Source organism: Triturus cristatus, chromosome 7 (assembly GCF_964204655.1).
Source record: "Triturus cristatus chromosome 7, aTriCri1.1, whole genome shotgun sequence".
Lineage (NCBI taxonomy): Eukaryota > Metazoa > Chordata > Amphibia > Caudata > Salamandridae > Triturus > Triturus cristatus.
In genome coordinates, this window is record NC_140590.1 from 1025704324 (window position 1) to 1025992681 (window position 288358).

The following is a 288358-nucleotide window of genomic DNA, read 5'->3' on the forward strand; positions in this document are numbered from 1 at the left end:
AGAGGCATTATGGATTCTTTGCAGTCTGTTGATGAGCTTGGTCGGGACTCCGGCATAGAGGGTGTTTCCGTAGTCAAGTCTGCTGCTGACTAGGGCCTTGTGTCTGTCGGGATCCATCAGTAGATCTTGCGAAGCATACAGAGGGTGTTGAAGCAGGTGGAGGAGACAGCGTTGACTTGTTTGGTCATGGTGAGTTTCGGGTCGAGGATGACTCCCAGGTTGCATGCGTGGTTGGTGGGTGCGGGGGTCTGTCCCCAGTGAAGCGGGCAACCAGGAGTCATCCCATGCTGAGGGGTTGGGCCTGAGGATGAGGATCTCCATCTTGTCTGTTTTCAGCTTAAGGCGGCTATCCTCCATCCAGTTGGCGACGGCCTTCATTCCCTGGTGGAGGTTGGATTTGGCGGTGAGGGGGTCTTTGGTGAGGGAGAGGATCAGTTGCGTGTCGTCGGCGTAGGAGATTATGTTGAGGTCGTGATATCAGGCGATGTGTGCGAGAGGCGCCATGTAGACGTTGAACAGCGTCGGGCTGAGGGAGGATACCTGTGGGACGCCGCAGATGATCTCGGAGGATTCGGATCGGAATGGGGGGAGGTGGACTCTCTGGTTTCTGCCGGAGAGGAAGGAGGAGGCCCAGTCCAAGGCCTTGTCTCGGATCCCTGCGTCGTGGAGTCGTGTGCGTAGTGTGCGGTGGCAGATGGTGTCGAAGGCGGCGGAGAGGTCCAGAAGGATGAGAGCCGCCATCTCGTCATTGTCCAATAGGATCCTGATGTCTTCTGTGGCAGCGATGAGGGCGGTCTCGGTGCTGTGGTTGCTGCGGAATCCTGACTGGGAGGGGTCCAGGATGCTGTTGTCTTCGAGGTAGCGGGTGAGCTGGATGTTGACTATCTTCTCGATGACCTTAGCTGGGAACGGACATAGGGAGATGGGCCGGAACTTTTTCAGTTCGCTCGGGTCCGCCTTGGGTTTCTTCAGTAGGGCGTTGATCTCGGCGTGTTTCCAGCTTTCAGGGAAGGTTGCGGTCTCGAAGGAGAGGTTGATGATGTTGCGTAGGTGGGGTGCGATGGAGCTGCCGGCTTTGTTGAAAATGTGGTGTGGAAAAGGGTCAGACGGCGAGCCGGAGTGGATTGTGCCATGTCATGGGACGACTGATGCTAAATTTGGCGCAGCACAATTTTTTGTCCTTCACACATTGTAGCACAGCAATGTTTTGAGCAGCGCACCACAGGGTGAAGGATAGTAAATCTGGGATGCTGTGTTCTGCAAGTCTATCCCTGTAGTAGTTTGTCACCATCCAGCAGGGTTTGCTTCACAGAGATCAATATACCTTTTTTCTCTTTTCAAAATGCAAACAATAATATTATGAGCTAAGAATGACTTGTAGACTTGTAATCAAGTTTTATTTGTCTTTTGTTAGTTATTCTTTTACTTCATTATTGTTTACCAAAACTGGGCGGGTGGCAGGATGGAATATTAACTTATGCACAGGAATTGACAATTGAGCACGCATAAGGCAGGCAATGGACTACCACTCAGGAATATTTTGTAGATTGCAAAATCAATTTGGCACTTGCAAATAAAGTGTCTTTACATACTGAGAACCCTTTGGTCCTCATTTACAATATTTTGATGCACGGCAGCACAGCAAGCCTTCCTGCACCTCTGCCGTGCATCAAAAGTAAAAAAAAGGAATGCACCGTATCTCCAAGATGCAGCCATTTCCTGTCCTTTTCCCCTGCAAAGGTGCACAATGGGCTGCCATGCACCAACGCAGGCACCTTTGCGCCATGGTGCAAGGATGTCTGCGCTATAAGGGAGATTGTTTCTGTGCAGGAAGGGACACCTTCCTGTACAAAAACAATCAAGAGAGGTGTTTTTCTCTTTCTATGTGTGCTGCATTCTGCAGCACACATAGAAAGAGGAAAAACGAGAAGAAATAAAGGTATTTCTTTTCGTTGTACCTCACTTATACCTCCTGTGGGGAGGCATAGGACTCTGACGCAATCCCAGGTTTAAAAAACCTTGCAAATCTGGGAATGCGCCAGGTTCCATGGATGTTGCGTGGGAACAACCACAGCAACACCCATGGAACGCCACTTTCACGCAGAGTGGTGAGGGAAAGGAGGCCATATTTACAAGGCCATAAAAAGCCACACAGGGTGGCCTTGTAAATATGAGCAGACACAATGCGGCACCAGTACGTCAAAAAAAGTGACACACCGGTTGGCACAATCAGCTTGTAAATAAGCCCCAAAATGTGCAACCAGCTTTGTGAATCTGGCCCATGGTATCCTAGGCTCACATGACCAGTGTGTCATAAGTCAAAATAGAGCAGATGTCTCAGGGCACTAAAAGCAGGGGGCAGTAAAATGCACCACAGTGGAGCTGGTAGCTTCAAATAGGGTACTTTTTTTAGGGGAGGCAAGAGGCACCATAGACAAAAAACTTTTTGGGCTATGACACAGATAAGGCTTACCCCGTCCCAGACCTTCAAAGTGGCAACCCTAGGTGTGCGTAACAGGATAAATTCAGTTGGCCTGCCTAAAGCCAACAGCATGAAGAAAGTCCTGTTCCTGGGAAGAGATGCCAGGGTATATTTACAATGAAATGACATAGTGTGGCGCTGCAAGCAAATCTGCTGCTCTGAACGGTGCCATTTTAAAAATACAGGGATACGCTGTATTAACAAGGATCCCTGTGCTCACCTCTGCACCAGCGCTAAAAATGCAGTTTGGCAGGCACCAGCGCAGGCACCCTTCCATCCTGCACATAAACAATCATTAATGGCAAGTTGCTCCATCTATGTGTGCTGCAGAATGCTTAGCGCTGCATTGTAAATATAGAGTAAGGCATTGTGGCACCAGCGCATCATGAAAAGTGACGCTCCAGTGGCACCTTGTAAACATGCCCGCAGTTTCTTAAGAGCACAGGTAAAGAAGTACATTTATGGGCACTGTAAAACCCCAGCATGCGCTGATGTAATGGCCAGTGATCCATTTTTTGATGCAGTTTAAATTTATCACCTGATTGCTAGAAAATTACCACACACAGAGCACTTTCACCATTTCCCGTGTAATTTGCACTAAAGGGAATCTGTGTAGAAAACATTTTGTGCATAGGATTACTGTTTGTGCACCTACAAATTAAGAAATGTATCTGCCGGTTATACAGAGTGGTGATTTTACTGTCACTTCAACACAACTTCAAGATGGAGTATCAATTTAACAAGGGATGTTAGACACACCTGCTAAACTACCACATACCATGAGAAATCACATGCTTGTACAGCGCACCGTCACCCCTTCGAGGGTCCTCTTGACACTATTGACAAATTCCAGATGTTTATTGATACCATCTGATATTCATTTCAGCCAATGGAGGTCACTTGGTACCCAGCAGTAGACATTTTATTAATCCCACAAGGATGAAAGGCTGAGACATCCTACCAGGATTTAAATTTCTGACCATGGGTTGAAGTACAGGTGCTTGCCTCAGATGCATTAGTCCACTGCAATACTAGACCCAGCTGATGTTGGTTAGCCTTTAGTCAACAGCACTTGGAATGCAGTGATTTCTAAGGTGTTAAAGGTAAAAGAGCACATTTCAGAGAGTAACATGGAGAGCTGCCGACTTTGGACCTCGGGAACCAGGTGTGAGTCCTGGTGTCCGCTCAATATCCTGCGATTCTGGGCAAATCATTTAATCCACCCATTCCCAAATAAATAATAAATAAATAAAGCTGACCTTGTGTAATATAAATCTGGGGCGTGTGTAAAACAGTGCAACATCCTTGGGCCGAGTGCACTCCATATAAAACAAAGTGCCATTCAGTAAAAAAGAATCAGGACTAGCTGAGGGTGCAGAGACATGGGGCCCCATGGCAGCTGAAAACAAACTTCATCCTAACCCACAGGTGACCTCACAGCTCTCAAATTATCATGACTTTCTATTGAGAGGTTACCATCACAGCCAAGAGCAAGGATCTTGTCTATCTCCCAGTACTGCACCAGCCAAAAAACCAGACCCCACATCTGAACAGGAATTGAATGACAGAGGAGATCTGTCACATACTACTGGACAATTGGAAGACTCGAATCCAGTTCACAGCTGTAGACCACAACTAGCTACAGACTATGATCACATTTTCACTTCTCGCAATGACATTGGGATACTGAATAATAGTAACAAAGCTCATCCCCGCAGATCTTTCCACTACTACTCTCTCCAACCGTGCCTGCTCAAGACCAAAAACGGTGTGCAAAATATGGGCTTGAGTAACCCACTATGTAATCTGTGATCAGAAGAAAGACCATAAAGGGACCTGCAGAACTGCTCAGACCTGCCAGCAAACCGGAAATCATAAACTGCAGGTCTGTCTCCCTCACCTCTTCAGCCACCACACTGCTAAGCACTGCCTCCCATAACACAATAACCCGGCCTGCGGTGATCATGCGACGTGGAGACACTTCCCACATTGGACAGGACCAAAAATAAAGAATCAATGCCCCACACCCACATAACGTTGTATAAATGCTTCAGCACAATCCAATACAATTCTCCACACGTCCTGTCTTGGAAGTCGGTCTCGAAACAGTCTAATATTATTTACAAAAACATTGGCAGATAGCCAACGTCATTTCTGCATGGCGTTCAACAACACACCGCTAGGTGGCACACTACCCAACCCTTGAACACAATAACATGGAAAATTCACGGATTAGTTAAAGGAGTAAGATTTCGTAACCTCGCACATTCGTAAGGGCGTCGATAGGACAACATGGAAAAAACCCGTGTTTTGCAGAGGTCAGAACGAGACGTCCTCCTCCAAACGCCTCTGTGGACCGACTATTTTGAGCACGAATCTCTATTTTTAATGGCACGAAAGGAGACATTCCCCTAATCCCCCGGAACAGCAACCAAAAGCTTTACATAATGTCATGAACTAAATGCACTGTCCCTTCAAATGTTAAATCGTGGCACATATTTTGTCTGCAATCTGTAAAACGAAGTTGTTTACTCGTGTTTCATTTCCGCATTCGTTTTAAGGTCACCCCGTTAGCACACGGGCGTGGCTGCTTCTGTTTTGAAGCAGTTGACTGGCATTATGCAGCAAGATGTCTAGTATTTCTTCCTTTCTCTCTCCCCTGCCTCCTCAGTGCCGGATTCACAGGGCTAGTATAATCCTAGTCATACTGATTCTTCAAGCAGGGGTGTATCCATCAGTGGTGCAGCATGTGCAGTGCACCGGGGCACAGAGCCCTGATGATTACGGTATTTTACTACCTCACCAATAGTGAAATAGGCCATTTTCCATGCTTGTACTGGGGCCTGTGGCATCACTGCTACGGTACTGGCTTCAAGGACGCTGCTGGATGGCCTGCTCCCTCCATCACTGTGTCTTGTGAGGTTTTTGCAGAGCCTGAAAATGTGCATGGTGCTAATTGTGCACATATACACACACACACACACATATATATATATTTTAGCCATTCAGATTCCTCCTTCGGGTTCAGCGATGCTGCTGGTGCCACCAGAGAGGACCGCGCATCGTCGGTGCCAAAATGTTCAATCGACGAATAGGCTTCCATTTTCAGCCTAGTAGTGTACTCAGTGAGTTGTAGTTTTGGCTCATTTCTATTAAACTATGGGGCAGATTTATGACGTCTGGCGCATCTCTGCTAATCAGCAGAGTTGCGCCAGAAGAGTTGCGACGCATCTGCCCACCCGTGCGCCACCATTGATGCGCCGCATTTACAATGCGGCGCACCGTGGCACTCGGACGGGCAGATGCGCGACGCATCTCCTGTCGGAAAGGCGGCGCATTGCTGGAGTTGCGTCGCAAGCGCGACGCAGCTCCAGCAAGGCTCGGGGGTGCCCTATCATTACAATGCTGTGTCAATACTTACACCTGCTTCAAGCAGGCGCAGGGTTTTGACACAGCATGGGCTCAAAAGTGACTGAGTGAAATCTTGTAGATTTCACTCAGCCACTTTTAGGAGGCGTTCCTGCGACGGAACGCCCCCCCTGCACAGGTACGCCTACTGCTGGCGCAGGGCTTTACAACGTAACATATCTCCCAGATGCGTCACGTTGTAAATACCCCGCATCATGGCGCAGGATTTGCGCCGCCGCTGCGTCACAAAAGTGACGCAACGGCGGCGTAAATGAGGCGGAAGGGGCTCACAAATCTGCCCCTATGTGTCTTCAAGTGCCAGATGAGAGCAGATCACAAACCAAAAACACAGTAAAGGAGCTTTGTGTCCCCAGTGGCATGGAGCCACCTGGTAACCCTAGAAACTGCACTCTAATTTCTTTATTATTATGCCTGGTTTTTAACAGCACAGCTGTCAATCAAGTCTGTTGCTCGCAATATGCATAGAGTGGTATTGGGGCCGTCCCTTTCAATCAATGGCTTTCCTCCACCACCTTATTTCAGCCATTGGTTGATTCTGTGTCCATTAAGTCTTAGCTCTGTCCGGCAGAGTATTTATCTCCCATGTAATGCTAATCGCTGATCGGGTGTATCCTTCGGCCTCCCTCTGAGTGCTTTAATTGAACTGCATGAGGGACTACTTTTCTACTATAATTCTGTTTATTTGAAATAGAACCAAAAACTGGACTGCTCAAAGGCAAGGTAGCCTTTAAATTCAATTAACCTTTAGTTTACTGTCGGACTATGGTATGATTGCACTGTATCAGTGCTTAATTTGAGCTGGTGGTTCCAGTTGGGGTCCACCAGCACTCATTTTTCGGGCCTGGCACTTATTTGACTTTAACCCCGAGCTATAGAGGTAAAAACACCATGAGGGAGGGATGAGGAAAAGAAAGATGGAAAAAAAGTGATAACAGAAATTTTCAAGAGTGAGATAAAGGGAAGTGTCTGATGCTGGATTAAAGAGGCTTGAGGTGGAATCAAGTCTACGCAGCCTGGTGTTTGGCAAACCGAAATTCAATAGCGCTGGCCAAGGCTTATGAACAAAACATCGGGCCCTGGCACTTATTCTTTTACAAATTAAGCACTGCACTGTATGCATGAGCACATTAAACCCAGACCTATTGGCTTTGTCAATGCTTGTTAGAATAATCATTCTATCTGGACGCTCAGAGAGGAAAGTTATAGCACTGCGTGAAACAAAAAGATTACTACCGTATAGGCAAACTAAACGAGGCTGTTGGCTGCAACAAAGAGATTCAGAGACGCCCTGTTGTGACCCGAAGTCAGTCTCTTAAATGTAATACTTAATCAAAGAGCAGATACATTTACCCAGCTGGGTTGTTATCTAAGCTGGCATGAGCAGGCAGAGGCCAATACAGCTGCACCCGTTCCAAAGGTTCCCAGAGGTCCCTGAACCCTGGCCCATACAGTCTTTCATTTAGGACCAGAGTAGTGTAGGCAGTACTTCATTAAGCTGGTGACTGGAGGGGTGGCCACTGGCATTCATTTTAGGGACCTCAATTATATTTTATCATCAGAATTTGACCCAGGAAATAGGAGAGAACAGGAGGAAAAGGGGACAGAAGAAGGAAGAGAACAATGGGAAAACAGGGACTAAGGGAGATAGCAGTGAAGAAAAAGACCCTGCAGGATGAAGATAAAGGGGCTGGTGGTGTATGGTGGTGGATGAGAGAGGCATGACGTGTAATCAAGACTATACAGTCTTGGTATTCGGCACTCCCAGCATTCGGTAGCATCAGCTGTGGGCTTTAAGTAGAACTTTAGGGCCGGCACTCACTCTTTTACAAATATAGCACTGGGCATTGGCCAACCATTTGGGGCATTCCAGAGTCCAGCCTGGCCTGATCTAGGATATTAATGAATATTTTTATTTTGCAGACCACAAACCAAATCATTTCTTGACACTTTTCCATTGTACTTGATTATTTTGACTTTTGAAGCATGTAAGGCTATATCAGCCCTGTTTGAATTTGAATATGTAGCCAACATGTCTATGGAAAGGGGCTCAGCACTTTGAGATATATTGCCTGGTTGGAAGAAGAGTTGGAGTGGGTGAAAAAATGAAGGCGGTATGTTAGAAAGAAAGAAGGTTGGGGAAATAGTATGGGAGGAAATACGCAAGGAAGAGGAAAGGCATCAAATAAGAAAAATACAAGAAAACATGCCAGAGAGTTATTTATGTCTGCATGATGAGAAATGGCCAAGCTGGTTACATTGCTAAGGAGAGATAGAAGGAGGCTGGCTGACAGGTTTATTAGGAAATCAGGTGTATTAATAGGTTGGTGCCTCTGAAGTACCAGAGGGACTGGGGTGAGCCAGTGACAAATCAGGTTAGCTGATAAACAGATTGTAACCATAGGGGATAATGGCTTCATTAGGAGTGTGGCAGATAGGAACATATTTGAGCTGGAATTAAAGATTCTGACTGGGATCTCTCTCTGTCAAAATCCAGCCATTTCAAATATTTGTCCTTGGAATGGGGAATACGCATGCAAAGCCAGGAATATCTGTTTCCAATTGACACCCCCAATCTGCTGATATTGACGACTTACTGTGAGCAGGTGTCAGCGGGGTGGCCATAGGGGGTCGATGGTCATGAGGGCAGTGGGAGTGAGGGCAGGGCAGGGTATGGACTAGCTGGAGAAAGTGTTGCATGATTCCAATTGCTGTGACAGTGGGTGGGTGGTGGCCAAGACGAGGCGAAGACGAGGCTCCACTACCTGTCTCAGCATCCTGGTCCTGGTCATTTTTAAAAGGCATCTTGTAGCCTGGAGGGTGGTATTTCGCGGGGATACCATCTTGCATGGCTCATATTGAGTCCTTTAGTAGGACCTGTAGAGACAATGAAGTTGTAGGAAAGGACAAACCAGATGCCACTAAGGCTCCAAATACAAGTGGTCCAATAATTCCAATGGACCTGGTACAAGTACAAGTTGTTGTTATACGGGGAAATATCCATGCAAAGACGGAAAATACATGCAGGAACCAACGTAAAGACATCAATTCTTGTATGTTTCCTCAAATCTTTTCATTCATGTCATTTACCTACCCACAGAATTATCAATCAATCAGGGGATTGTAAGCGCGCTACTCACCCGTGAGGGTCTCAAGGTGCTCGTGTCCCCTCTATCAGTAACGTTTGAGCAGAAAATGAGGATAATTCTGGGGTTCTATAATCAAGGCCCAAACATCATGCTTGTGTGCCTCTCTTACTAATGCAGACCCAACATTTTCTGGAAACACTTACCGTGCATTAAATTATCCGAATGCGAGACTGACTCAAGCCATCCCAACTGGACCAAAAGGCAATGTAATGTTTAGAAAAAATTAGAAACTTACTGATTTCCCTACCCTAAAGTATATCTCTTCCACCTTACCCCCAACACTTACCTTATCCTACTGCCCCCACACAAAAGAAATAAATAATAAACACAACCATAGGGTACGTGGAGCGGCACCTGTGATTCACTGGTGGAGATAGAATGGTAGAGATGGAATATTGACTGGTTGCATGCTGATGGAGGATTCTAGTCCAGACAGTTAACAGATGAAGAGTGGATGAGAAGGCAAAGAGGGAGCGTTGGTGTGCTCTATTCAATCATAGAAGAAAACTGGAATCTCTACCAAGACTACCTTGTGCTATTGCCTTCATCACAAATTGGTGTTGAGGAGACCACAGCACACCACATGGAGCCAGCTATGGGACCTAACAGAAAAGATCATATCACCGACTGAGATAAGGAAAGCACTTTATTATATTTCTACGAGTAGCAGTTGGGTGCTTAAACTTTACGGGGAGGGAAGTGTGGCATTATGTCGGGGGTTTTGCAGTGGTTATGGGTTTGGAACACACTTGCAACTGTTAAGCTTTACTGAGGACGAGGTGCGGCAGGACATTTCTTTAGTTTGTGCTCAGTACCCCTGCTGGCATCTATCATTGGCCGAATGTTGAAAGTATGCTTGTGCAGCATGAGTAGCATGAAGGTGCAGGCAAGCTTTGTTTTCGCTCAAGCCCTATAATCATGCCACTATCGACTGTGGGCCGACCTCAATACTCATTCTCAAAGGAGCTTGCGGAGCTTGAGACACTTGCCTATGACACAAGTTGAACGTGTGTCACTTGAGAGCACCTCACACAATAACTAGCCTAGTCAAGACACCTACACATCCTTCAGGTTCAACAGCATGGCAGGGATTTATTATCTGCATCCACTTCTGAACCAAGCTCAGCACAAGTCTTCTACTCTCTCAACTGTGAAGTGTATTGTTGGTGGCTCTCACTTATTGGCCTCTAGTTACAAAAGAAGGTCACTGGATTTGTCGATATAAACTGCTTCGTCATTGTGTAAACACATAGACGAACACTACAGGATTGGCTATTTGTGGTAATTGTTTCTATCTCTCTGCAACATTTTACTGTTTTATGCTCTGCTAATTGGATGTTACAATAGGACAATTGCAGCAATTTCTGGGTGTTATTTTTGTTCTTGTGCCAAGTACTTTTTCTTGGTACAATTACCTAATCTGAATTATTCAAATAATCTCTGCTAAAACATTACTTATATTGTTCATTCTAAGCACATTTTACATTCAAAACACAAACTGCAAATTTACCAATGTTCTTTCTGCCTGAACCAGGTACACCCAGACTTAAATGGAACCAATGGTTTATAAGTTATTTACTAGCTGTTAATGGTGTGGAGTTTTCTGTGATTAGAAAGAAGGCCATTCCATACCACTGCTTAGGATCTGAAGACCAAACATTTTTTGATCATCATCCTCAATTAAGGCCCTACCCTCACCAGAATGGGGTGCTTATATGGAAGATGTAAAAAGACTTGAAAACGATTTTAAAGATGATTTAAGCATCATAGTGGAAATATATAGGCTTTTTGCACATAAACAACATCTACAGGAATCCATAGACTAATTTTTGGCAGAACTGAGGGTGCTAGTTTAAATTTGTGAGTTTTAGGGTCTCGAGACAAGTATCTGAGAGACCAGTTAGTAGTCAATTGTTTTAAAAATCAGATACAAGAGAGAATTTTATGCTGCTAGAATCCATCTCTCAAGGAATCTTTTGATATTGAAAGAGGAATAAAGAGATCTGTATTCATCCAGCCAGTGGTGAAACTTGTCTTAAATGCAAAAAATCTGGGCACTTTGCCAGAGTGTGCCAGAACTCACAGTAATTAGCATTTGTGGGGGAATATGCAGAATCCCTTCCTCTGTGTGAGCAGGGTAACACCAATTCAGACAGGAAAAGTTGCAAATTTGGTTCAAATGGCAAATAGTGGTGAGGGCAATGAGAAAAAGGGGGATCCCAAGTTTGAGATATTCATTGAGAAGGTACCATCAGTAGTGATGGTGGACTCAGGATCTCCCATCACTATCATAGCAGATAAATTGTTTAAACAAGAATGGGTACAGGTAACATTGTATGGTCCAGACATTCACACAATTACATTTGATGGCCAAGAGAGTGATATGGTGGGATATTTCAAGGAAAGCGTCAAGTTCCAAGACAGAGAGATTCCCACTAGTGTACATGGCCAAGAAGGGGATATAACATGTTAGGATGGCAAGATCGAGGGTTGTTTGGGATGGTGCTAAGACCAGGCACTAAGCATCACATCTCTTTGGAAGGTTCCATCGCTGTGATGAGTCAAATGGAAGTACAAGAGTCATCCCTGAATAAAATTTTGAACTAACATAAGGCATTGTTTCTAGAGAAGTTAGGTCTGGTAAAAGGGTTTAAAATCACTTTGTTCTCAAGCCAGCTGCTTTTTCTGTATTGCACAAAATAAAGAGCGTACCTTTAAGTATAAGGAGAAGATTGTAGGAGCCCTTGAAAAGAATTTGTGCAGACAAAGTTATTGAGCCATAGAATCTTCACAATGGATCTCTCCAATTATAGTAGCCTCAAAAAAATCAGGAGGGTTGCAACTTTGTGTGGACCTTCAGTCATTAAACAGGAACCTTTTGGTTGATTGTTTTACCCTCCCAAAAAACAAGTGTTAGCTTAGTTGGGGGAAACTGAGATATTCTCTACTCCAGACATAAGAGCATCTTATCACCAGGTGAAGCTTTTACATGATTACTGCCTCTCAGTCCTTTCTACACTCCATTTGGGGCATATTATCAAGGAAACGCAATAAACATCGCATTTCCCGCTTTGCGTGAATCTGTGTAACGCCACGTATCGCAGGATTTAATCGCCGAGATATCGCGTTATTATAAACGCATATCTCCACGGCGATAATAAGCCCTGCAATAGCGGCAAATTCCACGGACATTGCTGGAAATCCAGCGTGAAAACAAAAGGGATAAGCCCATCCTTGGTAATAGGTAGATCTTGCCTCAGCCGTACAATCCACTTCCCATTATAAGTATGGCTAAGTCAGTCTCAAACCAGGCGTTACAAACCTGCTATAAGTGTGGTTAACGTGGTTTGTTTTATCGCATCGCGGGTTTGCTCGAGGCTTACTAATATTGCGCTGCCGTGTCAGTGTGGAATTCCATGGAGAAATGGAAAGGAACGCCTACTTTGCATGTCATTAGTGAAATTCATCAATGACATGCAAAGTGGAGTTCAAAGGGCTGTTTACTCAAGGAAACATGCATTAGCGTGTCCTTGATAATTGGGCGTAAAAAATATTGCCGCTTTTCGGACGAAAATGGCCGATAAAGCGTCGAAAAGCAGCGGAATTCAGCTTGATAATATGCCCCACAGGTTATTGTGAATGCCGTTTGGGCTGGCCTGAGCCACATAGATGTCCCAGAAACTTGTGTACCATATACTGGGAGGCCTGGAGGGAATATTGGCCTATCAGGAGGACATCTTGATATTCACAGACTCTGTTCAGTCCCATTTTGAATAATTAGATAAGGTGCTAGGAGTGTTGCATAGTTATGGCTTCACTGTGAAAAAAGAAAAATGCAAGTTCATGGTTGACAATGTACAATGCTTGGGGCACCACTTGTCAGCGACAGGGATCTCACCTAAGGAAGATCCATTTCCTTTCAACAAAGATCAACTAAGGTCTTTCTTTTGGTTATGTGAGAACTATTCAAGATTTGTGCAGAATTTTGTGTTCCAGACAGAACCCCTTAAATAATTATAAGGTCAGGAGCAACATTTTTATGGGAACAAGAACAATCAGATATGTTCAATCACTTGAAGGACATGATCATCTTGGTGCCCACTCTTCCAGCAAAGAGAGACAATCTTAGCTCAGTGGTTACTGTTGATGTGAGTGGTATGGGTCTGGGGGTGATGTTAAGCCAGATAGTGGAAGGGAAGGAAAACACAATTGCTTTTGCCTCCAGGAGGTTGTCATCTGCTGAGAAGAATTACAGAACGATTGAAAGGGATGCACTTGCATGTGTCTGGGTGGCTCAGTCTTTTGCAATTTATTTGTGGGTAAAAGAATTCATGATGGTCACAAGCCATCGGAGGCGTTGTTAAATACCATGGATTGGGGAATACCAGTTCCAGGTTGCTAAGGTGTTGTTCAAAATGTACAAGCACAATTTTAAGGTCTAGCACATACCTAGAGCGAAAAACTGCAGGGCAGGTTTCTTATCTAGATGTCCAACAGATGCTAACAAGTTTGAGATTTCGAGTTTGGAAGAAGAACTCATGGTACGTTTTATTGGTTGGTGTGGCAGCCATAGATAAGGTTATTTCATTAGTAGAATGGAAGTCGAGTTGTATTAAGTTGTATTAAGGATGACAGTTTAAAAAATATTACCCAGGGGTGGTCCAGAGAGGGTTCAGTTCCAACAGAATTAAGGGGGTTCAGAAAAGTGAGAGATGAATTAAGTGTGGGAGGAGGATTAGTTGTGAGGGAAAACTGCTCATTCCCCCAGGAGAGTTGAGGAGCAAACTTATTGGATTGGCACATCAGGGACATACTGGTGAAACAGGGACAAGAAGGAGACTTAAACTGTTTTATTGGTGGCCAGGTATAGAAGCAGATGTGGAGATGTTGCTTTGTAGGTGTTCGGAGTGTTCTTTAGCACACAAATCACTGAATACTTACAATAATCCCAAGTGTCCTGTTGAATTTCCTAACTTACCATGGGAAAAGTTGGGAATGGACTTCATTCGACTTATCAGTATCTTAGGTGAAAACTTGAAATGTGCGTTCTTTGCTGTGGATTACCATTCTGAATGGGTTGCTTACAAATTTCTAAGAGAGCCGAATATGATATGAGTAGTGTTATCCGGTTTTTAAAGAATTTGTTTCACTGTGAGGGTGTCCCTTCAGTGTTGGTTACAGACAATGGTGTACTATTCAAATCTAGGCAATTGCAAGATTTCTTGGTGTCTCACGTGATCACATATATCACTATGGCCCTGTATAGTCCCCAAGGGAATGGAGAAGAGTGTCAACCACATGCTAAAGGACATCATTCAGTTGGCACTTTCCTCTGGGTTGTACATGGAGGAGACAGTGGCAAAGAGGACTTGGAGTTAACACAACACTCCAAACTCTACCACTGGAGTTCTACCTTTTGTACTGTTGAGGGGGAGAGGTTCCTTCAATAAGCTATTGCCAGAGTAAAATGTTATTATGCACTCTTATTTCTCTTTATTCAAGCTTGAGTATCTTTCTGCATTGTTATTTTTCTTTATGTTAACTGCATTCTTTTCACTATTTATGGCATCGTTGTAGAGCATATTAATTCATTTTATTAAATGCATATTCAATGTGTATTCTTTTTGTGGAAATTTCGGGGCAAATTACGAGTCCCGTGGACTACCAGACCCATGGTGGTATGGCTGTGGCTGTCCAGCCATCGCCGCACTGGTGGTCCGACCACCCCATTACAACTTGGGTAGTCGGACCGCCCTGGGACCACCACCGCCAATAGGGAACCACCATTCCCTGGTGTTGATGCGGCGGTCAGAGGCTGTAATGTGCTTGGTGGACCACCATGGTCCTCCTAAGCAAATTGTGAATTTCCTCTCCAGCAGAGTTTTCATGGCGGTTCCACCACCATGAAAACCCTGGGGGAGAGGAAACAAAGGGGACCCTACAGGGTCCCTGTGTCTTCTCTGCCTGTGTATGCACACAGGGGGTACATAACATGTGCCCCCCTCTGTGCAAGCACAAAAGTTGCTGCATGGCATGGACTTTTCAGTCCATGCCGTGCAGGACCTTGTGAGGTGTTCCCATTGTGGTCCCTCAGCCTTTGAAGGAGGCACTGCCCTGGGACCGCCACTCCACCTGCCAGACTACAAATAACTTGTATTCTGATGGGCGGACGGTGGCGATTCTCAGCAATGCAGGAGCGTGGCGGTGGCGTACCGCCCGCCCCTGCACCACCAAAAATCATAATCGGGCCCTTTGTGTACATCTTAGTTTGCTGTAAGTTTCTGCATTCTCTTATTAAGAAATGTTTTATTATTGTTTTACTAGTTTTTATGTTATAAAAAGGGAGGTGTGCTATACGCAGTAGGAATTGAATGATGGGGATAGAATGTGGGCAGATTGGTTGCTTGGTGCTGGAAGATTCTAGCCTAGGCAGTGGATGAAAAGGCAGAGAGGGAGAATTGGTTTGCTGTATTCAATCATAGAATAAAACTGGAAACTCTACAAAGACTACCTTATGTTATTGCCTTCATCACATTAACACTATTTTGTGGCGGTGGCAGACAGTGCTTATTTTAGGTTGCAGCTCGGTTTCCCAGATCAGAAGGAAAGTCCAGGCTATGCCAGTCCCCAAAGCCTTGCATCAGTTTCCACGGCAACAGAAATGTTATTTAAGATTCTAGGCATGGTACAGAAAACTTCCCATTGCATCTCTTCTAGTTTTCCGAAATGCTTTATCTCCTTGCATGCCTCTCAGTGACGTAGGTTGTTTCTGCGGGAGCTGTCATTTTACATTAACAACCTGTGTCCTGATTCCTCTTTAGGGTTTTCAGTACCATGAACCATACACACTTTCAATGAGGCACCATCATTTGCGAAAGCCAGAGACTAAACCTCTGTTAGCTTCTACTTTCCGTCTCTTTGTTCATATTTCACTTGTTTTTTCCGTCTCCTTCCTCCTTGGTTTGCTTCTTTCGTTTTTCCCTCCTCCCATTCCTAACTTCCTTCCCTCCCGTATTTCTTCCTATTATTTCTACTTTCTTGCCCTTTTCTCTCTGGTTCATTGCATATCTCTTTCTAAACACCTCCTCGTTATACTTTCATTTAGAGGTCTTGCCAAGCTGTCTATTATTAAACACCTATTGTTTACAGTAAAATACTTAGGGTTCGCCTATTGCCAGGGCCGGCTTTAGGGCGGTGCAACCGGTGCCACCGCACCGGGTGCTGGCTTCCTGGAGGCGCCCTGTTTGAAAGTTTATTATGCTTTTGAAGCACCTGCTGCAGCGTTTCTTTCCCCCGGCAATTACCAGGCCTCACAAGATAACTCGTGTGATTAATTATCTTCCTGGAGAGAGATCAGCATTTTGTATTATTGAGGTTTTGACTTAGGTGAAGTTAGTGCAGAGGGTTAATATACCTGCTGCAAAGAACGTGTACCAAGTAGATTACAGAGTGTGTATGATGTAAACAGATCAGCAGGTTACTGCTTTCAAAAGACACAACTTTTTTTGTTACTTGCAATTTATAACTTAAAGTTCTAATATAGAAAAGTGAGCTATTAACTTTCATCGTAGAACTGCATACACACTGCAAAGTATACATTATTAGAACATTGATTACTGTTGCAAAAAGGGTTAATTTGGCTAGAAATCGATTCTGATTATTAAAGAAAACTCCCAACCATGCCGTTTCTTTTTCGACTCCGAGTTTGTGCTTCTCCACACCAAGCACTCTTAAACTATACTGCCTAACAGTATGGATGACATGTGACTGCTACACTTTCAGTCCTTTGGCTTATGTAACATTTCCTATACACTGATTTACACACGTATGATTGTCTCTGTGTAATGTGTGTGTGATGCAAAGTGCTCGGACACCCTACACTGGTATGAGTGGCACTATATAACTAATTCAATACATCTGAGAGAGTGTGGTTATGGAGACTTGGTCACTGTTAAAGGTTGCTAGTGAGAGAATCCGTGGCAGAGGTGCTCATTGGGGGGTGGGGGAGGCGCCAACAAACATTGTCGCACAGGGCGCCACCAGCACTAAAGCCGGCCCTGTCTATTGCTTATCATTGGTTAGCTTTATTTTCATTTTCATTCTCTTCCTGCTTATTCAGTGACTTTCCTAACACTTCTTGCATTTGTCCTTAACTTGGAACACATCTGTTGTACAGTGTTTTTCATTGGATGAGTTGTTTCTGCCACTGCTTACAATCAGGGAACTACATTTTAGGTGTTACCTACCAGACAGCACAAGCTGCCTGGTTGCGAAAGGCCTATTTTAAACTATCCAAGAACTTACAGTGGGCTTATAGCCCGCTTACTGTTTAACATTGGTTGACTTAATTGTCACTCTCATTTGCTTGCTTTTTATTCAATGACTTGCTTTCCTCTTCTTGTGCTTGTGTCTCTCCTCTTTAACATCCTGTTGATTGACTCACTTGTATACTTCTACTGCTCACTTTTAAGGAACTGCTTTTTTCTTTTTAGTTTTTTAGTTGAGCACTCTATGAAAGGGCATGTTTTTTCCAGCTCTGTCCCTTGAGTGCTTCTCCCTCCCAACACATATCAGCCCCTGTGCCCCATGTTGGTCTCGCTTCATGTGCTGCTCGCTCTCTCTCTCATGCTTTTCCCATGCCAAACCCTCTTGACCTCTGTGTTGATCCTTCCCTTCAGGGGCATAACACAGGCCCCCGCAGCCCCCGCGGTATAGAGGGCCCTTGAGCTGCAGGGGGCCCTCTCAGAACGATAATCAGGCCCAAGAACTCCGGATAAAACCCGGAGTGGGGGCCCTTCCGTGTACGTGGCAGGGGGGCCCCCTCAATTTTCGTTACGCCACTGCCTCCCTTATCCGCTTCTCCCAAGCCCCAGCATTGTTCTCCCCACACAACTGCTTTTTCCTCCTCCCCCTATCAGTTTTATTTATATTTTATCCTCTTTGTCCATCCCATTGCTCTCCCACACACACCTGCAATCCTTTGGTTGTGAAAAACATATTGTGGCTTTGCCAAGATTTTATAGTGGGCTTACATTTTGGCCATTGCTTACTACTGATTGGCTTTAATGTCACTCTTGCTTACTTACGTCTTATTCAATGGCTTGCCTTCCTCTTCTTGTGTTTTTCCCTCTTCTCTTTAACATCCCCTTGATTGGCTGACTTGTATCCTTCCGCTGCTTACTTTTAGGGAAAGACTTTTATTTTTTACTAAGAACGGCTTGGGAATGCATGTGTTTTCCTGCTCCCTCCCTTGTGTGCTTCTCCCCCTGCCAAATACCATGCCCTACGTTCTGTGTTGCTTTCCCATTCATGTGCTGCTTGCAATCACACTTGTATGTTTCTTCCCAAAAGTCTCCGACTCCACACTCCATGCTGCTCTCACCCTTATGTGCTTCTCCCCTGTCCCCATATTCTTGCTGTCTCTATTGCATGCTTCTTCGTCACCATATAACCCTACCTGACATCCTGTGTTGACCTATCTGTTGCGTGCTTCTCCTCTGCCACTGTGTTGCTTTCTACCTCGTGTGCTGCTTTTTCTCCACCATCCCACCACTGACTTCCCAATACTAGCTCCTCTGTTGTCCCTACCCCAACGGTTCTTTTTTATGTTTATTTTGCTCTTCCGCACTAAAAATATTTATTTATTTACTGATCCAAGTGGCATCTATCATCTTGGATCGATAAATTTAAAAAAGACAAATTGCACTCACATGATTCTGTTAGAGCATTCGTGACAAGGCATGTTTGGGACCACTGCCTGCCCTTAAAAAATGAAACTGAAAAGTTTCATTTTTCTTTTTTTTTAATGCATCCTGTTTTCCTTTAAGGAAAACGGGCTGCATTTAAAAAAAAATTGCTTTATTTAAAAGCAGTCACAGACATGGTGGTCTGCCGATCCAAGCAGGCCACCATCCCTGTGAGTGCTGGCCATTCCCAATGGGGTCGCAAATTGACACTGTTTTACATCCCAATTTCCGAGTCTCAAATTGCGAGTCGCAAATGCCACGCAATTTGCGAGTCACAAATTGGTGGGTCGCACATCTGGCCCCTCATTGTTTGGGGTCAGGGACACCCATCAACTTGCCTCCAGATCCTCTGCCTCAAAAAATCACTCTCAAGCTAGTTACATTTCAGTTTTTCTATTTACCGATCCATCTTGGAATGGTAAAGAAAAGAAAATTGCCCGCACGTCATTTCAGCGATGTTGCACAGCATTGGTAAAGAGATTTAGCCAAGACAGTAGCTTCAAAAGGCAAGTGCTATTGGCTTTGCCAAAGGTGGTTTCTTTTTCTTCCACCCCATGGGATCACATATAATGTTATAATCAATGGTATTTAAATCTTTATTGCTTTATACATAAAACCATATTAACCAGAGTAAAAGCATAACAGGATTTCGGTTATAACATTACAATACTAAGTTTAAGTAATCACATTTATCACAATTGCATATTCATCAATAATTTCACGATCTTAAACAAAGAAAAAAACACTTTTAAAATAAAATCGCACTTGCTAAAACATTTTAGTAGCCTAGATGGAATATTTTGCAGCACAACTTAATAAGTTACCATTAGAAGATTTGAAACGTAACCAGACCTCTGCTTTACAAGACGCAATACTGGTGGCTAAAAAGTGCCTGTGGAGTAAATATCTACGCTTTGTTGGTAACACTGGGCAACAACATTCAAGGCCTGATTCAGAAAGGTAAACTTACACTTTTGTGTTCATTTACTATTTTTGTTGGTATTCAAAAACTACAACTTTAATTTTACTAATATTAATTTTACGACTGCAGAGTCTCCACACTCATGGCAGAGACTCCACACATAATAAGATAAGCCTGTCCTCCACAGTCATAAAATTACTATTAGTAAAATTAAACTCGCAGTTTGTGAATACCAAACAAATAGTAAACGTACACAAAAGTGTAAGATTACATTTGTGAATCAGCCCATAGTGTTTTCCAATGATATTCTCCTATATTGGCATAATCTCCTTTCAAATCAATCAACGTGACAGTGACGCTCAAATGATATTATGCCTTTTTATTATAAAGATCCAGTTTGCCCAGCAATCTTGAGCCACTAAGGACGAGATGGACGCGTCCTCAGCACAGCCAGCTCCCATGGTGCTGCGTACGGGGACATCTCGTCCTTAGCCCTCCAAGCATTAAATGCATACCTGTTCTATCAAATAATCTGCATATTAAATTTGAATAAGCTGCTGACCAGTTAGGGGTATAAAAAATCCAAAAGTCTGCAGTGTTTTATTCAAGTCTCCTGTATTGAAAGCAGGGGTTTTCATGTGCGGCCCTACTTCATACCTCTACTAATAATAAGTGACCATTTCCTCAGAAACTCTGTATCCATTTTCCACCTTCATTCTCTATTGTTTGCCAGGATAAAGGAAAACAATGGCACATAAGATCTTTCCTGGACAACCCAGCTCACTAAGAATAAAGAACTATTATCAATGTAGCTTACGTAAAGATTGTCGCTCACTATGTGCTTAGCTTGATTGGCTAAAAATGATAAAGCAGTAGCATTATCTATTGTACTACACTGAGGGGGGAACCTGTTTGGGGGACCAGTGATAGTTGCAGTGTGCATGGCCAGTCTTCTAGGTCCCGGATATCAAGTCTCGTATACGCGTTAGCCTCTGTGTCAATGAGGACGATCAATCAATATTTTGTTGGATGAGACCTGTCCCCCTTATACTGAGGATGTAAAATAGACCCTCTGCAGGAGACTGCGACTTGCGTATTTTGTAGACCTTTTAAATATTGGATTGAAGCAAGTTGCCCAGTATCTAGTGGCCACCTTGAAAACTGAGCAAGGAAGTCCATTTGGACCCAGGGCACCTGTTTTTTTACAGCTTTGAAACACTGCAAGTACTCTTTTAATTGTAAAAACTGGAAGATTAACCGATTCACTATCACTTATCAACACACCCGATTCCTCGCAATGGCAATACTGAGTATTTGTATCTCCAGGATATCCAATTAATTGTATGCAGGCGAGAAATGGGAGTAGCCCAAACCAGGAGGCACAGGTTGTTTCCCCGACAGTGCGAATCCACCCCATCCATTTTGTTAGCGTGCGCTAAAAGTGTATTGCCATTGTGTAGCCATGTGGGCTTGTTTTTCCTCAAAAGAAATTTTTTAGTAGATTTTGTCCAACTCCCAAGTTAGCCAAAATGTTTGATTTTCCTTTTTTAATTTGTTGCCTACGCTGTAAGATCCTCAGATCACACTACATACTATTTAAAGCAGTGGAAAAAAATATTCTTATCAGTTATTTGTGTAAGTGCTTCACATTTTTAATTTGCAAACGTATGGGTGACAAATGGTTAACTAAGAAGAACATGAGGTGACCCAAATAACTAGCTAACCTGATAGTTCCTGGTCAGCCATCTGTTTTGAATTGGGAACTAATTGCCTTGCTTTAGGTTCTTCTTATCACACTCCAATGAACTCTCTTGTCCTGGATGATGCCCTCCATTCTTCCACAAGCATCAAATCCATCAGCCAGGGGAGCATCACAAGAAAATAGCGAAATCAGAAGAAAAGAATCAATTTCCAGTCTTCAAAATTACAATTAAATCCTTTCAGAACTTAAGCAACTGACATTTTACACGTACTAGAGTCTAGAATGCATTCTTTTTTTATCTCATTAGGTTTAAATGAAAATCACAGGTGATTATAATCGCTTTACATGTATGCATATGCACCAATGGTTCTAAATCTGGCCAAAAGGCTTCTATAGCTTTAGCTCTACCCGATCCATGAATATTCAAATTGGCACTTTCAAACAAGGCAGGGCCCCACATAACCATTTTCTGCAATCAAAGCATGAAAAGTAGATGTAGGCCAGCAGCGGCCAATCCCCTGCCAAAGTGGCGGCACAAGCCGAAGCAGGGAGCTGGGGGAGTCGGGGGAGTTCGGGGAAAAAAAATAAATAAATAAACTTACCTGATCGCCGCCGCCTGCTCCATCTCCCAGACTGCACTGCAGCCAATCATGATGCTGCAGGAAAGCAGCATCAGGATTGGCCTGAGTGCTGTAACTTTGCGCTCCCAGGCAGACCGAGAGCCTGTGCGTGCTTTCTCCAGCCCCAGCAGCGTAGCTGGAGCTGGAGAGAGCTTCACTGAGCAAGAGATGTTTGGCCGCCCTGAAACAGCCGGCCAAACACCTCATGTGCAGTGAAGGGACAAGGGAGTGCCCGACCACTCCTCCACCACAGTGTCATCCCCCTGGACCCACTCCCAAGACTCATCAGAGTCCAGGTGGATTAAAATAAAATGATAATAAAACGGGCTAAAAACCAGTTTTATTATCATTTTATTTTGCGGGCGGTGGTGCCGGGGGCAGCGCTCTTCCACCCTAATGGATGATGTAAGTAACTCGTGACATGGCTACATTCAAAGAGTTTTTCCCAAAAATGGTCAAATCACCTAAAGGTCTACATCGAAGTGTACTTTATGAGATAGTACAAAACACTCAGAATAGACACGGAGTGCTATCAATGGCTCAAGCCAAATCTCTTGAAGACGGCAGATGTTCCACATAGTTAGGAAAGTAGCTGTGCAGCATTTTGAGTTAATTTAGCAAAGTCAGCTGCATTTCAAGATAGCAAAGAGCTCTTCTTCATGGTCTGGTGTATAACACACACCTTACCACAAAGGCTGGTGATGAATCTAGGAGTAAGAATCTTGCATAGTCACCAAGTCATAAGCTAACCAACCCCAATCCTGTTTTAGATTGAATAGCTAATGTTGTAGCAGAGCATTCCCTTCCAAGCGTTGATTCAAAAGAAATTCAAAGTTTATTGCCTGAATTATAATCTCACGTACAACTTCCTATTGCTGCTTTTAAAACCGATGGTTTCATCAATTGTGGCTGGTCCGGGCCTCCGTTTGATAAGTGACACAATGACCACAAATCTCAAGTACATTAGATAATCTCGTCTCCACCCATCTTTCAACATGTCTCGAATGAACAACTGTCCTTCTCGATTTATAGACCAAATCAGATGTTTCCCTAGCAGCCCATGCAACAATAGTTTATTTCTGTGATGGATCCTCGCCATTGGAATGAATTGAATCGAGGTCATGCCCTTTGATTTTAAAATGTTTCATTCCAGAAGTCATACCATGAACCGGAGGATCTTACCACAATTTCCTATGCCTTAACCATCAAGGGAAACATGCTCAGGGTTCGCAGTAATGTTGTTGCCTACCCCCAGGACTGTGTAGTTTGAAGATACCCGGGGAGTGTTCTGTATCACTCGTGTACTTTATAGAATTCCTCTCTGTATCTGAAACCAGATTACCTGAACCATCCGAGGGAAATTCTTAGTCTTGAAGGCTGTTTCGCATTCTGACTCAGAAACCGTGAAAACAGTAAATGAAATCCTGGGTTCTCAGGGGAAATGGTTGTGGTGTGTACTTACTGTGAGCAGGTGTCAGCAGGGTGGCCATAGGGGGCCAATGGGCAGTGAGAACGGGGGTGAGAGAAGGGTATGGTCTAGCTGGAAGTAGTGTGGAAGGCTTCCTCTTGCTGTGGCAGTGTGTGTGCATGGACAAAGACGAGGCCCCACTCCCTGCCTCAGCATCCTGGTCCTGGTCATTTTAAAAGGCATCTTGTAGTCTGGAGGGGTGGTATTCCCCAGGGGCTACCACCCTTCCTGACTCATAATGAGGCCTTTAGTAGGACCTGTAGTGACAATGAAAGTTAGAGGAAAGGCCAAACCAGATGCCACCACGGCTTCAAACACAAGTGCTCCAATAATTCCAATGGACCTGGTACAAATACAAGTTGTTGTGTGTCACCCGGGGACATCTCCGTGCAAAGACTGGAGTAAAGCATACAGGAGTGGGCGCAAACATTCCGATTCATACATGTTCTTCCTCAAATTCGTGTCATTCCAATTATGCCCTCTGAACAGAAACTTCGGGCAGGAAAGCAAGAAAAGTTCTGGAGCACTGGAATCAACGTGATGTTTGCATGCCTCTCTTACTAATGCAGACCCAACATCTTCTGGAAACACATAACGTGCACCAAATTATGATAATGCGAAACTGACTTATACCAACCCTACTATACACTATAGAGCACTTTACGTTGTAGAAAAAGTTGGAACATACTGACCTCTCTACAGTCCATCTCTTCCCCTCAGAGCCACAACTTACCACATGTTACTGCCACTCAAGGAAAGGAAGATAATGCGTACAGCCATGGGGTATCTGCAGTGGCACCTGTGATTAACACTATTTTCTAGTGGTGGCAGACAGTGCTTGTTTCAGTTTGCAGCTTGGTTCCTCAGATCAGAAGGAAAGTCCAGGCTATGCCAGTCCCCAAAGCCTCTCGTCAGTTTCCACGGCAACAGAAATGGTATTTAGTATTCTAGGTGTGGCACAGAAATCGTCCTTTTGCATCTCTTCTAGATTTCTAAAATGCTTCGTCGCCTTGCCTGTCCCTCAGGGACGCAGGTTGTTGCTGTGCGAGCTGTCATTTTACATTAGCACCCCGTCCCCTCTTCTCGGTAGGGTTTTAAATACCATGAACCGTACACTTACAAGAGGCAGATGGTCTCTCAAAAATACATTTTTCAGCGTCAGTCATAAGCAGCAGGGCTTTCAATGCGGCACCATCATTAGGCGAGAGCCAGACACTACATTTTAGTTCGCTTCTACTTGCCTTTCCTTTTTTATCTCTCACTTGTTTTGGATTTCCCCTTCCTTTTTTGCTTTCTATTTTTTCCTCCTCCCATTCTATAGTTCCTTCCCTCCTGCTTTTCTTCCTACTTGTAATACTTTCTTTGTCCTTCTGTCTCTACTTCATTGCATCTTCCTCTCTAAACACATTATCATCATACTTTCATTCACAGGTCTTGCCAAGCTTGACTGTTGTTAAAAAACAATTGCGTACAAGAAAAAACCTGGAGTGGGCCCATTGCTTATCATTGGTCAGCTTTCTTTTCATCCTCATTTCCTTCTTTCTTATTCAATGTCGTTCCTTTCTTTACTTGCATTTGTCCCAAGCCTGGAGAACAGCTTTTGTACAGTGTTTCTCACTGGATCAGTTGTATTCTTCCACTGCTTACAATAAGGGAACTACTTTCAAGGCCTCACTTACCAGACAGGCGTTTCAGAACCTGTTTGGTTCTAAAAGGCCTATTTTGGGCTGACCAAAGAACTTACAGCAGATTTACAGCCCGTCTGGTGCTTACCATTATTTGACTTTATTTTTAGTCTAATGTGCTCGCTTCTTATTCAATGACTTACCGTCCTCTACATATGTTTGTCCCTCCAATTTCCCCTGTGCCATCCTGTTAATTGGCTGACTTGTATCCTTCCACTGCTCACTTTTAGGGAACTCTTTTTTTGGGGGGGATTAAGCACTCTATGAGAGGGCATGTTTTTTCCAGCTCTCTCCATGGTGTGGTTCTTCCTCCCACCAAATAGCCCCTGTGCTCCGTGTTGCTCTCTCATGAGCTGCTAGCTCTTTCCCTTGTGCTTCTCCTGTGTCAAACTCCCACCCGTCTGTGTTGCTCCCTCCATCATGCTCTCTCACATGTTCTGCTTTTCCCTCCTCCCCACGAAACATTATTTTTATTTTATCTCCTCGTCCACTTCGTTGATCTTCCTCCACAAACTTGTGAAAAAGCTATTGCAGGCCTACCAGGAACTTAGAGTGGACTTACAGCCCACCCATTGCTTACCATTGATTGTCTTCACTGTCACTCTCGTGCTTACTTCTTATTCAATGGCTTGCCTCCCTCTTCTTGTGATTGTCCCTCCTGTGAAGCATCACCTCTTTACCATCCTTTTGATCAGCTGACTTGTATCCTTCCACTGGTCACTTTTAGGGAATTATTGTATTTTACTAATCAGTCAATGAGAGCACTTGCATTTCCAGCTCTCTCCACTTGTGTGCTCCCCCCCCCTGCAAAATACTAGCCACTGTGATCTGTGTAGCCTTCTCCGTTATGTTCTGCTTGCACTCTCTTTTGTGTGTTTCTTCCCCAAAGTCTCTTACCCCCACACTCCATGTTCCTTTCACCGTTATGTGCTTCTCACCTATCCCCATGTGGCTCTCCCCCTCGGCTGCTGCTCGCTGTCTCGTGAGTGCTTTTGCAGCACCAAACAACCCCACACTGACACTCTGTGTTGTTCTAGCTGTCATGTGTGTCTCCTCTGCCACTGTGTTGCTCTAAGCCTCACGTGCTGCTTTTCCACCACCTTGCCCCACTGACGCCCCAATTCCCCCTCCTCTGTGGCTCCTACCCCACAGTTCTTTTTTATTTTTATTGTGCACTTTCACACTAAAAATATAAATTATTTATTTAGCAATCCCAGTGGCATCTGCCACCTTGGATCGGTAAATAAAAAATAGAGAAATGGCACCCTCAACATTCTGTAGGTGTGTGCATTTGTGGTGACGCTCCTACAGAATGAACTCACCGGCAACACCGATCTTGTCATCATGCTTTTATTTCTTATTTTTTTCTTATGTCACACAGCATTGGCAAAAACTACTTTGCTGCACAGCATCAGCCTATAATTATTGGCAATGGAATAGGTCCAAAAGATTGGGCCAATTGGCTTCGCCAATGCTTGCTTTGGACAGGCAGAAATTTGCTACCTACCCCTCCACCTTAAAAAGGTACTTTCAAGCTAGTTAAATTTCTTTATTTTCCAATCATCTTGGAACAGGAAAAAAAAAAATGGCACCCATTTATTTTACCGATGCTGCACATCATCGGCAAAGAGCATCGGCAGAGACAATACGTTCAAAAGGTGAGACTTTTTGGCTTTGCCAATGGTGGTTCCTTTATCTTCCAGCACTCCGTGGGAGTGCATAGACTGTATAACAGCATTTCAATCATAACATTACAACATTGAGTTTAAGTGATCACATTTATCATGTTTCCCTATTCACCAAAAATTATTTAAACACATTCATCCCACGTGCTTAAATAAAAGAAAAAAAACTGCTTTAAAATAACATCAGCCCATACTAAAAACATTTTCAGTAGCCTTGCTGAAATATTTTACAGCGCAACTTAATACTTGAACATAAGAAGTGTTGAAAGAGTATCGCTGCTTTACCAGATGCAATTCTGGTCTCTAAATAGTGCCTGTGGAGTTAATATCTGCGTCCTCTCAGTAGGGCTGGGCAACAACATACAGTGGCTGATTCACAAAAGTGAACTTACACTTTTATGTAAGTTTAGTGTTTTTTGGGGATTTACAAACTACCATTTTAATTTTACTAACAGTAATTTTACAACTGTTGAGTTTCCTCACATTACTGGAGGATACACTGCACTTAGTAAGATAGGCCTGTTGTATCTTTCTATGTGTGGAGTTCTCCACCCCGACTGTGGAGAAGATGTAATATAATACAAATAAATAGTCTAGAATGGACATTCTCCTGTTTAACAGACGTGTAAAATTACATGGTATATATGTATCCAATCTGCCATTTAATGATCTCGAGTAAAGAAAATGTAACAAGTTAATTTTAGCAGCCCCTTCCAGATGTTATCTCTGAGCTACTGAGTGCAATGGGCCAATGCCACAAATTAAATGTATGTAGCTGACTTAACTCCTCACGTGAATTGGAAATCATTTGGTTACAATTCAAATCACTTGTAATTATAATCCCCTCGCTTTTATATATATACACCAGTGGTTCTAAAGCTGAACAAATGTTTCAATAACTTTAGCTATACCCAATCCATGAATATTCAAATAAACATTTACTAACAACACAGGGCCCCCCTGACCATTTTCTACAATCAAAGCATGAAAAGTAGCCTAAAGGTCTACATTGGAGTGTATTTTATGAGGTAGCACAAAATACTCAGAATAGACACGGAGTGCTATCAATGGTTCATGCCAAATCTCTTGAAGACGGCAGATGTTCCACATAGTTAGGAAAGTTGCCCTTTCAACTTTTTGCATTGATTTAGCGCTGCCTGCTATGTTTCAAGATATTGCTCCAGTGTGGAAGGGTAAATTTACATATCTTCCCTGCGTCACAGACCCGTCATCACGCTAACTCATTCATACACGCATTCATTGGTGGGGCCCATAACACCAACACTCATACATTTCTCTCACGAGTCTGCACACAGGAGGAATGAAAAAGACGAAGAAGAAAAAGCGCTGAACATGTGGGGGTATCTTATTACCTATAGAAATAAATATTTACATTAAATACATTTTGTACACCTACTTCTGTGGAATCATAACTTTAACATCAAGGCACTCCACCACTTGGTCGATGGACCAATTAGTTGGACTGGTTGATGGTGATTTAGAACCAGCTAAAACACATTTAAAGTCTTAGAACCTTAATTAATAATCTTCAAAAATCACAAACTCAATTCTGTTAATAAATGTTTAGTTTATCTAATTAAATTCACTGGCATAATCATTATCATAATAAAATCAAAAATTTTGATCACATTAGCGTGGTTCAATATGACATTTATATTTACCTAATCTTGGATTCTAGTGATCATTTTCCGCAACTTATTAGCCCTGCATAAATCAAGCTTTTCCAATATAGCCCTCCAAACGAATGCAGGCTACGACCCAATCAGTCCGGAGACAAAGTTCTTTCGCCCTGCACGATACGGTCCCAAAGATCTCCGAGGACCTGATAATGGTGCAAGCAAATCGATCACGCAAGTTCGGAACACCCTTCTGGAACGCACTAGTCTACACCCTCTTCTAAAGTTCCCCTTTTATAATAAATTTCAACGTAATCGGCAACAATTTCTAAAACTCAAACACTCTGATTGCTCAAAGACTCTGATTGGCTAAGTCTTCCAAATTGTAATATGGTCCACAGTTCTCACATCCCTGGGTTCTCAGGCAAATGGCTTATGTCATTCTTTTAGTTCATAAAGTTTCTTATGCGAAAAGGTCCGAAGTAACAACACGTCGATTTCATGAATATAGGTGGTTATTGTTCCCTTTGTCATTTCACCCTTCTTGAACTTTGGCAGTTCTCCACGTTCCTATCCTTGACAAGGAACACTGGAGATCTTCAGAGCCATCCAAGTAGACATCGCGCTCACACGACGGTTGCCACTTCCGAATTCCATTTTGAATCTTGAGGCCTAGTAGGCCCGAATGCTAACTTAAGCGAAACAAACATAAAAGAATAATTAATATACGCAAACGAAGAGTCTGATGTTAAACCCACACTAATCCCTTTGTATATTAGTATTTTCCTAGCTTATAGCAACATTTAAAGCAATATTACTCACGATTTCGTCCTAGCAGGAACGCAAAACATCACAGAAGCAATATAACCATGCAATTTTCTATATCAACAAAATCTACCGTTAATATGCATACCACAGTTATTCATTAGGGTTATTTGCCATGCAATTTGCATTTAGGCCCGCGTGTATTTCGTGTTTATTAAAGGTACGGTTGGTTAGTACCAAATTTCCACACAGTTAGTACGAGTTAATAATTAGAATGATTAGGTAATTAGTATTTTCATGCAAAATAGAGAAGGTATACAAAATGTTGTTTTACCTGCTCCACCAATATCAAAGAGCTCGTCATCACGCCCTGGTGTACAACACACATCTTACCACAAAGGCTGGTGATCGATCTAGGAGTATGAATCATGCATAGTAATTAAGGGCCTGATCACAAGTTTGGCGAATGGGTTACTCCATCACAAACATGACGGATATCCCGTCTGCCATATTACGAGGTCCATTATATTCCATTGGATATACTGATAATAATTAGGGCCGCACTCATGCCAGTTGGGTGGAATGCTGAGGTTGGGGAGGCATAGTGGAAGTGAAGCATGCATATTGTGTGGACAGTGAGTTGTGCAATTATTTTGAGGGTTTCACTCCATTCCTCCTTCTTCATTAAACCACTAGTCACTGGAAGAGTTATAGATTTGACAATACTGTGTTATTCTATATCTGAGTTATGAGCCCTCTACCGCACCCTGGGGTAAGCTTTCTCTGCTTGCTATCTATACTTTGGTGATTCAAGTATTCAAAGGAAGTAACTTGATTATTTAAGTGTAATGAAATAGAATCTTAGACCTCACTATCTCCGTATGCCTTTAGTCTCATCAGTAAACATTAGGAGTACTTACACACAAGCTCAGTTAAGGTAGAAAGTGCTATAAAAATTAATTGATGAAGGTCCCCCAACAACGTGTGCAATTCACTGAGGTGGACAGACTTAAACACCAAACCTCCACCACAAGACATGGGACAGTGGGGAATTTTTAGCTATGGCACCAGAGACTTGATACTAACAAATTGGGGGTGTTAATTAACACAGGAAAATTGGGGCTCGCCAGGTATCATGATGTAAACAAATATATAGTTCTTGCGGTGCCACAGGTGAGGGAAAACCCCTAAACCCTCAGATTTGGGACCCAAGGGTCGGAAATGGACAATGTCAGTTCCTGTTTACAAGCATATGAGTAATACAAACTCAAGAGCCAGGAGTCAATACTTGAGACTGTACAACTGAAACACTGAATTGCACACAGTGTACTATTTTTTATCTATTGCGCAACTCTCATGTTTTTCTCTTCTCCTATTTCTTTCCCCTCATACCCTCTACTTTATACTCTATATGTGTGTCACATTGGTTCGCATTCTCGGTAGTGTGTGGACTTCAAAGTGCACTCGTTTAAGACTGTTTAGCAGCTCACATCGGCCTCCTTTTAATTTCCTGCTGTACACACTACGGCACTACATTGACTAGCGCTTACGATTCACTGATGCCTTGACTTAAAGACTTACCGCAAATTATAATTGGATTGGACACATTGGACCATTTATGACCAGCCGGGTCGGAATTATCACCGGTTTTTAGGTCTGTGACATCATATTCATTTTGTTACAGCCCTGAAGAAGTCGAGGGTTAACACCCTAACGACGAAACACATGTTGGCTGGACCTTGTGTTATCATTTGAATAAAGACAAAGAGAACACTTCAAGAGACATTACTTGCCTCCGTCTTTTCACCTACAATCTTTGAACTTTCTTATTACTTGTATGCGTGTGCATAGGAACTGACATCACCAGAGACTTGATGTTTAATCCTGGCTTTACCACTTTGACAATATATGTTGATTGTGAACTCTAGGCCAGACTGCACTTTGTAGCAGGTTTTGTAGTAGTACTACATTAGTACTCTAAAACATACTACAAAGTGCTAGTCACAAACTGCACTTTAGTAGTAGCTTACACTTTTGAGTAAACTTACTACTTTTGGGTACTTACAAATTGCACTTTTGTAGTAAGTCCTTACCGCCATTATTTTCTACTAGAGGGTGTAGCAGTAACAGTGGTTAACCATGTGTATTGCTGGACTAATGACAAAAGTGTAAGATTACTAAAAAAGTGTACGTTACTACAAAAGTGCAATTTGTTAATCAGGCCTCCAGTCTTGTAGTCCACTCAGTAAAATATAAGGTATTTAGAAAGCTATGATTCTTGTAACAAGGAGCACTGTACATTGCACCAAATTGATTTGGAAAAAAGGGGGTGGTGATGGACAGAGTTTCTGAATGATGCAGAATACTCTTACCAAGTCAAGAGATCATGGTTTTAATCCATCACCGTTTTTTAGCTCACTGCACCATCCCAGCTCAGAACCTGGCTACATGCAAATTAGTCTGCACCAAATTGTTCATAAAAGCCTAACTTTTTATGTGATGGACGTGGTTGAACCACTGAAGGTTCAAGCCAAGCTCAAGCAAAAGGTCTGGCTCTACCTCAGGTCAAGGTTCTCATGTATCCTTGAGCCAAAATGAACCAAGCCTTCCTGTGGCTCCTGTCTGCCACCCGTGCTCTGACCTCATGTGTTAGGAATTAAGGACAAATCATTAAGTTTCAATGTAAAACAAGAGTAGAAAAGTTATACATATCTAGTGGCTGAATTGCACAGTGTGAAACCAGAAAACCTAGGATCCCAGCTTCCCAACTTGGCCAAACTGTGTGATCCTGGGTAATAGTTACATTTTGCTTTACCTCCTCTTTCTTCATTATCACATGTGAGAACACCTTGGAGCTCAGGATGTTGGCAATACAAAACCACCTTTTGAGTTTGATTTCATAAACTATAATGTTGCTCCATGTATAATAAGAACTTAGGCCACCCGAGGGTGCACATGACAACTGACTTGCCTCTTGGTTCACTAATGGCATTGTAGTGAGGATGAGAGATAGGCATGAATGTTTCTAAGTTCATGTTTGAAAACAATCATGTTTAACAAATGGCTCTCAATGCAGTGATAAAATCTGGTGTACTAAAATGAAACACTTTTACAAATTAATGAAATGCACTTTTTTGAATTTTGAAGATACTTATTTGTTGCACAATGTCTTTAAAATTTAAGGTGTTCCTAAAGATAAGTGATGCAAGTCACCTTCTTTGCTTCTTTTTCTAAATAAATGCTTGTCCATTTAGCAGTTTTCTGAGTGTTAGTGTTAAGTTAATTAAACATCAGCCCCCGGCCTTACTTTAAGTATCCCTGGTCTAGAAGGTGATGTGTTCTTCTTAGGTAAAATATCTTGGGATATAAAATTATTAGGGTAATTAACAACAGCATTGGATACAAAAATAACAGGAGTATAGATAAGTAACAGGGGTTACTGCAACAGTAAAGGTGAAAATATATTCAATGTATCGGTTACGTTTAAAAGGATACCAGTGTAGGAGGGATAAAAGGGGTCTTCCCTCAATAATTAAAATAATTTCAAGATGCATGGGTAACGAAAAAAGTTACTTAAAATAAATGGAGTTGGAAACACGGTCTTGTTAATGTTAATGTTACATTGCATCTTAGCTGACCAGAAGTATGCCTTTCACCTTTCACCTTATAGACAAACTGGTTATCCTCTCAAGAGCCAGGAGTCAATGCCTGAGACTGTCCAACTGAAACACTGCATTGCACACAGTGTAGTATTTGTTATCTATTGTGCAGCTCTCATGTTCTTCCCTTCTCCTATTTCCTTCCCCTCATACCCTCTACTTTAGTCTCTATATGTGTGTCACATTTGAGGACATCTCTTGAGATTCACTACCGCATACATTATTTTTAAATGGGTTTAAACATACTCTGAGTAGGTCAGATTTTGCACGGTTCCTTTACAGTTTCAGGCAGTCTAATCCTTCAGCGCAGTTCCTTTATTAGCCACAGCTGCAAGCCCCCGCGGGCCTTATGGCACATGTGCACCTCATTACTGGTTTTATACTGCCTTCTCAATTCGTTAAAATTGTCAGATGTATAGTTATAATATAAATCAATTATATGAAATATATGTCAACAGCATTGCTATCAAATAAAACATATATGAAGAGAACCCAGCATGATTCAAATTTCATCAAGGTCTCTTGCTAGCATTGGAGTTTTAATTTAATGGTTATTCTGACCCCTCAAAAGTTCAGCATTTTCCCCACTGTTGCTTATGCTGGAATAAGAATAGTAAATCTGGCTCCTCCAGAGTCCAACACTTTCCCTACTGTTGGTCAGGTGGGAGTACTGAATTTGACCCTTCCAAGTCAAATTTTTATCTGATTTCTTTCGTTTTAATGTCTATGTTTTGTTTTCATTTTAAAAGGTAGCTTAATGTAAATTATTTTTATTATATGTTTGTACTAATAGTTGTGTTAATTTATGTTTATTTCAATGTGTTATTGTATATATTTTTAATAACTAGTGTAATCATAATTATTTTTCATTCGTTTTTTATTTGTGTTTACATTATATTTTTATTTGTCAACTATTATGCTTATTATTGTTTTGCAATTATTGTAAGTATATATTTTATTTTATGTTTGGAAACTATACTTTTTATATTTTGGATTTTAAAATAATGTTTTATTTAATTTTACATTCAAACCTAATATGTATTTTAAATGTAACTAATGTAGAATTGTTAAACTTTTATATAATTTCCTATCTTCTGATGATATTGTGCTCTATATTTTTGTTCTTGATGTTTGAGTCTCAATACTTTTGCCGATATTTTTGTCACTAATATTTTGTCAAAGAACCATTATCCAGTATCCAATCTATTCCTAACTATTCCTCTTTCAACCACCATCATACACTCCCTGGCCCTTCATTTAACTTGTTCTTTTTCCTCCCCGCTTTCCCCCTTTGTCACTGGTTTTCCATCTCTCTATTCCTCCTCCTTCTCCCTTTCATGTATTTATCTCACTTGCTGTTGGTCAAAGTCTGAATTTGAAAAATGAATGTTGGTCCATAAAAAAAATAGTGTTGGTGTGCTTCATCTCCACCCTCCAGCTCAAATTAAGCAATGCCTGCAACATAACAAAATCTACTGTACTCTACCTCACCTATTGATCCCACAAATAATCTACATGAACTCACATGCCACCTCTCACTAATGATCACACCTAACTCATATTAATTTAATCCACTACAAAAAAACTGGACTAAATGTATGGAATGGATTTCTTGAAAACACAAGGCTAATTCGAAATAATCACTGCGTTAATAAATCTCTTTGAGTTGCAGAACAGTAAGCTGCCTGGCATAAAGCACTTCTACTCCTTGTCAGGGGCTGTAAGCGATATATAAATGCAATTACAACACAATACAGTGAAATTATGCACACCTTCAAGTATTGGAGATGCAGAAAATAGCAAGGAAAGTACCCGATGAATACCTATAATGTTCAACTATTGGAAACGATCTAGCAACATCCTTCCCTTTTAAACCTATCACCACGCCGGTCTAACAGAGGTGGCCATACTAATGGGCTCCAATATTTCATCTTCATGTTTGTGAGGTTGGATCTGGTAATTTATACATTCAGTGTTAAGTGTATGTGCCACTTCCACAGACTGTAATGTTTTTCCGGCATTCAATGATAATCTAGGAGTTGCTAAATACTATGTCGAATAGACGGTTGTTGTTTTTTAGTCTTCCTGGGAAAACATCAAAGATCCATATTTTTAATGGTCTGGATATGGTGACAAAGTGAGCAGGGGTCCACTTAAATTCACTTGAAATTATATGGAAATAGCAGTGGCATCACACAAAATTATGGGATCCCATACAGAATGTTATGAGGGGCCCCAGAGTCGCCAATATCCCACTTATATTTATTGGTCATAGGAACAAACTGGGCTCCCTAAAGGGTCCCCTATGGTGCAGGAGATGCAGGGGCCTGCATTGTGCCCCTAGAAAATAAGAGCAGTGTGGAGAATCATAATACATCCTTTTGTACAATGTGCATGTATCAAGGCTGTGCAGTGTGTGTGTGTATGTGTATTATGTGTGTATGTTAAGTGTGTGCATTTGTGTGTGTGTGTTCGCGCGTGTGTGTGTACGTTATGTGTTTATGGAGATAAAGGTGTAATGGTGCATTTAGCTACACAGTATGCATGCAACTTAGTGCAGTTTCTGTGTCCATGCATGCAATGTTGCATACCAATGATCTGCCTACACCTCTAAAGCTGGTCAAAGTATTTTGCCGTTCCATTGTGTGTCAGGCTTTTTAAAATATATTTTAATTAATGTTGTAAATGTAAAACAATTTTGTGACGGTGCTTGTAAGAAATGTGTTACTGGTTGTGGGGGATGAAATCCAAGGCAAATCTAAGGATCTCTATGGCAGAAGCATCAAGCAATCAAGTGAAAACTCAGTCCAAAGAAGAAACCAACTTCACACTTCAACCCACACCGATGGCCAAAGTAAACCAACATCAGCCGGCAACACAAACATCAAGTACCAGGCAGCAAGAAATAGAGGCTCTGGTATTCTACGCCCTATACACTTCCAAGGGCCATCAGGATACGCTAAACCAAGGTAACATTTTAAGATTAATGAAGGCAATTCCAAATCTTGCCAGTATTAGGTCAGAGGATCTACTCTCCATAGAGTTCATACACACCGCCAATCCTCAAAGACCAGAGGCCACAAAGACAACGTGGATCACAAGCACAATTGCAGAGTCAATCCTAGCAAATCAGGACACATTCCACAACTGGGGCATTGATATCGCCTCCTACCAAAAACCAGCCTAAGCACTTCCACTATTAAGCAACGCAAGCCCTGGACCTACAATACACCACGCACACTCAAGCAGTTTACTTAGAGGTTCTCGGGCAGATCTCGACAACAGAGTGTTAGCAGTCAGTGGAATCAACAAGAAAAACCACGGAGGGTAGCCGCCTCCACAAGCCAAGGTTTTAATAGGGAAGCAATATTTCGCACTATAACCAATCGCACAGAGGATGACTGACGCTACTCACAGGACGAAGTCCACAGCAGGGCACAGGGGACCCCTCTTAGTCTATGCTCGTGGAATATCAATGGCTTAGCAACAAAAATAGATGACCCAGATTTCCTGAGTTATGTTAGAACTTTCGACATAATCTTGCTGCTCACGGATGCTCAGCACATTCAGGGCTACATGTGCTTTGCCACACCAGCAACAAGGACTGGTAGATTTGGACATCCCTCTGTGGGGCTGGCCACCTACGTTTCCACAACGAGCATACCTTCAGGAACCCCTATGGGCTCGATGTCAACTGCAACAATAGCAGTCACAATTATTATCAACTCGTTCGTTCATCCCAAATGTAAAGTAAAAGACTCAAAAAACTCACTGATCAAGTGACAACGTACGCTATAGAGATGGGAAAACCGATGTTGATCCTGGCAGGGGACCTAAACCAATATTTTATTGGATCAGCTGAAGGTGAGGAGGTATCTATTCATAACGGCATCTACAATATCCCCACACAATGCGCCCCATTGCATTGAAGGAAGAAATGCTGCAAAAGCCGCCTTCTCGATGACCTAGAGCATCTAAACCTTCGAGCAGTAAACGGAAGATTTACGGATGACTCACCTCCAGTCGATTCATTTTACTCTGCAACAACAAGCTCTATACTGGACTACACCTTTGCAAGCCTCTCTCTGTTCCCATACATTCTTGGGTTCAGAATGGGGGACAAGGGCGACAGTTACCATTGCCCTCAGGAACTTCAGCTAACAGCCACTGCACCTAGATCTATTAAACCAGATTTAACCTTGGGGCCTATTTTCACATCCAACCTAAGAAGGATCAAATGTACAACAAACAACATAATTTCTCAGGCCGAAGCTGCAATCCAACTTTATAAATCTCAAGCATTCCGTCAAGAAGACCAAATTGCCCATTGGGAACAGTTCACCACTACACTATTAGAACAACACGCAGTTACTTTCAACACAAAAGAAAACTTCTAGAAATCATGTAAAAAAATTGAATCCCGAAAGACCAAAGAACACAGCTTAAGTCCCTCGAAAAAAATCAATAAATACAACTCTGCGTATGCTGAGAAGACTCCCAGGAAATGACAGCGCACGGTCTTTCTTGAAGGACCAAAGGGTAGCATTGAAAAGACTGAAATGGAACATTAGCAGAGACCAAGAGAACGCAACCTGGGCAAAACTGCTACATGATACAAATTGCAACGACAGCGCCCACTTCTGGAAAACCGTGAACAGGATAATCAAACCTCATCAAGAGGGCATCGCGTCACACATCTCGGAAAGTAAAATTCCTTAATACTCACTTTAACAACCAAATGGGAAGTTCTGGAGCACAAACTCTTAACAGCTGGACATCAGAAGAACAAGCTGGAGCATGTGCAACTGAGACAAGGGAGCAGAAGCTACCAGCCACAGGAAACACATCATCATGCGCAGCTAGCAGCCCCCTGCCACTCCTAATTAAAAAGCAGATTGCCAAAGGGAGGAAAGAAGAGGCACCGGGACCGAATGGAATTCCACCTGCAATGTTCAAAGCAAAGTCGGATGACTGGGCTGATATCCTACAACCTCTCTTTTTGGAAGTCAGGCTGCTAAACAGAATACCGGAATCTTGGAAGGGCCCGACAATTGTGCCAATCTACAAAAAAGGAGATAAGGCAGAGCCTAATAATTACCGCCTAGTAGCTCTGAAAGATAATGAAGCAAAATACTTTGCGGGCACCATACTAGAGGAGCTCACATCCTGGGCTAAGGCGAATAATATAATACCGCTAAACCAGACCGGTTTTCGCAAAATGGCCAGCACATCAACAAATATCCTCACAATCTCTCTACTGATCGACGCAGCAAAAACCTCTAAATTACCTTTACATCTATGTTATATTGACTTCAGTGCTGCATTCGACAACGTAGAGAGGGGCAGACTGTGGGGTAAACTGGCGCAATGGGGCACACCACAGCCCATCTTAAACATTCTGTTGCTTCTACATACAGATACTGGGTGCAGGTGAAACTAGGTGGTGGCACCCACCTCTCCTTGAAAGTTCCCACAACAAAAGGACTGAAACAGGACTGTGTGCTCGCACCAACCCTGTTCAATTTATTCATGGCTGATCTTATGAAGGCGCTCGATGCCTGCAACTCCCATTCACCCAAAATAGGAGGGAAAACATTAACCAATCTTATGTATGCAGGCAACGTAGTTCTGCTTAGTCACACTTACGTTGGTCTCCAGCATCTATTGACGGAAATGCAGAATTACGCTACAGAAAACAACTTAAAAATAAATCTGAGCAAGACTCGGACAATGTCAATAAACAACAAAAAAAAGACCTGCAGAGGAACTGGTTCCTGGGCGGCACTAAACTTGAGCCAGCTCATGAGCACAAGTATTTAGGAGTCACAATCGACAAGGAAGGGTCGTTTAAGCGCCAGAAAGAGGAAATAGGAAAGGAAAGGACTGATGATAGCCCTATCGATGAAAAACCTTGCAAATAAACTGATGGGGCCGACTTTTACCCCGCTGCTGAAGGTACTCCAGGCCAAACTTCTCCCCTCGATCACCTACGGCAGCAAGGCAAAGCTGGGAGGAGATGCTAAGGATCTGGACAACACACAGGTCAAAGAATACAGAACTATGTTTGCCTCCCGCCCTATACATCACCTGCTCAAATAAGGTTGGAGTTCGGTCTACTACACCAAGTCTTAGCCAGGTACAGCTCTTACATTATTTGATGGCATAAGATAAGAAGCGCCACTACAAACACGCTAAATCACCTGCTGTGGCATGACATACAGCACAGTGAGCACTACCAAGCTAGAAATTACCTCCAGCTAGCCCTGGAAACTACCAAAGTCATGGGACTTGTGGACACGCAACTCGGCAATTTAACCTATAAAAGACTAGTCTGGAAGTGCATAAAACAAATTTCTTTGGTGGAGGACAAGGCTAGCTTCTCAACGAAATCTCATGCCTGGATGACCTTGAACTCCTACAAATCACTTGCCTCACAATCATTCTTCAACCAGGGATATCCTAAAGCCATAAAAATGAACTTTCTAAGGCACAGACTGGGTATTTTTCAGTGTGCTCAGCATCTTCCACCATGGCTGAGGACAACAGTACAAGATATGTGTAGGCTGTGCAACATCAAGCAAGGAGACATTTTAAATCTAATCTGCTCATGTAAGGAAATGCACCAAGAACAGCAACAGCTCCTAAAAGTACCTCTCAAGTAGAAAGGCACCCGCACCAGGAGACAAGCAGTGCTAGCCTGTTTAAACCTGGAAAACACACAATTGAATTGTAGATTTGTAAAATGTCTTATACTGGAGAACAAAAAATGTCCAAAATACCGAAAACTTGAAATACCAATCACAACACTATGACGCTGCAGGTCGTCCTAAAGACGGGTAGAGGCCTTTGTAAGACTACACTAAGGACAGACCACCTGCACTATAATGGAAACTTTGCGAGAAGTTCAGATAACCGGAACAGCATACATAACACGATTTTGGTTAATGGGCAGACAGGGCTGGATCAAATAATCTGCGACTGTAATACCCAGCAAACTAAGGACATTTATTAATCTCACTAATATTAATTCTGATTTTAGATTGCAAGGAACCTTCCCTACCCCTGGTAGCACCCAGCGAACTAACGACATATATTAATACCACTATTATTAATTCTGATCTTAGATTGTAAGGAACCTCCCTACCTCTGGGTTTTTACTGGTTTTACTAGAAGATGTTCGTTTTATAATTACAGTGCTTCTAAAGGTAGCAAAGGTGGATTAAATTACATTGAATGTTCGACTACATTTTTTTATTCTTTTAAGTGTTAATATTGCAATGGTTTTGGTTAACTATGCAAAAGTAAAGAAAGAAAGACAATCCTTGTTAGAGGGATCACAAGCAAAACCCCAAATTAACCAGTGCTCAACCCTCTGGTAGCTTGGCACAGAGCAGCCAGGTTTAACCTATAGGCAATGTGTAAAGTATTTATTCAGCACTTCAAACTGTAACAAAAAGAAAACACAACACAATAAGGCTCCCACATCAAATTAGAAAAATAGAGTACGTTTTACTTAATAAATCAAGATCAAATGGACAAATATTCAATTAGTTGAACTGGGGATATGAAAGTTTGAAGATTTCACAGAAAATAGCGTCAAGAAGCACAAAGCACCAACTGTAGATATCGGGTCGCTCTGGACCAGGACAAATTCAGCAGTTCAGGCCGACTGCAATGGAGCGCAGGACAGCTACAGGGACCCACTTAAGCTCGCTAAACATAGTACCATAATCATGATTGCGAAGAGACGGGGAGTCCAGTGTTGAAGATGCTTCGCACAGCAGAGCAATGCGATGTCCATCCGAGGAGAAGCATCGCACAGCAGTGCTTCTGGGGAGCTTTGAAGGGCAATGTGATTTCCTTGCATGGAGATGCATTGCGTAGTGGTGGTTCTGATGGGCTTCATTAGATGGGCAATATCCTTGCATGGAGATTCGTTGTGCAGTGGCGGTTCCATTAATTGTGTCAGGCGAGGCGATGTCCTTGCTTGGAGATGCATCACACAGAGGTGGTTCCAATGGCTGCAAGATGAAGTGATGTTCCGGTTCTGAGTGAGATGCACTGCGCCTCGGAGGAGATGTGTTGGTTCTGCTGAATCTACAGATGGGTGGGCAGAGCACCTTCCGGTACCCTTCCAAGGGTCCTGCACTCCGGTGGCACCATTTGTGAGGGAAAGACTCGCAGATGGAGGAGTCTAGGTGCTGGATTCAAGGTTGTTGAAAGCCTGATCAGTCCCTGAAGCTTCTGATCAGGAGGCCAGCCATTTAGCCCTTTGGGGTCCTGGGTTTAGTGATGCAGGTTCAGTCCTTTTTACCCAGGCAGGAGGGCAGCAGGGTATCAGGTCATCACAGCAGGGATCCTTCTGGTCAGCAGTCCAGCACAGTGGCAGCTCTTTCAGCAGCACAGCAGTTCTTCTTCCTGGCAGAGTCCACAGGTCCAGAAGTGTACTGAAGAATTGGGGGTCTAAGGTCCAATATTTATACCTGGTGACCACTTTAAAGTGGGAGAAACATCTTGAGCCCTCCCCCCGACTCTTCATCCAAAAAAGTGCTTGAAATTTCCTGCCCTGGCCCCAGCTGGTCACAAAAGACCAGTGTCAAACCATTTGTGAGAGTGCTCAGGGATAGCCCTTCTGAAGCTCAAGTGTTAACTCAGAGTCAGGGGCCTATCCTGCTAACACCTAGCTTCCCTTTGCCTCACTGTCTGGGAGCAATACACAAAGAGCAACTGCCAGCTGCACCCAGTCATGTGACCCAGTGATAGGTTGCAGACATCAAATGGTTATGACAAGAAAATGCCAACTTTCTAAAAGTAGCATTTTCTGAATTGTGACCAAAAATCCGATTTTACCATTAGAGGGCTTTTAATTACAATTGTTTTAGACAACAAACTCGATATTCCTCCTGCTACCAATTGAAAGTTATCACTTAATAAATATAATAAGGTAATCCAGTGTTATCCTGTGGGAGAGGTAGGCCTCACAGTAGTGAAAAACGAGTTTAAGAGTTTATCACTACCAGTGCATTTGAAACTTATAAGTTAATGTCCAACTTTTTAAACACACAGTACCCTTCCCTCTGGGCTGTGCAGGGCCTACCCTAAGGGTGACTTATATGTATTAAAAAGGAAGACTTGGAAGTGGCAAAATGTTTATTTTGCCAGGTCGACATGGCAGTTAAAAAACTGCACAAACAGGCTGCAATGGCAGGCCTGAGACATGTTTAAAGGGCTACTTCAGTGAGTGGCACAATCAGAACTGCAGGCCCACTAGTAGCATTTAATTTACAGGCCCTGGTTGGTACATGTAGTACCACTTTACTAGGGACTTACAAATAAATTAAATATGACAGATGGGTGTAAGCCAATTTTACCATGTTTGAAGGAGAGAGCACAAACATGTTAGCACTAGTTAGCAGTGCTAAAGCACACAGAGTCCTAAAGGCCAACAAAAATGGGTTCAGAATACAAGAGAGCGAAGGCAAAAGGTTTGGGGATGACCTTGTAGAGAGGGTCAAGTCCAACAGCGCTCGAGTCCCTCAATGCAATGCAAAATGTAGGGGCAGATTTATTAAAACTTTGAACAGCCACATAGTCATGTAAAGTTTTGAATAAGTATTTACTTTCCAGCGCAACACTTTTTTTGCGCTGGAAAGTTGCCCTTCAAGTAGCACAAATAGTGGTTTGTGCTGCTTTGCGCTACTTTGCATTGAGTGGGGCATTCCATATCCATGGGTTTTACTTCTGCATTCCAATCCTACCATCTCAATCAAATGAGGGAAGGAGGAGCGAAATATTTAATGGAGGTCCTACGCCCTGGCTCCTTCTTCCCTTGCAATGGCACAATTCTTATAAAAAATGGGGTAGTTCCTCTTCTGTGCACAGCTCGAGACCCCTATAAACCGGGGTTGATCAAGTTAAGTCATTAAATGTTCATAAATTGTAAGAAAATAAGATGCAGCGAAGCTTTAGTCAGGTCTTTCAATTGATGTTTAGTAAATCATATCAAATGAATATTCATCCGTTTTACATCCAAACGTTAAACATTTCGGAAAATAGCCCAATGCATTTCGGTCCCGGACGGACCTTCGTCAGGGGACTTATCTATGAATAATAACAAAACACTAGAGTCAGGAAGTCATTGAAAACGAAAATAGCTCACATTGTACAAAAACGATAAAGGTGTTCAAATGCGTGAAGCTTAATAAAGTTGGTAGGAACATGCATCGTAAAAAATGACAGTGCGTCGGTGAATCACAAAGATGTAAAGCTGTCACTCGGAAGCTGTACGGATTTAGAAACGAAATATAAAAAGGTGCTCTTGTTGAAAAATGCTCTGAAATGTGATAGCGATCGTGAACAAAGTACGAGGTTGATGAAAACATAAAACAGCGAAAAATTGAAATTCAGTGCAGATAAACTGTGCCGGTTTGAGTGTGCTAAAACGAAGGGAAAAGCTCAAACTGTGCCAGTGTAGCGAGCAGCGTGAAATTAAATGTAACACGTAGAAACAAAAAAGTGAAACAAACTTACGAAACGCGAAGTGCTTTCTTAGTGCTCTGAATGTCTCATGGTTGACATGGACGTGAACGCAGAAGTGCGCTTCTAAGGTGTTTTAAATAACGCGCTTCATAGGTATAGAAAGAGGACTGTAAAATCGAGCAAGTGCGAGCGCCATATTGCAGTGACAAGTGGTATAGGAATTGACAAACAGTAACTGTTGTGTGTGTTGTATTGAACATGGTTGTCAAAAGGTAAATAATAATAATAAAAAAAAAAAATAATAAAAAAATGTAAACGAAATTGACAAACAAGTGTGATACCATAAGAAACAGTAGCGTTTACAAGTAACACAAAAATTCCATGCGATCATTGAGTCCGTTTGGCTTCATTGAGTTCAACAATTTGATCCAGTGATTTTCCCTGCGGAGAAGCAGATTGTGAATGTCTCTTCCTTCTTTGACTTCTACAGTTTCAAGTACCATGAATTTGAGCTGACTGATGTTGTGATGAAATTCAGAGAAGTGTACTGCTATGGTAGATTTAATGTTCTTGGTTCGGATATTGCTCTTGTGTTCAAGAATCCTGGTCTTTATTTTTCTTTCGGTTTTGCCAACGTACACAAATCCACAGGGACATTTGAGGAGGTAGATAACGTTCATGGTGTTGCACGTGGCGTTCACTTTAAGGTTGATTTTATGACCTTTCATTGGATGATTGATGAAGGGACCAGTAATCACATTGTTGCAATTACTGCAATTGTAACAAGGTCTCGTTCCTTTGTAAGTCGTGCAAGAAGTATCGGTTGGTTTGGTGAGTATTTCTTTGAGATTTTTGCCTCTTTTGAATGCAAAAATAGGTTTGTCTTTAAATAGCCCTCTGAAATCTGGTTCAATGGACAATATTGGCCAATGTCTCAATATTAGCTTTTTGTAGTGGTTGCTCATAGTTGAAAATTTAGAAACTACAACTGCTCGTCGATTGGTGGGTTTATCAGATTTTCTCAACAATTGGTTTCGGGAGGTAGTGGAGCAACGTTGTGCTGCTTGCGTGAGGATTTGTTGTGGGTATCCTCTCTGGGAAAATTTGTTGAGCATCTTTTCCATTTCTTGAGTGCAAATATCCGTTTGAGAAACAATCCGTTTTACACGTAGTAGTTGAGAATATGGTAGGTGATTTTTGAGTGCTGGTTGATGAAAGCTGGTGAAATGTAACAGGTTGTTACGGTCCGTTTTTTTTCGATGTATGGTGGTCTCGAGCTTGTTGTGAATCCGACTGATTTTAACATCCAGAAATGTAGCAGAATCTTCTTGCATTTCAAAGGTGAATTGAATTCTTTCATCAATGGTATTCAAAGAATTAAGTGCTGTCATAAGTTCAGAATGTGCTCCTTGCCAAATAAAGAATATGTCATCAATATATCTTAGAAAAATGGTGACGTGATTCTGCCAATTGGTGTTATTCAAAATGTTCTCAGTTTCAAATTTTTCCATGAAGATATTGGCATATGCCGGAGCGGCACAATTGCCCATCGATGTACCTGTGAGCTGTAAGTACCATTGATCTTGCCATTTAAAATAACTGTGATACAGGGTGAAGTACAATAGTTCTAGTAGGAATAGTTGTAGTTGAGGATTCAAGTTGGAATTGACCAAAGTATGTTCAATGGCAGAGATGCCTACGTCATGTGGAATGGAAGTGTACAAGGATGTCACGTCCACTGTACATAACCAATATTCATTGTTATCATCCAGAGTGATGCTGTTTATTTTGTTAATGAAATCGGTGGTGTCTCGTACATAGCTACTCATGTTTAACACAAACGGTTGTAGATATCTATCCAACAGTTTTCCAATGGGTTCGTGTAAACTGCCTCTGGTGGAAACAATAGGTCGAAAAGGAGGTTTTTCGATGTTCTTATGTACCTTGGGTAACATATATAAAGAAGGTGACCGTGGGTAGCTTTTCAACAGAAATTTGTACGCCTTTTCTTGGATCACGCCATCATTGAGAGCTTTCTGTAAAATTGCTTGAAGAATGGATGTGAATTCTTCTGTGGGATTCTGGGTCAACTTCATGTAGGTGTCAGTGTTGGATACATGATTATGTACTTGTTGGATGTAATACTCTGTGTCCATAATGACTAGTGCTCCTCCCTTGTCTGCATTTTGACAAGTTATGTTGGTGTTGTTAGCTAGTTTCAAGAGGATGTTGTGCTCCTTAACCGAAAGATTTCGGTGTTTGGATTTTTTAGTGAAAGGTAACATTTGTAAATCCTTTTTTACCAGTGTCTCAAAGGTGTCCAAGCTTTTATGGCTCACAGGAGCCATGTAGGTGCTGGGGGATTTGAGGCCTTTTAGAAAGTCACTTCTCTGGGTGTCATCAATTTGAGTTATGTTTTCAAAGAAGTTTTGTAAACGTAGGTTGCGCATGAGTTTAAAAAAACTAATTTCCAATTCCAGAGAGGTGGTGTGACATGTGGGTACGAAAGATGTGCCTTTCTGTAGAGTCTTCAGTTCCATCGGATTCAAAGAATAAGAGGAAATGTTGATAACTAAATTGTTGTCGTCTAGGGTTTCCTGCTCCCTTTCTGACGTTTGCTGGTGGCCGGAATGGTCTTCGGTTCGGATGTTTCCTTGTCTTTTTCTTTTACTCCTCCTGGGTCGTCTTTGTCCCTGGTTTCCTCTAAAAAAGAAGCCGAAGTGCTAGGAGTTGGTGCATCCGAATGTGTTGTAGTTGGAGGCGGTCGCATGGGTGGTTGATTCGACGACCTGGTTCTGGTTTCACTTCCAGATGAAGAGGTATCTGTATCAGTTTTATCGGATGGACGATTCTGTCTACGTCTTGCATATACTTCGGCCCATGTGTAGACCTCTCCCAATTTATAATCGATAGTATCGCGTTTATATTTGCGAATTTTCCTCTCATTAATTTCCACGGAATATTTGTCAAGTTGTGTGTTTATGTCTTCCAACATTTTAGTGAAATCGTTGGGATCCATCATGTTGGTGAGTTCAGATTTGATGGTTGAAATATCTTTGGATAAGTCTTCCAACACCTTCGAGAGTTCTTCGATAATCAACAAAATCAGATCGAGGGAGCCCTTATTAAGGATGGCATACCACTTTTCTACGAATTTTGGACTGTGTCTGCAAAGAAGAGGTTTCAAGGCAATCCGTAATCCTCGGGGAATTCTCTGTGCGCGATGGTATTTAATGAGGGTAGATGCATGTAGTCTTTGGTTAATTTCTCGCCTTGATAGGTATAGTAATTGTCGGATGTTGCTATCTTTGTTTTTGATGTTTAGAGAGGGTGTGATTTCTTCCTGAATCAGTGCATAAATTTTGGAAACGTCATCTTCAACAAAAGCAAATGTGTCTGCACGTAATTCAGTCATGTTCGAAATATCATCGAAAGCCATATTCAAAGGTGGATAGCGTGCCGCTTATCGGAACAGAATGAGAGACAATACAAATGAAGATATGGATAAGCGCACAACTGGAATTGTAGCAGTTTGTGAAGCTGTGGCGTGCTACTGGGGTATCACTCTCTGATCCGGAGTGTTGAAACGTATGAACCAAATGAAGCGTATCCTAGAGTTAGGAGACGTCCCCCTGTGCACAGCTCGAGACCCCTATAAACCGGGGTTGATCAAGTTAAGTCATTAAATGTTCATAAATTGTAAGAAAATAAGATGCAGCGAAGCTTTAGTCAGGTCTTTCAATTGATGTTTAGTAAATCATATCAAATGAATATTCATCCGTTTTACATCCAAACGTTAAACATTTCGGAAAATAGCCCAATGCATTTCGGTCCCGGACGGACCTTCGTCAGGGGACTTATCTATGAATAATAACAAAACACTAGAGTCAGGAAGTCATTGAAAACGAAAATAGCTCACATTGTACAAAAACGATAAAGGTGTTCAAATGCGTGAAGCTTAATAAAGTTGGTAGGAACATGCATCGTAAAAAATGACAGTGCGTCGGTGAATCACAAAGATGTAAAGCTGTCACTCGGAAGCTGTACGGATTTAGAAACGAAATATAAAAGGGTGCTCTTGTTGAAAAATGCTCTGAAATGTGATAGCGATCGTGAACAAAGTACGAGGTTGATGAAAACATAAAACAGCGAAAAATTGAAATTCAGTGCAGATAAACTGTGCCGGTTTGAGTGTGCTAAAACGAAGGGAAAAGCTCAAACTGTGCCAGTGTAGCGAGCAGCGTGAAATTAAATGTAACACGTAGAAACAAAAAAGTGAAACAAACTTACGAAACGCGAAGTGCTTTCTTAGTGCTCTGAATGTCTCATGGTTGACATGGACGTGAACGCAGAAGTGCGCTTCTAAGGTGTTTTAAATAACGCGCTTCATAGGTATAGAAAGAGGACTGTAAAATCGAGCAAGTGCGAGCGCCATATTGCAGTGACAAGTGGTATAGGAATTGACAAACAGTAACTGTTGTGTGTGTTGTATAGGGGTCTCGAGCTGTGCACAGGGGGACGTCTCCTAACTCTAGGATACGCTTCATTTGGTTCATACGTTTCAACACTCCGGATCAGAGAGTGATACCCCAGTAGCACGCCACAGCTTCACAAACTGCTACAATTCCAGTTGTGCGCTTATCCATATCTTCATTTGTATTGTCTCTCATTCTGTTCCGATAAGCGGCACGCTATCCACCTTTGAATATGGCTTTCGATGATATTTCGAACATGACTGAATTACGTGCAGACACATTTGCTTTTGTTGAAGATGACGTTTCCAAAATTTATGCACTGATTCAGGAAGAAATCACACCCTCTCTAAACATCAAAAACAAAGATAGCAACATCCGACAATTACTATACCTATCAAGGCGAGAAATTAACCAAAGACTACATGCATCTACCCTCATTAAATACCATCGCGCACAGAGAATTCCCCGAGGATTACGGATTGCCTTGAAACCTCTTCTTTGCAGACACAGTCCAAAATTCGTAGAAAAGTGGTATGCCATCCTTAATAAGTGCTCCCTCGATCTGATTTTGTTGATTATCGAAGAACTCTCGAAGGTGTTGGAAGACTTATCCAAAGATATTTCAACCATCAAATCTGAACTCACCAACATGATGGATCCCAACGATTTCACTAAAATGTTGGAAGACATAAACACACAACTTGACAAATATTCCGTGGAAATTAATGAGAGGAAAATTCGCAAATATAAACGCGATACTATCGATTATAAATTGGGAGAGGTCTACACATGGGCCGAAGTATATGCAAGACGTAGACAGAATCGTCCATCCGATAAAACTGATACAGATACCTCTTCATCTGGAAGTGAAACCAGAACCAGGTCGTCGAATCAACCACCCATGCGACCGCCTCCAACTACAACACATTCGGATGCACCAACTCCTAGCACTTCGGCTTCTTTTTTAGAGGAAACCGGGGACAAAGACGACCCAGGAGGAGTAAAAGAAAAAGACAAGGAAACATCCGAACCGAAGACCATTCCGGCCACCAGCAAACGTCAGAAAGGGAGCAGGAAACCCTAGACGACAACAATTTAGTTATCAACATTTCCTCTTATTCTTTGAATCCGATGGAACTGAAGACTCTACAGAAAGGCACATCTTTCGTACCCACATGTCACACCACCTCTCTGGAATTGGAAATTAGTTTTTTTAAACTCATGCGCAACCTACGTTTACAAAACTTCTTTGAAAACATAACTCAAATTGATGACACCCAGAGAAGTGACTTTCTAAAAGGCCTCAAATCCCCCAGCACCTACATGGCTCCTGTGAGCCATAAAAGCTTGGACACCTTTGAGACACTGGTAAAAAAGGATTTACAAATGTTACCTTTCACTAAAAAATCCAAACACCGAAATCTTTCGGTTAAGGAGCACAACATCCTCTTGAAACTAGCTAACAACACCAACATAACTTGTCAAAATGCAGACAAGGGAGGAGCACTAGTCATTATGGACACAGAGTATTACATCCAACAAGTACATAATCATGTATCCAACACTGACACCTACATGAAGTTGACCCAGAATCCCACAGAAGAATTCACATCCATTCTTCAAGCAATTTTACAGAAAGCTCTCAATGATGGCGTGATCCAAGAAAAGGCGTACAAATTTCTGTTGAAAAGCTACCCACGGTCACCTTCTTTATATATGTTACCCAAGGTACATAAGAACATCGAAAAACCTCCTTTTCGACCTATTGTTTCCACCAGAGGCAGTTTACACGAACCCATTGGAAAACTGTTGGATAGATATCTACAACCGTTTGTGTTAAACATGAGTAGCTATGTACGAGACACCACCGATTTCATTAACAAAATAAACAGCATCACTCTGGATGATAACAATGAATATTGGTTATGTACAGTGGACGTGACATCCTTGTACACTTCCATTCCACATGACGTAGGCATCTCTGCCATTGAACATACTTTGGTCAATTCCAACTTGAATCCTCAACTACAACTATTCCTACTAGAACTATTGTACTTCACCCTGTATCACAGTTATTTTAAATGGCAAGATCAATGGTACTTACAGCTCACAGGTACATCGATGGGCAATTGTGCCGCTCCGGCATATGCCAATATCTTCATGGAAAAATTTGAAACTGAGAACATTTTGAATAACACCAATTGGCAGAATCACGTCACCATTTTTCTAAGATATATTGATGACATATTCTTTATTTGGCAAGGAGCACATTCTGAACTTATGACAGCACTTAATTCTTTGAATACCATTGATGAAAGAATTCAATTCACCTTTGAAATGCAAGAAGATTCTGCTACATTTCTGGATGTTAAAATCAGTCGGATTCACAACAAGCTCGAGACCACCATACATCGAAAAAAAACGGACCGTAACAACCTGTTACATTTCACCAGCTTTCATCAACCAGCACTCAAAAATCACCTACCATATTCTCAACTACTACGTGTAAAACGGATTGTTTCTCAAACGGATATTTGCACTCAAGAAATGGAAAAGATGCTCAACAAATTTTCCCAGAGAGGATACCCACAACAAATCCTCACGCAAGCAGCACAACGTTGCTCCACTACCTCCCGAAACCAATTGTTGAGAAAATCTGATAAACCCACCAATCGACGAGCAGTTGTAGTTTCTAAATTTTCAACTATGAGCAACCACTACAAAAAGCTAATATTGAGACATTGGCCAATATTGTCCATTGAACCAGATTTCAGAGGGCTATTTAAAGACAAACCTATTTTTGCATTCAAAAGAGGCAAAAATCTCAAAGAAATACTCACCAAACCAACCGATACTTCTTGCACGACTTACAAAGGAACGAGACCTTGTTACAATTGCAGTAATTGCAACAATGTGATTACTGGTCCCTTCATCAATCATCCAATGAAAGGTCATAAAATCAACCTTAAAGTGAACGCCACGTGCAACACCATGAACGTTATCTACCTCCTCAAATGTCCCTGTGGATTTGTGTACGTTGGCAAAACCGAAAGAAAAATAAAGACCAGGATTCTTGAACACAAGAGCAATATCCGAACCAAGAACATTAAATCTACCATAGCAGTACACTTCTCTGAATTTCATCACAACATCAGTCAGCTCAAATTCATGGTACTTGAAACTGTAGAAGTCAAAGAAGGAAGAGACATTCACAATCTGCTTCTCCGCAGGGAAAATCACTGGATCAAATTGTTGAACTCAATGAAGCCAAACGGACTCAATGATCGCATGGAATTTTTGTGTTACTTGTAAACGCTACTGTTTCTTATGGTATCACACTTGTTTGTCAATTTCGTTTACATTTTTTTATTATTTATTTTTTTTATTATTATTATTTACCTTTTGACAACCATGTTCAATACAACACACACAACAGTTACTGTTTGTCAATTCCTATACCACTTGTCACTGCAATATGGCGCTCGCACTTGCTCGATTTTACAGTCCTCTTTCTATACCTATGAAGCGCGTTATTTAAAACACCTTAGAAGCGCACTTCTGCGTTCACGTCCATGTCAACCATGAGACATTCATAGCACTAAGAAAGCACTTCGCGTTTCGTAAGTTTGTTTCACTTTTTTGTTTCTACGTGTTACATTTAATTTCACGCTGCTCGCTACACTGGCACAGTTTGAGCTTTTCCCTTCGTTTTAGCACACTCAAACCGGCACAGTTTATCTGCACTGAATTTCAATTTTTCGCTGTTTTATGTTTTCATCAACCTCGTACTTTGTTCACGATCGCTATCACATTTCAGAGCATTTTTCAACAAGAGCACCCTTTTATATTTCGTTTCTAAATCCGTACAGCTTCCGAGTGACAAGATCAATGGTACTTACAGCTCACAGGTACATCGATGGGCAATTGTGCCGCTCCGGCATATGCCAATATCTTCATGGAAAAATTTGAAACTGAGAACATTTTGAATAACACCAATTGGCAGAATCACGTCACCATTTTTCTAAGATATATTGATGACATATTCTTTATTTGGCAAGGAGCACATTCTGAACTTATGACAGCACTTAATTCTTTGAATACCATTGATGAAAGAATTCAATTCACCTTTGAAATGCAAGAAGATTCTGCTACATTTCTGGATGTTAAAATCAGTCGGATTCACAACAAGCTCGAGACCACCATACATCGAAAAAAAACGGACCGTAACAACCTGTTACATTTCACCAGCTTTCATCAACCAGCACTCAAAAATCACCTACCATATTCTCAACTACTACGTGTAAAACGGATTGTTTCTCAAACGGATATTTGCACTCAAGAAATGGAAAAGATGCTCAACAAATTTTCCCAGAGAGGATACCCACAACAAATCCTCACGCAAGCAGCACAACGTTGCTCCACTACCTCCCGAAACCAATTGTTGAGAAAATCTGATAAACCCACCAATCGACGAGCAGTTGTAGTTTCTAAATTTTCAACTATGAGCAACCACTACAAAAAGCTAATATTGAGACATTGGCCAATATTGTCCATTGAACCAGATTTCAGAGGGCTATTTAAAGACAAACCTATTTTTGCATTCAAAAGAGGCAAAAATCTCAAAGAAATACTCACCAAACCAACCGATACTTCTTGCACGACTTACAAAGGAACGAGACCTTGTTACAATTGCAGTAATTGCAACAATGTGATTACTGGTCCCTTCATCAATCATCCAATGAAAGGTCATAAAATCAACCTTAAAGTGAACGCCACGTGCAACACCATGAACGTTATCTACCTCCTCAAATGTCCCTGTGGATTTGTGTACGTTGGCAAAACCGAAAGAAAAATAAAGACCAGGATTCTTGAACACAAGAGCAATATCCGAACCAAGAACATTAAATCTACCATAGCAGTACACTTCTCTGAATTTCATCACAACATCAGTCAGCTCAAATTCATGGTACTTGAAACTGTAGAAGTCAAAGAAGGAAGAGACATTCACAATCTGCTTCTCCGCAGGGAAAATCACTGGATCAAATTGTTGAACTCAATGAAGCCAAACGGACTCAATGATCGCATGGAATTTTTGTGTTACTTGTAAACGCTACTGTTTCTTATGGTATCACACTTGTTTGTCAATTTCGTTTACATTTTTTTATTATTTATTTTTTTTATTATTATTATTTACCTTTTGACAACCATGTTCAATACAACACACACAACAGTTACTGTTTGTCAATTCCTATACCACTTGTCACTGCAATATGGCGCTCGCACTTGCTCGATTTTACAGTCCTCTTTCTATACCTATGAAGCGCGTTATTTAAAACACCTTAGAAGCGCACTTCTGCGTTCACGTCCATGTCAACCATGAGACATTCAGAGCACTAAGAAAGCACTTCGCGTTTCGTAAGTTTGTTTCACTTTTTTGTTTCTACGTGTTACATTTAATTTCACGCTGCTCGCTACACTGGCACAGTTTGAGCTTTTCCCTTCGTTTTAGCACACTCAAACCGGCACAGTTTATCTGCACTGAATTTCAATTTTTCGCTGTTTTATGTTTTCATCAACCTCGTACTTTGTTCACGATCGCTATCACATTTCAGAGCATTTTTCAACAAGAGCACCCTTTTATATTTCGTTTCTAAATCCGTACAGCTTCCGAGTGACAGCTTTACATCTTTGTGATTCACCGACGCACTGTCATTTTTTACGATGCATGTTCCTACCAACTTTATTAAGCTTCACGCATTTGAACACCTTTATCGTTTTTGTACAATGTGAGCTATTTTCGTTTTCAATGACTTCCTGACTCTAGTGTTTTGTTATTATTCATAGATAAGTCCCCTGACGAAGGTCCGTCCGGGACCGAAATGCATTGGGCTATTTTCCGAAATGTTTAACGTTTGGATGTAAAACGGATGAATATTCATTTGATATGATTTACTAAACATCAATTGAAAGACCTGACTAAAGCTTCGCTGCATCTTATTTTCTTACAATTTATGAACATTTAATGACTTAACTTGATCAACCCCGGTTTATAGGGGTCTCGAGCTGTGCACAGGGGGACGTCTCCTAACTCTAGGATACGCTTCATTTGGTTCATACGTTTCAACACTCCGGATCAGAGAGTGATACCCCAGTAGCACGCCATAGCTTCACAAACTGCTACAATTCCAGTTGTGCGCTTATCCATATCTTCATTTGTAGTTCCTCTTCTGCCACGTGGACATAAACAGTAGAGTCAAGTGGCTATAATGTGTGTCGCTGGAAGATCTGAAAATCAGATCTTAGGGCCCTTGCACACCTGTTAGGGTGTCATGCTTCATCACTGGGCGCTCCTCGTCTGGCCAGCGCTGTAATGCCTGACGGGCCTGGGGGCTTCTTTATCGGAGATCTTTTGATCTGGAGATGCCGTATAGATGAAGGCAGGACAGGGGGTCAAGTGAGTGAGGGAGAAGTGGCTAAAATAGACTCTGGTAACCTCAAAAAAGGTTTTTAATATAGGAACAAGGTACCAGGACTCAGTAAAAACAGTGGTGCTGTCTTGTGGTCTTCAGGTACCTGGATAGCTACTAGTCCAAATGGGTCACTAGTGTGGTGTGTAAGGGCACTGAGATCTGATTTTCAGATCTACCAGCTACACACATTATAGCCACTTGACTCTACTGTGTATGTCCACATGGCAGAAGAGGAACTACCCTGTTTTTGATAATAATTGTTCCAATGCTACCACCCATGGATTTTGATGCAAAGCCATATCTACAAAGTGTGTTATGTCTGGCCTTGCATCAAAAAAATAAGGACTCCTTGAGATATGCATCAAGTAGAAAAATGAATTAATTTTTTCCTAACATGTCACTGCACTTTACAGCACGCACCCTATGTATGTAATGTTTTAAAGTATGGCTAAGCACAGGATTTTATACTGGATGTGTATCTTTCCAGCACAAAGTCTGTGCTAGACATCACACACTCAGCTGTACACTATTGTCAAAGGATGCATGTTTGGTGCTAGGCAGCCAGTTTGTGCACAAGACCTGGGGCAGAGATAAGCAACAAGGCATATTTAATAAATATGGCTCTGCACTGCTTTTTCTGCATAGCATAAAGCAGCTCAGCAACTTGGGTTGCTGCACTGTGTTGCTCCATTTAAAAAAAAAAAAAAGTATCCTGTTTGTATTTACTATGCATTAAAATGGCCTGCAGGCACAGGACAACATTGTGTTGCAGCGCGCAAGCATTTGGACAAATGGTCAAAAATGCACTCCATCATCTTTGCCCTCCAGAATTACACGCCTCTCTTTAAACACTATGGGCCGGGTTTTGAGTTTGGCAGATGGGGTACTCCATCGCAAGGGTGACGAAGGACCGTCTCCGCCAAACTGAAGCTCCACCCCCCTCATTTAGGGTCAGGTGAACCTTCAGTATGTCGATGTTGAAGACAACCCCATTCACATCCGAACACCCAAAGGAGTAATGGCTGTCCGAGGATTTGCCATTTGACCGCCCGCCCTATTTAGAGTGGACGGACAAATGGCAAGTTAAGCCTTCACTGTCCGTCTCTGCTTTGGAATTTTGTTAATGAAAATAAAAACAATCGAAGTTTCATGTACGTCTCCGTCATTGAACAGAGCCATCGGCAAAACTAGGAATGAATTTACAGGAACCGCCATGGCGGGAGTAAAGTTCTCCGTCACGGCGACGGTACTTGATCCTTCTGCCAAAGTCAAAATCAAGCCCAGTTTTTGGTGGTCTCAAAATCTTCAAAACCTGGCAGACACTGGTGGACTGAATGTGTAAATGGAGCACGCAAGTTTGGAAGACGTGTGATAGAGAATATGAGTGAAGTGTGAGAGAGAGAGAGAGAGAGTGAGAGAGATGCCCTAGTTTTGTGGCTGTCCATACTTCCACCAATTGCAGGGGATTCTACGCTGCGAGGGCTGCTCATCCTGTAATGCTGTATCTTTTGAATTCCGTTTTCGAAGGGAAACGGCCCTTAAAGCTCAGTTACTATGGAAACGCCGATCGACAAAGCAGTATTGGCTCTGTAATTATTTTTTCCCGCTTGTAATATCTCTATCTCTGCTCGCTCTGGCTGTATCCGGATGTGAAAATCCCCATCCATACGCGTGTCTGGCACACTGCAGCAGAGCGCCTGCAAGGACCGAGCAGCAGCACGGCCGGCCTCGGAAACACTGTGAAATGCAGCACTGCACCCCCATGCAATCATCTCAGGCCGCCTGGCATGTTCTCTGCCTCTTTGCTACTGATCTATCGCTTTACAGACACATTCCCTGAGATGTAGTGTACGCGACATCATACTGATTCGAATGAAAATTAAAAATGCATTATTCGGCCTTTATCTGTAAAGAAGCGCGTGGACAAGCCGTGGCGTGGCGGTGACGCAGAAAGAATTCACCGATATTAGGTTTAATCTTTTTGGCTTTGGCATACAATGAATTCACAATTCATCACAGAGCTCTCTCTTGCCGACCAAGAGTTATTGAGATAAATACTTGCTAAAAAGAGAATCAAACACATGAAAATGGGCAAATACAATTGAACAAGGTTCATTAATGCCCATGCAGAGGTTGACTAAGAGTGGAATGGTGGAGCCTAGAACGTTCCAGTGTGAGCTAGAATGACCTGATGTGAATTTGTGGGATCATTCTCAAGAGTCATGCAGAAATCTCGAATGTTGTCGAATTGCCAGCTGGTCATTGCTTGGCAGAGCTCAATGGTGCTCAGTTGTGGTGTACGTGACAGTGTGGGTCTGAAAAATGTCTAAAATGCCCCATGCAGGTCTAGAGAAATCTGAGAATTTGAGGAGGGATCTACCTTGTTCATGTGTTTTGGGTTGAGCTGAAATTTGTCTAATGCATTGTTAACTGTCATGTCTATGTGTAATAGGGCCATGCAGGGTTTAATAAACAATGACAGTTTGAGGCAGTGGGCTAGAATATTAAAGTATTCTAGAACAATCAAAATACGTTGCCAAGTGTGAAGGATGGGTGTGGCAGAGTTTTAGGTGGCGTTGCACAATTTGAAAAAGTGATGTCATTTTTGTGTAAATGGCATAAGATCACAAAACGCAATCGATCGTGAAACAAAATATGCCACATTCATTTGAAAATACTTTTCATGTACTGTAAGTGATACCTGCAATCAGCCACTAGCGCTACTGCTGACTAACCTGCTGAAAATTGTAGTGGAAGAAGCGCTAGACATTGAGTGACCTGATAGGTAACACAGTTGAAGACAACACTATCTCCTTCCAGGCTTCTCAAGGTAAAATGGCCGCCTGGGTTCACCATCGACATCAATCTTAGATGTAGTGAGCATGGCAAGTACTTTCTCCTGTGCCATCCACACACTGATAATACAGGATACTCAAGGGCACAACTTAGATGGAACACTTCGCACATATTCAGAGCAATATAGATATGCCTTATAGTTGAATATCGCAGTTCTTACATTACTTCCCACAATGTTGCGTCACACATTAACATACAACTTAATACAATAGAGTCAACCCTAACCTAAATGCAACACAGCCCAGATAATCTAGAAGCTGCTCGGTACAGTACACAGCAACAACTGCTACCAACACATGTCTTTCGCACTTATTCATGTGCCAGCAGTAGGGTCATCTACTCATATAGGACATTGAGGAGGGGTTCCCAATTCTCCTCATCACCTTCTCTATCGGTACATCACATCCCTGACAACCCAGAACCAGGCACTGTCGACAAACACAGAAGCCAGGCAATGTTGGAAAGCCTGGATTGCATGAAACCCCACATCTGCAGAACAACCAGATCTTCCAGAAGCTGGAACTACGGATTTCAAAACAAGTGAGGCAGACCCCAATGAACACTGAACAAAAACAAAGGGAACCTGAGGGAATAGAAGGAAGGAGTAATAAAGATGCTAAAAATGTTTTCATTTCACCTCTTTTTCCAACTTGGCACGTGTGCTGCACTGTACAGCACACATACAAAGTGGAAAAAGCCCTAAAGCATAGATATTGGTATGGAAGTGGCCCTTTTCAATACAAAATGTATGCTTCAGAGATTTCAAACACCCTTGCACTATGGCGCAAGGGTGTGTGCATTGGTGCATGGATGCCAAAAGTGCACCACCGCACAGTGACTGAAAAAATGCACCACACTCACTTTAATTCGCGCACACACACATACATAAACAGACACATGCTCACACATACACATGCTCTCTCTCACGTAAACACATCCCCAAGGACACAAACGACATACATTTAAAACCAATTTTACCTACCACACCTGTCACTAAATGACCCTCTCCAGCTAAGTGTGCTCCATTTGTTTACTACACAAATAGTGAATAATAAAATGTTATTTACTATTAGTATAATTAAAAACAAACAGAAAAATAAGGAATGCAGAGCTGCCCCTGTGTTCCTGGCACTGACATTTCCAACTCTCAGGCCAAGAGTTGCGATGTAAGTGCCAGTGGTCACAAGGGACAAACCATAGGTTGCAGCTGCGATCTCTCGTGACACCTAATTGACGTCCATGTCTACCTACCTACCTTCCCAGCTCGCTCTGCGACAGGAACCCCAACTCTAAACCAGCAAGCAGAGCAATAGGAGACTGCAGATCCCATGAGCACTATAATTACGTTTGGAGAAAACCCAAATATATTTCTTGGATTTGCATTTAAAAAGAAAACTTATTGATAATAAAAGTGCACACAATAATGTATTTAAAAGTATATCAGCGTAATGAGTTAAAAAGAGTGACGGATTTGCTGCCTAGACAGATATTTATTACCATAACAGTTCTTGTTGAAGACACATATACAGACACAAACCATTTGTACGTGCACAAAAAGCGCACTCCATATACAACACCCACATGCCCATAACCAGGTATAAAGTGGCATAGTAGAGCAATGCAAGGGAGGGAAACTGAGCATGCTGTCCATAGGTAGGGTAGAACATCTATAACTGGGGATCACGGGGCCTCTCACACCTCTAGGGCCTATTTTTTTTAGTTGCGTATTTACATAGCGCGAACTTGACCCAAAGGTATTGAGCGCTTTACACGAGCACCGTATTTACATTACACATTCAGGCACGGTGAGATTAGGTAATTTGCCCAGAATAACAGGATGTGGACGCGACCTCGAGGATCGAACCCTTGTTTCCAGCACCAAAGTCGTCAGTCTCGCCGACGGACCACATCCTTTCCCAAGTCCTCTCCTCAGCCTAGTTAATACTGCACCTTCTGCACAATGATAGCTGCACCCCTGCAGGCACCACCATCTCACGCGCAGATACAACCACATATGTTCACATACGCTACATGCACTTTAAAAGACTCGCACACACAGACACACATGCACACACTTTGAGAAAAACAGTCTATTGTACTGAATGCTCATTTGTCACCATGGTCAGGTTCCTTTTGTCCTGGATTGCGCTTAGCTGCTTGCTTCTGATAACAGCATCCGCCATTGCAGGCCCTAATCGTAGTTCTCTGGTTGCCAGGCAGCAGGATGATGTCCTCGGAGCCCACGGGGAGAGCCCATCACTCATGTTATCCTCCAAGCCCACATGGATCAAACTCTATGTGGGTGGATGATATGTATAGCCAGAGTTGCAAATGAGCTGCTTTGATTAGCTGCTGTGACTCCACATTACGCTTCTTCTGCGAGACAGAAACTGTGAACAGGGTGCCCACGTAGACGTGTTAGTCAGTGCTGAAATGCAATGGTCGATGATCTAACAGTCGAAGCTACCCCATCTGTCGTGCTTCTCAGCAATAGCCATATTTCTGGAGGAGAAGCATAGCTTTACATTAAAATATTTGAAGCCGGGATGATTCACTGTTCTAACTCCAGCCCTAGAAAATGGGGGGAGTGCTTGTGCAGGAACCTTGCGATACTTTTGGCAAGTGGAAAGTGCAAACATATGGGCTCTATGTATGTGTGCGATGCATTCCCGCGTGCACCAAAGTCTGTGGGAGTTTGACAAATAAGAAGCTTAAACTGGTGGAACGCAAGTGCACCCATAAGGTGATATGCAATGGTGTACAGCCATCAACAGAGGGCAGCAAAGAGACCCTTAGTACAGCCCCATTGAGAGCTTTTGATGTATGGGAAGTTAAGAGGGAAAAAAGCATTGGCAACACCAATAGTTCCTTCTTTCGAAAGGCATGACCTAACTTTTTGCCTTTCCCAATGCTTGTTGCCAATGCTACAGCTTAGTCCTCAGTCTGATGGTGCCCTGGCTACATATGTGCTGGCTGAGGGCCACCAGAGATGGTCAGCATGTCCGTAAGGTACGTTGCAGAGCTGACCAAAAATTATTATGGCTTTTTAAATGATGCAGCTGGTTTTGTTGATGCTGGCCAGCAAAGAACGGCAATGGATTTCCATCAGGATGGGGGTGATGTCATCATATTTCTTCTGTCCCTGGATAAGATGTGCTGCGTGGCATGTAGGATACCCTTAAAGGCTGCCAGAGTTGAGTTTGGGATGCCATGGAGAATAGCATTACCACACTCCAGATGCAAGAGTATGAGTGCTTGAAGACAGTTCTGAAGTTACTTTCTAGAAGAAATGCTTTTACGTTCATTAGAAGAATGAGTTTGTAGCCAACTTAGTAGTTTTTTTGGCAATGTGTTCCTTGAGTCTGAGGTTGGTGTCCAGGGTGAATCCAAGAGGCTTTGCATTTGGGGAAAGTTGGGGTTCAAAGCCATAAAGGTTTGTATTATTTCTGGTTTGCTTTTTTAGCAAATAACTGGAATTCTGTCTTGATTGGGTGTTATCCTTCCAAGTAGGCGGGCACCGAATTTGGAGTGTTATATTTTAGGAAAAAAAATCAAATTGCGGAGAATGCTAAAAAGGAAAAAGTGTCAGAAAGGGGTGTGGAAGCAGCAGTGGATATGAAGAGTAAATGCCAAAGAGCAACGGGGGAGCAACAGAGGAGTCAATGCCCTCAAGCGACTGGGAGCAGTGGAAGAACTGGTGATGAAAAAAAGCTAAGCTGGATGGGGCAGTGGTGAAAGCAATAAATAAGGATGTGAGAGGTTAGCAGCACACAGAGAAGAGAGCAAAAAAGCATATATGTTCTCTTGTAGTGCTGGATCTAATAGTAAAAGAAGGTAACCTGTTGACAGGCGTGGAAAGATACAAGTCATCCAGTCAAAAGGAGAGTAAAGAAGCTACGCTCCAGAGAAGGGTCAAAAACAGGAAGAGGAAGAAAATCCATCAAATAAGAAGCAAACAATTAAGATTGACAAAAAAGTCATGATGATAAGCAATGGGCTGACACAAAGCACACTCTAAATATTAGTGTTGTCCACAATAGGTCTTTCAGCAGCAGACATCTAAAAGCTAACTGTAGGAAAGTCCAAGAAAGATGGGAACATAAATAGCAATACCAGGTCACAAATATCCACAACATATGTATACTGTCACTTAATGCTTCTTCCCAAACTCTTACTGACCCCAGCCCAGCCGAGCATTTTGAAACAGCCCCTGGTCAGCCTCAGCACTCTATAAATAGACTACCCACTGGAACCAGAACACGCACAGAAGTCTAGCTAAGCTTTACCATCAAGAGAAATATGAATGAATGAAAACAAAGCAAAGTCTGTCAAATTAAAAGCGCACAACGAAATCCAAGACACAATCCTATAAACAGAACTAAGCAGCATAAAAGAAGGCATATTAAGCGAAATACAAGCAAAGGGAGAGAACAACATTAAGCATAGAAAGACAAGAAGCAAATAAAACAAAGGCTACAAGGGTTAGAAAAAAATGCTACAAGAGAAAACTAAACCAAGTGCACCAAAACCACATTGGGTACCTCAAGAGAAAACCACAAGCAATACAAAAATTCTTCTGGACACAACAAAGAAAAAAACACACCTACACAGAAAACAATTAATCTGGACCAATGTAGAAGGCCCATGCACAGGATGGCAATTACAAACGAGGGATACTGCAACAGAAAGGACTCAGACTGAGAACTAAAAGACAGTTAAAAAGCAGAGTAAGTAAAAAGGAACATCATACAGAGCAAAGCTACAGTCCTTGTATACCAAATCACCACATGTAAAATTGAATCTACAAACCACGAGGGCCTAAGACTGCTAATTGTATTGAGTTAGTGTAGCACATTCCAACACACTGTGAAGCCTAATGATTTAATTTGAGAATACCAATATGAGAATATTGATTTGAGGAAATAAGGTGCAGCAGATATAATAACCGGATTTTGAAGCATAATAAAAACATATTCAGTCTCTGGGCCTGATTTGGCAGAGACGGTACTCCATCGCAACTGTGACAGAATTCCCTCTCGGCCAATATAGTGGTCTGTCCGCCAAATTCAATGGAGGTCGGGCCTTAAATTTGGCCACAGCGGAGACTACTCTGTCTCCGCTGTGGCCAAACTTCACTGATGGCCCTTGGGAGTAAGGGCCGTTGGAGAAATGGTAACATGTTCACCCACCCTATTTAGATGGACGGACATGTAGTCCTTTTTCACTGTTCCTTACTGCCAGGTAAAACCTGGCGATAAGAAACAGCAAAACCATTCTAATGCTCCCCTCACCATGGGAGAAGCCTCCCAAGGCAAGGGGAGCATTACTTCTTTTATTTTTTTAAAGAAAAACAGAATACTGTTTGCTGCAGGGCTGCGTCCTTCCGACGCAGTCCTGCAGCAAACAGTAAAATAAATTGACAGCAACCGCCGTAATAGCGGTTCCTGCCAACCAATGCCTTTATAAATGACCGCCTGCTTGGAGGTCATTTATAAATCTAGCGGGCAGAGTATTCTCAGCCTGGTGGGCATAAAGTCCTCTGCCAGGCCAGGGAGAATACTCTGTCGGCCAGAATATAAATTTGCCCTCTGTCTCAGCGACTAAAAGAGCTTATCATTTGTTCAGGAAAAAATGCCCCAGAGAGTCTCAAAGCTATATCAAAGAGGCCACAACGTTGTTTGCAAAGAACAAACAACAAATTCCCAGTAGCACAAACATTCTTCTCCACACTTTGAAATGGATATAAAGCGAGAAGTAAGTGACAACAAAAGCGAGCAGTGGCAAAGCCAATAAATCTGGCGTTGGTTGCAGCCTTTTACCTTTGTCAGTGGTTGCTTTTTTTTTTTTTGAAACCGTTTATTACAGGTCTTAAAAGTATACAAGTATGGGCCCACAACCTTCCGGCCGGCCGCTAGCAATGATAGGAACATACGACATACATTTATGGAACACGTGGTATTACAGGAGGAGCATTTCTCAGTAGGTAACAATGTCAAAAGCCACAGCATCCAGGCCCCATTATGCGGTTTCATTTTAAATTAAAAACAACAAAAATTAAAACCACACCCACAAGGCAACCCACAATCAAAAATAGCAGCACGTGCTCCCCAAGAGGGGGGATCCCAACTATACACAGAAGTGTGAAGAGGGGGAAGAGAGCAAAGCGAGGACTGGGGGAACCCAATGCCCGGCAGCGGGAACGAGTCGGCTAAGGGGATGGGGCTGGCGAGGGATCAGGCAGCAGCGGTGGCGCGCAGATACCCCCTCGGTAGGCGTTCCAGGGGCCCCATACTTTCACCCATGTCCCAGGCTTACCCCTCGCCACATACACCACTTTTTTGCGAAACATGCACCAGTCCATGTGTTCTTTCCAGGCCGAGACCGTCGGGGGCCTCTGGGATCCCCACAGTTGAGCAATATCACGCTTGGCTATCATATATCCCAGAGTCACCCACCACGTCTGCGGCGCTGAGTAATCAGTCGGTTCCCACACATTCAGCAGGCATCTCCTCGCTTCAGGCAACAGCGCCACATGCGTAACCAGTCGCAGCACCTCATGTACACCACGCCAGAACCCCTCTACCTCCGGGCACTCCCACAAAATATGCATAAAGGAGTGGTTGCTTTTTTATGGTTTTTGTAAACTTCATTGTAGGGGAAGCTGTGAAGCCTTCATCAATCTACAAAAAAATGTGGCTAAAAGCAAAACTACTTTTTTGGTATTCAAAAAGCACGCGTTACCATAGCAGTTGCTGATATTTAAAGAACTTCTTTCTGTGCTGATGTGCTCCTTGTGAAAAGGCAGAATGCAATCACTCACGGTGAAGTTAGCCAGTGGCTGAACTGGGCTGATTTACGGCCCCATGCTGTATGGTGTAGTGGGCAGTGACGGCCCGTGTAGGGCGTTTTACCGGGGCGGTGACGTGGCGCAGAGGAGGGGCAGGGTGGGGGGTTGCAAAATGCGGCAAACGGCCGATTTCAGGTAAGTTACGAAAAAAATTAATAAAACGAATTTCGTTGCGCGCGCTGCATCGCATTTGCCCCTCCTCTGCGCCACGTCACCGCCCCGGTAAAACGCCCTACACGGGCCGTCACTGGTAGTGGGTAAAAGAAAAATGTGAATGACACGACAACAGACCTATGGATGAAGAGAGCTGGCTGAAAGCACCTGTAAGTAAGTGTATCATATACATAATTTTAGTAAAATCGAAAGGTCTTAGTTAATGCCAGCCCTAATAGAGGTACAGCTGAGGATTTCTACTTTAGTCTGCAAGTAAAAATACTGTGGTACCACAAATGAGTACACAATATGAAGTGCAGAACCCAACCATCATCAACAGAAGTAGGCAGAACTGCCTCAAAATACATTTACCTTTATTGTTTTTATAGGTAAAATTCAGGCAGGGGGCGGGAGGACATGCAAATCTCATAAGTAGTCCTTTGTGCAAACACACCCAACATGGTGTAACCTTCAGATAAAAGGCAATAATATTAAATTCATCAGATCCCAAGCTAGTGCTTTTGTATGATAGGACATGGTATGCTTTGTATGTAGTGCTTACTACCCCTGATGAGTTATTGAAGCCCTAGGGGTACAGGTAAAATGCTACTGAGTAGGACCCCGCACTTGGTAGTTCAGTCAAGAACATGGCTGGAATAGGCATGGTTCGATTTAGTGTCCTCTGATTAATATATTTCGCATGCTGCTTCTCTGCTTTTGATCATGTTTCCATTTTAAACTTTAATGAAGTGTGAAGGAGGAAGTAACAGTAACCAGCAAGTTAGGTTTGGTCATTAGTTCAGTAGTTGATTTAAATATTTTGCTATGCGGTGTGATTGCAGGTGTCGAAATAAATAGTCATTTGTGTGTATTGTAAAGCTCATGCTTATGTACTGTTATGCGGGGATTCTTTCTCCCCCTCGCAGCCTTAAAATTCTCTCCACGGGCAAACCTCTCATGCGTCCCTAGTGCTACTAGCAATTCAAAGGCCTTTGCCTGTATGGGAAAGCATAGTTTATTTGCCAGGGCCTCCTTCTCTGTGACAGATGCCCCCATCTCCACTGAGTCTACTGTAGATAACACTTAGGCCTTTGAGGCCTTGAGCAAATTCTAATTGTGGAGCTGCTGAGATCCCTCATTTGTACTCCCACCCCACCGTGGGCAGTGAGCTGGTTCTGCCTCTGTACCACACATCTGCAGGTGAGTACATTTCGAAGGCGCATCTGGGGTCAGTGTTACTAACCAGGGCCTGGATACCCTTATGGTTGACAAGAAGGGCTTACAAATCTACTTACTGACCGATTGAATAATTTTGTTGGACAGTGGGCCTTTACTTCACAGGTGCATGACAAGTAACTCACAATTGACTTGACTGCGGGCTCAAAGATCAAAAACAATGGCTTGGAAGCTCACAACACGCCAGTTTTAGAAGACATGAATTAAAAAATCCATTCCATTATTCACTTTCTAATGTGCCAATAAGTTTTACTTGCACAGTGCGGAAGCTGGTGACTTTTGGAAGTGGTGGGACGTAAACGTTGGTGACGAGTGTGACATAGCAGCGGACCAAGCCCTACTGACCTAAAAAGGGAGTCAGATAGAGTTCCTCTATGAAAAAAGAGGGGGGCAAAATGGTGAACTGTAAGTTTTTTTTAATGGTTTGAATTGATCTTAGAGTGCTGTATGCACTACATGTGAAACCCAAGATCTGCCGCATCCTAGAAACTGACAGCTAGCCAACCTGCATGCAGCTCTATTCCTAAAGGTTGCTGGCTGTTAAGTGTAGTGTCATGTGTTTTATTTATTAAGCCGATTTTCAGTGGTGATTCTTTAACAGCTAGCACATTTTGGGCCATATGTACTTATATATGGTCACAAAATCTAGGGTGAGATATATTGCCCATGTCCTGCACAGTTCCTAATGGCAGAACTTGCTGAGAGATTAGGGGTGCTGTTGGGTACTGTTTCACAAGCATCAGAGGCTTTGTATGTTCACTCAGGGAATGGTGGGGGCTATTTTTCACCTTTCCTTTATGGCAGGAACCTCGGGCACCAACAGCTTCTACTCATCTGTGCAGTGAACCCCTGACATCCATTTAAGACCAGTTGGTCCACCATGCTGCTGAAGAAACACACCCAAAAAAGGTTACTAGCTTTTTCCCTTCCCTCCCGCACAAACTGGGGAACCCAGGTCTTTGGCAGACTCAACGCCTAGACCATCAGGAGTGGTATCACCAAACACAATGTAAAACAAGACAAAAATGACAAAATCCAACATACACAAAGCAAAATACGAAGCTATTCAAGATCAGATGTAGTTCTAGCACTTAGAAACACAATAGCTCTGGCCGGAGCTATAACTTGACGAACCAGTTTCCCAAAGTTCAGGGCTGACTGCAATGGAGCACGGGCCGGCTACGTTACAATACCCTGGAAAAAGTTGACAAAACAAAGACGCTGTGAGGCGCCGTGGAGGTGAGGTGTTGCTGATGCCTGTGTGGCGTCGGTTCCTTACTGTTGGTGCAGGTCGTTGGCACATTGGTGATGCCCAGAACGTTGCAAGGCACAGGGGAGGAGATGCGGCATTCGCAACAGAAAGCAAGCTCAACTCAAACCCTTGAGAACCTTAAAAAGCAGGATGCAGAGAGCAAAGTCCAGTCTTCTCACTCCCAAGACAGAAGCAGCAGGCAGCAGGCCACACAGGAAAGCAAGCAGCAAAGTGGCCGTCTCTCCTGTCAGCACAACAGCTCTTCTTCTTGGTGGAATATCCTCGGTCCAGAGTGTTCCGAGTCAATGGTGTAAGAGGTCCAGTACCTATACCCATTTTAGCCTTTGAAGTTGGGAGACTTCAAAGGAAGGTCTTTTTATAGTGCACAAGACCATGCCCTTCCTGGCTCCAGACATACAACAGTCGGGGTAGGCAGCTCTCTGTGAGGGGACAGGCACCGCCTAATTCAGGTGCAAGTGTCAGCTCCTTCCACCACTCCAGCTCAGGAAGACCCATCAGCCTGATGATGGGTCATCAGGATATGCAAAACAAACCTCAGCTCCCCTCAAGTGTGGCTGTCTAGAGTGAATTTACAAAGCACAGCTGTCATCCAACCCAGACGTGCATTCTAAGGAGAGACAGAGAATGATTAAGTAAGAAAATGGCAACTTTCTAAAAGTGCAAATAGAACAATTGATGGACGGAATGCTGAACAATGTCAAACATTCAACCCCAGTATAGAGATCTGGGCCTAAATCCATTGTTTTTTTGCTCACCATGCCATTCCGGTTTAGACCCAGCCATATGCAAATCAGTCTAGACCCTACTCGCCATGGGAACAGTTCAGCCCGAACTGCGAGGTTAGGTCCTGCCTGCACTAGAAACAAGCATCCTGGGACAGGTTTGGGGTATCACCCCTCATCAGCGAGGCTAGCTTGACTCCAGTGGCATGAAGAGCACGGGACCCACATCTGGCCATACCCATCCCACTCGAGGCGACAATTGCAAAAAGAACAATTGATGGACGAACACTGAACAATGTCAAACATTCACCCCTAGTTCAGAGATCTGGTGCTAAATCCATCATTCTTTTGACCGTCATGCCATTCCAATTTAGACCCAGGAATAATCAAATCAGTCTTGACCCTGCTCCCCATCGGAACAGTCCAGCACAAACTGTCAGGCCAGGTCCAACCTGTATCCAAAAGAAGCATCCTTGGACCTGTTGTGGGGCATCACCCCTCATCAGCCAGGCTAGCCTGTTTCCAGTGGCATGGAGAGCACGGGACCCACGTCTGGGCATATCCATCCCACTCGGGGTGACAAATGCAAAAAGAACAATTGATGGATGTAACACTGATCAATGTCAAACATTTATAGATATGTGCTTTGCAGCAGCACACATGACCTGGTTTTGTGAGTAAAACTACTGGCGAATTTTGAAAACATCCATGGTGGTATGCTGCCACACAGAATTTCCAAAAGAAGTGGAGGTCTATTGTTGTTTAATTAATCTACCTCTACCTCCCACTTCCAACACAACTGGTAAAAATAATAAAAGATAGTGAACAAGAGCTCCCTGCCCTACATATATTACGGTTCTGCAAGGCATACCGACAAGGAAAAAACAAGTATTACCATTACCTTCAGAGTATACAGTAGTATAAACAGTGGTGGCTCCTCTGCTAAGGTGCAGGAGCATCACACCAGTGCTTTTTGTAGTGAAAAAAAAGGAAAAATATAATGATAATAACTTGACGTTATTATCATTTTATTTGTTCCTATTGCGGCAACTTGGCGGGGTGGATCTGCTCTGCTCTCAGAGCAGGGGGTGGAGTGGGCTGCCAAACATTCATTCACTCTTTGCATGTTCTCCACACAGGCTGCATTACAGCCGGGGTGGAAACATGCCAGGTTCGCATTCCCTGGCTGAGCGCCGAACCACAGCGCTCAGACCAATCACAACACTGTATTGTGATTGCCTATGGGGAGCCTGGGAGACCTGGTGCTTCCTGCTTCCTATTTTCACAAAAGAAGCCAGGAAGAGGACAGAGAAGACGGATGAGATGCGGAGGCCGGCCGGCTGGTAAGTGATTTTTTTAACCCTTCCTCCAATTTTCCCCCCTCCCCGCCCCCATTGAAGCTTCCCGGGAGCAGCCGCCACTGCCAATAACTCACACAGCAGGATAAGATGCAAAGCCTAAACAGAAATTTTTCCTCTGGGGAGAGTGGTGACAACATTGCCTCCCCAAGGTCATACAGTAGCACAAGTAATGAACCTTAAGTGAGAGTGCTTTCTGACCTACAGAATGTTCAGTTAGGAAAAACCATACAGTTATGGGCTGAGATTTTCTTCGATTCTCTGCAAAATTTATATTAACTCAATGTTATAGGCCCAGAGAGCGAGAGGAGGGCTTCTGACCCGAGGCTAATAGTTACATTTCCAACTCCCAGCATAGTGTACAGTAACACAGAGGATACAGGAACAAAGGGTAAGTGAGAGCTTCCTACAGGGTGTACAGTAACATTAGGGACACAAGTACAAGGTGAGCTTCCTGCAATGGTTCCAGTTAGACAATAAATAAATGCACAGCTAAACTGATACTGCCTGTGATAGTGGGTTTACCCAGCACCACAAGTCGTATATGCAATATAGGTAAGCTTTGTTGTGCAACTGACGTAACCCCAAATGGTACAGCCTAGAATGAAAGATACAGCCTTATGCCCTACAAGTGTAACAATACCACAGGCAATACGTGTTATTGAGAGAGACCCCTTGCAGGATGTACATGAGCATGAATGAATGAATAAACGATTTATAGAGCGCGCAGCTTTTCCAGAAAGTGTCCCAGCACTAATGGTCCTAGCCCTGGTACGGGCCCCCAGCAGAGATCTTCTCCCGTATGTAGAAAAAACAGGTCTTAAGTGTTTTTCAGAATATGGTCTCGGAGGGGATCAGGCGAAGTTCAAAAGAGAATTCATTCCATGCCTTGGCAGCAAGAAAGGAACACGCTTTGCCTCCCATTCGGGCAAGCTTGAAGTGCGGGATGGATAGAAATGAGTCAGAAGCACAGCGCAACGCTCTGGAAGGAAGGTACTGGATGAATCTCTTCGCCAAGTATCCAGGGCTAGAGAGATATACTACCCTGTGGACCAAGGTCAAAGCTTTGAACAAAATCAGTTTCTTAATGGGCAACCAACGCAGAGCTTTCAGTGCCGGCGAAGTAGGAGAACACCTGGGTAGACACAAAAGAAGCCTCGCAGCAATATGTTGAACCACCTGCAGTTGAATTATCAGCGCTTCTGCTACTCCAAGACAAAGAGTGTCAGCGTAATCCAGACGCGAGGTGATCAAGGCATGGATCACCACTCTTCTCACCTCTGGAGGGGGAGGAATTACTTGAGAGTACGGAGCAATGCAAAGCACTGGTCCACCACTGCAAAGATCTGTGGCCTCATGGAGAGAGGAGTCAGCTTCACCACAAATTTTTTAACCACCAGGGACGGAGATGGCGGGGCAGGGAACGCAGAGGGAGAAATATCTTCCCACCATTTGGACTCGTAAGAGCCAAATGGAATAATTTCGGTCTTCTCTGCGTTGCATTTAAGTTAACTACTATGTATCCAGCAAAGAACAGCACTTATGCAGCCTGTGAAAGACGCTGCAATGGAACCCTCAAAGAAAAAGAGCAGAATTTATCACGTTGAACATGTTGATAAACTGTGACTTTAAAATCCCTATGGATTATTTATGCCCTTATGACATCAGTGTTAGAATTACTCACACACCCGCACTCACACAACAGCAGTTTCACAGCGCCTACACTGGTGTGCCTATAAATTGTTTAAATGATATGTGTAGTGTTATTCACTTTGTGCATAGCCTTACCTTCAATATTTAAGTACTACAGCTGAAACTTGGGGTGCTAAGGGAATGGGACACTATCCTGCTTCAGATGAACACTAACTCTGGTGATAATCCGCCCTGAACAGTACCGTGCAATTAATCATAATAAGTATTCTCTGAGCTATATGATCACAGCCTATTACATATTCCCCACTTTTAATCTATGACGCTAGCTGATAAAGACTGTCGGCCATAGCTGCTAGTATTAACGCTTTGTAGTGCTGTCCAGTAACAGATGTGCATCATTTATATATTGTGTTTAATGGTCTGTTCATCGAAATGTTCTCTCAAATCTCTCTTCAATATGCCACGGCCTGTGCATGCGTATATTGCCATTTCTTCAAGGAACGAGTAAAAACAAATTTAAAAAAAAGGGAAGTTATAGTTTCGTTGATTCATAACACCTCAAAATGTATTGTTAAAATGCCTCCGACAATCCATTAAAGCACAGTGAAAGTATTATGATTAGGAAATACAACCTTAAACCCCAAAAATATTATGGTTACACAAACCATAACTCGCGGCCCAATCATGAAAGCCATAACTTTCTGACCAAATACAACAGAAATAAATATATATACATCTATATTACACAATGGATGTAGCCACTGTATAGTTATAGGCTGTAGACACCGCGTAGTTCTAGGTAAGTCAGAGTTTCCATAGCAAGAGTGTTTTTTTGTTTTAATGGTATTAACTTTGGTGCCATTTGATGAGTCTCCATGAAACATTTCCCCCCCCCCCAAAAAAAAAAAATCTACTTCAGCTCCTTCCTGGAAAGGTTCTGGGTGATCCGTCAAGCGGTGCAGAGAAGAAGGGGGCTGAACAGAATTTCAACAAATTTTACAGAAAGTTAGATCTTTACTCACAAAGCGTGCTTTTTCTGATTCAGCATAAATCTGTTCGATAGTTCTGCGAAATTAAGGGTCAAACTATATAGATATATTGACAGCTGGTTCCGTGGGACTCCCGCGTGAACAATGATACATAAGGCATGAGCAAGGAAGAGCGGGGTATGTAACATAAGCGGACTGACGCTCAAGGAGGGGTAAGTAGCCAGGAGGGCTAAACATGGTGACACGCTGGCCAGTTTGGAGAGGAAGAGAGTAGTGAGGATGCCAACTAGCCGGCCCCAGCGCGTGCTTGTTCTAGGTGATAATAAAAGCCAGCGGAAAGCCTCCAAGAGCACATCTCTCAACTTGTATCCTCTTGGCCCTTCCTGCCAAATTAGAGTCCACTGGGGATGAAATCGAAAACTAGGACCTCTTAAGTATCCTGTGCCAAAGTCTAACAAGACAGGTCATGTAACTGGGGTCATGGGGTCGGGAGGGGGTTCCTGCAGGAAATGGTTCATCTTAGCAATTTCTATGTGGCTGTGGCCGCGTGGGCCCCACGCTTCCTTCCTTTGGGAGAGCAGTCTGTCACGAGGACACGCAGAGGGAACCGAGGTGTGCTGTGCTCGGGCCCTTTCAGACAATAACAGCCAGACGTGCCGGCACTTTGGACTTTCTCCCCCTGGAACATGCTGTTCGAGGGGACGTACGTGTGCGTGAGTGGGTGCTCCGCTGAGGACAAGGTCCTGCATCCACCCTAGACAGGGACTATCTGTGTTTGAACCCATGAAACTCGCTGGAGCTCGACGTGCGAGGCATTAGCTGATGGAACTCGAGTCAATTATCTCCTTTTCTTTAATCTCGCTGCACCCGTGACATTTCCGCGGCCTTTCTCGGGCTCTAATCCAAGTAACTACCTTTAATTACATTCGAAAACGTCATAACCTCTGGGCAACTTGTTATATTCTTCAAACCAGGACTTTTTGTTTTTTAGTAGCCCAGAACTGTAACTATAAATCTTCGTCCAGGAAAGTGGGCCTGCCGGTTCTTCCTCTACTGAGGCAGTACGACTGATTTTTTAAAAAAAATAAAAAGCCGTGAAGCAACATTGTAATTTTTATCAGAGACACAGAAGATACATTTTTCATTTTACTTTTCACAGTAGCTCTCAGAAGCAAAGAAGCTGCAGCAGGCATACAGAGGTTACAAAAAATATAACAACCACCATCAATCACCAAACACCATAGACCAGGGGTCTCCAACCTTTTCTAGAACTAGAGCTACTTATGTTCAGCGTAAGTGTTTCCGAGCTACTAATATTGTTAGTGTTGTAATAGCGACCAGGCAAGTTAAGAATACTCTAGTGGCCACCCCAGGCAAGATTACCAGCAATGATCACCTCAGTGCATCCTGCCAGCACTATTGTAAAAAGATTTTTTCAATTTGGAATATTTCTGCATGGGTAATACTTGGCAGTAATAGGTGCAATGCCCCAGTCACCAGGTTAATATTAGTAATATTTCATTATTTATTACTAAAATATATGCTTTAAATATATTTTGGAAGTCCATTTTCTCCAAACGTCAGCTTATGAGTTTTAAAAAAACCCACACATTTTCATTCCAAAGGCACACTTTTCAATTGTGGGATGCATATATTAATTTGACCAAACAAAAGTTTCTAATGTAGCATACTCTGCTGCACACAAGAGAGCTACTTGCCGGTAGCTGTAGAGCTACCAGTAGCTCACAAGCTGCTTGTTGGAGAAGCCTGCGAGACAGTAACGTCCATCATGCCTTAACCTCCACTGCTTCTCTAAACTCAGAGAACTTCCATTTTTCTGTTGTCCCAAAGAAAGTGGAGGCAATCTTGATGAGGAGGGAGTAGCAATTCTAGAAAAGAGAGTTGTTCAAAGCTGCTAACTTACTGTAAACCGGTGGAGGATGTAGTGTCCAGCTGGTCATGGTCTTGTGTTTCTACCAGCCACTCCTCGAGGGCTGGCTTCCACCCTCACCCCTCACCCCACACCCAACCATCACAGGTGTCACCGGTCAGGTGACCCTGTTAATAAAAGGGGCCACCAAGAGCATGGAACAGAGCCAAGAGGGTGGCAGCGCCAACATGAAAACGGGCCAGACCCCCCCTAAAAGTAGTGAATGGCCAGTGAATGTTAATTAGTGAATGGCCAGTGAATGTTTTGGCCTGGAGTGAGTGACTGTTGCCGGGAGTGAGTGACTACCATCGGGAAAAGAGGAGATGTCCGACAGCATCCCAGCTGCTTGAAAGCCTGAAGGAATGAAGCCGCTCCCGGCCTTGAGTAAAGAGCTGCGGTGTCCACCGGCAATTGGCCAGTACCACATGAACTTACCTGGGGGAAGGGGCCATGCTCTCTTTGTGTTGCATGCAGGGAAGAAGTGACTATCCTGCGCTGCAGGAGCTGTAAGGTCTGAAGGGTCAGGAGAGGCTGCCGTGGCATGAAGAAAGTAGCCGCAGCGTCACTATGACGTCATTTGCTGCATCGCACTGAGGCCCAGGAAGATTAGCAAGGATGGCCTGAGTGGCAGTCTTTGGAGACTGTGCCCCGCCTGTGGGTGAAACGAGTGCGGCGCGGCCCACAGCATTGAGGAGGCTGCAGTGGGGCTTCTTTGTCAATGGTGGAGGCACCCGTTTATGAGGGGGTAAATGTTGTTTTTGGCTCTGCTTCAATGTCCCGGTCCTGTGGTGCAACCAGGCAGCAGCATGGCTGATTCAGTGGGGAATAGCACAACCAGAGAGAGAGAGAGAGAGCACCAAGCTACGTGGAATACTGCAGCGTCTTCTAGCGGTAGCTCATTGCACCGCCCTAGGGACCCACAAGTGACTCCAAAGGAAAGCCACCCCTACGGCGTTAAATGCCTCTGAAAACAAAGAAACGTTCACCCTACCACTCCTGCGATGTGCAAACCCTGAGACTGAAGGGAAGTAAAGTCAGAGCCTGCATAAGCTGACAGGCCCGCAACATCAGGCAAGTAAAGCCCTGAGGAAAAGTGTGGATGGCATGAGCGCCTCACACTGGGCCAAGTGAGGGAAAGTGTGGCCTGCAATGCTACAGCATGAACTGCTCTAGGTAAAGGGGAGAGACTGGGTACCCTCGTAAAGAGGCCCTAGAGCACCAAGCTGGCCACAGATGCTCCAGCCCCCAAAAAAGTTTTGCCAAACGAAGGCCAATGACTATGGGCCGCCCCACAGTAAAGCGGCTGTGGCCCGGTGAACAGAGAGACTGGCCAGCAGAGAATGTCACACATCCCCGGTGACGGCATGTCACACACATAGCACCATGAAGCCCAAAGCAGTAGTAGCCCAGCAAGGTACAGCCAAAATAGTGAAGCCAAGTGCCAAAGAAGGAGACAAGGAGGAAAGCAGCAAGTCTGCCAGAGACGGCACAAGAAGCATCTGCCTGAGTGAAAGTGGCTATCTGCAGTGAGAGGCTGTTTGGCAGCCCATGTAATGGAAGAGCTTTCAGGGGAGGAGAAGAAAGGGAAAGGAAGAGGCCCAACCAGTCGGCCACCCCCAAAACAGCATGGCCACTGTTGGCCCACCGAACGAATCACACGGAGGGGCCAACCTTGACAAGCATACCCGCCCTTAGGCAGGACCAAGTGCCTCCATGGCATAGCCTTGAGGCGCAAGGAGTGCATCCTCAAGTGAAGACGAAAAGGCGAATGAGCAAAGGTGACCCTCCAGCCAGGGAGTGGTGCACCAAGAAGATCCCTCAGGGAAGGGGCAGGACTTGTGAGTAGTCCATGACAAGAAAGAAGGCCTGTGAGAGGTCCCTGAGAATAAGATCCAGGTCCTACAGAGAGGACATGACACGACCAGGGAGGTCCCAGTGAAAAGTAGGTCACAGCGAGAGGTCTGGTCAGGAGACAGAGAAGAAAAGTGTCAGCCTCTCCATGTGAAGTAAATGTCACATGGAGAGGCCTGGTCTAAAGGAAGAAGAGCATGACTAGGTGGTACAAAGCCACATCTGGAAGAAAAAGAAGAGAAGAAGAGAGTGGCCTGGTGCCATGTCATGGAAGAGAAGAGTGGCATGATGCCACAGTGTAAATGAGAAGAAAGAGAGGTGTGTGACGGACCTGTCACACAGAAGATCCTGACAACCAAAGGTGTTCAGGAGGAAGGAATAAGAGCGACAAGCATCATCACACTGAGCAAGATGTCGCCTCCTGCAGCTCAGGTTGTCCAGTGGTAAAACCTGTCATCATTGCCACTTGCATCATAGGTCACCTAACGAGCAACACACCACCCGAGTGGAGCCATGAAGTTACAAGGCGTACCTGGCGTCGTGGGAGGCTGGCCACCCAGAGACCTTCTGTTAACCCCGGTGAACCTGAAGCCTGTTGAAGACAGAATACTCAACCATTTGTACCTTCCACCTTTGGGGTCGCATGAGTGACTTGGTTGTGGTCCTGTTCGAACTTCCTCAGTGACCTCCGTCGAGGGTCAAGAAGAGGCTCAGATCAATCCACACAGGTCTGTAGCAATGCAGGGGCAATGACCTCAGGAAGTTCCGGTGAGAGAGGAATTCTGACATGAGAGATGGGTCTGCAGCCACTCCACAGCGGGCAGCAGGAAGCAATAAGGTCGTGGACAGAGTCTGGTTATCCAAAGACTATCTAACAGATGCCTGTGCCCCGGAGTTCTGATTGCAAGAGCACAAAGCCCCTGAGACAACCACCCTTGTGGCGGAATGAGTGACTTGTATGTGGTCCTGTAGGCATTTCCCCATGGGCCACTTTGCGCGGCCTGGGAGACTTACCGCACAGTCCAGACAGTCCAACAGCCAAAAACAAAGGGTCTTCAATGTAGTTTGTGAGGGATGTAGTGACCAGCTGATCACAGTCTAGTGTTTCTAGACTATGGGGTAGAAACACTAGAGTAGCTAAACGCAACTCCCAACATCACAGCCCATCGCGGGAAAATAACCCTCTGTCAACGTGGAATTCACAACAAGGCGGTACCATGCGATAATCTGCCGAAACTACCTCGATGGAGATAAAACACAAACCACAACACAAAAAAACCTGCAATGGGCCAAAGCGTGATGAGGAAATCAGTGATAAGCAGCACCAGGCCTGCAACACACACCTGGCAGGTAGAAAAAATCACCATAAAAGTAGAAAGACACCCAAACACAAACTGACCAACACCCAAGTACATGGAGGCAGCCAGAGCAGGCGCAGAGGACGAGCGCAACCCCACAAGCACCCCGGACGACCAGCCCAGGACCTCGGGGACAGGGAAGGACAAGGACAAGAAGAGGAAGACGAAGTTCAGTCTGCAGGCGAACAGGATCATAGTCACAGAGGTGATGGAACACCATCAACAACTGTTCTTCACCTTCAACGTGTCATTGGGCACCAAAACTGGAATATGGTGGGACATCGTGGACAAGGAGAATGCTACAGAGAGCATAAGAGGACAATGGACGAGGTCAAGAGGCGATTGAATGGCATCAAGCCGAAGACCAAGGAGAAACTCGCAGCCAACCAGAAGGCAGCAATGCAGACTGGAGGTGGGGGCCCAGCGCCACAGCTTGTGCTGGATGACATGGAGGAGCTGGTGTCGACAGTCATCAGTGTAGATACTGTGGCCGGAGTCGGGGGATCGGACACTGCTAGACAGGACACAACACAACCGCAACAGGGTGAGTGACCATCAGGTACTGGGGGGACGGGTTGAGATGGCCACGATGCACACATGCACAATCAAGCAGACTACAGTGCACACCCTCAATGACTCTGGGTCATCGCCCAGATCTACAGACTGTCACAATGTACAATGCCATGCTGTCTGAATGTCAACATGTACCATGAGGCTACATACATGCAGATACATTGTAATACACCATCTCCCCTTCACATTGCAGGGCCACCGTCAACAGCCCCTACAGAGCAGTCCCAGCCACTCTTCACTGATGACGAGGAGGACAACCCCAGCATCGATGCACAAGCCCTCCTAGACATCATTGACATCATCCGCGACTCACCTCCAGGATCAGGGCTGACCAGCTGCATCGAGGAGACCCCACCAACCACCCAAGCCACCCAGCAGGAGGCACCCACGGCCCCGGCAGTCTCCCAAGACCCCCAGGAACAAGACACGGCCTTCCAACACCGTGTGCTGGAGCCCCAGAGGGAGACGACTGAGCAGGTGCGAGTGGGGTTTGACCTCATGGCCACCAAACTGGACACACAGTGCGGCAGACGTATCCACTCCGGCCCCTGATGTGTCAGTAGCACACAGTGCCTCAGCCGATACTGCAACACCCAAAGGTGGGGCAGAGTACACATCCGGGGATGAGGACGTGGATGGGTTCGTGATCAGGAGGCACTAGCAATCATTTCCGCCACCTAGCCTGTTTCTGCTTGGTCCTGCACATGGCCTCATGACCTTCCACTGATCCCCGATAAACTCCGATGCACTCACCTTGGACAGCGACATGGCCTGCCATATCCTGTTTGATGACCAATGACATGGCGAACAGACTGCGGACTGTACCCTTCCTCTTCCTCAGTACTTGTCATCCCCGTATGGACTCTTGCTGGCCCTCCACGGGTCCATATTGTGTAGTGTGCTCGGCATTGCCCTGTACCGCTCCAGCTGCAGAACTGCACTGGATGTGTAATAAACATCCAGTGACGCACTGCTGTGTTATGTCTTTCATCATTCATGTATGAATGTGTGGATGAATGTAGGGACCGTGGTTTCCCGTGCGTCAATGATGCTCACCCTGTGGGATGTCAGTCAGAGGGTGCTACATTGCATATTGTGTTCCGGGTCTTGTGGACACTACAACAGGGACACATGCATCAGTCACTTCCATGTCCAGACATGGACTGAACCGCGCCCAGAGCACACGAGTCATTGTTGCAAGCCCTGCACTGATCCGGCGTATGGCAGGCAAGACCACTCCGCTAACGCTCCGAGTGGGGCCCTCATTGCTACCCATCGCAGGCATACTCGCAGGTGGAGTGCAGGTCACTGGTCCAGTTGTCAGCATGTCACAGCCACTCCCTGAGGGCAGGTTTGCACACACACCACACCCATCCGGCACAGGCGTAACAGGCCATGTGACTCCACCAACATAAGGGGCGGACGACATCACATTCCTCTCTGGCGGTGGTGACTGGATGACGGACGCTCCACGGTTCTCAATCATAAAGGGCCCATGACTTGTTGCCCACAGGGTTAGTGGCACCTGAGGCCTTGCGGCTGTCACGGGTCTACCACCACGTGGCGCTGACTGGGGTTGCACAGGGTTAGTGGCACTTGAGGCCTTGCGACCCTCACAGGCCTACCACCACATGGCACTGACTGGGGTTGCACAGGGGTAGTGGCACCTAAGGCCTTGCGGCCGTCACGGACCTACCACCACGTGGTGCTGACTGAGGTTGCACAGGGTTAGTGGCACCCGGAGCATTGCAGCGCGCACAGGCACCCCGCCACGGGACGGTGACTTTGGGTGCACTGAGTCAGTGGCACCTTAAGCTGCTGAGCGGGAGTGCAGCCTGCGATGATGCCCCATCCCGGTGGTCCGGTCAGCTCAGGTTTTGTGTGCCCTGATGCACCAGAGTGTAGGCCAGAGCCAGTGGGCAGCGCAGGCCTACCGCCACGTGGCGTCGCTTCCGGGATCACAGATTTAGTAGCACCCATTGGGCTGAGCGGGTGTGCAGCCTGCGATGATGCCGGGTGCACTGGTATGTCCTATGACATGGAGTAATCAAGACCCAGAATCAAACGTGAGACCTGGTGGCCTGCGGTGCGTGGCTGCATGGTGTGGAGGATGCCATGTCCGCGGGCCCCGGGCTTGTGGCTTGCAGCGGCACGTGGTGGGACCTCCTGTCTACATGCCGGTGGCGGAAGGTGAGCAGTGAGGCCTAGATGTGCATGGGCAGGCATGCTCTGATTGGCGGCGGGAGGGGATGGGGTGCCTCTACCTGCGTGTGCATGGGCAGGCAGGCGATGTTGTCTTGTGCAAGTGTGTGTACTGTGCCAATCATGTATCTGGACTCTGTTTCAGATGACGGCTCTGTCTCAGATGCGTGACCTGGTGTACTGCTATACATATCGGCAAGTGGTTGGAGACACACCGGTGGCAGCAGGTGAGCAGTGTGGCCTGGGTGCGGAGGGGTGGCACTCTCTCTCTCTCTCTCGCTCTCACCCCCCTCTCTTCTCTCTCTCCCTCTCTCTCCCCCTCTCTTCTTCTCTATCTCTCCCCCTCTCTTCTTCTCTCTCTCTTTCCCCTCTCTTTTTCTCTCTCTCTTTCTCTCTCTCCCCCTCTCTTCTTCTCTCTCTCCCCTTTCTCCTTCTCTCTCTCTCCCCCTCTCTTCTTCTCTCTCTCTCTCTCTATCTCCCCATCTCTTCTTCTCTCTCTCTCTCTCTCTCTCTCTCCCCCTCTCTTCTTATCTCTCTCTCTCCCTCTCTTCCTCTCTCTCCCCTTCGCTCTCTCTCTCTGTCTTGCAGGCAGTGACCTACGGATTGTCCAGAGGGGAGCCGCCATGTGTCTTCCTTTCATTTCAGTGTTCATTTTAATAAAGTTTCATTTGTTGCTTCGAAAGTGAATGTGTGATTCTCATTTCTGTGACGACACATGCATGTTAACAGTTGTGATTGTGCAACATCAAGCGGATTATTTTGTACATGTTTAGGTGTAGCTGATGTGGCATGTCTTTGGCTTGGGGGTTGCCAGGGAGGGGTGGTCCTGGGGGTGGTGACGGTGGGTGTTGTTGCCCTTTCGGCCCTCCGGGCTGCATGTCCAGTTGCCCGGGTGCATCTGTTGTTCTTCAGGTGTGGCTCTGGGCTGTGCTCCCTTTTGTGGTGCAGGCTGTGGTCTGACTTTGCACCAGGTCAGAGCAGGTGTTAATTTCCTGCTGCTAATTGCCTGTTTTGTTTTCTTATCGCAGTTCTGTCTGGTGAATGTTGTGGAGTGGTGTTGTCGCGGCTTTTGGCACGGGAACCCCTACTCTGCATCTCATTAGCGATAGTTGCGGAGGTCATCTGTGGCGATGTTTTTTGCGGCTGCTATCACGGGTATACTGGTGCTGTGGGCTGTTAAACCAGCTTGTGATTGTCGCAACTTTGGCTGTGATAATGTGCCATTAAATCGGATATAGCTCCTTGAGAATATGGCCCTATGTGTTTCCACCAGCCACTCCTTGGGGACTGGCTTCCACACTCCCCCACACCCATCCATCACAGGTGTCACTGGTCAGGTGGCCCTGCTAATACAAGGGGCACGTGCACTGTGCCAGTACCAGACACTGTAGCGATGGGTCTGTATCTTTTGTATAGTTTTATGAGGGCCTAGGGCCCTAACCATTACATAGGGGAAGTGGCCTTATGGCCAGAGCTGCTGACTTTAGAGCTAGGGAACCAGGTTCAAGTCTCGGCATTGGATCAGCATCCTTTGATTCTGGGCAAATAGATTATTCTTGCTGTGCCTAACAAAAACCATGAGTGCTCATGTAAAGTACTCCATTGCCTTCGGGTCGAGTTCACACTATATAAAGTGCAAGAAACAATACACTGCAGCACCTCTCTCTCACACTTCTTCATCCATCATACTACTAAGCAGCAGCGGTCCGTGGAGGGAGTTCTGTGGGGCGGAAAGGCGGGGCGGGGGAGGGGCAGGGTGGGGGGTACTAAACACCGGAATATGGATAATTGGAGGTAAGTAAACAATTAAATAAATAAAACGAATTTCGTAGCGGGCGCTGCACCGCATTTTGTGATGCAGGGCGCGCTACGAAATTCGTTTTATTTATTTAATTGTTTACTTACCTCCAATTATCCATGTTCCGGTGTTTAATACCCCCCACTCTGCCCCTCCCCGCCCCGCCTTTCCGTCCCACGGAACTCCCCCCCACGGACCGCTGCTGCTACTAAGCATTACATCACATAAAATGATATCCACAACTCTGTGGCTATCACGCAAGACAAGAAAACAGTCCCACATAGGATGAAAATAAAGACAACACACTTCCTACCATACCCTGTGTGACATGCTACCCACATAGGTAAGCACTTCAGCCCACCAGGTAGGCGGAGCAAGAGCTATATAAATGTTGCAATACTCTACAATATGCACTCTCGATGCTTAATAAAATAATGTAACTCCCTTTCAGAAAAATGTCTCTTAAAAGGCGTATTCCTTCAATCTCAAAGTGATTGGAAATTATTTGCTGACTGAAAACCTTCAGCCATTGAACGTTTCATTAAAACAAGAATAAATTGGTATGAAATCATGCTGTGGCTATAACAATGAGCATTATTGTCCCTTTGGCGAACAGTTCCAAGAATCTTTGTGGATAAAATCTGCATTTTCATGGGAAAACATAAGAAAAATATGCTGAACAGGTTTACTTCAATTGAATATGAAAGTTTTGCATTGCCTAGAGACCACACTGAGTGCAAGTTATTATTATGGGTGTGTGAAATTTGTGGATTTACTTTTCTGGAATTATGTGAAAGTGTGGGAAAATTATGCAAAATTGTGTGTAATTACACAAAATTCGTTTAGAGCTATATTTTAGCTTAAAATGCGTCCCTGTGTCAATTGTAGGCTTCACACAAACAAAACCACACCAAAAAATACAACTGCTGCAAACAACAACCGATCTCGTACTGGTTGTTCATGTTGTTAACCTACTTCAATTGGACCACTTATGGTGGCATATCAACGTGACGTGGCATACAGATGGAATGCCTTAATTTTGGGAAATTCGTGTAACAACTGTGTCATGAAATTCCCAAAATTGCGCGAAATACGCCGGCTTCATTTACGTTTCACTGGGCCTAGTTAATATTCCCAAGAAATTTAAATCAGACCACTAAGTATTATTCTGTGAAAGAAAGAAGAGGAAGGGAGCCTTACCTTTCTGAAATGTAGAAAGTGCTTAATTTGAGCCGGTGCTTTCCGGTGCTCGGCACCTGCACTTAATTGCCAGCAACGGCACTTGGAACAGCTGCTCATTTAAAGATGAGCAGGACAAAAGTTATTTATTAATTCAATACATGTTTAAAACAACTAATACCAGCCCCCCAAACCATTTTTTAAGCTTGGGGGCCTTGAACAGTCTGAATTCTCACACTTGTAGCAGTGTGATCGGTAGTAGTTGTGTACGTTTTGTTATTGGCAGCGCTGGCAGGGGAAATGTGTAGTGCAAACTGTGGTGGCCTCATCACTAAGGCCCCGGCATATTTGTTTAAAAATTAAGCACTGAATGTAGACCTTTGATTAATCTTCAAACTGATCTCCATCTTCTGTACTTTTGAGGAAAAATGGTCCTTATTCTGTTCATATATAGCTCTGTTGATGCTGAGTCTGAAAGTGCCTAGGGCATCAATGGTAAGATTATATAACTGAATATTACCCCCCAGAATATTGTTACAAGAATATCGAGGACAGAAAATCCATGAACAAAATATTGAAAGGTAAGTGCATATGTGGAAGTATAAATATGCTACTTCTTAATCCACATCTACGTACCTTGAAAATATGTACTGCTTTCATACATATATGTGGAGTTAGGTATGCAAAACCTATACTTACCTGTCAATATTGTTTTAGACATTTTATCCTCTATACAGTGTCCTATTATTATTCTGGGGTCGATATTCAGGGTTTGAACCCCTTGGTAGCCAGGACTGAATAACCTAACTCTGCCTTTCTCATCCTCACTAAATCCTCTAGAGATGCAGATTCTTTCCATTTAGTTTTCCAGCCACATAAAGTGAAGTAAAGAAATCCATGTAGTTTTTTTAATGAAGAAATCAATATTTTCTAGTTGCTTTGTTACCTAGTTCTTTTCTCATCAGTTCGTGAGGTTTTGGTTTTGGTTTTCTTCTATGTTGTATTGCTAATGGTGTATTTGCATTTCTCCGATTGCAAATTGCCCTCCAAGCCCATTCTGTCAGCATGGACATATTAACTTTTTTTTTCATCTGCAAAATCTTCCTTTGATAGATGCAGAATCCTGTTGCATGGTCCACCATATGCAGATCTAAAATCTAGTCACGTTGTCCATTGCATTCAGGACTCTCCCTGGAGCATATTGAGTGATATACCTTAAAACTATTTGGAAGGAAAGTCCCTAGCCTACCAAAAACACTCAATGGCACACCAATGGAAGATTGTACCTGATACAAATGCCACGTAACAATACCAATAGCAATGTAGGGTACTTTATTCAGTCCATGTCTGATTTTTCAATGAAGGTAACACACTTGAGAGTCAAGTCTGGGTTTATTTTATTTTAAGGGAACTTGACAGGGTAAGATCATTCAGTTAGTTACTTGCATCTCTCTTCCCTTTCAGAAGGTTTCTCACACCCTATGCCTAAGCACTCCAGCATGGGGAATGAGAACCCATTCTTTGGATCTGGAATAAAAAACTCCCACTTGAATAAACAACCTCAGGCAAAGACAAGAGCTCTGGTGTTGGATGCAACCCTATTGCCTTTGGCAAGGATTTTTTAAATACTTTTCGTAAGGTTTAATTACAAAAACATTTTTTTTTAAGTCTGCACCTTTGTGCAAATGCATGCCGATACACCGGCAGCAGTCTTCTTTGGATGTTTCTGTATTAACGTTTCACAAAAATAACCAAAGATGGCTGTCCATGCATGCACATGTGTGTACCTACACACTCACAGGTGAGTATTTTGGAATGAGTTGAAAGCCCTTTCAAAGAACGCCACTGATGGGTGTACATAAGCATTAATACACACATGGGCAGAGATTTTGGAGTGAGTTGAAAGCCCATTTTAAACAAGCATTTGCATTGCAATAGGTCTTGCATTTAAGCGAGTTTGAGCTATTGGCATTGTATTTGACAATGCCTTTTATGTTTTATTTTTTAAAACATAAATCAAAGGCATTGTTATTTACAATGTCAATAGCTCAAACTCGCGTAAATGCGAGACCTATTGCATTGCAAATGCACCATAATAGATCTTATGTAAGAGAAAGGTGACAAGCAGCAGGATATAAAAGTGCTAAAAATAGTTTGTTCTAAATTCAGTTGGTGTAGAGGACAATAAGTTGGCTGAAGAGTAAGCAACAAGAAAAAAAATTCCTAAACTTAATTGACCACTCATACAGCAGTCTGTCACAAGCTATTTGCCCCCTTAAAAGCACCAACATCACTTAAATGCACAATATCAACGCCATCTCACAGACCATACTTTATAGCCACATTAGAGTGTACCTCTTAGCGCATGTTCAAATATCTTTTACATGTACTTCTACTTCGTAAATCATCCAAATTATTTTCCAGAGGCCATACCAATAACACTCACAGCAGTACTAGCGATAGAAAGAGCACTCGTATAACAACTGCACCAGAACAGTAACTGGTCAACTCCCATAAGCGTAGCACTATGTTTTGTGGCAGGTCTGTGGGGAAAGCTTCCTAAATCCAGGACCATGGGGGCTCCCACATAACATTTAGGGGGCGATTCCGATTTCGGCCGCAAAACTAACCGAACGACACGGACCCGGACCGAATACCGACTGACACGGACCAGCGCCGTACGACCCGTGCAGTATGATGCAACGCGAGTGAATTACAACCGACACGTACGGAATACAAGTCGTACGACCGAGCCATAGGGAAAATAGTGATCCGGCTGGAAAACAGATGCGATTTTCACCGACCGACACGAACCCGGAATGAACCCGACTGACCCGTACCCGGATGTCCGATCCGCGCAGTACAATGCAATGCGTGTAAAACCAGACCGACTCGCACGGAGACCAAGCCGCACGACCGACACGCACAGACAACCGGGCACACAAGCAATAGAGACCGCCGCAACCGACGTGTATCAAACACAGAAGATAGGCAGCGTGAACGAGGCGGAGAAGCCCGCACGAGACAACAGCAGCGTCTGTTTCCATCACATGAACGTCACCTTCATGCCTACAAAACCCAAAGGAAAAAAGACAAAAAAAGGACCAAACAAGCAATGACAAATCCAATAAATACCAAATAAAAAAAGATGGGACAAAGACACACCCACAACTCCAACTATATAAAGGACTACAATCACTACCATCATCCCTTGCAAACATGAAAAAACAGCCAGCAGCAAACCATTACCCAACAACCACAGACACACTCACAACTCACCCATCACACAACTCACACACCATCAGCACCTCATACAAAAGCACACACACATACACCCAGCAAAACCAACACCAAACCACCCTCACTTGCACCCTCACACACACATCCCTCACCACTACCCATCACTATGCCCCCAAAGAAGAATCCAAAGTTCACAGATAGTGAGTTAGAAGTGCTGGTAGACAAGATCATCAGAGTAGAGCCACATTTGTTTGGTACGTTGGTCCAAAGGACCCCCATCTCACAGAAAACCAAGATGTGGGCGAGGATTGTGGACAAGGTGAACGCTCAAGCACGAGCCAGGTGCACAAAGGACGATATCCAGAACAGGTGGTATGACGTGCGCAGGAGGGTCAAGAAACTCATCGAAAAAGATCACGCCCTGAGTCAGTGCACCGGTGGTGGCCCTCCTGCCAAACCAGTCTACTTCAGGACCTGGGAGGAGAAGGTGCGGCACATCCTACCACCAGAGAGCGTCCATGGCCTAACAGACATCCTAGATCCTGGTGAGCACACAAACAACATACCCAAGATTGTGTGGCAAGGGGACAGTGAAACCATGCACCGCAAGCAAAGCTACAGTAACCAATAGATAATCATCCCAAGATGTGTATGCCAGTCAGACAAACACAATACCTGCCATCTCATAGTGACTGGGAACTGTGTCATGACATCCACCAACCTACAAAAAAATAGAGCAAGCCAGTGGCACAAAGTCAAAAAGACCCTGCCAGACAGTTTGCCACCACAAACACACCACCTCACAGTGCAGCTGACTGACAGGAAGGAATAGTGGGGATGCAGGTGAAGTGAGTGTATCCAAAAGCATGATGGGGCCTGTAGTCACAGATAATGCTCCCCCTCCTGATTGGACCATCAAGACCTCTCAGAGACATGACCACATCATAGGGAGTAGAAAATGACTGACAAGATGGCTGACACTGGGTCCTACTGTGGGGAGCACAAGGCCCTGCTCGGGGTTGTGTGCAAATCAGAAGCAGGACACCACTGACTGACATCCTGAAAGACAACTTGCACGCCCTACAATGGAAGCACGTTTCATGATGGGAAGGAGGACTGACAGCCCTGACCATACTTACCAGCATGTGGAGACCCCCCCCCCCCCTCAACACAAACTCCACACAACTCACCCGGTAAGAATGCATTGACACACACCTCACTGAAATATCAGCAAAAGATACCCTGTACTGGGTGCGGCTCTGTGAAGCACAGGGGCTCACTTTGGACTTGTAGCCAAACAAACACCAGGATTTCACAGTCAACCATCTTGCCATTGCTGTCGCACCCCCTCACAGGGAAGCAGAGTCAAGAAGGAGGAAGTATGGGCATGCTGGGAAGGGGGTGTAGCCAAGAGTTGATGGGAGTCGCAGTCACAGACAATCTACACCCACCCACATGGCCCAGCAAGATCAAACTGAACCATACTCGCCTCACAGGGAGTGGGAAGGCACTGCCAAGATGTCTGACACTGGGCTCTGTTGTGGGGAGCACAAGGCAATGCTGGGAAATGGCCAACAACAATATCAAACTCTGTCCGTGACAAGCTGGGAAAAAGCCGTGTACAGGCAGGCATCTGTTCGAAAAGTAGAAAATGTCATGTTTGTGAACCATCGATGCATGTAGAAACATAACTCACATTGTGTGTCTCTTCCAAACACAGGTGGTGCTGGGCACCCAGTAACAAATGATGAGGATACCCAGTCCCAGACTCTGGCGGACACTGAGCTCTGTGTTCTGACTCTCTCTCTGTCCTCTTCGGATGACGATGACCAACCGGGCCCCTCCGGTGTGAGCCATCATGCAGTACCATCAGCATCAACATCTGCACCCCCTGTACCCATGTCTCCAGCATCTGGACACCGACAGGGCACACCCGCCAACACGGACAGACCAAGGCCAATCAACACAGCAAACACCACCAGCAACACCACCCAAGGGGTCCCAGTGTCACATGTGTGTCCCGCCGCTGGTCCTGCCCGTGTGGATAGGGGTGCTGGGAGGGGTGGGAGGCAGAGGGCGCGCCTTGCAGAGGGGTCTGGACCGCATGATGACCCCACCTGGCACGCATCTTAGATGCGTACCAGGATAGCACCGGAGGATTTGGCCAGGTAGTGGGGATCCTCAAGGACATGCAACACGAGCAGGTCGCCCACCATGCCCGCATGGAGGCCCAGTGGGATGACATTACTGCGGTGCATCAGGACATACTCCAATGCCTCCATTGATCACCACAGACATGTCCACACCTCCCTGTGTGGCCACAACATCTGTCGCAACACCATCTGCCAGTGCCACAGGGAGGGAGGAGGACTCTGGCGGAGAGTCCCCAGTACCGCAGAGGTCTGCACATGAGGATCCCCCCCCCCCCCCGGAAGAAGAGGGGTCATCCAAAGAAGGACATGTGAGAGGCAGATGTCCCAGCACATCTCCCAGGGCCTTTAAACCTGTTCTGGACAATGTCCTTTGTGCGCAACCCGTTCACCATGTCCAATCACACACAACTCGCCCACATGACATGGAGGGTTCATGTTGGGCCAATGCAACAGATGACTTTGGACTTTACTCAGGACATTTCATCTACCAGCACTTCCAACTCTAATGAGAACTTTGGATTCCCAAACCAATGTACAGCACCCACCATCCTGTGTACTTCCCTCACACGTTTGAAAATAAACTCACCAGTACACCATACTTGCCTCTGTTGTGATTCCAACTTGTCATGTTCAGGGAGATGTCGATCTGCTACACAACACAGTGCATACCAAATACTGCAACAATGTGACCAACGTAAGGTGAGTCATGATGATGTGACACATGTGAGGGAGACACACCACTATGGCAACACAACACATACTCACCATGGCCATGTTACTCATCACACAAAATGATGTTGACCTGAAACACATTGGCATGCACAGACACAACACCAACCCCAGTCAGTGGTAACAAGTTCACAGGTGAGGTAAGCAGATGTCACTCAGATGTGGGAAGACAGACAAAGCACATAAGAAAGTGTAGCACAGGTTTATTACACATAAGCAACATGTTTATTCCACAATAGTTGCACGGTAATTCTACGTAACAGTGGACACACACTCACAATGTGTTGGAGAATGGAAGTCCAGGGATGTGTGGTACATCAGTTGATGGGAATTGTCAACTTCCACACTGGTGTTGGCTTCTGGGTGTTTGGGGTCAGTGTTGACCAAACAACAGCCAAAGTACCCTGGGAAGAACAGACACAAGACACAGTCAAAAGCACAGAAGAACAGGAGAGAACTGCAATACACATGCACAAAACATGTTGCAAGACACCTACACAAAAAATAGTTAGCAGTACTACCCTATTGTGGAGTACACACCACCTGAATGGACACATCACTGCACGCATCCAGTCAAGTGGCACACAGACACACTCAGACAGCAACAGAGCTGCCACAACACATTCCAGGCTACCTCCATACATTCACATAACAACCCTTGAAACTCACATTCAGGTGAAGAAGTTGTTGATGAGCTGTGAGCGGACGTCACCCTCATCCTCATCATCACTGGCATCTTGGCCCAGGCCGGGATCCTCCACAGGTGCCGGAGGTTGGTCATCGTCATCGTCATCCTGGATGAGAGGCACCTCCTTCCGCACTGCCATGTTGTGTAGCATGCAGCATACAAGGATTATTTTGGAAACACCTTTGTAGGCTCATATGGGAGGCCCACTCCGATCTTGTCCAGGCAGCGAATGCGGCTTTTCAGGAGGCCGAATGTCCGCTCAATCACCTTCCTGCTCCGACCATGTGCCTCATTGTAGCACATCTCGGCTGGTGTCACAGGGTTCCTGAGGGGTGTCAGCAACCACGGCATGTTGGGGTATTCTGAGTTACCTACACACACAAAAATGAACTAGTAGCTGAGTTTTGTAGGAGTGCGGAATACAACATTGATAAACACACACAATGATAAACAGTCAGTACACACCGACAAGCCAGGCATGCTGAGCTGGCATCTGTGACATCAGCGTTGCAATTCGACTACCCTCCATAATGTAGGCATCGTGCGCAGAACCAGGGAACCGTGCACACACATGTGTGATCGACATGTCAGCAAGACATACCACCAGAGCATTGATGGAGTGGTAGTGCTTCCTGTTCCGGTATGCCTGCTCATGTGCCTGTGGTGGTATCAGGGCCACATGTGTCCCATCAATAGATCCGATGACGTTCGGCATCCTCCCCAGTGTATAAAAGGCATCCTTTATTTCAGGGAGTTCAACTGGGCTCGGGAACTTGATATACAGGTCTAGGAAATGCAACATCCCCTCCAAGACATCGCGTAGCACCCGACTAAACATCGTTTGTGACATACCACCAGCAGTAGCCACAGTGTACTGGAAGGTACCAGTAGCAAAGAAGTGCAGGGTTGCCATCACCTTCACCTCGGGGGTCAGTGCTGTAGGGTATGTCCGGCCAGGTAGCAGATGTGGCGCCAACTGCTCCGCCAACTCCTCAATCAGTGGCCTGGTGAAGTGGTACTGTCTGATGCAGTCGCGTTCCTGCATGGTTGCAAGGTCTGGGAACGGTCGATGGACAGCTGGTGCCCTGCAGTACAGAGATGCACAAAGGAAGATTGTCAGTTTATCCACTCATGTGGCCATGACCAGGCTCAATATCACATGCTAGATCATGACATTTCACAATGTACTGAGGTGTGTGCTGTTGGGCATGGACACATATGTTACCTACATGACCACCACCTCACATCTCAGTTCCACATGTCCACATGAGTCCCATGTAGTGCAATGGCCAATCATCTGGCTGTGTCACCCAAACTATGTACTGCTGCAACGTTCCAAACACACACCACAGTGACAAGTGAGGCCTGATGTCTCCCAGGCATTACAGATCTTTGCCATGCAGAAACCCAGGGTCCTTGTATTGCCACATCGATACAGCAATGGACATAGGGTAGCACGTACACAGCACAAGGCAAGCGTAAGTCCCACAGGTAGTGGCCACTGTTGTTCCTGCCAGTCCTACATGTACATCTCTTAGACACACACACCATCAAGGTTGATGCATATACCACATGGATGTGGAGACTGTCACCCATTGGGCACATTTGATCAGACACATCTGAGACACAACATGCTCACAGACTGTGGGTGCACATCAGTATTGTGGCTACAGGTCTCACTGTGACATACATGCCATCACCCCAAGGACTCAGGGTGTATGTGACATGTCCTAAACATATCCAACCTGAAACTGTGTCCGTGACTCATTCCCATTACTGTACAGTTGCACATCAAAGTGGTAATGTGCACAACACAAAAAGGATTCTGCCCCCATGTACACGTGCACAGCCTGGGAGTGGCTGCACAAAGTGCCACCCAACAAACCATATGTGCCCCCCCCAACACCCAGGGAATGCAGCCTTACATGCCATGGGACACTGTGTGGCCAATGCTGCAGTGTGGTAGGTGTGCACATGTGTCCCTGGCCAGTAAATGTGTGTTGCATCCGTGTAATAGTCACACCAATGAGGTCTGACGCGGGTGACAATGCGTATGCATTGCACGGTTCATGACCGTGCCGTGCGTACGCTTTGCCATTGCCTGCAATGAGGTCCGACGCGGGTGACAATGCGTACGCATTGCACGGTTCATGACCGAGCCGTGCGTACCCTTTGCCATTGCCTGCAATGAGGTCCGACGTGGGTGACTATCATGCATACGCGTCGGACAGGCATGGTCCGAGATAGGCGTTCTCCTTGGCCATTGAATCGTATGGAGACGGGTGCATGTGTATTTTCAAAATACGCGTTGTACAGTCAGGTGAACGAGCTGGGCGCACCCATTGGCTCCGGACTGTCATGGAGATGGATGCAGATTCAAAACTTGTACGAGTCGTGCACTGGAAATTCAGTTGGATGCCTACAACAATGTTGCAATTTCAAGTGTTCCATGAAGGTGAAGATTTGAACGATGCGGAAGGCGTGTTGTCTGACTACCAGTACTAGCAGTGTGTACACCAGTGGCAAGCATTTTCACTGACTACTTTCATCCCCCAAAGTGTGTAGGTACATGTAATGAATAGGTGTCCTGCTGCTAAAGTGCATTAGTGCAAGCTTAAACTATTCAGGCATTGTTAACATGTCAGACATGCATGGCATTTGTCCTTCACCATGGTTGCACTACCTGTGTAAATCATTTACCTTTGTGATGATGACATGTCTATCCAAATGTGTGCAGCACAAAAATGAGGCATGTGTGTCAATGTACTTTTCACTTTGTCATCCTCACAGGTCGATGCCCACCAGAAGCAGAAAAAATATGGCTCACCATCGCCCGGGCTGTTCGTTCGGTGGGGGTCTACAAGCGCCGGATCCGCAACTGCCAGAAGAGGTGGCAGGACCTTCGGGGCTGGACTCAGAGGATAGCTAGAGTCCAGCTGAAGCTGTCACCTCCACGCAGGAGGGGTTGACACTGGACCCTGACTCCCCACATGCTCCGGATACTGGCGGTGGTCTTCCCGGACCTGGATAGGCAGCTGAAGGCCAGATAGCAGCAGGAAGGGGGTAAGTCCATGCCTGATCTGTGTACTATGTCTGACATGCTAATATCAGTCTTTTGGCCTGGTCACACTTCCACATTACGTAGGTCTTGTAGTCCAATACTCAGGTCGCTCAATTGTGTGATGCACCCTTCTCATCTGTTCCACAGGTGTGGCCCCTACAGTCTGTTGCTTGTGTCACTAGGGCACTGTGTCTCTGCAGTCAGCTATGCTTCAGCGACCGGACAGCATCTGTTCCCGTGACTCTGTTGTGGGTCTCATGTGTGGGTCAATTGTTTATACAATGTCTGAGATCTGACATGTGATCTGTGTGTGCCCTTGAGATGTGTTCCAATTGCTGGTCTGACTCACCACATGTGGCTGGGGTATGCCAAACAAAACCATGCAGCAGGGGACTCCAATTTTGGGGCCTCAGGAGTATGTATATCAAGTATGTCACACTTGCTTAGCCACCTGACTACTGTCCAGGGCCAAACACTGTTTCACGTAGACCTGGCCAGTCATGCCTCCTCAAGGGCATTTAGCAACACTCTGTAATCCCACTCCTGTGTATGAAATTGCAGGTTGTGCTTAGTGACATGTGCCCTCAGGTGTCTGCCTCTGTGTCATTAGGGTGTGGCTTGTTGTTACGTACAACTGGGGTGTCCATGATTCACAGAGTCAGCATGACATCTGAGATGTGACTGTGAGAGACAAGACCTGTGTGGCATATAGGTGTGTGATCATCTGACAGCACACAATGGTGTATGCAACTGTGTCCTTCATGCAGCTGGGTTACATGCATGGCAGACTGTGATGTGTTAATGTACAGGGATTTGTGTTTGCAGAGACTCATATGTCTGATTTGCATGATGTGGGGTTTTCTGGGTCCTGGATATGTTGTTTGCATGGGATGGGCAAGTGCGCCGGTCATCTGCAGAGTTAGCTTTACCCCTGAGCTAGGATTGTGAGTCAGTGCCTATTGTTGTTGTCTGGATGCCCTGCCCCTGTGACAGGAGACAGTGTTGACTGACTTTCAGGGCATCCCAGTGCCATGGCATTTAACTTGCTATGAGTGATCCTGCATTGTGTTCAAGTGTGCACCATGCACCCCATTGTGGCATTGCCCATCAGGACATGAGAAAATCATAGTGTGTGTTGCTGGCATGCATCACAAGCATGGGAAATGAGTCTCTGCCCATCCCTTCATCTGGACATCTGTACTGAGTCAGTAGCAAGAGATGTGCTGTATGTGTAGTGACATACTCCTACATGTTCACTTGCATGTACAACTAATATGTGGGTGGTGCATGTTGGCACATTGGGGTGTTAGCATCCAACATGCAACAGACATATGTGTGAAAGTCAAGGAGGGATATGTGTGCCATGGTTGATGTTGAGAATGACTATTGGCTTATTCTAAACAGTGTTGGCACTTTGAGCTGTGTTCAGCTGATGATGCCAGGGCTTGCCCTATGATGTGATGTACTCACTCTGGTGTGTGCAGTCTGTGCAGGTGACTGATGTTGTTCTCTTACTTCCTATTCCTATCCAGATACATCCACGGCCACAGGAGGGGACAGCTCCACGGACCAGGAGGAGCCACAGAGCCTTACAGGGACAGAAGGAGAGGAGCTGGGGGGACCCAGTGGCATGGAGGGTGAGTGGAGTCACACAGAGGAGTCGTCAGCACCATCCCCCCAGCGGAGGGCCACAGCAGCTCTGAGGATTACTCCCTTGTGGAGGCGGGTGTCAGCAGCCACCAAACCCCATCTAGTGAGGCTGTCCCCGCCACCGCCACCACCACCACCACCACCCTCCCATCGGCTCCCATCCCAGAGGTCCCTGTGGGCTCTCGTGTTCGTGAGCATGTCTCCTTTGTGCCAGGCACCGCACCCCCTGCCCCTGTGTCCCCTGGTGCCCTGAGTGAGGAGTCTGTGGACTTACTTAGACAGATCCATGTAGGGCAGACGTCGATGCTGAAGGTCCTCCATGCACACACAAGTCTGTTGACACAACTGGTGTCATTCATGGAGGGCATTTCCTCGGGCATGTCTGCCCTACAGAGGACCGATCAGTCCGTGGTCTCCTCCCTGATGGCAGCAGTGTCCCTCCTCCAACAGTCCTGCACCCCTCCTACCCCTGCACCACCCACGATTCCTAGCAGCCTACCTTTCCCAAGCACACAAACACCCAAACCAAGGTCTAGACGTGCACACAAGCAAGCGCAGGGGACTGATACCACACTCACAGGGGCTGGTTTGCAGACACACACACAGTCATCCACAACCACTCCGCAGTCCTCCGTGACCTCTCCCTCCCAGCCCCCTTCCCTTGCATCACCTGCAACCCCATCTCCCCAGAAGCTCTTCCTCTGTGACCTTGGCCTCTTCCCCACTCACCCAGCAGATCCTGATTACAAGGGGAAGAGGAGGTCCCCACACACAGAGGGGAATGCCCCTCACACCTGGACACCCTCCCACAGGCGCAGTCAGACTGAGACCCCCACCCGCAAGTCCCCCCGGCGCCGGAAGAGCAAGACCCCCCCGCCACCACGCAGCTCCAAGGCAAAGTCTCCGTCCTCCATCCCCCAGGCCACCACTCCAGAGGTTCCCCCGCCACTCCCTGCCCCGGGTTCCCCCACCCACAGATACACCATCCCCAAAATGCTAAGGCCATCCCCCCCTAGCACTTGCTCCTCCACACCTGGTCAGATGGTTAGTGCCACTGATGTGGGGACCGTGTCCCCCACCCGCCCTATGGCTATGGCTGGGGGTGGCGGGGTGATGGGCAACATATTCCCTATGGGTGGGGGTGGCAGTAGTGATGGGCAACATAGTCCCTATAGGTGGGGGTGGCAGAAGTGATGGGCAACATAAGCCCTATGGCTGGGGGTGGCAGTAGTGATGGGCAACATAAGCCCTATGCCTGGGGGTGGCAGTAGTGATGGGCAACATAAGTCCTATGGCTGGGGGTGGCAGTAGTGATGGGCAACAGGTCCCCTATGAGTGGGGGTGGCAGTAGTGATGGGCAACAGGTCCCCTATGGGTGGGGGTGGCAGGGGTGATGGGCAACATTAGCCCTATGGCTGGGGGTGGCAGTAGTGATGGGCAACATAAGCCCTATGGCTGGGGGTGGCAGTAGTGGTGGGCAACGTGTCCCCTATGGGTGGGGGTGTTAGTGGTGCTGGCCATGCAACCCCTATGGTGGGCTGTTGTTAGTGGCCAGGATGTGGATCCCCTGTGTGTGTGTGCCATTTTGCGGGTACATGTCGTTTGTTTATGTGGTAGGTGTCTGACTTACTGCCTGCGCCGTCGATTCCTGAGCCGGTCATAGATATAGAGTACTGGTATGACCTGCGCAATGGGATTCATGATGTGTTCGTGTCGTACATGCTGCTTGTTGCTCCGTCTCGTACCCGCTGCAAGCTGGTCCGTCTTGTAGCCGTGGATTGAGTTGTGGCGCGAATCGTAGCTGATATGCTTGTTTTCCGGATGCTGTGACGTCCCGTACATGGCGACGCGTCCGGTGCGTAGGAAGTACGTATTGTAATTGTTATGCCGGAAACTGCTATGCATACTGCTTCTGGGCGACTCGGTTCAGTGTAGGAATTACGGCTCGGACGGAGAATGGAGCTTGAATCACAGCCTACGTGTCGGTCGTGTTTTTGGCAGTTATGCGCAACGTACTTCCTCTACAGGACGGACCGGCTACGGGTACGTGTCGGTCGCATGGTAAGGCTATGGACAGCTCTCGGAGAGCTGTCCGACCCGGTATCGGAATCGACCACTTAGTGACACTCACGCTGCCGCCAATGAAAATGTCTTCCCCTTCCGTGTCGCTGTCTCCAGCTCCACTGAAACTTCCTCATCCCTAGGGAAGGGCGGTGGGTGTTCTGTGATGCATAGGGTTGTGCTGGGGCTGCTGCTGCTACGGTCGGCGGACGCCATCTTCCCCACCAGCGCCTGAGGCCGCCGCAAACGTCACCGCGCTGGGAGGAGGTAGGAGGGGAAGTGGGGGTTGTAAGCACAGGCACAAGCCTAAACGCCTCTGCTGACAGGCAGACACTCAACAAGGATAACTTTATTCAGCCCCGAGACTCGGACAGGGCGGGAGAGTGGGGGGATGTCAGGAGGGTCGGCACGTGGGACTTGGACTCACACTAGGCAGGAGATGAAAGGCATCTTGGAGAGGCTGGTCCCAAGACAAGACAGGCCGACAGAGGGTGGAGGGGGCCACTTCCTCATCTGTATTATTTTCAATAATAATCTGTTCACAGACAAAAAACAAGGACAATAATGAACCTTTCATGAAGCCGGCCCACAAGCGCAGGGTGCTAATTAAACAAGCGCACCTCCGGCCAGTGTGCGTGTCCGGCCACCTATGGGGGATGCAGCGCCACTGCGTGGTTGCAAAAACTGAATTGAAAAAGAAGTGCTCACAGACCTAATTGAAGGAGACCGTTTCACGCCACCAGCACACGATCCAGTCCGGAAGGACTAGCCGAGAAGGAGACAGGGCATTCACCAAGAAGCCTCATTTCCAATCGGAGGCCAGCGTTTAACATAAATAATGACGCCGGCCAATGGGAATGATGGGTGGGGGCTTCAAAGTCCCCTTCCGAAGTCTCCTCAACGACAATAGATCTCGCAGAGCAAGCAGCGTACACGCTGCAACACTAGGCGAGACCTAAAAATGGAGTTTGCAAGCACTGCATGCGTGAAATGCGAACCACTGCAAGTAAGGGCAAAGACCTGGTAGTAGCATTTGGGGAGCTGCCAGGTCCTTTAAAAGTAAAACAAAAAAATATTTTAAAAAATCAAATAAAAAGTCACAATTTCCCACAACTGCTTTCTCTGTGGAAGACAACAGTGTGCTTCTGCATCTGTGTGCATATTGGCAAAATTGTCCAGGAGTGCAGCAGTTCGTTCAATAGTTTCTAGTCGAAGACCAACAGCGTTTAACGATTTGTAGGCTCAGGCTGATCATTTCATCATTCTCATGTTTGAACGTGGCGCAGGCATGTATTCATTCATCTGCAGTTTATCCCCGTACAATAAGTATATAGCGTTCATGATCTGTTTTGACATATTTATCAAAAAGCTCAAACCTGCACTCCATTGCACATGAGATTATTGTACTGTGGATACATTGGGAATAGATTCCCTAAGTCAAAATTCACCAAATTGACATATAGATGACATGCAAGCACATCAGAGTACTTCTCTACTGTGGCACACACATAGGTCTCAGATTTTCAAAGATATTTCTGCCACTATGGAGCCAGTGTATGAATATCAGACATGCCGAATGGGGGAGGCCCGAGGAACATGACAAAATGCTTTGTACCTTCATCTGATATTGCAGTAAGGCAGAAGGCAGACCAGCTGGGAGTAGAGCTTGGAAGGGTGAAAAAATTATTGATGACAATTTAGGTTGCATTTGAGCTCTGAAGCAGAGTATGTCCTCCACAGTCAAGTCAGAATATAAATAACCTGGCTAATAGGTGCTGCACGAGCTAGTCATAGTGAGAAAGATGGAAATAATCAATTTGCATGAACCACACTATATTTTGTAGGACTGCACTGGTGAAGGATTGCAGGGATACATTTACCGGGGGACGTTTAAAGATGGCTGACTGCTGTGGCATCAACCTGAATTTAGGAAATGATGATGAGAGACCGAGACTGCTAGACATCTTGCGACATCTTGCTGGGTCTTGCTCAGCTGCATGCATGCATGCACCTAAAAAATGACGCAGGCACCTTTTTTCTTTTTAGTTAGCAATCCGAGTTGAATTGGAAACGAAAAAGAAGAAAATAAAGCACACAAGTGTGTTTTTTTGTTTTCTCAATTGAGGAGAGGGGGGGAATGGCAGCAATAGGGGGTGAAGCAACATTTGGGGAAAATGTACGTGTCGGCAACACGGTGAAGGCTGCAGGGAAATGAACATGGAATCAATACACAGGAAGGTGGGGAGCAGACACAAAAGCAACACCAGGAGGGAGCAATGGACATGAAAGCAGCACTGGTCGATGAGATGGGAAGCAATACGGAGGGTGTAAATTGGGGGTTAGGCAGTGCATAATTTGAGCCGGTGCTTTCCGGTGCTCAGCACCAGCACTTAATTGCTTTTCGGTGCTCGGCACCAGCACCTAGCTGTTCTAAGTATGGTGTTGACAGTCTACCACATGGTGCCACTGCTCATCTAATTTAAAGATAAGCAGAACAACAGTTGTTTAGGAATGCAATATTCATTAAAATAGTGCTAATACCTGCTTTCCCAGCCATTCCTTTAGTTTTGGGGATCTGGAATAATCTGAACTGTCGCATTTACATGCGAGAGAGATGGTTAGTAGTTGTTTTGGTAGCGGTTGCAAGGGCGATGTGTGGTGCAAGCTGCAGTGGCCTCCTGGTTAGAGCCCTGGCATCTAATATTTTACAAATTAAGCACTGTTAGGAGGAGAAGCACATGGGCAAGTGCAGCAGGGAGAGACAGGCAACAGACAGCAACACGGGGAGAGAAGTATCGGAGGGAGACAGCTCAAAAACACATGCACTCTCATGAAGTGCTCAGCACAAAAGAAAAATGTAGTGCTTGAAAAGCAGGCAGAGAAAGCAGAGACGTCAGCCAATCAAAGCGATGGTAAAGTGTTAGTGCTCGATGAGAGGGATAAACACAAAATTAACAAGCAGGGGCTCCAGTAAGAAGTAAGCAAATGAAAGTGAAAAGGAAAGCCAACCAATGGTAAGCAATGGGTGGGCCCCAAGCACCTCTATGTTCATGGTAATACACAATAATCCTTACAGCAAACAGCACATGTTCTACCTAGTAGTCTCAACCAAAAAATGACAAAATAATGAAATAATACTATCACAAAATGGGCCTTATTATGCCACATAATTTGACTTGCCACATAATTTAGTCAGCTATGCCACAGAATTTGGTCCTCCACTGGTGCAGAATTCCAATGGCCATGCTCTTATCTAGACCCTACACATGGAGGGGCAGGTCAAAAGTGAGACTGTGCACTGAACTGTTTGTACCTAATGAATCACACCTAGGGAGCCTCAACTAAGGACCCAATGGGATTAATGCATTCGCGAGAGCTAATGCAGAAATCAAAGTGACATTTTGTTCCACCCATCCAATGCCAGTTTAGCCATTTGAAGCTTCTGCAAACTAAACTGGCATCTCCATATTTGGTGGTAGCTGCCTGGTATCACCTTGATAAGATATTGGCCCTAGTTCGGCTCGGGCAAGGGCCTCTGCGGGAGTGACATAGGGTCTATCTTGACAAAAGACTCAACCTAATCTATCACATCAACTCCATTGCTAAGAACGCACGTTACCAGCTGTGCCTTCTGTGGGGGATTCGTTGGCTCTTCCCGGAGAAAGACCTTAAAACCTTGGTCCAATCGCTAGTTCTCTCTAGACTGGATTACTGCAATTCTCTTCTGACTGGCCTACCCAAATCTCACCTCTACCCCCTCAAATCCGTCATCCATTCAGCAGCTCGCTTTATTTTAGGGTCCAAACGAAGTGATCACATCTCTCCTATCCTGTCTTCTCTTCGATGTCTTCCCGTCAAGGCAAGATCTATTTACGAAACTGCCTGCATCACCCACAAAGCCTTGCACACTTCCTCCCCTCGTTACCTGGCAAATAAACTGTAAATGTCTGGAGGCACGAGACCTTCTCGGAATGCGGAAAAGTTTCTGCTTGAGCCCCCCTCCTTCAAAAGGGAAAGATCGATGGCTCAATCGTTCTCAGGTAATGCAGTGAGTGCCTGGAACTCGCTTCCTCCATTGCTCCGTGCCACCACCTCTATCCGGATCTTCAACGCTGACCTCAAATCTCTTCTCTTCCAAAGACACTTTCAGAAATAATACCTTCATTCTCAGACCCCTCGAGGAAGTTTGTTCATCATTGTAAATTTGTAATATTTTCTTGCACATTCCTTACCCTTGCTTGATGTGTTTGATATTGTGTTCTTGCCTTGTATGGTTTAACCCTACCTCTTCTAGTCTCCTGTTTATTTTTGTAACGTTCTATTTTGTAACATTTCTCTCATGTAACGTGACTGGTTGTATTGTACAGCGCTCTGACACCTTCGGGTAAAGTCCGCGCTATAAAAAAATGCATTAAATAAATATCTGCCGCCACAGCCTCACGTTACACTAGACCGCAGTGCATCTTCTCAATATCTCATTGGTGCAGTGGCCGTTCTCTTCAATTTCCTCGATGACCCGAGCTCTAGGAGATTAAATAATAAAAGGATGTGCATAGCAACCACACAAAAGACACCTCCACACATCACCACCCCCTGTGCATCACGAGAGCGGCATGGAGCGAAGGATAATTATAGCTCTGCGGCATCCTGCAGCCATAGAGAGGAAGAGGGAGGGGGAGCGGGCAGGCAGGCGCGCCATCGCGAGACTAGACGTCACAGTTAACGTAATCGCACAGTGGACGTGGAAGGGGTGGCACTGTGTCTGTGTGTGGTTAGGTGCTTCTGTTTTTGGCTAGTGATAATGCGTGTGTGGGATTTGTGCCTGTGCGTGATTACAAGAGAGAGAATTGGCACGTCAATGCAGGTGGTAAATGAAATGCAGTCAGACAGTGTGCCTTATAGGAGGCTGTAAGGGAACACAACAATTGCACAAATGCTGCCACAAGCCCACAATTCCAAAGGGACTAACTAGCACGTATGAATAATTATTACCTCTTGTGTCGAATTCAGTCTGATGATTCTACTCAAAAGGGCTGGAGCGCAGAATTCCGACAACCAGTGCCATAAAGCAAAATAAAGGGCCCTGCAGAATGAACCTTCCATATCTCACAGAAAGGCCTCGCTGACGGGTTAGGGGGTCACTAAAGGGCTGCCCGTGTCGACAACAGCGCCTGAACCTCGCAGGCTACACAATCTGTCTGTCTGTTTAAGTCGTGCACCACCTGACTAGGGGAAAGTGATGTCTAATTAAGGCATATGGAAATGAAAGAGGAACAATGTCTTTATATAACACAGAAGGCTATATCGAATTAAATTGCACAGCACATATATTAGTCGGTAATACCAACGCTACAGTTACTACAGCAAAAGAAGTTTCTTTATAGAGGCTATTTTTGATGTTCTTTAACTTTGGACTAGTTTGTCCAGTCTGTATACCCTGCCTAAAATGTGCTTCGGCCATCACAATTTTTTACCAACACTGGCTCTCACCCAGTGTTGACAGCGGTGCCACCCTACAATTTTTCACTTTCTTGACTGATCTTGTACGTGTTTCCCAGTGGTCCCTACATATTTCAACAAAATCGGGGATTCTATGTTATTTTATTATTCCACCAAGAGAGAACTAGGCTCTGCTTACTCAGTTAAGCCCCACCCGCAGTGAGCAATTGCTACAACCCGTTCACCTATCTATGTTGCGTTCTGTTATTTTAACACATAATTGTATATATCATTTGTACCTAGGGGGAGGTGTTCATTTATGTTATGTATGATCATTTGTTCAGAACTCACACTGCCAAAGCATCATTTTAGATCGCAAAGGATGGGAGACGCGCGATGAGAGAGCCAAGGAAGTCTGAAAGTGGCACAGAAGCAGAGTGGGTGAGAATGGCCTCGAGCATCCTTCTGAAATACAATCAGTCTTCTTGGAGTTTGGGATCTGATGCAGTAGAGAGATTCAGAAGAAGCAGACTTGGTAGCGGAGAGATTCACCTCAAAACATTTTTGTACGGGGGAACACGCTACCAACATGTTTTGGTAAAACAATCGTAGGCATCTGGTCATCATGTAAGGGTGGAAGACATCAACAGGCATCATTGTGCAGGCGGTGCTTTGTGAGTGAGGCAGACCGATGTGAGTCCAAGGATCACTACCATCAGAGGGCAAGATGGGATAGCTTTGTAGGATCAGGGATTGCTGGCCGTAGAAACTTCCAAAATCTGGGAGATAGGGCAGGTCCCATGAGAACTCCATTTTCAATATCTGGCACTGAGGACATGAAGGATCCTAATTTAGCTTGGAGGGTTCAGTCAGAGAGGAAGGATGAAAATATTTTGAAGGTGATGCGTTCATGCCTTCAATTTCCATCAGTAGTGGCTGGCACAGGTAAGAGCGTCGGGACAGGGTGATGGGGGGAATCAACAGACGATCGGTTTGTTAAAATTAAATAAGAAAATGAATAAAACCACTTACCTTGCGCTCACCACATCGCAGACTCAGCGATGCGGCGAGCACAAGGTACGTGGTTTAATTAACTTTTTTTTTTCATTTGAACTAACCCATCATCTGTCGACTCCCCACCACCCTGCAACTGCCCCACTGCTCTTACCAGTGCCGGCCGCCACTGATTACCGTTGAAGGATGAAGTAGGATGCTGGGTCGATGGTACAAAATAGTGCAGAATGGTCAAAAAGAATCAAAGCACATGGGAGAACCGTATCTCTGGCTGAGATCAGCTCTTGTGTGACATTCATGAGGGTGTACCTTGGTTGTCGTAGAAACCATGTTAATTGTTATTCAGCGAGTGTCTTTAAAGACGAGCATGAGCTGAGAGTGATCTTTATTTGTTGTGACTTCATGAAACAAGTAAATGACAGTGCAGGGCTGGCTTTAGGCCTGGTGGCGCCCGTTCAACAATGACCTCCTCTTTGGACTCCCTCACTACCACCTGGCAAAGGTTTCCCTCATCTCTCCATAGACCCTCTCTCACATACATTTCATTTGTTTTAAAGCACAGAGAAAGGATGGCTTTATTAATCCACTCCGCTAGCCAAATAAAATACAGATCTTTTCTTTGCGTCAGGCATAGTAACCCTTTGCTCTATTTTATGGTGAGTCAAAACTGGAGCTGGACATAACTCTGATCTCTCCCTCTCTAGCAGGAACATTAAGAACAAGGGGGCATATCAACAAGGGCTTTATCTCTGCTTCTTTGGCTTTAAAAGCCAAAAAAGCAGAGATAAAACTAGCGCCCTTTCAACAACAGGGTGCTAACACGCAAATTTGCATGTTAGCACCCTTTTACTCTACGCTTCCCCTTGCATCTCTAATGAGATGCAAAGGGGGCGTTCCAGAGTAAAATAATAGGAGAAATGTCGCTAAGCGACATTTCTCCTATTATCAAGAATGTCGCTAACCCTGTTAGAGACAAAAAAAGCAGCGCTAACCGCGGTTAACGCTGATTTTTTACGTCTGCTAATTTTCAGACTTAGCCATGATATCCTATGGAAGGAGGATATCATGGCTAAGTTTGTGAGTCCCTATCAACAAGGTAACGTGTGATTATCGCTGGGTTTCCAGCGATAATCTCACGTTAGCCTGTTAGCGTGGAGATTTTTATCGCTATTGAGATAAGCGTTGCTAATAGCACGCTATCTCAGCGATAAAAATTCACGCTAGCCGGCGATAATTATCCTCACGCTAAGAGCGCTGAGCGATAATTATCGCCGGTTGTTGTTGATATGCCCCAAGAGTTATCTTGAAATATTTGTTTTGCTGCCTGAAAGCTGGATGAACAAAAAACTCTGTGGCAGTTACTTTTAAAAGTAAGTAATACTAAGCACAGCGCATCCCCCCTCGAGGTCAGTGTTCCCCTTCCAGGTCAGCGCCCAGTGTGGCCACACCAGTCACACTGCCCCAAAGCTGGCCCTGTGACAGTGTGAGGAAAGTTCACCCCTGCTATGAAGTAGACAGAACTCAGCCAGAGTGGCCTGTTTTGGGTAAGAAGGGCAGACCTGCTATTGGGGACACGGGGATACCGGGAACCTGCCTAAAGCCTCAATCCTAACGTGGACAAAGGAGCATGCATTTAGTTTATATGCATGATTTACAACTGTTTCATGTGTCCTTACTAATTAACCTTTTCTTTTCAGGTACTCTCAAACGGAGATACTGTGAGTACATTGCCACTACACTCACAGCACACTTTAGGGTGTGTGCTGATATTTACACCTGGCCTACACCTTGTTTTTATGGCCATTCACCTTTTTTCTGGTCCTGACGAAAGCCTCTAGAACCATCCAGAAGGCTGAAACTAGTTGACCTTATTTACAAGGGATACCAGGAAAATAATATTCCTAACTATATATCCCGCCTAACCTTTTAACATTAGTCCTGGGACCCTTCTAATAAAAGTTTTTTTCAAAAAGGGCATTTCTCAGAGACTTTTTTAACCTATAGTTACATCTCACATAGCACGTCACTTTCTGCTCAACTTCAATATCCTGCTCCGCTGTAATCCAGGCGTCGTAGCACAGCTGGATTGTACTAGGCAATCCAGTTGGGCCCCAATGATGAAGCATGCCACCTACTAGGTAGGTGGGTGAGGGTTTTTTTCCACAACAGTTGTGCACTCTCCTTTCAAGTTTTCCATAAGGTGATAGCAAAAAACGTTTGCTCCAAATCATCAAAAACTTGTCCATTTTGTTTTGCTAAAGTCATTGGGGAAGAGGACAAGTTTTTCTTTTTCCTCGCTCTCTTTTTGTTCCTATTTGTAGACAGAACTCAGCCAGAGTGGCCTGTTTTGGGTAAGAAGGGCAGACCTGCTATTGGGGACACGGGGATACCGGGAACCTGCCTAAAGCCTCAATCCTAACGTGGACAAAGTGCAACAATCTTCAGAAAGTTGAAACTGCAATGATCCATTGACCCCACTGTTAAAATCAATTCCTAATTGGGTTTAATCACATCTAAACTTTCTTCACTCATCACTGGGCTGTGCTTCTGCGTTTATGAGTGTTAAGTAAGGAGAACCCGTGGTAAGCAGGTGGTGTTCCAATGCACGACAAAATGAGCATACTAATGGTAAGAAATACTTGTAAATATTATATGATCAGCGAAGCCATTAAATTCACATAATTTATCAGTAGCTGAAGCACTTTAATTATTAGGTGATCCAAGTTCAATAGATATTGCAAATATTATTAAAATGCTTACATCTTGCTTTTCCTGATCTATTTCAATACTAGGAATATTTGAAGGACTTTTTTGGTCAGCCTTTAAAAACTAGAAAGCCTTGATATGAGGCTTTAGGGATGGTTTCCAAGGCATTTCTGGAATTGACCAGCTTGTTTTGAGACTGCTGCACATCATTCCATTGTTCTTAGGTGAATGACAATCGAGTTTGTCACCATACAATCTTTTTTGGGTGATTAAGGTACTGAAACCTGGGCACGTCACTCTAATATGGTCCCGTTCTTGGTGCCTATCCCTTCTACTCGGCTCACTGGCATACTGTAGTGCTTGTTAGATCACAAAACATGCATAATGTTTAGTTCTGTGTCAAGCTTTCCACTGACGCACTAAGCTTCTGTCATCATTACATGTCAATCAGGATATTGTTCTCCCTATTTTTCTTCATTTTGTCCTTGTCTGAATAAGAATCGTTTCCATTCATTAGACATTCTTGGAATCAACACATGTATTTTCCACAAACAGCTGAATTTTAAGCCTTTCCCTCGCTGTGACTTTTGTGATGTGTGAAAAGACAGGACTATCAGTTCGCTACCTTTATCCAGTGGATGCCTAATTACCTTCACAGATTACAAAAACGTATGGGTGGCTTTGCCTCAGACAATCCAAGGTTGTTCTTCTGGGAGAATGGAGGCCTGTAGCTTCAGCCTCAACCAGCTTCAGTTTAATCATTTGGAATGAGTCTTCTTGGGCATTTCCACACACATTTCTCCCTTATTACTTTTGGTAAGTGATGTGCTGCATCAGTTTGGGATGCAGGTGCTACAGTCTGCCTCAAGGAAGCAATCCCATAATTTGATGATAAACTCAGATCAGCAGCACCTCTTGTGTGGTCTAGAACCATAACTAACTGTTTAATGACTCAAGAACAATTGTATTTTTAGATTTGATAAATCTCTGGTAACAAATACACTTGACACCTTCAAAGATCCCTGAGTGCGTTGGACAATGGACCTATGTGACTGATTTTATGAAGAATGGACAGAGGTCAACATGGCCTTATATGTATTGGCAATATCATCTCATCCCTAGCTGATCCAATTTAAACAGAGTTTACTATAATCTCGAGAGGCTCTGTAGGATGAATAAGCCATAATAGCATCTGCTTTAGATATAAAACAGCAACACTATATGGGATTTGCCTTTAATTGAGGATGACTAAATATAAATGTACAACATACTAACACAAGTGAAAGGAAAACCCATTGCCACAGACCCTAAAATAGCACTATTGGTAATAATAGACAATTGAGAGGGCCACAGTAATTAATGTATGTTGTTTGGTAGTCATAGGATTGTTGATTGTGAAGGTAGGCATTTTCTACCGTTGGTGACTAAGGGCCTGATTACAAGTCTGGCGGTCTTCCGACCACCAGACTCATGGTGGCACAGCAGTGGCGGTCCATCGTCCACCGTATTACGACTTCCAAAGTCGATGCAGCGGTGGACCACCAGCTGCACCATGGAATAGTCGTTCCCTGGCGGTGGTGCTGAAGCACCACAATGCAATATGCTGAGCGGGGACTGGCACAGTCCCGCTCAGCATATTACAAGTCCCTGGACCGCCAGTCTTTTCATGGTGGAGCCCCTCCTTGAAAAGGCTGGTGGTGCATAAATAAAGGGGGCCCCCCTTTCTGTACCCCAACAAAGTTCCAGCACAGCATGGCCGTCCAAATCCATGCCGTACTGGAACATTTTTGCTGTTCCCATTGCAGTGCCTGTTTTCCTGTTTTCCAGGCACCGCCATGGGAATAGCAAAGAAACGCCGACCGTATTAATAGTTGTGCATTTGCAACTCGTAATGCGGTCAGCGGTCCTTGGGCAGGTCTTGCACAGGTTTGGCGCAGCGGAGGCGGCGTTGCGCCTGTTCCGCTGTGCCAATCTCGTAATCAGGGCCTAAGCTTAGTACCTTCCATAAAAGAATGGCTAATGATAGGAATATGTGCCAAGGTTGAAGAATCTATGTCTAAAATAACACAAAAATATCTGGGGCCCATAGCGGGTCTACTATCAGGGTGTGTTGCTATACTTAAGCAAATGAAACCCCTTGTGAATTTTGTAGAATGTGTATATTCATGTCTTGACATAACATGTGATGGAGTGAGGTTTGAAAAAATACACCCTCATGAAATTAAGTACCTCCATAACAATGTATTACCTGCATGGACTAACCAACCCTGAATATACACACACACATGGGGCAAACACATTTTACCTAATATTCTAAACCATGATGGCATGAGCACGTATTAACTGTTTGCGCTGTAAAAAATCACACTAATGCATGTTTATGCTATGTTGTACGTTGCACATTTTGCATGTTGTGCACGAATAACAGAAAAGCTACTTTAAATTAATAGCGTTCGCTAAGTAATAATTAATATAGCCTGCCGGCTTGAACACGGAAGATAGTTCCCAAAACTCGGGATAATGGGAAACGAGTGAAGGAGACACACAGGTTAAATTGAGACTGAAGGTCGAGGCCACACACCAGCCTCGCCGTACTCTTACAGCCTTCAAAGCACTCTTAAGAATAGATATTCATACCGCCTAGGTCTTCTGATGCCAAAAAAAGAAAAAACCAGGGCGAGTCATCCCTCGGCGTTCCTACGACCGGCGTTCAGCCTGCCGCCGCCATGCTCCTCTCCTCGGCCGGAAAAAAAAGAGAGACTTTAATTTGCTGGATGTGTGGCGTTCTAAATATGGTGAAAGGAGAGGATATTCATTTTACAGTAAAAAATATAAACAGTTTTCTAGAATTGATTACTTCCTACTAGATCAACGATTGCTCGCCGATATAATCTCAGTGAGCCATACTCCCGTAGGGATTTCAGACCATTCTGTAATAGAATTAGTCTTTCAGCTGAGTTCTAAACCAGTAGAGTCCAGGTGGACGTTAGATAGGGCACTTCTTTTGGACGCTGATGTAAAAGTAGAACTAACAGAGAGAATTAGGGAGTTTTTTATATTTAACATTGGTTCCTCTGCAGTTCAAATAGTTTGGGAGTCCTTTAAAGCCTTTCTTCGCGGATTGTTGAGTTCTTTAATGAGTCATAGGAGAAAGATCTTGAAAAGAAAAGAGTCGGAGGATTTGAAGGCAATAAAGGAAAAAGATCTTGAACTACAGCGGGCCACTATTTCAGACAGGGGGGGAATCCCTAAGTTGGAGAGAGAACTATTAGACCTGCAAACATCATTTAAAGCAACCGCAGATAAGATCATAAAGGAAAGATGGGAGGTTAGTAAATTAAAAAATTTCGAATATGGAGAAAAATGTGGAGCCCTCCTGGCCTGGAAATCCAGAACAGATAGAGTTAGGAATAACATTAAATTGTTAATTCAGAGAGAATCAGCCCTCCCAATCATTGAGGATATGGCCATCAGAGAGGAAGCAAGGGGGTTTATGCAGGGTCTATATAAGGAAGATAAAAATAGTGGACCTGAGGAGGTTAGAGCTTGGTTAGGTCAGAGGGATTTGCCCCAGTTATCCGATGAGGATAGGTCTTATCTGGAGAGTGAAATCACGGAGGGGGAAATAAGAAACCAACTCAAGAAAATGAGTCGTGGTAAAGCAGCAGGCCCTGATGGGCTGCCGACTGAGGTTTACCTGGATTTTCTTGATGTGATGGTTCCGGTGTTAACCACACTTTTTAACAGTCTGTTTAAACACGGTCATAGTATCCCCCCTTCTTGGTTTGAAGCCACAATAACTCTTATAGCCAAGCCGAACAAAGACCCCCAAAAGATAGAGTCTTACAGGCCTATATCTTTATTGAATTCAGATTTAAAGATCTACTCTGGGATACTGGCCACAAGACTTGCTAAAATTATAAAAACAATTATCCACCCAGATCAAAGAGGGTTCATCCCTGGGAGGCAATTGAATGAATTAATATTCCAGGTGATCGGGGCAATCGATTTTGCGGAAGAGAGGGGGTTGCCATTAGCAATAGTCGCAATCGATGCGGCCAAAGCCTTTGATCAGGTTAATTGGGAGTATCTTTGGGCAACAATGTCCAGCTTTGGTTTCCCACAAGTTTATATAGAAGGGATCAAATCACTTTATCAGAGTTCGCGAGCTAAGGTCTTGGTAAACGGGGGTCTATCAGATTGGTTTAACATTTTCCGCGGAACCAGACAGGGATGTCCTTTGTCCCCTTTACTGTTTGATATCTACATAGAGCCTTTTGTCTCTCTTATTAGAGCCGATCAAAAAATTTCACCTTTTAAAATAGCAGATTTAGAGCTTAAAACAGCGTTGTATGCGGACGATCTTCAGCTATATACTTCTAATCATACTGAGGCAATCCCTAGACTATTTGAATTAGCTGAAGAATTTGGACGGCTATCTGGGTATCAAATTAATAAGGGGAAGACTGAAATAATGGGGTGGAATAATTTAACAGGCATCCCGGGGGCCAGAAATAAAATCAGATACCTGGGAATCTATCTTACCCAGAAACTGACTGATATTCCTAAAATCAGTTGGCAGTTAGTCGTTAAGGAGATTTCTAAAACGCTAATAAAATGGGCCAATTTGCCACTGAATTTGTATGGGCGAGTCAATCTGGTTAAAATGACAATCCTCCCTAAAGTAACTTTTTTGTTCAATGCTATTCCTCTGGCTTTTCCTATAAAAGATATTACGAGCCTACAAGGGAAAATAGGATCCTTTATATGGGCCTCGAAATCGCCTAGGATTGCATGGAAGAAATTAAGGAGGGGATTAAAGATTGGGGGTTTGGCCCTACCTGATCTGTTGTTATATTGTCACGCCTTCCATCTTAAGAATTTCAGATTATTGGCTAACAAATTGGACTCTTCTTCACAGGGTCGCCTATTTCAGGCTTTATTGTACGACCAGCCTCAGGGTCAGGAATTTTTCCTTTTTAAATTTGGTGATCAAAAATTTTTCAAAAAGGTTCGCCTTAAGATCCTGCAGACAGCACTAAGCAACTGGATATATTTCCGGAGAACGTTGGGGATCCCCTATTATAACATGCATGCCCCAATCTGGGATTCGCCAGGTACTCCGGAATGCCTGCAGGACCAACTATCCCAGCCACTTAGGAAAGCAGGTTGCAGGAGATGGGGTGACCTCTGTCTTGATTCGCGTCTTATGGGCTGGGAGGCTATAGCGGCTTTGACCAACGGGTCTTTAACAAGATTTAAATATTATCAACTTTCTGCCTGGTGGTCAGGGCTGTCGCTGGTGTTTGAAGATGAAAGTGGGATCTTAGATGCTGTTTGTAGAGGCGGAGTTTGGAAACGAGAGGTTTCATTTTGGTATAGGTCACTATTAGGTGTAAAAGAAACTCTGAACCAGGAACTGGGAGGCCTTTGGGGTAATGTTTTGGGTGGCGGTCTGGAGACGGTGCAAAAAATTTGGATGGACTCATTTTCTATCTCACAGAGTTTAATTAAACCAGCACATTTGAGGAGAAACCACCTGTTTACGGCATATAGGATTTACTAGACTCCGGCAAAGCTATCTAAGATCACGTCCAATAATTATCATTGCCCCAGATGTAAACACCCGGCAGCGGACGATTTACATATGTTTATGGAATGTTCGAAACTTTCGGGTTATTGGGAGGCGGTCTGTGGTTTCTTGGAAAAGGTATTAAAAACCCCTATTACATGTTCTCTTAGTCTGATTTTTTTCGGTCTGCTATCAAATTATAATATTAATAATTATGCCTCACAATTTATATTCTATGTGATAGTTATAGCCAGAAGAGAAATATGTAAAGAATGGAAATCAGAGGCCCCCCCAAGATTTGCTGATTGTTTAAAAAACATCATGATGGTTAGCAAGTCTGATATGGCCTGTGAGGCCGCAAGCGCCGAGGGGGTGCGGTCGGCCCTGGTTGCTTGGTTGAAAAACTAAGGGTGGTCCTATGATTATGCCAGAGGTTTGTGGTTCAGTCCTCCCGAGCTCCCAGGGTGGCCCAGTTTAGTGAATGGGAATGGGAGTCGGACACGATGACAGCCTACCTCTGGGAGATCTCTTTTCTCTTTCCACACACTGTGTTAAGGGCGGTAAGGACATCGGAGAGTGTGGAAGGTTTGAGGATCTTCCACCTAGAGTTTAAAATATCTGGTGGCATGTATGAGGACAAAAAAAAGACGAAAAAAAAAAGTAATAATTAATATAGGGTATTAGTACGGTGGGAGGTAAACATAATGGGTTTTATTTTATGAATTAATATTCTTTTGTGTTCATTTACTTTAGTACCAGATTGGGCCTGCATGAAAATGGCCTCTTGTCTGAGCCAGCATGTGGTTATCTTGGTCTGTATGAAAGACGCATGCGCTGAATGCACTGCCTGCTCTGCCTGCTCACGAACTGTCCAGTGCACCAGCTGATGTAATCCATGTGAAGGCCATGTTGACCTGTGTCCTATTGTTTACGGGCCAAGATGCGACAGCGACTGTGGGAACTGCCATCGCTACGTGCAATTTGAATGTGAAGCGGATGTCATAATGCTAGAATGTTGCAAAATGTATAACCATTGACATTAGTGGTATACAATAGTATTTATCCTTAATACTTCCTGTGTTAAAACCGGTATGGGATGAATTTGTGATGAGAACGTGATGAGGAGACCCTAACATGACCCGTGTCAACCAATCATAGGCCGAGTTTCTACTGACACTGCAACAGTGTAAGATAGTGAGCTAGGAATTAGGGTATAATTGATATCCCAATTGGGGTGTGTCAGATCTTTGAGAGAGCGTCAGAACGAGATCATCAAGAGAGAGAGAGAGACATCGAGACACAGAGTCAGAGAGCACCTTAGGTATGAGAACGTTGCGGGAGTGCTCGGAAGGAGACTGCGTCCGAGGAGAACTAGATCAAAGGTAGATAGGTTGGGAGATTATTGTCTTGTTTGCCATTTTATTGAAAGGCTTAGCTGCATCTGTCTTGTTAACTTTGTTATCTGAGCCGATCTCTGGGGACCCCTTGCAACATACTCGGCCAAGGAAGTGGTTTTCCGGATTCTTTGGTGGTTATCACCCTCCTTAAATGCTTTAATTCCGCAATATATTTCTGCAAAGTATTTTTGGTGTACCTTTTCTTTCCCTATTCCTATGCACGCTTTGATGTCGAGGCAAATGATTCATTTTGATTACATTGCTTGATAAATTGTTCTCTTATATGAGGTCTTGTGTATGCATTGACAATCTGAATTATAGGCATTTAATTTTAATGAGATATAATTATCAATTGGATAAACGACTCTGTGGTTATTTAGTTAAAGTGTTTAATTGTTTAGTTAATCATAGTCACCATCAACTCGCCAACGAATGGTCCGTCGACCAGAAGAAGACAGTTGAAATTAAGAATAGCTAGGAATATATAAAATGTGTTAATATTGTGAAGTATAGAACTGTACATATACAAAACTGACAAATTAAAACCCCCTAATCCAGCGCCCGTCTTCAGGGATCATTTATGGGTAATGTGTGATGGGCCCCGTTGTTTGGTAAGTGGTTTATTGTGTGATGTGTTTCCTGGTCCATGGTCCATGAATTAGGGGTTGCGCTGGATCACATGCTATTGAAAGTTATGTACTTCACGCTGTGCGATTGGAGTAAATTTGCTTTGTTGAGGAAGAACATTTTAAAAATCAATACAAACATACAAATAAATACAAATAGTAATAAAATAATGCGTCTAACAATAAAACATCACCAGCATCATCCTCAGAATGGTCCTCTGTTTTGAATTAGTTTATATTGGTGCAGGACCAATGACAACCCCAGATTCGGAAAAAAACACAGCAGAATCTGTAGTCAAAAGTGCTTGTAGGTGTTGACTGCCTCCATTTCTTGTTGCTTATTGCGCAGTAGCGGCTATCGTCTGTGGCCAGTGGTTCTTACACATACCAACGCTGTTGGGGCTGTTGGCTCTGCGCTCTTGCTGATTTTGCACCTTGCTGATCATTTTTATTGGTGATTTGGTGGTCCATTTCTCCTTCTTACAAGTGTGTGACTGTGTTTAATCCTTCTTTTCAACATGGATCACTCGCAATCTAACAAGCAGCATGGGGCAACAGGATCTTCTTCAGGAGGTCGCAAGGACTCTGCAACAATTACTAGTAAGCGTCTTAAGAAAGATTCTTCCCCTTCTAAATCACCTCTTCCCCTCATGTTAGAAGATGTCATGGACGAATTGCGCCTTCTTCGCCCCTTTATGTCTGACACCTCAGCTACGCTCCAAAGACTTGAAGAGAAATGGTCAGGCTTGGACTTGAGGCTCTCTGATGTTGAACAAAAGATAAGTGACGCTCAGGATGTTATTGCCAAGGTCGACAGTCTCACCAAAGAAGTTACCCAACTCAAGAAAACTACAGAAGACTTAGAAAATCGTAACCGGCGTAATAACTTGCGCATTTATGGTATTCCAGAAGGTTCCGAAGGGTCAGTCATGATCTCCTTTCTGAAAACTCAAGTTTTGCAGATTGTTGGCCTTCCAAAATCAATGGAGTTTAATATCCAAAGAGCGCATCGTCTTGGTCCTCAAAGCGCTTCTTCCTCCACCAAACCAAGAGGTATCATTGCCTATTTTTTGTTGTGTTCCGATCTTATGGCAATTCTTAATGCTGCCAAGCAATCTAAACAGTTGTTCTGGTCATCTGATTTTTTTCAGTCAAGATGTATCTAAGCCAACTGCCAGCCGACGCAAAGAATTCCTTGATCTCAGACCTGCTTTGAAATCCATGAACGCTCGTTATGGTCTTATACATCCTTGCTTCTTCAAGGTGACTTTCAAAGACAGAACATTTTCCTTTGAAGATCCCGCTGACCTTCGGAAGTTGATACACACGCATCGAGGAGAACTTATGGAACTTAGCAGACCTTGACTGTTTTGTTAAGTGCTAACTCTTTTATTTTTTAGGTTGTAATTTTTACTGTCATCATTTCTAATTGTATTTTGTCTGTACCTTTTTCCTTTCGTATTGATTCTCCATGTGCTGTTGTCGAAGAACCCTGTTCACACCATCCGTTTGTTCATAATGTCTGACCCATTTCGTTGTTTCAGTCTAATGTCTGGTAAGTTCCCTTCCTTTTTTTGTCTTATATATTCATAATTTTTTTTCAATGGAGTCTTTTTTTCCCGTCCCTTTATTTTGTTAAGTAATGTTGTATGTTTCTTCTCGGTGCCCCTCTCTGTGCGATGGCTGTCTTGGCTTTTGCCATCCCCCCTCCCACATTAATGTTTTTTCTTTTCTTGTTTGGTATGGCTGAAGCTCTTTGGCTTTTTGTCATCTCTTTATTCCTACCTTTTTTAGGACGACTGTGTTCCTTCCCCGCTCTGCTATCTCCTTTCTCTCCCCTGTCCCCTTTCTATCTTTGGCAATGCTTTCCTTTTCCACCTTCTTTTAACTCTTCTCTCCCTTCTTTTCAATTTATGGTTCCTTACTGTTCCCTTTGTCTCTTACTATGGTGGACATATGATATTCTTTCGTTTCTCTCTGATGTCCAGTATCATTTTAACCCTTTCATCATTTCTCTACTCTTGCATTCTCTTCTCCTCCCATTCTCTAACTTTTCTTCACTCTCAAGCCTATTCCTACTTAAATCCTGTAGATGAGTGGTCTTCGAGTTATCTCATGGAATGTTAAAGGTATTCGCAATCCTGTAAAAAAATAACGTGTTTCATCTCACCTGGCTATATTGAAATGCCAAGTTGCCTTGCTGCAAGAAACGCATCTTAAATTGCACGATTTGTCTTCATTGGTAAACAATGGGTAGGAGACGTTTTTTGCTCCCCAGCAGCAAATAACAAAAATTGTGTTGTTATTTTATTTCATAAGTCGTTAAATGTTCAGTTACAAAATGAGTTTCACGATAACAATGGTAGATGGTTGTTTTTACATACTATTGTTAATAGTACACAACTTTCCTTTTGTAATGTTGAAGGTCCGAATTATATTGATCTAACTTTTTGGAAAGAATTTTCCTCCCTTCTTTCCTCACATGCGACTGAAGATTTGATGGTGGGTAGTGACTGTAATCAACTCATGGACCCCTTTTTGGATCGGAAATCACAGACCAGATACGTCCCCAATAAAATGCAGAAAACTTTTTTTAAAGCTATCTCCTCTAGAGGACTCATAGACACTTGGAGAATCTCTCACCCGGACACATTGGAATTCTCCTTCTTTTCCCCCGTTCATGCATCTCATTCCCGTATTGATTACATATTTCTCTCTCCACATGCCTTACAATTCATGACCAATTCGGAAATAGGCTCTATCCTAATTTCAGATCACGCCCCCATTATTTTAGACATAGACTACCCTTCACCTTCCTCCCCCTCTCGTCGTTGGCGTTTTAATAATTCTCTCCTTTTAGATCCTCAGTTTGTTGAGCTTTTTACACCCTTCATGGAGGAATTCTTTCTTAATAACCTCCACTCCACCTCTCAATTTCACTTTATTTGGGATGCTTTCAAAGCTGCCTCTAGAGGCTTTATTATTGACTTTGTATCTCGAAAAAAGAAAAAAGCTCTTTCACAATCCTCTCTCATTCTTAAACAAATTAAAGACCTCGAGCATCAATATTTTACTACAAACTCCACGGACACATTATCTTCTCTTATCAAGGTGAAAATGCAATACAACAAACACTCTTGGGACTCTGCATCTAATAATCTCCTCAAATTCAATGCTAAAATGTATGGTGGACGGAACAAAGCAGGTAAATCCCTTGTTAATTACCTTAAAATCAAAAGACAGAAATCCAAAATTGTAACTATTATTGATAATCAAGGAGTTCATCAATCCACAGATGACAAAATTCTTGATTGCTTTGTCCAATATTATATCTCCTTATACACTCCAGAATCCAATGCTTCTCCAGAACAAATCGACTCCTTCTTCCAAACTATTCCTAAACCCCCTGATACTCATACAGATCTCTCCTCTCTAGACGCTCCTATCTCCGAAAAAGAAATAGTCAATGCCATTACCCTTCTCCTCAATGATAAAACACCCGGTCCGGATGGCTTTACTGTTCGTTTTTATCTCCATTTTAAACATATTTTAACACCTCATTTACTCTCTTTGATCAACCATTTTCTTATCATTGGTGAATCCAAAGGATTCTTTACCCAGGCAATGTTATGCTTAATTCCTAAAAAAGATAAGGATCCCTCCCTATGCAAAAATTATAGGCCTATCTCCTTAATAAATACAGATTGCAAAATGTATGCAAAAATTCTAGCCATTTGAATTAACAAAGTTATCCCTGGCCTCATCAATATTTATCAATCTGGCTTTGTTAAAGGCCGATCTATTATGGATAATTCAAGAACTATTTTTTATCTCTCCATGCTCCCTATCTCTCTTCCTGCTTTTTTCTTTAAAACTATATACAGTCTTTTAACAAAATTTCTATGGAACAATCGCAAGGCCAGGCTTTCTCTTTCCCGTCTCCAGCAACCCAAAGAGCTAGGTGGAGCCAATTTTCCCAGTCTTTCTCGGTATCACTCTGCTTTCACATTAAAACAATTTTGGCCTTTTTTAGCAGACTCCTTTTGCCCCTCCTTAACAGCATGGAGCTCCCTTGAGCTTGCGCAATGTTCACCCTTTTCATTTCTTACATCCACTCGCCTCACCCAGCCTCCGAAGCGTTTTCTCACCCCTATATTTAAACATTCCAAAGCCCTTGCCCTTTCCCTGTCTCGTTCCTTTCTTTCGCAAGCTGAATTTCATTCCCAAACTCCGATTTGGTATAATAAATTCTTAAAGATTAATAACAGAGCATTATTTTAGAAGGAATGGATTGACAAGGGTATCATCACCTATAACCACTTACTTAGAGACAATTCCCCGAAAGATTTCTCAGAAATTCGTCACTCTTTTAATATATCTAATGCATATTCTTCCCAATTCCCCTTGCTAAAGAACAACCTAGCTTCTATTATTTCCCCAAACAACTCACTATCCACTACTGGTCCGACCCTCTCCCCTGTACCAGATTTTTCTATTCCTCTTAAAGCTGCCGTCATTTACAAATTACTTTCCCATCCTTCTGATGATAGGCTCAAATCTAATTTAGAACTTTTATGGGAAAAGGATCTTGCCCAGAATTTCTCCCTCCAGGTCTGGAACTCTATTTGGTCTAAAATACACACTTTTTACCGCTCAGCTAGCACTACACAGACTTTATATTTTTTTTATAATAGACTTTTTTTCACCCCCTCTGATCGCCATAAATTTAGATTACTGGAATCCAAAAATTTTTGGTCCTGTTCATATACTGAGAGTGATTTCCTCCACATGTTTTTTCACTGTCCACTGATTAAATCCCTTTGGTCTTGCATCTGGTCAAAACTAAATGACAGTTTAGGCACAGACTTTCCTTTTGAAATTGTTCATATTTTTTAGGGCGGCTTTTCGCCTATATGGAATGTTCAATGTAATGTACGTAAATTTATAGATCTTTATATAGCCATTTCCTTTCAGATTATCACAACAAACTGGAAAGATACTTTAAAAATTTCGTACAATGCTTGGTGGAACTTATTATGTCATCATCACAGACTTGATCGTGCTTTCGCCACCACAGTACCGCTATTAATCAAAAAGGACTTGTTGTGGTCTCCTTTAACCAATTTTCTTTCTAAACATACTTTCCTTCTTTTTATTTATTTACTTATTTTTTATTTTCTTTTATTGACCTATATTTCATTTTTATTTGTCTACGGAACACTTATCAAAGAATTTGTATTTTCCATTGCCCTTTCTCTCCCCCCTCCCCCTTCTTCTTTTCTTTCCTTCTCTCTTTCTGTTCCCTCCCACAAAAAATACCTTTAAAAAGCTCTTCTCCTTGGTATAGTTTATAAATCCCTCCTTTGGGATCGAATTGTATTTTCGCTTGTTTTATTATTGTTCCATGATCCTTTTGCGATGCTTCTCTTGTGTACTGATGTTTTACTATGCTTAAGTTACTCAATAAAGCTTTCTAAACTAAAAAAAAGTGTTTGTAGAGAAGATCCTACTAGATCAAGATCCTATCAACATATTTGCGTGGACAAACCGAGGAGTCGCGAGAACTCAGAGATCTGACAATTAAATATTTCTTGCACTCCGGCCAATGTATTACTAGAACATGTTTTCTGTAAGTTTAGGACAGATTTAGTGTCAAAAGTACCAGTTTGCTTGCTCAATATGTAGAAAGATAAACAGGAAATTCCTCCCAAACAATTATGCAGTGTCACCAGATTAACAAGGTGATGTGAAGGGAGTAGCAGACTGACGTCATTGCCAAACCTGAAGGTGCAGCATTTACAATGATGCAAGAAACATTGTACACCAACCTATTTCAAATTTTCCACCACCTTGGAGGAGCACTGAAAAAACCCAATCAAAAAACAGATGTACACAATTATTATTAACGATTCAGAATCCTGCATAGTGCACAACATTGTCATCTTAGAAAACATGAAAAGGGACTACTGCTGTAAGTGGACTGTACCAGCATGTGGATTTTATTTTGTGACTACAAGTAAAGTATACTTTTATTCTCTAAATAAAGTGCTCTTCTGTTATCTCCTTCAATGATCAAGAAAACCACAGACTTTGCACAGAACGCCAGTGGTGGTTGTCTGCATTTGCCACTGCTCCTTCCTGCACTTGCGTCTGCCTGTTTAGTCACTGTCAACTTATTCATTTTTTTGTCATCAGAATGGAAATACTCTTTAAAGTAAAGAAGGAATAGACGTCGCTTGCACTCCATCCTTGACTGACAATGCCCAGCTGTTATTGTGCTGACTTGAAAATGAATGGCTCTGAGTGGGGTGGGGTGGGGTGTTTAAATTCTTCTCGCTGAGTAAATAGGAGTTTGTCTAGGGATCTGAATTCCGAATTCTCTGACAGTTATCACACCCGCTGTTTTTACCCGACAGATTTTTGCTGGTCTAGCCGAAACCAGAGGAAATGTCTGGAAAACTTGGAAAATATGGTATGTTAAATACATATACTGTGTTTTGTGCCTACTTTCTATATATAATATTTCTATATGAAAAACATTGAATAAGGAGTTTTTATTGCTCCGAGTTAATACCTCAATTCGAGTCATTGATATTAACCAGTTGTGATAAATATCACACTCTTTCCTAATCTACTTGTTATCGGGAATTATAAAGATTATATTTATGTGGATAAAATAAAATGAATCTTTGATCAAAATGTAAACTTTAACTTTCCTAAATTGAGTCTATCGTCATCCACAAAATATGCAAAATATATTGACGTGCGTCAAAACAAAAGCCCCAAACCCATAAGGAGGAAAAATACCACTCCTGACAGGACTGTATTTCTTTGGTGTCGAAGACCATGCTGACCTCTCCTCCGATTGTCGTTGAGGAAGGCTTTGTCTGTGGGTAAAACAAACAGAAGCCGGCCTTCCGTGTTAACTAAGGGTTCTTTAGAAATACCCAGTGTGAGATTAATCAGAAATGTCAGACCCGGCTCTTATTCCTTGGTCCAGTGGCGGCTGGTGAACTTTGAAAGTGGTAGGGCATGAGAGGAAATCCTCAATTTGCCTGTATGGGTGTAGTAGTGGGCAAGCATGACAGTCCCAGCATCGATTTTGAGAGAGGGTTCTCCACAGAGAGCATATTTTTTAAATATGGTAAAATAGTGCATTTTCCAACACAATTTTCTTAATACAGTGAGCAAAATGTGCTGGAGCAAACAGTAGCGTATTGAAGATTAGCTATTGTTGTGAGGCTTATCATGTATAAGTGTATGAAGTCATATGTTCATTTATTTAGAAATCTGTTTATTGAAGTTTAAATGACATACATCATATCACAAAACAGGATAATGCACAATTATCTTTGACAAACATGAGAATAACCCTGACTGTAATAGTGGGGAGCAATGCACATTGCATGTCCATACTGAAAGCCCCGACAGTCTGGTCACAAGCGTGAAATCACTATTTATCTCGAGATCTTCCCCCCGTGCAGGGAACTATCAGGTGGAGGCATTACACCTGCATTCACAATCTCACAGCTGCTCATCATAAACAGAAGTCTAAGTGTATGTTTCTAACAATAAAACTACGCAGCCGGGAAACTAACACCCCTGCAGAGAAACAATAGTAGAACTCAATAGCAGCGCCCGGTGCTCATCCAGGCATCCCCCCCCCGCCACCTCCCAGAGCCCCCCCTCCTCCCCCCAACTTCTTTTCAAGATAGTACGCAACCAGCAGTATTTACGTCCTCATGGCTCACCATCTCAGCCCGAGGTATGACATCAAGTGTCGCCGCACCCTGTCAGGCGGGGCAACCCCTGGCCAGGTAGCGTGACCTCTCCAATGTGTCCCCCGTTTTCCTCCGCCTCAGTGTCCCCCAATCGCAATATGGACTGTACCAGTAACTCCCTCTGTGTCGCTATATGAAGTCATATGTTCATAGAGTGTTGTCTTTTATTGTGCACTTCTGGTCTGCCAGTTAAAAATTGCTCTTTCTACTATATTCTAGGCCAGGTGTGGCTCTGTTGGGTGTTAAAATACAGAATACTGAAAACCAAGCCTGCCTGCAGCGCCATAGTGACTTAAGAACAGTGGTGACATGTTTCTGCCACCTATGATAGTTCATTGGTCTTCAGTTGAAAGCGTATGTCATTTATTATGAGAATACATAGTCCAACCTTGAAAGTATAATAAAAAACATGTCCCTGCTGCTATGGAGTCAGACTTTGCTCAGAATACACTACTGTCCTAGCAGCTGCATGGTAAGATTGTACCCAGGATGCACGAGGGTCCTCGCAGATGTCGGAAGAGATTATGATGGAAACTTATTTATATTTAAAAAGACAAGTCAAGGAGGCAGTAGAGGCACAGACATCAAGAAAGGAAGACACACGTGGACAGAGGTGCTTATAGGGACATAGATTGGGACAGAGAGCTACAGTGAGAGACTTATAAAGATAGATAAGAGATGAGGATAGACTGACAGAGAGATCGCTGTGGGCAGATAGGTGCATACATATTTATAGTATTATACACAGGCTGATACAGATAGAGACAGAGATAAATAGATGTAGACAGAGACCAATATAGATAGAGTTAGGTGGATAGATATAGAGAGAAATAGAGACAAGTACATTGATATAGATAGGTAGATAGAAAGAAAATATCCTGCTGCCTCTTCCTCCCTGTCTTTTGTGTGTGTCTCTATCATGCCTTATCTGCCTCTTTGTATTTTCTCTTTTGCCATGTTTCTGTCTCTCCATGTCTTTCTTTGCCACTCCCTATTTTTTATAGCTCTCCCCTTGCCTTTGTCTCTCCCTTTATCTCTGTATCTGTCCCCCCCATCTTTCACTTTCTGTCTCACGATCTTTCAGTCTCTTTTTCTTGGTGTTTCTTGCCCGGTGTCGATCTTACGCTGCCTCTTCCTGCCCTGAAGTCTGTCTTTTTATTTCTCCCTGTCTGCTTCTCTGTTGCCTCTGCCTTTGAATGTATCTCTCTGAGTTTGACTTGTGTCTGTCCCATTTTTCTTTCCCACTCTATCAGTCCAACTTTCTCTCTTCATCCATGTCTCTCACCACTCTATTACTGTTTCTCTTGATCTATACATTTCCCTCTCAACCTCTTCTTCTCTATTTTTTCTTATCTTTCTCTGACTTTGTCTCTCCCTGTTTTTCTCTGGTTGTTTCTGTCTCTTTCCCCGTCTCCCTGCCACGGGGCTTTCTTAGCGCCTTGTACAAACTGCAAGTGTTTCTTTTGCTGTTTGCTCATAGCATCCAGGTTTCCCAGTTCTATGCCTGATGTGCTACTCCAGGCCTGTTTTTTGCCTTTGCATTCTGGGACTTGTAGTCCTGATTCTATAAAGGCATACATAAGACTACAAGTACTCAAAATAGAAAGGAAAAACCTGGAGTGGAGCAGCGCATCACACATAGAACCGGGGAAAATTGGCTGTGCTGAGTGCTGTATTTGTTTTTCTTACAAAAGTTGTAGTGATGATTCACTAAGTATTTGAGTTTTCATTGATTTATGTTTTTTTTACATGCAAACTAGAATGCTTGCATTGAAAAACCTTTGCAGTTCCTAATGATTCCTTGCTCGGCCAGATGTGTGTGACGCAAACAAATGATGGACACCCCAGTCAAGAGATCTGGGATAAATCCATCCTTCTTTTGCTCACCATGCCACCCCAGTTTAGACCCAGCCATATGACAATCAGTTTTGACCCTGTGCCTCATGGGAACAGTCCAGACCGAACTGCCAAGCCAGGTCATCCCTGGATCGGAAACAAGCATCCTGGGACCAGTTTCTGGGTATTACCCTTCATCAACCAGGCTAGCTTGAATCCATTGGCACTGTGAGCAAGGGATCCACGTCTGGGCAGACCCATCCCACTTAGGGTGAAAAGTGATACGCAAACAAATGATGGACGGAATGCTGAATAAATCATACATTCATCCCCAGTCAAGAGATCTGGGTTAAATCCATCGTTCTTTTGCTGACCATGCCACCCCAGTTTAGACCCAGCCATATGCAAATCAGTCTTGACCCTGTGCCTCATGGGAACAGTCCAGACCGAAGTGCCAAGCCAGGTCCTCCCTGGACCGGAAACAAGCCAGATGTGTGTGGGCACAAGCATTTTCTCCATGGCTGCCTTTCTCCCATCTGCAGGTACTGTATACTAAAGAAGGACTTTATAACAAGCTTCTTAGGTGCAGATGTCCGACTGTTTTTTGTGGTCGCAAACGGGGATGTGGCCCGTTTGCGACCGGATAATTGGTCAGCCCCATGTACAAACCATATTTTGCGACTCGCTAACCTATTAGCGACTCGCAAAATATGGTTTGCGACTCTCTATTAGGAAGGGGCGTGCCAAGGGCATCCCTTCCTATTAGCGAGTCTGTCTGCAATGTTTGAGCCAGATGTACGAACATGCACTTTTGCATGTTACAAATTGCGTAGAATTGCAACTTGCAATTTGCGAATCGCAAAAGTGAATGTACAACAGTGTCTCAGACACTGTTTGCGATTCCCAATGGGGTGGCAAAATGAATGACCCATTAATATTCATGAGGCATGCAATTTGCGACCCCATTGAGAATCGCAAACAGTGTCTGAAACTCGCAAAAGGGAATGTTCGTACATCTGGTCCTTAATACAGTGAATTAATGAGATGCAAGATTGCATCTCACTATCCTTCTTTTCAGTTGGTGTGATGCACAGATGGTCCTTTCTTGTTTTCAGGACTAAAGAGCGATGGCGCACTCAGTACTGGCCAGGGGCCACTAGTCAGAGACACAGAGGACAGACAGTGCGAGCTGACAAATCTCAGATGGCTGAGCATTGTAAATTTCTTTTCTCCAGTCGCAAGCCTCAGCAGCTGTTTCCCTCCTTCATCAAAGGCCTGTCCGCTGCTATTCGTGCTTAATAAGGCGATTCCAGCTGCTGCTGCTAAATTATGAAGTCAATGCAATAGTTATGCTAGGCTTCATCCCTGTGCTGCTCTCCTCGTGCAAACCTCATCCTTTCCTGAGCACGTCACAGGCTGAGATGAGAATCAGTGAAACTTGCTGATCCCACTTCATGCTATGACGAGTAAAGAAAAGGGCCTCTGGCTGATTGACATGCAGTTTCGGGCAACACTGGGCCTAAGCCTAAAGCGCCCAAGCTCAGGGCCGGATAGGGAACAGCAACCAGCCCTGGCAGATTGCTGCTCGACCGGCCCTGGGAGTGTGGGAGGGGGGGCATCTGCTAGTAAGAAGCACTGCTCCCACTTTTGTTACAGGGAGCCGATATTGCAGCACTGCTGCAAAATCGTCCTTGATGACAAAACTGGCCCCCACGGCCACAAAACAGGTCCCCACTCCCTTGACGCATCTGGAAAACGCCCGGTGCCCGCTACAGCCAGGCCGCATTCAATCAGTGACCCTGGTCTTCGTCACAGAGGGGTGTGGCCAAACAGTGTCTAAGGCCACACAGGGTCAGGGCTAGAATAAAACAATCCTGGTAAATCCTGTGACAAGAGACACATGCACAAAACGTCATGTGCCTTTTAAAAATGAGGGGCATGGCTAGGAGCATTGTATAAGTGCAAAGCTCCGTCCCGGTCGAAGAAAAAATCCTTCATTTCTCCATTTCTGGGTGATGAGGCAACCCCCCCAAGGGGATAAAATACAGCAGTTACAGAACAGCAGCGGGAAGAGTGTAAGTGAGAGGTCCCGAGGTTTTGAGGCACAGAGAGGCGACCGAAGAACCAGCCGTGGGCTGCAGGCCCCAGACGCCAGAGATCCGGCATGCAAGAGAAACCTCCTGGGGGTCCCCACTTGGCAAGACATAGACATGGGCCACATTGAGGCGAACCAGGAGAGGGGCGCTGACCAGAAACACAGAAAGGCTGAGAACTAGGGACCCTGGAAGGGATAGAGCGACCAAGTGAGGAAGGCTGCGGGAGGAGCATACCCCCGGCCCGAGACACAGCATCGGTCCTCCAGTATCCAGCGGAGAAAAATGCGACCCAGTGAGACGGGAAAGATCGGGTGAGCGCGGTGAAGGCAGGGAGCGGTTGAGAGGCGAGGATCGGATCCTTGAATTCTAAGAGGCCCCCACCCGGGCGAGTCGCTTCAAAGCACAACACCGGAATCGACAGGGAGAGAAGAGTGCAGCCCCCAAGCGCTCGGCAGACAACAGCACGACCCAGTGAGGGCGGCGAAGATCAGAGCCTTGAGTCCTAGGAGGCCCCCACCTGGGTGAGTCTGGTGGCTGCAAATAGGCGTGCATCCCAGGAGAAGACAGCAGCCTGGCAAACGGGACCGTGCCCCCCAAGGAGAAGGCGGAAGAGACCCATAGGGAGCAGTGGTGGCAAAGATAAAACAGACGCTGCGGGGGAAAAACAAAACAAAATCTAGGAACCTTGCAGGTGGCTAGTGGCCCAAAGGAGAGCGACGAAAGGCCAAGGTGTGTGGCAGAGGCCTAAATTACTGCAAAATAAGACCTGACTTATGATTACTGGGCCAGGTGGAGGGAAGGCCTAGGCCTGACCAGCGGCAAAAGCAATCCCCCTATCTCGGAGTACTGACAAAGGCAAGTCCAGTGTAGAGGTAGGGCATGGCACCTTGAAGCACGCGAAGAGGCAGTGAGCCCCATTGAGAGCAGCGCTAGCGGCGAGGGAGGAAAAGCCAGCCCAAGAGGGGAAAACAAGGCCTGCAAAGCTGAAAGCGGTGGTAGTGGTACTGGCATGAAGGTGAAGGGGGAGATATGCTTAAGATTACGTGGATCACTGCCATTTGACGCCTCAATCTCTGAGAACCACCGAATCATCGGAGACACCTGCAATATAAGCCCCTAGAGATCCTCTGGCTGGCGAGGGTATAGAAAGGAGAGACTAGTAAGACACTGGAATTTCCTCTTACGCCTCACCCTCAATAATGAATGTCAAGATTCAGAAACCGCAGAGCAAGACAGGGAACACCCAGCCCACCACGCACAAAACCACTCCACTGCCCCTTCGGACACAGAAGCCTCCCTGCACCTCCAACTAGACAAAGTATTCGTGGCAATAGCAGACACTAAGGAGGTGCCACAACAAGATATAGGGGCAGTGTAAGTGGGGCTGGGACTATTACAGGCTGAACACCGTAAGCTGTCTGAAAGGGTCAAAGAAGTTGAATCCACAGATGCCGAACTTCTACCAGAACACAAACAAGGGGCCTCACGTTTAGATGACCTCACCACAAGAGTGACAGAGCTGGAACAACGGGCTGGGGACGTTAAAGGGTGGAACAGAAGAAATAACATCAGGATAGTAGGAATTCTGGAGGGCACAGAGGGCTCAGACATATTAATGTTCTTAGAGAAGTGGCTGGGAGAAGAAATACCCCCAGATTCCCTCTCTAAGTTCCTTGCCCTAGAAAGGGCACATTGAGTACCTGCCACGGGGAGACCTCCGCGACCGTTAGTGGCCAAACTACTACGTTATAGGGACAAGGATTTGATCCTACAACAAGCGCAAGCCCATGGGCCTTACATTCTGGGAAATTGTAAAGTCTTGATGTTCCCTGGCTTCACTGCCCGAATACAGGCACAGCGAGCATCCTTTATAGAGGTCAAGAAGGCCCTCTGGGAGGCCAGCTTGCAGTACTCTGATTGTTCCGGCGAAACTCAGGATTATCCTGGATGACATCACACATTTCTGCAACACGCCAGGGGAGACATGGTCTTGGCTGGAGGAGTATGAAAAAGGCACGCCCCTGCCCAAACCACAACAGCACCCCGAGGGATGAAACGTGTAGCAAGGAACAGACAACGTCGCCCCAAGAAAGCAAGTGCACTCCAGAAGCCCACAACCTCTCAGACGCAACAGGACAGAAAAGCTGCACTGCAAGCAGTGGCCTTGCTGTTGTCGCCTCAAAAGTCAGACAAACTCAAAGGTTCATCCTCTGAACAATTAGCTCAATCGACTGACTCGGGAAGACAACACAGGAAATGAGTCGGATTTACCGAAAGTTACTCCGCGCATGGCAGATGAACTTATTTAACGTAGCTGAAACCTGGACAACTTCGCTTGCAGGAGGGCCCAGAAACCAGAGGCTTCACACATCAGGATTTTCCGGGGTGAGCATTGGTTGGCTTCCCCCATGAACTGTGGTACTGGGATGGAAACGACGCCCTTCCCAGGGTTTCTTGACTCTCCCACCCCCCAGCAGAGTGTAACGCCTGAGGACCTGAAGGCAGTGTTGTAACTGAACTGATGTTTGTTTGCAGGTATGGGCAGCTGGCTGTTTCCGGTCCACTCTTGGGATAGTGTATTGTAGAGTTTGGATTGTTGTTTCCTACTATGGGGTCCACCAATTATAACACAGGTCGAGGCTTGTTCTCAAGGGGGGGGGGGGGTCATTTAACTGTAACATATAGCTATCTCCACAAGCAGAGTAGAGGAGTTTAAGCTGATATCCTGGAACATTCGGGCATGGGCTCTCCATCCAAATGTTACAGTATCCTAAATTATATTAGACGCAGAGGCGTGCAGATAGTGATGCTTCAGGAAACACACCTGACGATGGCGGAAGCTGCTAGACTCAAGCGTAGATGTGAGGCCAGTTGTTTGTGACGACCTACTCAGCATATGCTAGAGGGGCCCTTATATGGATCAAGCCAGGCACCCTCTTCCACGCAACACACAAAATTATTGACAAAGATGGGCGATTTGTGTTATTGAAGGGGAGGCTGAACGGGAGAAAAATAACACTGGGGAGCATATAAGACCCGAATCAGGATAAGATTCAGTTCCTGCTACAGCTTTCTAAGCCAGTGTCAGAAATCACTTCAGGGGGTGATTACAACTGTGTGGTTGACCTAGACAGAGATAGATCAACGCCACTTTTGAGGGGTACAGCTGTAGCGATGACGGCTAAGGGCCTATGGGAATGGATGCCCAGGTGAGAGCTGTTGGATATTTGGAGGCTACAAAACAAACAACAGAGAGAATATTCCTTGTATTCACCACTTTATGGCCTGTACACCAGATTAGACATGTTTCTTTGTTCTAGGCAGGTAGCATCTACACTGGCAGGAGCAGAATATGTAGGGCGTTCCATTTTAGACCACAGTCCTCTCCTTCTGAAATTTGTCCCCACTCCAGAGAGAGCCCCCTATCCCATTGTGGAGACTAGATCCAAACTTACTAGAAGACGACTGTTTCAGGCAGCAGTTGTCCACTGCCATCTCGACTTATTTTGAAAGAAAACAATGCACTGCAAGCACCCCCCGATAGAGTGTGATGCAATTAAAGTGGTGGTGAGGGGGCAATGCATGGGTCCATTGGAGGGGGAAGGCTAGGAAAATGCTAGTGTGGTTGATTTGACCTGAGAACAGGGGCTCTCCGATCCCCAGCATCCTAACACCAGAGGGGTTTACAATCTTCTCCCCCAAAATTATTAATGATACTTCCAGAGACTATTATATTAAATTATATGAAAGGCCAGAGGAAATACAGGAAGACAATATTGTGGCTTACCTGGAGGGCTTGGGACTACAAGGTGTAGACCAGGCAGCACGGAAATGCCTAGAAACGGCGATCACTACGCAGGAAATTAGTACAGCAATTAAGGAAATGGCTAGAGGCAAGACACCAGGGCCAGACAGTCTTCCGGCAGAATTCTACTACACTTATGCAGCACTACTAACCCCCCATTTGGGGAAAATGTATGCTGAGGCACTACAGGTGGGTCACCTTCCAGTTTCCACTAGAGAGGCATTGGTGGTTCCACTGCCAAAAAACAAATAGGATCTACCGGGTATGGTGGACTTTCGACCACTATCGATGCTGAATCTCGATTTTAATCTCCTCAGCAGAGTGTTGGCCACCAGACTTATGCCATACATGCAGAGACTAGTTCATGCAGACCAAAATGGGTTCATCCCAACCAGGTCGACCTCTAACAACCTGAGGAGACTGTACCATGTCTTATTTCATAAAGGTCTGACGAAGTACCCAGACCCAGGTTGTGGCAGTTGACCTGGAAAAGGCCTTCGACTCACTGCGGTGGGATTTCCTGCTACAGGTGATGAGGATAATGGGCCTGGGAGAAGAGTGGCTGCGATAGGTTTGTTTGTTATACTCGGCCCCCATGACAAGGGTGCGTGCAGGCGGAGTGGTATCATCACCATATTCCCTATACAGGAGGACGTGACAGGGTTGTCCACTGTCGCCACTGCTATTTGCTCTGGAGATGGAACCCCTAGAGGAACGCTTTAGATGTGCGGGAGGGAACCATGGAATACCGTTGGATGGTTCGATACATATGATTTCATTGTATGCCGATTATATTTTATTATACATCAGGGACTGAACACAGGTTATACGGAGAGCGTTTCACATTTTAGAGAAATTTGCGAAATTGTCAGGACTACGAGTCAACACTCACCAGATTTTCCACACTGACTAGACCCATGGACCTACCAGTGGGACCTAGCTCGTCACCGTGCCCCATCAAATACCTGGGCATTCAGGTGTTTCATAGCCAGACGGACCTATTGGAGGGGTACCTGGGCTGGGCTCTTCATGCATTAAAAGCAAATGTGTCTTTCTGGCGGTCCCTCAAACTTTCGGTTATGGCCAGACTAGCGCTTTCCAAAATGGTTATACTACCAAGACTGCTATATTACTTTGTGAATCTCCCTGTGGTGATCCCCAAGAGATGGTTCAGGGACATGGATGCCTTGCTGAGGGATCTGATATGAGATGGTGGTCGGAACAGAGCGTCTCTCAAGGTCCTGAGGCAGCCATTAACAATGGGAGGATTGGGTGCTCCAGATGATTTTGAGGCATACTACTTGGCGGCACAACTTCATTGGCTGGTGCAGTGGCTGGACGGGAGGAGGCTGGAAACACTAGCATTGCCAGGACCATACCCACACGGGCTACTGCTGCCCAGGATGCTGAATCCCAAATAGAAGATTAAACACATGGGAGTGCTGCAGGAGCGGCCTGTCCATTGAGGCTGAGGGGCCACGCCTCTCCGCCTTTTGCCCCTCATGAACAGTGTCTGTCAGGCTGCATAAAGGTCAGCCTGGCAGACACAGTTTACTTTCAGTTCAAGCAGCCAAGAACCAGAAATGCGCATTTAGCGCAGGTTACTGGCTGCCTGAGCTCAACTTTGCTGGGCTGAGGAAGTCACAGCTCCTGTGGGTGTGACATCCTCAGCTTAGCAAAGGTCCCTGAGGCCCTCCCCTCAGTAATGAGAGGTAGCGTCACTGATTGCTTCGCACCTGGGCACTTCAGTTGTAAGCCCTGAAGCACCCAGGGTAGAGTGTCAATCAGTGACACTTCATCACAGAGTGGGGTGGGGTGGGGTGGGGTCAGCAGTCTCACTGACCCCATCCCACTCTGTGATGACGTTGGGACAGCTGCCTTTCCTCATTGGCTGACCCTAGGTCAGCCAATGAGGAAGGGCAGCAGTCCCAAGCCTCCTGGAACCTCCGAGGCATAGCTGGCTGCATGTAAGTGTTTGTTTTTCTTTTAAACTGTTTGGTGTGTGCACGTGTATGTATGAATGTTTGGTGAAAAGTTTTGTGAATGGATGTGTCTGTGTGCATGTGTGTGTGTATGTATGAGTATTTGGTGAAGAGGGTTGTGAATGGATGTGTTTGTGTGCGTGCATGCGTGCGTGTGAATACATTGCTTTGAGTGTTATGTGTATGTGTGCGTGAGAGTGTGTACTGTCTGCCCCCCTCCCTCCAAAACTTACCGGCCGCCTCTGGAGAGCTGTTGAAAGTAGCCCTGAAATGCTGGGACAGATGTACAAAATGCAGAGAGGGGTTGCCCCTTTATGCACCTGACCTACCCATAGTGGGTCTGCCTCGGAAAGGAGACGGTTCCCCTTTCACACAAGGTCAGCTGAGGGAGTGGGTGGAGGCGGGAGTGTCCAAAGTCCAGGACTGCTACAAGGATGGAGAATTACTCCTCCTCCCAGAGTTTCTGGAATATCATGAAATAGGGCCAGGCCAGTTCCTGAATTATCACAACATCCGGGGAACCTTGACTGCACTCTGGGGTAGGGACACACATGAGCCAAGCACGCACCCAACCCTCCAAGCAATGGTGACGCTAGGATCTGCCAGACATCTGGTAAAATGGCTATACGTGGCAATAATGGAAATGACGGAACTGACCCTGACTACCTTGCAAGAGAAATGGGAAGATCTGGTTGGTAGACTGGCGTGGAATGGAAGAAAGTCTTAGGGAGCCCCAAGAAGATTTCCAACAATGCTAATTTTAAACTTATACAATTCAATGTACTCCATATGACTTGCCTCACACCACACAGGCTTAACATCATGTATGGGCTTGAGGATCAGAAATGTCCTAGCTGTGAAGAATTAGACGCCAATTGTATACACATGCTCTGGAGTTGTACAGTAATACAGGCATACTGGCAAAAGATCATAGCTATCCTCAACGATGTCCTAGTGCGCACCTTGGTGAGCTGTCCTGAAGTTTGTCTGTTAGGACTATTCCCGAGGCCTAAAGCCCAAAATATTGGGCACAGGTTCATTGATCTGGCCATGCTTCTGGCCAAAAGGTAAATTGCCCATGGATGGCGAACGACTGTGGGCCCCAGAGTATCTTACTGGGAGGGGAGAAAGAGGTTTCGACTTGGCCCAGAGCGGAGGAAAGAGCGCTTACCCGAGAGGACAGAATGACCAAACAGTGCAAACCCCTAGCAGAACTTATGGAGCATGAAACCATCACCGACCATGCTCCATCCCAGTGAGTCATAAAGGGCATGCTGTACTAAGAGATAGTATATATAGGCTGCAGAATTACCTGCATGGGCCCTCCCCCCCACGACCCTTGTTCCCTCCCCTTTGATGCGGCTAAGAGACAGGACCCCAGAACATAAAAGACAAATGAGGAAGTAAATGAGTGTTGACCACAGGAAAAAATTGTTTTTATTGGTTTAATAAGTTTATTATAAACAGAAAAGACTAGATAAAAGATGATAATAGCAAACACTACATACTCCACACCTAGACCATTATTGTGCCAGGAACATGGATTTAGTTTATAAGGTATAAGCGACATGTGGTAGGAACGATTAAGTACGATGCATGGAAGCAAAGCGAATTTTGATGTTCCTGTCTTTTGTCCTCCTGCTTTCCCTTCAGTATGCGGAACAGTTATAATGAACAGTTAATTATGCACATGGCCCAGAATTTGTATCGTAAGATGTTAATTAACGAAAAATGCTAATAAAAATGTTTTTTTTTTAAGTACCTTTTAAAAATGTCTTAATTGCCTGATCCTCGTTAACAGTAAGCATCGTAAAGGGCATGATGAAGCATGACAATAGCCTTCCATGAAATAACACAAAATGAGGCAAAAATTGGGAGGGGCATGGCTTCTCCACTCCTATTAAGAAGCCGCCACTGCCTTGATCATCTCTAGAATAATGTGAGGTACAGAAACTTGGTACACAGCGTCCCTATGCAATGCTCACAGACCTAGCAAGCATTGTTGTAACACACACTGGTGTATTACATCTAGGACATCAATGCATTTGTTATGTATGGCTCTCACCAAGCACCACTATAGTATACCAGATTCTAATTCTAGTAATTTACTGCTACCACAAACATTTGGTTCATGCTGTTGCTATATCATGAAGGAATTTCGGCTACTCTGGTAGAGCTCTCCGAGGGCCTGATTATGATGTCGGGTGGATTGCCACCCGTCTGTGATGGTCCGTCTGACGTCGGAGGCTGTGGTCTGAGTGCCATAAATGATGCGTCGGTCAGAAGCAGCAGGCGAAGGGACCGACCTGTGCCTCCGACAGGCTTAGGAAGCCCATCGGAGCATAATCCCTACAAAGGGGCTGTGCCTGCGGACGTAGGGATTACGATGTCCCTTTTCCCTCTGCCATTACATTGGGGTGCAAATGCCATGTAAAATCAGATGGAATGGGACATTGGGGACCCCTCGCAGGGCCCTGTCCCCTGTGTACCTCCACCATGGGACCAGGGCGGCACATGTGGTTCCCCCCAAACATCCATGCTCCGTGTGCCAGGCACCACATGGTGCCTGGCACTCAGGGCATGGATGTTTCAAGGCATGCCTTTTTCAATTGTGGCTTTTCCAGCCCGCAGCACAAGCAGCAATTGTGAAAGGTATGTTTCTGACCCCTTCATGGCAGTCGCATCGTAATAAGACAGGTGGAGCAACAGACTACATGTTGGGCGGTCTCTATCCCAATACGATGGTGGTTGGACGCTCATCCCACCGCCATTGTAATAAGGCCCTGAGAGACCATCACTGCTGCCCAATGGAGGAATATTTTATAGCTCTATACCTACGCACCTTCTTGATGTCGTCTGTATTATCTTGGAGTATGGATTTAGGTGTACGTTGCGCATTCACAAATTGCGCATTTTAAGCCTGATTCACAACGTTTGTTGCTGTCACGAGGTGTAACTCACTCCTGGAAATTGAGAAGTGAGCTAAGAGTAAGTCACACAATCTGTTAACATTTAATATGAAGCCATTCCTTTTGAAGGCACAATATTATTTTGATAGAAAAATAGTCCTTTGTCAATAAGACCACGTCTGTGTTTGTCTCACATACTCCACCCCACCCCCCTTTCTCCCTCTCCCCTCTTCCTCCTTGCTGCTGTGGTGCTTGGAAAAAATAATACATATTGTATTTTATGTCAGCACATTTGATCCAATCGACAAAGAGGCAGAAGCAGATTGCGTGGACACAGAACAGCTGTGGCTGCAGTTGCACGAAGGCTATTTTTTGACCTGTCATCATAGGATCTGAAGGCCAGGCAGTAAACATCCCTGCCGAGCACTCACCCCGCCCTCTCTGCAGAGATAAAGGCCCGTCTCTTCTCCGCCTTATCTTCGGGAATAGGAGCTGACATTTCCTTTTTTTATTATTTATTTATTCCTGAATTGGTGCCAGGAATGGATGCAATGTCTTGCTTATGTCAATATTTTAATTTAATTAAAGATGCCACGCGCGCACACAGGCAGCACACCTGTTCTGAAGGGAGTCATGGCCTTGCGCTTAAAATACAATCGCGCATCAACAAAGACAGTAAGTGAGAGTTCGGGGGTACGGTTTAATCAAACACAAACACACACAGTCAACATTGCGCTGTTTGCAGCATGTACTGCCTGGCACAAAGGGAGATGATAAAACTGTCCTGTGTATCATCTGATCAGGGAAGGGAGACACAATGAATGTTAAAACTGTAAAGTTCATTTGTGCTTTGTGTCGCAAAATGTAGTGGCACACAGGACCATGCGAATAATAAGCTATGTGTGTATGAATATGGTATGCAAATGTTGACCTTTTTAAGTCTGACCTACAATCAAGCTTTACCAGTCTCTCCAGCTTCATGCCATCAAAAACATTCATAAGTAAAAAAAAAAAAAGTATATACATATATAAATACGTAACGCCGGTTTGGACCAGACTTTGTCATTCATTGGTCAGTTCAACTGTCATTCACATTTTGCTTCCACCCATTCCATCCAACAGGATGGGGACTTCAGCCATCGGCTGTATTGCATTGAGAGGAGAGCATTTTGCCTGATCGCTTATGCACATCCACCTAGTTAGAAGTGCACTTCAGTTCCAGGGCTTGTGGACCAATTCTTTATTTTGTCAATGTTTTTTTTCATTCTTTATCTTTTATATTAGCATTCTTGCACATTTAACCTATCTCCTCAGGCTATGGTAATGCAAAAGGCGATAGTAACGCTTGTTTGTACTGCATCAGAGAACATTCTCCTGATATTTGAAAAGTTGTCATGTCACTAAGTGATCGTTGAAAGAGACTCCTACTCAAAATTCAATAGGGTGGTGTGGAAGAGATATCAGCAAACAACGCTCTGTGTTTTTAAACACTAAGGGGCCGATTCTCAGAACTAATCTGAGACAATATCCTACACTTACTACTTTTGGTATTCACAGAAGGCATTTAGTAGTAGTAAAGTTAGTATTTTGTCTTAAATTAGTATTTTGTCTTAAGTTAGTATTTTGTCTTAAGTTAGGATTTTGTCTTAAGCTTTGGTCTCCAGACAAAATCCTAATTTAAGATAAAATACTAATTTAAGACAAAATCCTAATTTAAAACAAAATCCCAATTTAAGGCAAAATCCTATATTAAGACAAAATACTAATTTAAGACAAAATACTAATTTAAGACAAAATACTAACTTAAGACAAAATACTAACTTTACTACTTCTAAATGCCTTCTGTGAATACCAAAAGTAGTAAGTTTAGGATTTTGTCTCAGATTAGTTCTGTGAATCGGCCCCTAAATGGGCACATTTGGATTTAATTGGACATTTTGCTACTTATACAAAATGAGGCCACAATTGTATTTGTTATTTACCAATCCGAATGGTACGAAATGTTCTTTTTAGATATAGCACTACTTCTTTTTTGATAAAGTGCAGAAGCGCTTGTTAAATAAAAAACAAATGGGTAGTGGGTTGGAGGTGGGGAGTAGTAGCAACAGTAGTGGTGGTCGTAGAACTAGTAGTAGTTACTGTAAAGTCATAAAGTATTCAAGAAGCAATTTATTTTCTGTCACCTTTTTTCATCTTTTTTCCCTGACTGGTATTGTTTTTGCTTTACATCAGCCTGTTGCACATTGGGAAACACTACTTTATGCCCACCAGTCCAAACAACTGTTTAGATCTTTTCAATTCCAGGTTTTTTTCCGTAAGAAGGAAGTTGGGAACTTTGCCCAAAGGGTAAATTGCATTAGTTTAGCTTATTTGCTGAGAAAAACCAAAGCTGCGTTCAGTAAATGAGAGGCGCACGTCCAGTGAGGTTAACTTGGCATCCTATTACTTGTAGTACTGTGTTTAATGGTAGAAATACAGGAACACAAGTCGTAAATCATGAAGGAAAAAGCAAACAGGACTAAATAAGCTACTCATGCTTCACAAGGCACAATTTGTAATTTCTGCACATGGTGGTTTCATTATATACTGGTACCCAATTTTTGGATGTATGTTGTCTATTTCTATCGCAGTGTTTAAAATTCTGAGCGGACTTCCATATTTTGCCCATTTATACTTGCTGAATATTCGCAAAATGTAGGGTGACCAGGTGTCCTGGAGTTTCTGGGACAGTCCCACTTTTTGGTCACTTGTCCTGGTGCATCAATATGAAAGTGGAAAAGAAGAAGGGATGGGTGTGAGGGGAAGGAAGAAATAGTACCTCAATCATTCATGCCCATTGATATGGTTTTTGTGCACACATGATTCAAGTTGATCATGAATCTCATGCATTCCCATGTCGGATGCAATTTATATAGGAGGCATGTGATAGAGCTGCACCCATTATTGAAGACCTGGTGCTAGCCGCCAATTATTGTACCATGGTATCTGTTTACATTGGCATACATATGAGGGTCTGCTTCTGATAAGGACAGCTCAGTGTTTTCAGTGTTGGCTTAATATAAAGGCTCATGCGCTTTCTGGCTCTTTTTGAGTGCGACTGGAAGTGTTTAAAATGTAACTAACGCTAATGTAAAGCGTTCCATTACATTCGGATCGGGTTGAGCTTGCACCATATAAAAATGCCAAAACTAGTACCTCAATCACAGTGCGAGATAAGGACGGACACTAATTAAGCTAAAAGAATCTGTACTTGGTCCATGCACCACAGGAAGAAAAGGAAGTGACACAGGAAGTGACCCTGCCAAATTAGAAGGCAGCAAGAAAAGTGATAATGATGCCAAGGAATTGTAAGTAATAGGCGGGCTAAAAGCCCCTTTTAGAGGGTTTTTTTTTTTTTTAGATACAATAGGTCACCAAGCAATAGCGCATCCATGCTGCCAGCAGGCTCGACCTAAAAAAGACTGGTATTCCTATATGAGAAACTGTCTGCCGTCTTTGAGACGTTGAAAAGCTGTAAAAGAGGTGCTTGACTGCCAAGATATTGCCTTTAACTGAGCCTGCCACCAGCACTGTCAGTCATTTCTCACCACATTCTCACCTGCATTGTCTGCTCTCACTCAGATCCCAGTAATGCGCATCTCAACATAAGAAGTGGTACTGCTCTGCTAACCCTTGCATTGTACCTTGCCACCCAGGCCTCATCATCATGTTTGGCCATGCTTGCAATTGCTCTAGGGGTTTATCAAAGGGTTTTACCCATTCAGTGTCCATGCTGAAATTGATTCATAATGTACACGATTATCCAGTACTGGTCCTCGGAGACTTATCAATGCCAGATTTGCAGGATAATGACCCAGTATGTAAATTACTCTCATTTATATTCATTAAATGTACATTTTCACGTGTGGATACAGCGTACCGTACAGGTAACGGGGGAGAGCATTACATCAAGCAGAGTTATTTTTATTAATGTAGTTTTAGGAGGCTGGAGTGCAAAATGTCACATTGCCCAGGGTGCCGAAAATCCTTTTGCCCTTTCTGGCACTAGCTTATCTAGCTCTTTCCTCCATCTCCTTTAGCAAGTGCTCCCACCTCCATCTGCAGCACAGGCACAGAAACAGACAGATTCTCCTCTTAGTAGAGTTAGAAAAAATACAAACATTGAGAGTGCCTGTATCTCCCTGTGACGTGCTCCTGCAGTACTGTTCAAAGCATATCAGCTCTGATGAGAAGGGCCAATACGGAAATTCTGGCCAAGTAGAAATATAGCAGGTTTGCTTAGCAGTATGGGTACAGTCCCAAAAAACAGCAATGTGTTGAGAGTTATAGGGACTGTATCTTTAAATGTATGGCAGCCCTGCTGAGAAGTGCTGAAATGAGCTTTGAGTTGCATTAGAAAATATAACAACTCTCTGAAAAGTAGTGGTGGTATTAGATTGAAAGTATACTGCTATGCGTATGTGATATACTATGTATTCGTACTGTTTGGTAAGTTATGTTATTGTTCGGTAAGTTATGTTATGGCGTCCTATGCCATAGTATGTAATTCTATATGCTACGTTATGTTATGGGATGATTTGTTATGTTTTCCAGTGCACTGCTATTTTAGAGTATAGTATGATATATGTTTTGCTTATGTGATGCCCATTTTGCCACTGGCATGGCTTAGTAGCATCAAACAGGTTGGGCACCTCTTACCCTGATTTTATGGATTCCAATAGCGGCTCCACTGCGAAGTGTGGATAGAGTCTCCCTGAAAGTATAGTCCCTGATTATAAGTGCTGGTACTGTCCTAAGAGATCAAGAGCTTCCTAACAGTTGAGTCCAATGCGCCCTAAAATCCTTAGCAGCATGCAGTGATGTGAAGACAATGTTATAGCAAACAGGTTGAGTTGTTTACTACTGCCTCCCGAGTCTGTCGCCGCCCTGTTGAAACGTCTCTGTACTGTCTGATCATATTCTGGCGCTGTCACCGCGAATTGGTTGTCGTTCAAGTTCGCAGTATTTGCCCAGTATATCACCCCACGTTGCTATAATCATGAGTGACTTCTTCTTCGTGTCCAGCCATTACTTTACGTTTCCAACCCCAGAGCTGACCAGTTGCCCTTACTGAGACGGTGGTCTAATGGCAGCCTAGCACTGGACAGACTGTTCGCCTGATTCCAGTGCTTATGAAAAGTACGAAATATAGCACCATTCCACCTGCAAATAATATAGCTTCTTTGTACAGTTTTACATACTCAGGTTGCATGCCATCCCAAAAAGCCACCACCATATTCCTACAATCCTGCATGAAAACTGACGTTGACATGTTGTCTCCTTTTTCTTCAGATTTTCCCTCGTCTTCCTTTCCATTTCCTGCACGCCTCCTCTCTCAGAGCACAGCCGACTCATGTTTGCCTTAATCTATGTTATTGTATTTCTAAAACTTGCCCACACCTTATTTCAATGATCACATACCTCTTCTTCTTTGAAAGTCATCCCAGTGCAACCTATAAATACTTAATCTTCTGGAGCTTACCTATTGATAGCACCAACCACCACTTTCATGAACTCACATACCTCCCCCAACCACAGACCACACCTACCTCCTGAGCATGTAACCTACCACAAAGAAACTGGAACTAAATGGAACAGTTTCCTTAAGAGCAGAAGACTTCTCCAATAACCAATAACTACTGGCTGAACCATTATCCTTGGGTCCTGGAGCAATGTGCTGCTCATTTCAAAGTGTTTCAATGCCTCGTCAGGTGTAGAAAGCACTATATAAGTGCAATTACAATACATTACAATATAATGTTTAGCAGCCCTACTAAGAAATATGGATTTTCTTCCTTCAGAGCGAAAGAAATGCTGGTGCTGAGATCCTGGCAGTCTCTGCCAATACTATACACCTATTTTGAGTACCTATGGCATGTTTTCACTGCCTTTCTGTTCTGGTGTTGTGTATTTAGAGTACCCAGCTGTCATTTCACATCTGTCTCTCCTATATTTTACAGCAAAGTAAAATCAAAGTTACAAAGACATAAAACTTTCCAGCATTATTGAAAATTCCTGGGCTGATCGTCTCTTTTGTAGCTAATTATTATGCATCCTGCATTACTGAAGCAGACTACTTATGGAACTTATGACAACATACTAGCAAGAAGCTATAAATTGTTTTTAAAACTATTGCTACACCAAGCTAATGATCTAAGCCGATGATGTAAGATCCAATTTAAATGAAGGCTCTATTCATGTGTTTTTTTTCCATGGGCTCATTTTTGGGCAGAACATTCTTGTGTAGTTCTTTATATCAACTAAAGCGGAAAACGCTGTCCTATCATGGTGGTTTCTAACAAGGGGTGACTTTGTTTCAAACTTTGCCCCTTGTTCATTTCACCTCTGCTTGGCTCTCAGCTAGATCTATTTGTTATACAGCTGAAAAGTGAATGGAAAATGGTTCAAATATTCATTACATCTTTTGCCCACTAACCCCTGCAATCTCTTCTTGCAGGTGTACCAGACTGATATTTGTTGTTTAGCCCAAAGAAGGAGGGGTGGTCTTAGCCACTTTCCTTGGGCGTGGTAACTCCAGAAATCAAAAAATAAAGTAATAGGGTACAGGAGCAGTACTCAAACATTGGCCTGGAACTGCGACGAGGTAGGGCGGGAGTACACTGGACCACTCCCTAGATCGGTTGACTCCCAGTAACACAGATGGAGGGTAAGCCAGAGCAGGACTGACAGTGGGTAAGTGGTGACGGGCATTACCACCTAGCAGAGGGGCAGACTACATGTCCGCATCCTGAAGTGTCAGCCTTGCACTACACTCCCCGCCCCCAGATTATGTGGTCCTTTCTGCATGGTCTGCCACAGTGAGGCCGATGAAGTAGATGCGCCGACACATAAACCTTACATAAACTGATTTATTGATAATTAGTTTCTTGAGTGCAAAGGGTAACCTCGAAACTGCCCTTAACATAAAATGTATAACGAAACCAAAGAGCTTATGTATTGTAACTATTCAATGTGAAATGCAGTGTCACCACTGAGCCTGTGATACAGAAACCCCAAAATAAATGAACACAGAGGTATGTCATATTTAGGCATCTTATCGCACATCCTCTGGAAGGATTATGACTATGATGCTTTAGGTCTTCTTCTGAAGCATTGCGTCAAGTTTCGAAGTCCACAACGGGTGAACTGTAGTTTTCAAGTCTACATCTGCCGCATTTATCAAGATCTGGAGACCACCCTTAGAGTATTTTCTTATTCTGAAGACAACATCTCTGGCAGAGTAAGACAACATTTAGACAGTCCTCAGATTGGCAACCACAATGGCGGACGGGTTAAACCACACACCGTTCGAGCAGAAGCTCAAGAACCTAACCAAGTAGACAGAGATAAGACAGGCGGGGGGGGGGATTAGATGGACATTGACACACCGGAATGATATGAACGTAGGAGAAGAGGATGTCTGAGAGGAAGAAGACTCCTCCCACTAGAGGACTAATATGGAAACAAGCGTAGTGAATACACATCTACCTCGTAGGGGGAACAACAGAGGGAGAAACAAGCCATACTACTGAGAATGTGCCAGCACGGCTACAGACCACAGGGGCATTTAGTCTAAAGCGCACAAATCATGTGGCACGTTGCACGCACTGGGTGGCCTTCACCTGATGTAAATAGAAAAGGCTGCCCATATGACTTTTCACATCAAACTTATTATAAATCCAATGAAATAAAAAATAAAGGTGTAGAATGTTCTCAAGAATAGGTTTCCAAAAGGCATTTTCCATATTCTAAAAGAGAGAGGCCTTGTCTCAGTCAGTAGGTCTTCCCCCTGTGTGGGCACTGTCATTAAGAAGGGTCTTCTCACACTTTCAACCATTCAGCGACCTCCCCATGTCTAGGAGAAGGATCCGCATCAGAGTTCACATCTGACCAGGGCAGAGTAGTCATATGGAAGTGGACGGGTTTATTTGAAAGGCTGATTTCAGTGGATGCACCGCAGTGAACATGTGATCTTTACTTTGCAGCTTTTTTCAATCCTCAGCACACTGGGAGAATTAATTTGCTGATCTTTCAAGGCTTCAAAATGTTATGCCCTACCTAATGCAACCACTGCGCACCATTTCTTGTGCTGGCTCAAGCAACAGTTGCACACCTTTAGATAAATCCTTACATTATTCTCCATTGTTATTTTCAATGAGCACAGGTCATCGTTATATTTCTCCATCGCAGTTGACAACATTACTAGCTACTGGAAAGCACAATGTTGAGTGGTAGGGCGGTATGGTTGAACAGGATGGTTTGTCTCCAGGTTTTTGGAAATCGGGCCCATTCTCTCTGTGGTCTGCTGTGTTCTGATGTCTTTTGGACGTTGTGGTGGACATGCGTGGTGCTCGGCAGCAGAATTCTGCGCTAGCGTTAGGGAGAGGGGAGGAAAGAGCCATGTCTCTAGATAAGGTGCTCTCCTCTCCTTCCCACACAACACAGTGCAGCATTTTGCTCGCTGCGCTGCGTTGTGTAAGAAGGAGAGAGCAAGAGAGTGTCATATCTAGAGATTTGACTCTCTCCTCCACTATCCCTAGTGCTGGTGCAGAATTTTGCTGCCGAGCGCCACGCTTTGCGCCATTGTGCAAGGATGTGAGCATGAGTCTTGAATAGGTTTATTGGGACTGGAAGGGTTCCATTCCAGTACAAAATACCATGCTTAGACAACTTTTAAAACTTGTCCTACTTTGTATGTGTGCTGTACAGTGCAGCACACATGCAATGTCGGACAAGAAAGGAGAAACTAAAACATTTCTCCTTTTAACACCTGGTTTCAAGTGCTGTCAATATTTGACGAAAAGCCCTGTCTTAAATTTGTAGTAGCTAGGGTTTTGCATCAAAAAGCATGGGCGATTGCATGGGAACGCCGATGTACCACCCATACAACGACCCATTGACACTAAGTAACGCAAATCACCACTTTGCAATGCTTTGCGTTACTTTTATTTATTTTATTTATTTATTTTTTAGCATTTATTAAGCGCGAACAAATGCCCGCAGGCGTCTCGGCGCTGTACTATTATTACTCTCCTGAGTGATCTTATGAGTTTTTAGAGGTTAAATAACCATGTCTTCAGTTTCTTCCTAAAGGACATGAGATTTGGGCAGGATCTTATGGTTTGCGGGAGTGTATTCCATAGTCTTGGGGCGACTACTAAGAAGTGTCTGTCTCCCCAGTTGACCAGCCTAGTCCGTGGCACTACCAGGTCATGCAGTCTTGCTGATCGTAGCGTTCGAGTGGGAACGTATGGAACTAGATGGTCACACAAGAATTGAGGCGCTTGATGGTGTAGTGACTTGTAGACAATGCATAATGTTTTGAATTTAATTCTATTCCTAACGGGAAGCCAGTGGAGACTCCTCAAAGTCTCAGCTATTGGCTTGAATTTAGGAATATTAAGAAGAAGTCTGGCTGCTGCATTTTGGATTGTCTGCATTTTCTTGATAATCCTGACTTGCGCATTACCGAACAAGCCATTGCAGTAATCCAATGCTGACAGGACCAAAGCGCTGACCAATGTCTTTCCCACATTTTTTGGAAGAAAAGGAAGAATCTTCCTGACCAGCCGTAATTTATGGAATGCCGTGGAGGCCGTCTGATTGGCATGAGCCATGAAATTTAGATTGTCATCAAAGATGACTCCCAAATTTCTCACCTTCGTGACCGGTTTGGGTACCGCTCCAAAGGAAGAAGGCCACCAAGTTGGGGACCAGCTAGGATTGAGATGGCCAAAAGTGACCACCTCGGTTTTATCGGAATTAAGTTTCAGACAGTTTGCTGACATCCAGTTACCTATGGCCAGCATACCTGTTCTGAAACTTTCCGCCACTGCTTCCCCATCATTTCTGACAGCCAGTATCAGCTGTGTATCATCTGCATATGAGGTAAGGTTCATCCCATGCGCTTTGATGGTTTTTGCGAGGTCCGACACATATATATTAAATAGTGTCGGACTGAGGGATGAACCTTGAGGTACCCCACATGGCAGTGATAACTCAGCAGATTCAAACTGGCCCAGTATAACTGCCTGGGATCTCTCTGCCAGAAAAGACGCCAATAGATCTTTTGCTAGGCCTTGCACGCCCATTTTTTCGACACGGTTGACTAAGATCTTATGGTCAACCGTGTCGAAAGCAGCCGATAAATCTAGAAGCACCAAAAGTGCTGTGCCACCTTGGTCTCTGATTAATCGGATATCGTCCGCCGCTTTAATGAGCGCTGTTTCCGTTCCATGAAACTTGCGGAATCCGAATTGTGATTCATCGAGCAGATGATATTGCTCGATGAATTCCGCGAGTTGGGTGTTCATGGCTTTTTCGACTATCTTAGCCAGAAAGGGTAAGTTCGCAATGGGCCTATAATTTTTAAGTTCTGCTTTATCTAAGCCGGGTTTTTCAGGAGGGGTTTGAGTAAGGTCTTTTTTAACTGGTTAGGGAAGATGCCTGTGCGAAACATGACATTGCTTATTTGTGTAATAACTGGAATAACAGTGTCCATTAATGAACGAAGGGTATTTAGAGGACAGGGATCCAGAGCTGATCCAGATTTAATAGTATTAATGATATCTTGGATTTGATCTTCAGTGACCTCTGCGAAGCAGGAAAAATTATTGCTTGAAGATGGTCTATTTATTTTATCAATGCCTTGGTTATCACCTAGGTTGAACGCTGAAAATATGTCGTTCACCTTGGTGAAAAAGAAGGATGCCAGTGAATCACAGACATCTTGTGAGCAAGGGGGGTTAAGGTCTGGGACACATCCCGCAAGATGTTTGGTTATTTCAAAGAGCTTTTTATTCGAATTTTTAGCGCTTTCGATTTGTTCAGTGTAGTACTTCTTTTTTGTCTCTGTGATCAAAAGTTTATATTGAGTTAACAATTCCTTATACACTTCCCTATTTTCATTATCATACTTTTTCCTCCAGTTTCTCTCTTTATTTCTGTACTGCTGTTTCAGTTTCTTAAGCTCCTCAGTATACCATGGTGCTGAAGGGGAGCTTCTGTTCCTGGACATTGTTTTTACTGGTACCAGTTTATTAGCAGCCTGGCCCACCCATGTGTAGTATTGCTCAATAGCAGTTTCTGGGTCGGTAGCCCAGATGGGTATTGAATTGTGCAACGCCTCCTTAAAACAGGGAATGTTGATATCTTTCCAGACCTTGAACAATTCTCGCTTGGGGGGGGGGTTGTTGTGGCGGTAGATATTTTATTAATTTGTATTGTAGCCAATACCAGGTGGTGGTCGGACCAAGTCATTGGCAAGACATCGGTCACTAAGATATTTTCCAAATTAGAAAAAATACCATCTAAGGTATGGCCTGCAATGTGAGTAGGTCCTTTTACCAACTGCGATAGACCAAAAACCTCCATTTCAGATTGCAGAGATATGGTGTCCTTGTCTTCACTACAGTCCAAATGGAAATTGAAATCACCTAACAGTGTTACAGATTTATCCGTAACTGAGGTTTCTAAAATGGTGAGGATTTCTGTGAGGAAATCCGACCGGGCTTCTGGTCTTCTATATAATAATACGCCCTTAAAGTTATATGAGGGGGATAGATAGATATCAAATTGAAGTGCCTCGCATGTCGTAGAAGGAATTGCAGTAGTACGGATTTTAAAAGAGTCACGGGCAATTATAGCAATCCCACCGCCTCTTTTACCAATTCTGTCTAGTCTATAGCATTTGAATCCTTGAGGAACGGCTATCACGAGGTCTGGGTCGGAAGCTTTATCCAACCAAGTCTCCGTCAGGAACATTATGTCTATGTTCCTGTCAGTGAGTACATCGGCTATTTCTTGCCTATGCTTGGCTAGTGAGCGCACATTAATGAGGGCTATGGTAAACATTTGCTTTATCTGATTAAAGTTATCACTACCTACCCTTTTATCTAATAGAGGGATGGACGTTTGACAGTGTTTACAATCCAGTGCCGTTTTAGATGGTATGGAGTCAGGACTGTACCTTGTGCATTTTTCCATAGTTTGTGGGCGGAGGTCAATCAGCGCGGAGCGCGGGTATGATGTGATGCATGCGGGAGCAGTCCGACCAGGGGGGGTGGCCCTAGGCCCGTGTCCGGCGCGGACGAGCGCAGACGGGCTTGCCTTTGGCGCGCCTTCGGCGCGCCGCCGGCGCGCCCGCTGCGCCCGCCCGCTACGCGGACGGAAAGACCCCATGTTTTTATACTGTGTCGAGGAGGGTGGGAGGCGTCCTGCCACTGGACCGCCAACCCTTTCTCCCTCCAAGATGGCGCCTTTGCCCCGCGTCGTCAGCCCCTGATCGGCCACGGCGGGAGGAAAAGGTGAGAGGAGCGCGCCTCGGTGCTAGGCAATTTCGAATACAAAACATGTTTAGCACTGAAAAGTAAAAAACAAAACAAACATTTTGTGCTGGTTTGTGTCACTCTTGTGATGCAATCACAGCCCAAAAATGTTTGCAAGTCTGGCTCTTAGAAAACATGGCGCTAGAATGACCTAATTTACATAATATGTATTATCCTGAAACTGTGGCATGACATCACTTGTTGACTCTGTCTCAGATACATTGGTTTATCGCCCAATTTTCAAAGGACGCTCTTCTGTCAGCAGCATAGCTGACAGGCGTGGGTCGGTCTGCTTAGTATTCTGCAGCAGGGCTGTTGTAACTGAAAGCAGCTCCTGCGGTGAGAGGCTAGGGAGAAAACATAGGGCCTTATTTATGAGATCTTGCGACACTTTTGTGCTTTTAATGTGTCCCTTTTTTGGCACACCGGTGGCGTAAAAAATGCACCATGTTGCGCCCTATTTACAAAGTACCTCATCTAACCAGATGCGTCACTTTATTAAGCCCTGTGCTACATTATACCTCCGTCAGGTATAATGTATGCAGGGTGGTCATTCAGCAGGAATAAGACTGACGCAGGCTCATTTAACATGGCACATTGCTGGAGTTGCGTCCCTTTTGCGATACACTCCAGTAATGCATCATTACTGCGCCTACAGATACGTCAGAAATACTGACGTATCTGTAACTCCCTGCGACATGGAGCACCGTACGTAAAATACGGTGCATCCATCGTGACGCAAGGAGGGCGCAGTGAAAACTGTTGCATCCCTGTTTTCAGGCAGCGATGCAACAGTTTTCATAAATGAGGCCGATAGTGTTTGATGGCAAATAAGGGCCTGCGGGCCCACCTACTGACTCTTTTTGTCACCCACTATTTACTCACAGACCCAACATGTTGTCCGACGTTGCTAGTATTTAGAGTCTCTTCTGCGTCTGTGCCACATGCCCTCATTTTAATTAAGAGCACTGAGGCACAGAGTATTGATGTAGAAGCCTGTGGACGACAGGGATTAATCAGCCAGCGGCTCACCGGCATTCATCAATGCTGATTGCTGTAGCTCATTCTCTTCTCCAGGTTCACAAATGCTTCTTCTCGCAAACGCTTGCAACCAACAACGACGCCACACAGGAATTTGTGGTAACCAACAAGCCACAGCTTTTTGCGGATCTTGTTGTTCCGGCATTAGTAAGCACACACAGTGTGATGGACTTCACACGTCTTACCTACCTTCAGCTATTTCATTGGAGGCGCTGTCTACAGCTCTCCAGGCAGTTAACGTCAACATCTAACCCCCGCCTGCAAGTAGGGCGGCCATGCATCCCCCATTTTGCAGGTTTGCCTTGCCATTGTGGCTTCCGCCCCACTGCACACACAGAGACACTGCAGGACACCCGTTGTCTCACATTTCTGTTTTCCACCACTGCTAACCCTCTCAAAGGACAAGCAACTCTCACTCTTTCAGCACTTTATGAACTGTGGAGGAGGTAACTGCCGGTGGCTGGGAGGGGAGACTGTAGCACAGGAGTGGTCCTGCACAATGCAGCTTCAGGAGCATGTTCAGCTATTGATAGACATTGACACACCTGACATTAACCCTGAATGTGTGTATGAAAACCATGTCGGAGCCTGCCCTAAGAGTATGCCCTTGTGTTTTATTTCTTCCATGAAGCCTATTTCAAAGTGCTCAAGCTTTGTCGGATTAGAAGACAGACGCACAGGATGAGTATGATTTGCATAGGATCAAATGTTTGTTAAAGTAATAGAGACAAGATTGTGCCACTCTGCTGCAAAGGCCATATATTAACGGCCATATATTAACTGCCATATGTATTTTGGGGTCAATTTTTTGTGAGAGTTGGCACTTCTACCCTTTTCCCAGGTACTATCCAGCTCGTTTTTTAACCACAAGCTTATTAGTAGTTTTTATCTTAACTCTAAACACTCCACTCTTGCCAAAAAGGGAGCAAAGGATTGCATTCAAAGAGTGATTGGCTAAGAGCACACAGTTTGGCTAAATATAAGTTCTGGATTAAAAACCATGTCCACCAGATCACAACTGGGAAGACAATGATTCTAATGGGAAAGCCAAGCGGCTACCCCTCTGTGTTGTGGGTCCTGTCCGGCTTTAGAATAGAATGTGGATTTCCAGCTTTTTTAGGTGAAATTGTAAAGCAGAGATCAGATATCAAATATTCTAGTTCCATGGCTAAACCATATCCACTGGCAGTGCTGAACTTGTAAAAGAATAGGTTTCGAGGATCAAAGTTATGCACAGCAGCCAGCGGACAGCGCTTTTGAATGTTGGGGAGCTGAAGACCAAATTTGCAAAGTCTTGATGCCAGCTCAGGCCTCTTTCATCAACAGACCCTTCCTGTCCCTTTCCCTTTATCTCACTCTGTCAGGTCTGCTTTCTTTGACACTGTGTTTCTGCCTTTCTCTTCCTCTTTCTTTCCCCCTTTTGTGCTTTTCTCTCTCTTTCTCTAGATTATAGTTTTGTTTTTTTTAAAACAACTTTATTGGGATTTTCAAGTGGGTATATCATAGTACGCATTACATTGAGCATTTTAGTTATACAGAGAGCTCAGGATACAATTCAGGCATTGTGCACCATCTGTGCCAATTGTGGCGTTGTCTATGAAGCTTATCCAGAATGTCGTAATAACCCTAAGGAGGCCACCAGTTTATCACAGTGCTGAGCATTACATTCCTAGCCTCCGACCTATTGTGCCCAAGGGGAGCGTTGTCCGCTCAACTGACCCATTACCCCACCTCCCACCCGGAACCCACCCTCCATACCCAACTATGCCACAAGGAAAACAATCTCAGTCTGGGGGGGACTCAGAGCATATCCCGGGGGGGGGAGGAGGAAGGGGAAGGGCGGGCCAGCACAGGGGCTAATCCCCACCCCAGCCCCCGGTAGGGGAAGGGAAGAGGCCGGTCCACGCAGCCTGAAAGGGGGGAACCAGATGGGTCGGCAATATCCCCCTCCAATTGGTGGGGGGGGGCCCGCGGGGGGCCAGCCCCCACGGAAATCACCCCCATCAGGAAACAGACACATCCACACGAAACATCACACATCCCAGAACCAGGAGTCAGACCCACACCCTCGGCCGCAACGACCCACCTCCATCTACCGGCATCACTGCTTATGCGGGGGAACTCCGGGGGGCAGCCACCACATCCCCCACAGCCTCCCCCACGCCCTCCTCCTCCTCCATCTCGCCCTTGAATAATTCGGTCAGATGCGCCCATTCCAGGGAGATCGGTCGTTTGCGTAGCCCCCGACTCTCCTCCCGGTACAGCGCCTCGCGCTCCGCCACCGCCCACTTCTCTAGATTATAGTTTGATGAGGAAATATAAGTGCTGATCCCCAAAAATGAGTGCTGGTGGGCTCCCCCTTGCAACCACCGGCCTAAATTAAGCACTGCCAACTGGACGAGGTCCTGTAGCAGTGGGTGGCAACTTGGCAGTATCCATGGCAGCAACTGACATTTACCATTAGGCAGGGACGGCTCCTCCGTTATAGCGGAGGAGGGTCGCACCACTGCTGGAACCAGCAGACGTATGTAAAATATGATGATAATAAAGCAGATAATAAAACTGCTTTATTATCATTTTATTTTACTCCAGAGCCGAGCCGCAGCTGAGTCTTGAGGGCGAGGCCAGCAGGAGGAGTGGTGGGCTCAGGGCACTGGCAAAGCGCACGCCAGTTTGGCCGCCGTCCACAGCCAGCCAAACTGACGTGCACACTTGAATATCTCCAGGCTGTTGCTTCGAGATATCAGCAGGGTTCAGGAGCACATGCTCCCAGTCCCTGCTGGAGCGTGGAACCAGCCGGCTCTGCCCAATCCCTATGCTTGTCTCATGCAGGGTAATACCAGCAAGAAAGTAGTGTCTAAATTGGCGCAGGGGACATTGGGAGCATGTGTGAACATTGTTGGGGCAGAAGAGGCGACGAGGCGGCAGACGTCAGGCTGCAGGAAAGTTTTGTTTTCCTTTATTCCCCCCCGCGCTGTCCCACCGATTTCCCCTGCTAGCAGCAGTGGCGGACTGGGAACAGCAACCAGCCCTGGTAGGTTACTGCTCGACCGGGCCTGGGGGGGGTAGCCACAAAGCACTGATCCCGCTTGTCTTACAGGGGGCCAATATTGCAGCACTGCTGCAAAACCTGCCCCCTGTAAGATAAGCAGCCCCAGGGGCCACAAAATCGTCCCCCACCCCTCCGGCCCACCGAGGAAATGCCCGCTATGGCCAGTCTGGCCCTAGCTAGCAGCCTCTGCTGCCATTGGGGTTTCAATACATAAGACTATTTCTTTACATTCAGATATCAGAGATTTTCATTTTCAAAACTTGTATCCCAAAAGTTGCAATAGTGAATGGTCAGGGTTTACTTCAGGTCATATAGGGAATAGAACTCAAATAGAGTATGAATAGTAATCACTCTCGATAAGATCAGTCTCTGGCTGAATTATAGCTTTGAAGACGACCCGATTTAGATAAGGGGAATTTAGAATAAATACACTTACTCATAGTCAACCCGCTCCCCAACAAATGTCTTCTGATGTCACTGTGTGTGAGCAAAGCATCTCCACACTCAGCGGCATATTCTCAAGGACTCATCGCCAATTTAGCGGCACTTTTCTGCCACAAAAGTGGCGATAGATTTATTGCCCTATTCACAAGCCTGCATTAACAGCCGACATCGTCAGTTTAACTGCGATAGCTGGCACTAAAAACATCACCAAGGCTAACCGCGACAACTAACGCTAATCATATGCAGAGTAGGCGTTCCCGTCCAAAAACTCACGATGACACCACTTCGCGATATTCTCAACGACCAGCCAGATCGGCGATGCGGTCCAAAAACAGGCGATAAGGCACGTTAGCAGCAGGGACTTAAGACCTGCTTTTTTCTGGTCTTAAGTAGGAGGAAAACCTGCAGTATAAAGTGAGCCCAGCCCAAAGCCACATCTGAAGACCAACAGATGCCATGGAGCTACCAATCATGCAGCTTGGAGACCCAAAAGAGCCACAACACCCACCGCCACCACCTCCAGGACCACCCTCCCCCTGACTACCACTGAGGCAGCGCAGAACAAGACTGCGGACCTTCCGAAAACGCACCAGCCTCAGAGATGTCATTGCCCACTGCAGGCTCCAAAGAACAACCATCCTCCACATCCTGACCCACATTGCCCACAGGCTGATGGTACCAACACAGCGGCCAACCAACATCCCTCCACAGACAAACCTGCTGGCTGTGCTGCACTTGTTGGCCCCTGGTACCTTCCAACCAACAACTGCCAGAGTCGGAGGAGTTTCACAGCCAGCCCTATCAAAGTGCCTCACACCTGTCTGGGATGCCATCATCAGCTTGATACCCCAGCACCTTCACTTCCCCCACACCGCACAGGAACAACCGGAGACCAAGCAAGGCTTCTATGCCAGCGCACATTGCATCATCGCCTGCAGGGGCATGTCTGCCAGGGTGGCGCCCCTCACCCTGCCACGAGGCCGCCATCGTGACCGGTGGTGCCTGCGCGATCCTGTGTGCCTGCTGCACCCCAGCCCGCTGGTCCCCAGACCTGTCCGGCACCCAGCAGTGATTGCCCTCCCCTGCGCACCCAGGCCTCACTGCTCACCGGCCGCCACCGGCGTGTCTCCGAGAGGGCCCACCACGTTCCAGTGTAATCTTCAAGCCCAAGGTCCGCGAGTTTGGCAGCCTCCTCAGCCGATCGCTGGCATCCGCGCAACAGGCCCCCAGCGCACCCTGAGGCACCACACCACAAAGTTCTGTGTGTGCTGACTGCTCCCTCTGCGGTCCAGCAGGTCTCAGACAAATTCTTTCCAGTCTGGCCCGACAGGCCTACTGCATCATCGCAGGTTGCACACCCGCTCAGCTCTTCAGGTGGGCCAAACTCAGTGCACCGCAAGTCATCGTCCCATGGGGCTACCCCACAAGTCTGCCTCCAGCAGCCAACAGCATGTCCTCGGTAACGCCACTGCAGCCCTTCACAGTCATGGGGCCACCCCCGTCCCAGGCAGGCCGCTGGAAAGCCTGGGTGGTATGTCTGGAGACAAACCCCTTAAGCACACGACATACCAGCGCCCCAGCGGTGGCCCACGGGTAGGCGTGTGAGGAGTGTGAAGAAATGGCTGGGGGCTCTGGGCGTGGTTCAGTTCTGGGCTCTGGGCATGGTTCAGTTCTGGGCTGGCCACAAAAGTAACTATGGCGTGTGTCTCTGTTATAGTGTCGGCGCCACCCGGACCTTAATCGACAATGTTGCAATGTAGCATGCACCCAGAGGGCGGGCTGGCCCAAATGGCTAAATAAAGGAGCGCAAGACCGCTCGGGATCCTTGGCTCATACATGCCAACTGTTGTGTATGTGTCTTCATTGACGCAGCATAAGCCAAAGGCCTAGCCTCAATCGCATACTTGACTTGCTTGATCATAGACACGACACATCTGTGTGAATTAGAATGTTTTAATCACATTCAGTGGAGTGTTGAAGCTGGACCAGTACATGGCCATGCATACCCCACTTTACATTGTTGCCTCATGGAGGGCCAGCCAGACTCCTTTAGGGATTGACAAGTTCATCAGAAGTGGAAGAGTTCAGTCCACACTCTGATTGCTGTGTCATTGGTAACCAAACCAAACATGGCAGTCCATGTCAAGGGCCAAGGTGAGTGTCACAGAGTGTATCAGGGGACAGTGGAAGGTGTTATTCCAGACATGAGGCAGAGTGCAGAACCAAGCTGAAACAGGCCATATGGCAGAGATGAATGCTACCACTGCCTTCTTACCACAAAGACAGAATCATCCTCATCATCGTCCTCTGATGTGTGATGTGCCTCACATGTGGGTGGTGGTGTTTTGTCTGCAGCACTGTGTGGCACTGACTCATCAGGGAGCAGAGATGTGGAAGGAGTAGTAGCAGCATCATTCATCTGCGCCAGGTATTGTGGCAGCAATGCCATGATGAAGATCTGCAGGGCTTGGAAGATCACAGCTACATCTCGCTGGTGTGCAGCCGTGGCAGCCATTCTTTCTGCCTGCATCTGCTCCATGTTCTCCAAGATCCTTCGCATGTGTCCCAGCTCCCGGGTGACATCGCTGGAGCCACTCTGACTAGACAGTTGTTCTTGTCTCAGAGTCATGACTCCAGCGATGTCATCCATGGCTTGTTGGAGAGCATGGAGCAGACTGTGGGTGTCCGTTAGGGACTGTAAGTTGTCCCTGATGGGACTTAGATACCCACGTATGGCATCTAGTTTGGCTGCCATGAGGTCGAACCCCACCCGCACCTGATCAGCTCTCTCCGTGTGGGCCTCTAACACACGGCGTTGGAATGCCATGTGTTGGTCGTGGGGGTCCTGGGAGACAGCCGTGGTGGTGGGTGCTTCCTGCTGTGTGGTCTGTGCAGGGGGTGGGGTCTCCTTGACGCAGCTGGGTTGCCCTGCTCCTGGGAGTGGGGTGCTGAGGGTGTCCATGAGCTGTTGGAGGGCTTCGGGGTCGATGGTGTGGAGGTTCTCTTCATCATCAGTGAAGAGATGTACGATCTGCTCTGCAGGAGGTGTTGATTCTCCCTCTGCAATGTAAAGGGGAGATGCAGTTTAACAGTGTGTTCCATGTATGTTCACACATTGGACAAGTTTACAAACAGACTGCATGACAATGTACATTGTGACTGTTTGGGAGGAGAGGCCTCTTTGATGTGGGACAGTGGACATTTATACACCATCAGGGATGTGAGGTTGTACTTGTACATTATCATCTCAGAGTTTCCTGCTTTGCCAAATGTGATTGGCCAGTTTCTTCACACAACCGGCAGCAGTTCTGTCCTCTGTTCTGTTGTGAAAGTGTTGCAGTTTGTACCACATTGTTGTCAATGTTGATGTGCTCTGATTCTTATGTGTGTGCTGCATTGTGGGAGAGTGGCCCCTGCAGCTCTGATTTTGCTGGCCCATATCCCTTTCAGGCGGTGTGCCTTTCACTTCTGTGCTCATACAGAGCTGAGATGTTGCAGACGTGGGTAAATTGAGCTATTGGTGGGAGTTGGGACTCTTGGGCATGGTTTGCCCGCAGATGTCTTGACGACGTCAGGGGTTGTTTGTGCACGTGGATGTGTCAGAGTGTGACCTGCTCCTTTACGGAAGTGTTCCACACCCAGCCACCTCAGTGTTGTGGCGTGCACCACATCATGATGATTGGACTGCAGCCATGCTAATCGTCATGCAGTGTCACTTGCATTATCAGTGTGGCTCATGGCCCCGCAGCTTTGCTGGGTTCAGCACATGTGCATGGGTTTGTTGTGAGATTAGTGATGTGTGGGGAGAGCCCCCTCTGGTTACATTGTCGACGGGGGCCTACCTGCTGTTTCTATGTGTGCTGCAGTATGCCAAGGAGATCAGGGACATGATCCAGAGTCATTGTGGGTGTGCACTGTGCTATACTTAATAGTGCAAGTGTGCCATTGTGCCCATCTCCACCCGTCCGCCAAGTCCCTGGTCGTTGCTGTTGCTGTTGGGTCAGGTCATGTTGAGCAGTGTCTGGTCCCCCAACTCCTGCCACCGTCTCCCCACTGATGACTTTGGACACCATTTCCTCCATCTCATCCAGCTCCTGCTGTGGCGCTGGACTCCCACCTCCAGTCTGCATTGCGGCTTTCCGGTTGTTAGTGAGTTTCAGATTGATTTTGCGCTTCACATCATTCCAGCGCTTCTTGCAGTCGTCCACTTCCCTTCTCTTCACTCTGACTGCATTCACCTTGGCCAAGATGGACTGCCATATTGCATTTTTAGTTGCCAATGACACAGTGGAGATGATGAACAGTTGTTGGTGGTGTTCTATCACCTCCGTAATCAGGATCTTGTTTTCCTGCAGACTGAATCGCGGGTTCCTCTTCTTCTTCTCCTTGCCCTTCTCCTTCCCCAAGGTCCCTGGCTGGTCAGCCGGGGGGTTGGTGGGGTTCTGGTTGGCCTCTGTAGTTGCTCCAGCTTCCTCCATGTTGCTTCTCAGTTGTTTGGGTTTTGTTTTTTTGGGGGGGGGGTTTTGCAGCTTTTATGGTGATTTTTCCCACCTGACTTGGGAATAGCAAGCCTGGCACTGATTGTCGCTGATATTTTTATCGCTGTTGGGCCCATCGCAACTTTTTTCATGTTTGGGTTTCCACTTTTTAACGGCGTCCCGGTAATTTTAACGCAGACGTTTGACGCTTTATCGGAACACTATCGCTTGTTGCCGGCATGTTGAGAATACGCCGTTAACACGGTGTTAGTTTCCCGCGATAGACGGCGTTTTATAAAATTGCGTTAACATAGGTTGGCGATAATTATCGCCCGTTCTTGAGAATATCCCCCTCAAAGCGTCTGTGAAGTGACTATGGAAAGTTGGTCACCAGACCTGCAAACTCAATTCCGGTCTTAGTTTCCTGACGTTTAGCAAGAAAGAACTGCTCATGTGTCTTGCTCTGTAAAAACGTTGTTCGTCCCCTTGTGATGCTTTTCCAAAACAAGACATGACTGCCGCTCTCTTGGGTCCTGTTTATATTTGCTTTCCACTAATAGATCATCATTTCATGAAACGTGAGGATTTGAAATCACCATTTTGAAATTTTGAAACATTTTCTAATTTTTTTTACATCAAGCTGCACTTCTATGTCGTTTCACAGTCATGTCGCCATTGCCTTCTTGTCAGAAATACCAACGGTGCATCAAATGTTGGTAAGTCCAGAAGGCTTTTGCATATTCATGAGCAAAGCCCACTGGTCAGAGCCGCCTTTAGCACTGGTGGCGCCCTGTGCGACAATGTTTGTTTGTCCCCCCCCCCCGTGTCCACCTCCGCCACAGATTCCCTCACTACCACCATTTGAAAGTGCCCCTCAAGTCTCCATAACCACTGTATTTTAGATTAATTTCGTTTTATGGAGCCACTCATACCAGTTTAAGATGTCAGAACACTTTACATCACACATGCATCGCTGTGTACATCAGTGCATAGGAAAAGACAGAGGCCTACAAGGTGTAGGAGTCACATTTCATCCATACTGGTAGGCAGTGTAGTTTAAGGGTCCTAGGATTGGAAAAGCACAAATTCAGAATTTTAAATGTAATACCATTGTTAGGGATTTCCTTTAATAATAAGAATTGGTTTATACCCAAATGAACCCGTTTTACAATATTAGGACAACGTAAGACTGGGCAAAAAATATGTAGCTCTAATATGTAGCTCTAATATGTAGCTCTAATATGTAGCTCTAATATTTTCCTTGCAGTTTGCCTGCAGCTCTTTGATGGCAGTTAATAGCTCACTGCTCTTTAAATAGGACTTTAACTTATAAACTGCAACAAAAGGATCTCTGACAAAAGCGGTAACCCATTGACTTATTTATATTATATGCACTTTGTGATATGAATGGGACATGTTCTTTGCAGCAGGCATATTAACCCTCTGTGCTATGATGAGTCAAAACTTTCACTAGACAAAGCTCCGGTCTCTCTCCAGGAAGAACATTAATCACCGGATTTGTCATTTTAATTGATGTCTGGAAATTGCTGGGACAATGTACGTGGTGGCAGGTGCTTTTCAAATGATGAACATGGCGCCCCCACCCTAAGTCAGCGCCCAGTGCGGTGGCACCGACCGCACCGCCCTAGAGCCGGCCCTGCCACCGGTTTTTAAATTCACATGTGGGCTGTCATTAACTATATAATTAATTTATATTGTAATGAGGACCAGCGCTGTAATGATAAGACTTGCCTTTTTGGGGGGATTGCATTTTTTGTTTATAACCCGAATTTATAATCTGCATAAAATCAGTAGATACTTTACGAAAAAAGAAATCTAATGTACGCTAGTGCCTGCAATGGTTGTCATGGCAGCGTTTTAAAATATGGTGGGCCCAGTACTTTTTTAGATTAATTAAACAGAAGAATAGGGTAGTCCAGTGATTTATTTCTTTTAATTATATTATTGTGATTTGTTCATGCAAGTATTTATGCCGTTTTGGTGATTAGTTTTATTCATCAAAATATAGAGTTATTATATTGAAAATAATGTTTTTCCCTGAATGTGCTTTGACTCTGGCGTATCTATATTTTCATGGCAAACGAATCTGGATGCAACATTTTACAGTTACAGTTTCCCCTTCTTCTCCCACAGTCCCACTTGTGTAGTAAATCTTGGGGCCATCCCTGTTTTAGGATTTCGTCTGTTAATTTCAGTGCCGGGCTAGACGTGAACTGTAATGGCTCGAAATGGAGGATCTGGACTTATTTAAATGCCTTTCAAATATAGTTCCCCCTTACAGCACTTGTCTAAAAAACTATTGTCTCCACCTAATGCGAGGGTGGAGAGATCTTCAAACAAGAGTCTGCTAAGACCTTCCACCACCCGTCATTTTATTTTAAGTTGAATTCTTTTTTCATTGGATTTTCCAAGAGTTCAGTTTTACAACATATTAAGAATGCGCCACCAACCCTCACCACAACCCTTTCGCTCAACACCACTTTTTAGATTCCATTGACCAGCATTAAAATTTACCTGCGCCCTCCGAAACGCCTCCAACTTTCCTGTGCCCTGGGTTACATGTTGTGTATCTCTTCGCCTTCGCATTTCCTCCTCACAGCTAGATCACGGTATGTTGATGTGCTGTATCCACTGACCCCGGATTTTGTTGTATTTAGGTGGCCATCCTCTGGACCTGTATACTGCATCTTCAGCAAGTGAGCAATAGTCCATCCCCGACTACTTTGAGATTTGGGGGCCCTCCCTAGATCTCCAACGGCCCACTATGTCTCGTTTGGCCATCATGCAGCCAATCTGGACCACCAGCTTTTGTGCCATGTTCCCCTCTCATCCAGGAATACCGCTGTAATTGCCAGTTTAGGGTGCAGTCTATCAGGATTCTGATCACCATCGTTAAATTACGGAAGACCAAGTTCCAGTACCCTTGTATCAGCTGGCATTCCCATACAACACGCATCAAGGTGCCTCTAGCTTGAGAGAGGTAGTCCTGGCTGCAGTGCTTCCCCATTCTCCAGTCTGTCAGAGATGTAATATATTCTGTGGAAATATTTAAACTGGATTCATTTCAGGCGGCCACCATTTTGGCCTAAGTCCACTCTTTCCCAGATCAAACTCCCACTGTTTCCTGCAGTTTGACCAACCGGTCCACGACATTTAACAACAGAGTCCTATATAGGCTGGTTATGCCCGTCCCTCCAATGGCAGTGATCGTGAGTCAACCTTATAACGGGCTATATTCTGAGAGCGCCGCTGCTCAGGTTTTTTATCTATCCAGGCAGTGTATGTCGAGTCTTCTTTTTGCTCGCTGTGAGTGGCGCAGCGGCCTGTGGCCAAGGTGCCCCGTGAATAGAGTGGCTGACCCGGGAGAACTGTTTCTGGTACCGGATAGCAGGCTCTACCTGTAAGGAAAAACAAGTATTGATTTCTGCAACCCCACTCAGATATCCGCGGGAGACGGAAAGACGCATGCGCAAGACACAAGACACTGTCCAGCAGTGAGCCCGAGCTCCCAGCCCCGAGCTTTCGACCGCGACACGAAACAGCCGGGGGGCTGAAAGAAACAGCGTTATCATGCTCGGGAGATCAGCCTTACCAGCCTTACCAGCTCCGCAGTCCGTGGTCCTGGTGTTGTGGAGAGCCAAGGTCGCAGCGTTTTTTGACGCGGCTCGGGGGCTACGGGACTCTGCGGTTCCGGCGGTTTGGCGTTGGGCAGGCAGAGAATAGCAGTGGCAGTGGCCGGCAGTGGCCGATACAGCAGCAGCACAGTTGGTGAGGACAGAGGGTAGAAGTGACTTGTGCGGGCATCTGCGGTAAGTGGCAAGCCAGGGGAGCGACAGGCACCCAGCAACAGAAATCCAAAAAGGAGGGAGAGGACCAAACAGTAATGGAAAACATCAGAAAGTCACAGGAAAAGAATTAGGTATTGGACTCAGAGGCGGACCCGGAAGCTGACCAAGATCAAGAAAAAGACAGGGAGAGTAAAACAGATAACACCCAAGGAAACAATCACACCCCTGTTATTGCCACTTGCTCCCCCACCAAACCCAGCAATAAAACTAAGAAGCGGGCTCTTATAACAGACTTCTTAAAAGTATGTCGGAGTTTATCTCCGGGGAAGCAAAAGGCTCATAAAGCACTTAAGGAAGGAACAGATACTAAGAAGACTAAGGGGGGTAGTCCAGGCACTTCAGGCAACGAGACATATAAAGAAAGCATCAGTAAAACAGTAAACAAGGAAGGCAAAGAGCACATGGACCTCAATTTTACCTTACTAGAAGACCTAAGCCGTGTCAGTCCTACACAGGACAGTCGGAGCATACTCACTGTCCATCAAGGACCTCATCAACAGACTGTTCAGGCAGAAGTCCACAACGACACAGGACTAATCCAGGAGTCCATCTCGAAACAATGGACCTGCCAGGCTCAGCGTCATCAGCAACCACAAAATGTCCAGCAGTGCCCTGAAGTGATGAGCCCGGACGATTACTTGGCACTTTGGCACAACAGCATCGAAAGCTCCCGCACATCACCATATTCATCGGCAGACCCTGAACCTGCTAACCAGTCCGGGGGACAAACAGTGCATGGGCAAGATCAATCCTCCATCAATTTGAAAACACCAATTAACCAAATACAAATTGCGCTTCAGTCGGAGCAGGCACCATCTCAACAAAAGTAAAAGAGGCCAGTGCCCTACGACTCCTATGAGGCCGAACAATTCAACCTAGTTAGCCACCTAGAAATACAAAATTCACCTGCCCAACATCGAAGCACTAACAACCAAGGTGAACAACACTCAACGGAGCAACAAGAAGGGACACCAATAGGACCATTTTGGAATCAGTTATTAGGCATTATGAAAACGATCGGATCAGCTATGACTTATCATGCCGATAAGCTGGACACTCAAGTCGAGCTATTAAATGTCTTAGCATTATATGTTCAGGGGATAGAACAAAAACTGCAAGATCTAAATGCCATGATAATAAAGGTACAGCATGCAGAGAACATCACATACCATACGTGTCATTGTCACCAAATAATTGATAAGCTTGCAACTGTCCCAAATATAATGTCAGAGCTACTGGGGGCAGTCAGGGGAACACAACCCAATTTCATAACATCCGTGGAAAGAGATCCCCAGGAAGTAGATAGAATTAGTGGGGACACACCCAGTATGAACAATAAATCATCAAAAAAAGAAGAAATGAATAACCAAGAAGGCGAATGCAGTAATTTACTCGTCGCTTTACGGCACGAAAAACAAGAAGAACAGCCACCCCTAGCAAGTTCACCATCAACTCTTAATTTAAGCAACTTATCAAAGGAAGCTGTAGAAACCAAGGAACAAATAAGCTTGAAAACATCCCTTACCAAGCGGGAACGGAAACGCCTGAGGAAAGCAATGAAAAGTAAAATAAACAAAGCCATTTCACACGCATTGCTGATACCAATCCAGACAATACAAGACAAAGATGACGAAAGCAATAGCGACATAGTTAGCCCACCGGACCACAATAACCCGGCAATAAAAGAGGCTGCCACTTCAACAAACCATGATGTCCAAAAAAATGAAAACTCATCAACAAGTAAACTATATGACATATTTAAACCCTTGATCAAGAAAGAACAAAATATTGTAATAAGTTAAGTATCCGTAAAAATACCACAGGATTCAAAGACAAAGACAAGTAGACTGGATGCAGCACCAAGTGGCAATGGATCGATACAGGTGGGAGCGGTTAATAATGAATTTAAAATTAACCCACAGTCCCGGAGGTCGAAAGAGCTCATTGAAAGTACACAACAAGACCAAGCCAAATACACCCACCACGATGAAACATATCATTTAGATCCAATAGAAGCATCAAAAGGGACCCCGAATGACTACATAACCATACAACCGTCTATCGCTCAAGGCCAGCTAGAACTGGTCCCGCATTATAAATCAAGGGGAGCCCACGACATAATGAACCGAACCGCTATAATAAGGTTACTCAAATCACTTCCTGCCCTGAGACACATTACATCTAGGGATTTGGAAAGAATTGAATTTAAACCTAACCCCAACCAAACAGGGCCCGAAATTACAATAGCCACCTGGATAAATTACTCCGTCATCGATCAGATCTTGAGACACAAGGAAGTATTTGCATCATGGGGAATAGAATTTAAAAAGGTGGAACCTCCCCGCTATCCTAGCCCCCTTCAACATCCCCACAGTATAGAGGGCGTATTAAAAGGAGCAAAAGGCCCTGAGAATCGGGACCAAACACAGGATGACGCTCAATCAATAAGACAACTCAAAATTACAATTTTACACTCAGAAACAGCTAGTAAAAAGGACAGTTTTGGAGATCTCCAAACACACATCAAGGAGCAGCATGAAGAAAAAAAATCTATAAAAATTCAAACACACTGCAGAATTGTAAAATCTGCTCCTGGAATGTGAATGGCCTAGCCTCTAAAATAGACGATATCGATTTTGCTGACTTCATCCTACAGTTTGACATACTGCTACTGCAAGAAATTTGCCAGATAATACACACCCCAATTGTAGGTTATAAAGAACATCTCATCCCAGCTAAAAAGGAGTCAGTATATGGAAGAGCCAAAGGTGGCCTTTCAATTTATATCTCAAAAGGAATTTTATGGGAAGAAGAAAACATCGATTTAGACTCGAGCTGGATGCATTGTCTTAAACTTACAGTTTCAATTACCTGCACCCTGCTAATTCTGAATATTTATATGCATCCAGACTACAAGCAAAAGGGGAGTGATGTCCAGCTATTGGATGTAGCCATTAAAACATTAAAACTAACTTACCCATACGCCAACATAATATTATCTGGGGATTTCAACATGAACTTGATGCAAGTCCAAGAGAAATACCTACCCCCTAATATAAAGGTCATGAATACCAACACAACTAGGCGCGACAATTTGGGGAAGAAATGCGCCGCACTACTAAACAACCAATCGTTGTATACACTAAACGGTCAAGGCCCCCAAGATAGCCCGGCAGCTTTTACTAGAGTGACGGCAAAATCAGGAGCAACCATCGACTTCACTCTAGCAGACCCAGATCTATTTCCACTCATCACAAACTTTCAAATAATAGAAAGAGCAGACAGCGATCACTATCCTCAATCTTTTATACTAATCAATATTTGTGAAAAGCCCCGGTCAATCACTGGTCTCACACAATTTACCAAATTGCATAATTTAAACCGATTAACATGGAACAACAATACCGTAGAAGCAATTATGGAGCACTGCTCGGCTTCACTGGCCGCCACCGATATAAATCCACTAAGGATTGAGGCCTGGGAGTTACTTACTATCAGCCTGAACAGAAAGTTTGCGCAATGAGCTAGAAACCAAAATGTGGCCGCGACCAGTGGGTCAGTATATGGAAGAGCCAAAGGTGGCCTTTCAATTTATATCTCAAAAGAAATTTTATGGGAAGAAGAAAACATCGATTTAGACTCGAGCTGGATGCATTGTCTTAAACTTACAGTTACACTCACGCCCTAAGGATAAAAAGAAGACAACTAAATAAAGCTCTCAGACAAATGCGAACTCATGGTCATCAACCTTCCCGGCAGCCTCTGGTTACAATCAATTAAATGAGAAGTGACCTAAAAAAAGAGATTCGTCCAGCGAAACGCACACACGATGAACAACTTTGGACAAAAATGCTTCACGTTAGTCGACAACAAAACTCAAAAGAATTTTGGGCCCAAATCAACGTCTTATTAAATGGAAAAAATCGGCATCACAACTCCGATATAACCGAGCATGCATGGAGAGCCCACATAGAGGTTACGTAAAACACTCTGAAAACCCTTGGGACCACTGTAAAAAATGACACACTGGAGGCAAGAAGGGTCAGTGCCAGCATCTCTGGCGACATTCTTATTAGAGAACATCGGACGGCTGAGACATCGAATCTAACCTCCCACTAACCTCCACCACTTGCAAATTAAACTCGAACGATCGTAGTAACCCCCAAGTGAAACAACTAGAAGGTAAACCTCAGCGAGGTCTAGCTGAAATACTAGGTTCAGATCAACCAAGTCCCGACCTACAGATTACACAAAAACAAGTACTGCACGTCATAAAAAAACAAAGGTCTGACGGAGCGCCAGGACCAAATAGCTTGCCCAATGCCCTATTTAAAAAAGATCCAGTATTTTGGTCACATCACCTATCATTACTGTTTGCTAATATCTTGGAATCTCACACAATCCCAGACTCTTGGCGAGGAAGCATATTGCACCCAATATTTAAATCAGGGGTTCGCTCAAATCCCTCCAATTATAGGCTAATTGCCCTCATTGACGTCGAGGCAAAAATTTACACCGCAAATTTGCTGTAAGACTTGGAGGATTGGGTTGACAACATCAAACTGATCCCCAATACACAAACAGGCTTTCGAGCTGGAATGGGCACTTTAACAAATGTATCTGCTGTCACGTTACTGGCCAATCAAGCCATCGCCAACTCTAAAGTTCTGTATGCATGTTTTGTGGACCTCAAGGCAGCTTTTCGATAAGGTCCCCAGACTAGCGCTGTGGGCAAAAATGAAATCTTGGGGAGTTCCGACAAACCTATTGAACGCAATCATTAACCTTTACTCTAAAACATAGGTTCAAATAAAAATGGGAGACGGTCGAACTTCAACAATTAAAATTACCACTACCAATGGCCTAAAACAGGGCTGCGTTCTAGCCCCCTGTTTATTTAATAAATATACAGCCGATTTAGATAACAACTTACGCTCGACACTAGGGGACCCCCCTAAACTGGGGGACGTGAGAATAGTAAGTCTGCAATATGCCGATGACATTGTGCTGTTATCCCAAACGCCCCGTGGCCTCCAACGTTTGATAAACCAATTAGTAGTATACACAGCCTCAAATCAATTGGACATACATTTTTAAAAAACAAAGGTAATGTGTTTTGCGAATCCACAAAAAAAGATACCATACTTCAAATAGACAATTAAAAACAATTGCCTGGACCAGGAGGGAACATATAAATACTTGGGAATAACTTTGGATCGCCACCTTAATTACAAGCAACACTTAGAACAGCGGAAAATAAAAGCCAAACAGTTATTATTTGCATTTAAAATCCTGCAAAATAAACTCAGTGACTGCCCGACGTTCCACCTACTAAAGGTTGTGGCGGCAACATTTTTACCCTCGTCCGCATATGGCTCAGAACTCCTAAATACAAAGGATGCAACAAAATTGAACATCGCCCAAACTAGTCTCTTCAAAAAATTATTTAAAATTCCGTGCCACGTCTCTCAAGCCCGGATTAGAATAGAATTTGGGTTAAAAAATCAGATCCCGTCAAGACAAGGAGGGCTGGTAAAATACTATTGGAGAATGTGGGCAGCAGAGGAAGAGTCTCTGGCCCACAACTGCTGGCTGGAGGTTGAAAGGCAATCTAGACTGAGTAACTCTGTTTACCCATCTCTAAGGCAATCGATCGAAGCTTTAAAGTTAGAGGAAGCGTGGCACACAATCCTATCCTACCCGTAGTTCAAACGCATAGTGAACAAAAAGATCAATCTGACATCTCAGGAAATGGACAAAGCGTCACTGACTACAAAAACCAATGTATGCATCGTGCTGCCAACATATAAAACGTTAAAGCCTCAACCATACCTGCCTGATCACTTCGCAAATCGCATGAAGCAGCAGCTGACTTTATTGAGAATGGGAGTTTATCCAACTAAAGATCTAATCCCAGAATTGAAACGGACTTGGCCCTCAATGGACTGTCGTCTCGGTGGGCAAGGAGATCAAACGTTGCTCCACTTACTTTGCATCTGTCCAGCATTATTACTCAAACGAAAAGAACTGTTGTGGCCAATATTGAAAAGAGAACCAATAAGGACTTGCAGATCCCCCGTAATAAAATGCTTAGGAGGCTCGACAACACAACTGGCATGCAAAGCAATAAAGTTTTTGAGTATAGCTGCAAATGAACTTGAAAAGAGCGATAAAGAAACTGCACCGGCAAAGCAAGTAAAGTGATAACGTGTAGCCAATTATTTTGCAGTCTACTTATAAAACAATGTATTTAACAGCTTGACTCAAAATCATAAGATCGAAGGCACCAATGCACTCTGTTTTAAAAAAAAAGTTTTGATTACATATTTTATGAGAACTTATCAATTATCTGTATCTTGTATATGAATTTTAAGTGTTTTAGCAGTCATGCCGCTCTTTTATGATTTAAACTAAATCAATAAAGTATTAGAATGACTATACAGTGCATGGCGAAGTAGTAGATAAATGAAAAACTACGATCTAGGTAAGTTGTATTTAGGGGTTAGATGTTCATAGGTCATTATGAGCTTTGTCCTAGTTTAGAAATCCCCAACCTGTTCTAGCTCCTGAAATCCTGGAGCCCCACTGCTTCGGGTAACCATGTACTCATCCACAGCGGCGCCTATCTGGTGAGCGCCCTCCACCACCTTACCCACTGCAGTGCCTCTCTTAGTTAATGATATGGATAGCTGTGAGGGCCAGGAGGTCGGTGGGGGTGAGAGGGTCTCCCCATAGGGCCAAGACCATGGTGCTTGCCCAGTTAAAGAAGTCTGTTCGAGTCTCATGGACGGATCCTCCCAGTACCTTAAGATCCAGTTGCTGATCATAAGCAGCTGGACTGCCTAGTAGCACAAACTTACGTCTACTGCCCCCAATGCACCATTGTAGGCGGTCTGTATACATTTCTCTCAGGAGACTCTCAGGGCCAATCCTCCCCATATGTAACTATTGAAGCTATCCTACAAAGTTTTGAACCTTATAGGGGTAATGCCGCAGAACATCTACCATTTGCAGCAGTGCCACCATTTAAAAGAGGGGTATGCACCCCATCATGTTCGGGGGAGGGAGCTCCAGCATGTTTATTGTCTCTTAATTTTGAGTAGCAAAGGAGTGATATTACTTTCCAGCATTCTACAAGAGGTCTCTGGATATGTACATGCCCAGGTATTTGAATGCCTCGGTTGCATACCTGATCACCGGAGATCCCAGTAGCAGCTCCGCGGGGTTGCCTACCACAGGAATTATAGCCGACTTTACCCATTTGCAGACCTGCCGTCTTGCCATAAACTTCTAGCATATGAATCAGCAGTGGGATCATTGGTTTGGGCGTTGGACATATGAAAGGACATAGTCTTCATATAAGGAAATTAGGTCTTCAATGTCCCTCTCCCTCCTCAGGCTATGTACTTGTGCATCCCTCCTTAAACATTCGGTCAGGGGATTAATTGTGTAGGTGAATAGGAGGGGGCAAAGGGGGCAGATCTGTTAGGTGTCCCTGCCTATGTTGAAGTGCTGTGAGAGGACCCAGTTTACTCAGACCCTGGTCCAAATTTTAGTGCTCAACAGCTTCACATAATTACAAAGTCTGGGGCCGAAATTCATTCTCTCTAGGATGGCATGTGGGAAGGGCCACTCGACCGAGTCAAAGGCCTTCTCAAAGTCCAGCTGCATCATGGCTGTTTGTTCAGAAACAGAGTCCAGATGGGCTAAATCCGTGTTCAGCCTTCAAATGCAATGTCAGGTACCCCTGGTCAGCATGAAGCTGTTTTAGTCATTGTGCACCAGAGATCTCACCTGCTTGGTTAATCTATTTGTTCTGGCTCCTCCCTAATTTGACTTCCGTGTTATAAGTCTCACAGCCTATGAGCGGCTTGTCTGGTTTGGGCAGGACCACTACTATGCCACCCTGGGCGTTAAAGTAGTGGATTCCTTCAGTCCCCATTCCGTCTACAATTGCAAGGAGATGCAAGAGTAGTGAGGATGCAAACCTTTTCAGGAATTCCATTGGGAATCCGTTGGGCCCTGCGTCTTCCTGGATTGAATCTCTTGCAAGGCTGCGAGCAGTTTCTCCAGGGACAGGGGCCCATCCAGATCCGCCCTGTTGTCTTAAAAGAGATGCAGGGCTACCAGGCCTGCTACTATTGGATTTTGTTGTTCTGCCCTACCCGGTGGGTTCAATTGATAGAGTCGCTCGCGTTACTTAATTTGTGCCTGTGGTTTCCGATGCTCAGCACCAGCACTTAACTGTCAACATCGGTACCTATGATGGTCTGCCACATGGTGGTGCTGTTTTTTTAATTCCGAGATGAGCACAACAACTGTTGTTTATTAATGCACTATACATCAAGAATGACTAATACCTACCGCCAAAGCCTTTCTTTTAACTTTTGGGTCCTGAAAATGTCAGAATTGTCGCACTTGTAGGAGTGTGACTTATTAGTTATGCTGGAATTGTAATTGACAGCGGCAAGCGGAAGTGGCATGCGGACTAGAGCCCTGGCCCTTATTTTTTTTTACAAATTAAGCACTGGTCTCTCATGTTACTGTGCAAACACTTTAGCTATTGCCCGTTGCTTCATGGTTCACCCTACCATCTTGCCCTCACACCTGTGGAACAAACCTATCTTCCATCGATTTAGTCGCTAGCTTATGTATCAGTTTCCCAGGCTTGTCACTGAATATGTACACTCTCTGTTTGGATTCCGACAGGGTTGCCCTTGCTCTACCCAGCAGTTTCTGCTTAAATGCCTCCCTGTCCACCTCAAGGCGACAATTGCTTCGTCATCTCCCGTTTGAGCTGGGTGGTGTTCCTGTTCCCAAATCTGCCTTTCCAAGTGCGTGATTTTTTTTCTCTTTATCTTTTTTCCTTCCTGCTATATTGTTATTATTTCCCTCCTGAGGACTGACTGCTTTCATAGCCTCCCATAGTGTGTTTAGGGAGACATATGGGCTTGAATTTATTTATAAAATTCTATTTATTCCTTGAGATGTGCCTGGAACCCAGAGTCCTTTAATTACCCAGTGTGTAGGCCCTAGTGCATACTAGATCTGTATACCCCTAGCCCCATTGTAAGCTCAATCAGTGAGTGATCAGACAGCACCCTCGGTTGAATTTAGTCCTTCAATACCTTTAAAGTATCGGTGGGGGAAGGAAGAAGTAGTCTAGTTTTGAGTGTGATTGGGAGCAATAAATGTACTCTTGTGCCTTTGTATTCCTACTCTACAGAGGTCTCTGAGCCCAAAAGATTCTGCCAGTGATTTGTGTGCCTCACCGTTCCAGCCCAGTCATGTGTGTCAATTTGTGGGTGAATAATGTCATTGAAATCACACTCTATGAGTTCAACATCTGGGGCTGATGCTATGACTTTCATCAGGTCTGTCATTGTAGCTGTCCATAGGGTTGGTGGGACGTACACAGTCACCGCCATCCATGTTCGCCTATGCAGAGAACAAGTGACAACAATGTACCTTCCCATAGTGTCCGGGAGGACCTCTGTAACGACCAGGGGGAAGGTTTCATGTAACAGGATAGGCTCCCTTCTGGAGCTCCTAGTGAACCTTGAGAGATACATCAATTTGAATCCACGTCGGGCAAGAAAGATACCCCTATTGCCAAGTAAGTGTGTCTCCTGTAGCAATAGGACCACCAGGGCCAGCTTTTGCACCTGTCGGAGGATTGCTGTCTGATTTATTTTTTCCAGCAGCCCATTTACATCTCAGAGCACTATTTTGTAGTGTGAGGTGCTATCATCAATGGTCATGGTGGGTCATCTGACAAGTGCGTCTGAGTCTCAGGGATGTGTCCCACACATGGTGTTGTGTGGCCTCTAGAGCTAGACTGATTGTTCGCAACTGTCCTCCCAACTGGATCCCTCCCATCACTTTAAATTTGGAAGAAGCTGTCGCCCTATAAAAAAAATGCCTATTATAAATAATAAGAAATAACAAAATGAAACAAACACCAGTCTCAAGTAACAGAGAGTATCTTTCCCTGTGCCAACCTCTCTTTCCAGATTTGACATGTCCCTTTTGCGACGCCTGGTGAGATTGAACGCTATGATGCGATGGGGGAAAAAGGAGGAGCATGTCCCCTCCATCTTAATGGATGGTTTAGCGGGGTCCCCTACCCATCGATCACTAGAGCTCTCTGAGGAGGATGCCCCTCGTTTGTTCTCAGGTTTCAGCCTAGTTGGCTTTGTCTCAGCCTGCTGCACCTTCTTCGGCTTCTGTTTCTCTTTGAGCACACCGGTCTCCCTCCAGCCCTGTGGGACATCATTGGCTACCCTGTCAATTTTAACAGCCGTTTTGTCTCTGCTGCACAGTCCTAGGCCTCCTCAGGACTCGCAAAGAAAGTAGCTATCCCTTGAAACAGTATTCTCAGTTTGTCTGGAAAAATCATCATGTATTGTATGTCCCCAGCCCTAAGTTTTTTTTTACCTCAAGAAAGGATTTGCAAAGGAGCTGTACATTGACCGTGTGGTCAGGGAAAAGAATTACATTGGATGTCTAGTTGGCTTACCTGTCCGAGGATGGTATCCCTTTCCATGTAATCAAGCCCACTGATGATGATGAGTCTGGCCAATGTCCCTGGAGGAAGCCTCATGGCTAGTGCCTTGTGGCCCTCTCTATGATAAAGCATGAGGATAGCTCAGTGTCTGGGATCCAGGGATTGAAGCAGCCCGTAAGAAACATTTTTGGACGCTGGTCCTCTACATTCTTCGGAAGGCCTACCAACTGCAAGTTGTTTCTGTGTAACCATCCTTCCACGTGTTCCACTCGGTGTTCGAGGATTGCTGTCAGTTCCGTAGCTGTTTAGTCTCCTTGCCTGAGGTGCCTGCCATATCATCAAGGGATGAGATCCACCTTGCCGCCTCTGTGGTGCAAGCAGGCAGATAGGTTACATAAGTCCTGGTTGTGGAGGCATACCGCCACCACTGCACCTCCAATTTTGTCATTTAATTCACTGTGTGATTCTTTTAACATTTGGAGAATTGTGACTGGCAAAATTGTCTCCTCCTGTGTCTGTGGGGGATTCCTGTGACGCTCAATCCATGGCCCCTGCCTGGGTTGTTGGCTTTGTGTATGTATAGAAGTCCCTGGCCTGGAACTGCCTTCTCCTTCCCTATAACAACAAGTTGATTGTACTCCACTCAGGCATGGCCTCATGGTCCACTGCCTTTCATACCACTGTAATTCGTCCCTTTTTGGGAGAGGGTAAGAGTGGGGGCTACTCTGTTTGGTGGAAGAACAGTCAACTAGCACTATCCCAAGAGTGCAAGTGCTAGGTGGGTCCTTCAACTGAGGCATATCATTGCTCTCAGGTGCTCTAAACAAGTGCCCCGGCAATCAGGAAGGTATGTGTTGGGGAGCGCATATAAATCTCTGCTCCCCCTTGCTGCAGACGGGTTCAAGAGTCTCTTCCAGGTATGTGAGTCGGGGGCCTGGGCCAGCACTGTGTCTTGTTCCCAGCCCACTCATTCCTTATCTCCAGGCCACGGCCTACACTCTGGTCCTAGATACCACTCCCGGCCTCTCGTTGGACCCAGCCGTTGGTCTGCTCCTCCCGTTAGCTGAGGTTGGGTGCACTCAGCATTGTGGCAGCGTCGGCCCGCAGTTGAGAAGGGAAGGAGACACCAATCCTCTCTGGGTGTGGCACCAGTCTCCCATCAACGTAACAATGTCTACTGGGGCTGGTCCTATGTGGACCGCTTCCCATGAATGCTTTGCCTCAGGTCCCTGAGAAGGGTGACAGAGAGGCTGCCGTTGTTGTTCTTGCGGCCCTAACAGTATCAGCTGCCTGCAGGCCTGCCACCGCATGGACTGTTTATGCTTGTTTCCCCTTTTCTCTGCTTCTGGACTGAGGGTGCTTAGAACTGGTGAAGGGGAGTAACATCTGGTGATTTGCTGCTGCTAAGTGGTTGCTGCTGGGCTGGATAATGGAGGATTCTTGAGGCTGGTGTGGAGCTTGCTTAAAGTGCAGAAGCCATCTAAGGGTGCCTGGCTAGCCCCCCCCCCACCTGTCATTTTTACCGTGATTATAAAGAAAGATTGGGTGCATGGGTATTGGTGATGGAAGAAGAGCGTAGAAGAGAAAGTAAGGAAAGACCAACACAGAGAGAAACAGAGGAAAGATGGAGAAGTAACATTGAGACAGAAGGGCAGAGGAAGGATACGGGGAACACAGTGCTTCCGATGTTGCTCAAGGATAGCAAAGCCAAAGGCTCACATTTAGAGAACAGAAAGTAAGAAATGGGGTACTTAGTCAAGGAGAAGGAGTTACGAGACCGGCATTTTAACAGACAGTAAGGGCGCCATGGGGAGGCCTTGGAAGGCACACAAGAGGAGGGGGCACTGAAAGTGTAAGGTTTGGAGGTCAGATGATGGAAGCTCAGCAGGGGCACTGTAAAAAATGAAGGAGAATGAGACAGCAGAGAGTGAAAAGGTTAATGGAAGGAGAATGTAATTATAAATATAATTGCAGTTATATAGGGCTTACTATCCCTAACAAGGTTTTGAAGCGCTTTGCTCTGGAAGCTAAGATTAGTGGTTAGTCCAGTGCTATTGGTACTGATGGTTGTTGGGATTAGACTTTTGTGCTCAAACTAACCATTCCATATATTTACTCCAGCTTCTTTCTAAAAGATTAAATTAAGGGGAAATAGGTGTGCACAATAGTGGGATGTGGGGGTTATGTGAGTTGATGCAGAATGATTGGAGTATTTGACGATAAAATAGACGAAATTAGGTGTTTTCTTTTTTTTTTCACAACAAATTTTATTTGTCAACAGCCAAAAGACGCCCGGCAGGTCATTACACCTAACCAGCGTTAGGTGCATATCTCGAATACTGATGTCGACATTTTGCAGCCAGTTACATAATGAAGAATTCTGTACATAACAACTTGTCATGATAACAAATAACCATAGTGTCACCCATCTACAATGAATATAAAGCATAGAAGATCCATCTGATACTGAAGTGTCTACATCACGACCATCAGTAAATCCCCAAATATCAACCATATTCAAGTCATTCCGTCGGTGGATCACGAATGGGCTCCAGGTAAATCCCCCCATATTCCGCCCATATCTTCCATATCTTCAGATGATTCCGAGGGCAGCCCCAGGCAGTAATGACAGGTATCTCAAGCCCCATGCAGAAATCTAAATCCTTTTTCCAGGTCCCTAAAGAGGGTGGGGAGGTGTATTTCCAAAGTTTCTCAATGTTGCGCTTTGCAAGTGTGAGGCCCAGTAACAATAGATGTCGTTTGTACATGTTTCCCCCTATTTCAGCCATAATTTGCAGGAGGGTCCATCTGGGCGTATTAGGGACATCCCATCACAGTACCTGTGACAAACTGGCAACGCCCTCTAGACAGCTCCTGCATACAAGATGGAGTGTAACGGTTGGGTGCCCATAAGCCAGCGCTCAACTGTATGGGCGGGCTCTGACCTATCTCCGTACCACCAGTCATTTAAAATAAGTAGGTGTGAGGCCGCATAGTAGGCTTGGATATCAGGCATTGCCAATCCACCGCAGTAGGTCGATTGGAAACAGGTCCTCAAGGCGACCCGGGCAGACCCACCCCCCGGAGAAAGTGGCGAAGGGTAGCATTGAGCTGTGTAAACCAGCTAGGTGGAATCAAATAGGGATGATTTTGAAGTTGGTACAGTAGTCGAGGTAGGGAGACCATCTTAAAGATGGCAGATCTACCGAGCAGCGAAAGAGGAAGATGTGACCAAACACGAGTTTGTTCTTTGATCTGAATCCCCAGCGGTGCAAGATTTCTTTCCCAGGAAAAAGACTACCAATCAGCCAAGAAGACCCCAAGATATTTAAAGCCATTGGACACTACCGTGGCCTCGTTGGACCAAGGGCCAAGCTTTCCCGTGCTACGTAGGGGCCATAAAAAGGATTTTCGGGGGATCATATATGCCAGAGGTCTCACCAAAGACCTACATGATCCTTAGGAGTCGAAGTCTGGAGCGGTCCGGGTGTGTAAGAAAAAAGAATACGTCGGCCACTTGAATCCCTGGTATTGAGCGTCGATCCGCACCCATGCCGCAAGAGGCTCCATAGCGAGCGCGAATAGGTACGGGGAGAGAGGGCAGCGGCGGGTGCCACGTCCTGTAGAAAAGGTACAAGAAAGAGTCTGCCACTCGAACCGATGCGGTGACGTCAGTGTATAGGAGTTCAATATATCGTAGGAGGCGAGGGCCAAGATTGAGGCGGTTCGACAGCGCAAATAGGTATGTCCAACTTAAAGAATCGAACGCCCTGTCTATGTCCGCCAGCAGGAGGGCAGCTGGCTCGCACAACCTATCCACCAACGCCACGGCATGTGAGCTCGTCAAATGTTATGTCGCGTAGCTCGACCTGGCATAAAGCCAGCCTGATCAGGGTGGACTAAGTCGAGTATATGTGGAACTATGCGATTAGCGATAATCTTGGCAAGCAGTTTTGCCTCAACTTTAAGGAGCAAGATCGGGCAATAGGAGGAATTGAGATTAGGGGGTCTGCCCAGCTTCTGAAAGATAACAATCTCTGCACATCTCCAGTCAGCTGGAAGACACTGACAGTCAAACGCGGCCTGAAGCGCAGCAAAGTAGGGGGCCATTAGAAGAGACTGATATTTTTTATAAAATTCACAAGGAAGGCCGTTGAGGTCCAGGGCCTTACCCGAGCACATTTCGGCTAGCGACTCCCGGGCCTCCTCAATTGTGATCGAGACGTCGAGTGCGTCCCTAGTCTGGTCTGTTAGGGCACGGAGAGGCAAGTCATAGATGAACTGCCGGACTAGTTGTGGCATGATAGTTTCACGAGGGGCGTATAGCTCCGCATAGTATGTCGCAAAGCTGGCAGCCACCTGGGCCGGGTCTGTGAGCACAGTGCCTTGCGCATCCTGCACACATGGAATAGATATGGGGCGGAGCTCTCTCTGACAAAGGCGGTGGAGAAAGGTGCTCAATTTGTCACCCCACTGATAAATTCTACTCCGGGTATCCAGCCAGGCCGCCCGAGCCTCACCCATCAACTCCCCGGCATAGAGCCGTTGGGTATACAATAATTGTCTATCCGAATCCGGTCTATTCACCTTCCGACACATGTGCTCTGCGAGCACCAGCTGGGCTTCTAACAGAGTCAGTCCCTCTCGACGCAGCCTATGTTGCACCGTGCAGTAAGCAATATCTATCCCTCGCAATGTGGGTTTCATTGCCTCCCACACAGTCACCGGGAAGTCTACAGATCCGATATTACGTAAAAAATAGTCTGTAAGAGATGAGTGTATATGTGACTGATATTTATCATCTAACATGAGCCACGGTAAAAGATGCCAGCGGAATGGAGGACGCATAGAGTCCATTCTCAACTCTACCAGTAGTGGAGAGTTGTCAGACAGGCCCCGGGGCAGTATTTCGGCTGTCGCCAGGCTTGGTGTATGTGCGGCGGATAAAAAGATGTTGTGCGATAGAAGGAGCCGTGCACACTAGAAAAGTAGGTATAGCCCAGTGCGTTGGGGTGCAGCCGTCTCCAAGAGTCCACCCAATCCAACCCCGCAGCAGGGTCCCAAGCTTAGACTCCCGGGTCTCGGACAGATTCCCTGTAGCCCGCCACCTATCCATGGAGGGACACAATGTATCGTTCCTGTCCCCCCAACCAGGGTTAGTCCCTGATGTATCTCCACCCAGAGCCATAGTAGGCATTCGGTCAGACTCCATGTGAGGGGCGGGGGGCATAGACGCTCCCTAAGACAAACAGCTTACCATAAAGTGAGCCTGTGGTGATCACATATCAACCTTGCGAGTCGGTCCACGTCTTCTTGTTGGCAAAGGGGACCATACGGTGGATTAATATGGCAACCCCACGTGATCCCCAAGTGAAGCCCGAGTGAAAAACTTAGACAAACCCAAACGCGTTAAACATGGAAGCTTATTACCTAGCAGTTGCGTCTCCTGCAGAAATATAATGTCTGCAGCATACCGTTTAGCTTGGCACAGGACCGCACCTCTTTTGACCTTGTCTAGTAATCCCCGCACATTCTATCTGAGGATTCGGAGTTGTCTCTCAGTTGTTCCAGACATAACTGGGCTGGGGGCAGACTTCACTGAAGACACACGGGGTGCAGACGGTAACACACATGAATTTTGCTACGGCTACAAAATGAGCATGGGTATGACACTTAAATACAAACAATGAAAATAAACTAAAGCAACTCCCAACCACCCCCCCACCCCAATACCTCAAAACAGTAGAAGCATCTGTTGCAGCTTGAGAGGGCTCCAGGCCCCAACGGGGGTCAAGAGAAACTCCCAGCCAATAGATCTCTAAATTGCAGCCCCTAGACACGACAATATTTCAGAGTCCAGGAAGAGCAATTGGAGGTGTAGCCCATGTATAAATGCCATCGATAAACAAATCCAGTTCGCACATATGGTGGGCGAAGGAGTAGAGAAGCTTCACCCGTCAAGCAGCGCCGGTCATACATGTAATTTATTCCGAGTTGTGGAGCGTTTCTTTGATAAGGAGCGTCAACGTTGTTCGCCCAAGACCTGAGACCGCACCCGGCCCAGCCTGCTGGAAGAAGAATCAGAGTCAAGTCTGGGTGGAGTGTGCTGCAGAGGCCTGACTTGTTCATCAGTCCACGCAAAGACCTCTGCAGGGGAGTCAAAGAAATATGTTCGTTCCTTGTATGACACTCATAATCTGGCTGGGAATAGCAATGAATATTGGATCTTAAGATTCCTCAGTCTGGTCTTCGCCTCGGTGAAGGATTGCCTGCGTTGTTGCACCATTTTGGTTTAGTCTGGGAATATCATGATCTTTTGTGATGCAAACAACAAGGGTTCTTTGAGTCGGGCCTGCTGTAGGATAGTGTCCCTGTCTTTGAAGTTTAGAAAGCATGCAATTACTGGTCTGAGCCTTGCGCCCGGCGGAGGTTTCTGCAGCAGGGCTCGGTGTGCGCGTTCGATGGCATAACAGGGAGACAGAAGACCAGGAGGGAGCCAATCTGCCAGCCATCCGGCCAGAAAGTCAGCCATATCTCTACCTTCACACCCCTCCGGGAAGCCAACAAAGCATGGATTATTGCAGCGGGAGCACCCCTCCGCATCTTCAGCTCGCGTGGTCAGCACCTTGGCTATGGATTCCAAGGCCGAAACCTTCTTCTACAGTGTCGTGATCGAATCCTCCGCCGTGGAAATCCTGGATTCAGCGCAGAATGGCGTTGTGGAGGTCCTGCCTGAGTAGCATCACATCAGAGCCTATGGCCCCAATCTTAGCTTCCAGCATGTCACGGGACTGTGTAATAGCGGCCAGGATGGCTGCGATGTCTGGCATAGATGATTGTGCATCGCCCGATGCAGGGGGCTGAGCTGTTGTGCGGGCAAACTTGTTCGGGGTGCTTTGTCGACCAGAAGAGCCAGAGGTTTTGTCTTAAGACATGGTGTGGTATTGCTGCGCGAGACAGGCCACGCCAGTGCAATGGGCAACGGGTGAGCAAAGACAAGGGGGCAGGCGACCTCAAGACACGGAGAAGGGAAAGTCGCCGAAGCCAGCGCCCCAGCAAAGCAGCGTGTCCAGGTAAGTATCTCACCTCAATAGGGCCCAGATCTAAAAAACTTAGGATCGTGCCAGTCACAACACCTACAGCGATTACTCTTGCTGCAGCCCTCCACATACACCGCAGTGTGCTGCCAGGGCAGGCCCACCCCAGCACAGACAGTCAAGTGGGCAAGGGCCAGTTCAGCACCAGCGGATCACGCCAACATGGACCGAAATGGCATCGCAAGGACGGAGGCCCAATGCCCTGTCTCCAGGGGCTGAATGCGGCACGCTGTGGCCCACAATGGCCGCTGAGTTGTCCTCCATTGGAGGGCCGCACATCCAAGCAGTAGTGGCACTGAGGCCTCTGGTGGCCAGCGGGGGGCATAGGTATGGGCTGCGCCCCAAGAGGAGAGTGGAACAGTCTGTATGGGCGTTGGAGTGTGCCCAGCTGGCGTCAGCACTCCAGTGCGGGGGGGGCAGGTCCCACCAGACAGGCCGTTGACCCACCAACCCGGTTGGTTCACACACCGGGCCCCGCGGCCACTGCCCATGGGGAGATCCTCGGGAGGAGCACTCACACGGCTGTAGGGGCCCCAGCCCAGGGAAGCAGGCAGTATAGCTGGCTGGCAGCAGAGAGCACCACGGCCCGACTTGGCCATCTATGAAAGGCAGCGCCGCAGCCTCACAGATGGGGAGGAAACTCTGCACTCCTCGCCTCACTCGCCGTCCCCACACTCCACTCCCAGGGGGGGGCGCCAGGCCACCACCGCAGCTCGCCGCCTCCACCGAGCCACCGGACAGCAGAGCAAGGAAGCGCCACCCTTCCGCTTCCATAGCACGGCACGGGGATCCGCTCTACGGCACCATACCGAGGCCCGTCCGGCTCTGCCCACACGCAAGGCCAGGGATGGCTAGGCCGCAAATCGCCACTGGGCACGGAAGGACCCCGGTCCGCAGAACGGCTCACAAACGGAGTGGTGGGATCCGCTCAGCTACCAGATCTCTTGCCCACACAACAAGGCAGGTGAGAGCCAGGAAAAAGGCCGGATTTTGGCCGGATTAATGAGGGCTTACGGGAGCCCGCCTAGTGCACGTCCACCATGCTAAACGGCTGGGCCACGCCCTGAGATTAGGTGTTTTCTAGATTGCAAAAGTATCGCTTTCAAATGAGAGATTGTGATCTTTGAAATGGGTTTGTGACCAGTTTGCAGAAATATATTAATAGAGATCAAGGTAAACTTGTATGTGGCTTAGAAAAGGTTGAGCTCAGAGTGAAGGCATGCAGAGGATGGAAGGGAGGAGAGGGTCATTTCAAAGGAAAAGGAAAGGCAACAATCTGAAGGTCTTAAGTAAAGGTAACTTTTTCATGTTTGGTTTTAGGAGTATAGAGCAGTGCTTCCCAAACTTTTTAGACACTCATCCCACTTTTTAGAACAACAAACATTTGCGACCCACCCAGGGACATCTTAAGGATTTTGGGGGCCCTGGGCCAAACATATTTTGGGGGCCCCTGTTCAGAACAGCTTTGTATTTATGATCCAATTTGAGCCCCTGTTTCCCACACAGTTTCCGCTTCCTCAGCTGCATTAGCGATCCAGTTTGCATCATTGGCATTAGCCTATATATTCCTTATGCAAACAGACGTGTGTAGCTGACAGCAGTAGGATTTAGTGTTTCCTGCCCTGCTACTAGGTTTTTAATACTTTTTAAATTGTATATTGTGGCTGAATTACTCTGTGCTTTTTAACAATTTCTTCTACCTATGCGCACTTTCACTTGACTTGATTCTGCTTGCCTGCACCTCCTTAGCTGCTCCGATTCGCATCTCGCTTTTTCTCCAGTCCTGGTCTGCCGTGGCTGATACGCCGATTGTGTGGAGGGCTGGGGCTACTATCGGGCTCCCCACTTCCGCCCACGTAGTTTCCGGTTCCTCAGCTGCGTTAGCGGTCCAGTTTCATCAAAGGCATTAGCCTATATATTCCCGATGCAAATGGACGCATGCCTTAGGTGCGCCGCTGGTGTGCCAAAGGCAAGGCCCTCTGCGCCCGTCAGCATCCCGGAGGCGTCTGGATCTGGCCATGTTGCCCAGTTCCCCTCCAGTGAGTTTCTTCCCCTATATTACAATAGGGAAAAACTGCTTAGTCTTAGGCGGCTAAAATTATGTCAGTGAACAGCCGCTGATCCGAGCTTGGAGGTAGACTTTCGATGCAATAAGTGCAACTAGTCTGTCCTCCAGCCTAGGAAACTCGCACCCAAGATCCTCCCCCGCAACAATAAGTGTGAAAACAATAAGAAAACAGAGGACTTAAAGGCCACCCTTTTAAATTGTCGCTCTATGCAAATGCATGAACCACACATTTAGGACCTACTTTTAGACGAACAGCCTGATCTTTTATTTCTCACTGAGACCTGGCTGTCTGTAGCCTCCAGTCTATCTAGAAAACACAACAATGGGGGAGGGTCCAAGGGAGAAAAGTTTATAGGCCTGCAAGATAGTAATACCCCAATCAAGTTTACTACAAAACACAAAGAACTATCTTGGGTCTAAGAGTGAGCTAATTTAGGAAAAAGAGTGTGGTGAAGTTAAAACTGAGTGGTGAGAACCAAAATATTTTTATTTTGTAGGTTTCACCATCGGGGTTAAAAAGCAGTGCAAATAGAGCAGTGTAGAGCTTAAAACTGCTCGATGTAAAAGGTCCTTTTACATCGAGCAGTTTTAAGCTCTTTTTCCTAAATTAGCTCATTGTTTACGCTGCTGTTTTCTCACTCCACTCACCGCATAAGGGACTAAAAAGGATCTCCTTTGTATACAGCCTCATCTTTGCATATAACATCCCTGGACTCCTCCCTCACAGTGAGGGGGTTGTAGTCCTCGGTGGAACTAGGTTTTTCCATTGGGAGAAAGAACTCAATGATGAAGCATGTCACCTAGGGTGAGTGAGGGTTCCAGTCCTATAAAGGGATTTTTCCTAGTGGGAGTTTACCGTAACTAACCTCTGTCACTTGTGATCATTGTTCACTCTTAGACCCAAGATAGTTCTTTGTGTTTTGTAGCCTCCAGTCTATCACCTTGGCCATCCCTACGGGTTATAAAATCTTTAGGAGAGACCGACAAAGTGGGAAGGGGGGCAGTGTCACCATAATTTACAATTAAAAACTAGACTGCTCTCCCATACCAATGGAAAACATCGAGGGTGCAGAGTACTTAGGCTTCTGCTGTTCCTTATCCCCCATCATAGCATAGCTGTTTTTCTGATTTACAGACCTCTCGGTACAATTGGAAATGTTATTACTATGCTTAATACAGCCACCACCTCCCTGGCCTTAAAATACAACTGCCTTATTCTGGGAGATTTCAATATGTATATGGACAATGGAAAAGACCCTCAAACAATTTCCTTGTTGGGGACGCTGCAGGCCTGCAACATGTTTCCATCTATTTCTTCGGCCACCCATGAGAAGGGCCATACCCTAGACCAAATCTTTCACAACTTCGATATATAAGCAAGCCTACCTCTTCCCATTACCTGGTCTGACTACCTCCTATTAAAATGTGTCATTACGAACTTTGCCACAGCCCCTCGGCCTAAAACAATGCAGAGGGTCCCTAATTACAGGACGTTCCACAAAATATCCATCCCTATGTTAGTAGATGCCCTCGGTTGTTCCTCACCGGAGCTGTCTGGCTGCCCCGACTCGGACACCCTCTCAATAGATTCATGGCTCCGTACTAACATTGGTACAGTGGTACCAGTTGTTTCCCGCTCCTCACTCCTCAAAGAGGTCGGCCTCACCAGCTCCATGGTTTAATGGTTCCCTCAGATCTAGCAAAAGAAATTGTAGAAAAATGGAACGGAAATGGCTTAAAAGCTATCTACCTGAGGACAGGAAGGTGTATAAAGACACCTTAAAAGCTCATTACATTCTTGTGAAGGCAGCCAAGAAAAACTTCTTTCAAACCAAAATAGAAAATGCCCAAAATAAGTGTAAGGAAATCTTTAGCATAGTTAAATCCTTTACCGTCCTGAAAGCAGGCACAAAGGAAGGGCCATGGATGGAAGAATGGTCTAAGAAAATAGCTCAATTCTTCCACAAAAAGATCTCCGTGAGCCAACAAGCCTTCAGTAACATCTCAGAGGAAGAACTGACCTTCTACCTTAGTTCCAATAGCAAATTTCACCTCTTGGATCCTCCATCTTTACCAGTTTTCTCTGAGTTTTAGCTTGAAGAGTCACTGACCTTTCTCCAAAGCATTAAGTCTGGCTCTCCTACCGACCCATGTCCAGCGAATATCCTGAACCTATTAGCTCCCACCATAAACCCCACAGTAAACCAGCTCTTTAATGCTTCCCTTTCCTCAGGCAACATGCCGAAATTATGGGAGAATACTAAGATTCTTCCACTGATAAAAAAGGCTAATGCTAAACTGACGGACCCTGCCAACTACAGGCTAATCTCCCTTCTTCCTGCCCTCTCCAAAGTATTAGAAAAGCATGTAAACAAGGCCCTCCAAAAACACATTGATGATGGGAAGCTCCTTCATGAGTCCCAATCCAGTTTTAGGGCTAACTACAGTACGGAGTCCGCTCTCCTGGATGTGACTGAATTTCTCAAGGGTAAGCTGGACCAGGGAGGCAAGACTGTTCTGATAGTGCTTGATCTGTCAGCAGCCTTCAATATCCCACATGAGAGGCTCCTAGAGAGACTTGCTAACATCGACCTGGGGGGGGGGCGCCTTAACATGGATGTCATCCTTCTTGGCAAATAGATCTCAGGACATCTGGCTCCCACCTTTTTCATCCCCGTTTCCGGCCATGAATGTAGGTGTCCCTCAGGGCTCCATTCTCAGTTCTACCCTTTTTAATATATATCTATCCCCCCTTGCATTTCTGGTGGAGGAAGAGAGTGTCAAAATTGGTTCCTATGCTGATGACACTCAGCTGATTTTTACATGTGAAAAAGGAACCGACTTTGACGGTGCAATGATTAGGTCTTGCCTCACAAAGGTTTTTAACTGGCTTAAGATCAATCAGCTGAAGTGCAATCCTGACAAAACTGAAGTTATTTTCTTATCCAGAAACGCCTGACTGGAGCTCTTGGTGGCCAAAAGATCTGTTGCCCTCGCCCGCGGAAAAGGAGAAAGTAAAAAACGAAGCAATTGTCATAGACAAGACACTCTCCATGCGCTTTCCAATCCAAAATCTAACTGAAGCTTGCTTTGGCATACTCTGGATGCTAAAAAAATTCCTGCCACTGTCACCGCATGAGAGTAGAAAGATCGTGGTGCAGGCTCTGGTGACATCAAAGCTTGACTTTGTCAACAGCTTGTACCTCGGTCTTCCCAAAGCCCTTATCCAGCACCTACAAGTCATCAAGATAACTCTTGAAACCTCCTGAGGCACAGCCGGGAGTAGCTAGACAGATCGAGCACTTCACTGTTTTTAAAACTTAGCATTTTTAAAACTCACTCACCCCTCCTGACACACGATTGCAGTGTGCAGGCACCCCTTCACGCAGCAAAACGAGCGCTGGTAAGGGCGAAATCGCCGATCTTCCTCAACCGCCATTCCCCACGCCCTGACTGGGACACGCCCACTCCGAGGCCACGCCCCCTGCAAAGTGTTATAAAAGGCGCGCTGACTCGCAAGTGCGCAGATAACTCTTGAAACCTCCTGAGGCACAGCCGGGAGTAGCTAGACAGATCGAGCACTTCACTGTTTTTAAAACTGTAAAACTTAGCATTTTTAAAACTCACTCACCCCCCCTGACACACGATTGCAGTGTGCAGGCACCCCTTCACGCAGCAAAACGAGCGCTGGTAAGGGCGAAATCGCCGATCTTCCTCAACCGCCATTCCCCACGCCCTGACTGGGACACGCCCACTCCGAGGCCACGCCCCCTGCAAAGTGTTATAAAAGGCGCGCTGACTCGCAAGTGCGCAGATAACTCTTGAAACCTCCTGAGGCACAGCCGGGAGTAGCTAGACAGATCGAGCACTTCACTGTTTTTAAAAATGTAAAACTTAGCATTTTTAAAACTCACTCACCCCTCCTGACACACGATTGCAGTGTGCAGGCACCCCTTCACGCAGCAAAACGAGCGCAAAGATCAGGACTTTTAAACGGCTTATTAATTACTTGCCGGCGGACTGCCGTAAGACTGTGATACAGGCATTGATAACATCCCATCTTGACTATGCCAATCCCCTTTACCTTGGTATCACAGCAGGCCTTTGTCATAAACTTCAGACGGTCCAAAACGCCGCCGCCCGGCTGGTGGAGAGAATCCCTGCTAGACATCATATTTCTCCACACCTTCGTAAACTGCACTGGCTACCCATTGCTAAAAGATGCGTTTTCAAAGCTATGACGCTGGCCTTCCGAGCGTCAAAAGGCAATGGGTCGGCCCATTTGAAAAACACCTTGCGACCGTATGTCAACTCCAGGACATTACGCTCCAATTCCCTATTTTTCCTGGAAACTCCACGATTTAAACGATCTCGTGCAGGTGGAAAAACCTTTGAGGTCTGTGCCACTCAGCGTTGGAACAAGCTCCCGCTAGCCTTACGCACATGCGAAACAGAATCAGCATTCCGTAAATCCCTGAAGACCCATCTCTTCTCTTCTTAAACAGGCTTTCTGATCCTATGCTCTCTGTTTCCAGAGTTCTCAGCTCCGGGACGCCCCGTTGGGGCAGCTGTGCGCTTTACAAAATACAGAAATAAATAAGAAAAACGCGGTGGCCAGAGCCATCCTGAGACCTAAACCCAGATCTAGTATGAACCCTATTCTTAAGTCTCTACACTGGCTCCTCATAAAAGAACAGATCAACTTCAAAGCGATGACCATCTTCTTTAAAGCTTTCCACAGCTTAGGAGCCGGCTACCTAAATAAGCGCGTTAATCACTGCACAACATCTATACCCCCTAAGATCTTCCAATTCCTGGCCATCGTGCCTAAAATATGCCGTGCCCGCACTGGAGGCAGATCCCTCTGCTTTCTAGGCACAAAATTGTGGAATAGACTCCCTGAGTCTCTGAGACTAACCACAGACCTTCTCTCTTTCAGGAAGAACTTAAAAACCTAGCTTTTTAATAACTGATGAGTCTTTTACGCATGTTTTCCTCCTGCTGTCATGTGCCAGGACACTCTAGTCTGAGTGGCTGCGCGCTTTATTAAATACAATATTTCATTTATTTCATTAGGTCCCTGACAGTGCAAAGGAACACTCGCCCAAATTCTAAGGGCCTTATTTATGAGGCCTTGTTTCACTTTTATGCCGCCGGTGCGTCACTTTTTGTGACGCACCGGCAGCGAAAAAAATGTGCCATGTTGCGCCCTATTTACAAAGTGACGCATCTAGGCAGATGCGTCACTTTGTAAACCCCTGCACCACATTATACCTGCACCAGGTATAATGTATGCAGGGTGGGTGTTCCCCCGCAAAAAGCCTCGTAGAAGTGGCACATTGAAATCTATGAGAACTCAGTGCGCCACTTCTAGGAGACCATTGCGTCAATATCTTACACCTGCCTCACAGCAGGTGTAAGACTGATGCAGGCCCTTTCACATGTGGCTTTCCCCATGTGAAAGGACACATTGCTGGACTTGCGTCTATTTTCAGACACACCCCAGCAATGTATCACTTTTGCGCCTACAGATATGCCAGAAATAATGATGTATCTGTATCTCCTTGCGACATGATGCGACATACAGTAAATATGACGCATCCGTCATGTCGCAAGGAGGGTGCACTAAGAAGTGACGCATCCCTATTTTCACACAGCAATGCATCACTTCCCCTAAATAAGGCCCTAAATGTATTTACATCTAATATTCAGGGATAGGGATGTGTGTTTTCAATATTGTAACACAGCAGCAGCTCACCAATATTACTGCAAATAATCTCTGTGACGCCCTCCCATTTCTTATATGTTAGGCCTTGTTTTGACCTAAAAAACTTTTTTTCTGTATATTGCATGAAACATAAACACAACATTTCTCAGCAAAATGGCTCTATACGACTCTCACACATCAGGCACGTAAAACATAAATTAAAGGAAAACAGTATTTAAAACAATCCGTTCAAAAAATAATCAAGGTCATTAGGGCAAACCTCTGGAGAACTCAGCTGACTCTGTCAGGGGGCCCCCTGAAAAGCTGGGGCCCTGGGCCAGAGCCCACTTTGCCCATGCATTAAAACGTCTCTGGACCCACCTAGCTTTAACCCCTTCAGTGCCCGCCCCTTTCCCCGCCCTGTGCCGGCCGTTTCATTAGCGGGCGGGGTTTATGACGAGCTGGTCTCGTCATGGGCACAGCGCAACCGCGGCCCATGATGAGACCAGCTCGTCACGGGCATTGAAGAGGTTAATAGACGTGAGATGGCCAATTTTTTATGAAACTAAAGTTTTGCCTGACAACTCACTGTGATTTATAGACAGCACATATTTTCCACTTAAAAGATGACCACCAAATTGTACAGATATACAGTTTTATTTCTAAAACTATATTGCCCACATAATCAAGCTACAGTGAATATTTATCTTTTGTGCATCACCAAGTAAAATGACTTGATTTGTTTGAATCCTATTAATATCTTTGTTTCCATCCACTTCAGAATTAAGATTAAAATGTTCTTCATTTGTGCTTTCCTAACTAATGAATGTGTACAGTTCATTTACAGGTATTTACAAGCAGCAATTTGTCAGAAGCATAGCCTGACATTTGATCCCTGTCTTTAAAGCTAGCAAATGTGACAAGATAAATACTGAATTTAAAGACATTTTTATTTATTTTACTTGCAACCTTACAGTGTGGGATGCACTGCTATAGAGGATGCTTTTCAAGAAAGCCTTTTAGTTTGAGAATGCAATGCTGTGGAAAGAAAGTACAATAATTGCATGAGAAGATGCTACATTATGGGTTTTTGATGGCACAAGAATCAGGCAAACAGCCTGTCCAATCTTGGGCTACTACTAGTCCACAGCTGACCAGCTCAGGGATTGAAAGTGTAAAGTAAATGGCTTTACACATATTGAAGGCAATAACAAGAGTTTTAGGCAACACTCAACAGAAGGTTGATCTCAAGATCATAACAATGTGAGAGAATGTGGAGAATAAAGCAAACACTGAAAAGGAGATTATTTTATTAATTATCTTTTAGGCCGGAGAATGGACAAAGACAGAAGAAGACAACTTCTGTGATTATGTCCAATCCACAAACACATATCACACAGCATATCTCTTTGCTATTACACACAATTTATTATACATAAAATAATCTGACAATAAATTGTGATCAGAGGTTTTCCCTTTTAATAGCTAATCTAATCTGTTTCCCTCCTTTGGTCATTGTAATGCCTCTTACATTTCATATATATGGTGCAATAAATTCCACCATATTTCAATGGTTGGTGGTTTGATTCATTCAAATGCAATGCAAAAACTGCACATTACCACAGCGTTCTAAATGGAAAGGTACACACTCTGTACGAGTGCTTCTTTGAAACCAAATATAATTATCTTGGTAGTTAATAAAATGTCTGAACTAAGAATATCTGATAGGGCTCTTGCTATGCTAGCCCAAAATGTGATGTGCATCTAAATCGTACAAACATCGGCAAGTCGTCTATGTTTTTGCAATTACAATTGTCTTCATCTGGAATCTTCCCAACATTTCCATGTAAACAGTTTCTCAGGAGTGCGATACATCATGTTCAATATATTATATTGTTGTAATCGTAGACTGACCGACCCAAACGTTTCATACCCCATCATTTATTTTGGGATGTCTGTACCACAGATTTCCAGGCAAAGTTTAGGTGACCACTTTTAGTATAAAATCTATCAATCATCTTCTGTTAGACCTACAAACAAGATTTTAAAGTCATAGATTTTAGATCTATCATTTCTGTTATATAGTAACTAATAATCCTTTCTTTTCAATACCAAAGCTAGTTATATTCCTGATAAAGTAATCTCGAATCTGCCAGTACTTAAAAAATTAATGTTTAGGCATTTGAAATTCATTTTGTACCTGTAAAAAAGGGTGCAGAATCCCATTACTAAAGAACTGCCCAAATGTGTTAAGCCCCCGTTTGGCCAACGTTTTTGAAATGCGATGAGGAAATATACCAGGCAACAGTGGGTTAACAACAAAGGTGGAATAATTTCTGTAATGGCATAAGTATTGGCCCATTGCTGCAATAGAATAATGATGCATCACAGATTCTTAAATCGGACACTTCTGGAATGATTCTGGCCGGAAAAATATTAAATGTCCTATCTTACATCCCTCTGAAACATTGTGGATTTCCTATTGACTATATTGGAGCATACCATTGAAATTTGTTGTGTCATTGTAGGCCAGTATTATTGACATGAGATAACACTCATAGCGAAGATCTTAAGATCGAAATAAGGACTACTGTCAAAAGTCCTTTATATTGGGAAACAGACTTCTGAAAATTGAACAACGGGGAAACTTTCTTTGATTATTGCTTCTTTCTGGTCATGAAGGCCATGGTCTAGAGAAAATGCCCAGAGAAAATGTCAGAGAATGTTGTGCCTGTCCTTGGCCCGCTTTTTGCTAAGTCCCAAACCAGGATGAAATCACCCAGAAGCACTATGTCACCCTCTGAGAAACCCACTAAGATGTCTAGAAATGTCAATAAGAAACAGTCTTGTTCTGTGTTTTGGGCATAGATGGTAGATATTGTGATGCATCTGCCTAAAAGTTGGTCCTTCACTAATGCAAACTTCCACTCTTTATCCTTGCTTGCAGAGGGAGTGAAATGTAGTGCTCTGTGAAAGGATAGTGCAACCCCATTATGCTTTGACCAAGCTGATTAGTAATAAGATGGTGGGCACAGTTTGTTTATAGGTCGAGTTTCATCAGATCTTTTGAGGTGAGCTTCCCAGGTAGCAATGATGTCAAATTCCTCTTCCCCATAGGATGCACCAGAGTGTCACTCTCTCAATTGGAAAATTCAGGCCCTCTTTTTCCGTGATATGATGTTAACCATCTGTCCAACGCAAGAGGATGACTACTCTATAGGACAAGCCATTTGTACAATCCTTAGAAGCTAGCATGTGATTGACTCCTCTCTGTGATTCCCCTCAGTGACTTGGTGTAGTAGCTAGGACCAAACGTTGTTGCTATTGACACAGTAATCACCCTTCTCCACTCTAAAGGAATAACCCTTAATAAAAGCATAATAGAGTAATGAAAAAGCATTTGTAACATATTTCAATATAGTGCATAGATATCCTCCACCTTTGAAGATCCACTACAAACCCAGATGTTACTGCCCATCTTTGCACTGGGTGGTTGAGAACTTGCATGTAATATCCAGGGGGCACTTTTGAGTCCCCACCTTCACAGATATTTGCTCATTTCTCAGAGTGCCCTGAACGGTTTCCTTGCCTACCACTGTTGATGTGCCTTTGAAGTCATCTATTGGTTTTGCAGGAGATCTCCAAGTCTATTGTTTCCTGGTCCACCAATGAAAGAATAGTGTCTTTGTGCTTCATTCTTTAGATGAATACCCAGTATGTTGCCACCTTTGTTCTGTCAGAGGTCTGGTGGGTTTTGTTTTGGGAAAGTGAAAGAAATGCCAAAGTGGTACAACCAGCATAGAAACTGTGATTGCTTTGAATGTTGTCAGTAATGGATCGTATGTTTTGGTGTCCTAATAGAGTTGTTGGGTCATCTTGGAATACGGCTCACCTGAAACTTTGAAAAGAAACTATGGGCCTGTTTCACAAAGGTAAACTTACACTTGGTAGTAAGTTCACAACCGTTTTGGAATTCACAAAGTATGTGCGGAGTTTTACGACCCTACACTCTGTATAATTATGTGTGTGCAGTTCTCCGCACCCGGAGACTCTGCAGTTGTGGCAGAGAACTCTGCACAAATAAGTGTAGCAAGTTTGGAGTCATAAAACTCCACATGTAGTTTGTGGATTTCATTTTGTAGCACTTTTTCTTTGACTTGAACTTTTTCTTTGACTTTGAAACTGTGGGGCTTGCCCAAAACACCCCTTAGTCCTCTAGCTTCTTCGGATCATTATGCAGCAAAACATAGAATGAGATAAATGCATCTGTGGATTGTTTTTGTGCAGAAAGGTGTTCCTTCCTGCACAAAAGCAATCCTCTCTGCAACACAGGCACCCTTGCACCATGACACAAGGGAGCCTGTGTTGGTGCTAGGCAACCAGAAGTACACATATGCTAGGAAAGGACAGGAATGCACTGTATAATGTTAAATACACCACATTCCTGCCCTTTCCCTATCATGCAGCAAGGTGGCTTGCTGCATTGCACTGTGTGTAAAAAATGATGAATATGGGCCTCTTCATTCAACTTCTCACATTTGCTGCACTTCCAAGACAGAGGTCAAAAGTCAGGCTGTCTTCTTGCAAATTAGTGGTTTCTTTTTTAGCATGGGGATTGGTGTTCAGAAACTCCTCTCACTTTGCAGTCAGAGAAATAAAAGTAAAACTAATTATGTGACAATCTTGCTGTGGCACAGGGAGTGTGAAGGGAAAGGCTCTGTGAAGTCATTTTTGTAACACACTTCAAAATGTAAATACCTGTAAATCAACTGTACACATTCAGCAGTTAGGAAAACACATTTTTTGTTATTTTGAAGCGTGATGGAAGCAACAATGTTAATACGATCAAAACACATCAAGACACTTTAGTTGGTGATGCAAACATGATAAATATTCACTGAAACCTGATTTCCACACATTTTCATTTTTGTCAGTATAGGCTTATTAGTAAATCTGTATGTCTGTGCAAATTTAGTGTCCATTTCAATACAAAATGTGCTGTCTGTAAATGAGAGTGGGCTGCTGCCACATGATACTTCAAATACATTCAAAAATCGCCTGACTCATGACCATTAAAGGTAGCTGGGTTGCAAATGTTTGTCGTCTCTAAAGTGGGTTGTGGTCCTAAAAAGTTTGGGTCTTAAATGGTCCGACACAGAATTTCATGTAAAGGATCCTTCTCGGGCAACCACAAGATATCTGCACCATAAATGTGCAGAAAAGAGTCTTGCAGTAACCAGTCCAAGGATGGCCCCAAGCAAGAGACATGAAAATCTGGTTTTAAAAAAAATATGAGTAATACCTTTGGTCCAGTAGTAAACACTAACACTGATCCAATGGTACAGATTAACATTTGTCGAACATTAAAAACCACCACGAGGCAAACATTAACTTGGACTTTGACCCAATATTAAATAGCAGTAAGTGACCATCTTTAAACATTAGCATCAGTAAAACTTTGTTTGATTAAAACGGTCCAAAGTTAAATGCTAAGGCCCTTATTATGTGTGGCCTCTTAATTCTGATGGAGCCATTAACTGCTGTTAAAGGTCCCATCGGAATTATGAGATCCACAGGAACACCGCAGGCCCCCTTACTTTCACCCAGAGATTTTGCCTTTTGAAAGCAGCTGAAATCCCTATTTAAAACTACAGAGGAAATGAGGAATTACTGGGAGAAATAGACCCTGAATTATTGATACATATGGTAATTTGTCCATATTTAGTGGAGCCTCAGGGTCCAATTTTTAATTCGCTGGATTTTCGCCAGCCCAAAGTGGCTCTGGGGTGTTGAAAATCTGTCTCTTTTACCAACCCACTCATAATAAGGCTCTAAGAATAGCCCAAAATTAAAAACTAGCATTGGCAAAGTCAATGGTCTTGTCTATGACACCTGTTAACTTCGGCAATTATTATTTGTTTTGCCATTGTTTATGGCAAAAAACAATAAACTGACTGCTGTGCATGCATACATAAGCACTCGCACAGGTGACCATTTCGGGATTGTTTAGTGATAAAGTATAACAAAAACTATTGTAAGCTACCCTTTACTTGCACAGGCAAGTGGACACACTTACAACCATCTTTCCTAAAATATCTACTCCACGGTCATCGGTTGAGGCTTCTCCGACAACTCGGCATACGGAGGGTTGGTCAGTTTTCCGCCCGCTTAGACTAGATATTTCTCTGACAGAACTCGGTAAAGCTAAATCGGGTTCTCCAGCCGACCCTTGTCCTCCTAAGTTTTTCAAAATCCTGGCCCCGTGGCTGAACCCTGTACTTAACTCAATTTGGAATTCTTCCTTGAAAGCAAGTATTTATCCTACCAAATGGAAAACTGCGTTTGTCCAGCCAATCTTGAAGAAAGAAGGTGCAGATCCAGCAGATTTAAAGAATTTCAGGCCTATCTCACTTCTTCCAGTGCCAGCTAAGATACTGGAGAAGGAGGTTCCAATACAGCTGGCCGAATTCCTGGAATCCCATAAACTTCTCCACGACTCACAGTCAGGCTTTAGGTCAGGCTATAGCACCGAGACGGCCTTGCTAGAAGTGGCAGATTCAGTATGGGAGACATTGGACCAAGGGAACTGTGCGATGCTAGTGCTGCTGGATTTATCCGCAGCATTTGATACGGTGTCGCACCAGATCCTTCTAGGTAGACTGACCTCACTAGGAATAAGGGGAACCACCTTGAAATGGTTCCGCTCCTTTCTGGAAGGACGAGCCCAGAAAGTGTTCCTTCATCTGTATGTGTCCTCTTCCAGCCCCTTGATATCTGGAGTACCTCAAGCTCGGCCCTGAGTCCATCCCTTTTCAATGTGTTATTTGGCCCCGTTGGCCCCGTTAATCGAACAATTAGGGGTAAAAGTCATCTCCTATGCTGATGATACTCAGCTTATGTTTTCCTTTAGAGAACACTCGGAGGCGGCATTTACTAACTTCAGAAGATGTTTACTGAAAGGGGCCTCCTGGATGACTGACAATTGCATGAAGCTAAATGCAGAAAAAACGGAGATACTCTTTTTCAACCAACCTTCTCCCCCCGCAGCAGAACTCTGGTGGCCCACGGAGCTGAACCCTCCCCCGTTGCCAGCAACCTCAGCCAGAAATCTGGGATTTAAATTTGATGCCAATCTGTCAGGCAAATCCCAGATAAGCCAGGTCTCTGCCGCCTGTTTCTGGAAGCTAAAAGTCCTGAGAAGATTCCTGAAGCTAATGCCTATCAACTGTAGAAAGTCAGTAGTCCATGCATTGGTCATCTCTCAGCTGGATTACGCATTCTTGGAATGCCAGAATATCTGATCAGAAAGCTGCAGGTTATACAAAACGCGGCAGCAAGACTCATTAGGAATGTTCCGTTTCGCCATCACATATCTCCACATCTCTGGAGCCTCCACTGGCTAACTGTAAAAAGACGCATTGAGTTTAAGGCATTAACCTTGGCCTTTAGAGCATCTCGAGGCTCGGGCCCATTATATCTGAAGAAAAGACTTCAGAAATACCACCAAACTAGGGCACTTCGTTCAAACCATCAGGAGCTATTGGTAATCCCCCATTTTAAGAAAGCTAGGATTGGTGGCAGGTCCTTCTCGGTTAGAACAACCATACTATGGAACGCTCTACCAGAACATCTGCGGAAGTCTTCATCAGAACAAATCTTCAGGAAAACCCTGAAAACATGGCTGTTCGACCGGATTTAGTGTTTGCACGCCCTATGACTGCTCTCTCTGCTAGCGCATGAGGTCAAACAGAAGGCCATCTTGGCATTTTTTTGTTATACTTTAGTATAATTTACCTTTCCAAGATGGGCAACTGCCATTTTAAAACAATACATTAATAACCAAGCATGCATAGTATGTTGTTCATTATAATACAAGTGGTCTGCTATGTAACAGAAACATAGCAGTGAGAAGGAATGGCAAAAAGAGGAGCGTGTAGCAGAACCGGCTGCTAGCAGGGAAAAGGGGTAGGGCTGCGCGGGGGACAGTCATAAATAAAGGGGAAAAAAACGTACTTGCCGCCTCAGTGCTCTCCCTGATGAACAGGCTCCCCGAGTCCCCTGTGCCTATCCAGACGCTGCTGTCATGCTGGTAGTAGCCAGCATGAGGGAAGCACCGGGATTGGGCAGAGCACACTGATTTTACACTCCAACAAGGACTGGGAGCCTGTGCCTGCTGCTCTCCAGGCAACAGCATGGAGATAGCCAAGTGCGCATGTTGGTTTGTCCGTCCTAAGACAGCCGGCCAAACCGTCATGCACACTTACAGTGGCCTGTGTCCGCCACTCCTCCTGCTGCTGTCAGAGGATGGCCCCGCCCTCAAAACTTGGCTGTGGCTCTGTATTGTAAAATAAAATGATAATGAAGCAGTTTAATCAATTGCTTTATTATTTTGTTTTATATGTTTTCATGCAGTGGGGCAACACTCCTCTGTCATAATGAAGGAGCCGCTGCTGGAGTGGAGGGAGCACCAGATGAGAAGGTAAAGAAAAGAGGGAGAATGAGAGACAGCAGGCGTCAGGTAAGGGCTGGAGTGCAGAGATAAGTAGAGAGAGAGGGAGAGGAAGGAGATAAAACAGTTCTTCCTGCACTGGGATGCACTGTTTCATAGGAGGCAGAAGAACGCAGAAACAACAGACAAAGAGTTTGTCACCTGAAAGCTGATCCAAGACTTAATTGACAACTTCTCAAGCCAATGACTGGAACAAGAAAAACACAAGAAGCCAATGGGTTGAAGGGGGCTCTCATAAGTATAGGTTGTACAAATAGATGCTGTAGATCTGGGTGGATGAGGTAATCTACGGTTGTAGAGGTTGCCTGCAGAAGTGGGAGAAGCTGTGGGGCCCGTGGCGGAAACATAGAGGTGAGCTCCACGACACACAATCTTAGCAGGAAGATCGGAGACAAACTCCCCCCGCCCCTCAAGAGTACGATCAGGATCTGTACAACTTTTAAGTCCTATAATACCACATTCCACTGTTTGTATTGATCCAATGTATCAGGTGAATGTGGCAAGATACCCTCCAGATGCATTAGTTATGTCATGTAATTTGCAGGTGCCAGCTTTGTGCTTTCAGATCTTGTACTATGTGATGAGCATGTTTAATGAAAAGAGTTTTTTTTAAAAAAATTAAAAAGATACTGTAGATCTGTCTAAGACAGAAATCCAAAGCTGTCGGTAGCGAGACCTATTTAGCATTGCTTCAATATTAAGTACCTATTAGTTAGTACTGAATACAGGTATAGAGTTAGAGACTGACCCACCACTCAAGTTTAGGGTCCCACTATAGAAGGCAGTTATCGACATGATCATACCCTCAGTACTGTTTATTTCTTATACTATAATAATATGCTTGTGGGGGTCTTGTTTCTGCTCTATGCCCCAACAAGAATGTTCTGTCTTCTAACTTATTCCAGAGGAGGCTTATGTTATAGAACTACAATTAAAGTAAGAGCTGTGCACACCAGTGTGCTTGCATGCTCTTTTACCAGTGATGCTGGAACAAGTTACAGAGTGGGGGTGCTGGCATCAATGTTACATCACTCAAGTTATAGGTATTATGAAAAACATAGGTTTCACAGAAAACATTACTGTAGCAAATGAATCACGCTCATTTAGCAAAAGAAAGGTATGGGTGTGGTATGTAGCCGTGGTGCCTTGGATGCGCACTGTTGCAAATATATTACTAAAGCATGGTGTGCTACTGCTCCGTCAATTACAAATAGTACTTTTTCAGTGAAAACGGCCACAACATTCGCACTGACTGATAAAACTATGTGGCACACAAGCAATAATGTTTGGAAATCAGTTTTCAGCAAATATTTACAATTTGCACTTCAACCAAGTTAAGTGTCTTGATTTCTTTTGATCATCTTAAAATCTTTGTTTCCATCACACTTCAGAACTACGAAAATTGTGCTTCATATGTACTTTCTTAACTGCTGATTCAGTTTGAAATATGTATACAGTTATTTTGCAGGTGTTTAAATGTGTGTTAGAAAAAAGCTGACATCCTACAAACTTTCCTTTCACACCCACTGTACCCCAGAAAGATTGTCGGATATTTCACTTTACAAATTTGTCTATCTTTGCAGTTAGGAAAACAAAACAAAACAAATGAAAAGAATAAAAAGCAATATATTGAAAAACATAGCCTGGAGTTTGGCCTGTGTCCTTGAAAGCACAGCAATTGTGACAAGATGAAACAAAAATGTAAAGGCATATTTATTGCTCATCCAGCTTTTGAACTCCAGCACAGTTCTTTTGGGGGTGCTGCAGAACCCCACACATCTACTTCCAGCGCCTATGTGTCTTACTGTTTAACTAACCTCAGTCTACAATGGAGTGAAGGAGAATCTGGCATTAGTCCACCTCATCGAGCAATCGATGCTTTCGGTGAATGGGAGCTGCAGCAGGGTCTGGCAAGTGCTACTCAAACTCCGACTGCCATTTTGTAAGCTGAGCAACAAGTGGAAGGAGGGGCAAGGATGAAACTGGCTCAGTTTTAGCAGGAAACAGAAGCGATGCAAAACATGTCTGCGGCCTCTGGTGCGTTCTCTTTGCTCCCTGTCTCCTGCTATGACTGAATGCCAGCTACAGCAGGAGTTGTTTGTGTGTGACTACTGCTGCACCTGCCGTTCAAGGCAAGTAGGGGTTAAATGATTGGGGGAATGTGACAAGAACATTGTGGTATCATCAGCCCAGGCATGTGTGCCTGGGCTGTAGGCATCTGCTAACTCTTAACACCAGCATAACAAGCACTCTTATTAGCTGGAGAGATTCCAGCACTCCTCAGCATAGCCTGGCCAACATTATTCAGATCTATTGATTTATCGGTTAATACAAGCATTGGTCCAACATTAAAGACTAATTTTGGTCAATCCTATAGAGGTCTAACTTTAAACATCACATTCATCCAGCTTTAAGCACCAACAGCGGTCAAACACTAGCAGAGGTCTACAGTTTAACTATTTCTATGGATAGAATAGCAGCTCAAGTTTCATCACTAGGCTCTCTCTATGGAAGGTGAGTTATAGTTTCTACTTGGCTTGCACCATTGTAGCTATTCACAAACATCAATATCTTTCAATTCCTAATGTAGCAACTCATATAAACAACATTGGAAATCTGAATAGCTTATGCAGACTCAGAAATGGACAACTTGCAATATAGTTCTGATTTATAATCCTTCCAATAACTTCACAGGATAACCTTAAGTAATAAACAATAATATTACAGCCTTATAAAAGTTCAAGTTAAATGTTCAAATAGTTAAAAGTTCCTTTTCACAACCCAACTTGATTTTTAGAATACTTCTCTGTAGTCCTAATGTTCTTCAAACAACTCCAACCAGAAGGATTCTGTTGAAAGGAAATCCTAGATCAACCTATCAAAGCATTACATGTGGCAACACAGTATAACAATAGCCCAGCAGAGACTTAATGGGCCATGAGGAAAGTTATACTCAGACGTCCAAGATGACTTCTGTATCTCTAAACTGCATGGCAGTTCATCAACTATTAGGAAAGGTAGTTTGTTGCTGGGGCGCTGTTTCAGACCGTATCCTCCATGTATGTCAAGCCTCTCTCCAGGCCGTGCCAACTCTCTTTAAGAATCACCAGCCTTTATTTCCCTTAGATGGGCTTAGTGTAGCACCGCTAACAATCCACATATACCAAGTGGTGGGTGACCATGAAGTGAGGGCTGCTACCCTTGTGCAGTGCTAGTCGGCAACCTGAGTATGTCAAGTGGGGGCCACCATTAAGTGAGGGGCTTTGCCTTTTTGCAGAGCCAGCCACTGACCCCCATGCACCAGCAGGGAGCCACCATGGAAGCAGGACCATGTCATACCCAGGTTGCTGTGAGAAACTCTTACTGGTTGCGAGAAGACACAGAGGAGGAAGTATGACACAGATGAGGGCTCTCCAGAAACAGAAGCAGGTCTTATACGTCATCGGGAAAAGAGGTCATGGACCCTCAGTGTTGGGAGACCAGAGCCCAGTCCTCCAGCACTTGCCTACTGTTATTGGGTCAGATAAGAATGTTTGAGGCCAGCAGGCCTGCTGGAGAATTGCACAAGCGTAGCGTGTATAGTTGTGAAAGTTGACTCTTAAAGCTAGACTTAGGTTTTTTTCACAGAGGGGACTAGCAGTAGCTGCATCTGGGAGACACTTTCAGGATCAACTGGGGAATAACCAGCCTCAAAAGACAGAAATGCTGGGACTCGAGGATAACATCCAGCACAATGCAAGTGCGTCGACCTTAAGAGACTGTGGATATTTTTTAGTGTGTTGTCGCTATGCTTTGTTTTCTCACATTAATATACTCTTTTTTTTTCTAAAAGCAAGCAATTGACTTTACAATCATCTTATTGTTTCTACTGTGTGTACGTTGAGTTCTTGAGCCTGTATATGCTTCAAACCTACCTCCCCCTCGAAGACCGCCCCATTGGTGCTACTACTGAGACTCAAGTGCTGAAAGGGAGAGTACTTGGCCCAGTTACTCAGAACTCAGTTACTCATAGTAGGTCGGACCCCGGAACATCAGGAATAAAAGGCCTCAACCCGCACCGTTAGGCCCAGTAACCCCTGTGTTCCCCGTCGGTCTCTGAAAGGGATTTTGACAGTTGCTAGCAAGCGATGGGATGCCTAACATTTAAGAGTCCAGAGTGAGAATTCTGCAGATGTCATTTCCAATTTATGCCAGTAGCACAATAAATCATTTCTGTTTTACACAAAGTCTTCATACGTAAATAATGAAAAACACAGGTTTAGGAGAAACCTTTAGCACCACATCTATAGATCACCTGAATAGAGACAGAGGGTGGAGAGCTTCCAGTAGGAGGGACAGAGAGTTCCTTGTTGATTTCATTAGGGACCAGTCTGCACGACTGGGTGAAAGGAAAGATGCTGTGGTAGGCACTAGGAGGAAACCATGTTGGGATACCAGGATGATGGTGCTGTAGAGTCCATTTCCCCTTTTCACAAATCTATTCCAGACACATGTCGAGATCTATCCCAGACACATGCTGAGTGTGCCCCCTTATGCACATTGCAGATCCTTTAATCCAGTCACTACCTCTAATTTCTAGGGTAACACTGTCACCAACTCCAGGAGTAAATTCCTTGGGTGGGTTAAGTCTTGTAGAGACCCCGAACTCGCAGTTGGCTATCCAAAAGGTTAAAGCTGAGCAGGAGGAGAAGGCCAGGGAGATTCTAAGGAGGAAGTTCAGGCTAGCTCACTACAAAAGGAGAGGAGGGAGGAAAAACAGAAGGAATGGGCCTTAGAACAGACATTGAGACCATTGGAGGAGAAGCTAAAAGAGGAGGAAAAGAGGAAAAAAAGAAACGGAAAGAGATCTGGAGAGGGGAAAGATAGCCTTTAAGAACGAGAAGCTTAGGATGGCAGCAGGGACAGCTCCATCTTTGAGGAGCAACTATGCCACCAACTTTGGCCAGATGGTGGCCAAGATTTCAAGAGAGCTTGTACATGTGTATGTGGACGGGCAGGATCTCTTGGAATGGTTTGCGAACATGGAGGTCGTTTGTAAGACACAGACCCTGTGTAAGGTGTCTTATGCAGCTAGTTTAGTAAGTTGCATGCCTTTAGAAGGGACAGTCGTCATTGGAAGGATGCCTGTGGCAAACCAGATGCTCTAAAAGTGCATGAAGGACACCCTGATTAGACTGTTTTCAAAGGTTCTGGGGCTGCAAGAGAGCAGATGGTGTTTTATTTGAAATATGGATTCCTGGTGTATTGCATGACTGGAATGTCAAGTCAAGGATTTTCATTCTCTAAACCAGTTGATGGTGACGAAGCGATTCACGGGGGAGTACTCTACCTCACTTGGGCAATACCTGTAAGATCTGTCAGGGAGTAATCCAGAGCAACTTGCAGTGATAGTTGGCAAGTGGTAACCTGAGAGGGTTCCCAGGGGCAGGAGCAGAATGGTTCTAAGCCAAAAGGGAAGAAACACTCTCGAAAGACTGGTTCCAGACCTGAGGGTAAGGACCTGGGTAATTATCGAGGGACCCAAGTAGGGTCCAAGCAAGAAGGGAAATAGTATGCCTGGTAAGGAGCATCATGAGAAGGGAGGACAGAAAGGATCTTTCAAGTCCAATGTAGTAACTTTTCATATGTGCTGATAGGTAGGACACAATAAAAAAGAGTGTCATGTTAACAACCATGTACCAACAGCACCTGTGATTGCTAATGTGTTACGCGTGGATGAAGGAGACAAAGGGGCCCTGCTGCACTCAATCTAGTGGCTATAGACATCTGGGAAAGGGTCACTCATTCTCTGTTTATTTATTCATTTGACAAAATATGCAGTAAGGTGCGCACCGTTTATTTTATACGATATAGGAAGAACACACTAGAGGAATCCTCTTACTAAATTCCAAGGCTCTTCCTGTTTGCGCAGAGTATTGCATTCATTCACAATTGCTACCTGTTGTTTATGTAAGTAGTTTGTTCTAACACCTTCGGATGACATTAAGGCAGATTGGATGAATCAATATACTTTTAATGGGTTTGTGCTAAGATGTTAGGATTAAGTGACATTCCAGAAATGAAAATATGATTTGTTATAATGTTGTTCACACAATGCTGATTTTGAATTTTCTATGATCTTCTATGCTGAAAATGGCTTTATAAGCCCTTGAATTTGAGGAAGAGTAAGACCCCATCCCAAGTCTGTAGTGAAGCTTCCCGATTTTGTCTTGATTTGCTGCACAATTGAGACTAAGCCTTTTTTCTGAGTTTTGCTCATTATTGCATTATTCTGTATTTGAGAGCTTTCACAGCAAATAATTTTTATGCATTTCAATGAGATTGCTGCTACATTTGTTGTTTTATATTTTTTGTATTATACTTTTGAATTTGTAATAAACCTATATGGTATATTCTTTATTTCTGATCTTTAACTTCCTTTTTCAGTCAGTCCTTTCTTAAATGCACTTTGCTTCTTGTCCCCGGACACATTGCCTTATAGACGATGAAGTTGAAACTGTCTCCGACCCCTGCAACCAGGGCATGATACTGTCATGCAGATTATCCAGGAGATAGCGCACCTGCAAAGGAGTAGGGTTTAATCCCTTAGAACTGCTGTAAGGACACCTAGTCTGATGTGAAAGAACCTCAGAGTCTCCACAGAAAGATGTGGTTGACGATGTGATTGACCTTGGAAGCTGATGGCTCAATTCATGAGTCAGACAAAGAAAAACCGTCAGCCAAGCCAAGCACTTATGAAGATTTGGTATGACCAGAAAACTATGCTAACTTGGTATCAGTAAGGTCAGGATATGTTGGCACTGATGCCTATTTGGCCCAGGGAGTTGGAAGACAAACGGCGTGGGCCATACAAGATAGTTCTGATGATTTCTGCTTTTAACTACTTAGTGGGCACAGGTGCCACAAGGGAACCAAGGAGGGTGCTCCATGTGAACCTGCTGAAGCCTTACATCCAAAGAGATGACTCAATGAATGTCATAGCCATGGCAGAGGAGGCTGAGTAAGCCAGTAAACCTGAGCTGCTGCATGGTGGCATGAAGGATGGCACTGTGGAGGGGTTCATTTAGCCTCCGAGTTAATGTCTGAGCAGAAGAGAGAGTGTAGGTAGATGTTGGAATGGTTTTCCACATTTTCTCGCTGGCTCCAGGGTTGACGCCTGTCGTGTCCACAACATAGACAAAGGTGACAGTCTGTCAGTGAATACAGAATATTCCGAATGTCTGACCGGGGTCAGGGGTGCATTAAATCAGAAGTTGGCAAGACGTTGGAACTGGAGGTCATTGAGAGATCTTGTAGTTCTTGGTCTAATCCTGTGGTACTAGTACCACGGCACGGTTCTACTGTTTTGCAGTTCTGTGTGGGCCACCGAATCCCACAGTGAAGTAACCAAGACTGATGCCCATCCAATCCCAAAAGCAGGTGAGCTTGCTGGTCGGTTAAGTACTGCAAAGTACTTGAGCACCTTTGATTTGACCTGTGGGTATTTGCAGATCGCCCTCATACCAACTGCCAAGGAAAAGTCTGCATTTTCTATGCCAGAGGGGTTATATCAGTTTAAGGTAATGCCCTTTCGTTTGAAGAATGGTCCTGCCATTTTGCAGTGTATGGTGAACCATGTTCTCCTAAGGCTGCAGGAGTTCTGTGTGACCTGACTGGATAACATTGTGATGTTTAGCAATTCATGGCAGGTTCATATGAGGCACATAGGACAGGTGCTGGCTAGGACACAGGAGGTGAAACTGTCAAAGTGTCAGGTGGGGCAGTCATCTGTAGTCTACCATCGGCACGAGGTGAGTAACAAGCTGGTTCGCTCGTTAGATTACAAGATACAGTCTGTAAACGTGTGAGAGGTGCCCACTACCCAGACTGAGGGAAAGGCCTTTTTAGGACTCTGGAGAATTAAAGGAACTTTGTGGCAAATTATGGGGCTATAGTTGCCCCATTGACTGTATTGACCTACCTGAATCAATCAAGGAAGGTGATCTGAACTGAGCAGTGTCAAAGGGCATTTGAGGAGCTGAAGAAGGCACTATGTATTGCATCTGTACTACGAGCGCCTGAGTACAGTCAGCCTTTTATTATACATATATAGATGCCTCTGACCAATGAGTTTGATCTGTGTCAGCCCAACTGGATGACAAAGGTAGAGAGCCTTTGATGGCCTTTATTACTAGGAGGTTGCTGCCCAGGGAGAGGAACAGGGTGGCCATTGTGAAGGAGTGCTTTGGGATAGTGTGGGAAATACAGAAGTTCCACCCTTACATGTTTGGCACTAGGTTTGTACTATAGATGGATCATGAGCCCTTGAAGTGATTGGTAGCTATGAAGGGAGAGAAGTTGATGAGATAGTCTATTTCACTGCAAGGTTTGGATTTTGTAGCGGAGCACAGAGCTGCATCAAAGCATGGCAATGCAGATAGATTTTCCCGTATGTTTTGCTGATCTGACAAACCAAACTCTCCAAATTAGGGGTTTAATCGGGGTAGTCTGATTTGGGACAGGTACACAGAAAAGACAGACAGAAAAGTCCCCTGCACAGTAAAGGGACATGTACCCCTGAGCTGTGTGCCCTACCTGCAAGGATAGCTGGATCCCTGGTACTGATTTTTGATCATCGGCGAATACGGATCATGCATAGGCGCCATGACATAGGTGGGTCTCATCAGACTACAGTCTCGATGAACCGGGGGGATGCACCAAGCACTACCCTTTGATAGAGGGAAACTGCTCTTATCAGAAGTTAGGTGACATGAGCACAGTGGTGACAGCATATCCGTTTTGTGTTTAGTAGTAAATTAGTTGTGTGAACAGGCCTTTTTTTATTCATGACAAAGTAGTGGTGTCTACTCTCCCACTCATGTAAAGTCCTTGGCTATGTGCTCACCCTTTGCCTGCATGGATTGTGTATAACGCCAGACAGTGCATGATACTTGTGACTTGTGTGTACATGCTGGGATGCATGTATGTGCCTGTGTATAGTACCTGAGATGGAGGCCTGAGTGTTCCATTTAGGAAACACATGGCCTGGAAAGGCTGGTGGAAGTGAGGACTGTAAGCCCCAGACAGGTGATGTGGACTGCTAACATTCCTGAGGTCTGGGATGGGAACACAAATTCAAGAAAGAGGAACAGAGCACATCAAAGGTCTCAGAACTGGAGCAATTTCTACTGTGGTGGACTGGCTCTTTGACAAATGGCAGAACAGAGGAAAGAGCACTTCAAAGGAACTAACACCCATAACCAGAATTTCAAAGGATCAGAAACAAAATTACACTTGTGTCTGGATCAGGACTATAGGATCATGGGTGCGAGAGCCCCACACTTTATTCAACAGCACTGTTCTTTCTGGAGAAAAGCTCACCAAGACTTCTAGCTGCTGGAACAAGCATGAGGGAGCAGGGTTTGCTAGTCTTCCTACTGGCTGTGTGGCCATCACTCAGGAGTCAAGACCAGCTGCCCTGAGCCTGGCGCACCAATCCTCTGCCTGCCTGTTAAGATCAGTGGAGCTTGTGAGGAGGAGGATAGTGCATGGAGGGAGCAAGACCCAGAGAGGATGATGCCAAGTGGATCCCGGTGAGCAAAGTGTGAGACACCCGGTCCGTTAGAGACCATTGCTGCTGCACCCATCGGCGGCCCTCATGTACACGGTGGGGTTTGCCATGAAGTAAGGCCTTCTTGGAGAGAGAATGTGGCCTAACGGCTAGGGTGGTCGACCTCGGAGCTGGGGAACCGGGTTCGAGTCTCAGCAGGGAAGCTCAACATTCTGTGATTCTGTGCAAATCACTTAATCTCCTCGTGGCTAACAAAAATGAATGTGTCAGTCTGTAACATAACTGGTGCTCATGTAAAGCGCTCTGATACCTCCGGGTCTAGTTTGCGCTATATAAAACTCCACAAAAAGAAAAAAGTCCTGTCGCCCTTGTGTAGCACCAGTCGCTTATTTAGTGTGTTGCTGCAATGCTTTGTGTGCTCGCATTGAAATGCTCATTTTTTCATTGACCAAGTATGTGACTGGACAACCATATTATGACTGCTATTGTGACTACATTGAGTCTTGAGCCCCACACCTACATCCTTCGCAAAGAGCATTGGACCCACGCTACCACAGAGAGTCAAGTGCTGAAAGGGGCAGCACTTGGCCCAGTTACCCAGGCCCCATAGTAGGTCGGGCCCTGGCACATCAGTTTTAAAAGGCCTCAACCACCATGTCGGGTTCCAGAAACTCCTACTTTCACTGTGGCCCTCTAAAAGGGCCTTTGACATTAATTTTACCTCAGGGTCACACACCCTGTTCAGAGCTTCATGGCTCTCTAGCTAGGTTCACCTTTTATAAATACCAGCTCATACATCGATACATATATCTCAGCCTCAAGCTGCAAAGGGTGTTACTCAGGTACATTGGGCCTTCACCACAAATGCTGTGATGAGCTAGGTATGAGACACTGAACTGTAGTTTCCTGCTAATAAGTTGATAATATATAGAATTTTCGATGAGTAACAGTGAATTACGGGGATGGTTTTCACCAAGGAGTTCTGGGTGACGTCAAATAGACAAGGCGAAGCTCGAGGTGTCTATGATGTCACTCAGAACCCCGAGGTGAAAAGCATCCCAGCAATTCACTTTTTACCCCTCTATAATTTAATGTTATGTGTGGCCCGAGTAATAGGGGAGCCATACATAACATAGCCTGTGCTATGCATCTCTGCCTCAAAGGAAATAAAATATTTTACATCCCATTCTTGACCAACCCCCACTACCTTCACTGCCTTCCATTCCCCTTTCTTCGGCTTTACTTTCGCTTTCAGTGAAAGCAGACAGCAGAGCCACACTGACAGGCTCTTAGGGAGTTTTGTTAGCTTGACCTGGAAGGCCTTCATGACATCACAACAGTGGGTAACCAGTTTTGTTATCAACTGTTTCTACATGATACAAGTGAGTTATGACATTTTAAAATTGAAATAAACAAAAGGGGCTCTCTATGAGAGGCATACATAACAAAAATTTGACTGTATAGTGTGGAATAGGTAATGCTTTCCACCAATCAAATTTAATATTTACATGTACTGGCAACTTCCAATATGTGTCGCTCTATTGTGAGATCCTGGTGGAAGGACAGCCCCAACTTCATGACCACTGGAAACAATAATTGTACCAGGCCCAAGCCATTTAGGCTAAAGGATCACTGGTTTAATGTCTTGAGAGATTGTTTACTCAACTTCATCTACTCCAGGCAGTTAGTGATACAGTGTCACACACTCCTCAGAGCCCGGCACCACTGCTATTTGAGGATCATCAGCATACATTTCAAAAGGAAGGAGACGAAAGCTAATAAAATCGGTTAAGAGGTGGGAGGGCGGTGTTCAGTCTCCATCCTCTCTCCAGTGCGCTACAATTAATTACGAAGTATCTCAATAGGAATGGAACATGGCTCACTAGCAGGGATCTTTCTGTCAGAAATTGTGTAACAATTGTAATGTTAAACCCCCATGTTCCAACTCTTGTCTCCAGTCTCAAAAAGAGAATGCGGTGATTAACTGTCACAAAACCAGCCACCAGAGGCAGCAAATTAAGGAAAACTAACTGGCCGCCTTCTCTGAGGTCCTCAAGAGAAGACTGATTTGTCATTGTCCCATAGTCTTGCTTGCTCAGTGGGCCTGCTACAACACATGACTTTGCCTTGTATGGGCCAGTTAGGTAATGGATATTAGTGCCCCGTAAAGTTAGGTCTTACATTAAGTTATTTATTCTTTTGATCACCAGAGAATGTTTAAGAGGCAGTGGAATTGAACAGTCCCAAAGAGAGTCATTTAGTGCTGTATATATGGTGGAGCCATCCCAGCAAAGTCAACATTTCCAGCCATATACCGGCATAGTGTAGTGTGCTTGCTACCTGCGTGGACAAGTGCTTCAGTGCCCCACCAAGGGGCACTAAGCACTATACAAAAACTAAAATACAATACAGCACCCGGGGTGGCGGGGTCTGTCAATGCTCTCTACAGTGGGTGGGTGGGAGCAGCTATGGCTCTTAAAGTCCGTGCATTCGTTTTCCGTTCTTACTCCTGTGCATTCTCAGACAAAATGTGTGTGAGGGGGGAGGGCGGTTAGAACGCTGAATGTCGGTCTTCTCAACGTGCAAACCACCGCGCTCTCCTCATCACGGTGTCAGCACAACAGCTGTGCCACGTGACCGGATTCCACCCTTTGTCTCCGAAGTCCACGGTCCTGGGCGGTGATTGTAGAGCTGCCAGACACCGAGAGATAAAGAGCATTTGTTGATCAGCTGTTCTCGCTAATCCCGGCGCAAACAATTCTTGTAAAGGCGAGCTTGTCTGGGTGCAGCCACCATGTATAAAGTGCAGGTGACTCGCGGGTCAGGTAATCTGTGAGAGGCCTACGCCTTCACTTTTAGATAAGCTGACTGGCTACGTTACGTAATCAATTTAAACCGCGCATCAAGGTGTGATGAGAGGGCTTTCAACGGGCGCCCTGGCTCCACTGATTTAAAAGCCTCTGACGTACGGGAGCTGTCGGGTCAGAAGACTTTGCGCCACGTGGGCGAAATGGTGTTTTGGCACAACTGATCCTATTTCAATCTCCTCTGGCACGAAGGGAATATCTGATGTTGATGATGCAGAATGGCACCCCACCATGATGGCGCTCTGCTGCTGACCCCCCTTTTGTTTCACATGAAATTGACTGGTATACTTCAAAAACAGGCAGCCACCACCCCACAAGCCGTTTGACTTTGTGAACGCCTTATGTGTTTTGATTTGTTAGAGAACTTTATTGTTGGGGAAGCCCTTAACAATCTAAAACATATATTAGCCAAGTGTCAACATATTGTTTTGGTCTTAAAAGACACACATTGAGTGGTAGCTCCTGGCACTTAAAGGAACTATTTTGAGGATATGCTCTCTGTGAAAGGGCCATCGCGCACTGTGAAGGTAGCCAGTAGTGGAAGTGGGCTGAGCCTTTACCCCATGCTGTATGCTTTTGTGGGCAGACGAAAAATGTGAATGACACAATAACAGACCAATGGATGAAGAGGGCCAGCTGAAAGACCTGTGCGAGGATATTATGCATATGATTATGCATATGATGTTTCTAAAATCAAAAGAAATTGGCTAACATCAGACTTAAAAAGGCCCCAGCGCTAAAAAGCAGTAAATCAGGGTGCACACCCAGGCAGTATTTTCCACATTTTCTGTTTGCTGTGTTATTGTGCTTGTCTAGTATTAGACACTACAGATAAACTGAACTGCACTGACGCACCACCACGGGCCTTTTACCTCCTCATCTGTCTTCCTCAGCACTGTCCTTACAACTAGGGGCTTATGCGTACTACAAGGAACTTGTTCACCAGCCTGAAAATACATTAACATAACATTAAAGCAATAGCACCTCCTTTGTAAGGTGCTAGAAAGTTCTACAACTGCCTCCTCCCAAATATGAGGCACAGTTTGCAAACACATTTCCTGTTTTATTGTTCTGCGTCTTGTGCTATAACTTACCAGTGCTGAAGGTAGATATTTTCCGATTGCATACATTACGTGACATAGCCTTGGGTGCTCCCCGGCTGTGCCCAAGGCCAGCATAGGAGAATGGTTTGATCAAGTTCATGTCATACTCATGGACGTCATTTAGGGGTCACCAGGGATGCAGCTGTGGCCCTTGGCTTGCCCCTTGTGACCGCTGGCACTGCCTTTGCAACTCCTGGCCTTGAGGTGGAAAAATCAGTGCAAGGAATGCAGAGGCAGCTTGTCCTTACGGACATTACTTGGGGCTCCACTTGTTTTGTTTGCAGTCATTTTTTATTACACTAATAGTGAATAATATTACATTAATGTAATAAAATATGGAGTACAATTAGGTGGAATATGACCTTCTCTGGGAGCTGAGGTAAGTAACACATTTTTTTTTAATGTCTATTGCGTGTGGGCTCGTGGGTGGAAGTGTGTTTACGTGAAGAAGAGTATATGTAGGTGTGAATGTGTGTGAGTGAAAGTCAAAGGGCGTGTGATTTCATTTCTGCTACCCCTGGCATTTTGGTGAAATGACGTCCATGGTCATACTGGGATGCATGGAGATCCAACTCTAGTGGTCCCGCTTACAAGCCAGCCGATCCCACTTTCAAGCTCCTAGACGCGATACTTGCTGTATGCAGGTTGACAGCCGATGGTCTCCCTGCAAAGTGTGGAGCCGTGTTGGTTGCTTGTTTTTCAGTCCACGTTGCCCACAATTCCAGTATTTTCTGAAATACAGCCTCTCATGAGATTTTATTTGTAGTGTGATTCTGTTGCCTGGAGACAAATAAAAGCAGAAACTGCTTGTATTGGTCTTTGTGGTATTTGGGATTGTGCTCAGTAATCATCGGGGGTGCAATTAAGCAAGCTTGATGAAGCATAGAGAGTGTTACAAAAAGGAAATCATGCAGAAAGCACCCCAGAATCTCCTGCCGCTCAGCACACTTTAACTAGTGCACTAGCTTGAGATTTCACTCCTTCCTGGACTGTGGTTCAGGATATGATACTACAATCTATGGTTGCAATACTACTTGAGAAGAGACCACCTACTCCGAAGATTCTTAGATCAGGAGTCCGAGGAAGAGGACATGAGAGGGTGTTTGGTTCAGGGCTCAGATATGGCTGAGGACCTCCAGCATCTGGACAGCAATTAATCTTTTCTGGAGCCTGTTCAGGAGAAGTAGGATGGGTTCTTGTATAGGTAGAAAAGGGAGCCAAAAACATATCCTCTTCAATGAGCAGTGTGAAAAGTGCCAACAAGAGAGTGGAAGGACGTAGGCTGCCTGGTTATTCCTAGATTTCTAATGAAGAGCTATCTCCTGAAAGACTTTGTCAATGAGTTTTTGCCAGTAGTGAAAGTGGATCCATTAATGGCCAGATTATTATCCCAGGGGGCATTATTTCAAGGGTGCCTCTCCCTCAGATTTGATGGACATGAAAGTTGAGGTCGCTATTGAGCAAGCATACTCTGTGTTAATTTTTCAATGAGCGCCAGCATCTATGCACCTGGCACGGTCCAATTATTGTTGAAAGATTTCCAAGTTTTGGCTGCACGATGCGGCAAGGTCGGGCCTGTACTGCCACTATGTGCTACAGTTGCTGAGGTTTGGGCAGCCATCTTTGCATGTATTTGTACAGGTTCACAGAGGGCAAACTCTACCCAGAGGTACCAAATAATGCAGTACCCTTTTACGGGTTATTAACTTTTGCAAAACTGAAGAAATTAGTAAAGAAGGGTGTAGGGAACTGAACGTTGATGGCTTCTGGATGCAACCTTTCCAGGAGTCACAGATTAAGATGCACAAAAAATGTGTCCCTCCTCTTGTATCTAGGTTCACTGGTCTACCCTTTTGAGTCAGGGGTCGAGCCAGGCAGCCCCTGAGTCTGAAAAAAATGCAGTCTCTCTCAGCCGATTGTGGTGACTCCACTTAGGTTAAGGGTATGCCTATCCCACTCATTCTTCAAAGTTGCAGCTTCCTGATAGAATGAAGGACTGTTGAGAGGTGTTGTATGTCATAGTATCAAATGCTTGCCTCCTCAGTATCATTAGTCAAAGGTACAAAACTTAGTTATCTAAGACTCCCAAGGATCTTTTTTATATCACCCCACCACTGCAATGTGTGGTGTGTAGATGGGGTGATATGAAGCTCTGATCAAGGCATTCAGGACTTGTTGGACAAAGCCATTATTCTACTCTAAGAGCAGGCCTTTCATTCAATAATCTTCCTGGTTCAAAATGTATCACAGGAGTATTGCCAAGCACTGAATTTGAAAACAAGAAATTATTTTTGCCGCAGATTACCTAGTATATCGTCACATTGCATTTCACCTTCTCATTGTCTCTGGCAGATTTACTCACTTGACTGGACTTTCTGAATGCCTACCCGTATGTCCCAATCTGCAAGGACCCTCAGAAATGTCTTCATTTTTGTGCCTTCAGCATTGTTCTTCCATTTCAGAAGACTACCCTAATTCCTGTTACTCAGCAGATCCGTCAACAACCATCTCCTATGGTGGCTACATCCAGTTAATTTAAGAAAAGGGGTATCATTGTTTCTTCCTTCGGTGTGGATACATCCAGTGCCAGTGGTAAAGGCTGGGGGCAACTTTGAGGGGAAAAACCAGCTCCGGGTCAGTGGTCCCCATGAGAGGTCAACAGTTTTGCTAAGAGGAGGGAGCCCATGTTTCAGTGCAAGGATGTGTGCATCCACAGAGTCAACGAAGGCACCCATATTTATGTCGAACACCAGTGATGTTCTTGGGTCCTGACTCTAGCAGCAGTAACCTGGGAGATTGAGAAGCGGGTAAAGAACAATTTTATTTCCCTGATTGTGATTTACTTGCTGTGTAGGGGAAATGTGCGTGTGGATTGCTGGAGTCTGATTTTTTCCTCGTCAATCTTACCTTCATTTGGAGTTTAAAAGAGAGGCTAGTTCTCAAGCCTAAGCCATCCGGTCACACCACCATTTGGTGGGCATGGCAGAATTTCAAATCCTGGTGTCTGTCAAAGGGTCTTCAGGCAGCTTCATGTGAACTGGTGAAGGTTTTCGATTTCCTAAGAGATACATTCCTATAGGAGCTGACAGTTTCCACCTTAAGCATCCAATACTTTGCCACTGTCCTGAGGTCCTAGACGTAACATGCTTAGCCTTCCACTACCTTAAATCCGCTTTATCTCTAGCAACCAGAGATTCATTCCCCTGTATCACAGTGGAAACTTCCTCTGGTATTTCAGTGTCTGCAACATCCTCCTTATGAGTTTTCAACCTCAGTAGAGTGGATATTTTTTTTACTGCCCGTTTGCTCTAGGTCACATACAAGTAAAATAGGATCGATTCAACTGTGTGTCACTTTTTTTTAACGGTTTATAATGGTTAAGTTAGTACTTAGACCAAGCCTATCTTTTGATTTTTCCCATAATTTAGTACAGCCATAATTTCTTTCCTTCACCTTCCCAGAGGAAGAAATACTCTTTCACATAGCCCTTTTAATTTATGTATGAAGAACCCTAACTTTCCGCAAAGTAGTGTCCTTGTTTGTGACTTTAGGTTTAACTGGACAAGGGTTTTGCCATCTGCAGCAATGACGAGGTTTTTGACATAATCAGCATACTATATGCGGTTGAAGTACCAGGATTCATTCAAGGCCGCTGTGAGAAGTTGGCCTGGTATATGATGCTCACTAGTTAAAGTGATCACCTTGTACCATGCCAAGCAACCCTTATGGTGTGGTTGTAAGTCAACCTTTTCGGACTAGCTGCCCTAGTGGTAGCGTAGGCTAAGCAGTCTTTGAGGCTAAACTCGTGATGCGTGTTAAGCAAGCTGTTTTACCAATAGTAACCCCCTTTTATACCAATGAAAGGACACCACACAGATATATATTCAAAATATATATGTATTTATTTATCAAAGTAACCCCTAGTCTCTTTATGAGCACAGGAACACAAATCGTCAAACAAGATTATCACAGAATACACAGAAGTTGCACTTTATATGGATAGGCCCTGGTGGCCACTCGAACCATATACTAAAATAGTGGTATAAGTACCACGAACAGAAAAGGGAAAAGGCCTAGGGCCTCTAGAATCGCTGGGCCTACAAGGAGCTAACGTCAGTTAGTGACCAGGAGGTCCACGGGTGGCGTGTGCAGAGCAAATAGTCACACGCGTGCTCCCATAGGTTTCAATGGGTGCGTAAAAAGTACAAAGTTACTGCAAAAGGAATCTTCCGGATGACCTAGGAACTTAAGACTTGGAACACAGGCACTAGAGATGTATTACTACACTTGGGCACAGGTGTGCCAGCTTTACCTCACCCACAGGAAGCGGGTGCATAGGCCTTGAAGTGCGTCGGGTTTCTTCTATCTGTTCCGTGGGGCCTGTAGACAAAAGTGCTGCAGGCGGTCGGTCGGGAAGAGATGCAGTGGATCCAAGAGTGGATCGGAGATGTTGCAGACCTGTAAGCAGAGGGGACAGTGTTCACAGTCACTAGCCAGTGACCAGCGTGGCACCAGGTGGGTGCCAGGCGATGTCGGGTGCAAACAGGAAGGAAGGTGTAGCTTGACTCTGCAGCCACGTGGTCCCTGAAGGTCGACGACGTCCAGGAGTCGAGTCACGAGCTGTCCCACGCAGGCTCTCGCTGTCGGCGGTGTCGGCGACTTGATCGAAGCAAACAAGCCTTGGCAAAAGCAATTGTTGTAGGCAAGGAGATAAGCTGATGGTTCTGACCAGCAAGGTCAGAGGAACTGCTCCTTTGGAGGGGAGCAAGGGCCAGTCTGGAGCAACCAGACCAGCGGTGTTTGTCGTAGATTTCGTCGCCAAGATGGCCACTAGCCAGCGGGCCAGCAACCGGTTAGGCGCGTCGAGTGGCAAAATGCAGAAGGGCCCCACGCAGATCGTGGAGATGCTGGAGGGCTCACCTTTGGTGCAGATGCTGCTCGAGGGTTGGGCTTCTCAGGACCCAAAGCACAACTTGGAGGGAGCCTCGGTTGTTGCACTGGTCAGCTTGTCGTAGTCGTTCCAAGATGGCTGGCTCCACGTGTCTCGGTGCCTCCACGGGTCTCCTCTTTGCAGGGACTGTGGATCGGGCGGTGAGAGGTCTGGAGGTCCAGGTCTTGTCAGTCTCTGGGCTCGGGCTCCGGCGGGAGGCGGCGGCAAAGCAGACGTTGATTCGCTGGATGGTGCTTGCGTTAGCAAGGTGGTCACTCCCTGACCACAGGGGAGATTGGCTTCAGTCCTCTGTGCGGCAGAGCGTCGAAGTTCCCGTCTTCTTCTTAGTTTCAAGTTGATTCCAGGATGTCTGAAGTCTTAGGACACAGCTCCTACCTTTATTCGGATTCTAGGGGCCGGACTACCTGCTAGGTCCCTCCCTATGGGTGGGACCAGGAAGGGGGGTGGTTACACCCCCAATCCTTTGTCCAGCTCGCCCCAGGCCCGGGTCTGGTGTGCCCCAGGACCGGTTTGAACTGGCATATGCACCGAGGCTCCTTGTGAGCCACAGGCATGTCTGGTTTCTTTCAAGCCCTACCTGACCAATACACAAAATCCTGTCTGGGGTGGTGCACGCACCTCCCCTGGCAGGAAACCCTTTGTCCACACCTCCCAAGCTGGAAGGACTCCCAGCAGCAGGAGGGCAGACTTGTGTCTGTGGTGGCAGCATCCATTTTGTGGAGCTGAGGCTATGTCTGATTTTACCCGGGTTTCAGGCACTGTACATGTCGTGTCCCTCTAGAAGGGTGGAATGCTAACCCCGTCGCCAGAATTGGCGAGGGGTTAGTATTCCAATTCGTATGACACCTTACTCGACATGTTTTGATAAAGCCAAACCAAAGATAGCATTTAACCGCGAGGTTCATAATGCACTTAAGAGTATATGGTATGACGATATCTGGAAACAGTAGAAGGAAGTTGTTCCGACCACTGCAGACAGGCTCAGCTCATGCCAGAGCACCATCTCACATGGAACCAAGCACTCTGCCTTCAGGATTGTTAAGGCCTGCCATAGGAGTGACTTATAGGTTACCAGGTGTCCCATTTAAGGTTAGGTATAGGTATACTACACCTAAGTAAGAGGTGATTACACCAACTTACCCCAGCTGAGTGATCAGCCAGTTGTGTCAAATCGTTAGGCCAAGCCTGGGGTGGCATAATACATGCTGCAGCCCTTGGCAGGCCTTGGGTACACCAATGCCCTGGGTACCTAGTGTACACTGGTACAGGGGCTGACAGGGTGATCCACTTCCAATTGGTTATGCACCTGGGGTGCATAGTTTTAATTTAGTAGAGAGAACAGCAGGCTGGGGGTCTGATTGGCAGGCCCACAGCCTCAATATGTCAAAAACCAGTGAAGCAAAAAGCAAAAATTTGGGGTGACCATAGGATAGCAGACCCTACTCTCCTACACAACCCCCCCCCAAACGCTGGGACATTAAACTAGCCTTGACCAGTCTCGTCTTCATGTCCTAAGTGGAAGTACCTGGAGAGACCATCTGCATTCCCATGGTCAGTACCTGGCCGGTGCTCCACTGTAAAGTCCATCCCCTGTAGGGAAATGGACCACCTAAGCAGTTTGGGGTTTTCACCCTTCATCTGATTTAGCCACAAGAGGGGCTTATGGTCGGTCTGAATCTTGAAGTGAGTGCCAAACAAGTATGGCCTCAGCTTCTTCAGGGCCCACACCACAGCAAAGGCCTCCCTCTCAATAGCTGACCAATTCTTCTCTCTGGGGGTCAACCTTCTGCTAATAAAAGCAATGGGTTGGTCTTGACCATCTACATTAAGTTGTGACAGCACAGCTCCCACACCCAACTCAGAAGCATCTGTTTGGACAATCAACTCTTTGGAGTAGTCAGGACTTTTCAGGATAGGTGCAGAGCACATGGCCTTCTTCAGGTCATCAAATGCCTTTTGACAGCTTACTGTCCACTGAACCTTTTTGGGCATCTTCTTGGATGTCAGATCATTAAGAGGAGTCACAATGGACCCATAGTTCTTAACAAACTTCCTGTAGTACCCAGTCAAGCCCAAGAAAGCTCGAACTTGAGTCTGGGTGGTTGGAGGGGACCAGTCCTTGATGGATTGTATCTTACTCTCCAGTGGTTGAACTTGGCCTCCACCTACAAGGTGGCCCAAATACACAACCTTACTCTGCCCTATCTGGCACTTAGTAGCCTTGATAGTGAGGCCTGCCCTTTGCAGAGCCTCAAGAGCCTTCTTCAGGTGGATCAGGTGATCCTCCCAGGTGGAACTAAAGACAGCAATGTCATCAAGATATGCTGCGCAAAAGTCATCCAACCCAGTAAGGACTTGGTTCACCAGCCTTTGGAAGGTGGCAGGTGCATTCTTCAGACCAAAGGGCATCACCACAAACTGGTAGTGCCCACCTGGGGTTGAGAATGCTGTTTTGGCCTTAGACTCCTCAGCTAATCTGATTTGCCAATAGCCAGCTGTTAAGTCAAATGTGCTCAAAAACTTTGCAGAAGCTAGTTTGTCTATGAGCTCATCTGCCCTTGGAATAGGGTGTGCATCTGTCCTGGTGACAGCATTGAGTCCTCTGTAATCCACACAGAACCTCATCTCTCTCTTGCCATCTTTGGTGTGAGGTTTGGGGACCAGAACCACTGGGCTAGCCCAGGGGCTCTCTGAGGGTTCAATGACACCTAATTCCAGCATTTTATGTACCTCAGCCTTTATACAGTCCCTGACGTGGTCAGGTTGTCTGTAAAGTTTGTTCTTTACAGGCAGACTGTCACCAGTGTCCACCACATGGGTACACCAGTCAGTTTGACTAGGTATCAAGGAAAACATATGTGAAAATGATTGTAGAACCTGTCTACATTCAGTCTGCTGATGGGCAGTGAGGTTGCCTCCAAGGGTCACTCCTTCAACTGAGCCATCTTCAGGGTTCTGAGACAACAGGTCTGGGAGAGGGTCACTCTCTTCCTCCTGTCCCTCATCTGTAGCCATGAGCAAGCCCATGTCTGCCCTGTCAACATATGCTTTAAGCCTGTTAACATGGAGTACCCTGTGGGGACTCCTGGGAGTTCCTAGGTCCACCAAGTAGGTGACCTCTCCCTTCTTTTCCAGGATTGTATGGGGTCCAGACCATTTGTCTTGGAGTGCTGCTGGGGCCACTGGCTCCAACACCCATACCTTCTGTCCTGGCTGAAACTCAACCAAGACAGCCTTTTGGTCATGCCAAGCTTTCTGTAAGGCCTGGCTTGCCTCAAGGTTTTTAGATGCCTTCTCCATATACTCAGCCATCCTGGAGCGGAGACCAAGTACATAGTCCACTATGTCTAGCTTAGGCTTTTTGAGAGGTAACTCCCATCCTTCCTTCACCAAACACAGTGGGCCTCTTACAGGGTGCCCAAACAACAATTCAAAGGGGCTGTAGCCAACTCCTTTTTGTGGGACCTCTCTGTAAGCAAACAGAAGGCAGGGTAGAAGGATGTCCCATCTTCGCCTGAGCTTTTCAGGTAATCCTTTGATCATACCCTTTAGGGCCTTGTTGAATCTCTCAACAAGCCCATTGCATTGTGGGTGATAAGGGGTGGTGAACTTGTAGTTGACACCACATTCCTTCCACATAGCTGTCAAGTATCCTGACATAAAGTTGGTACCTCTGTCAGATACTACCTCCTTAGGAAACCCCACTCTGGAGAATACTCCCAGCAGGGCCCTGGCCACAACAGGAGCTGTAGTGGTCCTAAGGGGAATTGCCTCTGGGTACCTGGTGGCATGATCCACTACCACCAGTATAAATCTGTGCCCAGATGCAGTGGGAGGATCCATGGGACCCACTATGTCTATTCCCACTCTTTCAAAGGGAACCCCCACCACAGGTAGTGGTATCAGGGGGGCCTTTGTTGTGCCACCTGATTTGCCACTGGCTTGGCAGGTAACACAGGAGCGACAAAACTCCTTTGTATCTTCATTCATATAAGGCCAGTGAAAGTGAGGGACAAGTCTGTCCCAGGTCTTGTTCTGGCCTAGGTGTCCTGCTAAAGGAATGTCATGGGCCAAGGTAAGAAGGAAGCCCCTAAATTGCAGAGGTATAACCAACCTCCTGGTAGCACCAGGCTTGGGGTCTCTAGCCTCTGAATAAAGGAGCCCTTCATCCCAATACACTTTATGGGTACCTTGAGCATTCCCAGCAGCCTCAGCAGCAGCCAGCTGTCTGAGGGGTTCAAGAGAGGGACAGGATAACTGAGCCTGCCTCAAGTCAGCCCTTGAAGGTCCCCCTGTCCCCAGAAACTCAACCTGGTCAGGTTCAAGCTCTTCAGGGACAGTTCCTTCAGGGTCCTCTAGATCAGCTTCCTGGGAAGGCTGATCATCACTCTGAGGCAGGGGGGAAGGCACAGCCTTGACCCTCCTGTTCTTCTTCTTGGTAGGTACTTGGTCCATTGTTCCAGGATCCAAGACCTGAGGTTCAGTGAGGCACTTTTTGGCCTGTGACCTGGTCACAGCAAGGACATGTGATGATATACCTAACATCTCTGCATGAGTCCTGTACTCCACTTCTGACCATAGAGAACTCTCTAGGTCATTGCCCAACAAACATTCTACTGGGAGGTCTGCACTAACCACAACCCTTTTGAGGCCAGTTACCCCTCCCCATGAGAAGTTAACAACTGCCACACTGTGTGAAGTAGTGGCATTGCTGGCATTGGTCACCAGGTAGTTCTCACCTGGTATGTACTGTCCAGGGTCCACAAAGCCTGGTGTCACCATAGTGACACTGGCACATGTGTCCCTGTAGGCTTGAGCCACTTTGTCATTAATTAAAGGAGTCTGTCTGTACTTGCCCAGGTTACTGGGGCTCACAGTCAGGGACAAATCAATGTCCCCATCACAGATCAAGACTGCCTGTGTCAGGGTTCTGTCTAAGTCAGAATCTCCTTCAGTTCCCATAGTGATTCCCACTACACCCTTTGTCTGGGGACCAACACTGCTAACAGTAGTACTGGGAGCAGGTGCCTTAGGGGCAACAGTGTTGGGGGCTCCACCCTTTTTGCAATCACTAGTCCAGTGAGTTGTATTTTTACAATGATTGCACCAGGGTTTCTTTTGACCTTCTTTCTTCTTTTTGGACTGTTGTTGGGACCCACCCTCCTTAGCAGTAGTTTGGGGCCCTGTTGAAGACTTCTGGTCTTTAGATTTCTGATCTCCACCCTTTTGGTCTGTTTTCTTCTGATCACCCCCTTGGCCCTGGTTCTGGTTCTTTTGCTTAACCCTGGTTCTGACCCATTTGTCTGCCTTCTTTCCCAATTCTTGGGGAGAGGTCAGATCAGAGTCAACCAAGTGTTGATGCAGTTGCTGGTTTTGACAGTTATTTAAAATCTGTTCTCTCATCATCAAATTATACAATCCTGTAAAATCAGATACCTTACTTCCCAGCAACCAACCCTCCAAAGCCTTAGTGGCACATTCAATGTATTCAGACCAGTCCTGAGTCTGTGTCTTTTGGGTGTCTCTGAACATTAACCTGTACTGCTCAGTGGTTAAGCCTAACCCATCAACTAGAACACTCTTCAGGACTCTGTAGTTTCTGACATCCTCTTCTCTAACAGTGAGGAGTCTGTCTCTGCCTCTTCCCTCAAAGGAGAGCCAGAGGATTGCTGCCCACTGATCTTCAGGAACCTGCTGTACTTTGCAGGCTCTCTCAAGAGCAGTTATCCACTTGTGGATGTCATCCCCACTTTTGTAGGGGGGCACAACCTTAGACAGGTTTCTATTGTCGAAAACCCTATCTTTGTCCTTAGGGACAATGCTGCCACCAGTGGGTATAGACCCACTCTCTTTATGCTGTCTAGCCTTGCTAAGTTTCTCTTCCATCAGGGCTACTTCTAGCTCCTGCTTCCTGATCCTCAGCTGAGCCTCTTGCATCTTGGCCTCATGTTCCCTCCTCTGAGGGGTGGTCATCCTTCTCCTGGAGTGACCTTGAGAGCCTCTAGAGCCATGGGAAGCATTGGAGTCACCTGAGCGATTCCTTTGCCTTCCAAGCCCTGTGTTAAGTCCACTGGGGAGATCCAGTGGGTTGAACCCACTGTCAGTCCCCAATAGCCTTGGTTTAGCTGGGCCAAGTATAATACTTGGCACTGGGCTAGTTCTCCCTTCATCCTCACTACTGTCAGTATCCTTTTCACTCTCATCCTCTGTGGTAGGCATCCCATCTAAGGGGTGACTATTGGGAAGGGGTACTTCAGTGGCATCTTCAGAAGGGGGGCCTCCTGTTCCTGTCCCTAAGGGGGCTAACTGGGAAGCTTTCTTGAGTGCTCTCTGATTCTCATCATTCTGCAAGAGCTCTCTGAGCTCAGCAGAGTTTGGGTTCTTGGGCTGTTTAAGGCCTCTAAGAGTTGCCAAATGCCTGAGCTCATTCTGATTAAGGGTAGCAAAGCTGGATGGTGCCCTCTGGGGGTCACTCTCAACAGAGATGGGTACAGTGGACCCCTCTGCCCCGGCCATTGCTCTTAAGTGTGGGTGGATGTGTTGCAATCTACCTACACTTGGGTTTACCTACTAAACCTATCTAGTAGTTGTAGTCAGGGTGTGCTACTCCCTTTGTTCTACAACAACTAAGTTCAGTAGAACTTAAGTATATCTAATCTTGTTTTATATGTACCTACAGGTACCTATGTGATCTTTCAATTGGTAACCAAGAGATTACAATGGTAAAACACAGCAAGCTCAAATCCAACCGCTGCTCACCAATGTGAGAAGTTGGCCTGGTATATGATGCTCACTAGTTAAAGTGATCACCTTGTACCATGCCAAGCAACCCTTATGGTGTGGTTGTAAGTCAACCTTTTCGGACTAGCTGCCCTAGTGGTAGCGTAGGCTAAGCAGTCTTTGAGGCTAAACTCGTGATGCGTGTTAAGCAAGCTGTTTTACCAATAGTAACCCCCTTTTATACCAATGAAAGGACACCACACAGATATATATTCAAAATATATATGTATTTATTTATCAAAGTAACCCCTAGTCTCTTTATGAGCACAGGAACACAAATCGTCAAACAAGATTATCACAGAATACACAGAAGTTGCACTTTATATGGATAGGCCCTGGTGGCCACTCGAACCATATACTAAAATAGTGGTATAAGTACCACGAACAGAAAAGGGAAAAGGCCTAGGGCCTCTAGAATCGCTGGGCCTACAAGGAGCTAACGTCAGTTAGTGACCAGGAGGTCCACGGGTGGCGTGTGCAGAGCAAATAGTCACACGCGTGCTCCCATAGGTTTCAATGGGTGCGTAAAAAGTACAAAGTTACTGCAAAAGGAATCTTCCGGATGACCTAGGAACTTAAGACTTGGAACACAGGCACTAGAGATGTATTACTACACTTGGGCACAGGTGTGCCAGCTTTACCTCACCCACAGGAAGCGGGTGCATAGGCCTTGAAGTGCGTCGGGTTTCTTCTATCTGTTCCGTGGGGCCTGTAGACAAAAGTGCTGCAGGCGGTCGGTCGGGAAGAGATGCAGTGGATCCAAGAGTGGATCGGAGATGTTGCAGACCTGTAAGCAGAGGGGACAGTGTTCACAGTCACTAGCCAGTGACCAGCGTGGCACCAGGTGGGTGCCAGGCGATGTCGGGTGCAAACAGGAAGGAAGGTGTAGCTTGACTCTGCAGCCACGTGGTCCCTGAAGGTCGACGACGTCCAGGAGTCGAGTCACGAGCTGTCCCACGCAGGCTCTCGCTGTCGGCGGTGTCGGCGACTTGATCGAAGCAAACAAGCCTTGGCAAAAGCAATTGTTGTAGGCAAGGAGATAAGCTGATGGTTCTGACCAGCAAGGTCAGAGGAACTGCTCCTTTGGAGGGGAGCAAGGGCCAGTCTGGAGCAACCAGACCAGCGGTGTTTGTCGTAGATTTCGTCGCCAAGATGGCCACTAGCCAGCGGGCCAGCAACCGGTTAGGCGCGTCGAGTGGCAAAATGCAGAAGGGCCCCACGCAGATCGTGGAGATGCTGGAGGGCTCACCTTTGGTGCAGATGCTGCTCGAGGGTTGGGCTTCTCAGGACCCAAAGCACAACTTGGAGGGAGCCTCGGTTGTTGCACTGGTCAGCTTGTCGTAGTCGTTCCAAGATGGCTGGCTCCACGTGTCTCGGTGCCTCCACGGGTCTCCTCTTTGCAGGGACTGTGGATCGGGCGGTGAGAGGTCTGGAGGTCCAGGTCTTGTCAGTCTCTGGGCTCGGGCTCCGGCGGGAGGCGGCGGCAAAGCAGACGTTGATTCGCTGGATGGTGCTTGCGTTAGCAAGGTGGTCACTCCCTGACCACAGGGGAGATTGGCTTCAGTCCTCTGTGCGGCAGAGCGTCGAAGTTCCCGTCTTCTTCTTAGTTTCAAGTTGATTCCAGGATGTCTGAAGTCTTAGGACACAGCTCCTACCTTTATTCGGATTCTAGGGGCCGGACTACCTGCTAGGTCCCTCCCTATGGGTGGGACCAGGAAGGGGGGTGGTTACACCCCCAATCCTTTGTCCAGCTCGCCCCAGGCCCGGGTCTGGTGTGCCCCAGGACCGGTTTGAACTGGCATATGCACCGAGGCTCCTTGTGAGCCACAGGCATGTCTGGTTTCTTTCAAGCCCTACCTGACCAATACACAAAATCCTGTCTGGGGTGGTGCACGCACCTCCCCTGGCAGGAAACCCTTTGTCCACACCTCCCAAGCTGGAAGGACTCCCAGCAGCAGGAGGGCAGACTTGTGTCTGTGGTGGCAGCATCCATTTTGTGGAGCTGAGGCTATGTCTGATTTTACCCGGGTTTCAGGCACTGTACATGTCGTGTCCCTCTAGAAGGGTGGAATGCTAACCCCGTCGCCAGAATTGGCGAGGGGTTAGTATTCCAATTCGTATGACACCTTACTCGACATGTTTTGATAAAGCCAAACCAAAGATAGCATTTAACCGCGAGGTTCATAATGCACTTAAGAGTATATGGTATGACGATATCTGGAAACAGTAGAAGGAAGTTGTTCCGACCACTGCAGACAGGCTCAGCTCATGCCAGAGCACCATCTCACATGGAACCAAGCACTCTGCCTTCAGGATTGTTAAGGCCTGCCATAGGAGTGACTTATAGGTTACCAGGTGTCCCATTTAAGGTTAGGTATAGGTATACTACACCTAAGTAAGAGGTGATTACACCAACTTACCCCAGCTGAGTGATCAGCCAGTTGTGTCAAATCGTTAGGCCAAGCCTGGGGTGGCATAATACATGCTGCAGCCCTTGGCAGGCCTTGGGTACACCAATGCCCTGGGTACCTAGTGTACACTGGTACAGGGGCTGACAGGGTGATCCACTTCCAATTGGTTATGCACCTGGGGTGCATAGTTTTAATTTAGTAGAGAGAACAGCAGGCTGGGGGTCTGATTGGCAGGCCCACAGCCTCAATATGTCAAAAACCAGTGAAGCAAAAAGCAAAAATTTGGGGTGACCATAGGATAGCAGACCCTACTCTCCTACAGCCGCTCAGCGAGGGATTTTTCAGCTTTATGGGCAGCATTTAAGCGAGTTTCTATTAAAGACATTCGCAACGCAGCCGCTTGGGTTTCTGGTAAACTGAGAGGGAGACAGATGATTCCTTTTGTAAGGACTGTGCCACAAGACCCAGGCTCAGAGTAATGAAAATCACTGCTAAGTAACCTGGCCACATATGAGTTGTTACAGTGTGGTAATTATACATGTTTTTCCTGTGGAAATAATGTTCCACAATGTAGTGAGCGACTCCGTAGACGCAGTAAGTTCATAAGTTGAAGTTTTATTCAGACAAGCTACACAGCAGACAGGAGCGCCATGGTAGGGGACATCCCACTCCAACAGCTCCACAGCCAGTTTAAATCAAGGAACTGTGTGGCAGCGCTACTAAGCAACAGGCAAACATTCTATAGGAGAATACTAGATAGAGCAAGGTAATGAGATGCAGAAGGTTAGAGATACAACACACAAGAATAAAAGTTTGACCTGGTGTGGAATTCCACCTGGATATAATGCTTTTACCGTCACGTATTCCACCTCTGGGTGCTTTCCCTTATTTCCCATTCTAGGCCTAAAACTCATAATTCCCTAATAATGAGGTTGCAATACCTTCCCATTGTACACGGCAACTTGAAGTGAAGCCCTAAATGGGAAAAATGTGCACAAGATTGTTGACCTAGTCTCTGTCCAACAAAATGTCACCTGAAGTGACAAAGACTATTGTCTGATTATTATTCTCAGTTTTTACGTTTTACTTTTTTTTTACACTCAGAAGCTGACTTTTCCCAGCGAACATCTAGAACAAACAGCCGTTCCTGGATTTCCACTGAAAAGGAACAGGTGCCCCCCGCGCCTAGTGGAGGGGCGCCCTTAGTAGTGCCTCTGGACTGGGCCGGAAATGGGGCTGGATGAGGAGATGTCATCGGGATGTGCTGGAAGGATATGTAAGTCCATGCCCCGGGATCTTCAGCCTCTTTGCCCCCTTGGACCTTCGGCAAGCCGCAGGGGCGCGTCATCGACGGGAGCCTGGAAGTTTGCCGCTGACCGCGGCCCCCGCAGGGGGCCAATCGGCGGTCGGTGCCTTAGTGCCCCCGGGGCACCGGTCACCCCTCCCCACCCCCTCCCACAGGGAGGGGGGCGGGGACGCCGACCGGAGCCCCCCTCCTCGGGCTGGCCGGAAGTGACGCGCAATGCGTGTCACTTCCTGGCCCTGGTGTGAGGGGACATAGATGGGGCCATCTATTGGGTATGTGACCCAATCGGATAGGGTCTGCTGAAATAAAGGACCCGTTGGGCCTGCGAAGATGTGCCAAGAACTATTCGCCCCCCTGCGGGAAGGTTACACCTTTTCACAATTCTGGGCCGGCCCTTTTTGGCTATTAAGGCGAGAAGTGTTTTACTTAACCTTTGGCCAGTCCCCTCTGATTGCTAAACCTGGAGCACAGGAGTGCTCCTAGCTGCCCGCGCGTGACCATGGGCAAGGGGCGACTCTTGCCCCTGCCCACCATCCCTTATTCCTTATGGGAGCTATGCCCCTACAGATCCCTCAGTGATGAAACCCCCTAGGCATACCAGCTTCGGGAATCTGTCTGGCTTAAGCATTACGCTGGGTATAACAGCTTTGGGAATCTGTCTGGCTTAAGCATTGCGAGCTGTCTGTAAAGTTCAAGCATTGAGGATTGACTAAGTCCTACTTCGCCCCTCCCATCATGCTCCCTAGTACTAGGGTGGCAGGGGGGGGTGCACCCCCCCACAAACCCAGAACATCCCCAGCGGTGCCAAATTCCTGCTCCGTTGAAGTAGAGACTTAATGCACCCTGGGCGTGACAAGTGTTCTATTGACATAATGTCCCCTTGTGTTTGCCCCGCTGACACCCCAGTTATTGGGACAGCAGCACCATATGTAGGATGGCAGCACTCCCTGAGCGCGGTAAAAGTGTCCGTAAACCAGGATCCCAGTCTCCTGCAGCTGCAGTACGCGACCAGTGATTCCGTTGGGGGATACCCCCAACCGCAATGGTCCTCTAGACATGAAGAAACCCTATTTTACCTGGGCCTATCTCCAAATGATGGTGGTTTCACCCAGCTATGGAACCTATTTACTTGTTTTGCTACTCGGCCCCCCTATGGGTAGGCCTCAGAGTTAGGGCAACGCGCGTGCTCCTAGGGCACGGTGCTGCTGGAGAGCAGATGTCTGTTACCTACACGCTGATACTTTATCTGTTGCTAAATGCCCTACCGTTGGAAGTTTCCCAAGACCGTAGACTTCGTGTTCCCACTTAGATTGATCCCAACGCCTGGGGGGAACCCAGTGGTGGCAGGACCTGCATGGTAACTCCACCCCAGTGTAGCTGTCGCTTATTTGTGACGCCGAAGCAGGAGATGCCCCCTTAGTCTCGAGTTCTAACCCCTAGAGGATAACCTTGGGGGCAGACAAGTCTGTGGGAACCAACCGTAAACTTTGGTGCAACTACCAGCCCTATTCTGAATGTTGCGAATGCTGCATGGTCAATAATGCCCTGACGCCATGAGGCTCTACGTGGTGTTTACCACTACTTTCAGGCTTAGTGCTGGTACAGCATCGCCACGGTGCCAACCGGTGGCATACCATTTGCAACATGGGCAATCCTGAAACTAGTGCCTGTCATGTGTACTAGGAGCGACACCTTCTAGATTCGACATTCAGTCCGCAAAGCATGCGGACTCGACCCGAAGGTATTGGAGAGCTGTACATGAGAACTGCCTTTACATTGCCTACTCAGGCACAGGGGGAGATTAAGTGATTTGCCCAAAATCACAGGACACGACCTCGAGGCTCGAACCCTGGTTTCTTGCGCCAGAGTAGACGGCTGCACATGAGTACCGTATTTATAATACATATGCAGGCACGGGAAGATAAGAGATTTCCCCAGGATCACAGGACGCGACCTCGAGGCCCTAACCCTGGTGTCCTGCACTAAAGTCGGCGACTGCACATGGTCAGTATTTTCATTTCCTATCCAGGCACGGGGAGATTAAGCGATTTTCTCAAAATCACAGGACGCAACCCCAAGGCTCTACCCTGGTTACGAGCACCAAAGCCGCGCTTGCTAGGCAAAGATGTGGCGGTGGCGCGAATATATAATGAATATATATTTGTTATTTGCTTGGTGCACAATCGGCCAGGATATTCCGCATAAGCACCAGTTCAATTACTCCCACATAATTATCTCCAGGCCGCCGAGCATCCTCTGGCCCTGCCTGCACATGCCACTCGAGGAGACATGCAGGCGCGCCGCCCCGGGCCTCGGGTTGGCTGAGCGAGGGGGGGGCGAGGGCAAAATAAATAAGGACGAGGCTTAACACATGTGCTTGCTTACTTAGTTTAGAGTGGTGGGCCTCCTGACCTGTATGTCGCTGTTCCTTCCGCCTCCTGATAGAACCAGTAACATGCCTACGTGCTTTTCCCACTACCCCATTAGGCCCCAAACCATAGGGAGACGGCCGCCTTGCATAATGCTGTTTCTGACATTGCATCCAGCCATATGAAAAACGTAAAGTCGGACCTACGTCAATTAGCACTCTTGGATTGTCAATGATTGTCAATGGTTGCATGAGCTGAGAAGGCAGAAACTATGCATGCACACACTCACCGCGTGCAGTTCCTGTGGTGGGGGGGGATCGAGATGCAGGTTACAAAGCGTCACGTGTGGTTAGGATCGGACTGCGCGACCATTGCTGTAAATAGCACTTTTATATCGCGCGAACTCGACCCGAAGGTATAGCAACGCTGTGCATGAGCACCATATTTACACACATATTCGGGCACGGGAGTGAGATCATGAGCCGCCAGGTCCGCGACCCTCGGGAACCCGTGTGCGCACACCGGCGATGCCTTCTTGAGACACCGGTTGAGGGGGGAAGAAGCCTCTGTCCATAGCGCAACTGCGCGCCAAAGTAACTGAGCACCGGACACGAGCACCGTACCACATTAATCAGTTCAGGTGTGGGAGATGTAGTCATGCCCGGGATCACGTAATGAGCGCGCATGCATTTGAGCGCCGGACACGAGCAACGTGTCACACATTCATGCGCGTGGAATGTCGAAATTCCTTTAAACCGCAATGCGCGCGAAAGTATTAGAGCGCCGGACACGAGCACCGACCAAATAACTCATTCAGGTGTAAGGGGTGCCGTAATGCCCAGAATCACATAATGCGCGCGAATGGACACCCTTCACTACAACGCAACCTCATTTATCAGGCCCAGTTCGCTAACTGGGCACGGGCTGTCAGTGTGTGTGATAGAGATCAGGGTGTATATAATATCCTTACTTCCACGGATAGAGTAGTTTCACAGTTACACGCACATACACTCATCATACACTAGGGCCCATTTCACTAACATACGCTCAAATACTCTACCAGCACTGAACCTGTGGAAAGAAAACTCCTAAACACCCCGCATCTATATCGAGGTCGATAAGACCTGGTTATTGTAACTGTCCTGAAACATAACCTAAACAATCTATACAACAATAATCAAAATAGAGTACTCAATAATTGACAAGAAATAATAACCAACACCGTATTCAAAGTTATGGTACTTTATCTAAAATTAGTCAAAGAAAAGTAAATCAGAATAAATCATCATTCTCATAATTACCTATTCTAGCTAAAAGTCAGAATGGGTCAGGACAGGTCTCTCAGTAAAGTCTCTCGAGTCACCGTCCTCTCAGCATCGATCCTCAAAAGGCAAAGTGGCGATGCGGCAAATGGCAAATGGCAAGTGGCAAAGACCCTCTCTAGGCTAACAATTTTTATAGTGATTTAAACAAAGGAAAGATACAAAAATGTTCATTGCATCCGCTGAGTCTCCGAGCAAAGCGAGAAGGAAAGGATGTAGCATCGCTACATTTGAAAAATCTCCGCTCAGGAAAAATCACAAAAATAAAAAGACAGAACAGGAACTAATATTTAAAAAGTATCTTCTTAACTTCCACACATTTTCTCCGATGAGCTCAGAGCTCAGAGTCTTTCTTTAAAGCTCCTTTGTTTTCCAAGGCTGCCAAGGCTGTCTCAATGCATCTGGAGATTTGCCCAGAACTGCTGCTGTCCTCATTGAAAGTTTTAACCAGGCAAGGACTGTGGACAAATGACTCGCGTCCATATTCAGCAAGGCCTTTTCCACCACAAACTCTCACTCGAGGCTAGGCTGCAAACGGCGGCCATCTTTGATCAGGCCACAATAGGCCACAATTGACCATCTTAATTGAAAGAGACAAAAACAACGTTACCACAGCATAGTGATTAAACAGTGTTAACCCCACTAATACCCTTATGTGTATGTAATTATCTAGCCTTTGCAACACAGAAAAGCATTAATTCAAAAGCGTTTTGTGCCTTTAAATAAACAGCACTCAGCAACATTTTAATAAAACATGCACGTTATTATTAGTTTAGCACACATACGCGTTCCCACGTGTAGTTCTCTCTTGTTAAAACACACATATTGATCAGTATAAAACACTTACACAAAACAAATAATTAATAATTAATGATTAGTATTAGTTCGACAAATAGACAAACCAGAGCTTTTAAAAAAAACCCGAATGATTTTCAAACAGAAAATCTGCTCTAGCAATCCCCCCTTTGGTGATTTTATCACCAAATAACCCAAAAAACATACAAAAAAAAAAAAAAAATCGTGAAATTTTAATCCCATTTTAGGAGAAATCGGAAATGTCTTTTTCTCCTTACACAACACTACACACCAGTCACTCTTTCATCATCCTTCTTTGTTTCTAAATAGACACTCTCCCTCAATTCTTCTAATTCAATTTCTTGTGGTTCTCTTTTCAACCTTTTGTTTCTCTTTTCATTATTTCTTTTAATTAATCTCTTTTTCCCTCCCCTGTTTTTACAACACAAACACACTAATCTGAGTATCAATAAAGCAACAATAATACAAGATAAAGGAAACAATATCTTACCTATAATAGTACTACCTATTTTTGCAATAAAACTCTTAACAGCTATCACCTTATTAACTAATTTAGTCCAGATATTTTCAGCTTCAAGTGGTACTAATTCTTCATGCAAATCAGTAATATTTTTGATATAGACCTTCAGGTCTTTGCTTTCGTCAGGAATGTAAGTGCAACAATGTTGAACTTTCAGCATTCCACAAACTCCACCCTCCTTGGCTAATAGAATATCAAGGGCAAGTCGATTTTGCATTGACATGGCACGTACGGCAATCAACTCCGTATTTACCAAAAGAAACCCTCCAGCGGTATTTGTCGACAAGCGATCCACCACTGTTGACAGTTTCCGAATCCCATGAGCATTTAAAGAAATTCCCACTGCTGGAATTAAAGCTCCAAAAATGTCACCTACTATTTCAGACCAAGTTTCTCTCTTGAAACGCATTAGTAAATTAATATGTTCTACATCTTCTATTCTATCTATATGAAAGATCTTTGGAAAGACCAGGCCCACATAACACGTGCCATACCAATGGTCAGGCAACTTGTAATAAGCCTTGTTCCCACAAACATAATACACTCCTGGGAAAATTGTATCTTCTCCACCTCTGAAACCCCATCCTGTTGCAATGAAGTATGTATCATGACATTCACTAGTCCCAACAAAATATGTATCATATTGAGACTTCCTTCTTGTAATGCACAGCTTACCCTTCTGTGGTGCATCTAGAGCTAAAGTTGGACTAGCCCCATTTCTCAATTCTTTTCCCATCTCAATGTCCCAAATTGTCTCACTCACTTTATATTTCCCTGCTTTCTCATGCATGCTCAATCTCCTTTCCTCCACCATATTTAGGAAAGCTTTCTCCTCTTCTTTCAGACTGCAAGTTAAATTATTCTTAAAAATGTAATCTAATGTTAATTCTTCTTTTTCAATAAAAATCTCACCTAAAATGTTAGCTTCTTTAGCTGGATTCAGCTCTTTGTTCATTGGCAAGTGCCCAAAAATACTATCTTTGTTAGACATCTTGTAATCTATTTCCCCTAACAAATAAAAAACACTACTCAACACACTACAAGAAATTCCATATGTAGCTGGTAAATGGTGATAAGTAACACCCTCTGAAACTGATGCAGGCAACTGCATACAGACATAGCAATCCCTGACTTCCATTGTCTTCACATATTCGTATAACAGCTTCGAAAAAACATTACTAGAAAAATCATTAATTGACCTATCTTTATGTACGTAAGTATTACTAATTCTAGTCGGAACTACTTTTTGTGAACTTTTCTCTGCAAAAGTCACATTCTCAGTGTGTATTCCTAAAGTGTCTAATGTAACCCTAAAGGTAACTAATAAAGCTAAAACACCCCATAATAGCATTAATAATCCAGTACAGCAGCAGCACATTCTACACCATCTTCTTAAGAAGGCACATCTACTTTGATTATTCTCTGTGTTAGCCATTTTACTACTTTGACCGTGTCTTTTGACTTAGCCTCTTCTACTCCACTACTTGAGACTCTAAAATTCTGGATTACTTCGAACAATTAATTCAGTTTTTTCTTCTTTTCACTTTCTCCAAGTGATTTCTCTTGTTCACTCAGTTTGGATATTCATCATTCTTCACTCCAACTTCTTCGACATCAAATTGTATTAGATCTCCAACAATATTATCCTCAGTATCCGACTTTTCATCAATGTCAGTCAAGATTACTTTCAGGATTTCTCCTGTATCTTCCTCAACCACTTCTCATACGGTCTCCTCTGGATTTCCTTGACTTTCTGCCTCTTCACCTTCAGACAGTGCCACGTACGTCCATTCCGGCGACCTATACTTCTGGTTAGGTTTTCTTATTCTCTTGATCCCTTCTGGTTCTTGTTCCTTTGACTCTTTTCTCTTTTCACCTTTTACTGGATTCTGACTCGATACTTCATTCACTTGTTCAGCTTTCGAAGTATTCGCTCTTATCAGTCTGTATCTCAGCCTCTTTATTCTGTTGTTAGGCCAAAGATCTCCTCTCACAACCTTTTTCGGTCTTGCTTCTGTATTATTTCTCTCTCCAATCCAAGTTCTCTTTCTCAGAACTCGACCCTCTGATTTCTCATTCTCACTTTCATCCGATTCTGTCTCAGGTGCCTCTTGTTTTTCAGCAGTTTTCTTTCGCTCCACAGTCTTTTTCACCACTGTTTGAGACTTCCCTATTTCTGTCCCTCCTCGGGTCTCCGACACGCAATCTTCTTGCTGTCTACTTGTCCCTTCACCTAGCTTATCAGGAATATTCCCTACACCTCCTCGGGGGTCTTCCGCAATCTGTCCCTCTCTATCTTCTTCTGACCCTGCTTCTTCAGGTATAATCTCAAGTGGTTCTTCAATCTCCTCTTCTTCTGATTCAGGAGTAGTCTCTGTGGAATTGCTCTTTTCTTTTCTTTTTTCTTCACTGCTTTTCAGAACTTCAGGCTCTTTCACAGAATCTGATCTTTTCCCCAAGACTTTCAATGGTTCTCTTGAAGACTTCTCTGACTCTTTTACTGGTTCTGTTTCTTCATCATCACTGGAATCTGATTCTTCAAAATACTCCTTACCAGTTCCGTCTTTTGGGTTTGGAACTCTCAGAGTATGACTCGCATGCACCCAATTTTTCACACCAGCACACTTTACTGCAGTTGTCGTAGTTAAAATGACTTGTCTTGGCCTTCCCCACCTTGGAACCAAGCAATTTCTTCTTCTGTGCACTTTAATCCTCACCCAGTCCCCTGGACTCAGATCATGAGCTTGCTTCTTCTCAAGTGTGGTAGCTTCTTCTCCAACCTGGTGAAACACAGAATGAACTGCGTCAGCCAGGCCTTTACAGTAATCCAAAATCATGTCATCAGTTATTGTCATCAACTTATTTGCAGGTACGTATGCATGTCGCATTGCACGTCCCATGATGATTTCATGCGGACTTAAACCAGTAGTCCTATCTGGAGTAGATCTGATAGTCATCAGCACTAGAGGCAAAACATCGGGCCATTTCATGCCAGTGGCTAAACACATCTTACCAATCCTGTTCTTGATTGTGCCATTAATCTGCTCAACCACACCAGAAGCCTCTGGTCTGTATGCACAATGTAGCTTCTGCTGTATGCTTAATGCTTCACAAATCAAACTCATGAGTTCATTATAGAAGTGTCCACCTCTATCAGACTCAATCGTTACTGGAAACCCGTGCCTAGGAATCAACTCTCTTAACAGTAACTTTGCCACTGTTATTCCATCATTCCTCCTAGTCGGATAGGCCTCCACCCATCTTGAAAACAAACAGACTACCACTAGAACATACCTCAGTCTGTTCACTTGGGGCATTTCAATGAAATCAATCTGCATTCTTGTAAAAGGACCTCCTTCTCTGCCTATTGTTCCCAGACTCACCACTGTCTTTTTCCCAGTGTTAAATTGCTGACAAATCAAACATCTCTGACAGATGCTCTCTGCAATTGTCCTGAACTTTGCATTGTACCAGGTCTGTTTAAACGACCTGATCATCGCATCCCTTCCCAAATGTCCCTGTCCATGATACATTCTTGCCATTGACGACAGTATGGAGTTCGGCATTACTGGTCTGCCATCTCTATAGACCCAAACATTGTCTGTTTCTCTTGGGGCACAACCTGCCTTAATCCAGTCTTTCTTCTCTTCCTTTCCTGCCTCATCCTGCAACTGTTTCACTTCATCCCACGTCTCTAAGACATTAGTAAACATCACAGAACAAAAAGACATTTCACCTTCTCGTTCCCGATTAATAGACTGGTTGTTTTTCGCGCAATACTGCGCAATGTCATTTGCGTATCTATTGCCAACTGTCACAAAATCATTCCCTTGTCCATGAGCAGCACACTTCACAACTGCTAACTCTTTAGGCAACTGTATCGCTTCAAGTAATTTCCCAATCATTTCAGCATTCTTTATTGGAGTCCCACTCGACGTCAAGAAACCTCTTTGTAGCCAAAGTTGGCCAAAATCATGCACAACTCCAAATCCATACTGACTATCAGTCATCACAGTCGTCCTCAAATCTTTCCCAATTTCACAAGCTTTTGTCAATGCCACTAATTCAGCAACTTGTGCAGATTTTACTCCTTTCAATGGTGATGCTTCCATAACTTCTGAAACCTTGCACACTGCATAGGCTGCACACAGCACACCCTCATCATTCCTCAGGCATGATCCATCCACAAACAACACATGATCACTCTCATGCAAAGGAAGATCCCTTATGTCTGGTCTCGGTTTTGTACAGTATTCAAGCACATCCAAACAATTGTGATCATCTTCTGTTTTCACACCCACATTTTCAATATCCGGCAACAATGTCGCTGGATTCACATTCACACATCTTTCAAGAGTCACATTTGATGCTCCCAGAATCACTTTCTCATATTTAGTCAGCCGACTATGTGACATGTACTGGGTTCTGCTTCTCGTCAAAAGAATTGCCACATTATGAGGTACGAATACCCTTACAGGATATCCCATTATGATCCCCTCACTCTGTTCCAGGCTTCTGCATGTTGCAGCCACAGATTTCAAACAACCCGGTAAACCTACAGCTACAGGTACAAGTGTCGATGAGAAGTACGCAATAGGCCTTCTCAGTAATCCGTGCTTCTGAATTAACACTGAAAGTGCACATCCATTTCTCTCACTACAGTACAATTCAAACTCCTTCTCATAGTCAGGCATACCCAAAGCTGGGGCCTCACACATTCTGCTTTTCAGCTCTTCAAATGCTGCCATTTGTTCTGCATCCAGTTCCAATGGGTCTGTCATCTCACTCTTTGTCAGCCTAATCAGTGGCTGTGCTATCAGAGAAAAATTAATTATCCACTGACGACAATAACCCACCATACCCAGGAACATTCTCACTTCCCTCTGGGTCTTTGGGGCCTTCATTCCCCTGATGATTTTGATCCTGTCATCAGTCACCTTTCTCAAACCTTTTTCAATATTGTGTCCAAGATAATGCACCTCTTTCTTACAGAATTGCAATTTGGCTGGAGATACTTTTAACCCTCCATCCGCCAGATGATTAAGTAAAGCTATGGTATCTACTTCACAAGCTTCACGCATCTTTGATGCCACAAGCAGGTCATCAATATACTGCACTAGTACTGAGTTTTCAGGCATGATCAAACTCTCCAATGACTTTTTCAATAACTGATTGAATATCGAAGGACTCTCTGTATACCCCTGTGGGATACGACACCATGCTAAAATACGCTGGCCAAATCTAAATGCAAAAATTGGCTGGCTGTCATGATGCAATGGAATTGAAAAGAATGCATGACACAAATCAATCACTGTATACCACTCAGCATCATGTGGAATCTGATACAAAATCACTGATGGATTTGGCACGATAGGACAACATGCCACCACAATCTGATTAATTTTTCTCAAATCCTGCACAATCCTAAATTTCCCATTAGGCTTCTTTAGCCCCATTATCGGTGAATTACACGGGCTACTCAGTAGTTCTCTCAGAACTCCCTGCTGAATCATTTTCTCAATTATAGGAGTTATTCCTTCAATTATTTCTGGTGTCATTTTATACTGAGGAATGTTAGGATACGTAATTCCCTCTTTCACTGAAATTTTCACAGGATCTACATTATTCATCAATCCCACATCCTCTCCAGTAAAATCCCAAACTGCCCTTTTCACTGTGTCTCTCAGCTCTTGAGGCAAATCCTCCGGATTAAACACAGCAAATGCACCAACCATTTCACTTTCTCTATTTCCTAGAGTCATTCGGTACAAAACATCCTCATCTGGTGTCTCAAAAGCTATTCCATCCGGTGTACAGAAAATTGTGCAGTTCATTTTGCACAACAGATCCCTACCTAACAGGTTCACTGGACTAGTGTCACAGACGATAAATCTGTGCATGTCTGAAAATTTCCCTATCTGCACTCTTACTGGTTCAGTAAGACGGGTTCTGATTTGTGTATTGGCTACACCAACTACTTGGATTGCTTCATCCGAGAGAGGAAGATTTCTAATATCTGTTGACCTGTCAGTTGATCTTGTTGCACCTGTGTCTACTAAAAAAGTAACACTTTCTTCATTTATTTTCCCATCTACAAATGGTCCTGCCTGGTCTATTTCTAGAGTTGCACCAAGTATGCACTCTTCCTCCTCTCTTCGGCACCGTCAATAATCACCCTCAGACTCACTCCCTTCATTCTTTAACAAGTACTGCTGTACCTGGTTAGAACGCCTTGGTTTGTTTACCTGTTCATCATTGTAGAATCCTGAATCCTGATTATACTTTTGTGACCCTCTATTCTGCGGCAAGGGCGGTTTTGGCTCTTGACTCTGCTGTCTCACAACTTTCTGTTGTTGTTGCTGCTGTTGATTATTTCCTTCGTTCTGCACCTGTTGATTTAAAGATTTTCCCTCATTATTCACTAATGGTGGATTGGTACATTCCGATCTCCAATGTCCCAGTTGGCCACAGTTGTGACATGGGAACTTTTTTTTAGCTTCTTCAAGATTCCCCTTTCCTTTTCCTGCATATCTAGGTCTATTCCCTGCATTATTTCCTGCATTATTCGCCTGTTCCACCAACTGTGCTTCTTGTCTTTCCGCAACCTTCACTTGTGCCCACATTGCTTTCTCTTTCAGCTTTCTCTGCTTTGCTTCAATTTCATCACTGAAGTATTTCGCATGTCTCAGAATCTCATCTATTTTCTTACTCTGCCAATCTACTGTGTGTTCACGAATTCTCTCACTAATCTCAGGTCTCAGGCCATATACAAACCTGTATACAAAATGACTCAAATCTTTGTCACCCAGGTGTTCATCTCCACTGAATTGTTTAAAAGCCAGTATCAGCCTCTCGTAAAAAGCATGAACTGATTCTTTTGCTTCCTGTTGTGTTCGATCTATCTTAACCCAGTCTGTCTCTTTTGGAGGTACCTTACTCTTCAGGTATACCATCACCTGATCATACTTTCTCATTACCTCTGGATCTGGTGCTCCTGTTCTCGGATCTCTTGGATATTCCTCTGTAGGCCAACTCACAACTATTTTACACTCAGTCCACAAGTCTGCCGGAACAATTATATCAAACAGACTATTCAGGTCAATCCACAGCACTTTTGACAATTTCACAAACCTGTCTACCTGCCTATACCACTCGACGGGCTTTTCTCTCAATCGAGGGAAATCATTCGTAAATGATAAAATATCTTGTCTGGTCCATGGAACATGTACATATCCTCCTCCAGGTATTTCTCTCATTGGATAATTATCCACTGGTTTCTCCTTTTCTCTCACAGGAAATGCTGAATAAGTCCTATCCTCTGATTCTTCCCTTTTCTTGTACCACCTATCCTTCCACTTTTCTACATCTCCCCATCTTCGCAATAATGCAACCATTTCTTTAATCTGTCCTGTTCTACCGGCACCATTCAGATTTTCTATGTCCTTGTCCGTGAAATCCATCCTGTAAGTTTTCTGTAAAGCTTTCACCTTATCAATGTCAACTCCCTGATCATTCGCTATTGCTCTTAACCTGTCATGTGTATTTCTTGCTCTCCAGGTAATGTTTTTACACATGAACAACAGCTCACCTTCATGATGATTTTTAAGAATCTCTGTTGGAACTGTCCCTGCAACAAGCTCTTCTAATTCTACACGTAACCTAGCCATATCAATAGCTTGTGAATCTTTATCCCTCTTCTGAAGAACTTTCATCCAATCATTCAAATCTTCAGCTGTAATTTCAGTAGTTTTTCTCACTGGAACCACTTTCTTTTGCGGTTCTAAAATCGGCATCCCTGAACAACTAGCTTCACTAGCATCCAGTCCTTCATTACGTGTGTCATGTCTGGATTGTCTCAGATCACTACTCTCTGTCCTTCTTCCTGAATCTCCTGAGGGACCAGCTGAACTTGTCAACTTATTCCCAACATATGGAATCACCAAACCGTTTTCACCTGTTCTCTGGTTATCAAACACAGGCATTATCGGACCTATAGTTACAGGCACCGTAACAGCTTCCAGATTCTTTGTTAACTCTCTAATCTTTTCAGTTAACTCTGATGTAGTTCTGGCTAATTCTCTTGTATTCCCGTTACCACTTCGATTCTCTCTCTCCCTGAAAGGATTACCACTTCTTAACTCAGGTGTCATATTTTCTGTCTCAGTGATACACACTGTATCTCTTATCGGAGAAACAATTGGTGTGCTCTCTTCTGGTTCTGGTCTATATGGAGGTGGTCTCTTGTAAATCATGTCATTCAAGATTTCATCCTCATACTCATTAACTCCATATCTTCTCACTTCTGACTCAGGAACCCTCTCTGCTCCCCCTTCAAGTGTTCTCATCGGATATAATCCCTCTGACATACTAGCATCTCGCCATCTTTTCATTCGATCATGATGAGTTTCACGATCATGTCTCCTCCCGAACATATATCTGTAATGTCCTCCAGACCTCTGCTTTTCTCGCTCATGTACTTCCTCTTCCCATTCCACTAAAGCCTCAAACTGTGTCGGCCTTGGTTTTGGGTCAAGACATAACATCTTTTCCCGTAAATTTCTCAACACGGCCAGATTAAATGAACCATGTTCTGGAAATGCTAGAACACCATCCTCTTTGGTATACCTAACCCAGTTCTCCAACCATATACAGGTATGATACCCATATTTTGCAGCCATGAAGGATGCAGGTGTTTTCGCTGGAGGTAACAATTCACCCTCTCTTGTCTTAACATCTTTATCCTTGTCAAACCACCTTTTAATTCTTCCAAAGAATGTTTTCTTCTTTTTCTCTTCTTGGTAATACATTTTAGCGTTTACCAAAACTTTCTAATCCCTTCCGTATTATGAATATACAATACGATTTTTCAGCCAATAACAGCGCGACTCACACTAACGCACCAATCCTAGCGCGAGCACTATTCTGATCCACTATCCAATCAGAGCGCGGTCTCTATGATGTCAGCAGCTGCTGCAGTCTCTGTCTCCTGTCTCCTGTCACTCGTCTACCCCTCCTTTACAAAATCTCTTCAGTAGACTTCATGTCAAAATTTCTACAAAATCTATTAGTTACAACATATAAACATCTCCATTGTCTGCTTCGCTAACCATAGAATAGTAAAGAAAATCTATTTCACAAGAACAACGGACTTTCATACATTCCTTAACTGTTTCCTCTAGGATTTGTCCAAAGAGTCTTACAATCAACTAAATGTATATACATTCACGCACATTCATACAAGAAAATATAGTACATGCACACAGAATCCTGCTTCCCGAGAACAGCGAACAATCTGTCCCACTACAGAATTATAACACACGTCAACCAAGCAGCTTACCTCTGCCCAGTTTTTCAAACAAGCTCAGAGAATACCTATTACTTCTCCCGCGATAAGCTTTAACGGTGAACCTTACGGATCCCTGGGACTTAAGACCAGAGTTTCACAGATAACCTTTACTACCATACACACTCCTAATATACCAGAAATATATCTAATAGTAACATACGACAACGTCACTGATTCCGAACCCAGACAATGTGACGCGCAACTTCAATTGTCACACGTTTTCCTTACAATCCCGTCTTTCCCGAGAGCAGCATATACTCTCTGCCCTACTACGGAACTGTTACTAGTTCCCAAATTCCAGAAGCACTACATATAACTCAACATGACGACTCCAACATATAGTATTAGTACATATACCAACATCAATCAATAATCAATAATCAATAAGCTAATGTACAAGCAATCTAATCAGATCAAGACAATCATCAATAACCATCCTAACTCTGCTACCAGGAAATTGATAGAGATCAGGGTGTATATAATATCCTTACTTCCACGGATAGAGTAGTTTCACAGTTACACGCACATACACTCATCATACACTAGGGCCCATTTCACTAACATACGCCCAAATACTCTACCAGCACTGAACCTGTGGAAAGAAAACTCCTAAACACCCCGCATCTATATCGAGGTCGATAAGACCTGGTTATTGTAACTGTCCTGAAACATAACCTAAACAATCTATACAACAATAATCAAAATAGAGTACTCAATAATTGACAAGAAATAATAACCAACACCGTATTCAAAGTTATGGTACTTTATCTAAAATTAGTCAAAGAAAAGTAAATCAGAATAAATCATCATTCTCATAATTACCTATTCTAGCTAAAAGTCAGAATGGGTCAGGACAGGTCTCTCAGTAAAGTCTCTCGAGTCACCGTCCTCTCAGCATCGATCCTCAAAAGGCAAAGTGGCGATGCGGCAAATGGCAAATGGCAAGTGGCAAAGACCCTCTCTAGGCTAACAATTTTTATAGTGATTTAAACAAAGGAAAGATACAAAAATGTTCATTGCATCCGCTGAGTCTCCGAGCAAAGCGTGAAGGAAAGGATGTAGCATCGCTACATTTGAAAAATCTCCGCTCAGGAAAAATCACAAAAATAAAAAGACAGAACAGGAACTAATATTTAAAAAGTATCTTCTTAACTTCCACACATTTTCTCCGATGAGCTCAGAGCTCAGAGTCTTTCTTTAAAGCTCCTTTGTTTTCCAAGGCTGCCAAGGCTGTCTCAATGCATCTGGAGATTTGCCCAGAACTGCTGCTGTCCTCACGGAAAGTTTTAACCAGGCAAGGACTGTGGACAAATGACTCGCGTCCATATTCAGCAAGGCCTTTTCCACCACAAACTCTCACTCGAGGCTAGGCTGCAAACGGCGGCCATCTTTGATCAAGCCACAATAGGCCACAATTGACCATCTTAATTGAAAGAGACAAAAACAACGTTACCACAGCATAGTGATTAAACAGTGTTAACCCCACTAATACCCTTATGTGTATGTAATTATCTAGCCTTTGCAACACAGAAAAGCATTAATTCAAAAGCGTTTTGTGCCTTTAAATAAACAGCACTCAGCAACATTTTAATAAAACATGCACGTTATTATTAGTTTAGCACACATACGCGTTCCCACGTGTAGTTCTCTCTTGTTAAAACACACATATTGATCAGTATAAAACACTTACACAAAACAAATAATTAATAATTAATGATTAGTATTAGTTCGACAAATAGACAAACCAGAGCTTTTAAAAAAAACCCGAATGATTTTCAAACAGAAAATCTGCTTTAGCATGTGCATCGCCGTGATACCGACCAATCAACCAAGGAGCCATGCACTGGGGCTCTTCCTGCCAGCTTGCAGGACGTGAACAGACCCATGCAGCCACCGGTGTCCTTTCCGCGACGCAGCTGAGCCCAATCTGTCCCAGCGCGTGTCTGTCTGCCTCGCGTGGCAGAGAGCGCCCCCCAGCCATTCGTAGTCGGGGACTCGGACTCAAGATGTGGAACAGAGATTTGTTCAGCCCTACGCCAGTCAGCCCTATGCCAACCAGACCCAGCCGGAAGGACCAGACCTGGCCGGGTGGGGCGATGGGGTGCTAGCCGCCCAATCCGTCCCCGGCGCCGTTGACATCAGAGACACATACTCGGGGAGAGCAGGGAACGCGGCGCAAAGGCGAGGGGCGGAGTCAGACCTGCATATGTGGGAGCGCCCTGGCTTTAAAGATTTTCGTAGTCGGCAGGATCCGAAACTGCGCGGGGGAACCCCAATAGATTTCTAGTCTATCGCCTTAACCGCTCGGCCACGACATTAAAACATTCATGTGCGCTAACGTATTGGAGCGCCAGACGCGAGCGCCGAGCCAAATTCACATTGAGGTGCAGGGGGGTGTCGTAATGTCCGGAATCGTCTAATGCGCGCAAATATGGGCACAAGCGAAATCTTGTGAACAATGCATGCACATGTATCATGTATCCGCATTCTTCGGCAGCCAGCAATTACAGCTTGCATATTTATATAGCGCAAATTCGACTCGAAGGTATTGGCGCAAAATTCTTGTGAACAATGCAATCCCTGCATCAGCATCTGCCCATATAGGCAGCCAGCCAATGCATGTTGCATATTATATAGCGCGAAATCGACCCGAAGGTATTGGAGGACTTTACATGAGCACCGTAATTACATTACACCTTCAAGCAGGGGGTGCTTAAGAGAATCGTACCATATTACACGCTCCCCGTACCGGATCACGCGAGCACCGCATCAGATTATCCATTGAGGTGCGGGGGGCTTAGTAATGCCCGCAATCGCATAATGTGAAAAATGCATGCACTTGCATCATGTATCCGCCTTATAGGAAGCCAGCAATACATGTTGCATAAATATATAGCGCGAACTCGACCCGAAGGTATTGGAGCGCTTTACATGAGCACCTTATTTACATTACACATTTAAGCACGGGGAGCTTACAAGATTCGTACCAATTATCCAATGAGGTGCGGGGTTCAGTAATGCCCGCAATCGCATAATGCGGACGCGACCTCAAGGGGCGGAACCTCACTTCCCTAAACCAGCGTCCAGCTCACAGTCGTCGGACTACCCCACCTCTGCAGGTCACCACGCATACCGCACGCAGCCCACTGCATGCCCCCCCCCGCCCTCAACGGCAGCATAGCCGACGGGAGGGGGGGCGATAACCTTATCCAGGGAGCGCCACGGGGGTTGCACCGCCCGCGATCCGCGGGGACCCAGGCAGCTCCAAGCCTTGCAGTGCTGGTGTATTAGGGCCGTGAACCGACGCTAATCTCCTAACGGCTCCCCCGGCGCAGGGTGTGCGGCTTCTTTGCCGGCGCACCCCCATTCATTTACTTTGCTCGCGAGGGCCGCCGCCATTGAGAAGTATGCCCTGCGGGCGAAAGGCCGACGGACACACGATCGATACAGTGTGTAATGAGCACTCTACCCTACACTGAATCACGCTGCGGCGACGCTTGGGCATGGGATGGTTTAGACCTTGCCCGCGAAACCCCCTGAACCCTAGTTCGATGCGGCCACCAACCTCTATCTCGCTGCGGCCGATGCATGGGCAGGAGAAGGTCTGGAAGGCATTGAAGCGCTTTAACTAGTACAGTGTTTACATTACGCATTCACGCATTCGGTGGCAGTGCATCCATTGCCCAGGACCACTCGGCCCGCCGCATGCCCCCCGCGCCCCCAGTGGCCGCGCACCCGAGGGGGAGGGGGGCAAATGCCTTCTCCCTAAAACAAGCATGAGGAGGCGACACGGGGGTCGGAATTGCCTTTGCACCTGATAAAGAAAGTGCATCCCCACTTGCCCTCGCGTACCCTGCTAACATGCTGTATAATTAGTTCTCTGCGCAAGGCACGTATTAAAGATGCCACCTCTGGACTGCGCCTGGTGAGCAGGCCACCTGCATCAAGCTGTTTCTGTCATTGCCGCGACCCCCCGCAGCTCACCACCCGCATTCTCGCCCTTTTTGCGGCAGCGCAGTCGACGGGCCACATCCTCGAAGGCCCACCTGGACCCAACGGAGGGATTATTTAAAGAATTGGCCATCTTTTGCCTTAAATGCCCCGCAATGCACATGAAAGGGGGTAGCGCGTATTGTAAGAATCAATGGAAAAGCTGACAACAGTGCCTCTGAGCTACGGCACCCCTTCCCCTGCGATCCGAGGGGCCCATGAACCACCTTATCTGTAACGCAACTCGCCCGAAGGTGCTGGAGCGCTGTGTGAGCACCGTATTTACATTACATATTCAGGCACGAGTAGAATAGGTGGATAGCCCATCATCGCACGATGCGGACGCGGCCCCGAGACTCGAGCCCTGGTTACCAGCACTAGAATCAGCTGCGAAGTTGACGGCAGCGACACCCACCGGTGGGCGGCGCCACCCTCGGGAGTGCGGTGCCGGACTAATCCCTCAATACCGCAAGTATTTGCACCAATTGGGAAGGGGGGCTGGTGTTCAGTGTAGGTGTCGTCCCCACCCGCCCCCAGGGCCCCTCGATATCCCCACGGCCCTGTGAGGGCCTGCCCGGGTGGAGCGGTGCGGTGAGTCCCGCCCGGGCAATCAGCCACGGGGCAGGCTCAGAATCGGACCTGCGAGCCCGCGGGCCCCACCGTGCACCGAATCCTCCTTCGACTGCCGGGGGTGGAGGAGGGCAGTCTGGCCGCAGGACCAATCTATCGACAGAGAGAGCCGGGGCCGCAGCACCAGGCGGCGACCGGGATTTGGGGTTCAGCCTGCGACGACGTAGTACTACGGCACCGGGCATCCCAGATGCGAGACGGGCACAATCCCAGTATGCGGGGATCGCGACCCCGAAGTTCGAGCCCCGGATTACTACATTGGGGGGGCTGGAGTCGAAGCCCAAACGACGTACCATGACATCTCCCCGCCCACACTGCCCCCCCAGCACCCGCGCAAGCGGCCCTCGCCACCGACCCCAGACAAGCCGCCGCTACCACCCCTCCCCCCGGCAGCTAACCAGCCTACGCTGGGCCGCCCCGCCGTGTTGCCCCAGATGGGGGGCTCAGGCGTGGGGGGGAATCCCAAGCACTCACCGCTAGTATGTGGCAAGCGTATTTGGTGGCGAGGTGTCCACGGCGTGTCCGGCGCATGCGCATGCCGGGGATGGGGGGGGGGGCGATCAATTGCCCAGGATCACGCGACGCGGGGGGATTAAATGGGGGGTGCGGGCTTCAATCCCGCTACTTTTCGTGCGCTGATCAGGTGCTCTACAAATCGGGGCTATGTCCCCTGCTACGCAGATCAGTGCCGCCAGCGGACCGAGTCACCGCCCTCTAAGGTCGCCACCCTCGCCCTAATCTTGCGCCCCCTCCGCCCGTGGCCATCCGCGCCACAGGGCCCTGTTGACCTGGTACTGCCCAGGGACAGGGCCGGGGCGGAGTGGGTGCAGCAAGACTCACCGCAATCTAGAGACGACGACGACTGAAATGGCGAGGTGGCGAGGTGGGCGACAAAGAGGTCGCCAGGAGGGTGGGTGGGGGGGCCATCTACAACACCAGGAGCTATAGCTCACTGGTAAGTCTTGGGCCTGTGGATATAAGGGATCTCACAGGGTTTGAGTCCCGCTAGCGCTGTCACACTGTCAGGAGGTGGCAGAATTTCAAACTCTTCTTTCTGCTAGGATGGTTCCCTTCCAGCTAGTTGCAGGAAGCCCTAGTTAGGAGAGGTTGCAGGTAAGACTATAGCGGTTTGGTGGGGGGCCCTGGCTGCGACGGTGAGCCGCCTCCAGGGCTGTGGCGGAGTTACAGGGCGATCTGGAAGCAGGCCGGTACAAAGGGTACCTCTGCGCGGCACCATAAGGGGTGCCTGAGCCAAAACTGAGGAGCCTCAAGGGAGGTCCCGGAAGCCGTGTCGGCGCCCCGCTAGTCCTGCGGGCGGTTGTGGGCCTGAACAACCGGGGGCTTGCTAAGCGACGCTCCGCCCCAAGAGGGGGGGCGTGAGTAGAAGTTACCAACGGCACGTGATCGTAGAAAGAATCACCTTGTGGGCAGCAACGGCGGGCATCGCTCCCGCGCTGCCCGGCTCATCAGGCGGGCAAGCGACCCAGTTGGTTGCCTGCCCTTGGATCGCCCGTAAAATAACCCACCCATTACATATTCTGGAATTATGTAATAAACCTGCAGCATTGTTACCCAACACCAACTGTCTTGTGTGTGTCATTTGGGTAACCTACTGTGGGGGAGGGGGGACAGCGGGGTGCCCCTGGGGGTACTATCCTTTCTGCACCCGGTGGCATTGCACATAGGTTGGGGGGGCCTTAGCGTAGCTTTTAAACATTGTGAGTCAGATGGTAAAGTTTGTAGTCGGTTGGTATGCGGGGCTCGAGGCGCGAGCGTGGATTAAAAAAGTTATGTGTTAACATGGTCTGGTAAGGAGTCTCCTTTGTGTGTTTTGGGCCGGCGCACGGATTTAAAGGTTATGGATTAACATGGCCGGTAATGAGTCCCATGTGGGGGGTGTTGGGGCCGCACCTGTTAGAGCATCACAGCACGGGACAATGTTTTAGAGAGAGGGGCGGCTCGCTTTAATTGCTGTATGCGAGGGCGATTTGCGTTGATGTACGATTACGGTGATAGGGTACTGGGCACACAGGTGAGTGGCTTCATGGTACTTGATTTTCTTTGGGAGTGGGAGCACAGCGGATTCTGGAATTGACTTTGTGTCCTCCGGTGTGTGCCTGTAATGAGTTCCCTGCGGGAGGTGTTGGGGCCCGCGCCTGTTAGAGCGTCACCGCACGGGACAATGCATGGAGAGAGGGGTGGCTCGCTTTACTTGCTGTATGCGAGGGCGGTGGCGATTTGCGTTGATGTACGATTATGGGCATTGATTGGCTACTGGGCACACGGGTGAGTGGCTTGGCTGCGCTTGATTTTCTCTAGGAGTTGGAAGTGGGAGCACAGTGGGTTTTGGCTTGATGCCCTCCGGTGTGTGAGATTGTGGGCGTCCCCGGTAATTCTGGCAAGTACGGGTGGTTTGGGTTGGAGACCTTCGGGTAGTTCAGGGATTGCAGCCCTGGCAGGGTGGGTGGGGCCTTTCACCTTTGGATGCCGTTTGGGGGAGGCCGGCGGATTTGGGTGTCAGGATGGAGTGCAGTGAAGGCGGTGTTTGCCGATGGCACAGGTTGGGGCAGAGGACGCAGTGCAGCTTTCAGAGCTGCCGATTGGAGGGGTGGGGGTCGTGTCCCAACAAGTACTTAGCATCCGGTGATTTGGGGTAGGTCGAGAATCACGTGGTCTCCCCGGGGTCAGAGCGGGAGGGTGAGCGCCCTGACTGTGTGGCGGGATTCTCAGAGGCCCGTCTACTGGGGGCGGAAGGGGCCCCACTGTTGTGCATCTTGGTGTCAGACGGGAGGTGCGGGGGTCATTTGAATTGCAGGATAATGGCTTGGAAATGACAGGGTGCATTTGCGGGCCTGGCTTTCAAGGCTGACTCGTGTGCTGCTCCCGCAACCGGTAGTTGCATCCAGGGTGGATGGGCCACCAAGCGGTGAGTTTGGTTGGGTGGACGTTGGGTTGCATCGAGGTTTCGGTGCACTAAGCTGCTGATTGGTAGGTGAGCAAAAATGCAGCACTTTGGCTGAAGTTACACAAGATGCTTCAAGGCCGCATAGTTGGGGTCGATGGTTGGGGGTGAGCTTGACTAGTCTAGGCACAACAGGCATTGGTGGGGCCAGTAGAGAATGGCAGGCAAGGTACTATGTGGGTGCGTGGCGCCGAGAGGATCGATTGGTTTGCCTGTCGTGGCTGTGCCTGGCCACATACACCAGCTGCTAGTGCACTAAAGACCAATTTTGTTGTTTCTTTCCGCTTCCATGCCTGCGATACCCCAGAGGCGCCTTTCTGGGATGGCGGCCACGGAGTCTTGGGAAGAGGACGACACATCCGATGGGGGTATGGACAGCTGCGGTGAGAGCTTTCACGGAGGCTGCCCCGGTGGATATATACATGGTAAATCTGCTGGATTTTAGCGGGATTGTGTTTTCAGGCATGGGCTATGCTGAGGTATGCTGTACCTCCTAGCACACAAATGTACAGTTCATGCCAAATGTCACGGAAACACACCGCCGAGTACAGCAACCGCACGCTAGTAGCGGGCATTCTTTCTGGGTGGGTGTACAATTCATGCCAAATGGTGCAGAAACACACTGCCGCGTACAGCGTGCAGCAACCGCACACTAGTTGTGGGCATTCATTCTGTGTGGGTGTACAATTCATGTCAAATGGCGCGGAAGCACACCACCGCGTACAGCAACTGCACGCTAGTAGCGGGCAATGCTTCTGGGTGGGCGTACGCTTATTACCACACTCGGTACATTGCAACGAGACAGTAGGATAGAGTCTGTACGTGGAAATACTGGGAGCAAATCCAGCCCAGTTTCATTGGGTGCCAGATGTGTACTTGAATCCACACGCGTTGGCAGTAGTGGGGTATTTGTTCTGGGTGTTATGTTAAATAGGATGAGAGATCCGAGCAAGTTTGCTGGTGAAACAGTCTAAATGTTCCGGGCCAGGCGCCCCCATGTGCGGCAATACGTTGCTCTGCTATAGGTCACCTGGTACAATGCATATACAAGTTCTCCAAACTGCAGGATTTGCGGACTGCTTTCCCTCATTGATAAGGTACACATCGGAATAGGCTCTAGCAGGCCTAGGTGAGCAGAACTTTGCGCATTCTGGCTCTCAGATTTCTAATTTACAAAGATCTCTACTATTTACCAACCTCTTGTGGTGGTTAGCGATATACAGGTGCTTCCAAAGGAGCTCCCATTTCACCAACTCCAGTAAGGTCATGGGAGGCAGGAATGGGTTCTCAGCCCCTGCTAGCTCTGCAGTCACCCTCGCTGGCAGTTAATGGTTCAAGTCTCATCCGACCCATCAATTACACACCGACCCTGGGTAGAAAGCAGCGACTCCACTGGGTGGATCGAGGTGGCAGGGACCCTCTGCAATGTAACATATGAACTCTGTAGATCTAAAACCAGACAATGCTGTTAAGGTAAAGGCAGCACATACTTACTTATGGTTTAATGTTAGTAGCAATAAGGAAATCAGCCATTGGTCTCGGTCACTTACGTTTGGTCCCAATACTCCCATCAGTGGCAATAACTAATTTTCCTGGGGGTAACATGGTCCGGTTAAAATGGCCAGCCATAATGGTCCCACACAACCCTTAATTCCACTCCAAACACAGTTCAAAACTTTTGCCTTCTTCCAGTTATCCGTGAAACGTCCTGGTCAGTTCAGCACAAGGGACATAAACTCTGTACCGCCGAAATAATCACATGGCTGGTGTGATAACACAGGGGGAAACACGTCTGGCCTGGATGGAGAATTCTCATTATGTGCTCATGGTGCTGCTAATAAGTCAGAAAACAGTTGACATGTTGTCTTCTTACAATTACCCTTGAGCCGTTCTGGTCAGTTCAGCTCAAGGGACATAAACCATGTACCACCGACATACTGTGGCTTACATCTTACCACATGGCTGGAATGATAGCACAGAGGGAACCAATTCTGGCATGGATGTAGTTTCTCATTATGTTCTCATGGTGATGCTAATAAGTATAAGTCAGTGCAAAATCATTCTCAAGGCATTTGTTGCAGGAGGACCCCCTCCCACCCAAGTTTACAACCATCAGTCTGTGTCCATACGGAACAGGATTTATTCCTTTCACAAAGGGGGTTTACGGGGGACATAATAACCGTCAGGGTATTAGTCTGTTTGGCCTGAGCGGTGAGTATTGTTGCGTGGGTTACCGGGTCTGGCTAGTTACCAGGCAAAATAATAAATCATCCAGCCTCTGCTTGCCTCGAACAAGGGCAACACCATCTTCACATAGTGTTGGCCACTGAGGTGGCGGGAGGAATAATAAGCTCAAGAGACACATAGCAGAGGATACGGTAACTGGAGGCTTCCTGGTAGAGGTGGTGATGAAGTACAATTTACAAGCTTCACCTCGGGTACAGGGTAATTACGCGGCATGCGTTATATTATCATATTAAAACCAGCCATTTATACCCCTGTGGCAGTCTATAACCACAGGTCTTAACACTAAGGGACAAAGCAGCCTCTGTCAGTGGGCGGAGCAATAGCTCAGAGGGCAATAGTGCAGAAGTCCAGGCCAGTATAAGTCCTGCACAAGAGGGTCTTTTGAGGGACACGAAATATGCAGCATAGCTGAGTCGTTTCTATGCACAAGGGGATGCCAGGTTGGTAAGGGGACAATGACTGATGTCAGCAGGTAAGGGTATGGGGAGCCTAGAGGGTGGCTGAAGGAAAAGAGGATTGACATGCTGGGGGCATAGACTTTGTAGTCCTACCGGTCGTCACCTGCAGTTCTTCTTTGGGATTGGAGCTGCTGGGAGGTGGGTCACAACACAGGCATCCACACACACTGTGTGTAATGTGGATCCCAGAGGTTCTGGTAAAGTTGCCTATGGTCATCAGTCCATACTTAGCTTCTTGGGCACCTGGCTGGCGACAGAAAGGACTGACATGCTGGTGGTTCTGGGCTTCACCTGGCTGGCGGCAGAGGGGACTGACCTGCTGGTGGTTGTGTGTGTGGGTGTGGTTGTGGGTGTGAGTGCGGTTGTGGGTGTGTGTGGTTGGGTGTGGTTGGGTGTGTGGTTGTGTGTGGTTGTGTGCGTGTGGTTGTGGTTGTGTGTGTGGTTATGTGTGTGTGGTTGTGTGTGTGGTTGTGTGAGTGTGTGTGGTTGTGTGTGTGTGGTTGTGGTTGTGTGTGTGTGTGTGTGGTTGTGGGTGTGGTTGTGTGTGGTTGTGGTTGTGTGTGTGTTTGGTTGTGTGTGGTTGTTTGTGTGGTTGTGTGTGTGTTGTGTGTGTTTGTGTGTGTGGTTGGGTGTGGTTGTGTGTGGTTGTGTGTGATTGTGGTTGTGGGTGTGGTTGTGTGGTTGTACGTGTGTGTGTGTGTGGTTGTGTGGGTGTGTGTGTGGTTGTGTGTGTGGTTTTGTGTGTGGTTGTGTGTGGGGATGTGTGTGGTTGTATGTGTGGTTGTGTGGTTGTTGTGTGTGTGTGGTTGTGGGTGTGTGTGGTTGTGTGTGTGTGGTTGTGTGTGTGGTTGTATGTGTACTTGTGTGTGTGGTTGTGTGTGTGTGGTTGTGGTTGTGTGTGTGTGTGTGTGTGGTTGTGTGGTTGTGTGTGTGTGTGTGTGTGTGTGGTTGTGTGTATGTGTGTGGTTGTGTGTGTGTGGTTGTGTGTGTGGTTGTGTGTGTGTGGTTGTGTGTGTGTATGATTGTATGTGTGGTTGTGTGTGTGGTTGTGGTTGTGTGTGTGTGGTTGTGGTTGTGTGCGTGTGTGTGTGTGTGGTTGTGTGTGTGGTTGTGCGTGTGGTTGTGGTTGTGTGTGTGGTTGTGGTTGTGTGTGTGGTTGTGTGTGTCGTTGTGGTTGTGTGTGTGACAGTAATACTAAACGCATCTCAAAATAAAGGAACACAAACATCGAGTTTCTGAAAAGAGAAAGCACGTTGTAAGTCAACCGGGCGCAGCAAAGCATTAACACAACAACAAAACAAACAAGATCACTTAGTGAAGACTGAGTGCTGATAATGGATACACACAGCCCATCATCTTAAGAGTTTGATTGCAGCCAATGTGCACTCAAACCCACCCCCTCCTTGTAAGTTGCACCCCATATTTCATGAGTTATAACTGCTGCACCCACCATAGCGCTTTGAGATCTAAAGCGCTACATAGGTCTAATCGATTAACCAGTCGCCAACATGCTGTGCTTTTAAAGAGAATGTGCCAAATGTTTCCAGCTTCCTCATCATGACCTCATGAAAGCGCCAACAAAAGGACTTCCTGAATGGTGCAACGGACATGAAGCAGCCGCTGCGATCAGAAATCAACACTGTGAACGTTGTCCAGTTTCACAGTAACATTTCCTTAATGTTCTTAAAGTCACAAAACAGTAATACTAAAAGCATCTCAAAATAAAGGAACACAAACATCGAGTTTGTGGAAAGAGAAAGCACATTGTAAGTCAAACGGGTGCAGCAAAGCATTAACACATGTTCCTTGATGTTTGATGTTCTTTGAACAAGAACATCAAAGGGACGCCGCGAAAGTGATCGCGGCCGAAAGTAAAAGTGATCGCGGGTGCCTAATGAGCATGACGAGGTTTGCCAGCCTCTGCTCCTAAGCGCACGCCCGCGCACATGCACTGTAGCTCTAGGCTGGCCATGGTAGCATTTTTTGAGCCCTCACAAAAAGTCTTGCCAGACCAGCACATGCGCTGGGTCAGGTGAGACCTAAAAGGAAGCGGTGGCTTCAGGATGGAGGGCATATGTTGGTAGAAGGGCAGTAGCTCTTTCTACAAACAATACTAGGGACTATTGTGGAGCACAGTCAGCGCAGGGGGGAGGGTGAGTGCGCCAGGCAGCTTCTCACCCTGTGGCGGTTCAGCGACTGGATGGCCCCAGGAGGGGGTAGGATCCACATGTGCAGAGGGTAGGCGGAAGGGGGGACTGATCTGCTGGTGGTCCTGGACTCTTCTGCCCTAACTCACAACGTATGGACTGAGTTGAACCTTGGAGATGCTGCCTGAGTGCAGGTACCCGGGTGGGCGGGTCAGTGTGCTATGTGGGGCCCTGGTTTTCAAGTAGTGCAACTGTTCTCTGTAGCGAGTTGGGGCCTGCTGGCACAATGTGTGGGGGCTTGGTTGGCCGAGACGGCCAAGTTCAAGTGTATGGCCAAGTTCAAGTGCAATGTGGTCACTGGTGAATTACCTGGTTTATGAATAAAAGGCTACGCCATGAACAACATGCTCGGATTCTGAGAGTTCTTGGGCAATTGGGAGGAGTGAATGTCACGTTGTGCGCGTACTATGAACAAGCGCCCCTCGCGCCTAGGGCAGGGGAGCCCTTAGTAGCGCCTCGGGACTAGGCCTCCTCCGGGGCCGGGAAGGGGGCTGGATGAGGTGATGTCAACAGGATGCGCTGGACGGATATGTAAGTCCGCGCTCAGGGATCTTCAGCCTCTTTGTTTCCTTGAACCTCTGGCAAGCTGCAGGGGCCCATCGTCGACCACTCACCCACCTGGCAAGAGGGCGAGGGCGGAGCACTGACAGTTAACAACAAAGGGGCATGCACAACAATGGCGGTTCAGCGACTGGATGGCCCCAGGAGGGGGTAGGATCCATGTGTGCAGAGGGTAGGCAGAGGGGTGACTGACCTGCTGGTGGTCCTACACTCTTCTACCCTAACCCACAGTGTATGGACTGAGTTGAACCTTGGGGAGGCTGCCTGAGTGCAGGTACCCGGTGGGCGGGCCAGTGTGCTATGCGGGGCCCTGGTTTTCAAGTAGTGCAACTGTTCCCTGTAGCGCATTGGGGCCTGCTGGCACAATGTGCGCAACAGAGTGGGAGCTTGGTGGGCCGAGACGGCCAAGTTCAAGAGTTTGAGTGTAATGTGGTGAATACCTTCTTTACTGCCTCTAACAGGTAAAGGCCACTAAAGTGTACGGCCAAGCTCAAGTTCAAGCGTAATGTCATGCCTAATTGCCTTGCAGCCTTTGTCATGTTGATGCCGCTAAAGAGTGATGCTGTAAATAATTTTATATCCAAAAAGGATACTGCTACTCTTGTGTTGGTCGCTGGTGAATTACCTGGTTTGTGAATAAAAGGCTACGCCATGAACAACACGCTTTGATTCTGAGAGTTCTTGGGCAACTGGGAGGAGTGAATGTCACGTTGTGCGCGTACTATGTACGGCAGATAAATGTTTTTCTGGTTAGTGTCTTGTGCTCCCGGTCTTGAGGAGGACAGGACGCTGTCTTAGCCCTGTGGTGGTTAGGCCCTGGACTTATGTAGAGGAGGCAGCCCCACTCAGATCAATTTATGAGCAGGCCTCTTTGAAGAGGCCTTCTGGGAGCTGTGGAGGACAGGCAGAGGCCTCAAATGGGCATCTACAGCATATCTGTGTGCTGCGGACCCAGAACCCTGATGCTTGTAACTTCTTCTCCTTAAACCGCACTTTCCATGCCAACACCAAGTACTCAGTGCTAAGATGTCCTGTGAGGTGAACGTGTGCGCTGCAAAAACGCCTGTGATGTTACAGAACAAAACTAAAGTCACGCTCTTCTTGACCAATTCACAGGGACACAGTGAGCTAATCCCCTGGCTCATTGTGATCACAGCCACTTTTGCTGCTGCCTGATCAAAGCTGACCTTTGAAACTTGACCTTCAGCTTGTTATGACAAATTCACAGCTGAGCATAGAAAGTCCGGAAACAACAAATGGCAGCCTGATAAGACATAGCATTGCCAAGAAGGGGGTGGCATCGGGTCGATAAGGGGCAGTTCCCAGTACACACTGCACTGCTAGCAGGTTCACCTTCATTGCTGGTGGAACAATAAATTCCAAGAACAGAGATAAGCATCAGCTGTTCACTGCATGGCACGGCTAGAGATGTATTTACAAGAGGTGCAAACTGCAGAAATGTCCCAAAGGCAGTTGTTTCTTTCAATGTCACTCATGTTCGCTGCTGAGGAGTCAAAGAAAAGTGGCAAGCTGCAAGGTCTAGCATGTATGGATGTAAACATGCATAGAGGATGTGGCCTAACGGCTTGAGCAGTCGAAATCTGAACTGGGGAACCAGGTTCGCGTCTCGGCAGGGACGCTCATCATCCGGTGACTCTGGGCAAATCACGCAATCTTCCCGTGCATAACAAAATGAATGTGTCCATCTGTAACGGAAATGGGGCTCGTGTAAAGTGCTTTGATATCTTCGGTTGGAGTTCCCGCTATATAAAACTCCAAAGATAGAACATTTTTAATAAAAAAAAAAAAGTGTGCTATTGTAAATGGACTTATATAGTGCTTCTTGACCCTGATAAAGCGCTAAAGCTCCTTGTGGACAGTAGTGAGACCAGTGGCGTAGCAAGGGCGGGGGTGGTCTGCCCTCTGCTATTCCCCCCCCAGACAATATCACAAACCTGGGACTGGGTGTTGGCAGGATGGGCCATCTTGATCTGATGAGAGGGGGGAGCTGTCACCTACCACACTTGCACTTCAAAGGAGCTGTCTCAGCACACACACAAATAAAGTTACACAAGCCTTTTCAAACTGCAGACATCCTGGGACCAGGGCAGGGGAAGGAAGGAAATTCCAGAACAAGGTGTGGGGAAAAGCCTACCAGTTTCTCCATCTTCAAGCCTGGCACCAGGTATAAATATTGGACCCTCAGACCAACTCTTCATATTGCTTATGGACCTTTGGAAAGCTCAGATGTCAGACTGCTGTGCTACCCTACTGCTGGAAGGACTGCCCTGCTACAAAAAGGAGTGTCCTGCTACCCTGCTGCCTGCGAAAGGAAGACTAGACCTGCTCCTTGACCCCAGAACCAGCAGAGTGACTCTGAGGGCTAGCTGGCTGGCCTCCTGTTCTGAGCTACGGGGACATGACAAGCTCAATGGACCTGTTCTGCCTCTGCCCAGTTGCACAAACTTAACTGGACCTGATGTGGCCCGCTGCTGGCCACTGCTGGAGTGAGTCCTGATCTCCAATAATTCCCCGCCCCCAGCTCATGGACTCTTGGTTTACATCAGTGTGTACTTTTCCTGGCCCAACTATGGGTTCCCTAAGAACCGACACAGCATGACAACTCGACGCAGAGCACTGCAGGACCTCACATCGCAGCACCTCGCAGCTCCTGATAGACGGCCTCACCGGAACCAAAACAGCGCGACTCATCTCGACTCAGGACCTCACATCGCAGCACCTCGCTACCTTTGATTGGCAGTCTAATTAGAACAATGCCGCTCTGTGCAATTTGGTAAAGAATTTTGGTTTGTGGCTCACCTAAGTGCCCACTTTATCTTATCCTGTTGCTCACTGGAAATATTCTAGCACTAGCATAGCAACTTTTAATGATTACATTGTCCTCAACAATGCTTGCATTTATAAAGCTTCTCCTTCTCCCTAAATTTAAACAGCAGCTTTCAAAACTCATAAAGATATTCTCCTCATGAGCCACATTTGCGGTGTATCGACTTTTACTAAGGTCACTTCCTTACTAAGGGCCTTATTACGAGTTTGGCGCAGCGGCACCTTCACCATGCCGCCTCCACTGCGCCAAACACTCACAAGGACTGCTGGCCTTATTACGAGTTGAACACGTGTTACAGGAGTTCAACTCCTATGCCTTTCCCATGGCGGTGCCTGGAAAACAGGCACCACAATGGAAACAGCAAAGAAAGTTTCAGCACAGCATGGACGGTGGCGTCCATGCCATGCTGGAACTTTGTGGGATACAGGCAAGGGGGCACAGGTTGTGCCCCCCTGACTGTATCCCCATGGCAGGATACACATGGGGGCACTGTAGGGCCCCCTTTGTTCCTCATCTGATAGCTTTTTCATGGCAGGGATCCCGCCAAGAAATGCTGGCGGTGGACAAACTCATAATATGCTGAGCGGGACTGAACCAGCCCCCGCTCACCATTGGCATTGTGAGGCAGCTGCGCCACCACCAGGGAATGACTGTTCCCTGGTGCAGCCAGCAGTCCACCGCCGATACGACTTTGAAAGTCATAATCAGCAAAACGATGGACCCTCTACTGCTGCGCTACCGTGAGTCTGGCAGTCGCAAGACTGCTGGACTCGTAATCAGGCCCTAAATATGATATGTCTTTTGCTTATTGGTGATTAGGAACCTAGTGCCAGGTACAGGCAGCTTCAGAGTGCAGAAATATCGGAAGTAGTTGAAAGGGGAGGAGATGTGAGTTGGCAGAAAGTAAGTGTAGAGATCTATAAGGTGTCAGGGAGTTGTACTGCCGTGTCTGTAATTGTAAGGCTGTGTACAATGCCTGCCTCTGAGTAGTCCAAAAGGGAGAAGTCAATAAACTATTTTTAAATAATTCAGGAGGGATTCCTGTGGGTTGGTGTGTGGCTGAAACTGTCTCTCTGGCTAGGTGTTTATTTATGTATTTAATTATTTATTTATTTTATCCATTTGTAGAGCACTCTAATTCCAAGAAGGTGTCTTGGGGAGGGAGCTGGCTAGACAGATAAGAGACGAGGCACCTCCATTAAGGGAAAAGACAGGTTTTCAAGGCTTTCTGAAAAGCAAGCAGGTGGTCATGCATCCTGAGTTGGAGAGTCAATGAATTTCACAGCTTTGCAGCCGTGATGGAGAATGCTCATCTTCCCATGCAGACCTGGGAAGCTTTAAGGGCACACCAGAAGACGAGCTTCAGCCAAACTCAGACACTAAGGGCCCAATTTGGATGTCGGCAGTAAGCCTTCGACCAGCAGTCGGAGACTCTTTGCCCGACATCCTGAGGTTTCTCTCCAACTTCCGTATTTTGATTACGGTAATCGGAGGGAAAACCACAAAGGGTTTCCGCTCCTCTTCCGACGTGCTCTGTGAGCTCGTCGGAAGAGGAGCAGAATAGTAATCCCTTCAATGATGCTAGAGTCAGGCATGGCTCCATCGTCCGGATTACGATGTTGGTTTCCAACAGCAAATCCATGTCGGTGTTTCTATTTGGAAACACTTGAAAACCATACATACAAGGATGTATCAAAGGATTATAAGAGAGAGCGAAGGTGGTGCATCATCATCAGCAGCTGGACCATCTGTGGGACCCTTACCACCTGACCTGCTATTTTACCAATAATGCAAGACATGGCAAATATATTATGGCAGTTGCACCAAAAATGTCATCTGTTGCCCATTTCATGGATGCTGTCAACAAGCAATAATTGTTAAACAAAAACACACCTCACTATTCCCTCTTCCATTTCTTTTCAAACACAAATAGATATCTGAAGAGCCAATATAGACTACATTTAACTTGACATTGCTTACTATTAGATTACATACTATAAGCAGGTGAGTAGCTACATACGTGGTCATGTCAGTGTGTAAGAGGCTTTGTAAGTGTCTGAGTATCAGTGTATAAATGGGTATATGAGTGGCTGTATGGGTGGATGAGTGGGTGTGTGAGTGTTTAGTGGATTTGTGAGTTAGGGTATCAGGGTCTCTGTGGGTGTGTGCCTGGGTGTGTAAGTAGCTATGTGGGTGTTTGACTGTGTGTGTTAGTGACTGTATGGGTGTCTGAATGGGTATGTAAGTAAATGTATGGCTTGGTAACTGGCTTTGTTAGTGGATGTTTGGGTGAGTAACTGTGTGTGCAAGTGGCTCTATTAGTCGTGGATACATAAGTGCTGTGTGGGTGTGTGAATGGATGTGTAAGTACCTCTTTCGCTGTCTGACTGGGTGTGTGAGTGGTTATTTGGTTTTGTAAATAGGTGTGTGAGTGGCTGTATCGAAGGGTGACTGGGTGTATAACTGGGTGCGTAAGTGCATGTGTAACTGACTGTGAGTGCTGCTTACATGAAAGGTTGTACAGGTGTGTGAGTGAAAATGACAGTGCCTGTATGGCTGTGTGAATGACTAAGAGAAAATAATGGTGAGTACATGGGTGCATGAATGGTTTTAAGTGTGTGTGACTGAGTGTGTCAGTCACTGTCTGGCTATATGAGTGGTGGGTACATAAGTGCTTTTGTGGAAGTGTAAATGGCCATGGAAGTGCCTGGCTGGCTGTGCGAATGGTGCAAATTACATAGTACTAAATTTCATACTATAAGCAACCACCCACATCTAATTTCAAGCAAATTCATTCATGCTAGCTTAATAAAAGAACTATATTTTTAGTATAGCATTTCTTTTTCCTCCTTAGCTGCTCACTATAATTGTAATTAATGTTCTCATTTGACCTCACTTCTATTTTGCCTTTTACCGTAGTGTCTAGAAGGTACACATTTCATTTCAGCTTATATACACTCATAGTTTTTTTTAAATATGCTTTTTTATAATACAACCTAATTAACATACCTATAAAATATCTTTGCTGTTGTCCAAAGTATATTTTAATATCAGTTAACATCTGTTTTCCACTGCAAATCTCAAGTGGCTACTCTTCCCAGTGTGCTCTCACTCATACTCCTGTACTTAGCAAATCACAGACTTCCTTCCATCTTTTATTTTTGTTATACCACTTGTAAATGGTCACTGTTTTTTTAACCCTTTCCATTTTTCCTGTAAAAGAAGTCCAATTTGGTAGTTTTTTTGTGGCTCTGCGAATCTGCCGCAGCATTCAGTGTGGACCCCATGTGAATCCACGCTAGTTCCATGGACCCACCTGGAAGCCCTTAAAAGCATTCAACAATCTGCTGTTAATGCTTGTCATTTATAATGTATTTAGTAAAATAATGACAATTACAAGACATACACTCTCTACTGAGCAATATTTGTACACTAGCCTGCTTTTCAGTTTCTCACTGCAGTCTCTTTTGTTCCCTTCCCCCACACTCTTTTAGCTCCATTTCCATAGTAACCATGTTTCCAATAGTCCCTGCTAACCAGTTGGTCAAAGTTCACAAGACTTTCTCTAAACAGTATAGTAGCTGCACAGTAACTGTAGCAGGTGTAGTTGACTGTTAGGCGTTCTAAACATATCCCAAACAACACAATTTATTTTTATTTTTCCAAAGCCATTAACTGAGTTAATTACTTTGTTTCATATTTTACTTGATGTCCTCCATTGTAGCTGCCTTTCATCTTCAAAATTCCCTCATTCTGCTGCAGCATTTTCCTGTGTGCTACTCCTGCTAGTCTCCAGAATGGTCAGAGACTGAATTGTGGGCTATAGTTTTGGGCCAGAGAGAGTGTTTGAAAGAATGGCATTGACATTATATATAATCATATAATGTAGACATTACTTGAGTTGGCCAGAGAGGGTTACAGTGGCATCAATTGCTGCCTTTGGTTTAAAGCATTGTGGATTGCCAACATCCAGACCTCATGATTGTGCACTGTGGTGTTAATGATCTAGGCACAATTACTGGAATAGGACTAGAAATCCTATTGAAGGATACCTATATTAAATAATGTCAGTTTTCCCACATACAGCCATTAGTGCTAATATTGTATTTTGTAATTACCAGAAGCAACTACATTAACAAATAAAAGTAAAGTTCCTTTCCGAGGTGTGAACTCATAGAGAGTGCTGAACATGTGATGCTGAGATAGTTTTGGACATAAGTGTAAAAACAGTGGAATCCAGCAATGTAATTTATAATTAGACTGCATACAACTTTACAGTGTGTTAATGATATAAAGCGGGCCACTATGTGCAACACTGTGGCAGAACCTGATGTAATAAAAACTAAAGCACATAGAAAACATATACATTTCATAGTCTGTCTCTCGCGCTGTTCTATTTTGAATTAGCGCCATTCTGTTCTAGTACAGGGAAGGTTCACAGCGTTTTTGTTCGGTCCCTGTGTATACAAATGAAAACATAGTTAAAGACCAAGCTTCCATCGGAGTAGATGGGGCACTCAATTATAAATTGTGCTCATTATTTGTTTGAGGGTCATGCGGTTCTTCAGACAAAAGTGCGAGCAGTTTTAATTTTCATGTGGCAGGACTATTTCTCCTATTTAAAAAAAGAAAAGGTAAGATGAAAATACCAAAAATGTGTCTTGTGAATGGCACCAGCTATAAAAAATAATTCAACAAATATTTTTAATAGTTATTAAAAATTCAATTCAATGGTGAAGTCAGATATTTAATCTATATTAAGGAAAAGTCACTTTTAGAAAGTTATTAATAAAAAAAAGCGGGGACAAATTAACAAGAGCAGTCTATATACCTGAGTCACAGGGGAAATTGTCTCTGAGACTCTTAACCACACGTTCAAAGTTGGCGGCGTATATTATCTCCATTAAGGGGTCTATCACTTGAGTGTCCCGTTGTCCAAGTGATTAAACATCCTTCACCAAGAGGAAGACTGTCTGGATGTTCAGTGGTGTGTTATTAAAATTATCTCCTATCCTGTGAACAAGAATGTATTGAGGAAAGGAAATCAGGATAGGGAAAAGGCTAAAAACAGGCCAGGATTTTCTGGATAAGCTACTGGTACACAACACATGTGTTGGCCGGGATCTGACCATACGGGTCTATGACTTTTGTCAAGACTGAGTGTATGGAAGACCTAGAGCTTAGGGTACTCCACGGACAGTGCAGGTAAGTATATTCACTCACCAGTCTTCATCAATGAGCACACTCTGCTCAAGATGCAACTCTGTTATTTGCGCATTCTTTCGCCCATGACTGGAAGGAAATCAGTAAAATTAATAATAACAATACACTCAGTATTATACCATATGCAGCTGATTCCCAACACGCCCAGTGAGACACTGATAGAAATATAGTTATTAGTATAACTAACACTGTAGCACATAGATGCTCTATGCATGTGTGAACATCAAAGAGAAAGTAACCATTTGCCCCTGCACTAAAACACTAACTTAATCTCTTTCTATAAAATGGTTCAGGGTAATTATATGGTAGTGTTAATTTAAAAAAAAACTGGGTGTGAGGTGTGTTAGGAATCCCAATCTAATTCCATGACAGTGACATCTTCAAAAGAATTACCTAAACATATTTTTAGTAAGAATTTTTTAATGGCTCCTTATTATTCTTTGATTCAAAGTTCTTTAGATTTGTTTATATTCTCTTTAAAAGTGTAGAAAGGAAGGAGCTGTGGTGTAGCGTTAGTGATGGAATGTAACAAGTCCCCGAAATTTTAAAGAGTGTTTGCAGCGGCACCGTTCTTATAAGTTATTGTCTTGAACAAACACTTTCCATAATAATTTTCAGCTGCCATCACTGCAGGCCTCATATTGCTGTGGAGGGTGAATTTCTTCTTGGAATGTTGTTTACTGCAAATGAGAATGTGTAGGGCATGAAGGGGTGACCATGTCTGTGCATGTTTCTTCCACTGTTTATATCTCCCAGATATGTTTGAAGTCTTAGCATGTTTCTGTGTTTTTGTCTCCCCATGTCTCCCAAGGTGCATGCTTCCCAGTCTCTTTGTGGGTCCATTTTCTGCACGTTCCCATCTTTCTCCCCATACCCGCGAGGTGCCATGATTGCCTGAAAGACATTGCGGGCTGGATGGCCTCGAATTGCCTTAAATTGAACGCAGGGAAGACCGAGGTCATGATATTCGGGAACAATCCTAACATCTGGACTCCGGATATGTGGCCTGAAGCATTGGGGAAGCCACCAGTCCCCATGTGCACGGCAAAGAATTTGGGCGTGATCACGGACCAGAAACTTGATTTTGGGGATCAGGTTAGCGGAGTGGTTTCGACATGCTTCCATATCCTTAGGATACTGAGAAAAATGTAATGTTCTCTTGCAGCCGATGGTTTTAGGTTAGCAGTCTCAGCCCTTATTTTGTCGCGCTTGGACTACTGTAACAGTCTGTACCTGAATCTGAAAAAAAACATCTGTACAGATTACAGTTGGTACAAAACGCGGCGGCGAGACTTTTAACAAGCATTCCAAGGTTTGCCTCCGTACGAGAGGGACTCCGGCAACTGCACTGGCTGCCGGTGTCAAGATGAGCTCAATTTAAGGCTCTGTGCTCTGTTTTTAAAGCATTGAAGGGCAGTGGCCCAGAGTTCTTGAGTAGGTGCTTCGATTGGTATGTGCCGGGGAGAGCGTTGCGCTCCTCCGAAGGCAGACTAGTTGCGGTGCCCCGAATAAAAAAGGCCAGTTGGGGAGGAAATAGCTTTTCATACTGTGCAGCGAAAGCCTGGAACAGCCTGCCGGCGCATATCAGGAATGCCGAGGAGCTCCTCTCTTTTAGAAAGGGGCTGAACCCTTGGTTATTTAGGGAATAGGCCCCTCGTGCTCCAGGGAGTCAGTGTGCAGCGCCAGGACACCCTTGGGTATAAGTGCACTTTATAAGCTCCTAATAATAATAATAATATTCTCATACCTAGTTAATCTTGCCCCATCTGAAAAGACCAAGAAAGAACAATACAAGTTGAATTACAGAACTGGATCTTTTAGATCAGACACTACTCATTAATTTTTCTCCTACAATGGGCCCAACTATATAAAGGTACCTTTGGTTTCTTAAGCAGAATGAAAGTGCTGAATCCTTCTCTTCAAGACAAACCGCAGTTATGAGGAAACAGCTGTCTCCTCCTTCTGCCAGGTTCTAGCTCAGAAATCTTGCATTCCTCTCAGAGGGCTCTGACAGAAAAAAGGAGAGCAGATCAGCAACTCTTTATACCCATGTGCATGGCACTATATAGAGTATAAGAGCTTTGTTTTACATAGCTTCAAAAATAATAAACATTCCCAGTCTTGGGAGAAGCCAATGAGATTCTCTGTAGTCTATGTGGCTTGCTATCTCTGCTTCTTCCTGGTGTCTCAATGCAGTACAGTCAACAGCAGTGACACAAATGTTTGCACCACTACACTAACCCACTCCAAACTCTTACCCGAAATCCAAGACACAAGACCATATTCCAAGTCTTCCTTGAACATATCCCAACACATAGGGGCTAATTTACAAGCCCCTTTCGCCACCAGTGCGCCACTTTTAATATGGGAAAAAGCAACGTACCGGCAGCTTAAGGGGCTTGTAGATAAGCCCCATCATATTTATTAAACGTCGCCTACGGTATCAATTCTGGTTGGATACACCCTTCTTCTTGGACACAATACCCATACATTGTTTGGACAATCAAAAGCAAGAAGGAAGCCTAACACTGTCCGACCTATGACAGCTCTCCACAAACACAAAATTCGCATTCAAAGGCTGTCGGAATAAAAATCAAAGCCAAATATTAAGAGGAACTGTTAGCCTGCATTCAAACACAATAACCAACATGGCGCCTAACAAACTCTTGAGCCTTAAAGACAACATTTAGCGCATCGGTCAAGGAGAATTATGGCTAAAGAGCCAGGAGGACCATATGAAAATACCTCCCTGTGACCATACTGACGCAGCTTTAACTCATTTGCAGAGGGAACATATTCTTGATAGTCCCGCATGTTGACTGTGTTGCCATGTAGGGCACTGAGTAAAGTGAGCATAGTCAGTTCTAGGAGAGTAAAGACAGGTGGAAAGAAATGAAGTGACTGAGGGAGTGAATACAACTGAAGACCAGAACTCGGCATAACAAAGCATTCACCCAATCAATTAGAACAACGCAAAAGGACGAACAAATAAGGAACAAAAGAGCGGTGCTCTTAAATGGAGCACATCCTTCAGAAAGGCAAGCATGCTAATCCCCTTTGGAGCACAGTGTCCCGGATCTGGGTGCCCAGGCAGCAGGGGGTGACCTTGATATTGTTGCTATTCTGAGCCTGGGTTCAGGCAGCGCGAGACATATCTGGGACGTAGTCTGATTGAAACGTCCTCTATTACACGAGGTCACAAGGTCAAAGGTGCCTCCACGTGAAAAGGATACAAATAATGGAGCAGAAGAAGAGGGAATGCTCAGAGAGGCAGAGGCAGGCTGAGTTACCACATACAGCACAAATAGGAACACGGACCCTCTGGTATAATATGTAGGTCGACCTTACAGAGGGAACATCTGCATCGGGGTTTAGTTGAACGCGAATTTCAATAAAGCTCGGTTACACTCGACTTCTTAGAGAGCAAAATCTTAAAAACACTAGAGCTAAAGATCCCTCTCAATGAAGCACGTTGAGATTGTTTTGTTAGGTTTGTCAAGCTGTTTTCCCCAAAATATATTATTTTTGAAAATACAGACTTATGCATACCTAGATAGAGTTCAGTCCCCTCTCTTGATCCATTTGTCTGTTCTAGTGACATCAACATTTCTCTTCCGAGGTATTCAGCCCTCTTTATTTTTTTTGGTCACAGCCTGTGTGAGAGACAGCATTCTGATTATGCATGATGCATCCTTCTGCACGTGCTGGGGAATCACCAGTCAGTTGCGAATTCTCCAAATTTCCTGTAATCCTCTCTGAGCGCCTAAACCTATTTCCATGTCCCCCAACTCTTCCCCTTCATCTGTGCACTACTTCTCCTTTAGCAGTGTTTTCCTAGCATAAAAAATACTAACTACAAATACTTTAAAACAGCAAACGAAAGTGTACTATATTGTTCTATATTAACTCATTGTTTCCATTTATTGTCAATTCTACCCTCTTATTATATTTAAAATGTTCTTTCCCTACTCTGTTTTAAAAAGTGTTATTTTATGGTCATTTTTTGCAAAGCACAAAATGTGGAGTTAGTTGCCCTCTCTGTTGGGGAAAGGTGTCAGAATCTTCTCGAGTGATATCACAGTCCGAAGGCTCTAGGCAGGAGAAAGCTCAGCCTTTGGCATCAATGAGGGAACTAGACATCAATCTATGGCGTGACTTTAGGTACTTGGCATTAAACTGTGATATTCTATAGAATCTCAACATCATACTGCAGCATTATTCCAAGATCTCAACATCAGACTGTGGCATTACTCCAGCATCTGATGATGAGTCTGTGGTATCAGTGCAAGTGTTCGACATCATACCGTAACATCACACACTTGACATCAGAGTGCAGCATCACCCAAAGAAGTCAATATCAGACAGTGACATCACTCCAAGAACCGAGGAGTGGTTCTGGCATTTCTCTAGGAAATTGATGGGAAGTTGTAGGAAGCTGGCTGTCTCGTATAGGTCACTAAAAAGAAGTACACTATGCAGAGAGTCCAGTCGGTCCCCAATTGGTTTACAGAGGCAAAAGTAGATAATACTAGCGCTCTCTTTTGTAGTAATGTGGGTGAGCAGTTAGGCTTCTCAGACGGTAGTGTTAAGCATTTTTTGTACTCACAGAGGCAATATTTGAGAAACACACTAAAAGAATAAATTTGAGACCAAATTCGAAAAATATCACAATATCACTTATTTTTACATGTCTTAAATTCAAAAACTTTGTTCAAAGGTAAGCACAGTTTTTGCTAGAAATATTCACAGTTAAGTAAACATTCAAACCTGTGTGCTTTTACGCACAATGCAATCCTGTGGGAGGAAAAGTCAAGGATGCATAAAGGCAAGTACAGTCGGTGTCAGGTGTTCACCTTCTGGGATCAGAATAGGAGTAAGCCAAGGTTCAGAGTACTATCAGCAGTTCTTCTGGAACCGCCCGGGTTCTACCAGAAGGAGGGTGCTGGCGAGGCTGGTAGCTGGCACACTACAGAGAAGGCGGGCCACCTGAAAAAAGGCTGCACAGGGGACCTGCAGGCAAGTCAGAGGGCTCCCAAACGGGGTGCTCTGGCTCAGACCTGTGTAGTGCTCAAAATCCCTGTCCATTCTGAAGCAACCCAGGATAGACTCGGGTTTCCTGGATAAAAAGTGAGGAAGTGATGCAGCCAGGTTAGGAACAGGGGTAAATTCTGGCTGTATATATCCGCCACCATGAAAGGCCAAGGAGGACCGGACACAGTTGCGACGAGTACGTTCTTGGAGGTGGGCTTTGTGGATTGAATAGGCCCTCATCTGCAGGGCACAGTGACCAGGGCATGGCTCTGCCTTAGGTTGATGACCACTATGTTTAGGGAGTCTATAGGATGGTACAGGGTACCCTTTCTGAGGCCCCTGCAGTGCATAGGTGTGATTGGGCGTAGGGTGGTCCTGGCTTCAGGTGTGGGGTGACATTAGGAGTTTGGGTAATAGGAGCAGCCAGGGGGTGATTCCTATGACCCGATATCTGTCTGCCAGTGATACGGCCTGGTAGCCTTTTCATGGTGGGCACCCTTTAATAAACACGTGGATGCTCCCGATGTGTTGGCTCCCCTATCCTGATAAGCTATTATACTGGGCGAGTTTCCTGTTAGCTCTTGAATTGTCCTTTGTGGTGTGTTTGTTTTCAGTGGTGCCCTTTGATTTTTTTAATTGGTTTCCTAATCTGCTCTGCCAGTGATTGATTTTGTAATGTTTTTCACTGCCCTAACCAGGGTACTAGGAGTGAGGCTCCATCCAGACTCACAACGCCACTGTAAATCAGCCCTAATTTGCTTGATGCCAATATTGGTGCATGATCGATCCAGTGAAAGTCTTCGGTTGCGAGATTTGCATTTGTGAAACACCCACTGACTGACAGGGTGTGCATGGTCCAGCGAGGACGCTGCACTAGGCCTCCGCCCCCGCACCACATCCATGGGGAAAAAAAGAGCTAGAAAGTGCAAAATGCACCTAGGCCTAATAAAGCCTGCTACACACTGTGCATGAAAACACTGCATAGGAATCAGCACAGACCGCTGACCGATTGAACCTGCATATTCAGCCCTTCATTGCAGTGTGCCACATGCTGCTCTGTTCAATGCCTAATGCATGCTGCTTCCTTTATTCAGAGCCTGTTTTGCACACTATTTCCAGTTTCTTTTATCTGGTCCCAGTGTATTCACAGTTTCCTTTATAGATTAACTGGTGTCCTTCCACTTTTCTTCATACAGCACATTTTACAGCCCATATCCTCAGAAATGTGCCTATGTATGCAGCCTTTTACACTCAGTGCCCTTAGAACCCAGTGTCCCTAAAGTATTCTTCATAAGCTGCCCATTGTGTTTAATTTCTGTGTTCTCTTTAAGAATGGCTGGGTGTGATCGGTATCCTGGTGCACTGTAAGGTCATCATTTACTAGGCTTTAAAAGCTAATGCAATTAAATATTTAATAACAAAAAAATGTGTTGTAGAATTCACCATTTTTGCCATTTTGTTCCCAAATTTTCTTTGGGGAGACCCCACCCAACTCCCTTAGGAGCAGTCAGGCTTGCTCACTATGCACCGTACGGGGGCTGGTCTCATAAATCTGCTTTGGCTGCTTTGTGTTCCCAGTCCGGCCCTGGATTCAGCTGTCTCCTCTTTAATGCAAGTAACGATAGGTGCTCACACACTGCATGTCTGCACATCAGGGTGCAGATGAAGAAAGCTGCGACTCTCTGCACCCAGTCATAGACCCTGTCAGCTAATATCCACAAGAGTAATGGAGCTTGTGGGGCAGTGGGAGTCTTGGAGTAGAGGAACAGAGCAGTCGCGACCCTAGAAGTTAGAGCCTTTGCAAAAATCTTGTAGTGGTCCCTAGGGATATTCAGTCACTGACCATATTGACCTCCTTAGTGGTCACTAAGGAGGAAAGAAGATTACAAACAGTTTTGCTGCCTAACCACCAACCTTAGCACTAGAAGGTCATTTACTGAGCTGGTCAGGAAAAGAGTATTTGGGCTGACTTCATGTTTCTTTATCCTTAGAAATAGTTCTAAACATCTCATTCAGTCCTTCAGTCCCTATTTATTTTCATTAGTAGCTCCCACAAGAGAATGCATGACATTTCTATAAGTGGCTAGCTTGAAGTCTCACGGTTCTGCAGTCCAACAGGTTGCTCATCCCCTTCAATTCATTTGGCCTCTACTTAGATGAGTCTTAATTTTGTCAGAATTGACCACTGGCAGGATGGCAGCACTGGGGTAACTTTCCCCAGGAGTCGGACGGTGGACCTGGATAAATGTCTCCGCAACCTTTACGGGCCTGACAGTTTTCCGATCTGGGGGCTACTCCCTGAAAACTCCCTTCACTTTCCTCATGACTGGGAATTCCCTTTCCAGCTTTAGTAGTGCTAGTCAAGGCCTGCCCTGCCCTTACTTGCTCACCCTTTTCAAACAGATTTACATTTCCCTTCCTGAAATAACAATGAGCAACAGTTATGTACATTGAGTCTGTGAAAAACACCCATTCCTTTCCATTTCAACATGCTTTTCATAGTTTTTTTATTGCACCTTGTGCACTGATTGCACCTGCTCAACCCAACAAATACTGAATTCATTTTGCTTAGTAATAGCAACAGAAAAACAAGCATTGGCATAGCCAATAGGTCTCGCCTTTGGGACCTTATAAGTGTTTAGCCATGCAACAGTTGCATAACTAAATACTTATAAGGTCCCAAAAGCGAGACCTATTGGCTATGCCAAGTGGCCGTGCGGCCGCGAAAGTGAAAGTAATCGCGGTAAAGCGCGGCACGCGCGCCCGCGCACATGCACTGTAGCTCCAGGCTGGCCTGGTAGCACTTTTTGGAGCCCTCTCAATAAGTCTCGCCAGACCGGCGCATGCGCTGGGTCAGGCAAGACCTAATAAAGCATCAAGCATTGACTAGCCGACCTAAATCTAATCAGCTTCTCACCCTCAACTATCAGCTACCACAAATCATTAGGATTCATCCTCAGCACAAACCTCCCACTCAATGATCACATCACCAAGAAAACCAAAAATAGGGCACCAGGTGTCTCTCCAAAAAATCTGTAATACTCATCCTACCTGAGACCAACCTCATAGCAAGAGTGCAAGCCCTGAGCCTCTAATATCTAGGTGGGAGTAATGCCTCAGGAGCTGCCTTCACAACACCACTTTTCGTTTCGTGAAAGGGATCATACACATTGTGCCTCTTTTCATCAAGGGTTGAAGTTCAACCACATCACCCTGACACCGAAGGAACTACACTGGCTCCCCTCAAGACTGGATCACCTTCAGGACCGGCTTCATCACCTATCAAGCCATCCATAACAACCCACCTGCACACCTGGCTGAGAAAGTAACCAGCACACCAGGGGGCATATGTATCAACATCACCATTTGCGATTCTCAAATAGCGATTTTTAAAGAATCGCTATTTGAGAATTGCAAAACGGGATGTATTTAAAAAATTGCAAACTTTTTGCGATTTCTTAAAATTCCTTAATTGCGATTAGCAAATTGCGAAATCGCAATTAAGGAATACCTGCCCATTCCTTTCTATGGGCCAGGAGACCCATAGGAATGAATGGGAAGTAATTCTCAAATAGCGAATCGCAATTTGCTAATCGCAATTTGAGAATAATTTCAAAGGTGCAAGGGTGTCATGATGACACCCTGATGCACCCCTGAAATGAGCATGTGTGTGCATATGGCGCACATACATGCCCTAAGGGCATGTATGAGCACCACGTGGCACTTTGTAAAATTCAAAAAAGTGCATTTTGAAAGGAAATCGCAAATTACCACCAACTGGAAGTTGGTGGTAATTTGCGATTTCTTAAGGATAATTCGCACAACTTGGGTGCTTTTTACATATCATTTAAGAAATCGCAATTTGCGATTTCTTAAATGCTTACGCAAAATTAAGAAATCGCTAAATTAGCAATTCCTTAATTTTGCGATGGGATTTGGCTCATACATCCCGATTACCGATTTTTTAATCGCAAACGCTGTTATTTTGCGAATCGCAGCGTTTGCGATTAAAAAATCGTTTGATACATATGCCCCCAGGTGGTGCCAGCACACCACCAGATTAAAGACAAAGGAATGCAAGAAGGAAAATACCAAGGCACCCTAACTCTGGGACATCATTCTCATCAACATCAGAATACCTCCAACCTTTCTACAATTTAGAAAGAAATTGAAGATTCACCTCTTCAAAGAGCATATAGAGTTACCTGCGCCTTCTCTCCTTTACATGATTTTCAGTTGTTTCCCACAGTTCTTGTCCTTATTCACAACTTTGCTGCTCCACGCTTAGGGTCAAGAATTATCACTTCCCTAAAATTGGATTTAGACATGATCTTAATTCTAAATGTCAATGTAAAGTAATGCAGCGCACTTCATAGCGCTGCCTTGCATTGCTTAGGCGTTACATGTATGAAGCATGTGCGTTATCATGCGTCCGCCCGTGCATTTTGATGCAAAACCAGATTTACAGACTTGTAAACCTAGGTTTGTACCAAAATGGTGCGCCTATCCAATAGAGGCGTAACGAGGAGAAATGTTATTTCGTCACTACAAGAATCAGACATTAGACACCGCACCAGGAATGAAACAGAAGACTGTGAAATTCGCAGTAGACTGTTAAGTCCCACCAGGAACCAGGCATCAGACTGTGACAGTGCTGCAGCGATTAGAAAACAGAGTATGATGTCTTAACACTTTTGAAGCCTGTGCGTCAACATGTCAGAGTGCTCGCTAGGTCAGTGTAGAAAGGAGGCTTACCACATTTCAGAACTCAAGACACATGTCTGGGCTGTACAGGCACTGAATGTAACCGAAGTATACCATTAAAAACAATAGCTAATGAAGAGCGCTAAAACGGAGAAGAAATTAGCATATTTGTAAATTACAGTTAAATTGTTTCTCCTTTAAGTGTCGTGTGCGGTTCCTTTTTGTCGACTTGTTTTCGTTCTGCAGAGAACAAGCTAAACACGCTGCCCAAGGCCCCCTTTACCACCGACCGGGATGTTGTGTAACCCTGGGCCCGGCACAGGCTGGAAAAATCCAGAACGCTGCCGGTCAACAAACAGCCTGGAGACCCACCCGAGCACGAGCCTCGGATCCTGCCAGCACCGCGTGCTGTTCACTGTTGAATGTGTCGACTGCACACCCAGGAGGCCTCAGTTCTGTTATGGGCTTGCCTGCTTGACCGAGTTGTGCGATCTTGGCCGAATTGCACACTCTCCAGGCCTTACACAACACTAAAACTCACACTATTGGCCTAACCACTAACAACCCTCTTCTCACCTGCAACAGAACAAAGGTAGTAAACACTCATCGTTTACCTGGAAACACTCAAGGACTCGGTAAGAGGCAGGAAAGCACAACAGAAACACTGCAACACAAAGAAAGCTTGCTGTACCCCTGTTACACTATATTGCAAATGCAAGGACAATGAGAAACAGTCTAGCCACAGTGGTGCATGTTATATACGTCACAGTTACACTCACTACTTCATCCCTATAGTCCTCACAAGTAAGCTACCACAGGTCAAACACGCCATAAACACTGATGCAGACACAAGGAGGTGCTCAGGGCGTCATCCCTGAAGAAAACTATGACATGGCCCTTCTTATTTTTTCCCCCAAAACATTCAGAAGTGCCACACAGGGAGAAGTTGAGGCATAGCGCTTGTAGTGGGAGTTCGATTTTGTACATTCCAATCAGGCAAGATAGGGTTGGGGTTACGGCGAAGTGAGAGGATCCGGCTCCAATGATTCACCGGTAATCAGGGGTGTGAGATGATTGCGGGGTTCTGAGAGTTAAAGGCAGCAAAAAAAGAGTCAAAAAGTGTCTGATTTTTTTTTAACAATAATAAGACAAGTTACTTAATCATGTCGCAGATGATGTCTTTGAACGTAAACAGAGAAGCTCAAAGGGGGAATGGGACTGTTGGAATATGAATGGTTCAGCAATTGCCAACTCCAGAAATAGCAGGTACCAAGACCTCTTGGCCTCTACAGTGTTGCCAGTATTACCTGGATTTTCTCCTCTGTGATCTTCCTCAGGACTCTAGCTACAAGCAGGAAATGTATTCAGCAACCGAAGTGCATACAGCAGCACTTTGGTTCCACTGGATGGACAGAGGAACCTGCCCTCAAGCGTTTAATGATGGAACCAGAGAGCAAAACTGGGGCAGCAGGGGATTCAGTTCTGTCTTAGGAGGATCAAGCATTGGATGACCAAACCTATGGACTCTCTATCCCCCCATTTATTGACATAATCTCTGGCTACTTGATTGTCTGTGGGAATCTTCTCTGCTTGACCCTGAGTAAAAGTACATCATTTCGGAAGAGCTGGAAAGATTGTCACCAATTCCCTTCAACTGTGGAACAAATTGTCTTCTGTTTGGGTCCACACACCCTGGCTGGTATGTTGATTCATTCCTGCACCCAACACTTGCCACTGGCATCCGCTGTTCTTATCGTGGATTTGAAGGATAAGAAGATTCCCATGTCCATATTCCCTGGATTCAACCACCACCCCAGCTGCTGGAGAATCAGTTCAGTTACTGGCATTTTCCTTTATTACACCTCTGACTATGGATTCCAGTGGGCCAACAATTGCTGAACTAGAGGATGCAGATGTAATCTTGACAAGGGTGCAATGGCTGGACAAGAGGCTCTCTACTCCTTTACTCTCAATTATTCCCTGGCTGTTGCTCTGTCCTTGTCCAACATCTAGTCCAACTCCATGTCCCCAGTAAAGTGGTACTACATGCCTCCCGGGCCAGTAAATTAAAATGCTACTAGTGGGTCTGCTGCACTTATTTTGCCACCCACCAAAGTAGCTCTACATATACATCACACCTATGGTAAGGCCTAAACAGCCCACAGTGTAGGGTGCATTGTGTTTAAAAACTAGGACGAGTTTTTAGGTTTTACATGTTCTGGTAGTGAAAAAACCCTACACTCGTTTTTCACTACTGTAATGCCTACCTGTCCCATAGGATTAACTTATTCCAAATTTACTTATTAATTAAATTAAGTGTGCCAATTGTGTGTAAGCCAATTTTACCATGTTTAAAGGAGACAGCGCAAGCACTTTAGCACTGGTTGGCAGTGGTAAAGTGGTAAAGTGCAAAGTCCTAAACGCTAACAAAAACAACATTCAGAAAACAGGAGGGGTGAAGGCAACATGTTTGGGATGGAGCCTGCTGAGAGGGCCAAGTCCAACACTCCCTCCAACTGAACCTCATCCTAAGCACTATCCCTTCACTATCTGCTTGGGGCTCTTGATTCTTGAAAGCTATCATGACTGCTTGATTAATCATTAACAGCAGCTCCTGCTGTTGAGGGTATGAAGAGTGACCTAACTCTTCCTCCCTTTGCTGCCGCCTCTTAGGAGCCTATTTGCTTGTGTCCTCCATCCCCAAAAACTTGGACAGAAGAAGCATTTAGCTGAATTAAATACCTTGTCCAACCTAGTCAACGCAGGAGAATAAACTATTTAAACTCCGCTCTGGCCAGCACTACTAATTACTTCTAGGGAAAAAACTCCCTGCCTTACAGGAGGTCCAAAACACTTTTCATTGAATGTATGTTGTTATCCCACAGTCTTTTTCCCCGCAGGGAATCACAACGCGGTTGTTACAACGACTGCGTTGTGATTCCGTATACCATTACTCCAGTCTGTGCGGACAATAGGGAAGGTGTTGGATTTTAAATCCAACACCTCCCCCCCTCTTCAAGTCGTTGTTCCGACTTGTGGAGTGATGGTATGCAGAATCACAACGCGGTCGTTGTAACGACCGCGTTGTGATTCCCTGCGGGAAAAAAGATTCGTGGTAAACGTTGTTTACCCTTTTCACCCAGTGCGCTCTCAAAAGACTGCAACGCTCTTAGCCCAAAATGCTAGTAAGTGCTGTCCGCACACATCAACGGCAATGCAGTCTTGCCTTGAGGTATTGGAACCTCAGTATCCAGTGGGAGGTCCGATGCTAAAAACAATACAATCTTAACACAACCACTAGAGAAGGTCATAACGCTATCATTATTTTTAGTCAACCAGCAGGATCAGCCCAGCTGCTCTGCAGACTCACCTGGAAAATCAGTGTGCTTTCAACCGAGAATAACAAAAGAGGAAGCCCCCATCCATTGTTCCTCATTCATTTCCTGGTTAGGAGAATGGACTAAGGTTAAAGGGGGGAGTTTTAAAAGTATTAAGTGAAAAGGAATAGTGGTCTACCCGTCGTCAAGGCAACTGCCTCATTAAGGACAGGGACGAGGAAGACAAGAGGAGGAGGTAATGTCTCTGGTTCTTCCACTGAGAGGCTGTGGTTTACATACATAACTCTTACCATGCAAATTATTTTCTAATTATACTCCTGACAAGCCCCCCACCCCCTTTCTTAGTTCTAACACTTCAACAAGTAGTCTTATAACAAATAAAAAATAACAGAGCAATTACTGCTGCTTTTTGTACATTTTGGATTCCCTTTGGGAATTTGAATGTCAGACCCTGATTCCTCCACTACTCTCTCCTGTGTCTATTTCATCATCACCCTCTACTTAGTCTCAGGTCCTCTTCTGAGCCGCATGCAAACAATGGATTCACTTTGCTTTGTGCGAATTTTAAGCAGCCATCATAACAGAGCACAACATGCGATAACATAACAATAACATAGCATCTATTCTCTTGTTTGTCTCTTGTTCATTACTGGTCTGTCACTAATTTCTGTTTATCCTTATCTCTTGGTAGTCTCCTTGTGTCCTGATGCCATGGTCTCCGTACCCTCACAAACGTTGTGCAGGCCCCCTGCTTGTTTGTGCTCATAAGAGGACACACATACTTTCCACATTCAGTCATGGAGACACATGAGAAAGCCAGTATGAGGACTTATCGTCATGCATATTGCAACAGCAGTCATTTTCCTGCCTCGCCCGCACTGCAGCATTAGACAATGTTGCAGGGATTTAAAAAAAAAAAACACAGGGGCATGGCCAAGATGGCGCAGACGGCTAAGACATGTCTCTGATGATGATGAAGATGATGATGAAGGATTTATAAAGCACAACTAATACCATGAGGTGTCTAGGCACTGCCTTCGGAGTCAATTAGTCAGAGCGGACAATGCGGTACAATTAGGCTGAGAAAACCCAAGTTTTTAAACCGTTCCTAAATTTGAGGAGACTTGGCTCCTTTTTCAGCATAGTGGGTAGAGAATTCCAAAGGCTAGCCATTTTAGCCGTGAAGCTTGTACCTCCCCATCTAGCTCTATTGACTCTGGGAACCACTAAATTTCCTAGGTAGGTGGATCTAAGGGCACTGGCAGGTGTATAGGGTTTTAAGAATTTTGTCAGATGTGTTGGCCCCCTGTTGTTGGGGGATTTAAATACGATGCACAGAGATTTAAATTCCTTAGCCAGTGGAGTCAGGCTAAGGACATGGAGACGGAGTCAAATTTAGACATGCCCAGCAGTACTTCTGCCTCGCACTGAATGTGCACCACATAGAGCCTTGCCTGCCGCTCAAAACTGTTCTTGCAGACCAGGTTGGGCGGTAAAAACAGCGTGGCATTGACTGCAACATCGGGGGTGACTCTCCTGTGGCATGGACTGGCCAGGACTGGAGGAGACCAGGAGGGCTGTTGGTTGCGGAGGAAGGAGGAAGGCATGATGGCAGTGAGCCGCCCTTGATGAAGGGGACTGTAGCCTACCTGACGGAATTCCTGAGGGGTGGACATCCAGCGACGAGGTAGCAGAGCAGCCCTCTATGCCCAGCATCACACTGCTCCCCAGAGTTTCTCATGAGGCCCCCAACATGAGCCCTGTGAAGGGACGTAAGGTGAGGCCAGCCGCGAGAACATTTCCTGGCGAGATCCGGTCTGCTCCCAAGCTCCCAGGCAAGAGCAATGTATCGGAACGGACAAGCTACTGGGAAACCACAGTGCATGCATTTGCCCATGCTGTGGGGGTGAAGCAGGGGATACGAGAGCAGCACTTGCCACTAGCCGGTTGCAGATTTCAGTGCCAGATGGACCCACGAGGGAGGCTGGACCTGCACAGGGTTTCTAGGGACATTTTTGACCAAGGACTCCTTGGCGCTGCAAGGCGGCTGGGGACTGCAGACCGGAGGGGAGGGGGCCATTTGAAAAGTTGCCTCTCTTGACGTGGGCCCTCCCCCCAAGTCTGTTCAACATTTGCCCCGCCTGTCCAGGCCTCCGGCCTTGGCTTATCCATCTGGAGTTAATGGGGGAGCTGTGAGGAAGAGGTGCATTCTGGTCACTTGGGGGCTGCTAAAGGTGGACTCTTTGTGGGCCAACGCCTTGCTGTCTGCTTTTGCCTAACCTGTGGCTCAGTCTGGTGATCAAGGGCCCTAGTGTGGGCCCTTTGAAGGTGGAGGTTACATGCCACTTGGCCCCTTCCCCACGGGACTAGCAGCTGAGGTTCAAGTCTCTGAGTGGCCAGTGGGGGCGGGTGGGCTGGCGGCCTCTAGGAGTAGGCCCTCTCAGGGAGCAAGGTCGTCCGCCTCCTTCTTTGACTATTGCCTGCGCCACCTCCTTCTGCAGCGACTTCAAGGGGGGAGGTCACGGAACTCAGAGAGGGGGCCTGGAGTTTCGGCACTCGGTGTGCTCAAGGTGAAAACCCGCACTGAGGAGGCCCCCCCATAGAACAGGACAACATCACTCGAACAGCCTCTGTGGCTCTTAATGCACTGGGAGCACAGCCATGTCTTCTGCAAGGACAAAGAAGGATTGCTCTCTCTGTGATGTGCTGCGGAAGCCCACTGTGGGGGTCATTAGGTGACAGGGCATCTACAGCGGGCGCAAAACACCCCCAGAGACTGAGGATGTTGAGGGCTGCGTGACTCATTCTTTTCTAGAGGCCTTGTTTGCATCTCAACGCGATGACCTGCAGACGGTCAAAAAGTCTAGAGGAGGTTGGAGACAGGGTCTACACTCTCGAGGAGGATTCCGGTCGTGTTGAAGAAGTCGAGTGGCTGCAGCAGGAGGGGCTTCAGCTTCAGGAACAACAAATCGATCTCCAGGCCCACACTGAAGACCTAGAAAACAGCTTGAGGCATAATAATGTCCACATCAAGGGAGTCCCGACGCATGCTGAATGGGCCGACTTGGTAGAAGATGTTGGAGCTCTCTTTCTCCACATTTTAGGGACCTCGAACGAATTGGAGATAAAGCTGGACGAGGTGCACCGAAAGCGACTGCTGAAACTGGAGAAAGGCCCTCCCGCTGCCATATTAGTATGCACCCATGATTTTCAGCTGAAAGAGAGCATTCTGCGGAAGGCCCATGATATTCACCCGCTCCAAATCAGAGGCCACATACCCTTGCTGTACCAAGACCAGGCAACCATTACTCTTCAGAAGCGTACAGTTTTCACCCAATCACAGCTCATTTGAGGAGCAGTGGCATCTCCTACTCCTGGGGCCATCCATTCCGGATCATCTTCTACTTTGAAGGCAAACTCAACAAACTTAGATCCCTCACTGAGGCCTGCCGAGTGCTGGGCTTCGAGGATCCCTTCCCAGGGAGACGACAGGCCTGCCCGCAGGGCCGGACAGCGAAGAAGCACCCATGAAGGCAACGGTTTAAAAACACACACTCACAGACTACGTCCTGATACGGTTATCATGGTGATGAAAAGAAGATCTGTGCTAGAAACGCTGACATGAGACACCAACAAGGTCGACACTTCATGAGGCTGCAGCCTCCGGACGCAAAGCATTTTCTTACGGTAGATGGGCTGTGGGAGGCAGGGACAGGGCCTAGAGGACCTGAAGCCTTGAACTGCTTCAATGGACTCATCTTTGACAGGATGTTTCTCCACCTGAACACTTACCCCTGGTTTTGGCCTTGAGCGCCAGGATCATGCATCACTCTATGTTTCCATGGTTGATGGACTGATGCAATCCTTTATTGTTTGTCTCTGTAATCGGTTTGTTTGGGTTGTTTTTTGTGTGTTTTTGCTCATTCTTCTAGCTTGGTATAACCTTGGCTCCTCAGCTTGCACAGCAGTGTTCCGCGGTGGAGGAAGAGGCTTCATTGCTTCATGCCCTACCAGTTCTCTATGGGAGTTTTTTCAGCATTCTGCCCACATGCCTTTATTTCGAGGGCCTTAAGATCACTAGCCTTAATGTGTGAGGCCTTAACAATCCCACAAAAAGGTCAGCAATTATTTTACTTTGTGAACAATCTGGTAGTGATCTTTGTCTGCTGCAGGAAACTCATGTGATCTCGAAGGATGTCCATAGAATACAGTCCTGCTGCTTCCCGCGCCAGTTCTGGTCCTCATGCCCTACGAAGAAAGTCGGGTGGCCATCCTCATCTCCCTGGGTTTTTAGGTAGAAATCGTATCCACACTAGTCAAAGTCAAGGGATGCCTGCTGCACTTTGACTTAGGGTGGGGCGTCTTCCACTTTACCTTGGCGAACAACTATGGCCCTAACAAACACCAGGAAGTCTTCATTATGAGTTCCCTGGCCCCTGTGCTTTAGACTCCTGATGCAGCTGTCTTGGTAGGTGGAGACATGAACTTGGTTATGGACACTGACCAAACTGGAGCTTTCTCAGCTGCAGGGCTACGTTGGCTCGCAGACAGTGGATTGCAAGACATTTGGCCCTAACTACACCTCTCTATGAGGCATTACACATATTATTCAGCTGTACATTAACATATACACGTATTGGTCATTTTCCGGTGACCCCGGCCCTGCTAACTCTTACATCCAAATCAGTTATTGCCCGATGTTCACTTTCTGACCATGCCCCCTTGTCCCTGTCTCTCAGACTATGTGTAACCCAGACCAGGAGTACCACTTGGCGTCTTTGGGACGCCTTGCTTCAGTCCCAAACTATGGTCAACTCCCTTCTGAATGTAATCGCAGACTATCTCCAAGCAAACAATACCGAGGAGACCTCTCTGGCTCCTATTTGGGAAGCCTAAAAGCTGGTAGTGAGGGAGGAGCTCATAGCCATTTCCGCCGCAGAGAATCGTTGCCACCGAAGTAAGCATCAGAGCTTAGAAAGGACTGTCTCAGAACTCGAGGCCATACATAAGAGGACTGCGGCCCCTAGAGTATGGAGGGAGCTTGAAAAAGCTTGGCTCCTTCTCAAAAACCTAAACTTGGATAGGGCAGAATACGCTTTGGTGCACCTTAAGCATACATTTTAGTTTGGGAGTAACTGTTGTAGTCGCATGTTGGCACACCTCCTCTGCAGTAAAATACATGCAGTATCGGTGAAGACGATTCATACAGGTTCCTCAACTGAGATCTGCTCACATGAGGAAATAACAACAGCCTTTCAGGCCTTTTACAGTTCTCTCTATGCAGCCTCCGATGGCCCCAGTGGAGATTCCTTGGGATATCTCCAAACTGTTTCCCTCACTTCTCTGCCTGACACAGAAGCTGCAGCTTTGGAACAGCCAATCCGCATACAGGAGATGATCTCGGTCATCGCTCACCTAAAACCAATGAAGTCCACCGGGCCAGTTGGCTTTAGCCCATCATTTTACAAAACCTTCTGTCAGGATTTAGCATTTCTACTTAGTGGCGTTCCTTTGCTGAGTCAGGCTCCCTCACTGACTCCATGGTGGAGATGGCTATTCCAGTAATTCTGAAACTGAGTAAGGATCTGGCCTTCTGTGGGTCGTACAGACCTATCTCCCTCTTGAATGTGGATGCAAAGTTATTCACTAGTATTTTGGCGCACCACCATAACCCACTAATGCCAGGCCTGATTGAGCAAGACCAAACGGGATTTATTCACACGTCTCAGTGTGGCGACAACACCAAGCGCCTTCTGCACCTTATTAATAGACACATAGGTCACATAGAAAGGCATTGCTTCTCTCCATTGACGCATAGAAGGTGTTTGACCGTGTCCACTGGCCTTACCTATTCGAAATACTACGAAAATTTGGTATTGGCAAGAGGTTCTACAAATGGGTCTGAAGCATTTATAGTGCACCCACAGTCTTGGTTAGGGTTAAAGGTATATCATCCCCTCCATTCTCTACATGACGATGCTTTTGCCAAGGCTGTCCCCTCTTTTTTTCGCTTTGTATACGGAGCCTCTGGCGCAGCAGCTGAAGGGCAACCTGGATATCACTGGGATTCCCTTTGGCGGCGACCATCATCTGATCAGCCTGAATGCTGACAATGTAATTTTGTCCATCACAGAGCCAATGTCCTCACTCCCTGCATTGCTAACTGAACTTCCTACTTTTAGGGAGGTCTTGGGATTCACAGTGAATATGCAAAAGTCTCAGATCCTGAACATCTCAGTCACCCCCTCATGAACATGCCTTGCAGTCCCTATTTCCCTTTGTATCGACGGCAGACTCCATACCCTACCTGGACAGCTCACCCGCCCGGACTATCTCTAAAACAGTGGCTGCCAATTATGCCACACTTACCTCACAAACACACGGAGACCTGGCAACATGGAGCTGCTATCACCTCTCCTGGATGGGCAGAATAGCGGTGGTCAAAATGACCATTCTTTCGCGCATACTATACTTATTTCAGACATTGCCTCTCTCCCCATCCCCATCCACTCCCTCCAACTGGAAATCAAAAAATTCCTGTGGGACGGTAAAAGCAACCCTGCCTACACAAACACATGCTTTATCGTACGAAACAAGAGGGTGTTTGTCACCCCTACTGCTCTGCTACTAGCAAGCCACCCAAGTTAGATTCTGGGTGGAATGGAACCGCCTTCTAACTGAGAAGCATTGGTCCTTTATGGATCAAGCAGTAGTGGGTACCAATATCTGGAAGGAAGCCTGGCTTCCCCGTAAACATACGGCCTGGGGCCTTTACTGTTCCCCCATAACAAGCGCCACACTTAAGGTATGGGATTCCGCAGCGGTCAAGGCGGGCTTGATTACCTTTCCTTTCCCTATGACCCTATTTCTAGTTAACCCTGACTTCGTCCCAGGGATGCAATCAGAACTGTTTCGAAGCTGGCGTGATGGGGGCTATAAACAGGTGGGTTGACCCTTTAACACTTGGGTTCTTACTCCCTTTGACCAGCTAAAAGCTGAATATTCATTAGCATACTCAGACTGTGTACAATACTTACAACTACAACACTGGGTGATGGGATCGCTGAACAGGCAGGGGGCGGGGCGGACTTTGACCCTCTTTGAGAAATGGATTATCCTTAAATCCTATGACAAACGCCTTCTTACTGAACTATATGCCTTGCTGGAAAGGGAACTGTCCCTGACTAAATCCAGGGGGCAATTGTGGTGGGAAGCAGAACTGGGTAGAACTCTCTCTGCTAAGGAATGGGGAGGACATTTTTATAGAACACACCACACAGCGCATAACATTACTGAGACTGCATATAGAATTGTCTCTTACTGGTATCTTACCGGTGGGACTTAAAAAATTGAATGCAGGGCGGTCAAAGGAGTGCTGGTGGGGGTGTGGGGAGCCCTGCTCCACCTTTTATGGCATATTGCCAGCAGCTGACCCGATACTGGGAACACGTTCTGAGCGATATTTATTCTGCCTTCTTTACCTCCATCCTGAGGTTCTTACACCATTCTGGGACTACGGAACCCCTTCACTTACCCGTTACGCTCTAATGAAGGAAGGCAAATGGTTTTGGGCCTGGGGGCTGTCCGCCAGGTCATACTCTCTTTGTGGGGCACTGACAGGATTCCAGACCATACCTCCTGGCTGCACAAGCTGTGATTTACCCTGGGGATGGAGAAACTGTCCGTGTCCACAGACCCGGCCGCTCCTCCTATCCTGATATGTGGGCGCCCTTTATCCGAATTCTGTCCTCTGAGTTCCAAGGGCTGACATGCCCGGCCTATTTGCGTCTACTCCATTTGATTCATAATGCGACCCCCACTGAGTCCTAGACAACATTTGCGGTTCTCACATCTTCAATATCCACACTATGACCTTTCATGCAGCCAACATTATTGACTGTTAAGCTACTGTACTGAAGGAGAGTTTGGGGGGAGGGGAGGAGGGGGTTTGTGTTTGGATGATTGTTTTTGTTTATGCATAATCTGCCTAAACCACACTGCTGGCCTCAAGGTTGTTGGCGGAAAGATGTGCTCAGTAACTTATTTGTTTTTCTGTTCGAGGCTGGCCCTCAGGGTTGTAGGAGACTTGCTGTGTACTTTCTACATTTGGCTGTTATAAACAGAACTTTTCCACACACAAAAACAGAAAAAAGGCACAGGGAGACAGAGGGCACGTGGACCTAGGGGGCACATGGGACCCAGGAGGTATGTGACACACAGGGGCCTTGTCGAACAAATAAAACCGAGGGTGTCAGGGATCGTGGTTGGTACCCCAGGGGCACTTTGACTTTTTGTGGTATCAAAAACGAGAAGACCATGAATGGAGAGGAGGTTAGAGGTAGTCCAACAGTGAGGGTATGCTGTGCACTGCTGACCTTGCCAACCCCCCCTTTTCCATTACACAATAACATTTTGGGCTGGTTTGCCTCTACTGGGGTGGTTTGTCTGTAGTGAGACTGGTGCCGCACGAGCACTGGAGTGTAAATTCTGAGCTGCATCTGCAAAATAATCTCGGAGTTGTATTGTCTTTTCATCCTCAGAGCTTGTTTTACACAACGGCATTAATAGGGCTTTGCTGCATCTTGGAAATAGGTGAGGGGTTTAGTGCCTGTGGGTGCGTAGGTTTTAGGGCCTCCGTTGAGGTGAATTGGGTGTTGGGTATGGTGGCTGCCTGGCTTTGCAGGGTCCTTGACCAACAAACATCTGTGCCAGCACCAGCTTTCTGCAGGTGGCACCAACCACTAGAGGGACAGCAGGACGGGCAGAGGACGATGGCCTGGCCGCAGGCGGGAAAGGAGTGTGCTGGTTTTCAGAACCGCGTGGCTGACAAGAGAAAAGGCCCTTGGGCAGGGGGTTTTGCTGACATTAAATGACATACAGCAACAATCTAAACCCCCCACACACTCTGGACCCACATGCCTTGTCATCTAGGTATCGCTGGGACAGCTGGACGGCTCTCTTCTCGTATGAAATGTATGGCACTTTGCAATGTCAATAATTGTTCTAGCAGTAAGTCATTTCTCACTAATGCCAGGTAGGGTAATCCAGCTGTACCTGGTTAATCCTATAACATGGTGTACCATCTGACTCCATGGAGGTGGGGCGGGGGCAGCACAGCTGTCTTGTATCATTGTGTATTGTATTGTATTATTTCTTAATTGTTATGTGCAAATAAAGGAGAGGGCCCCAGCTTTTATAGGCAAAAGACAATTAATGCAGCAAGAATGCAACTCGAAAATAAAATCAAACAAACAATACTGTGAAAAACACATATTGGCCTTTTGATAATAGTCACGCAGGCGGCTCAGTGAGATCCAGGCCTTGACGCAGGCTGACGCTGCTGTCACGAAGGCATGCGCGTGACTTTGCCTGATTTTTGACAGCTTGTCTTTAAAGGATCAAACGGGAAGGCACACAGAAAAAAACACGTGTAAGAAAAGTTGCCTCAGAGAAAGTGATCCAGCCCCCACCTGGAAATGTAAGGGGCCTATATATCGAGAACCGATAACACTTAACACAGGCAAGCAAAAAAAATCAACACTCTCTGCAAGGGCACTCAACTCCCCCCCCCCTCCCCCCTCCCTTTTAAAGACGTCACTGTCCAGTTTAAGTTTGCTATTGTCCTCGGGCGAGATGTAAAAATATACAGCTGAAGTGTATTTTGCCACGAGCAGCTCATTGTGAGTGCAGCTCTTCCACATCCCAGTAATAAAGTGCGTAATGTATTGTTGATGAGAAAATGACACTGTCATATGGCTATGCACGGGTCATGACTTCAGGGAGCAAAAGTTATTCTTACAAGCGGCATCAGGCAGCTAATTGGCGCGAGCAATGACCCGCTACCATAGCTGACGTCATGGGTGAATCACACTGCCTGCCTGGAGGATATTCCCTCAGGGGCCGGAGGAAATTGGCAGCAGCAGTTTTATGCCAGGCTATATTTATATCCCTCAAGGAGATTTAGCAAAATTGGTATCCTATATAATCCTGGGCCCAATCAAACTGGATTCAGGCGAGTTGGATGCTGTACAGTCGCGTGGACACTAAACAAGTGTGTAGGTGTGTGCAAGCAATAGGGCACATATACGTTTGTGTCTTTTTGGATGTTAAGAATTCATCCCTAACAAAAGGTTTGTGTTTTTTATTTAGTAAACAAACTTTACACATTCCATTATTCTAAATGTAATGCATAGTAGATGGTAATACAAAATGTGAAAGTATCTCAAAAGTCATACTTAATGTAACTATGCAACATAAACCCGCCCCTTACTCCCTCTTACTGTGCAGTGCTTCTGATCCCAAGAATCCAGTTGACGGATTTGTGCATGTATCTGCTTTTCATCCAGTGGGCGATTTCAGTCATGCTGGCATGAACTTGAACTGGCTACTGCCATTTTGTTCGTGAGGGAGAGAGTAAGTTGCATGTGATTGGCATAGGAGAGGGCGTTGATATCGTGAGATTGCATGATGCTGGCTGGAGGGATCCTGTATGCGTTGAAGAGGGTTGAGCTCAGGGGGGATCTTTGTGAAACTCCACAGGTGCTGTCACGGGTGTCCGATGTGTATGGTGCGAGCAGTGGCGTAACGAAACTGGAGGGGGCCCACCTGCAAAGTGCATGAAGGGGGCCCCCTCTCACCACACTCAGGAGCTCTGCAGACAGGGTACTGGCCTGATGGGGCCCCCTGGAGCTCGGGGCCCCCCCGCTCCGCAGGGGCTACGGGGGCCTTTGTTACGCCCCTGGGTGCGAGGCTGACTGACTGGGAGCTTCCAGTCATAAAGGAGCAGATCCATCTGAGAGATTGTCCTTGGTTTCCACAGTCATGTAGACGCGGGATGAGGATGGGGCGGGGGGCTGTGTCACATGATGCGGAGAGGTCCAGGAGCATGAGGGCCACCATCTCTCCTCTGTCCAGAGTCATGCAGATGTCATCCGTGGCAGCAATGAGGGCAGTTTCTGTGCTGTAGTTGACCTAGACCAGGGGTCTCCAACCGGTTGATCGCGAGCTACCGGTAGCTCGCTGACCACCCGGGAGTAGCTCGCGCCCGGCATCCAATTATTGCTTCTTTCTAAGATCCGGTATCTATTTATTTTCCCTTCGTTATTTTTTTAGGCGTGTTATGAGCGCTTGCCCGCCCTCACCCAAACCAGCTGCTCAGATTGGCTGAACTGAGCTTTATCTGGGGCGGGGCGGGCGGAAGAACGTGACGTTCTTCCTGAACTCCGTCACAAACAGGAATCGCGCCACCGGCCTTTTCCAGGCTGGCATTGCACTTTATATCCTGTGCGACATGTGCGCAAAGCATCAGGACGGAAAGCCTGATAGCTGTAGTGCAGGTGGCACAAGCACTGTTGAGCTGTCTACCCTACCGGAAACCGTGCCACGTGCCTTTCGATCCTGCGAAGAGTGGAGCACGTTAGCAGATTGGTAAATGAGCCCCTGGCTCAGTAGCTTTATATTAAGCAAAAGCAACTCAGTGCGTGTAAGACTCTGATTCGAACGTGTGTACCCATTCATGCGATACTGCCCCCGCCCAAATAAAAATCGGAGTGAAATGCTGCCTAATTTGAAGGATTCTACTACAATAGTTAATCAGCATACTGATAATATCAAGACCGAACATGCGCCACGGGAAGCACCGTCCTGCTCTTCATTTTAAAAATGCGTGCAGCTGAAAAACATTCACTATTAACTTTAAAGATAACATTTCAGTAAATGTGCTGTTTTATGTTCAATAACGCTGCCGCCTATTTAAGCAAAGGCCTACTTGCAAGTGCCGTGGATTATTTTATTCAAAGATATATATTTGAAATTCAAGAAACAAGCCCACAGGAAAAAAGTACTATGAATACAAGTCAAAATGCTCTTACGATACCTATTCCCTTTTCTGGTTACCAAGTTACCAAGGGCAGGCCAGCCCCAGGGACAAGCAGTCTTTGAGTGCATGTGAAGCAGAAGGTAAGATATGCATTCTCAGAGTTGGCAGTTAACCTGCTTTCTCTGTCAGCAAACCGATTAACGAAAAGATGATCAGCCCGTACACAGAGAGATGGGCATAGAGGAGGCAGGAAGTGGGGGAAGTCACTTGTCAAATGTGACCTCGAGGGCTTCGCAACAGGTGCATTAAGCCCCTGATCTATCCTAGTTTCATTGGAACCAATGAGACATTAGTTAATGCAGATTAGTGAAGGAGGAGGTGCATTGACCTCCGATGTATATTCTAATCTAGAACAGGAAACTATTATCTGTAGGGAGAGGTCCTGCGTTAACCTATTCAACTATATTATTGGGGCTAGAATTAGTAACCTGCGGGTTGGAGCTCTGCATCAATCACATTAACCCCCTGAGCTTTCATACTGGGTTTGAATCTGCGACCTTCAGTTTGCATGCCTATCTCTGCAGCAGGTGCATTAACACATATACACATTTCTGCAGCAGGTATATGTCATTAAGCCACTGAGTTCACTGCTATGGAACCATAATTTGACCAGCATGGAAAACGCGGCTCTCATTAAAAATATACTAGTCTGCATTTTTTTGCTTGACAGAAGCTGACAGATACTTGGCTAAGTAATCAAATGGTCAGTATTTGAAACCTCTTACATTAACGATTAATCATTAGGTGCAGCTATCTCAAAACCAGGTGCCAAATTCAAGGGGAAGGATGTGAGAACATTACTCTGTTATTTTATGGGGTTTTTTTCTGTAAAGCTAGAGGGGTGAAAAACAATGTTGATATATGTACACAGTAGTTACAACCTTTTCAAATACCAGTCATTTGTTGTTGTTTAAATAGTCTGCAAATGCCTGGACATGAAAGAAAATCATATGTATTCATTTGTAGCATAACTTTTCTCCCTTTGTTTATTTGATAACGAAGAAAGGAGAGGCATTTTGCTTCAGCAATTTTATAGCGTTTACTAACCCAATGTATGGCACTGTAGTACTTACCTACATGGTGAGCAAGTGTGTAAGGTAGGTGGTTGGAAGTGTTTTCTTTGGTTTTTGTTCCTTTGTGGGAAGCGTTTCCTTTTTTTTTTTTTTTTTTTATTTTTTTTTATTATTTGAATCTTCATCAAGGATACATCACTGATTCGTACAAATGTCCTAAACGGACAACAAACAGACAAGAAAAAAAAAATACAGAAGAAGGTTTAGCCACATAAGTCGTAAAATAAGATTGATACAGAAATACATAGAGAATATAAAACGAAAAATGCATCATGTGAATTCGACTAATGAATCAGTCTGTCTTTCCAAATCTTTTTATCCCTCAATTCTAAGCTTCCATTCGGTTATTGGTGCCCAGATTATTTTTCCCAATTGCTTTAGCTTTCCTCCCTTTTTATCATAAAGTGCACTCTCCAGAGTGTATGTGGCAAGTAGCCGCGATAGCCATTGTTGAAACACAGGCGGGTGCGGATCTTTCCATAAAGATGCTATACACAGCCGACTTAAGGTTATCGCCAAAAATATAAACTCTGGAGAGGCAATCTCGGTGCCTTCTCTTACCACCCCTAAAACCATAACCTCGTTTGTCAAGTTAATGGACTCTGTCCATAAACTGTCCTATAGATCGTTTAAAAAGATCTAATTTGGGACAAGTGGCAAACATATGTATTGTATCCGCCTGAGTGCTCTGACATCTCGGGCAAGTTGTCCCGCTTCTGCCACCCCACTGAGCTATCCTGTGGGGGGAATGATACAGATCATAAAAGGTCTTATAGTGTTGGGTTTGAAGATTTGTTACTCTTAATACTGTGTTCGCTAATTTTAACGATCTTTCTGGTTCCTTCTTCGTTAGATTTAACTTTGTACTCCATTTATCGAATACCTTTGTTCGATCATCGTGTTTATACTGACATATTACTTCATATAACTGTGTTATTGTGCAGCCCTCTTCGTTTCTCAGCAACTCCATTATTTCCTCTCTCTTTAAATGCATATTTCCCGCTTGTTTTTTGGATAGTACAGATCTGACCTGTAAATATTTGAAGAAATCTTTACTCTCTATATTATATAATTGTTGTATTTTGTCAAAGGCCATTATGCCTGTGCTGTCAATTAAATCTCCGATAGTTTTGACCCCTAGACTGTCCCCGCGTTTCATTACTAAGTCATGAAACACTTCTGGTAGAGTCGAGTTCTTATACAGAGGTGTGTAACGATTAATTCTTCCCAGATTAATCTTCTTCCGAACCATAGACCACACTAGCCCTGCTGCGCCTAGTGTTTTAAATCTTGTTTTTTTAAAGTAATTTGGGTCGTAACACATTAGCATATCTTTAGAGCCTTCAACTAATAACTCGTATATATCTGGTATATTCTCATTGTTTTCCCACCTATCTTTAATGTTCCCTCCCAGCAATCCCCTAATGAACTGCAATACAGCGGCCAAATAGTATACCTTAAAATCCGGGGTTGTCAGTCCTCCCCGTTCTCTAGATAATGAAAGGAATTTTATAGCTCTCCGAGTTTTGCCTTTTGCCCATATAAAACGGTTGGTAATGCTGTCAAGTTCTTTAAACCAGTTATTACTAAATATAAAAGGAATGGAGCGGAATAAGTACAGCACTTTTGGCAGGAATAGCATTTTTATTACGTTGGACCGACCGATTGTCGTTAAATATAAATTATTCATTCTATCTAGATTTTCTTTGGCTGTCTTAATCACTGGTCTTAGATTTTTTTCCACTATCTTCGATACTTCTGCTGTTATGGTAATGCTGAGATAGGTTGCACCCTCTGTTACTCTGCTGTCAACTATATCCGTGTATTTATTTATAACAATCTGGGTTTTCCCACCGTTTAATTTATACCCTGACAAAAACCCAAAAAGTTTGGCTTCGCTCTCTATTTCAACCATAGTTTTAATGGGGTCAGAAGTAGTTATAGCTAAGTCGTCCGCATAGCCCAGTATTTTAGTAGCAAATCCATTTAAAATTACTGGAAGAATTCTTCTGTTTTGTTCAATTCTCCTGATAAATGAATCAATATAGATGGCGAATAGTAAAGGGGAGCAGGGACACCCCTGTCTGGTCCCGCGCTTGATGTTAATCGCTTAACTCTGTCCTCCCATAATTCTAAGTTTAATCGTGGGTGTTCTATACAAGGCTTTTAGGGCCTCTATACAGCCGCTCCCAATATTAGCTTTCTGTAAAGCTATCCATAAAAAACCCCACGAGACCCTATCGAATGCTTTCTCAGCATCAAGTAAAATCAAAGCCATAGGGTCTCGTGAGGATGTCGTGCTGTCAAACAGTGTACAGACCCTCCTTATATGCTCCACCGTCCCCCTCCCGGGTATGAACCCATGTTGTCTCGGAGAAACAATCTTGCCAATAACCTTGCTCAATCGGTTAGCTAATATCTTAGAATAGATTTTGGAATCACTATTCAAAAGACTTATTGGTCTGTAAGACCCAGGATTTTCAGGGGGTTTATTTTTCTTAAGAAAGACTACCATTGTTGCCTCACCCCAAGAACTTGGTGAAACCCCCCCACCTTGTACTGATGTCATTAAGCTAAAGATATCTGCCTCTAGAATATGATAAAAAGTTTTATAAAACTCAAGTGGGATTAAGTCCGGTCCTACTGCTTTCCCAGCAGGGAGATTTTTAACCGCAGTTTGTATTTCTTCAGACGTAAAGCATAGTTCCAGTTCATTTTGGTCCATTTGCACAAGTCTCTCTACTAGGGATGTCTCTATATAGCGCTCTATATCGATACTGTCGGGTCTAGATTCTACAGAATATACTGTTTGATAAAAATCGTGAAAAATAGTACATATGTCTTTAGGCGTTACAGCGATAACTCCTGTGCCTGAGATTAGCTTTTTAATATCTCCCTTCGTGGTCGCTTGTCGGGTTCTAATTGCCAGCAATCGACCAATTTGTTCGCTAAACTCGTATTGATCTTGCCTCCAGGCAAGATACTTCCCCGAGGCTCGTGATGCAAAAATCTCACCAACAACCGCCTTAGCTAAAGATAGTCTCTGTTCTATCGTTCCCAATTCATTGTTAGTGCTAATTGCATTAGTTAATTCTTCTTCTATGTCAGCGACAGCCTTGATCTTTCCATTAAATTCTTCCCTTTCAGTTCTATTGCGCTTGATGGAATAGCTGATAGTCTCTCCCCTGATGCCCGCTTTCATAGCATCCCAGACCACAGCTAATGAAGCAGATCCCTTGTTTACTTCCAGAAACTCCTTGAGCCATCCTTCCATATGCTTAATATATCTGGCATCTAATAATAATGCCCTCTCGAAGGTCCAGGTTTTTTTTTCCATTTGAAGGTTGAACCCTAAAATATCGAGGGTCAGGGGGTTGTGGTCTGATATCACCCTTGGTAATCTAGATATTTTTGTCATCGAGATTAGTGAGGGTGAGATTAAAAAGTAATCAAGCCTGGCAACCATTTTATGTGGAGCTGAGTAATAAGTACTACCTCCACCCAAAGGATTATCCTGTTCCCATCTATCAACAAGTCCATTATCCAACATTAGTTGTACCAGAGCTTTATGACTTTTTCTCTTTCTTCCAATGAATTTAACAGGATCAGTTAGCCATAGTCCATTTAATACATTAATATTCAGGTCCCCACACAATATTATTGGGAGGGGCCAACTAGCTAGCTGAGAGTTAATATAATTTATCATCTCGGGGTCATCTTCTGTTGGTCCATAAACGGAACATAACGTAAATTTACATCCCGGTGATTGACAGTCTACCAGAGCCCAGCGACCATATTTATCGGCCTGCTGTCTAATTAGTGATATTGCCCTTGTACGTGTTAAAATCGCCACCCCACGGGTTCTAGTCCCTTGCTTTGTACACGTTAGTACCTGGTATCCCAATTGATCCAACAGATGTTTTTGTGAAAATTCTACATGCGTTTCCTGCAGGCATAAAATATCTGCTTGTATGACTTTTAAATATTCTTTCAGTTCTCTGCGTTTCTTAGCGTCGTTTAAGCCACAGATATTAATAGCGACTATCCGCATACTTTTCTTTCTTTTTTGTTTTGTTTAGTTCTACTGCTTTTCCTCTTAAACAAGCGATGTCCAGTTTTCATATTCTTTGATGAAGATTCTTTTTTTCCCCCCGGTTCCCCCCTTCTCTCCCCCCCCTGCTACCCCCTAGCCCCTCCCTGAGCCCACCCCCTCCCCCTCCTCCCGATGAGGCAAGTAGACTGTGCGTCTCTGTGATGGAGTCTGATCATCAGCCTCCCTATCCCGTTTATTTTTTGTTTTTTTTCCCCCCCATCACCCCCACTTCCCCTTCTGCTCACCCTATGTCTCACATCCTCTCCCTCATTCCACTTCTAGTACAATCTTAGTTAGCTTTACTCCTATCAGATGACTCTGTTAAACAAGAGCTATTTTACAGAAAAAGGGCCATCTAGCTTCACTTAACGGGAGATACAGCTGCACCGGTTTTTAAAGAATCTATATAAGCCCTTGCTTGTATCTCGGCAGTGAATACTCTAGCATTATTTTGGTATGTTATTTTTAATTTGGCTGGATTCATTAAGAAAGCTTGCAGGCCCAGTTGTTGACATGGTGCAATCAATTCCCTCAGTCTCCACCGCCTCTCAACTGTGATATGGCAATAATCTGGTGTGGTGAAAAACGACTGTGACTCAAACGATCGTTTGGCATTAGGGCGGGCTCTCGAATAGACCTCTTCCCTTAACAAAAAGCTGCCAAAATACACCAAAATTGCTCTGGGTCTCTTAATACCATCTTGGGGCTTCGACTGTTTCGTTCTGCTGACTATTGGGAAACGATGTACCCTTTGTAGTTCTTTCTCCCAATCCCAAAGATTTCATTCAGGGAATGCACCTTTCATAAGTTTTAACACATAGGATTGAATATTATCTCCCTCAATACCTTCGTCAATACCTATAATGTGGGAAGCGTTTCCATGTCTTGCCTGATGAACACCAAGGTGCGGTTATCATGTTATGGGACGCAGCGCTTAGCAGTATGGTGGGTGATGAGGTTTGAGACAGCCTTAAAGTCAATGAAGCTGGGCGTGGGGGTCTCTCGGAAAAAAATTGTGAGCTGTTTAACCTTTTAGGTAGCTCACTACAGTTTTCACTGATCAGAAGTAGCTCTCACTACAGAAAAGGTTGGAGACCCCTGACCTAGACCATCATGCTTTTGATTTACGGAGTATGTTTATTTTCATGCCGTAAATGTACTTTCTGAGCTAATCTGCTGAAGTATCTTCCAAGATAATCTACAGATCATGAGCATTCAAGGCACAGTGATAAGCCACTTGTTTTATTGTTTTTGCCCACATTTGTTTAAGAATACCCTAATTAGTCTTTTAGCGGGGACAGCTCCTGGCTGTTGCTTTGGCTCCCATGGTGTGTCCTGTCCTGAGGGAGAGGGAGAGAGAGAGAAGTAAAAGGAGAGGGAGCAGGAAAGGGAAAGGGAGAGGAGGAGGGGAGGAGATGGGGTAGGGGGAGGGGGAGGTAGAAGGAGAGAGAGAACGAGAGACACTGGGTGTCGCAGCCTGTTTTACAGTTCATTATCATACACAACATTCTCCATTTGGTTCATCAGTCCAAGTCAAGAGGAAA